General features: G+C 40.2%; 6 protein-coding genes, 2 long non-coding RNA genes and 4 other non-coding genes across 30 annotated transcripts; 6 read left to right on the top strand and 6 right to left on the bottom strand.

Moving 5' to 3' along the window:
- The first annotated feature begins 6656 nt into the window (after positions 1-6656).
- CRH (corticotropin releasing hormone) lies at positions 6657-9563 on the top strand. 2 transcript variants are annotated; one of them, XM_020812968.3, is made up of 2 exons: positions 6657-7629; positions 8360-9563. In XM_020812968.3, the coding sequence occupies exon 2, from the start codon at positions 8376-8378 to the stop codon at positions 8949-8951; it is 576 nt and encodes a 191-aa protein (XP_020668627.3). In that variant the 5' UTR covers positions 6657-7629; positions 8360-8375; the 3' UTR covers positions 8952-9563. The 2 variants fall into 2 exon arrangements, with proteins under 2 accessions (XP_020668627.3, XP_020668635.3); XM_020812976.3 differs by lacking the exon at positions 6657-7629 and adding an exon at positions 7671-7705.
- Positions 9564-11200: 1637 nt separating this feature from the next.
- Positions 11201-32770, top strand: LOC140706948 (uncharacterized). Of its 4 annotated transcripts, XR_013545432.1 has the most exons (6): positions 11203-12195; positions 15511-18140; positions 19925-20137; positions 21935-22058; positions 23364-23481; positions 24315-32770. It is a non-coding gene; the product is annotated as an uncharacterized LOC140706948 (long non-coding RNA). The 4 variants fall into 4 exon arrangements; XR_013545431.1 differs by having other exon boundaries at positions 11204-12195; positions 23364-32770; XR_013545430.1 differs by lacking the exons at positions 21935-22058; positions 23364-23481; positions 24315-32770 and adding an exon at positions 13567-13766 and having other exon boundaries at positions 11201-12195; positions 19925-20281.
- TRIM55 (tripartite motif containing 55) lies at positions 17345-69104 on the bottom strand. 4 transcript variants are annotated; one of them, XM_020812006.3, is made up of 11 exons: positions 64603-69104; positions 63585-63757; positions 59374-59539; positions 55770-55865; positions 48181-48414; positions 46581-46603; positions 46339-46463; positions 45352-45569; positions 44761-45048; positions 39160-39250; positions 17345-18071 (listed from the first exon to the last, which is right to left on the bottom strand). In XM_020812006.3, exons 1-11 carry the CDS (start codon positions 64768-64770, stop codon positions 18061-18063), a joined length of 1593 nt encoding a protein of 530 aa, XP_020667665.3. In that variant the 5' UTR covers positions 64771-69104; the 3' UTR covers positions 17345-18060. The 4 variants fall into 4 exon arrangements, with proteins under 4 accessions (XP_020667665.3, XP_020667659.3, XP_078249911.1 ...); XM_020812000.3 differs by lacking the exon at positions 39160-39250; XM_078393785.1 differs by lacking the exon at positions 39160-39250 and having other exon boundaries at positions 44884-45048.
- Positions 69105-69475: 371 nt separating this feature from the next.
- Positions 69476-105294, bottom strand: DNAJC5B (DnaJ heat shock protein family (Hsp40) member C5 beta). 2 transcript variants are annotated; one of them, XM_072998988.2, is made up of 5 exons: positions 104199-105294; positions 99187-99317; positions 89531-89744; positions 87217-87388; positions 69476-81366 (listed from the first exon to the last, which is right to left on the bottom strand). In XM_072998988.2, exons 2-5 carry the CDS (start codon positions 99291-99293, stop codon positions 81272-81274), a joined length of 588 nt encoding a protein of 195 aa, XP_072855089.1. In that variant the 5' UTR covers positions 99294-99317; positions 104199-105294; the 3' UTR covers positions 69476-81271. The 2 variants fall into 2 exon arrangements, with proteins under 2 accessions (XP_072855089.1, XP_078249912.1); XM_078393786.1 differs by lacking the exon at positions 104199-105294 and adding an exon at positions 101348-104065.
- On the bottom strand, positions 73209-73300 carry TRNAY-GUA (transfer RNA tyrosine (anticodon GUA)). The gene is given in 2 exon segments: positions 73209-73244; positions 73264-73300. It is a non-coding gene; the product is annotated as a tRNA-Tyr (tRNA).
- Positions 73858-73930, top strand: TRNAR-ACG (transfer RNA arginine (anticodon ACG)). The gene has a single exon. It is a non-coding gene; the product is annotated as a tRNA-Arg (tRNA).
- On the bottom strand, positions 74554-74626 carry TRNAR-ACG (transfer RNA arginine (anticodon ACG)). The gene has a single exon. It is a non-coding gene; the product is annotated as a tRNA-Arg (tRNA).
- On the top strand, positions 75030-75119 carry TRNAY-GUA (transfer RNA tyrosine (anticodon GUA)). Its single transcript is given in 2 exon segments — positions 75030-75066; positions 75084-75119. It is a non-coding gene; the product is annotated as a tRNA-Tyr (tRNA).
- Positions 105295-114930: 9636 nt separating the features above from the next.
- Positions 114931-122711, bottom strand: LOC144589348 (uncharacterized). Its single transcript, XR_013545428.1, has 3 exons — positions 122613-122711; positions 120516-120648; positions 114931-120185 (listed from the first exon to the last, which is right to left on the bottom strand). It is a non-coding gene; the product is annotated as an uncharacterized LOC144589348 (long non-coding RNA).
- An 11179-nt stretch (positions 122712-133890) lies between these two features.
- Positions 133891-202002, top strand: PDE7A (phosphodiesterase 7A). 3 transcript variants are annotated; one of them, XM_020811896.3, is made up of 13 exons: positions 133891-134250; positions 154965-155025; positions 167995-168078; positions 178209-178360; positions 179588-179651; positions 185056-185151; positions 187081-187181; positions 187673-187804; positions 189280-189371; positions 189762-189906; positions 194338-194434; positions 196265-196345; positions 200249-202002. In XM_020811896.3, exons 1-13 carry the CDS (start codon positions 134113-134115, stop codon positions 200458-200460), a joined length of 1455 nt encoding a protein of 484 aa, XP_020667555.2. In that variant the 5' UTR covers positions 133891-134112; the 3' UTR covers positions 200461-202002. The 3 variants fall into 3 exon arrangements, with proteins under 3 accessions (XP_020667555.2, XP_020667565.2, XP_020667573.2); XM_020811906.3 differs by lacking the exon at positions 167995-168078 and having other exon boundaries at positions 133970-134250; XM_020811914.3 differs by lacking the exons at positions 154965-155025; positions 167995-168078 and having other exon boundaries at positions 133996-134250.
- A 2407-nt stretch (positions 202003-204409) lies between these two features.
- On the bottom strand, positions 204410-233975 carry MTFR1 (mitochondrial fission regulator 1). 5 transcript variants are annotated; one of them, XR_013545425.1, is made up of 8 exons: positions 233837-233975; positions 228811-228949; positions 228352-228450; positions 214755-214873; positions 212391-212614; positions 210416-210668; positions 208773-208918; positions 204410-206562 (listed from the first exon to the last, which is right to left on the bottom strand). XR_013545425.1 is itself a non-coding variant. In XM_020811846.3 (8 exons), exons 2-8 carry the CDS (start codon positions 228874-228876, stop codon positions 206503-206505), a joined length of 972 nt encoding a protein of 323 aa, XP_020667505.3. In that variant the 5' UTR covers positions 228877-228949; positions 233837-233975; the 3' UTR covers positions 204410-206502. The 5 variants fall into 5 exon arrangements, 4 of the variants coding, with proteins under 4 accessions (XP_020667505.3, XP_020667531.3, XP_020667521.3 ...); XM_020811846.3 differs by having other exon boundaries at positions 208773-208923; XM_020811872.3 differs by having other exon boundaries at positions 208773-208923; positions 210416-210632.
- A 2588-nt stretch (positions 233976-236563) lies between these two features.
- Positions 236564-264488, top strand: ARMC1 (armadillo repeat containing 1). Of its 5 annotated transcripts, XM_072998986.2 has the most exons (8): positions 236687-236819; positions 238693-238774; positions 242049-242248; positions 246821-246912; positions 255623-255812; positions 261295-261411; positions 261496-261570; positions 262191-264488. In XM_072998986.2, exons 3-8 carry the CDS (start codon positions 242075-242077, stop codon positions 262380-262382), a joined length of 840 nt encoding a protein of 279 aa, XP_072855087.1. In that variant the 5' UTR covers positions 236687-236819; positions 238693-238774; positions 242049-242074; the 3' UTR covers positions 262383-264488. The 5 variants fall into 5 exon arrangements, with proteins under 5 accessions (XP_020667454.1, XP_020667459.1, XP_072855087.1 ...); XM_020811795.3 differs by lacking the exon at positions 238693-238774 and having other exon boundaries at positions 236564-236819; XM_020811800.3 differs by lacking the exon at positions 238693-238774 and having other exon boundaries at positions 236571-236819; positions 242052-242248.
- The last annotated feature ends 23870 nt before the right edge of the window (positions 264489-288358 follow it).

Raw genomic sequence — 288358 nt, 5'->3', positions numbered from 1 at the left:
ACTCATCATTCAGTGATTGATCCACTGGGTCATTTTTAGCGGAGTCCCATTGATTCTGTTGGATTTAACTTGTAAGTTTGGCTAAGTCTGACTTCACCCCCCTGTTTAAGACAAGCAAAGCAGTAGTTAAGAGAATGCAGGCTTAATCTCCTAAACAGGACCAAAGCTTTTTAAATGTTGATGAGTTCTCTTCTCAGCTACAGAGAGAAATTTGCAAGAGCACAGACCAGAGAATGTAATAGAAGGAAACTGAAATATTACTTCAACATCCATCCCTCAAAACACTTTCACTGATTGTTTTGAATTCAGTTAACTATGTCTCCATGTTGAACAACCTTTTCCTGTTTAATAAGGGTGTTAAGATTCTTTCGATTGGCCAATGTGTTTTCAACTGCTTTCAGAACTGTTGGGGACAGCAGCAGCCAAGACTACCTTTGATGAAACCATTAGTCAACTTTGAAAGTGATATCAGAGTGCTTGTGTTTGGTCGTCTTATACACGGGGCATTTTAAAATAATTTTGCAAAACATCGTTGGGGTGGTGGAATATTACTGTGTCAATGCAGATTGCCTCGTATTCTTTTTCTTGTTTAAGGGTGACATGGTAGGAGTAGATGTGCACACATCCATAAAGTGGAAATGACACTATTTGCTGCATATGTTAAAACAAAGATAATGCCAGGAAGAGATAGGTGCGAAATGTACTAGTCATCAAAAGTATCCAGAAGATGGTTGACACCCGCCCACACATCCATTGCAGCAGCACTGATCTTGTTTTTGGGAGCCTGTTCCAGCATTTTCCACATAAGCCTTGACATCTGCAAAAATCTGCAAAACCAGTTGAATCAGAGGCTGCGACAAGTCATGAAAAAAAATGAACATATGTAGTGTGGGCAATGGTAGCTCCAGGATGTTGCCCCCCACCTTTGGAAACACAGCATCTGCACTCAGAACTGAAGTGATGTTATTTGTATTTAATATTTCGGCTCTGGACATAGCCTTGTGGTTCTGTAGAATGTTTGAGATGAAAGTTATGAAGATGTATTTATTTGCCTTTAAGATATTCAGCTACAGCAAAATATAAAAGGGAATTTTCCACTCCTGAGACAGGTTCTCTTCTGACAAAGGAAGATAACCCACCTCTTATGAAAGGAGTGGAAAAGTACCTGAGTTGGCAGTGTTTCAAATCTGTTGAGTAAACTTCAGATCACTCTCTTTTCCATTGGATGTTTTCTCAATTTGTGTTTTGTGTTGAGTAATTTACAGCACAGTAATTTTATGGTTTCACTTTAAGTATGACACTCAGTATGGTGTACAGTGGGCCCTCGACTTACAGACAGCTCGACTTACAGACTTTTCGAGTTACAGATTCTCTGGCCACAAAATTTAAGTTTGACTTGCAGCCGGAGAATCGACCTACAGACCGAAAAAAAACCCCAAAATGGAACAAAAATGGAACAAAAACGTCCGGTTACAGATTAATCGGTTTTCAATGCATTGTAGGTCAATGGAGCCTCGACCTACAGACTTTTCGACCTGCAGCCACCGTTCCAATATGGATTAATTCCGTAAATCGAGGATCCACTGTAATGGATAAAGTGATAGACTAGGATGCAAATTATCTGGGTTCAAATCCCTTCTCAACCATGGAAACTTGCTAGGTACGGAGGCTTCATATGGTAAAAACACACCTTAAATACCTCACCTACCTTTATTTATTTATTTATTTATTTATTTATTTATTTATTTATTTATTTATTTATTTATTTATTTATTTATTTATTTATTTATTTATTTGTTTGTTTGTTTGTTTATTTATTTATTTGTTTGTTTGTTTGTTTGATTGATTGATTGATTGATTGATTGATTGATTGATTGATTGATTGATTTATACCCCGCCTATCTGGACTCCTCGTCCACTCTAGGAGGCTTGCAATATAGGATAAAACAATAAACTCAAGAATGTGCATAGTCGTTCAATAACAATTGTAATAAAGTAGAAAAAAAAATAAAGGAAAATAGAAAGAAATCAGGTATTGACTGGAGGGAAGGCCTGGATGTATAACCATGTTTTTAATTGGGTTTTAAAGATTCCCAGTGTAGGTGCTGTGCGAATCTCCGGAGGGAGGTTGTTCCATAAGTGAGGAGCCACCGCCGAGAAGGCCCGGCTTTGTGTCTTCTCCTTCCGGGCCTCTCTTGGCATCAGGCTCCTCAGCCTCACCTCCTGACTCGCAAGGGTGATCCGGGTAGACCTTGGTGGGAGCAGGCGTTCCGCCAAATATTGAGGTCCTAAACCGTTTAGGGCCTTATAAGTAAGCATTAAGACTTTGAAGTCGACATGGAAACGAATGGGCAGCCAATGCTTGAAAACTCTACCAAGGCCTTCATAAATCAGTTTTGATTTTACAACATATAACAGACTCTAAGCATAATTGAAGGCAAGAGGAGAAGGGGACAGAGGACGAGATGGTTGGACAGTGTCAGCGAAGCTAACATGGATTTGACCCAACTCCGGGAGGCAGTGGAAGACAGGAGGGCCTGGCGTGCTCTGGTCCATGGGTCACAAAGAGTCAGACACAGCTTAACAACGAAACAACAACAAACATAATTGAATTTGGGTCCAACCTACTGTGTTTTTAATAAACATTCTAATTAAATGAGATTTACCTCTTCTGAAGATTTTGTTCAGATTTTGGAAACAAATCAGGTTCAGGTTCAGCAAATAAATCCATCGGGAAGCTGAGAGAATATCCCTTCATTACAACTTCATCTTCATGGAGGTTCTCTGGAAATAAGTTTGTGTTTGTATGTTTTAGATCTTTTACGGGTAAGACACACTGCCCCAACTTTGAGAAAGAAAGTGAAACTGGTTTTCATGCAAGCAACTGGGTTAGCTGGAACCTGTTAAAGTGTCAACAAAGGAACAGAAGCTGTTTCCCAAGGAAATTCTGCCATAAAGAAACTTATGGGACTTAAAATCCTGATCCATGTCTTCTAGAGCATGAACTACATATACTTAAGCAATATTTTTAAGCTTCCTGATGGAGTTAATTGGTGGACCTGAATGGCCCACACAGGGTCAGTAGAAACAATCTACTGTAGAAACAGTAGATTGAAGACCTATACGGAAGAGATTGAAGAATGAAAAACTCTTTTGAAGTGCAGTCTTATGATGGAGAACCTGCATTTCTAGAAAGTGAAATGAGAACTCCTCTGACGGCACTGGGAAGAAATAAATTAATAGGGTAAGTGTAATACTAAGAGAACTATTTCAAGCTACTGTATAAAGGTTGAATCTGTCAAAATCTTAACAAGACTATGCCAACACATATGGAAAGTAAAACAATAGCCCACAGACTGAAAACATTCAACTTACATTCCAGTCTCCAAGAAAGGAGATACTGTATCAAGGAGTGCAGTAACAATAAGATCATTGTTCTAATTTCCTATGCATGCAAAGTGATGCTCAAGATGTTGCAACAAAGGCTTTTAATGATATGGAGTAAGAAATGGCCAGTGTTCAAACTGGATTTTGAAACATAAGAGGTGCTTGAGATCATATTGCAGATATCAGCTGATTACTGGGATGCACCAAATAATTTCAGAAGAAGATCAGTCTATGCTTTATAGACTACAGCAAAGCCTTTGACTGTGTGGGTCATGAGAAACTATGGGTTGTTCTGAAAGAAAGGGGTGTGCCTTAGCACTTGATTGTCCTCATGTGTAACGTGTATTGTGGACAAGAAGCTACCATTAGGACAGAATATGGAGAGAGAGAGAATTATGTCCTGTAGGCAAAGGTGTCAGACAAGGGTGCATTTTATTCCCCTTCCTGTTCAATATATATGCAGAACATATCATATGGAAAGACAGACTAGATTCAGATGAAGGAACAAAAAAAAAATTGGAAAAACATCAATAATTTAAGATATGCAGATGACACCATCTTACTAACAAAAAGCAGCATGATTTGAAATGACTTTTAGTGAAAGTGAAAGAAGGAAGTGCCAAAGCAGGACTGCAGTTGAACATTAAGAAGACCAGAATCATGACTATAGAAGAACTACACACTTTAATGTAGACAATGAAGAAATTCTAATGGCAAAGATTTTGTATACCTTGGTTCAATCATCAGTCCAAATGGAGACTTCAGTCAAGAAAGCAGAAGAAAACTGAGACTTGGAAGAGCAGCAATAAAGGAATTACAAAGGATCATCAAGCGTACAGGTATGTCACTCGAGACCAAGATCACCACCATGCATTTGTGCAAAGCAGGGGTCATCAACCCCTGGTCCGTGGGCTTCCCGGAACTGGTCTGTGGATATGGATCTCCACCCCCCCCACGCACGCGCGATGGGCGTGTCATGCTCGTGGTGGGCATGTCAGGCTCGTGCGGGATGTGTGAGTGTGAAATGCCCCCTGGAGCCACAACACGCCCCCCACAGCCATGTGGGGATGTGCCGGTCCCCCTGTGCATGAAGCTTGCTCCCCCAAAGCACCAAAAAGGTTGGGGACTGCTGGTGTAAAGGACAGACAGTAAAGAAAGCTGACAGGGAGCAAAATTGATTTGTTGGAAACATGGCACCAGAGGAGGGCTTCGTAAATGCTCTGGACTGCCAGAAAGATGAACAAGTAGGTCCTAGAGCAAATCAAGCCTGATTGATCTCTGGAGGCAAAAATAAGGAAACTGAGGCTGTCCTAGTTTGAGTACGATCATGAGAAGGTAAATTTCTGTGGAAAAGACAGTAATGCTGGGAAAAGTTGAAGGCAGCAGGAAAAGAGGAAGATGAAATACGAGATGGACTGAATCCCTAAAGGAGACCAGGCTTGAGTTTACAGGAGCTGAGCAGAGCATTTGAGGATAAGACATTTTGGAGATTGCTCATTCTCCATACGTCAGAGCACATAACAACAATCACAACCCTCTGTATTAACTTTCCTCAGTCTAAATTGAATTACAGCACTCATCATCTCCAAGTATCATGTGAAAGGAATGGTAGTATGACTAATTTGTAGGGCACCAGCTCCAGAGAGGCACTTTTGTGGTATAAAGGGAGTGAACTTTATTATTGGAACTAGACTGGTTGTTGAAAATTTCTAAATCCCATAGATTTCCATTGGCTTCAAAGTTTCCATAGAGACCAGGGCAGGTGCTTCCCACTTGGATATGAAGGTTCTTCTGTGAAATCAGTAAGTCCTACAATTCAGTGCTGTAGAAGAGACCCCCTCGTTATGAAGGTTAACACCACCAATTCCACTCTTCTGGCGTTTCATCCCATTTCAGCCCTTCGGGATTTCATCGAATAGTCTTGCCCCGGATGCAGGAAATGTTATTTTTCGGACTATAATTCTCAGAATCCTCCAGCTAGCATCAATCCCTGGCTGGAGGAATTTGGGAGATGTAGTATAACAGTCAGCTTCCCAAGCTCTCCTTTCTGTCCACAGATCCTCTTTCATAGGTCTCCGCATTAGTTAAAAATCAGTACGACCGGTTGCCTCAATGCTTTGAAAAGACTTCCGCCTCTTCCTGTTCTGTCTCTTAGTTTGCCTGCTTGCTTGCCTGCTTGCAACCCCTGCCTGTGGAGTGAGATGAACGCGCTCCAAGCCTGCTTCATACCCGCCTGGGCTTGGAGAGCCACTGAAGAATGGAAGGCTAAAGAGCGCTTTTGATTACGGCGCCATCCCAGCTATAGAGGAAACAGCTGGGTCATCAAGCAACAATATCCCGCGCTCTCGAGTTTTTAACAGCGCCCGAATTACCGTTCAATGGGGTTTAACAACAGCCATTCATCCCCGTCCTCTGCAATGCTGGGTGGCAAGGACCAAGGGCGGTGAAGGGTGCGCTCCTCCCTCTCTGAATCCAAATGCGGCTAATAACACATGGGCGGCGGCTCCGACAGGGAAGGAGAGGAGCCAGCTTGACAATAGCCATCTCTGGCGAAGCTCTGTGTCCCCAACTAGTCCACCCGCCTCCAAAAGGCGACCGAGCAGGGACTGAGATTTCGTGACACGCACAGAATCGCCTTCCCCGACCAAACGATTCATTCGAATCCAGGTAAATGCCGGATTCCAAATGAACAACTCATAAAGCAGATTCCTGCTTATGGAAGCCCTCAAAGTTGGAAACCCTCTTTCCTCTCCTTTTCCCCCGTTTAGGTATTCCAACAGGAAATGGGGAAGAGGCGTTGGAAGTTGAAGGACTCATTCATCTTCAGTTAATGGCCTTTTCATCCACAAGAAGAAGGGCCGTGGATCTCTCTGGGCTCTGCTGTTTCTTACCTTCTCCGGCTTTCATTGCAAAGGCCGAGGGTCAAGTGGCAAGAACAGAGAAGATAAGATATCTACTGAGATAAGGAAGCAGAGCAGACATGCGTGGAGAGGGAGTTTTTAGAAGGCAGAAAACGGATAATTTTGACACAGGATGATTGAGACCGCTCCTGTGTTCAATCATCCTCAAAGAGAAACACTGAGCATCAGACCTGACCAAGCAGACGGCTATACAAACGACAGGGCGCGCGCACACACCGTCACAGCCACACCTACAGGCTAGGGATGCGTCCCGCAGGTATTTCGAGATCCTTCCCTCTCTTGTAGGTTATCAGCTCGTGAGATATTGGTGGGAGCCACCGCGGCCCCAATCCCGATTGCTTGTGGCACTCTCCCCTCATCTCTGCGCTAAGTAATTGATTTGGAAGCAGGGTTGGAACCTTCCCCCCCCACCCCTCCCTCCCCCGTCGACGGAAATTCGTAGTGAAGTTTTGATCCGTATGTTCCAGCAAAAGTGGAAGGCAAAGGTGTGCCAATGTGTCTGGGCGTCTTACCCGCTCGGAGTGGCTTGGTTTTTTCCTTTGCACCTTTCCGATGCCAGTGAAAAGACTTATTTCTACCTAGTCTTTAGGAAGGCTGATGCTTCTACACCTTTTTCTGAGAAGCAGGATCCAAGGGATTGCAAAGCAATGCCTTGGTTGGCACTATACGACGCTCCAGAGTGCCTTCTTATAATTCCCCATGAAAGAGAAATGAATACAGCATTGGGACCTTTGTACATTTGAGGGCCATCCCTTTTCGCTTGGTTTAATGACTCCTTCTATGGGAACAGGATGGAAAGTTTTGGGCCACCTTGACCTTTGATAGTAAGAGGTGGTGCTTGCTGTGTTTTGTCCCCCCTCCCCGGACCCCTCCTCCGCCGCTCCCCCTTTTGGGAATTCTTCATTCAAGAGTTTTTGTCAATGGGAAGAATGTCCCGCTGATCTCCCCCGTCGAGGACTTTGCTGACGTCACTAACGAGGCGATAAATATCTGTTGATATAATTGGATGTGAGATTCTGGGTTGTGATAGCAGGACGTTGCCCAGTGCTGCTCTGGAACGGCCCCCATGATTTATTCAGCACTGGATCGGGGCACGCAAGCTGTCAAGGAAGCGTCAGCTTATTAGGCAAGGGCTGCGTGATTCCAGAACAGGGTCTAACCTATAAAAATCACGCACCGGGGCTCTGATTAGGAAAGCAATCTGATCACAAGGACGCCAGGAGGAAGCTCCGGGAGATACGCATAGGAGAGGGGGAGAAAAGGGGGACCCGACCACGGACTGGCTCCACCCGTCGTACTTAACTCCCTGGGCATCTCTCAGGTATGGAAAAGATGCGGCTTTATCGCTCTATTCTACGCACAGCAAACTTCAGTTGAGGAGAAGGTTCTGCTGCTGGGTAGTTTGGATAAGTGTCTGTGTGTGATTAGAGCGGTGTGTGTGTGTGTGTGTGTGTGTGTGTGTGTGTGTGTGTGTGTGTGTGTGTGTGTATGTGTGTGTGTGTGTGTGTTGAGAAAATAAAGTGATGCTGAGATAGTGCATTGTGTACTGGGATAGTGAAAGGAGTTCCAGCTATAGACCCTTCTGGGATTCTCTGGAAACAGTCAAGGGTCACTTATTAAAGGGAAGAAATATATTTCATCAGTTGCTTTGAATGGTTGAAGCACCTGAGTCTGGAATGCAGCCTGACCCACAGAATAGCTGTCTGATGCTGAAACGTTTGTTTTCACCCCATGCCTTGTATCAGGAGTAGTTCAGGCTGTCCTGGACCGAAGGAAGGGGAAGATTCCCCCCCCCCCCCGCCAACTGTGAGCACAAAGAGGATCCGACCGAGTTGATTATATCAGGTTAAAAATGTGGGAGAAAGAGTGGGCGTTTGGTCCAGCACCACGGACAGCGACCGCGTTGAACAGGAAGGGTCGCTTACGGGGAATTCTCTGCCTCTTTCCCAATGGGCTAAGTCACTCCGTCCTCTCTGACATCAGCTTTTTGACCATTCTTCCCTCCTCCCTTTTTCTTTTTTCTTTTCTTTTTATTTATTTATTTTTTGCAGATCTGGCCGCTGAAATATGAAGACTCAGTTGCTGGTTTCTACTGGGATCTTGCTGGTCGCTCTCCTGTCCTGCTATGAGTGCCGAACCCTCAGCAAAGGCGCCCTAGCCGCTCCCGCCGACGGCGCTGCGCTGCAACCGGATTTCCAAGAGCAACCCCAGTCACTGCCCGTCTTGCTGCGAATGGGGGAAGAGTATTTCCTGCGCTTAGGCAACCTCCACAAGAACCCCGCCGCCGCCGCTGCCGCTTCCTCTTCTTCCTCAACAGCTGGCAGCAGCAGCCGCCACCTAGCAGCATCTGCATCGGCCGGCAACTTTTTACGAGCAGCTGTTCAGCAGCTGGAACACCTTCAGCAGCGCTCGCTAGAGGGTGCCGCGGGGCCCTGGGACGGCGAGGATGACTATGGTGGTTCCCACCACCTCCACCCGCTGGAGGAGGCCGCCGCGGAGAAAGAGAAGCGATCCGAGGAGCCGCCGATCTCCTTGGATCTAACTTTCCATCTCCTCCGAGAAGTCTTGGAAATGGCCCGAGCAGAGCAGTTGGCTCAGCAGGCTCACAGCAACAGGAAACTGATGGAAATCATCGGAAAGTGAACCCCACCTTGCCCTCCATCCGTCCCGTCTCCCTTTACCAAAGAGAGATCCTCCAGTTAGCACATCACTGCGACATATATAAATATATTTACACAGATCCCCCCGTGCTGTTCCGATCTCCTGTTCTTTCTGTTTATTCGAGAGCTTTACCTACATCGTGTCCCGTGACACACACACACACACACGCACACACACGCACACACACACAGAGAGAGACACAGACACGCACACACACACGCACACACCGCCTAATGTAGCCCGTCAGTAGCATGCCCGGCGTTGTAGTGCCCAAGTGTCGTTTGTAACTTATTCTTCTCCCTTCCTCTTCCCGCCCCCACCCAACCGCGCACTCACTCAAGATTAATTCAACTCCTTTCGGTTGGGGTCCAGCCGCTGGAAAGCTGGAGCGCCCCCTGTCGTCTGCGGGGTGATGGTGGTTCGGAGGGAAGAGGGTTGGGGCGTCTCTGTATTGAGCTGTTTCGAACCGACTCTTCTATTTTCTTTCTTCTTTGTAAACATTTCCACAAATAAAACATATTTTCAGCGCTCGGTCAATTTGGTTGTGTAAGAGAATGTTTAATATTTATATTTTTAATAAAAGCTGCAAAGGAACGATGGCTTCCTACCCTTCCTTGCCTGCCTGCTGGGGTCCGTCTAGATTCGAGCATGGGGGTGGGTGGGATCTGGAAATGTTTCTCTGCGGGAATGGATTGCCCACATAACTCAGAGGAAGGACACAAGAGCACATCTGTCCACCCAACGTGTAACGTGTTAAATAGGGCGAGGTCCTTCCGTTGCTTTGATGGGCTATTACAGCACCTGGGTTCGAGTGGAATGCCACACTTTGAACCCCCAGATGTATTAGACAACAATTCCCATTACCTCCAGCCCGTATAGCCATGGAAGCAGCATCCAACGCATGATGGGCGTTGTAGCCGAACGCATCTTGAGGGGCAACAGTTTGGGGAAGGGCTCGGGGTTCAGGCGTCTCACATTTGAGCCGAATTTAGGAGAACAGATCCACGTTAACTGTAGAGTACGTGATGCTCAGAGGGGAGAGCCTCTGGGCATGAGCAAAGGGCCGGGGCTTCAGCTTTGTCCACCGAGGCTGAGACCCTGAGGTACATTAGGTTAGAGAACCAAGCAACACAAAGTGCTCTTGTGAATTTCCGGCGCAACACTTCAACTCTTCCATGTTGCTTTACAAATGACTCTTCACACCTCCAATCCAAGTCTCATTTATTAAGAGATAAACCGCACTGATTTGGACGCCGATCCTCCCGAACAGGCTTACCTCAGACCGCAGCCCTTGCCTTTTACTATTAGCATCGGTGGGCTTACGTCTCTCTCTCTCTTCAGATCCATCCCGTGACCCTTCAGAACTGCTTTTATAAACCCAGCTAATAAACTTACAAGTCCATAGAAAAGACATTCCAGCTGAAGTGTTGTCAATCAAACTGTGCAACTCCTCGTTTTGCCCCCCCCCTCCGTGCTACTGGCACTCAAGAGGCCTTAAGATTGCCTCGTTTTCCCATAGATGTGAAACTGCATTTACTTACTGTATACTGCAAAGGAGGGGGGAAATCCGTGACCAATAACAACAAAGTAAACAAACAATGCCTCCAATAATTCCCAGCGTTGTTTCGGCTTTTCAGTCCTGATGCAAAAACAATTTTGCTTCGTTGACATTCTGCTTATACATTTAGGATTACAAAGTGGGGGAAGGGCTGTTCAAGGGAAAGTTTCCGTAGCCTCCCCCGATTTGGGGGGAGCAAAAAGTTTGGAAATTGACAATGGAAGGGGGAGGGAAAGGATGGCAAAAGAGAGCAGATGTTCCCTTTCATCATCATCTTAGAATTGCAGAGCTGGAAGGGATCCTATAGATCACTGAGTCCAGCCCCTCCCAAGGAGGCACAGTGGGGAATCAAACTCTCGACCTCTGGATCCATAGCCAGAGACCTAAACCACTGAACTAGCCAGATGCCCTTTTGAGCCTGAGGTGGGCTTTCAACCTGTTTGTCATTTATGTATGAAGATTAACCAAACGGGACTTCACAGACGCCACCTTGATAAGGTCTTTGGGCACTCCGCCGGGTCTCCCAAGGCTGAGACACACACGCCCAGCCCCTCCGATTGAAGCAGGGGCACGTGGGGTGTGTGGCAGAGTGGTTAGAGAGAGGCGCAGCGAAGTCAGACACACCCAGGTTCAAATCTCCAAGGCCACCACGATGGTCGAGGGAAAGAACAGTTCCGAGGATGCAGTGGAGGGGAAAGAACCGGGGAAGGGCTCGGAGCGTTAAGCAAATCGCTTCGGCCCTCCTCCCGGGAGGCTGCTCTCTCCGCTTGCCCGGGTCGGGTCAGGACCCAGAGAAAGGGAATCTTCCGAAGATGATCGTTCGACTTCCGACGAACCAGCAGAAAGGCCACCACGTTTTAAAAGGCGTGTCTATTTTTTTTACTAGCCTGCCTCATCTCTGCAAACAGCGCGCCCAGCAGGAGTGGGTGTCACGGCCTTCGGGGGCTGCCGTGGAGCTCAGAGCTTGGAAAAGTTACTTTTTAAAAACCTGGACAAGCCTCCGAATGCTCCGGCCGGCATGGCTGTATTTCAAAGCTTTTGTAATTTCCATGATAATAATTACATGCCCTCACCTTTGAGTTAACCCAGGAAAGGATCGCCATAAGTCGGCAAATCTACCAGTTCGCATCAAAAAAGAGAGCAAACAGTTCTGTGGCGCCCGAAAGAGACTGAAAGTCTGGTTTAGCATAAGCTTTTGTGGACCCATGCCCACTGCCTCAGGCAGGCAGGGAGTGAAGACAAGGAATCAGGAGCTAAGCGTTGGAAACAAGACCTCTTGGGCTACAAATCCCAGAATCCCCAGACAGCATGGTCATGGCATGCTGCCTGGGGATTTTGGAAGTTGTTATCCAAAATGTCAAATTTTCAGGCTCTGATTAGGAATGCCATGGGAGCCTGATCCAGTTTAACAATGGTGGGGGAGCGACCATTCGGATAGAAGCCCGTTTTCTTCCCTTTGCATGATGCCCCTTTACCTGCCAAAATACCTTTTTCTTCAGAAAAGTGGGTGGGGAGGGGAAATCACTCATCTCAGCTTGCCAGCACTATTAAATCTGCTTTTCAAACCTGCCTTACACACTTATCTGTAGGAACCACTAGATGGATGGGTACAAGGGACAGGGTGTTTTCAGCAGCAGCTTCCATTCACAGAATGCTGCATGAATGAAGGTAGGTCGCTTGGGCCCCTTCCCTGCATGCCTTGAAAAGGACCCTGAAACCTTACAGTATTTGTTTTCCAAGTCTCTCTCCCAAAAGGACTTTATTCTGGTTTCTGCTTTAATTATTTAGTGAGGCTTTAGTATTTTTAATGGGCGATTTTTAAAAAAGCAATATTTTAAAATTTATTTCTGATTCTTTTTTTTAAAAAAAATATTCATGTTGTATTTTAAAATTAGGGTTTTATGGTTTTTTTGGAATATGTTTTTGTATTGTATATAAATGCTGAATCTATTTTAGGAAGGGTTTTGTGATAAAAGGCTTTCTACAATTATATATATATATATATATATATAGCACCTAGCCATCCCACTGCATAAAAATAAAGTGCTTTTCTTTATATTTGGATATGCAGAGTTCACTATTTTTGTTTGTTAGTAAATTAGTTAGAACCAGATTTGCTAAACGTCACTGATAGAAATGACCAACTTTGCCCACTCAGAGTCATGAAGAGGAAATACAATCTGTGAGGGGACAGCTTGTTTACTCACAGGTTACTCAGAGGGGATCCTCTGACCATTCAGTCACATTGCCTTCTTTGCCTGGCTGGGGTAGGTCCAGGGCGCCAGTGCACTCATGGTTAGGAAAAGCCTCCTGAGGGCTCGCAGGTTGTTGCTTCTGGTTGGAAACAACCCTGCAGACAACTTCAAGTAACTCAAAATGCTTCAAAATCTCTGAGCATCTTCAGACAGAGAAAAGAGTGCCATCAACCCCTTTCAGCTGTCTAAACAAACCACAGCTTAGGCAAAATTTTATATTTGATTAAAAGCAAAAGGAGCAAGGCATAAGACAAACTTTCCAATAATTCAGCAATGATTACAAAATCCATCATTTGGTAGCACAAGCAGACTTTACAGAGCTCAAGGCATAATGAGGCTATCCCTATGGAAAATAAAGAAAAGCTAGCTCTCCAGGCTATATGGACAAGCATGTACAGAGTTCTTCATGGCAGATAGCATGAACATACTAAGTCATAGACATGATCCAAGATGAAGGATGAAAGGTGCAGGCTAAAGAATGCCACTAACTATCTCCATTAAATCCCATCATCCCACAGTTCACTTTTGTAAGAATCCATCAATCAGCAGGCAGCTTTTAATTGGTTTCAGCTATACCAGCCAAGAGCAATTAACCACATTCTAGGTGCAATGGCCACACATCACAAAACTCTGTTCCCCCAACCAAACCAAGGTCAGGATGTTCTCTTCGACTTGCTTATCTTGAGATGGTGTGCTGGTCTTGCACTTCTTCCACAACATTTATGCCTAGCTGGTCAGTGAGATATTTTACCAACTTGATGTTAACCCTTTAATTACCTTACAGATGTTACCACCCTGGGGTCAACTCCATAAAAATTCATTCACACAATATTTGTGTGTTATGGTCATGTAAAAATACACAATACCCACATGTAAGATACACATTGTGGAATAGTGGATAGGGTAATGGCCCAGAATTCAGGAGATCTCAGTTCACATCCTTGCTTGGCCATGGAAACTCACAGGGATGGGTAGGTGGAAATGGTAAGACCACTCTTCAAATATCTTATTTACCTTGTAATTCTTGTTTCCAATTTGGGTTCCAATTTAATGGTATATAACACAGAGCTACAGGGTGATTGTAAGACCTCTTCATTTTCCAAGCTCCAGCACTCAGTATACTGAAAGAGCAAAACTAACCCCACATACACACACATATGTTCCTCCCTTCTCCAGATTTTGGAAAGCACATTATTTCATTTTATTTTACTTTAAATGTGGGAGCTGGTGATAGAATTCGTTTGATTTGTTCCTGCACACCACAATGAGTGCTTGAAGTAGCAAGTTAATGATCCAAATAAAACAAGTGAATAGGTACAAAAAATATGCATGTTAGTTTTGCTCTGGGGTTCCTGATGGCAAAAGCACAGGGAAATGATGAAACATCATGTAGGGCAACTGCTGCCACTCCCAAATTGCTCCCAATTTAGTGTGCAGTTCTGTAAGAATTCTCTTGAATGCTCTTTGCCTTTAAACCTTGGCTGCAAGGTTTTACATCCCGGGGAGCCACCTTCTCTGGATATGGCGTTGTGTAGTAGTGGTTGAGCAAGAGTTACTTCTGAATCTCAGGGTCGGATTCAGCCATTGATAGTTGCCACCACCAGGAGCCACCTGCCAGCTAGACATCATTTCCTCCTATACCACTTCTCTTTTTCTTTTCATTTCAAAGTGAAAGACAATCTCAGTTCTAGAAGTGAAGACAATGACTCTGGATGCTTCCAGGCATCCATTTATAATATTCTCCTTCAGTCACAGAATTTGTTGGTGGTGATGGTGGTAAGAATCCGGTTGTCGTCTTTCACTCGCAACCCTCTAGGTTCCCCCCCCCTTCAGTGTTTTTTCTGTCCATCCTTAGGTGGCTATGGTGGCATCAGCAGCAGCAGCAAAATGTTAAGGAGAAAAAGAATAGGCACACAATATTTTTTTGAGTGGTAGGACTACAAGCACATTGTCTGGGCATACCTTTTGAAACTGGAAACTGACAACTAGTAACCAGAAGAAAAACCCACTCAGTGGCCTTTGGGGAGGGCTGAGTGCTGCCTGTGGTGCATCCAGGCTTCTAAATGAGCAATGTGTCCCTACCTGAGCAGCTTGTTAGGAGGAAAGGAAAAGATGGAGAAAGAGAAAAAAGAAGGAGAGAAGGGGAAAGAATACAGCCTTTGTCAAGAAAGTATTTGTTTCTAGCATAATCATTCCCTTTCTCATCCTCTTATGGCCTCCACATAATCTCCAAATGAAGTGCCTGATAGTACTGTTTGAATCAGGTAAAATAGAGGATGGGATCATCAGAGGTGGAACCATAAGTAAAAATGACTGGATTACTTCAATGTAAGAAAAGGCAGAAAGTTCTGAGAGTCCAAAAATTTTCTCCCTGCATGACCACCTCTCTCTCCATTCCTACTGAGATGTAAGAGTAGCACAGGACAAAATCTAGCTTATGCAGATCTACTGACAAGTCAGAAGTGACAAGTTGAATTATTTGAGTGTATGCAAAAGCAGTAATGTTTAAGAACCTGTAACATATCTCAGTTTTGGCTGTTCTTTCTCAACTAATTGGAAACAAAAGTATAGCTGGTTTTGAAACAAGGAAGGCTACGGAGGCCCCATTGCCCTGTTTGCATGTATTCCAGTATGTCTTGGACATAACATTGGAGGGATATATAGCTCCCTTTCACCATCTCCATCAAAGAGCCCTGATAATACATTTTGATAATATATATTTTTAAAGGAAGTGGAAGAGATTCCAGGAAGAAGAAGAAGAAAGAACAGAGAGAGAAGGTTACATGCACCCTCTTCTTCTATCAAAAAAACTCAGGTATATTGGGAGGGGATCTTGGGCAGTGGCCGATGTGCCCAACAGTAGGACTGGCACAACTACAATGAACAGATACTTACCTTGCAAAGAATGGCCACAAAAGCAGTGCTGACTACCTGACCCTGAAATTATTATTGTTTCCCCTGCTGGTTTATGCTTGAGTAATTTTGTGCAATTACAACCCTGAGTGCTCACTGGAAGGACAGATCCTGAAGCTGTGGCTCCAATACTTTGGCCAGCTCATGAGAAGAGAAGACTCCCTGGAAAAGACCCTGATGTTGGGAAAGTGTGAAGGGAAGAGGAGAAGGGGACGACAGAGAACGAGATGGTTGGACAGTGTCATCAAAGCTGCCAACATGAATTTGACCAAACTCCGGGAGGCAGTGGAAGACAGGAGAGCCTGGCGTACTCTGGTCCATGGGGTCACAAAGAGTCAGACATGACTTAAGGACTGAACAACAACAAATTGTGTGGGGGCCACTGCCAATGCCCTGGGCAGGCCCTCTGTCCTCACCCAACACCACCCCAAGGTCATGGATGGAGCATCTACTCTGAGCTGGTAGGAGAGAAACCCAGGTGTCTCTGGGGAGCTGGGGAACAGCTCACCAGATGGGAGGAGGGCCTGTCACTGGTGTTAAAGAAGGGTGGTGGTGAAATTTGGGGGGGGGGGTCTTCAAGAACTGTGATGCCTGGTGAGGAGTTGGCAGAGGAGGAGGAGATCTAGGGTTCAGTGGAAGAGGATTTAGAACCCATCCTCTGCACAATTGGACAGCTGACCTGGGAGTAGGATAATAAACCCTGGCAAGAACCTACGAGCAGCTTTTTATTGGCTCAAGTGCTTTCACAGACTGGGCTTATTTACTGCGAGGACTTTACTGGCCTCAGTAATGGGAACTGAGACCATCATTAAATTGACTGTGTCAAGGGAACTAGTGCAGGGGGATGTAGTCCCCTGAGGTGCAGGAGGGCAATGACAGGGAACCACTGTGGTAAGCACTTGAACCAATAAAAAACAACCTCACCAGCAACCTGGAGCTGATGGAGTTTTTGGTGGGAGAGCTCAAAATCTGTTGGTTCCACCAGAGGCAAGGGTAATGGACCTCACAGTAATTTAGTTTTTCTTACTTGAGGCTCCCCTTCTACTAATGTAACCTTCTGCTCCATCAATTCCAGGTTGGTGACATGGGGATAAACTGATGTTTCTGGAGAAAGATTGCTTTAAGGGTCCATTGCCATGAATAAAGCACTTTCCATACATGCCTTTTACTGTGTGACTCTTCCACCTCATTCATGGAATTGTACAGGTCTTCCAGACACCGTTGTCTTTATTTTTTCTGAAAGCAAGCAAGCAAGAAGGAAAGACAGTCAGACTCCCGTGTGCAGCACATTATGAAGCAGTTCCCTTCAGAGGTAGATGAGGTTGGTCCCATTTTGGCCCATATTAGATGGGTGATGAACACATTTGTTGGGTTTTGCTTTTTATAGTTTTTAATGATATTGCACTCCAGAATGCTTGAAAGACACCTTTAAAAAGTCTAGCTTTTTACTGTAATCTGTTTTAGAGTGTGTTTCATCTGGCTGTTTATTGTGAGCAGTTTCAATATTTGGCATGCATACAAGTTCAGGGGTCCAGATAGGATGGAAAAGGAATTGCTCAATACATATAGTAACTGAAGAAAAATAAAATCTCCGGTTAGAGTTGCTGATGTCCATTGAAAAGCCTGTCACAATTACTTCCTGATGCCTATTAACAACACAAATGCCTTTATTAGGGAAACAACTGATATTTTATACAACAATCTTGATGAAATACTTCAACACAATTGTACAAGAAAATGTCAAAGACATGTACAAGTATGTGTACTATATAATGTGCTTTTAACACTTTACTTGTAACAACAATATGTGGTCTGTTCAATTCATTCCTTTCTAACATTTGTTTTGCTTGAGCACATTCAGGGTCAATTGGAATAATCATGTAACAGTTTATGTTTGTATCATTGACCAGTACCAGATATAAAGGCTGCATTGTTCAACCAATATTGTACCAATCTGTGAAGGTGAGTTGGAGAAGTTACAAGGTTATCATATGATATCGTCTCAAAAGCTATTATGAACTTGACCCCCATCATGAACTACTGACTCACATTTTTTAAAATTTTCCTCCCACCCCTTTCCCCACATTGTACAGCTGCTTCCAAAAATCTCAGAGAATCAGATCCAATATGACTCTTTCAATAAAAAAATTTCCAGAGAATATTAGGGCCACAATTTCTTTCAAATGTGCTATTTGTCGTCACTTTCAGCCAAGTCACTTGTTGCCTATGAGTCATTTCAGAAACCTGCTGGCATCATCATTCATTCAATGAGTTCAACCAGGAGAAAGAGAAGACATGACGAGCTGGCTCATCAACTCTTTCATTGGTCCTCAGCTGTCCTTCTGCATGTCCTTGTGGAGATAGTTCAGACCCAGTCTGAGGCGAAAAGACAAATACTGTATTCACAAAAGAGAAAAACTGAAACCTCATCTTTTGAAGTTGGAGGTACAGTATCTATATTGATTATTTTAGTCCCATCAAAACTGATTTGACTATCATGAAAAAAAGGAAAATATAAACAACACAAAGGCTTTAGACGCAATCTAGCAGAATGCTACTCTATACAAGATCCACTGAGATAAATGGCATCAAGCTTCTGTGTGGATCTGGATTGGATCCCAAAGGTTTCACCATGTCTCCTGCACAGGAGAATAATACCAGATTATGCTTTTGGAGGACAAAGCTTCTGTATTCATTAAAAAAGGGGGGGGCTGGAGGTATCTTAGACTGTTTGGTACTTCTTAGTGCTGTCACTGAATAACAGAACTGTTAATGAGCTAAATCCAATTGTCAGTGTGAAGTAGAGTGGACCAATGGAATCAAAAGCACTTTACTGATTCAATAGGTTTACTCTTGGAACTAACAATTGCTTTTAGCATCTTATTTTTGTATTAATAAGGTTTACTTTCTTGAAATAAACAATTTCCCTGAAGTCAGCAGATCCTATGTTTTTGATGTTTCCAAAGTTAACCACAGAAAAATTCCTCATATGGTTCCCTCTACCCTGGTAAGGTACTTATGGTGGATGCCAGTCATGACATCTTTTATACCTTAATCCATTTACATTCAAGAGATATCTCCATTAGATGCTCTAATGTCACAAAGTTTTCTAATTTTTTGTTCCCTGCACATCCTCCTCATGCTCTTAAAAGTAACTGTTGTATCTCACCTTGAAGAATGAATAGTACTACCACAATAAGAGAACTTGGAGGTAACTCAAGCATATGTAGCATCAGAACAAAATATAAGCAAATACAACTACTCGCCCAGAAGCTTATGATGAACTGCCATATGAGATAGAAGATGGACTGGTGTAATCCAAGCATATTTTGTAAATAGATTGTGTTAAATTTCAAACGTGAGTTAGTGAGGAATGATGACTTGTTAGTTATTGGTTAGGTATTAGTTAATTTAGCAGCATGCTGTTTGGACAGAGTCATGACACTGCATGACAATTCCAATCATCTAGTGGGTGTGAAAAGAATAGCTTATTTTCTCCAATTTAATCAGAATCTTTGGTTTTTTTCCCTCCAGCATAATATTTTTTGCTGTAAGTAGGCTAAATCCTACAGCAGGTTTTGTTCTATACAGCTTCATTATCTGGGGAGCCATCTCTAAAAGGCAAATATATCCTAATATTGATAATGATTCTGATGTGACAATGCTGTTGAGAATACAATAGGTAGTATACAGTTTTGTACAGAGATAATAGCAATTTTTCAATTAGGCAATATTTAATTACACAGTGTTGCAGCTAGGAGACCAGGACAGAAGAGTCCATCTCCCCAAAATTTCAGGATGTGCACCTCCTCTTCTGGTCACAAGCTGTCACTGACCTTACTACAGCAATGCCTAAACAATCTCTTTCTCAGTGCTAGTGATCAGTCTTCAATAATGTGCAGTTAAGGACAGCAAGTTTTATAACTTTGACTGTCTCAGTTACTGTGACTGGCATATTCAAGTGGTGGCTGGAATCCTATTGGTGTTTGCATAAGGTTTGTGTAACATTCCATAGCTAATTGTGGCTAATGGACAAAGTGCCTTGGCACATCTCAGCTGTGCAATCAGGCATGTGCAAGCAACTGAGACATGCTCTGCCACTTCATCAATGTTCTGCAATTAGCCACAAGAAAATTAGCAGGGAAACAGATGGTGCAGTGATAATCTCCTCCTACCATTTCAGTGTCACCTAACTAAGACATTTTATTTGTTATTCCTACCAACCCCAGAGTCTCAAGAACAACACAATCTGATGATGACCCTCTAGGACAACTTCTGGAAGGGAAATGGCTGCTATTGGTTGTTGCTGCAAAATGAGCAACAGTCAAAAAGAGGAGGCTGCATCTTCTACTCCTCCCAATCCTGAACCCTCAAATTCTTTGTGATAACATTTGACTCCAACTCAGCTTCGATGAGATTTACAGCTGACACCGAGAAAATTGGTAATTTTTAGCCAGATGTGGGAAACTGGAGCTATTGTTCAGCAATTGTTTTTTTGTTTGTTTTGAAAGCCAAAGCCAAAGCTACAGCTGGCTTGTGGTCTGAATTGTACCAAAAGCTGAAAATAAAGAGATTCTACACCTGAATTTTAATACTCAGTTAGTCACTTTCTATGGAACTAATCTAGATTACTCTAGATTACTCATTATGGGAATGCTGATCTCCTTAGCTAAATTATTCATTTTATTTATTAATTTATAGCCACCCCCTCCCATTTTATTTAGCAGACAAAAGAAATAGACATACATTCCAAGGGTGATCCTCCTATCCAAATACTAACCAATCCCAGACATGTTTAGTTCTAGCAAATATGCTGGCTCATGTGCCTTTAGTTCAGACTGCAAACCTGGTAGAACTCACCATGTACGGTGTGAATATTAAGATTCCATGCTAATGACATATGTCAGGGGATAATGTTAAGGAAATTCCATATAAGACAACCATGGTATCTTGTCTTACAAGTAATGCTGTGGAGAGGCAAGAATTCACCTGGAAGACGTTGGCTGGGATGAGGGAAGGGGCAGTTCAATACATTTTTCTGGCAAAGACAAATCTACCAATGGCTGATGCCTCCCCATAATTGTAGGTACAAATCCAGCTACTTAGGTTATTTTGGCCCCTGAGACAGAAAATCATGCAGGAACCCCAACCTGGCAATAAAATTAAGTACTACATTAAGGTGTGGGACATGGTGACACTGCGGGTTAAACCGCAAAAGCCTCTGTGCTGCAAGGTCAGAAGACCTGAAGTCGTAAGATCAAATCCACGTGATGGAGTGAGCTCCCGTCGCTAATCCCAGCTCCTGCCAATCAAGCAGTTCAAGAGCACGCAAATGCAAGAAGATAAATAGGTACCACCATGGTGGGAAGGTAACGGCGTTTCATATCTAGTCGCGCTGGCCACGTGGCCACGGAAGATTGTCTTCAGACAAAATGCTAACTCTATGGGTTGGGAACAGAGATGACACCACCCCCTAGAGCTGGAAACAACTGAACAAATTGTCAAGGGGAACCTTTACCTTACAGGTAGAGGTTTCTGGCTTTCACTGAGACCCAGAAATCTGTTACCCATGGTGGATGCCCCACTGTGTCTAATAATAGGGCCAGAGCTGGGGAGAAAAGAGCAAAGAGGATCACAAAATGATCAACACTTCATCTGTTAATCATATGGTGTCTCCAGGAGCAGGATACAAGGATGGGCCACTGCCTCCTCTTTCAATGTTACGTAACCTTCCTGGTGTGAACATCAACTGGTTGAGCACAGCCTATTGCAGCTGAAAGTGTGTAGAATTTTACAATGCCACAACACAAGAAAATGTACATTGTATTCGGGAAGGCTTTCACGGCCGGGATCTAATAGTTGTTGTGGGTTTTTCGGGCTCTTCGACCGTGTTCTGAAGGTTGTTCTTCCTAACGTTTCGCCAGTCTCTGTGGCCGGCATCTTCAGAGGACAGAGTGCTATCCTCTGAAGATGCCGGCCACAGAGACTGGTGAAACAGTAGGAAGAACAACCTTCAGAACACGGTCGAAGAGCCCGAAAAACCCACAACAACCAAAATGTACATTTTTGGCAGACGTTGTGAAAAATAGATTCTGTACTGTAACATTATATTTGTATTTCATTTAGTTTATTTTTTAGTGTACAGTAATTCCAAGGTGAAAGTGCTCTGTAACTGTGAAAGCTTGACTCTTAGAAAGCAAGAATGTTTAAATAAGGTTTGTGGAAACATATTCTTTTAGCCACACACCAGATTTTAGCCTGGAAAAAGAGGACCCGGAATGATGATGCTGAGTTTTGCTGACTATTCCTCTATTAAGTTATATGGTTGCTTCATTTGGCTTGTCTCACCATAGAATTTCTAAGGTAAGAAATATTCGTTAATTGTTTAGCATTGCCTTCTTCTGCATTGTGCTAATAAAAGTTAGCTTGCATGTCCTTGTTGTCTATGAAAAATGATCTACTTCCTCTACTGCTGCCACCCAATATTTGCCCTCCAGGACTTTTTCTTTCCTAACACCATTGGAACTGTCCATTCTCTTCTGTGGAGAAATATAATTATTTGACTTCATCTCAAGTGATAGAATGCAATAAGATTTTTACAATATGATTTTGCTGAACCTGTACCTTGACTTGTACTAAAGGTGAACCAAATTTGCATTTGTCTCATATAACGGAGCCGCTATCAATATAATACTATCCATATCAATTCAGAAATGTTCTCCAACTTTTTGGGGTGGCACTGTTGGGAACTCTCTCCCATGAAAGGCCAAGCTGGCCCCCTCTTTGCTGTCCATCTGCAAGCAGGTAAAGAGCTTTCTCTTCAGGCATTCCTTTCTCCAGTAACTGGCTGCCTATGAGGTTTTTTTAAAAAGGGGGTGTATATCTTTTATTTTTTTAGTACATTTTTAAAATTGTTCAAACAGTTTTTAATATGAGATCTGCTTAATTTCTCAATATTTAATAATTTGCTACATTGGTAGCATTTAATATGCTTTGTTTCCATCCGGTTAACCATCTTGGGTCCTCTTTTGAAAAAAAAAGGGGGCATAAACAGTAAAATCAAATGAATGAATGATGACTGGAGATGGGCATTCCCCCCCCCGAGAACAAATGTGCACTTCCGATTTTTTTTGTGTTGGTGGGGGGCTTGAGTGACTTACACTTCTCTAATGTGGAAGTCACCACTCTTGAAGGCCTCTGGGAGTAGCAAAGTTTAATTTATTACCCTCAATTCTGTTGGAAGGTCCTGATAGAGTTGGAATAACTTAGATTTAAACTAAAACATGAATATAAGCTGATATTTAGAGGATAATCAAACAGTAAAAAAAGAGTATAAAGGGTTTTTTTTGCATTGAAAAATGAATAGATTAGATGCTTGTATACTTAATATGAATAGATTGGATGATTGTATACTTTGTGTTCTTCTATCCTTAAAACCCTTTCCCCATCCCTTCCACTTCCTTTTACCTTTTGTATTCTCTACCCTTTTCCTTGTAGTTTAAAAATAAAATATTTAAATATGGAAAATTCTGTTGGAAGGCAGATACAAGAATGTTCCTTATGATGCATGCTTATGCCCATGTGAGGCTCGTATGGTGGAGATGGTAGGGCATCTACTGTTCTATTGCTCCTTTTATAGTGGTTTCTATCACATTTTTATTTATCCAGATTTGCAAAGCACCCATGGAAGACATGACGAACGATATATATGCTATCCGCTGGCAAACCAGTGCCCATTGATACCGATTAAAATAGCCAACATTTGTGCAGCAGCATTAGCTTGCTGGTGAGAAATAGTACCATAATTTTTTAAAAAAATTATTATTGTCTTATAAAATTTCTATTTTAAGGGTTAATTATACACAATGTCTTTTTAATTTGTATTTAGTAATTCCCATTGTTGTGTAGTTCTCTTACTGGTTTATGTCTGACCTGTTGATTGTCATAAAGGAACTGAATTGAAACCTCTAGGAGTAGAAATAGACACTTTATAAAATGAAATAAATTTGTTGTTTTAATGGTGGAAATGGGAAGGGCTTTGGGGTGGCTGCTGAAATGCCACTGGGGCCCTCCATGCAGCCCACAGGTAGACTATATTTTGCTCACCCTTTTAAAAAGGAAGTTCTTTTGTGCTGGCACCACAGCATCAGCATGGCACTGAATTTAGGCACACAATGGAACTCAATTCTGTCAAATTTCTGTGATCTCCATGATAATATGCATTATCTGATAAACATATAATGCTTAAATGATAGATTTAATGGCCAGGAACTACTTTTCAGTATCCAGTATTTTTTTTTAAAAAAAATCATTTTCCATTAAGTAAGGAAAGATTATAGGGATGGGGATTTGAATCAAGATACTGGGATAAATTTTAAAAAATACAGAATGTGATAGAGAACAATATTCAGTATTTAGACAGAATGGAAGTCTTCATGTTTGGATTTTACTTAAAAACTTTAAAAAATATATTTTAAAATAACCCCAACTTTCTTAAAGTTCATTCTGTATTGTGGTATCATTCTTGCACCAAACTTCCCACAGCTGTCAATTTTTATCATAACAATACAGCTACAAGCTCAAATATTCTTTTCCTTATGCCTATTTTTAATTCTCTAGCAGCCAACTGGAATTCTTTTCTTCTGCATTGAATTGTTCAACTACACAACTGGAGGCAGGTAAAATATGCACCAGCAAACTCCATCCATCATAAGATTAGCTCTTCAATTCTCAGAGAGGTGGTTGCCTGTGAACCTTTCGCACCCATGGGGACTGAATGTCTTACCAAAATAGATTTTCATTCTGTTACAATTAGAGTGATGTGGCAAAAGGATAATGTAATGCTGTTTATTTCACATAACCTTAACGATTCCAAAAATAGTCCTGAGCAAATGAATTCAGTGTTCTGATTTGTGTGTAGGCTGGGTATGTTCCCTGAAGGATATAAAGTCAAGCATACAGTACTTTAGGGACCTTATACTAATGGAGAAGCCTTTTTATAAAAAAAAAGAAGAAAAAGAAGAAGAAAGGAGACCTCTAAGAAACTCTTCCTGAGTTCGGTATGGAAGTTCCTTTGGGCTGAGCTGAGAACGCCACACTTCATTACAGTTTAATCTGTTTTAGGGCTCAACTCCACTGACAGTCAAACTTACTGTTGTACTAGGTTCTCCTTTTTTAAAAAAGACTTACTGTAGATTTTAGCGTACACATGAGGTACGTTCATGTGCAAAGCACTGTAGAGGGACGGAGTTTTCCCATTTATTTTGGGGCGGATGTGGAAGTGATTCATTTATGAATCAATTTGCGAACACCCTATCCGCTGTTTAAAAAGTTTCTGCCATTTGACACAGTGCTATACCAGATAGAAGTGATAATTTTAAAAAGCTGGTGCCCACTCATTCACCTCTGCTTGCCCTTCCTCCTGTCTGGTTGCCCCCTCCTCACTCACCCAATTGCCTGTCGTCTGCCTGGCTATCCCTTTCACTCGTTCGCCCCCTGGCCCCACATGATCAACCATTTGCCTGCCCAGTTGTCCCTTTGCTCTCTCACAGACCCGCTTGCCCACCTGATTGCTCATACTACTCTCATACAGCCTCCCCCACCACCTCACTTGCCCACTCACCCACCCCTGTTGTGGCATCCACCCAGGTCATGAATATTAATATGATATCTGCATAAACCAATAGGAGTGCTGGAGGGGTGGAGTCATGAGATATAGGAGTCTAAGCAAGAGGAATGAGAGTTTTAGATTAGATTGAGAGTTTAGAGAGTTGAAGGGTTTTGGAGTTTGGGTGGGAGAGTGGTGGTTGAGAGTGGATAAAGGAGGAAGTTTGTTTAAGAGTTAACATTGTTTGTTCTATCAACATCTGTAACAATAAACAATTTCAATTTGGTTGTATTTAAAATGACACATGGCCTTGACCTGTATTATTAATAGTGAATAACGTTGATATAATCAACTGGTGGCAGCTGAACGACACGTAGTCTGTGCTCTTGCTAGGAGACACCTGTGCACTTCCACCTTCACCCCTTGCCCATTATTTCCCTTCCCACCCCTCTCGTCCTACTAGTCCTCCCCTTCCGTTCTCCTCACTGCTCCCACATCCCAGAGGAGAGAGCCACCTGAGCAGAGACAAAGACAGTAGTGGCAGCAGCAGGTAGCCCAAGGAGGAAGAGGCAGTGGTGATGAGGATACACATACTGCCACAAAAATGTTGGATTTGGGCTAAAGTCCACCTGACTTTAGCCTTAATTAAAAAAACAAAACAATCCCTCTGCTGGTTTATTCTGGCAGTGGGAACAGGCCCTAAGTGGCTCAAAACAAATTTATCAATGAAAACCCAAGTTTTAGACATTTCCGGCAACAATCGTACTTTATCAAACATTATTCTTAGGATAATGCAAAGATAATGCTTCCCTTAGACATCTCATCATGCAAGGATGCCTTTATCCGGGTTTGGAACTGGGCAAAAGCTTCAGGAATGGGCTCAGGAAGGACTGTCATGGTCCCTACAAGCCAAAGATGGATTATTACACATTGCACCACAACACGTTTGACACTTTGTAACTTGAAAGGGAAGCAGGGGGTAGACAATATACTGTATAGTCAATATTTTGTAAGTGCTACCTTATAGAGATTTCCATGTTTATAATCTCCTTAGCAGGGATTTAAATGTGGTGTTGTTAATCACAACTTCTTTTTCTTCACAAAACTATATGATTCATTCACTAGGAATTTAATTGTTCCTTATTTTATTTTCCAACAAAATCTCTGCTGGGATGGGAAGACTTTCTGGACCCTGAAGTCCTTAAGTTTCCTTCCCAGAGCTTCAAAGTCTGATGTGATTTTGTCATAACTCCTCTTGGCTGTGTCATTCGTTTCTACATGGATGAGAAGAAAAGGGTCTGCATTAGAGACAGGGGTATTCATATTTGAATACACAGCTGGACGTAACTCCCACTCGCGTATCTGCTGCCAACGCTGGCTCTTCCAATTGCTTTGGAGTTACTGGTCAGCTATCCACCACTGGCAGAAGGAGAGAAGATGAGTCTCCCTGCCAGTCTGACGAGTGGATAGCCAAACGGGAGCTCCGGAGCGATTGGAAGGGAGAGTGGAACCGCTCATGGTGGCAGACGCATGAGTGAACAGTCTCATTATGTCTAGCTGTGTGGGGGTATTCGTATACAAATACAAATACCCCCATCTCTAGTCTGCATCCATGGGTTTTATCAGCAATGGTAATGCTTCTATGACGTCCCTAATTCATCCTCCAGGGATCTTCCCATCATATTTCAGTTTCAATCCCACACTCTATTCTTCTTTCAGTAGGTGTAGGTTCAATGACTGCTTAGCTGAGCTTCAGCCTCTTTTATGTCCTCCTGCAGGGTCTCCTGTATGTCTTCCTTTACATGTTGTCTGCCAAACTCCTCTTCAAAAATCTGAAAGTGGTTTTGTAGTTCCACTGATGAAAAGTGTCTATTTTTTTGCTCCTGTGACTCTTTTCCACGGTGATTCCTCCACTATGTTCATTCTCTCCTCAGCATTCTCCTCCCCTGCTTTGTCTTGTTGCTATTCCACCTCCAGTGCATCCTCTGGCTGCTGCTGCTTGAGAGTGGCGTCTTCCCCTTTTAGAAACCTAAGCCACTTGCTGCTCCTGTTTTCTCACTCTTTCTTCCAATGCTGCAATCAGTTTGCACATGCTGCATGTGTACACCATGTTGTTCTCAGGCACAAAGACAAACATTTCATACACTTTGCATGTCACCACCATAGAAGTGTATCTTCCCTCCATAATCTGTTACTTGTTTCCTTTCTTCTGTCTATTGCCTTACCTAGATTGTTTAATAATAACTGAATGCCATCAAATAAATTCTTATTATGTTGACCATTTCCAGGTCTTTCTAGGTAGGGAACATGCAGAAGTGATTTACTATTCCCTTCTTCTGGGGGTGCTCTGAGACAGTGGTCCCCAACCCTGGGCCTCTAGATGTTCTTGGACTACAACTCCCAGAAGCCTTCACCACCACCTCTGCTGGCCAGGATTTCTGGGAGTTGAAGTCCAAGAACATCTGGAGGCCCAAGGTTAGGGACCACTGCTCTGGGACTATGCAGCTTGTCCAAGTCTACACAGGCTGGCTGTTCTCCAAGGAGACACAGTGGGGGATTGAACTCCTGACTTCTCCTAACTCACTAAGTTATCCAGCCAACTCTAGGTTGTTTGCCAGCTAGCAGTTTTGTTGGTGAGCAGACGCTATCAGAATATCAAAATATCTATATTTTGTTCCTTAGTATACCACACACATGTTTAAGACGAATCTCTCTGTATTGTTGAATGGTACATATTTGATCTGGGTAGATGGACATCAACTATACTGACTATCTGGAATAAGGTGAATATATTTAAAATGAATGTATTACTATGGGTATGTTACTCCATGGTATTCCATTCTATATTTCTCATAGCCATTTTCAGAAAACTAACATGGCGATCAGGAAATCTGGGGCAGGCTCCATCTCCTTGTTTTTCAGTCAACAAAATGCCATTGCTATTTTCAGCAACTGGATTCTATTTTTATAGAATTTCAAAAAGAATTTCAGCCATAGGCTTTTAGGATCTGCATGCCGTTACCGAGGTGATACAGTTTTCATTCCTGCTCTTATGGCAGAAAAGCATTTTCTGTTAGGAAATAATTTATTTTTTAATAATGCTATGCAACAAATTTGAAGCTCGTCTGTTGAACCGTACACAACTGAGTAACCTAGCTAGAGGTCTTCACATTCCCAGCATTAGCCAAATACATATAATTATTTTTGAATGTATACTCTGTCCACCTAGTAGCAGGCCACTACTCTCAATACATAAGAATGCTTCAAAGGTGAGGATATCACAGAAATTGATATTTTAGAATTTAATTAAAATTATTGTAGCCAGAATGCAAATTTTCTTAAATTATATTCAATCTTATCAATTAAAACATTATTTAACTAATAGTTTGAATTCTTGGGATATATCTGATCAACCACATCAATCTACCCACTTACTTTGGTCTTCCTTACAGTTGTCCTTGACTACTTTCTGTCCTGCTCTCTGACTAGAGATATGGATGTATTGCCACTGTCTACATTAACGTTCACACAGAAAAACGATGCCGAGTAGCTGCTGGTTATTAATGTGGGAAATCTAACTTTAGATTCCATTTTCTGTGTGTAACACTCATATAAAAAGTAGTGAGGAAAGCAATGATTTCAAAAGTTGTGTGTTTGTAGTAAACCTCAAACAGTTGTCAGGAGGAACTTTCTCTCCTTCTAGTAGAGAAGGGCAGAGAGTTGTGCTGTGACGCAGACCAAAGTCTAAGCGTGCCACTTAAGAATCAGTCAGCATTTTAAAGTATAGATTGTTCTTTGAAAGGATCTGATGAATGAGACCTATTACTATTTAATGTTATGACTCATGGCAGAGTTTGCACCATGGATACACTGGATCAGGTAACAAGGCCTGCATAATTGGTGAGGTTCGGATATGTGATCATGATCATTCACTTGATCATGAATGAATGACTTAGCTGGGATGTTGCAAATATGCTAAGAGGAGTACATAACCACCAAGGACACACTACAGATGCTACAGAGGCCAGCTCAGCTCTGTAAGAGCTCCATAAATAGAGCACCTTGTAAATACATCAGCTCATTCTTGCTGCTTGAAGTTATTCAACAGTTGGAAAGAGTCCACTGTACAAGGTCAACATATTTCTCTACCCCAGCATCTGGTTATTTCCCCCTGCCACAGCATAGGATTTTCAGATTAATAAACACAATGCTGTACATACACATCTATGTCTAGATCATTATTGATGGCTATGTGATAAAGGAAGTGAAAGTTAAAATATTCTGATTTTCCCTTTACATCTTGCAAAGAAAGGTAATGTTTTAATTTTATTTTCTCTTTTCATTACTTCAAGTCTGCTGCCTCAAGAAGAAGAGCATATTCTCTATCATGCTTTAGAAAAATATCCTACGTAAGTGTTTGGCAACATTCCTCCTGTTCTGGAAGAGTTTTAGGTGTATAAACAGAAGTGCACTATTTTGCAAATTAGCTCATGAACAACATCAAGTAATCTATGACTGATGGAAATCATGTCTTACTCAGTTCCGCTGATGCAAACAAATGGCTTAAAATGTATAGCATTTTCTGTTTTCTGAGGAATCCTAGAAAGTAAGACACAAATACATATTAGCCATTGTGTGATGTGCTTCCAACTAACTTCCCAGTTAAAGTAATAAAATATACTAATTTTTACAGAATATGTGGGGAATCAGTTTTAGTGTAAATGATAAAAAAGGTACATCCTCTTTTACAAGTAATCATTCTAGCTAAATGTGGAGAATAGGTAAAAGATGGGATGGAGTGTAATGTGCTAGAACAGGGACTACTTAATTTAAAAATGATGTCAAAAATAGTGAGATTTGATGGACGCACACTAAAACAAAATTTTAGCCCTCAAACCAATCAATATTACTTTTTCATTAACTCAAAATGCACAAGAAGGAGACAAAATGGCCCTGAGTGGCAGCATTAGAGTTGTTGTTTAGTTGTTTAGTCGTGTCTGACTCTTCGTGACCCCATGGACCAGAGCACGCCAGGCCCTCCTGTCTTCCACTGCCTAACTGAGTTGGGTCAAATTCATGTTGGTAGCTTCGGTGACACTGTCCAACCATCTCGTCCTCTGCCATCCCCTTCTCCTCCTGACTTCACACTTTCCTAACATCAGGGTCTTTTCCAGGGAGTCTTCTCATGAGATGGCCAAAGTATTGGAGCCTCAGCTTCAGGATCTGTCCTTCCAGTGAGCACTCAGGGTTGATTTCCTGCAAAATGGATAGGTTTGTTCTCCTTGCAGTCCAGGGGACTCTCAAGAGCCTCCTCCAGCACCACAGTTCAAAAGCATCAATTCTTCGGCAGTCAGCTTTTTTTATGGTCCAGCTCTCATTTCCGTACATCACGACAGGAAAAACCATAGCTTTGACTATGCGGACTTTTGTTGGCAAGGTGATGTCTCTGCTTTCTAAGATGCTGTCGAGGTTTGTCATCGCTTTCCTCCCAAGAAGCAGGCATCTTTTAATTTCGTGGCTGATGTCAACATATGCAGTGATCACGGAGCCCAAGAAAGTAAAATCTGTCACTGCCTCCATATCTTTCCCTTCTATTTGCCAGGAGGTGATGGGACCAGTGGTCATGATCTTAGTTTTTTTGATGTTGAGCTTCAGACCATTTTTTGCACTCTCCTCTTTCACCCTCATTAAGAGGTTCCTTAATTCCTCCTCACTTTCTGCCATCAGAGTGGTATCATCTGCATAGCGGAGGTCGTTGATATATCTTCCGGCAATCTTAATTCCGGTTTGGGATTCCTCCAGTCTGGCCTTTCACATGATGTATTCTGCATATAAGTTAAATAAGCATGGGGACGATATACAGCCTTGTTGTACTCCTTTCCCAATTTTGAACCAATCAGTTGTTCCATATCTAGTTCTAACTGGGGCTTCCTGTCCCACGTATAGGTTTCTCAGGAGATAGATAAGGTTGTCAGGCTCCCATTTCTTTAAGGACTTGCCATAGTTTGCTGTGGTCCACACAGTCAAAGGCTTTTGCATAGTCAAAGAAGCGGAAGTAGATGTTTTTTTCTGGAACTCTCTGGCTTTCTCCATAATCCAGCGCATGTTAGCAATTTGGTCTCGAGTTCCTCTGCCCCTTTGAAATCCAGCTTATACTTCTGGGAGTTCTCATTCCTCATACTGCTGAAGCCTATCTTGTAGGATTTTGAGCATAACCTTGCTAGCGTGTGAAATGAGTGCAATTGTACAGTAGTTGGAGCATTCTTTGGCACTGCCCTTCTTTGGAATTGGGATGTAGACTAATCTGTTCCAGTCCTCTGGGCACTGTTGAGTTTTCCAAACTTGATGGCATATTGAATGTAGCACCATTAGAGTAGGATAAACTAACCAAATTCATGACACATATGTGACAAGATATGGTAGATACAGCAAGGTACAACTCATCCTCAGGAACAACATTCCAGTACCCGTTTTGGGTAGAAAATTGATATTGTGAAAAATAGACCAGACAACAACTTCTAGGTGGACAGCCCAATAAAATTAACCCATCCCATTTGACTAAATGGAGCTCCACACCAAAAAAACAATATGGTAGTACACATTCTGGGTAGAAAATCAATATTGTGAAATACAGATCAGAACTGTGACTTGCAAGTAGGACAGCACAACAAAATCCATCCGTTCCATCCAACTCAGCCATAAAACACAAATGGGAACAATATTACAATATCCATTCCAGGCAGAAATCAGTATTGTGATGAACAACTACAAACAGCAACTGCATAATATGACAGCCCAATGAAATTCACCCATCCCATTGTACCAGAGGAAGAAATGCAACTACCTCCATGAACAATATTCCAGTATACATTGCAGGCAGAAAATTGATGGGGAGTGAGGGAGCCTGCAACAGTGTTTTCAGAGTAGGACTGCCCAATGAGAGCACCCTGTCCCTTCCAACTGGAGGAGACTAATGCAACCAGCCAGCAAACCTCTCCAGAACCAACATTCCATTGCCTGTTCTGGGCAGAAGAACAGGCTAAAACAGCCTGGAACAATGACTGTTGAGTAGGACAGAGCAACAAAAATCACCCATCAGAGGAGAGAAATGAAACAAAGCACCAACAGCTTCAAAGCACAGAAAAATAGCATATATCCTCTCAATCTTCTCCAGGCTAAGCTGACATGATGGGCCTGAGAAGGCTGGCAGAAAGCATATGAGCCACAAGCTATGTTTTTGTGTCTGTAGTTCCTGAAGAAGGTTGGTGGTTTGGTGTATTTCTCCCATCCAGTTATATGGGACTGGTGAACTACTTGCTTTCACCAGCTCAGAAGTTGCTATTCATGACCTTTTCAAAAATACGAAACTTAGACTGGTCTAAGTTTCATATTTTTATTTATTTATTTAAAATATTTTTACCACACCTTTCTCATTAAAAAGGACCCAAGGTAGCTTACATCGATAAAATACAATATTAAAAAGCTAAAAACAGTTATACAGTTATATTTTAAAAAAGAAACAAATACCACACTAAAACAGGAAACAAACACAAAAAATATTCAAAGTAACAAGGGACAACAATCCATTAAAACCCTCTCTTAAACATCTGGTCACTAAGAGAAAGCTGGCCTGAAGAAAAAAAAAGTCTTCATTTGCTTGCTGAAGGACAGGAAAGATGGGGCCAGCCTGGCCTCCACTGGGAGGGTGTTCCAAAGTCTGGGAGCAGCGATAGAGAAGGCTTTCTCCCGTGTCCTCACCAAACTTGCCTGTGAAGGTGGTGGTGGGGGGACTGAGAGAAAAGCCTCCCCTGATGCTTTTAACACTTGAGTAAGCTCACTGTGGTTGGTTGCATCTATCCCATTTACTACAATGGGATGGTTGAATTTTGGCATCCTGTCCTACTTCAAAATAATGAAGTAGGACATTTTGCATAATGTTGCCTTACTGCCTGAAGTGGTTATTGGAATGTGTTTCCTGATGATGTTTTGCAGTTTTTTTTTACATCATTCCTCTTTCATCTAGTGCAACCCATGAATATCACTGTCTTGGGCTATTTTGTGCAGTATAGATTTTGTGACTGGAAAATGTACTGGAATGCGGCCTTGGAGCTGTTTTGTGGCTTGCTACATCAGTCTCCTCTCATCAGGTGGGGCAAATGAATTTCATTGGGCTGTCCTGCTCTAAAGGTGCTGGTCTAGACTCATCCCCTTCCCAGTATCAATTTATGCCTGTAACTGGTACTGGAATATACCAAGTTAATTTTGTGCCTGGTTGAATCAATCCCCTCTAGTTAGATGGGACAGGTGAATTTGGTTTGGCTGTCCAACTAATATATCAGTGAATTCTGCTGCACCATAATTGTTTGGGATTAAAAAACCCTTTGCATTGGATACTTGAAAATGAAGTATCCCTACAATCAAAGCACTTTCTTGAAGGACAACAGGAAGATAGAAAATAGAAACTAACTGTGTGTTCATGGGCCACAAAGGGTGCTGCAGACAAAAATCCTCATCATTCTTCAAGGCCTTCCAAGGAAAATATGTGGTGGTTTGAAAGAAAGAGACATCCTTTCTTTCCCTTATTATTATTTTTTGTATTAACTTGAAAGGGGATAGGCTTTCTTAAGGAAGCAATTAAGAAGAGTGCAGAATTTGAGCATTTTTCAGTTTACAGGGAAGCAAAATATACAGGGAAGGTCAACCTGACAGTGCTGTCATTTAAACAGGGGAAAGCACTGCCTTTTATTATTCGGGGACATGATTACTAGAAAAAGATGAAACTCAGATACCAGAAGGTACTCCATGACTCAGAATGTAGCCTGTAGATGTGACTATTAAATGCTAGGGGAAGGAAATAACTGACAAAATTAATTACAGTGATATCATTGCCTGGGAACCTTACAAAATGTTTTGTTATTACAACTCCTCACTGATGTTATTGAATCACACAGGCAAATTCCAGAGAAAGCTAAATTAAAAAGACTTAGCCAGGGGCAGATTTTTCTGGAGTTCAAGGAAATTTTGAATTATGTTTAAATATACTTGTTAGGATCAAGCTAGTACACAAGACAGTATCCCAGTGGTCTATTTTAAAAGGCAAAACCCCCTTTGGAGAGGTGACCATGACTGGGGAAGCATGAAGGAGGGTTTGACACTACATGAATTTGTAAAATAGTTTTTATACTGTACTGTAATGTAGTAAGCATTGTCATGGACCTCTATGAAAATATGGGCCTCTATGAAAAATATGGAATGCATTTTGGAGAGTGCATTTGCATATGAAGGATGATTGGTTGAGAAAAGGAGGAGAGGAGCATTGAAGTGAGGTGATGTGAGTGAATTTGAGAGAATCTGTGAGGAATGGGATTTTAAAGAGAGAAGTAAAAAAAGATGAATTCTGGGCACTGCAGTGGAAAAAACCCAGTGGTGCTGGACAAGTGATAGCTTGTTGAGGGAATTCTCCTGAAAATAAGGCAGCAAGACATGGAAGTTAACCCTTACCCCGTATTCTCAGGTGACACCTCAAAGCTGTGGTGCTGCATACTAATAATACTAATCATGTGTCATCAACCCAATTCTGACTCATGGAAATCCTTTCCAGGGTAGAGAATATTCAGAAGTGGTTTACCATTCCCTTCTTCTGGAAATGCCCTGGGACTGTGCAGCTTGCCCAAGCCCACACAGACTGGCTCTACTTATAAGAAGCACAGTGGGGAATTGAACTCCCAAACTCTGGCTCTGCAGCCAGATACCTAAACCACTGAAGACGCCTAAGGATGTAGAAGTAGCCTTGAAAATTATGCGTTATGGAATTATTGTTACTTGCCTCTTTGGAAGCAGACTCCCAGAGGGACTTTATCCAATTTGCATTTATTATTTATCACAGTAGCCCAGCCACTTGGACCAGAGGAGGACAACCTATGGTCCTTCAGTGAAATGTTGTTGGTCGTAACTTCCAGCATGACCAGTGGTGGGAATTGTAGAGAACAAGAGTGCTATAAATTCCCAGTTCAAAGGCTTCAAGCAAGTAGGGCTTCAAATAGAGACATTCTGATCTGTACAACAAAAATATATTGTTTTAAGAGTTCTCTGCCCAATAAGTAAAGCACTTCAAAATTTATTAATTAGCCAACATCATCAGCAAATTCCAGACTAGAAAACAAGATGCATAGGGCTCTGTTGTGCTCCATGGGCTAAATACATTCCAAAATCCATTTTCCTGCTTCCTTCTTTTTATAACACTTTGTGTGATAAATAGATCTGAAGCTCATGAAAGCTTGTCCCAATTTTGTTCATATTTGTTGGTTCTTTTGGAAAGTGTTTCATGAGCATGGATATTTAAATTTTCCAAAGTCTTTGTATTCAATATCATAGCCTTCTCATAAATTTCAAGATCAGTATCCCTGTCATTAGAACACATTGTAAAAAGACACCCTATTGGACAAATTGAGGTTTGGATATCTGTTTATGAAGCAGGAGATGTCAAGCTACATATTGAGAGGGGGGAACTGGAGCATGTGCGTATTATAAATGAATGCTGGCAAAGGAGAGTACTCTGCAGTTCTAAGATGATGATGACGATGATGATCTATTAATCCGGAGTGTGGTCATCCCCTGAATATGATTCACTGCAGGCCTTTGAGATTTTATAACCTAGCCTTGTTTCATTTTTAACTCTATATAAGTAATCTAATCTGACATTTTAAAAAGTATTAATGTGCCCAAAAATAAAACAAATGCTTATAATCTTTTTGGCAGTTTGAGTATGAGAGAGTATTGTAGCCATTTTCAAAACTGAATGCTGAAATTTTCATTAAAGCACTAAAATCATCCTGGAGATGATTCCAGAATCATTCATTTGCAATTTAGAACAAATCAGAATTTATCACTTGAGACTCAAATGTAGCATGGCATCAATTCAGGGTCTGGTCTTTCAATCTCATCTCTGTAATTATTCTATTAGCTACTGTGCACTTAACTACATCTGCATAACCAGCGATTGTCTGGGATTTAACATAATGTAGACATCCTGCATGTTTAATATATTCCACTTCTTAGGCACACGATTTTCAGGGTACTTCCACATATCTGGTAAATATGGCACAGACTGACTACTGTGACACATGGCCAAGCAAAAACAGAAACAAAAAACAGCCTATGTTCCAAAACATGGACTACAGTTACAGTCAGTTACCCAGATGAAAATGTGAACCTGTGAAAAGCAAAATTGCATTTTCATTTCATAGACTCAATCATTACAAGACACGCTGCCAAAGCAATTTTAATAAATTAGCAACTATAGTAATGTTACATTTCTACTACTCTCTTTTCACTTATTTATGTATAATGAATCTGTCTTCTAGTTTAAACAGGCTGATTAGAATCAGGTTAATTAAACATGTGTAGAGATACTGTTCTCTGCAGTACAAATCTCTAAAATCTCTTAAGCACAGTATGTGGCAACAGCCGATAATACACAACACAGCCGTTCCTTGTTGACTAACCTGCAGATGGGGTGGCGGAGCATGATCCCACAATTTTCCTCTTGCTCAGGTCAAGAATTTCCCCTAAGCTTAGTAAATTTCTACGTAATATTGATAGCTTACAGACAGCTAAAGTAATCCATGTTTACCTGTTATCCACCTTACATTTCCATTGGTTTTAACTAAACAAATCTAGGAATGCATCAGCCATGGAGAGGGGCATAAGGTACCCACCAGAGTGAAACAGTCACATCTTTGTTTTAGTACTCCTTCCACTAAATTTCACAAGTGAAACCCCTCTACATAGCTATCAATCTCATATGAATTAACCCACTCTTTGGTGAGTTGATATATATGTAAGACAGGTTTAATCAGTATATCAGTCACTAAGGTTCAGCAGTTTCAATATTCAAGATTTCAGAAGTACAAGCTGATTTTATGTAGTGGCAGGAGCTTCAACAGTTTATAAAGCTTGCTACCTCCCTTTCAGGTGCACAAGAGCAGGATCATAGTTCAGAGATGAATTACAGAACAAAAAGTTCTATGCTAAACATGGAGACAGACTAGTCCTAAAGCTATCAAGTTGCCAAAGGATTGCCGTCCTTGCATAGATATAGAAAAGATTGTTTTTATGATGCATTAATACCTTTATCCAAAGATTTCTGTAAATTCTATTAACCTCCTACACTGCATCTACACACAGTTTCCTACATTCTGAACACTTACTGAACAGTGAAATCCAGTCAATCAAAGGAACAGCCAATCTCCCTGTCAAGGAAGTCAACACATCAAAATGAACATCACTAAGGAGCTGCTTCCTGGTGCTGGTGACTGATGGTCTAAGCAGTGGCAGAATGACCCAGCCAGCATGCACCCTATTTCCCTGGATCACAGACCACCCCCAAATCTGGACCAACAAGTTTACTTTAGACTTTAATATATTAGCACAGAATAGTAAAGTATCTTAGGGAATATGCAAAGCAATCCTATTTTATTGGGCTTTTCTGAAGCTATCTGCACCCCCAGAATGGGTACACAATACTTTAAAAAGCAATTTTACATTGTTTCCATTGTTATTAATATTATTTGTAAAATATAGCTGCTGCAAATGCCAATTTATTTTGTCTGTAGTCTGACTCTACTTTTCCAAAGAATAAACCCAGAGTGAACTGGGCAGCAGAATAGTTGTTTAACCACAACTATCTGTTGGGGAGGGTTTACACATGGATTCCCATCAAACCACAACTATCTGTTGGGGAGGGTTTACACATGGATTCCCATCAAATGAAATATCCCAGCATTTGATTCCCTCCATCAACAAAGATTAATATGAACTCACAGGCAATATACTAAATACGTTATTAGGGTCTTGTTCTACTTCCTAACATTGTTATCAATAGCAGTAATAACTATACGCTACAGAACAACATTACCTTAAAAAGTCCAGGCTCTTGGACACGAAAGGTAAAAATCTGTACCATAATAATTTAACAATTCTATTTCTTGTATGTATACATGCATATTTCTTATATATTCCTCCTCCTGTTCATCTGAAGGCATGTGGTGCTTGTATTTTAATCACGCTAAGTGGGATATGGCTGGTAAATATTTGAGTAGGAGAATGTCTAGAAACCCCCTGCAAGCTGCTCTGAGCTTCCCAATAGAAAAGGAAGAAAATAATATATTTTGAAATTCCTGCTTTATGCTTGCTATACCTTTGGAAAAGTCAATGGTTCATACAGTATAATGCAAGAAGTGGGACAAATATTTGAATTTCCACTCTTTGATACAAAGCTCCTTGTACACTCTAGATTTGCATACAAAATAGAAAGGTGGGCTTGAATCCATAGATAATAAATTTTTGACTGGGACAGGAAAAAATGAATCATGCATTCCCTCACTTGCATTCTGGAATTGTACTTTTCACAGGGGAGACTGTACCACATGCTTATAACACCCGGACAAAAAAACCCTGACATACACATCGCTGGACTAGGCAACCAAGCTGCCCATCACCATGGCTAGTGATGTGTAGAGAACAAATAAAATTGTTCATTATTACATGCAAGTTGTTTCAGAAAGGGCAAATATCTAAAATCCATGTCTGTTGGATCAATCTGGGAGCTCCCACCTTTCTCTCCAAAAACAAGGTCTCATTTTCAACCATGCAGGATTGCGCTCCAGGGTAAGGTTTCAGAGGAAGGGAGGGGGAGATAAGAAGGGAAAGCTTTAGGGACTAGGCAGCATATTACATGACAGCATTGAGTTTTCAGATGAGAAGAATGGGATGTTTGTTTCTTTACCACCTGCAGGCATTACGTACTACAGAAATGACTTGTGTGGTTAGTTAAGGATAAAACAAAACAGTTCCTACCCCTTAAAGTAAAAATCATGTATTGAATCTGACTCCAGAGATGATGCAGTAAGATAAGAAAAGCCAAAACTGAAAGGCAGAATGCTAACCCCTGTGAGGAAATAATAAGAACAACACTTCACTAATGTCATCAGAATAATATGCTCATTACACTTGAGCTTGGTGAAGAAAACATTTACTTTTTAAAAGATTTCTCCCCACCCCACAATTATTATCATTTTTTTGGGTGCTGTTGTTAAAAAAAGTGAGTGGCCATGAGAAAAACAGCACGGGTAGACCCGAAAGAGGTATTAAAATCAACCTTGTGTCAGATTAGTCCTTGTCAGAAATACATGCACAAATAAAGTATCAGGCAGAGCTTCCAAATGTTATATTTTTGGACCAGAGCTCTCAGAATCATCCAATCAACAGGGTCAGTAGCCATATTAGCTGGAGAATTCTGGGACCTGTAGTCCAAAAAAGTAACTTTTCCCAGGCTCTGGTTCTCTTTTTGAGAAACCACTCTGTCTAAGGACATCTTGTTTGGCTGATGAACTGTCCCACATAGGCCCACATTGGGAAGGAGAGAAGGAGCAGCTACCACTGAAGATGGCATATGCTGATAAGGCCTTCTTGAGATCTCAACTTCAAGGGGGTAGGGGAGGATAAACAGTAAACAGTTGAACTTCCATGACTTCCTGCAAAGAATCCTGGAAATTCTAGGTACTGAGAAGTTACACACACATACCTCGAAAGTGAGATCTCAGGAAAGACCCAGCATTAGCACATACACACACTCACACACACACTACCCTTCCATGGATCTAGCACCCTAACTAGTTCTCAGCATTCGGACAGAGGCCATAGCTATGCTGACACTTGCCCTGGCTTCCCTGTGCTGGCTGGCTGCATCTGAGCTTCCATTTATGATGCTGTCTCTGGGTATTGTGAGAAATTAACATGGACAACTGAGACTGAGATACATGGCGCAAAATGTCATGGGCCTACTATTAGCTGGACCATCACAAGGCACTCCACTGACATCTCAAGTCAGCAATGAAGACAATCTCAGGTTTCCCTGAGCATAAGACACAAGTATTCTATCCAGTTCTAACTCTGCAATTGACTGGAGTTGCTAATTATGGTGTAGATGCGACTGGCCTCAGATTTTTTTAATTATTTAGCCTAAGGCAGATAGTAAAGTACCGTCCCATTCAGTCTGGCCAAATCAAGTTGAAAATCCCACAAGTGTCCCTCCTTGTGGTATAAATATAAATATAAATATAAATATAAATATAAATATAAATATAAATATAAATAATAATAATAATAATAATAATAATAATAATAATAATAATAATAATAATAATAATAATAATAATAATAATAATAATAATAATAATAAAACATCATCATCATCATCATCATAAATAATACATTAAAATGGACAAATTTCTGCTCTTTCATAACACCCAAAGTCTACTGCATAAGGTGGTTGGCTGGCTTTGCTTATCAGCAGGACCAGCCCTGGATGGAGATCTGCCCTCAGCTATTCCTGTGAAATTTCGGTGCCAATTCATGTCATGGCCCCAGTTAGCTCTTGTCAAACTCAGTGGTTCTCTCTCATTCTCTCTTTCTCTCGCCCCCCCCAACACACTGCGCTTTTCTCCTGACAGCTGACGCCTGTTCCAACTACACCCCTTATTCCTTTACACATCGCTGTTCTTATTGCTCATGCAAGCCTCTTCCAAAGGAAGCTGCCAGGGCTAGAACCAAGAGTCTTTAATCTCATGGCCCTAAGCACATATGACGCTAACAAAACGATTAGCAACCACATTGTTTTTAAAGAATTAAATACCAGGTGTGATGTGGCAGGGGATCGCCATCTGTACAACAGTACATGGGGAGGGGAGTTTTAAATCTCTCCTCCCCAGTCATGGAACCAGCAACAGACACATACACTCCACAATTCAGTAATTACTATGGGGGGGGTGAATGATTTTTCATAATTAGCTTTTATTTGAATGCTAATTTCCATGTCTTGGGGGTGGTGGTGATTTTTTTTACTGAGATTGTGGTTGAGGAGGGAGGATTAACACTTTCCTGCCTGTGGTACTGACCACAACCAATCCCCCTTCTCCCTGTAATTGTTATGTTTATTCTTAAAAAGCTATAGGAGTTATTCCTTATCTTGTTATCAGTGTCATGTGTTGCAGGTCCTGTGCGTAGTTGCCACATAAGATGAACAATAAATGTCAGAACATGGGAAAATGCACCTTTGGGCTCTTCCCTGGGAACAATCCAAAGAAACTATTTTTCCTTGCCACTCCTAACCTCCTCATAACAAGGAGGGCCTCTCAAGGCTATAGAATGACTCTACCTACCCAAGTGAACTGTTGGGACCTTCTGAACAGGAAGGACTATGTGACACTTCCAGTTGAGTTGAGACCCTACAGGAAGATCATTCTCACTGTATTATGTTTCCATGTGTCCCCCAGCGGTGACTACTTGACTGAATGCCTTATTCCCAGCTCTTGGCCTGGCAGCTTACCGTTCAGTCTTGAAACAATCTATACTGCATGCCTATGGTATCAATAAGATGCACTTTTGTGGAATGTTCTTGGGGTCAAAATGTGAACAAATAAAACACCACTATTTCCACCTGTAAAATGTTTATGTTATGAGTTAGTAAATATTTTAAAACTGTAGGTTTTAAGCAGAACTTGGAAAAAGTTACTTTTCGGACTTTGACTCTGAGAATCCCCTGGCCAACTCGACTACTAAGCATGCTCACTCAAAGATTCTGGAAGCTGTAGACCAAATAAATAAATAAATAAATAAATAAATAAATAAATAAATAAATAAATAAATAAATAAATAAATTCTCAAGGCCTCACACATGCAGGTGTAAGTTTGTCAATATTAAATTTAGTGTGTGGCTCCTTGAGTGTTTAGCCTTAAAATACAGTAGATTTCATGAGGAGATTTGACAGAAGTGAGTGACAGTGGATGAAATCTTCTCTTTGCGATGTAACACCTACTGAATTTCAATAAGCAAGAATTTCAAAATGTCATCCACATCAATGATATTATCAAGAATCAGATTTACAGTACTTAAAGATTGCAATGATGACTGTATTGTGTAAAATCCAATATAGATTGTTCAGAAATACGGCTGTTTGGCCATAATGTAACTTACTCTCATGTTAGTATGTGTAGGATAGCTCTCGCAACGTAGGCCTAGCATGTATTACAGTAATTTCATCAGGCTAGACCCAGACTGGCCTTTCTATGAATGGAAGTGTTCCTTTTTTTCATGAAGGGATCAGGGATCCAGTGGAGACTCCCAATTCGGAAGGAGAGGATGGAAAACAGACAAGATTCCCATGATGTCCCCCTCTCTCTTTCAGACCCCAATACATCCTTCAGTGTTTTGAAGGGACCTCAGCCTTCAGAGCAATTTGTCAGCTGGCACAGGAGCCAGGAGCGGAATTGGAAGGAAGGGAAAAATTCACTTCCTACCCCTTCTTCCAGAGTGAGTGATACTCTGCTCAGCGTTAGTCTGAATCTAACCCACTGTACGGGACTGTTTTATGACCACAGCACAAATATTGTCAGAAAAATTCACTGGAGAAGTTATTGCAAATGCAAAATTAATTAACAACACACCATGCTTTTTTTGCAATTACATCAGTCATAAAAAAGAAAACAAATGGGGTTATAAATCAGGTTATGTACAGTACAGACTAAACAAGGGCAAAGGCCTATTCCTAAGCGGGTCTGTCTGATATGGTTGTCTAATCATATTGGAAGCAAACAACTGCACATTCATTAACAGTTGCAGAATGAAACATGATTTATTTGATTTAAAGATGGAGGCTGGTTGACTATAACCAATGGAATCTTCCATTGCTCTTCAGGAATTTGAATGTATTATATTTTGGCCACTGAAACTTTTTAAGATCCCAATTAACCTTGTACATAAGCAGATCAGAGCTCCCCCCCCCAAAGCTAGTTTTTTACTGACACAGAACAGGATCAAACAGCTATTTATACATTCCAGGGCTCATAAAATGCACTATTTGCCACATCAAGAACTCTCCTGCCTCTCAGAAGTTGTTTCTGAACAATATGTGTGTATGTGTGTGTGTGTGTGTGATAATTGAGATATCTAAGCCAAAAGCTTTGCTGTGCACATGAGGCTATTTGTGCATTCTTTGGAACTCAGCCATATCTCTTAATATCACCACTGTGCCAACTACTTTGTCAGAGTCACTGTAGAGCAGCAGGATTTATTAATATTAATGTTCTAATAATTGTTTTTAATATAGGATATTATTAGGATATTGCCTATTTTTAATGGGTTTAATGTTTTAAAAGTTTTAATATTGTTGTACGCCGGTCAGAGACCACTGGTAATGGTGCAGCTAAAAAATATCTTGTAATTAAATAAATAAATAAAGAGAGCAGTTATACACACACCTGTCTTGGGTTGGCAGCAAGCAAGGCCAGCTTCAATGATCAGCATTGCTGGGCAGCTGCCAAGGCCCACAATGTTGCAGAGGGCCTTTGGCAGCTCAGCCTCAACCGTCCCTCCTGGCTCTGCTCGTCCTTCTCCCTGTTGTTGCTTCTTCACCTGCCCTTTCAAAGCAGTAATAAGTGACAACAGCAACGAGGAGGAGGAGCCTTTGTTTGTGTTGCCTTCTTGTTGGCAGAGGTGCAGACAGTGTCTGGAGTTTAAAAAAGGAAAATAACAGTGGCAGGCAGGCAGATGAGTTTCTTGAACATGCCGGTAACTAGACTAGAGCAACTGGGTCTTTACCCCAGAGCACCGAAAGTTAGAAGGCACTAAAATTAAGAGATGAATTTACTAATGAATATTAGGAAAATAAAGGTTCACACCTTGAGACCCTATTCTCTCTCTCTCTCTCTCTAAATCTCTTTCTTAAGCACAGATCCTTTTATTCTTTTTTTGAACGCACCACATTTTCACCCTTTTTCTGAGATGGAAGGGAGGGCTCACACCCATGCAACAAGGTAGAGATGGTGGGAAACTGTGCTATTTGCCCCAGGTGCCCAAATTGTTAGTTACGACTAGAGATAGGCACAAAGGAAACATTTGTCAAAAATCGCTAATTCATCTATTTGTGTTTGTCAAACATGATGATCCTGATGAATATGAGTGGACAACGTTTTAGTGATTTTCAGGGTTTTATTAATTTTTTAAAAATTGCTTTTTGAGAGGCATCCATTGCTTGTGCCCCCTTCCCATTGTCCCCATCGCCTCCCAGGCGCAATGCAAACATGCTTCGTATTGCGGAAAAAAACTCTTAAACGGAAGCTTTATTTTCAATGGATTTTCATTTGTAAACCAAACATTGCTGAGGTACCACTGTAAAAATAATGTCTGGTTTGCTGATTTACAGTAATTTTGCCGAACTTGGAGAATGTGACCATCAATTCAAATTTAAATCATCTCTCTCTCTCTTCTTGTCTTTGATTTCACTAATATTCTACCAGGCAAATGATAAAAAGTTAATAATCCACCTGCAGATTTTTCCACTTTTCCATATCAAGAATAATCCTGATGAAATATGATATATTTGGAGACTATATACTAACCTGTGAAGTATCTGTAGGTGTGTTAGCTTCCTTACCACTCACAGCAGAACTCCCATTCGCAGTAGCTACTCCTGGACCTTCTGCCTTCTTTACATTCACCTCTACAGGAATGCAAGGCCCTACCTGCCTATTTTCGGTCCCTGGGGATGTATTGGAATTGCTTGTTTGTCGTGGTTGAGCTTTGTACCAACTAGGATAAAACAAAGGATCTGTTGGTTCTCCACTTGCTTGCGGTTCAGCTTGCACCAGTCCTGCAGGTTGCTGAGTAGGAGCCACCAAACTTTCACCCTTAATAAAAAAGATTTAAATAAATATTAAGAAAAAAGCCAAATCTATAAAAACCAAAGTACAGAATGTGAATTCATGTATATCTTCCTTCCCTGTGTCCTTCCTTCCTTCCTACTGAAGATTTAAAAACAGTGTCTAGTGCTATAGCCTAACACCACTTTCCATTTTCATCCCAGTACAAAGTGATGGCATGTGCAATCTACTCAGGAACGACCTCTCTGTATTTTTGACCAACAGGAAGGCTAGAACAGGGAGAAGACATGTCACATAGCTGATGAAACAAGATTTCTTCCAGGTAGTTACCTGATTAAGTGAAGTAGCAGCATCAACTGATGGTGGAGGTGGTGCTAGGTTAGTCTCAGAGATGGGAAGTATATCTTTTGGCACAGTGTCCTGCTGACGTTGTTGAGATGTTTGCTCAGATACTTCCTCTTCCTCACCAGATGATTCTGTGTGTACTTCATCCAGATCTTCCCCTTCAGCCACATCTTTCTCCTCTTCCTCCTCCTCCTCCTCCTCCTCTAATGTAACACAAAGAGGAACTACAACACTTAGCTTCCTTTAAAATAAAATGTGTGTACTCTGTAAACACAAAGCCAGCACTAAGTAACAATTTTTCTCTATCAACATTTGAAAATCCAGGTTGAGTTTTCAGGACAGACCCATTAGCAGCCTAGGAAATTCCTGACCATTTCTGTGCATCAGATCCTTTAAAAAAATCTTCAGCCCAATGTTGAGGGAATATTTTTAACATTTTCAACAGTTAACATAGTGTTGTTTTCTGTAAAGCTTGATCATAAACTGCTTTCTCCATAAACAAGGGCTTCTAGAAACTTTTGAAATGAATGCATAGGATAAGTAGCACATGGATTTTTTTTTTTGATCCAGAATACAGTATCTTTATCGGAAGCACCTTTATTAAAGAAAATATTCTCCTATGCATCTCTTTTGATAATACCTGCTATGGTTCTACTGAGCCATAACGTGTACAACTAGGTCAGACAAAGGTTAATAGCTCTGGTGAATACAGAATACTAGACTCTATGGCTAGATATAACATGAATGCTAAATGCCCCAGATTCTATTAAAAAAACCATTTTATTGTCAGTAGTGTCAACATGTTATATTAACTTTCATTATAGTTTACTTTAGATTATGAGGCATGTAAAATGGCCTTGTTATATTTGTGGAATTCAGAAAGGTTTTCTCCATCATATTTCTGACAAGAGGTCTTCATGAAAATTGTGCCACAGCTAAGAGCAATTGGGTTTCAGAAACAGAAACACATACCTCTGTAAAAATCAATTTCCCTTATGATCTTTTCTTCTCTGTTGAGATTGACTGTGAAGTGGCTCATATTTTCATAGCCATTTTCTATTTTTTCCATTTGAAATGCTTTAGAGGCCTCACTAATTCTAAAATAGAAACAGTGTATTGTGTCATTTGCATCAGAGTGTGCAGACGAACCTTTTGAAAATTGATGGCTTATAATAAATGTGGCAAAACACATTTTCTGAAAAGAAGGAACTTACTTTTGAAGCAATGCTTTGGCATTCTGTGAAAAAACAAAATATAGCCAATCAATTAAATTACATCTTAATGTGTCATTTCTCCTTTTCTGTTTTAGACATTCACACACAGGTTAATTATTATATAGATTGCTAAAACATATGCTTTGTAAATACCACTGTTGGAATTCTCACCATGATTATAAATTCTGTACAGTTTTGGCCATAAGGTAACATTGCAAGTCACACCTGTGGAGGTACCTGTTGTATCTGTCTGCTACACCCTGGTCTGTGCATTTTCCTCAGTCTAGAAGGCACAGCCATTCTGTTCCTTAGATCAGTGGTCCCCAACCTTGGGCCTCCAGATGTTCTTGGACTTCAACTCCCAGAAATACTGGCCAGCAGAGATGGTGGTGAAGGCTTCTGGGAGTTGCAGTCCAAGAACATCTGGAGGCCCAAGGTTGGGGACCACTGCCTTAGGTGATGACGCAATAGTATACTACCAACTTTCTGAATTTACTTTGAAGCTGTAAATATTGACACTGCTCTGCTGTCAGGTAATGTGACATGAGTGTGTTGTAAGCTGATAAAGGAGCAGGGCAAGTACACTTTTCACATTGGGAAACTCCAAGCTAATTCTACTGAATTCAGGTGATCTGGAACCCTAAGTTGTAACATAGTTAACATGATGACTATCCCAGCCTTGACTCCATCCATGAGGTCTATGAATAGAATGGTGTGGGTGAAGTTCCCAGCTCAAAACTGCAAACATAAGAAATGCTACAATGTCCTGGCATCTCTTTGCAGAGCTGTCATATTCAGGAATAAAAGAGATTCATTAGTTTCTGATGCAGAAGCTGTGGCTTTCTGAAATGGAGATGTGTGCCCATATGAAGCATCTGATTTTACCATGTAATTTAGTCCTTTCCCCATTAGCAATGTGTGGGAAAAGCAAAAAGTTGTATTTTTAGAAGGATGCATATTTGATAATATAAAGATTATGGAGACTCCAACTAAAATTTGAATCAAATTAAAGTTTCAAAAAGACAGAGTGAGAGGCATTTATGTTTCGGTCACACAGAAGGAACATCATGATGACAAAACATGACATAACCAAAGCTTTTTCTCTAAACTGTGTCTCATGATATACTTCACCATACCTCCTGTTTTCTAGGCAGTAGTCTGCATTCACACTCCATTAAATAATCATTGAAGTAAATTGTAATTTCATTGTACCTTTTAACTTTTTCCTTGGAGAGCCATGCTAGCCAGCAGTTTTGTTTCTTTATTTTTATGCTCATTTTATGTCTCTTACACATCACCCAAAAAGAAGACAAAAGTGGACACTGAAGTGTTAGAAATGTCCGCCTGTTATGGCAAAAACAATAGTGCCCTGTGACAGACTGAAGATGAATTAATAAAATGATATTTTTCAGCTCTCTTCAGTCAGATATTACACAAAATGCATTGCTGAGCAGAACATGACAGACACTGAAATTATAATTTATAATCAGCGATTTCTTAAAAAGAGGATCCAATCTGTGTGGATGGTCATTGCATAAGTAAAGACACATGAGATGGTAATCAGGATTGGCAAGATTCTCTGTTTCCCCAGTTAAGTTACCTGTAAAAATACTGCCATTTCTGGCTCTTCCATAAATTGGATGCCTGATTCCACTAGTTTTGATACAGCCTCCAAATGGTCTGCATATTTTTTTATCAGAGATCGAACCCGTTCCAGTTTCTCCTCTTGGTTCCTAGTGATCATTTGTGTCATCTCACTTTTTCTTTCTTCCAATACAGAGTACAAATAATCAAATTTTTCACACAGTTGCTCCTTCTGCCTTTTGCAGCATTCCTGCAAGGGAATCATTGGCTTAATGTTAAATATGTTCTACGTGGCTTATGTTTGTTTTTATTTTCATAAATGTTGGACATTGCATTATCAAATCACTTTTTTTCTGAACAAGTTATTCTTAAATTCCTGAACAGCTGCTTTAAGGAGGTTTTGTGATTCTCTCTCTTTTAATAAAAATATTACAAAGCAAAACAATACATTGGACAAAACTAGGCTCTAGGGCTGAGTCAGTTCTATAAATTACAAATAAAAATTTTAATCTCAGGCTTATGGATTGTTAAGTCAGAAGTGATAAATCATGGAGTATCTGGGAGTTTTACCAGCCATACTTCCCACACATTGTGAATCTCCGCAGTTTAAAGCAGTCCCTTCTGGGGAAATTAGAAGTAACCTATGTGATGCTCTAGTCTCCCTAAGGAGCACTTAGCATTCGATCAGAGAATTTGACAGGCCACTTACCTACCACCCTTGCGCTGGGGCAAGTCCCAAGACTTCAGCAGTGCATAGTGTAAGCCCTTTGAACAAGTCTTAACTTAAAAGAACACTTGACTTTTACCCAGTACTTTGCAAGTACAGACACATGGGCTTTGTGATTCCTTAGAACTCACAACAGCTCAGTTAGGTAGGACTCTTAAAGATAGCTAGTTTGTGGCCCTCTCCACTCCCTGGATTTAGCCAGACCCTGCTGTTCAAGAGACCAGTCCTTTTGTAAGAATTTTTATAATTGATTTTCATTAGAAAAATAGAGTTTCATAGAATCAGTTTATATTGCACAAACTTTAGCATAAAGAACATATTCAATGATTATTACAGTTAAATAAAATAACTATTTCCCATTAAAATAATAAACATTACTAAGCTAGGCTAAGGTGGGCTACAGTGGGATAGCTCTACCTATTTCTTTCTCTTTACTTAGCATCCTCTCTCAATCGTTTCTTTCTCTCCCATCATTATGGAATCAAATCCCAGAACAAAACTTCTTTCACATAATTGATCATCCATTTTCTATACTCTCTAACTCTTCCCTTCTTCTTGACAATTCTGGCTGTTAACCAATTAGCCTCAAGGGGCTATAACACCTTCCTCCTCCCTTAATTCCCACAAGAGTCCAGGTGTTTGATCTCTTCTCCAATTAGCTCAGAATGTTGAGTCTTCCATGGGCCCCTTGATTTGACCTTCAACTCTATCTCCAACCATGCTGTAACGGTCTTCAGAAAAACATTCTCAAAGCATTTAGAAAAACACATTCCAATGTCTCTCAAATCATCTTCACACAGAACCTGACTCCATATTACATTTCTCTGACTACATATCCCATCATCATGACAACCTATAACTTCTGTACTGTTGGTTTCGGTATTTTTCCGGCCACCCTAATGATGCAAAGGTTTATTTTGTTCTGGGGGTGTGTGTGGATGGGAGAATTTAGAGCTGTGACATTTTCAAAGGGAGGTTAATTTCTGAGTCAGTGAGGCTCGTGATCAGAAGCTTTCAGCTAATTCACAAATATTTTTTAAAAAATAGGTCCAAAAGTAGCTCTAGCATTGTCTTGATGTTGTCGTGAGGCTGACTCAGGAAGAAGTCCATAGAGAAGCCTAAGAGATGTAATTTATTAGTAAATCCCTTGTGCCATGAGCTGGTAAAGACATCTTTTTGTAAATAGTGTATATACCCACTAGTTATGGGAGCATATACCACCTTCAACCAGAATCGGAATGCATGCAACCAGGCTTGACATTCCACCGATTGAAGGCCAGCCTCCAAACGCAAAGCAGCTGAAGAGCAACATCTTGGCATAGCGAATAGGATTCGCAGTGAGTTTGACAGAACACTTTCAACGGAGTGATTGAAACTGTTTATCCAGATCGCAATACCATACAGGAGCTGTGCAAGAATTTTGTACTTGACTATCTGTAGAGCAGCAGGGATGAACTGCCCACCCTGGACATAGTGGTATCGTCTAAGAACTTTGGTTGTATTATTAGCCACCTGCACTGCTGTTTAATAAGCAAACCCAGATACACTAGCTCATACCCACTGTGGGGGGGGGGGGGTTATGTAGGTTGGGAATAACAGATAATAATTTTAAAAAGAGCTGAAACCCATAGTCTACCTATTCCAGAGCAATTGCATGGACCTTAGCAGGATAATTTGGGAACTGCAGGTTCAAGGCTTTGACTTCAAGATCATCTTTAGACCTCCACAGCTGAGTTCTATGTAAACAGGCAATAACTATGATCAGTGATTGGATTTTGAGGGAGAAAAGCAGTGCTATTCTTTATAAAATCCACATGTTCTACCTTTGACACTCCCCAATTTTATCCAGATCATTTCCTGCAGCCTTCTAAAATCAATAAGTTACAGGACTGATGCAAACATTGGTGAGCAATCCTACTCTATCCAATAATATCAACAGTCAGGCTGATTATCCCTTTATACTGGGAGGGAAGGTGGTGACTGAAGTGGTTTCTATGGTGTTGTCTACATATCTGAAGGGACCTAATTCTATCAGGAGTTTTGTCTGGTCACCTCTTCTGATAACAGTAGATTTAGCCTACAAAGTAATAGATTTGTTAGCTCCATTCTTTTAGGGGGCCCTGGGAAAAGAAGCCTCTGCTGACCACTTCTGTGTTGGTGGGCCTGAACTTGCCAAAGTCATGGGCAGCAATAACTCTCAAATCAATGCTGTATGGATTGGAGACACCATTAAAATGTCTCACAGTTGTCATGACATGGTGGTCCCAAGAGCCTTGGACCCATTTTGAAGGAGTCAACCGTAACACTATGAAAGAACCTGTTGGCATATTGGGCCTCAGAAGTTGCCCAAAGACATGAACGCTCACAGCATTGCTGCTTAAAAGAAATTTTTAACAAACAACAGCAAATCCCAAAGTTTCTTGGTTCCTTTTAGTTTAGATTGGAAGATACAGTGAAACAAGCAGCGTGTAGACAAGTTCGGGTTTTCTCTTGTAGAATAGCTTTTGTTTACGGCTTGAATTCCCTGCTTTGCTGGGTCGACTTGACCTTGGTTAATGACCTGCTGCTTGCCACCATTTTACATCTGGAGTCAGAACTCCCAAAATGATAGAGAACCTAATCTGAAAACTGCCTGGTTTGCTGACTCTGCACACTTACTCTGGGTAGGTCAATAACGGCATCTGAAACCTGCCATTCCTCTCTTCACATTTTTCAGGCAGGTCTCTTTCAAAATAAGTTCTCAAGTTAAACATGATATGTATGTGGGTGCATACACAGAGACATATACATATACAGTGCATGGATATACATGTGTACTCTGTGTGTGTGTGTGTGTGTGTGTATATGTATATGTATATGTACAGTATATGTATATGCATGTGTATCCGTGTATATGTGTGTATGTGTGTGTATGCATATCTGTATTCTAGGCTAATTCATCCAGATTTTCAAGTGTCCTGAAGCAGTTCCAGCCCTATCCTGACCCTTACATGCCCAGTCTCTGGAACACCATAGTGGTTTATCACTCATTCTCAGGTTTTAGATTATGAAATCTCAGATTTCAATCCTAACAGTATAAATCTAACAAAATGCAGACAGAAACTATATCTCATGGGTACATTCATTTAAATATTTACCAAAACAGGAAAATATCTTATAGTTATTGCACCTTTATCCCCAACTGAAGGGCAGTAAATAAAAAGCTGAGGTAAAAAATGCTTAAATTTAAAATACTTTGTCGTTCTACTGAACAAAAAAAAATCATGCTCTTTTATGTAACCAAAGCAAAGGCAAGGAAATAATATACAAAGGGTGGTTCAAAGTTTTAAACGCTCCTAAGATACTAACAGTTAAAATGCTTTTGTCAGAAAGTCTTTGCACTGTGAGGATGAAATTGGTTGCTATCAGGGGTTTGCAGGCTGAAAGGAGCCTTTCAAGTAAGTTAACTGTAAAAATTTGACCAACACTAAAGTAGAGACTCCTTAGCACTGAAGTTTGCAACAAACCAAGACCTCAAAGATTTAGATAGAATGATATATTAAAAAATGAGTGCAGTCTCCAACAGCAATATCATGTTTTCCATGACTCACTTCCATGCAGTGCTCACTTTTTCCCAACTTTTCACATTTAAATTGAGAAATTGAAATGTTAAGTCCTTTCACCTTCACATAGGCTTTGCATCCATGAACAATCCAACAGATTCTGGAAAACAGCTTTCATAATGTTTTTCATATTTAGTTTTATTTATTAATTTATATCTGTACATCCTGCCCTTCTGGTGCTTTCACGTGACTAGAGTGGTTTTTAGCACTCATTAAAATATAACAGTCCCTTCATGAAGCAAACCAACACAAAAATGGCAACAGGCATAGCAAATAAAAGCCCCAAACAGGATTCGCCATATAAACCACAGTCAAAGCAGCAAACCAAAAGCTAGCTGGAAATGTTTTCACCAATCAGTAGAAAGTGTATAGGGCCAAACAAATCTCAGAAGCCATGATATTCTATTCTTTGCAGCCAGCATGAGGCCTTTTTGTTCATGCCTCATACCAAAAAGTACAAACTAAGATCTTTCTACACAGTTTCAGGAAGTGGATTCACTGATACAAGACAAACTGTCAGCCCAGTGACAGTGTGACTACACAGCAGAAAAGATGTGAATGGATCCACAGTGAAGTTGTACCCAGAAGGTTGGGTTTTCCTGGGTTAATTTGCTTCTGCAAGCCACACAGGAGTCAACAGAGAGAGGGGAAGAAATAAGCCTTGTTTGCAGCTTGTTAACTGCTTGAATCCAGTCCCCCATACACCTGGTGTCTAGGTCTGCTTGTTTCCCTCTTCCCTTCCCTTTCCTTTCCTTCCTTTTCTTTCCCTTCCCTTCCCATTCTCTTTCTTGTGTAGCCTGCATAATTAACTTGTAAACTGTCCAGAGAGTGCTTTAAGCTCTCTTTCTTTCTTTCTTTCTTTCTTTCTTTCTTTCTTTCTTTCTTTCTTTCTTTCTTTCTTTCTTTCTTTCTTTCTTTCTTTCTTTCTTTCTTTCTTTCTTTCTTTCTTTCTTTCTTTCTTTCTTTCTTTCTTTCTTTCAAGGCTAGTTCTCTTAGTGCTAGGCCTGCTAAGTGACCAGAGAGGGTGAAGTGCGGAGTCCACAGAAAAAAATTGAAGTTTTAATTTCACCCATATATCCAGCTTCTTAAGGTAGCTCTGCTTTGCTCTGGTTAACCAGATTTGCAGAATGCACAAAGTGAGATCACAGCAGCCTTATAATTCCCTCCCCTCTTCTCCCCTCCTCCTTTTGGTCACTGCAGCTGCCCCAGTATTTATTTATTTATGTATTTATGTATTTATGTATTTATGTATTTATTTATTTATTTTCTATCCTGCCTATCTTAGCAAGCCTTTAGAAGAAAAAGAAAGAAGGAAAGGCACTGAACAGGAAGGGAAAAGGAAAGCAGAGCAAGGCACCGTGTGCAAGGAGGAGAGGGTTCCAATGGCAGCCACTCTCCCTGCTGCCCTGCCTCTCCCACTGCTGCTGGAGCCAGCTGGAGTGGCCTTAAATACAATGGCTACAAACCTCTCTACATCAGTTCAAGTGATGATGCAAAGGCTTTCATCATCACAGCTTTCATCAGCACAGCTTTCTTGCCGTCTTAGTTAAACATGTAACCTGTCACCATATTTTCCACTGCTTGAGTCACAGTCATTTAACAACCAGCAAGAGGGGGAGGGTTTCCAGCCTTATTTGTTATAGTAGAAATAATTTTTTTACCTTTCCTAAATCAGCTTGCTGAATACTTTCAACAAGGCACAGTTGCTAAAATAGAATGTTTGATTCTTTACTTTTAATTTCAAATGCAAGGCAAAAAGACTTGTAAGCTATATTTAGTTTCCATAAATCTGCACAGGCTTTTTCAGTCTGCAATTGATGTTCATGAAAACACATTTCCGACTAATAAAAAGGTATGTGAGGATCTGACTGATTATAATCATGCATGGCTAGAAAAGCTTTTGAGGGGCAAATACTCCAAAAGCTAATATATGTAATTGAGTTGGGGTTTCTAATGCCCCATAATTAGCTTTTTAAAATATCTGTTATATTTTGCACAGTAGTCTAGAATCCCATGGTTCTGCTTTTTTTTGAGCTGAAAATTTCCAACAGAACTTTATGAATTATTTCACATTATGAAGCAATGCCTTTATCATTATCATTTTGGAACTTTCTAGAATCTTGAGTTGACTGTGCTGTAGTTTTCTCCAAATAATATACATTTAAAGGAGAGGCAGAAGTAGTGCAGCCCATGGCCTGCATGAGGACCTCCAAGTCTATATGTGCAACTTCTGGGCCCCTCCTGAACCACCAGACCCTTCCCATATCCTGAGTTTGTCCAGATAGGGCAAAAATCATAGCCTAATTGGCCAATATTATAGTTTGATATAAAGAGAACTGGGGCTCATTGGAACTTGTGTATAAACCACATTTCAAAAAGCCATGTCTTTGAAAATATCTTCTCAGGAAATCCTGGAAATTCTTGGATACAAACCCTGGATAGAGAAGTCCACTTCTATGCTAAAGCTACTTGAACTTGAACTTGAATTTATTGTACGGTCAAAGACCCAAAAGTACAAGGATAAAAACATTACATAAAATATACAAAACAAGTTAGATATCAAAAGATAGCAGGAATATGAAACTTGAATCATACATCTATCTTAACACAACACTTTACGGATTCTTAAAACTGAGAATAAAAACTTAGCCACTGACTGTGATATTAATTGGTTCTCTCCGGACAGCAGAAACTTAAGGTAGTCTGCGGGAGGTATACTAATGCATTTACACATTATTGGGTAGAGGTAATGGGTACGTTCAGACTTACATCAACTACGTTCTAGAATGGTGTGTGCCAGGGACTCAACTGTTTCTTCCCCACAGGGGCATATCCTTTCTCCATAAGAAATGTTATTAAACCGCCCTTTTAACAAGGCTGAGGGAAAGCAATTGAACCTAGCCCTTGAGAAGGCAAAACGATACCTTGGTACATTGATTTGATATAGATAATTTGGCAACTTGGGAACCTGCAACTTGGGAACATATTCCTTGGCTTATGGGTCCTTCTGCTGGAAACATCTTTGATATTAAATTAAATTAAATTAAATTAAATTAAATAAATAATAAATATTCATAGCTTCTGCTTATTCTGCACTCTAAACAAGATGACTCATTTGACCAAATTAAATCAAAAGTTTCAGGTCAGCTATATTTTGTTTGCTCTTGTTAACAAAAATAAATATGTAATTATGTCAATGATAATGACATTAAATCATTGTTATTGTTATAATTTAAATAAAAAAATTTCAGGGGATAAGTAAACAGTGTTGCCCACCTCAACTGTTTTGCAAGTTTCCTCCAGCTGAGTTACTATTCCTTGTACTCGGTCATTACTTCCCACTAGTACCGCGATGCCATCACTGAGTTCAGACTATAATGTAGAACAAACAAAGATAAAGTTATATTTTAGGGGAATTTTAAACATTGCTGACTATTTTCTGATCCTGCTGCAATGCCCAAAATTCTCTAAAGTTTCACACTTAAATCTGTTCTTCACTTCCACTGTGTATTCATAAGAGATTTGGTTCAGAGTATACCTGACTAGCCCAGTGGTTTTTCCTACTCTCTTCAGTCTAAGCTTGAATTTTGCTATGAGAAGCTGATGATCAGAGCCACAGTCAGCTCCAGGTCTTGTTTTTGCTCACTGTATAGAGCTTCTCCACCTTTGGCTGCAGAGAACATAATCAATCTGATTTCGGTATTGCCCATCTGGTGATTTCCATGTATAGAGTCGCCTCTTGTGTTGTTGGAAAAGAGTGTTTGTGATTATCAGCTTGTTCTCTTGACAAAACTCTATTAGCCTTTGCCCTGCTTTGTTTTGAACTCCAAGGGCAAACTTACCTGTTGTTCCTTTTATCTCTTGACTCCCTACTTTAGCATTCCAATCCCCTACAATGACAAGAACATCTTTCTTTGGAGTCAGTTCTAAAAGGTGTTGTAAGTCTTCATAAAATTGGTCAATTTCAGTCTCCTCAGCATTGATGGTTGGTGCATAAACTTGGATTACTGTGATGTTGAAAGGTCTGCCTTGGATTCGTATTGAAATCATTCTATCATTTTTGAGATTGTATCCCAGTACACTGTACAGCTTTTCCCACTCTTTTGTTGACTATGAGGGCTACTCCATTCCTTCTACAGGATTCTTGCCCACAATAATATATATGATAATTGTCTGAATTGAATGTGCCCATTCCCTTCCATTTTAGTTCACTGATGCCTAGGATGTCAATGTTTATTCTTGCCATCTCCTGTTTGACCACGTCCAGCTTACCAAGGTTCATAGATCTTACATTCCAGGTTCCCATGCAGTATTTTTCTTTGCAGCATCGGACTTTCCTTTCACTTCCAGGCACGTCCACAGCTGAGCATCCTTTCGGCTTTGGCCCAACCACTTCATTAGCTCTGGAGCGACTTGTACCTGTCCTATACTCATCCTCAGTAGCATTTTGGACGCCTTCCGACCTGAGGGGCACATCTTCCAGCATCATATCTTTTAGCCTTTTGTTTCTGTGCATGGAGTTTTCTTGGCAAAAATACTGGAGTGGCTTGCCAGTTCCTGCTCCAGGTGGATCGCGTTTAATCAGAACTCTCCATTATGACCTGTCCGTCTTGGAAGATTGCTACTAGTTGTGGCTAATTGTGATTCAGTGATAGTTGTGACTAACAAGCAGATCTTGGTCATGTGCTTCAATGAGCAAATCAGCACCTCCTCAATTCAGTCAGTATAGTTTTAAATGAATTGAAAGCAACAACATGTTTCAAGCAAAACTTACTTAGGCAGTGACTACATGGTCAACTAACATGGGATTTTCTCTGCTTCTAAAAAGGATGAAGTATTTTTTACTGACCACATGATGCAAATCCTGATTTGAATCAGTCTAGCCCTTTCTGCTCCCAAAGTGGCTTTTCCCCCCATGCTATTTGGTTTTTTTTTTTACTTTTTCAAGCTGTAGCAATAGGCTTTCCCCCATGTGATTAATTGTAATATGCTATTGTAAAGACAGGGGGTTGTTTATAGGTGGTGTTTTGCTGATTTAGGCAGTTGGGGCTTGATGTTCAGGCTCAGGAGAACACCCCTCCATTCATTCTTTCCTCTCCCCTATTGTCCTCCAATTTTTGATTTAAAAAAGGTTTGTACACACACATGTTGTTGTTTAGTTGTTTAGTTGTGTCCGACCCTTCATGACCCCATGGACCAGAGCACGCCAGGCCCCCTTGTCCTCCACTGCCTCCCGGAGTTGGGTCAAATTCATGTTGGTAGCTTCAATGAACACTGTCCAACCATCTCATCCTCTGTCATCCCCTTCTCCTCTTGCCTTCACACTTTCCTAACATCAGGGTCTTTTCCAGGGAGTCTTCTCTTCTTGAAAGATTTTAGATTTTATTATAGATTTTATATATATAAACATTGTCTCTTGCTGGAATCTAATCACTGATAGACATATTCACAATACTCTCCATAAATAATTGTTAAGCACAATTTCTTATCAATTATCTCAGAAAGGAGATTGAAGGAAATCACAGTCAGCAACCAATTTATTTTAATAGGATGTTTTCTCCAAAGTGCTTACCCAGCTCTCGTGTTCACAAACAACTATAATTATGGATTCCATCTAAAGTCTGTACTTGTAAACTGGCTCTGTTTAGTGGCAGCCCCAATAAGCGTTCAAGAAATTGAGTTGCCTTTCTCATGAGGATATTCCAAACAAACAGCTGTTTAGTGAATGCTGGGTTAAAAATAAACAACTTTTTACATATGGCAGCAAAGGATTCTGGGAGTATACGGTAACTGTGTCTTGCATTACAGAATCAAGAAATGATTGGCAAAATAAAATTTCCCTTTATTAATTGAAGAGTAAGGAAAAAGTACTGACTGGTATGTTCTCTTTCTCACATCTAGAATAAAGGTCAGTCAGTGTGTGTGTGTGTGTGTGTGTGTGTGTGTGTGTGTGTGTGTGTGTGTGTGTGTGTGTGTGTTTATACAGATAATAAACAAGGCTGGAGTCAGCAAAGGACCTCAGAGGCAACATATTTCTGCCTTGCACTTTTAATCAGCGATCCAATGAATGATGGGTGGCTGAGTAAGAAAGCATTAGTTTCCCCCTCCCCCATGCCTTGACTTCACATAATCCCATTAGGAAATTAAAATGAAGCCTTCCCTCTCTTCAGTGGGGGTGGCCTGGAAGCTGACATTTACACTTCCACAAAACATGTGGGAGCAATGTTATGTCAGGAGCATTGTGGGAAACCAAAATGGCATTTTGTCATAATGCTGCTGCCTGCGTTAGCCACAGCATAAGCCTTTGGTGTCAGAGGAGGTCATGAATGACATTTTGCTGAGGATCCCCTCAAACTTAGAGCTGGCCATGATGATAATGAGTTTGCTTTGGCAGGTTGTGTTTGTCGTAGTGATCCTTCATGCATTATAGCAGGCATGCGATGAACAACACTGCAAATGCTTCCACATCTTCAGTTTCGAGAACTGTGATGTCTGAAAGCGCTTCAAGTCATTATTTGGGCTTGTCGCCATAGAGAGTTTCCAAGCTGCTGTCCTTACATCTTGGTTGTTCTGGTGAAGGCGATTGTTATGGAGGCTCTCCAATCAATGTACTTGCTATCATGTGTCTGCCAGCTGCAGCAACAGACAGTGAACTTATAGAAAAACATCTTGCGGGGGCAAAGGACTTTAACAAGGTGACAGTGGTGACATCTCTCAGTTCTGCATTTCCCACATAATCACTACTCTGCACTAGTGAGTGCTTAATTTTTCCAAAAAGGAGAGACAATATCGCAAACTCACAACAGTGTTGGGAGACCGTCAGGGGACTGCTAGAGTTCAACTGATGTAAATTTATGATCAGAAACTGGATTTGTTTTACCTTTTGTCTTTGGAAAATACTTGTGAGGGGAGCAACTTCGCAATCTTTATGAGCACCAAAAACTTTGCACATAGAACACGTGGGTACTTCACAATTCAGACAATAAATATTAATTTTCTCATCTTCATGTTCTTCACATATTGGCTGCTCAGTTTTTCTTTCAGGCCTATGTTAATTAAGAAGAAAAAGAGAAAAAAAGAAATAAATCCTAATCAGAAACACTGAAAGACTGAAAGTCAAATGACATGGGACATAGAGCATTGCCCTGTCACATCTGATGACCTGACCATTTAGCCCTCTATGTAGTTTGATAGTGGTGGGAATATAATAGGGACAGGGTCTTCAAAAGCAAACTTTCAGGCATGCACTAGGACTTCACATTTCTACCTATGCCACAAATGTTCTAGTGTAAAACATAAAAGACTACTGGTCTTAAGATCCAATTCAAGACATGGAAACATAGAATCTCTTTATCTACAACTGATCAGCCACATTTATGTTTACATAAGGGAAGATATTTTAACAAGAATATTTCAGTGGCTACTCAGAATTGTGGTGTTGTTGTTGTTTAGTTGTTAAGCCATGTACAACTCTTTGTGACCCCATGGCCCAGTGCACGCCAGGCCCTCCTGTCTTCTACTGCCTCCCAGAGTTTGGTTAATTTCGGTTGGTAGCTTTGATGACACTGTCCAACCATCTCATCCTTTGTCACCCTCTTCTCCTCTTGCCCTCACTCTTTCCCAACATCAGGGCCTTTTCCAGGGAGATTTCTCTTCTCATGAGATGGCCAAAGCATTAAAGCCTTAGCTTCAGGATCTGTCCTTCCAGTGAGCACTCTGTTGATTTCCTTCAGAATGGATAGGTTTGATCTCCTTGCAGTTCAGGGGACTCAGGCATGGAGCTTTGAAGGAACTGTATATCTTGAAGAACAATATTATTGTTCTGGTAATTACACATTTCTTTTAATGTGTCATTTCACCCTCATGTTTCTTTTTATGCCCATTGTACTATAAACAAATCAATAGTTCATGGCTTAATTATGAGGCAAAATTGACAAGATACAAGCACTATACTATGATAAGCAGCACAAATGATTTTTAAAATCAGAGAAAATTATAAGCTGACCAGAGTAGCATGGATGCATTGAATTGTCCTTGGGGCAGACCTGTTCACTTCCACTTCCTCCCAGCTGCCTCATTTTGTCTTTTCAGCTGCCTCGTTCCCTTTTTTATGCTACTGCAGATGTCATTCTAGCACTTCACAGAGAGTGGCATTTATAAATTCATTTGGTGAGTTGCCTGTGGAGGTAGGCCCCTCCCTTTCCAGGGACTTTATATTCATGGTAATTTAGAAAAAGACAAGATGGAAGTAAGCAGCTGAGGGCTAGATGGTGTCAAATAGCACAGATAAAGCTATGCATGACCGCTGTCAATTCCCTTGATAATTAGTTTACTCTTAAGGACACAAATGAAGGTTAAAACAATCTTTCTAGATCCACCCATGTTTTCATAACAATTGCTAAATCCAAGTATATCTGTCTTACTACTTTCTTCCTGTTGATCTTATGCCTTTTTATTTTGTCTAGGATAAATACAGTCCAATTCCATATGCTCTTTTGCATATTAATAATACTGCAGTGAGAGCTGTGCTCCTGCCTTGCGATGCTACATATGGAGTGAAGTTCACTTGGCATTCTTCCTCCCATTGGTTGCAGCATTACAAGGGAGGTGCACCTGATGAAATCCTACAGCTATTAAAAGCAGAGCTCTGACTCCCTAAGTTTGTGGGCAAGACAAGAATATGAAATTGTATCCCTCCCCACTTCCCCATAATTTCATAGTAGTTATTTTGGGGGAAAGGTAAATGCATAAATAACAAGAAATAAGAATGATAATAATACAGCATCCATTGTAATAATGAAAACATGAGTGTGAGCTGCCTAGCACTGATGACTGAAAAAAACATTTCAACTTTTGTCCAACGTCTCAGAGCAACAATTGTTCTCAAAAAGAGCTGAAAGAGTTGAAAGATCAGGGAGGAGGGAACCAGGGGCAAACATAATACGGCATAAAGTTTGAACAGCATAACTCTTGGTTCAGTTTGAATTTATAAGTGCTCCTCAATTGGTTCCTACACAGATAAGCTCTAGCCTTCCCTCTCTTCCCTCTTTCTATATGTGGAAAAGGGGAAAGTCTGAAGGGAAATTATCTGTTCTTGTGCAGACTCCACACAAAAGCAAGAACACTGGGGAACTGGAGTTCCTTCTTGCATGTAGAACCTACATATGAACAGGCATGCCTTCCTCACAGACCTGTTACTACCCATGTGTAGAAAGTGGTGATGATGGAGGGGGGGAACTGGCTACTACCCTCTAAGCATGCTGAGCTTAGCTGTGTAGGGGATGATTGAACAAGGTGATAGAAGTCTGCCTTTTCCTGATGGCTTTGAGTGTTTGAGATGGTAGGTGCATCTCAAACACACACACCCTGAGCAGTGGTGTAGTTGTGCCATATTGCTAGGGTATGTGTGTCAAAGCTCCTGCACTTTTCCTGAAGCCAAGACCCTCTTGAGTTGCTCCCTATTGGCTCTGTCAGAATTCTCTTTCCATTCAGTCCTCTCAAGTAGTACCCATTCATGTCTCTTCAGAGAGGCTCTTCCTTCAAAACTGCATTCCTTTTTGCATCTCATAGAGATATATTTTCCCCATGTCAGACTGCTTTCCCTTTTGTGTTGGGGAGGTATCTTGTCCCATTTCACACTCTGTCCAAGGTGGCAGGAGTTTCCTTGCCCTCTCAGTTGCCTGCCTGCCTGCCAGCTTGTCTGATTAGGATGCCTTTAGAGCTGTCTGTGCCCCAATCTTTGTCTGTGCGTGCAAAGTGTTAACGAAAAGCCACAAAAAGGAGCTGTCCTGTAATTCACTCATTGGGCTCCTTAATTGTCTTCTTGTGGTCCGTGCTGTTCTGGCCTAACAGGTAAGCCCATCAGAGGAAATCAGCACTGAGATACACACTCATCTGAAGACATACTCTAACCGGCTTATATGACTGAATGTTTCTCACCTCATGTAATGCTTTTCCATAGAAAAACATATATACCTAGAAGGTCAGCTGAAAGGGAGAATGCTTTTCACAAATACTCCACATACCTGTTCATTTAAGAAAGTTTTCCCAAGGAATGAATGAATGAATGAATGAATGAATGAATGAATGAATGAATGAATGAATGAATGAATGAATGAATGAATAGCTAGCCACCTCTAGGTAAAGACAAAGAACTTCTCTTACATTCCCCAGTTGTGGAGAAGGTAGGAAAGCACTATACTCTCAGCTTGCATTTTTTGCTTAGTTCACTTAGGTGCTAGGTTAGGTAAGTACTGCATTGACTTTTTTCCTTTTCCTTTTGATTTAGGGGTGAGTGTGTGGTTGGCTTCATTGGGTGCTTGCTTTCTTGTCTGAGCTTTTAGTGATTTTTCAGTTTTAGGTAAAATTTGTCTTTCTTTCTCCTTCCTTCTCCCACCACTTTATAAGTTTGGAGGATTTTCATTTTCAATTTGCCACTTGCCTTATCTGGGTTAGCATTCTGTTACTACTGCAACATGATTAGAGCTGTTTGTATGCCTCCATTCCAGTGAATGGGAGTTCCAGTTATTTGGATGCTTGAATATCCACCTGGATCCAGACTCAGATTGGTTAGAGAGGGGCCAGCTCATACTAATTGAATTGGGCCCTGATCTCATGTGCTGAACAAGCACCTAAATTGGATCAGATGAGTTGTGCACAACCCTAATGTGCTGTATCTAGTATATGAGGTATTGGAGGAGGAAGCTTTTCATAAAGAGATAAAGCAAGTGACATAAGACAAAGCATAACTAATATCAGAAGTTCAACAATGCAGGAAGCTGAATATGTGTGGAATCTAGTTATTTCTAGGGAGATCAGAATGCTCTAATGTGGTCTGGTGTTGATTGTGATTATTATTGTCTTCTCCTTCCATCATCATCTGGGATTATACAGTTCTGGCTGACGTGAAGAAGAAGAATGGCTATGTAAGGGAAAGGAGAGGCTATAGGCAAGAGTACCTCATTCTATGGCTAAAATCTTTTGAATGTCTCAGAATTCTCTGTTTGAAGACTTGCCGTGTGTTTCTATGGCAGAACAAGACAGAACCTGCATCAGCAGAAAACCCTTCAAGGACAGAAATTAGTTCATTACCTGGCAGATTCTTGTTTGTATATATCAATTATGTTTTCTACCAGCAAATTCCTCTGAAGACCATAGACTCCATGCCTGTCCAGAACTACTTCATGTCTGCAAGATGGACAGCGGAATCGACCTCCTGAAGCCACAGTGGTACCTCCCCTGGTTGGTAGATATGGGTTCGAGGCCTGTTCTTGCCAAGCAACAAAACAACGTTGTAAAGCCAAGCATGTATTATTTCACAATAATATTAAACAACTGTTTTCCCATCCATATCACAAGAACCCTATCGCACTATCTGCTTAAGAAATGATCTAATGCCTTCTCTTATTCACACATATGAGCTTATTGGACTTTGCATAGGTCATCAAAGCCAAGGTTACCTACCTACTGTGGAAATATTGTCCAGAAAAGTACAAAGGGAGTTAAACAACCTCAGGGTAATTTTTGTTGAGTGTTTTGGCAGTTAATAATATAATGGTTTCTGGGAGAAACTTGGCATTTCTAGAAGTGTTGGAAGAGAACAAGAATGGGTTTATATTTTAGTATCTCTAATCCCATTGGCTAGAGTGTTCAGTGAGGAAAATATCTGGCTGCAGAGCCAGAGGTTGTGAGTTCAATTCCTCACTGTGCCTCTTGCAAGAAGAGCCAGCTTGTGCAGCCTTGGGTGAGCTGCACAGTCGCACGATGTCCCCACAAAGAGGGAATGGTAAACCACTTCTGAGTATTCTCTGGCCAGAAAACCTGGAAAGCGTTGCCATATTTCAAAATTGATCTGATGACACTCTATTACAATTATTATCTCTAATTATTTGAGCTAATAATTCAAGGATATGCCTCAAATTAAAGAGGGCATTTCCAAATTCAAGGGATACAAAAGCACGCTCAAAATATGCAACAATCAATCTTATTTTCCTATTTCAGTTTCTCTTTATTTAAAGCAAAACAGTTGACACAATGATAACCTCCTGGTTTTGTAACATGAGCTTATTTTTAATGTCTATTGGAATTTTAAAAAGTTAAATAAACCTACCTGGAAAATATCGCTGGCACATTTTCTGCAGAGATTGTGTTGACATGGTAGGATAACCACAGGCTTAGTAAACATCTCTAAGCATATGGGACAAATAAGCTGTTTTTCCAAGTTATCCATAGTTTGCTGTTCTTTGGAAAAAGACTTATAATTAAGAGAGGTGCTCATCTCCCAGTAATTCCAATAAACAAAGGCTCAAAATCAGGGTGCCGTGGACTAATTTCCGGGTTAGGTCCCTTGAAAGAATTCCAAACCCTGCAAGATCAAATGTCCTATGCAGGAGTTTTCCTGGACGACATTGTTTTAACTGAGGGAAAGCAGAAGAGAGATAGGTCTATTTTGGAAGCTGAACGTCATTGGTTGCCATTCTTACTTTCTCCATATATGCATCTGACATGAGGACAGATTTAGACAGGTGACAGCTCACTGGGGTGAGAGATCAACATTCTTGCGTTCAAGAATGAAAGGGGGAGTAAATGGAGGAGGGGGTTCGTTGCCATTTGCCAGTGACACATGCACCACTCACTCTTTTGGAAAAGCTGAAGTGTAACACTGACCAGAAAATGTAGCCTGGTTCTTTAAATCTTTATGCTTCACTCCAACAGAAAAAAAGCAAAGTTGAATTAAATATATGCACACATGTGTACGTATACATGGGAATACACACATATGTATTTATATCTGCAGGTATATACACCTACTTATGAAAGACTGTGCTACTGTCATTAGATTCAAAACATTATGAAAGTGTGTATAGGACACCCATCTCCTCTACAACAGAGGTGCTATGTCAAAGACAGAGCTCTTTGGTACAAAACATCCAACTGCTCATATGTGTTTTATAGTTATGATAATTTAGTAATGATAATGATCATCATCAGAGCCACTCAATGGATATGGATAAATCCTGAATTTCTAAGCACACTGGCATGATTTGTATGAGATCTGAATTGAAGTGGGATAGCTAGATTAAAACAAAGCCAATTTACAAACAAATTTGTTTTTCAAGCACAAATTGAATTAGATGCAGCATTTTAAAAAATCACTTCAGTCTTTTTTTTTCTTTTGTTCTAAACACAAGTTTTAAATATCCCTAACATGTAAATATTTGAGGCAAGCTGTTTAAAATTTCTCAGGTTTACTGTCCTCTTTAGGGTCTATCACATCTCCAGATTTCATGTACATTAGTGAAAAAAACCCCAAATAGTTATATAGTAACAGGTTTCCAATACAAATAAATGTGAGGCTTACAAATCAATTTCATTTGAATGAGATTAGGCACAAATTGCTCCAGATCACATCTGAACACATTCCAAAACCTTGATGCAGTGTGCAGAATCATAAAATCATATAGTATGTATCATTATTATTATTATGAATGTATGAAATCGCATCAAGGGAAAATGAAGTTATTACTGAGACTGCTGGATATTGAAATGAAACAGATACCAGTGGGATTTCAAGCTGTTTCATGGGCCCATTCAGTTCAGATAGTCAAATGTTTTGGGCCTTTGATATGATGTTTTAAAACAGTGGTTCTTAACCTTGGGTTACTCGGGTGTTTTTGGACTGCAACTCCCAGAAGCCTTCACCACCAGCTGTGCTGGCTGGGATTTCTGGGAGTTGCAGTTCAAAAACATCTGAGTAACTGAAGGTTAAGAACCACTGTTTTAAAAGGTGGGGAGGACTTAGCTACCTTAATGATAAAATTTAATATGCTTGAGCACAATGCCTCACTGGTATTTTAATTGGTTCTACTGTATATTTTATGCACTTTTTACTTGTTCTTGTGATAAAGCACAGTGATGTTTGGAAACTATGGAGGGCAAAAGAGAAAGGAAGAAGGTTATAAAAATGAGCTTCAAAAGTGGCATATGAGAATAGACCCTAAGCAGTAGCTGAGGTATGGGCTTCGGTTTGTATGAGAAGTAATAACTGCAAGCAGCATATACAAGAGAGGTGCTTCAATGTGGAAGCACCTTGAGATTTTATTATCATTATTGGACTACAGCTCCCACTTTCCTTCATTTAGCATGGCCAGTGGCTATGTTGGCTCTGGGACTCTGAGAATTGTGGTCCAAACAAGTCATGTTTCCAAGTTCTGCCCTTACATGTGTGCCGTGTGGGGATGAGATAACTCAGGGAACACCATCTTGTAGATGGCTGAGTACTGCAGCAATGCCCATGTTCCTAGCCAGCTTCCTCTACCACTGCCTCATAAAGGCCATTTCTAAATATTTTGGGTTCCTTCTCATTTGCCACTTGGTCTCTGACCTCTTCTTAACTGTAACACATGCCTCACTTGCTCTATTGACACTGCAGCATAGCTATGAGGAAAACATCATTGGCGTCTTAGCAACACATTGGTCAAAATCCTATTGCATAACTTTGCACCCAGGATAATCTGGATTGGGCACTAGAAACATTTGTGTGTGTGTGTTACATGCCATCGAGTTGGAACCAATTTATAGTGGCTCCAATAGGCTTTCAAGGCAAGTGAGATCTTTAAGGAGTAGTTTTACCAGTTTCACAACCCTGGTGAGTTTCCATGGCTGAGCAGGGATTTGAACCCTCTTCTCCAGAATCCTAGTCCATCACTCTGTCCACTACACCACAGTGAGGATTGGAAACATTTATTTACACTAATTAAAAGCTTCCTACCTCCCTTTTATAAGTGTTGAGGCTTGCTAGGGCTCCCTTTTGCCCTGAAAAAAGCATCAAAATTGGACATGGTGCTTTAATGTCTAAAAGTGCAGGGAGATTGTCTGCAATAGTTCTGATCCCAGTGGTGGTGATGCAGCAATGGTTTTTGACTTTTAAAGACTTCCTCCCCACCTCCTCAAAGATCCCAAAACAAAGGTGACCCTTAGGAAGCCTCAGAATAAAAAATGGGAGCACAGGAAGCTTTTAATTAGTTAATTATTAAGTTAAATATTTCCATCACCTGATCAAGATTATGCTGAGTGCAAAGTTATGCAACAGGAGTTTGCGTGCTGTGTTAGTGAGCACTTTCTGTAGGTGTTTTGGGACAGTTAAATGCATTTATGAAAAGAAGAATAAGAAGAAGCTGAACCTGTCAATAGCTAAAGTCTTTAAGGAAATTGTGAGATTGTGAGACATTTTTATTGGTTGAACCGAGGTGACAATTCTGCCCAGGTTACATGGCCATAATATAATCCTGGTGACTAAATTCCAGCATCAGCATTACTGTGTTTCTCTCTGTTTATTAGACACATGGATCCCTCAGAACTTGGCACTTGTTTGAAAGTTATTTTTAAAATGACAATTTCCCAGATCATGTCTGGCATGTGAGGTCTAATCTTAGGGCAAAGCCATCTGTGCTGTTACTGGTGAATACTTTATCAGACAACTGTACTAGCAGTACATATCACGTCTACAAGTTTAAGCCAATACTCACTGTAGTAGCAAGCTGTTGTTTTTGCCTTTATACTGTACATGCATCTAATATGAATTCCATTTTATATGACAGTAAGAGAATAAGAAATTAGAGCATTGGAGCATTCTCCTAGTAAAGTCTGTTTTGTGAGACTCGTGTTTATACAGTATTCCTCATTTGTTAACACATGGTGAAAAGGCAGCTATTTATACTGATATATCGTTTTTTTAACTATCTGTGTGCTCAGAAACAAAATAAATTCCAGCTACACCCTCAAACACACTCACCAGGGAGTAATCCCTGTTGGAATTAGTGGATTTTACTTCAGAATGAAGACACATAGGATTAATGACAAGATACAGAAAATGTTTGCAAGCAAATTTGGGCATTCAGAAGTGTATAGTTCTTGATTCTACCCTGTGCACTGGGTATTCTCAGCTATGGGCCACACACTGGATTTTATTATGTTAACACATGACCCTAAAACAGTAATGATACTGTACTAACTTAGTGTGCTCTTCGGCAGCAAATAATACTATTCGCAGGGAGCTATGAGCACACCCCTGATCTGTAGTATCTGTCCCATGCTCTGGTGCTCCTCTCAGCAAGCAGAATCAAGGCAATTTTGTCAGCCAACCTTCGATCTGCACCCATTGTTGTTAAACACTAGATTGGTCCAAACTAAATTTGAATTAATATTAGATCTTAGAGAATATGAAAAGGCTGACCTGGTGTGTATAACTGAAACCTAGGTGGGAGAAGAAGGAAGAATAGTTCTTTCCCAGTTATACCCCTCAGAATATTTGATCCAACATCATAGTAGGTTAGAGGGGTGAAGTAAGGGCATTACCACAGTCAATAGAAACTCCATGAACATGAGCACAATCTCCTGTTGAGCCTATGTCTGGAGTGTCTTCACCTCATGCTGGACGACCAGAACAGAATGGGACTGGTGTTGCTGTATCATTCTCCCCATGACCCAAAAACACCCTACCAGATGATGATTAATGTTCCTGTCAATGCTCTGGTCACCCACTGGTACTCAGAAGTGAGTCAAGGTGTAGACAAAGTTGCCCCTAAACACCTTCTTTGATATAGAGCCTGACCTTCTCTGTGGGATTTGGGAGCTTCATTTTTACAGTCGCTTTAGGCCTTTCTTGAGGGCTGATCCTAGATGGTACAGCTTGGAGAGGTGTTGTCCTGCTCTTGGGACTGCCATTACAGGGTCCTGCAGGGATTAGCCATCTCCCCAATACTTATCATAAAGCTGCTGTCTACTAGTGAATATTGATCTGAGATGCTCAAATGAGTTTTAATTTGTGTAATTCTATTTAAAGGTAGGTTCATTGATTTACGTAGCTAGCACCAGGGTTTATTTTATTTATTGCATTTTATTCTATTTATCACATTTTGCTTTTATTGTTTTATTTTATTGTTTGTTGTGAACTGCCCCAAGAATGATAACACTAATGGGGCAGTGTGTGTGTGTGTGTGTGTGTGTGTGTGTGTGTGTGTGTGTGTGTGTGTGTGTGTGTGTGTGTGTGTGTGTGTGTGTGTGTGTGTGTGTGTGTGTGTGTGTGTGAGAGAGAGAGAGAGAGAGAGAGAGAGAGAGAGAGAGAGAGAGAGAGAGAGAGTCAGTCAGGTCTCCCTTTCATTTTCTTGCTCACACAAAACTATTTATAATGCTATGTCGAGCATGTGATTTCCTGAATTTCCTCTTCAGTTACTGAAGTTAGTCAACAGATATTCCAATATTTTTGTTTGCCGAGTGCCAGAAATGGTAGTGAACCAACTCAGCCAAGCAGTTAGATGCCGTCACTAGTACAAGTGCAGTACCATAGTATTCATCTTGAATTTAGGAAAGTCATTTTTGACAGCTGCAGCTCTTGGAATCTCCCAGCTGATGTATTCTGAGAATTGTAGTTCAAAAAGAACTTTTCCACATTCTGGATCAATCAAATTTTAATGGATACATTGTATGATAGCTGAATGGCAGCTCTTTAAATAACAAATACCAGTGGAGTCTGAAACATCACCTTTTTTAAAAGAACATTACAAATTGATCTTTATTTTCCAAATAATTGATCAGTAACATTATTAAGACATTGCTTTCCACTTTTTAAAAGAAAAAAGGACTCTAAAAATAGAAAATTTGGAAAATAAATGAATTTTAAAAAATATTTCCATGCTCTGAAAACTAGGAAGCTGGGACAGCCAGCTTATGTTTGGCCATTCAGCCTTGAAGCTGCCTTGGCTCAAGTGATCATACTGCCTGAACCAAAGTGAAGGAAAGGGAAAAAGTGCAGAGCAAGCAGGAAAAGCTTCAGGCTGAGTTTCATGTAGTCAATGGAAAAATTTACAAATCAGATCATCCCAATCCTGGATCATTTCCTGCAATATCTGTCAATTTAGTAAACCTTTGACTTTAGCGAGAAGGGGGGAAGATTACATTATCTTTCTGGCAATGTAAATTGCAAGGGCGTATGTGTGTGTTAGTGCAAAAAATGGTCTGAAGCTCAACATCAAAAAAACTAAGATCATGGCCACTGGTCCCATCACCTCCTGGCAAACAGAAGGGGAAGATATGGAGGTAGTGACAGATTTTACTTTCTTGGGCTCCGTGATCACTGCAGATGGTGACAGCAGCCACAAACTTAAAAGATGGCTGCTTCTTGGGAGGAAAGAGATGACAAACCTTGACAGCATCTTAAAAAACAGAGACATCACCTTGCCAACAAAGGTCCGAATAGTCAAAGCTATGTTTTTTCCCGTAGTGATATATGGAAGTGAGAGCTGGACCATAAAGAAAGCTGACTGCTGAAGAACTGATGCTTTTGAATTGTTGTGCTGGAGGAGACTCTTGAGAATCCCCTGGACTGCAAGGAGAACAAACCTATCCATTATGAAGGAAATCAAGCCTGAGTGCTCACTGGAAGGACAGATCCTGAAGCTGAGGCTCCAATACTTTGGCCATCTCATGAGAAGAGAAGACTCCCTGGAAAAGACCCTGATGTTGGGAAAGTGTGAGGGCAGGAGGAGAAGGGGCTGACAGATGACGAGATGGTTGGACATTGTCATTGAAGCTACCAACATGACTTTGACCCAACTCGGGGAGGCAGTGGAAGACAGGAGGGCCTGGTGTGCTCTGGTCCATGGGGTCACGAAGAGTTGGACACGACTAAACGACGAAACAAACAAACAAATGTGTGTGTTATGGGGAGGTTGAACTAGATCATAACCACACAGCAGGTATGGTGGTGACTGAAGTTCCCCTGGATCTCCCCAAAATACTACAGGCCGACTCCTCACAAGAATGCGTAGTATGAAATGTAGGACATAGTATTCCATAACATAAGGAAAAAGCATTGTACATATAATCTACTAGATTTCTTTACAGTATAGAAGTTCTCTGAAAACACTGGATTTCTGGAAACATATTAACATCAGATTGAAACTGAGCATCCACAAGATACTTTCGCCAGCAGTCACTACTGATGGATTTAATGGATTGGGCAAACATTAATAAAAGGCTTGTCAGAAGTTCACCATATCAGCTGTTTGAGCAAAGCTGAATACCACTATTTTTTACCATAATTTATAAGAAACATATTAATGCCCAAATAAAATCAAAGTAAAGGTGAAATGTATCAACTTCCAGTACTTTTTATTTTGCTATACGTTTGGCAAAGTACAGAACTTTTTATCTGACAGCTTTAAAATGTGGCATGGTTGCAGATTTCACCAGATTTCCAATTCTTTGCTCAACAGGTATCATTCAAGAAGCAAGAGACTCATGTGGTTTAGAAATGCACAATTTTAATGTTTTTTCTTGAATGCCTCTGCCATTTAATAAGATTTAATTACTGAAGAGCATATTCTCATATTTTATGCATGTTTACTCAGAAGCCTCACTGAGTTCAATGGGGTTTACTTCAATGTGACTATGCATGTATAATTATAGCCTAACAGATTTCTCTGGCAGTGGGACAGGCCATCCTAACAACACTGCTCAAAAGCCAATCACACTAAGTTATGTCAATCAATATCAACAAAAGTACACCAAACAGTAGATACAGTATATCGTAGATACATTGTAAGCTACCCAGAGTAGTGGCCTAGCCACTAGTTGAGCAAGGTAAAAATTTAAATGAATACTATACATAAAATAAAATAAATAGGTAAGGTGTTGATAAACATGGGATATTTTCTGCAAGATCCAAGAAAAGGAAAAAGAAATTTATACTTAGATTAGGGAAGCTGAAAGATCAACAGGATAAAATATAGAAACAATTTACTGTGCTACACAAATTAAAATTATGGATGCATATGAAATCTACATAATTTTTTTTAAAAAATAGAAATATTAAGATAATTGGACTTTTTTTTTTTTACCAGAAACAGGCTACTTTTATAGGGTTTTCTCAACCATTTGCTAGATTTTTTTGTACACATGGTGGGAAATAAATTCCACGAACAATTGGGCTGCATTAATTGAATTTCTCCACAGTCACAGAAAATTTGTCCTGCATCCAAGTTAGCCTCATTTTATATGATTGTTAATTGATTCCTCACACTTGCCATAATGTCAACTAGGAAGGACTGTGTAAAAAAAGTGTGTGGAAAACGTATTTTATGCTGGAGAGCTAAACAAATAAGCAACCAACACTCCCTTGTTTTATTTTGCATCTTACAGTCTTCTTTTTTTCATTGTCTTTTTATGACTGTCTTTCCCCCTTTTCCGTCTTTCTCTCTTTTTAAGGAAAAGATAACCCTGATAGCATTTCCTGAGCAACCTCGGAATGCACACATATTCTGGGGGGGAAAAACACAGGAAAAACTAAATAAAAAAAATAAAGAAAATAAAAACTTTGTGGAACCCAACAGTCTGCTATATTTAATGTGAGCTTTCGTTGGACCAGCCCACTTCCTGTTCATATTAAAATATAGAAGCTAAAATATAGCGGTCATAAAGGTGTCACAATATTTTTGTCTTCTTCATTTTTTTATTTTTCTTTTGTTTTTGCCGGATATGCTGGCACAGAATAACAAACAGGGCTACGTCTTCTAAAACTAGTATTCTGAAAAAAGTTTCCACGTGCTGGCACGGCAATAAAAGTCATGGCTCGTTATATTTTCCTGTTTCTGAGTGAGAATGTTCACGTTAGAAACGGGCGTAAGGCGCTACTTCCCACTCAGGAAAAAAACAGTCTCCTTCGAGCCGGAATCGAACCAGCGACCTAAGGATCTCCACAGGCCTTTCTCCACTACAGTCCTCCGCTCTACCAGCTGAGCTATCGAAGGGACGGACGCCAAGCCTTCCCTGGAGATAAATAAGCAGCAGGAGAAGTCGCATTTTCTATTGGAGCATGCGCGCAGTCTACTAGGAAATAAGTCTGTGAAAGCTCATAAACTCTTCGATTTAAAACTTCGCGGATAAATTTGCCATCCGAATAAAGGTAGAACACGTGGCACAATATATAAGCCATTATTTCCTGTAAGTACAGCTTCGGGAAAAAAAATGAGGTTTTGGTAATTGCAGCTTTTGGGATTTTTCATTAATTGTTCTTTTCCTTTCCGCTGTTCCTTGAGAAAATGGGCTTTCAGTCATTTCATTTTCTTCCCAAGGGCCCTGCGGGAGCCATTTCTCCCTGCAGATGGGAAATGAATGCAGTCTAAGACGCGTGTCTTAGTGTTCTCACGACTCCCAGCAACGAGCCCTTTCCCCTTTTGTGGCGCATCTGAGCTTCTGCTGCTGAAACTCTGCAGCTCCCGCAAAATGGAAGGAATTCCCTTCGAGTGCTTTCAGCGCCCCTATGGGTGTATCTGTTACATTCCTGCCAAGAGGGGGCCTCGCGAAGGGGCCAGTGGCGCAATGGATAACGCGTCTGACTACGGATCAGAAGATTGTAGGTTCGACTCCTGCCTGGCTCGCCAAAGTTATTTTAAAAGTGATTTTTTTTCCTTGCAGGCCACAAAGTAAATTCAACATTGTTTAACCAGGAATTAGTAACTTTCAACCGCTCAGGACGTTTATACCGTTTATAAATGTATGGACGTTTTAACTGATTGAAGCCTAGTTGAATAATTATCATACACACTATATATTTTAGTCCGTATGTTGAACCGATTACATAGGCATATTTCGTATTTAAACCTTGACGTAAAATAACCTATCTTAATGGCACGCTTTACTCCTATCAAATTCATTGAGTTAGCTGGAATTAGAGCGGAGATGGAAGCATTTTCAAATTTTGTAACCATGTTGCTTTTGCAGCCTCTTACGCTCATTTCAAAAGATGATCTTATTTATTATGTCCAATATATTATTTTTATGTTCTGTGTCTCCAGAAATAAACTATGTAGACGAATACATTGGTTATTTTTTTTTCAAACCCTGCATATACAAAATCTTCCAAAATGTTTATCTGCCTTTGTAAAAAATACGCTTGGCAGCAGCTGTCTGCGAACAACTTCCGAGCTGACTTTTAAAGTACGTACTCTGTTTTGAAAGAAGTTTCATAAAATGTCCTACTCAGAGAATCTGTAAAAGGTATCGAGCCAGGCAGGAGTCGAACCTACAATCTTCTGATCCGTAGTCAGACGCGTTATCCATTGCGCCACTGGCCCTGCCTACAGACAGAGCGATTACGGCCACCTTCAAACATATGTATATGAAACATTCGATGGGCATACTTTTTTGGAATTTGCCTAATTCACCCCGAACCAAGTCCCCCCCAAATTTGTCCACTACCATAGCTTCCTACATCCAACAGGCTTGAGGACATTACTTCCTCGCCCCAATATCAGAGTGACATTTCCAAGTAAAACATGCACGTCAGAACTTCCAAAACGCAGCGCAAGCGATTGCATCAAAAACCATGACTAGCAGCTCCCACTGCCTAAATTACCGTCCGAGTCCTACACGCAGGCAATCTCCAGCGCCATCTTGTGAATTTAATGCACTTATAATGCCGTTAGCAAACAGTTGTATATAGTCTTCTCCTTCTCTGACTCAAAGGTGTAACCAGTCCCTTCGATAGCTCAGCTGGTAGAGCGGAGGACTGTAGGAGAGCCGTGTTCTGTAATCCTTAGGTCGCTGGTTCGATTCCGGCTCGAAGGAGATGGTTATTTTTGTTAGCTCCCTTCTTCATATTAAAGAGATGTTAAAGCTAGGATTCATTCAATGTGTTGAAAGACAGGTGTTCTACAAAGACTGTGTGGACCTCACAGACAAATAGAAACAAATAAGCAGAATCCCGGGCAAATAAAACCTGAATTACAATATAAAATGACTAAAATGAAATTATCTTACTTTGGACATACGACTACAAGACCAGGGTTGCTAGGAAAGACATTAAGGGTACGTTGAAGGCAATAAGAAAAGACGACGACTTAACATGAGAGATTGAATCGGTAAAGGAAACCAGGACCTTTAGTTTGCGAGACCCTTGCAGGAACTTTGGGAAGATATTAATTAAAAGAGCTCCCGTAAATCAGTAACGATTTGACGATGCATGACAGTAATTCGCCAGCTCCAGCTTATCAGTTAACAATATGCAATAAATATCTGCTTGGGAGAAGGGCTGATTTCTACAAAGGGTGTTGCATCTGGGGCTAAATTTCGGTCAGAAGAGTCGGCTTTGAAGATACTACAGAATACTGACTGAACTGAATCTGTCAGTCCGGAACATGTGGAGCAGTGATGAATACGGGTTGCCTGTTAAGTCTGGTCCGACTGCAGTCCTCTTCCAATTCCCATTGCGCTGAGGTCAAACACCTTTGATTTGGAAATATACTGGTATATCAATAACTTCCAGGTGTGGGGTCTCCGTCTCTCGCCCCCCCCGCCCCCGCCCCCGTCCCGCTTCTTCATGGGGTTGATTTTATTGTCGTGCAGTTTCAGTTGCCAAAGGCGGGAGAAGTTCCGTGGAAGCGGTTCGCCATCCCTAACGCGTCCCTGGTTGGGGCACAACACTGGGCAGGCTGGCGCAATTCTAAAGCCAGCATTTAAGTCAGAGCTATAAAACAAGCACAAGTGTACTTTGGTGGCATGGGGATGCTTTACGAAGTAAAACTGTGTTGTTGTGGGGTTTTTTTAACATTATTACAGTATTTATCTGTTACATGGGAGAACTGTCTAAGGCAGACAGAGGAGTGGTAGGAACCTACGGTGTTTCGGCCTAAGGCCCTGGTTGTTTCCTAGGAAACCTGGAGATGGGGAGGGCTCATCTCAGCAGAGGGCGTGGCCACAGCTCAAAACTGTTGGGACCATCTCTCTTTCATAACGTAGTATTGCTCTCTTTCTCATATATACCCTGCCAGATGTGGTATGCCTCTGAATATCAGTTGAGCAAGATGAAACTATGGTTTCTAATACTGTACATTTTTGGTTTCTAATAAATTCTGTACAAGCAAAGCATGTACAGAGAGGAGTCAACAGCTCCTGCAGTATCCTTGGTCTGCCCTTCCTAGAAGCCAATGGTCAAGGCTTTTAGTAATCCAGAAACATCTGGGCCTGGCCAGTTTATGCAGTAAGAGGTGACACACCTTAGGTAAAGATTAAAGCGAGTAAGAAAGAATACAAGAAACTAAGAAAACGGATTAAGAAGACATGAAATATAATTAGTTACCAGAAACAGAGATAATTGAAACAAATGGAGGGGACAAGAGAAAGGGATATAATTGTAAAGAAAGAGGAATATTCCAGTTTGAAGTTGGAAGAAGAGTATCAAACATTATCAACAAAATATTGGCAACTACCCTGTTTCTCCGAAAATAAGACCTAACCTGAAAATAAGCCCTAGTATGATTTTTCAGAAAGCTTGTAATATAAGCTCTACCCCCAAAATAAGCCCTAGTTAAGTGAAACTGCGCCCTCCACCACTGTGCAGCAACCAGAAGATGACTGTAAAATAAAACATCCCCTGAAAATAAGCCCTAGTGCATTTTTGGAGCAAAAATTAATATAAGACCCGATCTTATTTTCGGGGAAACACGGTATGAGAAATTGAAAAGGGAATGGAGAAAAAAAGGCATCAGGGAAGAGAACAGAATGAAGCAGATGCTGATGACAACAAGAAAATTGGATAAAATGAGAAAAGTAAGACTGCTTGGGAGATAATAAAGAAAATGGGTAGGAAGAAAGCATGATTTTAACAAAATCCAGACAGATTAAAATTTGTATCAGAGATGTTCAGCCACTTTATGAACAAAAATAGCAGGAGAAAGGAGACACTAAGGTTGAAGAAAAGCTAGAGACAGAAGACAGTGTTGCAGAATAGTAGTCTAAAGTATGGAACAATGCAGAAGAGAATGCAGGAGAATCTAGACTCTAGGAGTTGTGAAAGAACAGATGAAAAAGAAGGAAGACCGAATATTATTTCTAAAGAATTAAGATCTTGAAATGCTTAGAAGGTAAAAAAGTAGAATGTAAAATGACATATTTTCTGAAATATGAAGAGGAAGAGAATATTTGTGATAAATCTAAACATTTACTTCATGGGGGGGGGGGAGAACAGCAGTTTCTCCATGTCTAACTTTTACATTACAGAAGATCTTTATTCTGCAAGCAATATGTTGGACAGTAAAAAGTTAAGGTCCCTGTGCATAGTACATTTTGAACTTATTAAAGCAATAAATTCAGAGTTAAAGAGGTAAATGATTGCAAATATAATGCAGTTAATTTGTTACATTTCTAATCATGTGGGATTCATTTGTTACAAGTCACCTGATGTCTCTTAAACTCAGAACATATTAACAAACAATAAGCAAACCACCTAAGCTAAATACGACATGCTGCCAAATGGAAAAAAATTAACACAGCCTTTAGGTAATTTAAAATTGATCACTTTCGTGACCTTTCACAAATGAAAAATACACTTCTATTACAACTGATTGATTCTATCATTATCACTAGAAGTGTTATCGATATAGCTGTGGTGTTCGCCCTTGTGGCCCCTGCTTGTTTTTTCCCTCACAAAGGCTCACATTGCATTTTCTTCTCGCTGCCACCAGTGGATTACCTCAATCCACAATTTTAATGACTTACGTATGTCAGAACACTTGTCTTGTGAACAGAAACAGAACTTATTTATTGTAGTGAAGCAGATTGAATAATAACAGAAGTTTCTCAGATACACATTATACATAAGCAAATAATCAACAGTCCTCTCAGTACACATTCTTTTCTCTTGCTATATCATTACCACCTTCTCTACCTATTTTCCTAATTGGCTATATCTCTCTCAGTATCTGTTCCCTCTCTTTCTGACTAAGCAGCCCTATCTGACTCCTCCTTCTCCCGCCAAGCCTCATGTAGCTACTGACTCCGCCTCTCCAGTCCTCTCATAGGTTCATGCAGATCAGCTTGTGAATATGAATAGCATGAGTGACGTGGGCAATTGCCTCATTAGCATTCAGGTTTTCTCGTGATATATGGTCTTCAAATGCTTAAAAGCCCTAATCGTGTACATGTTTATTTGGATTTAAGTCCCAAGGAATTCACTGGGTCTTCTTTCCAGATAGGTGTGCACAGGATTGTAACCATGACTATGTCTGTAATTATAAATTGAAATACTTGTTTCTGCACATTTGTTCTGTGCATGCATAGTTCAACCCAAGTGACAAATTAGTAGACTAACCTTTAATATACATGATATTTTATTGCAAAATAAATCTCAGCCAAGATAAATAAAAGTTGATAGAATATGCATCCTCACAATAGTAGCTATTGGCTTAAATATAATGGTGAGTCTCAAGCAGAGTAGACCCACTGGCCAATTAGTAAATCAACACTTATGCAAGTTCTTCTGCTTCAGTGGAACTTGGGTGTATTCAGTGGATATATTCTAGTTGGTAAAGATTGATTTTGGCCTTAGCTGACAGTCCTATTCAATCAGGAGTTTGACTCTGGGAATAAAAGTCAATAAACTTATAAAGTAAACATATAGGATTAGACTGCACAAGTAAATATACATAGGAATGGACTAGCTTGTACTGTGAATGCAGATGTGTCTTTTTGTGTTTAAATGTTATCACTTTCCTTTGGCTATACAAATATCAAATATAACTAAAAACTTTAAGAATTACACTTCTCCCTTGAATTGCACAGGTTTGAATGGCATAGTTTTGGTTATGCATGCTCTTCCCTCAAATCAGTCGGTCAGTCAGTCAGTCAAAGTTGTGCTGCTATGCATCTCCAGGAAGTGGCCTTAGAAAGATGGGTCTCAGACTTACCAAGGCCCCTGTTGTTTGAGGTGTTGTGGCCTCCAGTTCAGTGGCAGTGACCCAGATGGTCCCCTCTCCTAGAATGGCGGCTCTCGTGCTGAGGCATGTCAGGAGGCCGACACGGGTTGGGGGAGGAATGTGTGTTGGAGAGAGTGTGTGAATCAACTGTTTGTACTGTGTAGTTAGATTTTTGGGGACATAAGAGATATACACAAATTTTGAACTGCACGGTGGTCTGACACCCTGACTCCAGTGTTGTTGAAGGGAGAAGTGTATTTTACTGTAAATATCTAATTGCAATTACTTTTATTGAGAAGTTGCTTATACATCAAAAGATGGACTGCTGATCATATTAGTAGACTGCTTAGAACAAAATACAGAGTCAGGCATTTCTATTGGTTAAGAGAAATACAGGCCTATTCACAATTCTGGGCATCTTCAGTACCTCATCTGACAGCCATTAACTGCTTCCTAAAACCAGTTCCCAGCAGACCTGAAAGCTGGCTTATTTGTTCCTTAATTAATGTCTAGGTTTTCTTTCAGGGAACTGAAAGAATCATGCAATAGGCAAAAATTTCACTTTAATCTGTACATTTTGTTTTATACATATATTTGACAAAGGAAGAAATAATAGTTTATTTTCCTAAGTATGGAAGGAATAAGTACTAAAGTGCTGTGGTTCTGAAAGAACCATAAATGCAGGGAGAGAATTCATACTGAGGCCCAGGGAAGGGAAAAGTGGCTTTTTTGGACTACCAGTCCCATAATGTGGCCAGGGGCGCCTTCCTTCAGCTGCGGAAATTGTACCAGCTACGGTCCTACCTGGACAAGTGGAGTCTCATTACAGTTACACACGCACTGGTAACATCTCATATAGATTATTGTAATGCGCTCTACGTGGGGCTGCTTTTGAAGACGGTCCGGCGACTGCAACTGGTCCAGAATTGAGCTGCGTGGCTGGTGAGTGGTGGGGCCGCTAGGGGACATAACAAGCCGATTCTGATTAAATTACATTTGTTACCAGTTGCTGCCCGGACCCAATTCAAAGTACTTGTTTTGACATATAAAGCCCTAAACTGCTTGGACCCTGGATACCTGAAGGACCACCTCCTTCCATATGAGCCTACCCGGCAGTTTAGATCTAGCCAGGGGGCCCTTTTGAAAGAGCCATCCCTCAAGGAGGTAAGAGGGATGGCTTGTAGACAAAGGGCCTTTTCAGCAGCTGCCCCCAGACTATGGAACACCCTCCAGAGGGAGATTAGTCTGGCACCGACACTGATGACATTTTGGTGCCAGGTCAAAACCTTCCTGTTCCAGAAGGCTTTTAATTAACATAATATCAACTGTGGGTCTTGATGGCAATTTTTAGAGTATCTATTTTAATTGTATTTTAATAGTTTTATCTTTTTATTGTATTTTTATTGTATTTTAATTATTGTAAGCTGCCCAGAGACTTTTGAGTAGAGTGAGCGGCATATAAGTTAAATAAATAAATAAATAATACTCCAGCTAGCATAGCAATGAGTCATGTAGCTTGAGGTATTCTGGAGGTTGTAGAACCCAAATGTCACTTTTCCAATCTATGTCAAGGCCTATACGGTTGCAATACCATGCTGGAAAAAGTTATCAGCAAGTCTATCCAGTTGTAACATTTGTACAATTAAAGAAGAAATTGCATTCAAATCACTGTTGTCTAAACTGCAGATGAAGTTTAAGTATGTAAAAAACTAGGGATATTTTCACACATTACACAAGAAGAGCTTTCTGTATGCTTACTGTTTCTAGCATGATTGTTAAACTACTATTGCCTGGAAAGCACACATATATATGCAAGTAAACTACTGTATGTTTGAGGAGCTCAAGGATACTCTCAGTGTGAATTCATACACTTAGTCTCTTCGAAGTAGGTCTACTCTCAACTGAATACAATGTTCATTGCTTCCATACTTGTACATAGGACAGTGTCATGTGTGAAAATATTCTAACCATGTCATGAAATCCAAAACTAATCTGGTGACATTTAGGGAGGCTCCAAACACTTTTGGTTTATGAATCTGTACGGTAGCTCCGATGACTGTCTCCAATAAGTTGAGTTTTCTCAGTTGCATTTGTCGGCTGAAGCAAAATGGGAGTCTCCCCATCTGAAATAAAGAAGAAAGCAGGGATTAAAGATCTTTTTGGTCCATTAACTGATTCATTGTGCCATCCCTGTTAAAATGGCTAATTATCCAGACTACTTGAAGGCATAATCTGATCAAACGTAAACATTTTCTAAATGTTTTTGGGAAAAGAGGCAAGAAGATGCCTACATTATTGCACTGAGTTTAGACAGTGGGTATGCCAATATAGATATGAATTCTGATTAAACACCTTTTCTTATATTCTTTTATTTTGGTTTTGTATTCTAAGAAATGGGGGAGATCACTATCAATTACACTTTTTAAAGATAATTACACTGCTGTGTAAACAAATACACAGTTTTCAGCTAGTATTAGAAGTAGAACCATGAACTACTGTTTTGTTCTTCAGATGCATTACAATGCTTGCAGAGACAGTACAGTAATTCCTCTGTTCGTAGGAGAGGCATGTGTAAAATGTCCACTTCTACTATTGCTCCCAGTAGTCAGGGTGGTCCTACTATTAGACAAGGTGAATCAGCCACCTTGGATGGTAGATACAGTGGTGCCCCGCTAGACGATTACCTTGCAAAACGGTTTATTTGCCAGATGATGATTTTTTGCGATTGCTATAGTGATTCGCAAAATGGTGTTTCCTATTGGCTATTTTCGCTGGACGATGTTTCAGTCTGTGCTTCGCAAGACTTTTTTTTTCAAGACCGTTTTTCGAAAGACGACAATTTTGACAGCTAGGGGGTGTTTTCAGGACCGTTTTTTGCAAGACAGCGATTTTGACAGCTGATCCGCACTTCGCAAAACGGTTTTCCTATGGGCGATTTTCGCAAAACGACAATGGTTTTTCCCAGTTGGAACGTATTAAATAGATTTCAATGCATTCCAATGGGAAACCGCATTTCACAAGATGATGTTTTCGCAAAACAGCAATTTTCGCTGAACTAATTAACATCGTCTTGCGGGGCACCACTGTACTGAGGGATGCAGCAGTATGATCTATGTGTCCTGAACTTTGCATCTATTCTTTTCGTTGGAGGACAGGGGAACGTGTCCTTCTTTCTTCTACATTACCCTGTTTCCTATCACCAGTGTTGAAATAAGATTTGACTCCTGCACATAGAACTGGGAGAGGATGCTATTTTCCCCCTTTAGCTCAGGTACAAAAATGCTTAGCCTTAACTGCATTCAATAAATGAAGCCAACAGCAAGAGCTGTATAATTTGAGATTGTTTCCTATTAGAATTATGTTGTGTCAAGTGAAATTTCATTTTGATTACTCAAACCAGCTGGAAAATCCCCCTGAACATGCTATTATGATCACCAAAATAATCACATAGGCAAAATTTTATCTATTCAGTTATGAACTTATATGATTTTGTTTCTTTCTCCCAATATGGAGCTTCTTCAAGGCAATTAACATACTAAATTGATTTTTTAAAATCATTAATCAAAGATAGACATTTTAAAAACCTAAGTAAATCTACATTAATCAAATAGAGAAACAGATAAACCAGTTAGAGAAAAAACTACAGTATTGCTTAAAAATAAACAGGACTAAACAAGAGGAATTCTAAGAAGCAAATATACAGTATTAAATCTTTGCAAGAAAATAAATACCTACAGTACATGTAGCAGTGGGATACTGGCAGTGTGGGGAAGGAGCAGAAAAAGGAATTTCCTGGATCAGGAACTTCCACATTCTGGATACCACCACATAAAGGCCCTGACCCATATAAAAGGCATACAGGCAGAAGAGGGCCTTACAAGCTGACCCAGTGAACAAGAAAGTTCATATGAGAACACAGTTCTTGAGATATTTTGATCTTACACTGCTTAGGACATTGATGGTGATAATCATCAGTACTTTGAATTTTATTCAGAAATAAATTGACTGGTAGTCAGAGTAGCCGATACAGATAGAAAAGACAATACTTCTAAAACCTGGCACTAGAAAACTCTGAAGTTCCTGAATGGCCTTCAAAGGCAATCCCATATACACACATGTGACAGTAACCTGGTCTGCCCCACTCCATGGCAGATATAGATGGTGAAAGCTGTGCAAAATGCTCTTGGTACACCTGTGACTAGCAATTTAGAAGAAAAGCCGGGTCAGGAGTTACTCCCAAACTGTGAGCTTATTTTTTCAAGGGGAATGCAATCCTATCTACAGTATATCAGGTTGGTTGGTTGGCCCTCTGACAAAAAGCACTTCTGTCTCTTCCAGACCAAAGTTCAGCTTGTTCACACTGGGCTGATCTAGTTGCCACTAACCTTCATTCAGAGCTTCTGCAACTTCCCTAAAACATGATTGTTCGAAGATTTAGAGATGTCTAATTCACAAATTGTTGATAGCCAACTTAAAATCTAGGGATGATCCCCCCCCAAGTAGTTTAATACAGATGAAAAATAGCATACAGGATAATGTGGTGTAATGCAGGATGACAGCAACACTATCTGGAATTGGCTCTCTATAAAGAACCAGAGCCATGTAAACAGGAATTCCCAAGCCCCAACCTATGAAATGATAACAAACACTGATTCTCAAACTAGAATCCCTAAGAATCGCTGCCCTACAATGACCTGAAGTCCAACAATCTAGAAGAATGCTATTGCAGTTGATACTTAAAGCCACTGGGAACCAACAGGTACTGAATCAACATTGGCCAGCAGGTGTAATCTCATCTCCAGCTCTTTACAGTGGTGCCCTGCATAACGGGCGCCCCGTTTAATGATGAATCCGCATAGCGATTAAGTTTTTGCAATTGCAAAAGTGATAGCATTGCGATGTTTTAAATGGTAAAACATTGCTTTGCGATGATCGGTAAGCTGTTTCGCTTACCGATTTTTGCATAGTGATGTTTTTAAAACATCTGATCGGCAGTTCCAAAATGGCCGCCGGGTAAAAAAATGGCCAGCCACCGTGTTTTCGCGCCCATTCCTCGCTTACTGGGCAGCGAAAATGGTGGCCGTATGGAGGATTTTCGCATAATGGTGAGTTTTTAGCCCATAGGAACGCATTAAATGTCTTTTAATGCATTCCTATGGGCTTTTTTTTTGTTCTGTATAGCAACGAATCCACATAGCGACGATTTTTCCGGAACAGATTATCCTCGCTATGCGGTACACCACTGTATATCGATTATCCACCAGAGTAACTAGGGCCATTTCACTGTCGAAAGCAGGGCAGAAGCCAGAGTGAAATAGTCTTGCCTAGGAAATATTGGAGTTGAGTTGCTACCAAACATTCAAACACCTTTGCAGCAAAATGGAATATTGGACACTGGTTGTTCGTTGTTCAACACAGTGAATATCTACAGGGAGTTTGTTTTTCAGCAGGTGAAATACTGCAGTATTCATATTAATTTGTGTAGCTCCTTCTCTCAGGGAGTCAACTCATCACCTCTCTTTCAACATGGCTATCTTCCTCTGGTTGCCTTAACTACCGAAATTTTTAGAGAAGTCCAGAAATCACTGCTGCCACAGAATAAGAGGACTTACATACCTATCCTAAAGAAGTTTATCCCTGGGACTACAAAAAGATTTAAACTTTTATGTCTAAGACATAAGCTTGAACTTCACATAAAATAAAAGTTGTCTTCATTGGTTTCATCTCAACTTCAGTGTTTGCTATTTTAAATTTTGCATAAATGCATTAAACATAAATGCAAATAGGCAATGACCAGTCCTTCCACCCAGGAAACAATCCTATGGTAAAGAGACCAAGCTTCTACTACTCTGTAAAGGGTTCACCATTTTCAATCAGCTACATTGTTTCAGCTATCATAAGTTTGTATTGGATAAAATTCATATTCTTTCAACTGCTGTTTCAGCCAAAATGACACCTCCCTCCTCAGAGTGGAGTCATTTGCTGTTACATGTTCAGATGTAGATGGGGGTTGACACATCTGATTGTCTGGAATAAGAAACAATATAATTTACATCACATTTATGCAAATAGTTTGATTTGAATAGAGCTACGTATTAGTTCCATCTTCCGCCTTCTAGGTCTATTATCCTAAAATCAGTGTTCTTACGTCCTTATGGTGAGATAGTCCACTTTTCTGCTTAGTATTTCTTTCTTTTTTCTTTGAAACCAAAATCCTTTAATTACTATCCAGTATGCAGAAATCCAACAGGTACAGTTTCCCCCTGATTTAGTATTGCCTTGTCTATGCCAGATGCAGGGGAGGGGTATCAGGAGACAGGTATCTAGTTCTCTCATGTGCTCCCAGAGGCATCTGGTGGGGCCACTGTGAGATACAGGAAACTGGACTAGATGGGTCCTTGGCCTGATCCAGCAGGGCTCTTCTTATGTTCTTATGTCCTTATGTTGCAGCCTTGGATTCATTTCTATAGCTGTGCAGTTGTTAAAGGCAGAGTCTCTTTGGGAATCATTGTTGCATAATCTTATTTTCTTTACAACAAGTCTTTTAGTCCACTGGTTCTTAACCTTGGGTTACTCAGGAGTTTTGGACTGCAACTCCCAGAAGCCTTCACCACCAGCTGTCCTGACTGAGGTTTCTGGTTTCTTTTGCAATTCAAAAGCATCCGAGTAACAAAGGTTAAGAACCACTGTTCTTTACTTGGAAGAAACATACTGTTTTCCATTCTTGTAACAGTTACTTCCTTACTGGAAACAACAGTTGTCATTCACAGAAATACATATCTCTTTTGTATTTTCCTCATATGGAAAATTGGGGGAGTAAGAGCTGAATAGGATTGTTAATGTTAGGACATTTTGGAGGTCATTTATTCATAGGGCCACCATTAAGCTGGAGGTGACTTGATGGCACCTAACATATCATCAGATAAGTAGTTTAGGGAGTCAGAAACAGAAAATGTTGAAGGGGTTTTAGGAAGTCCCAGTATGCCATTTTTGTTTAGGGAGCCCACAGTATATGCACAAGAAGAATACAGACCACAGGCAGGGCCAGTCCTATCATTAGGCTGAAGTGGCAACATGACAGGCTGCCGGGGGGGGGGGGGAGCAGCAGAGGGAGCCTGCTGACTTTTAATCATTAATTTAACTTTTAATCATCTGCCTCCCTACTGTTGGGAGAAAGAGCTGTGAATGAGCCATGAGCTGTCCTGGGCCCTCTACTCCTGCCTGCTGGCTCAGGTATGATGATTGGCAGTATCCCACTTGCAGTATTGAAGGAAGATGCAACTGATGGTTCAGACAGCTTCCTTATATGGCCAAAGAAAGGGCTACTATCTTGTTTTCTATATAAGTTATCAAAACCTCTTGGACTAGAACTGGGTATCACTTTACAGGCATGGTGAAGTAATAAGAAACCTATATCTGTTCATCTGCTAGTTACTGCTAATGCTGAAGAGACTCCATTAGAAAAGAGAAGGGGAAAACATGTTAGCTTGCAATGACATCACTAAAATCACAAAGATGAGGTACAACCCCTGGGCCAACACAAATGACACCATAAATACAGAGCTTGTTGTTGAATCCATCTATATAGCTGAGCAGTTGCAGGAGAGCATCATCTTTCCACAGGTCAGCTATGGATACCTTCAGCCTATCATTATATACATTCATCTTAAAATTAACTGTCCAAGTTCTGCAAAAAGCAAGAAATTAAAAAGGGTGAGAGCAAACAGGCTAACAGTGGCATTAACAAGCAACCACCTGCTGTGCTTTTAAAGTAATGTGTACAGCAGGTAGAGAAGAATTTAATTAACACTTCTTTCAAGTTAGTATCCTTTCTCAAATTAACATCACGAATGCTCAACAGTTGGAGTAGAACCCAGGATATATATATTTTTTTGAGAAAACAGGTCTTTTTTTAAAATAAGATGGGGAGGGAATGTTAAATAGTACATCTACATCTCCATTGTAATAAACACCTTTCTCCATGTCTGTCTTAATTTGCTCTTCCAGATCTTCAGTAGACATGCAAAACTCTTGCTCTTCTTCTGTGAGTTTCGGCTTGCACTTTCCACAACAGCAGTTAAAACAGCAGCACAGGCAGCAGCAAAAGTAACAGCCAGTCAAAAGGCCACAAAGCACAAACAGACCCTTGGAGAAAGCGGAAGAGAGGAAGAGAGACATGATCAGATATTTATGAAGGGAAGCTGGCGCACACAGCTACCTACTACACTATGAAGAAAAGCTGACTTGACATTTAAAAGCTGATCGTGGCCAGTTGAGTTAGTTGGTTGTTTGGGGAACAAAACCTGGACTCAAACAGAGCTTTGGGGGGAAAAATTGGGATAAAAATTTCCAAAATTCCTTAGCCAGGATCAGGATTGTCTGGGAATTGCCATTGCAAAATTTAATGTTTCTTAAGCCTTGACCTTGAGGGACTTTGACACGGGCCAACAGGGCTTCTCTAATGTTCTTCTGGTATTGTCTGGAACTCTGAAGAAAACCACCATAGCAAAGATGGAAGGAAGTTAATTCTAGCTGACATCAGAAGGAAAACTATCTGTGATGATAATATGTACGGTGGTACCTTGACTTGCAAACTTAATCCATATTGGAATTAAGTTCACAGATCGAAAAGTTCATAAGTTGAGTCAAACTTTCCCATTGGAATGCATTGAAAACCATTTAATCATTATCTGCTGTTTTCCGTTCGTAGGTTGAGGCGCTGTTCGTAGATAGAGGAATTAGTTCCCATAGGAACTAATGCAAAGCCGGTTAATCTGTACTCTGCCACTAGGGGGTGAATTTTTTAAATTTCTTCTTTTTTTGACCTAAGGTGAACTTAGGTAAAAAAAAAAAAAAGGGCAGGAAAGTATTTTTTTTCTTTTTTCTTCAGTTCGTAAGTCGAGGCTCCGTTCGCAGGTCGAAGTGACTTTTTGCGAATGGGGCCGTTCGTAACTCGAATCGTTCGCAAGTAGGGACGAATGCAAGTTGAGGTGCCACTGTAATCTTAGAACTACAGAACTACAAGGGACCTATGGAGGATCATTAAGCCCAGCCCCTGCCAGGGAGGCACAGTGGGAAATTAAACTCCTAACTTCTGGCTCTTCAGCCAGATTCCTTTAACACTGAGATATCCAGCAATTTATTTTGCAGTAGATTTAGAACCGATGCTTTTAAAAAGGCATTGTGCTTTTAACATTTGAACTGCAATACAAACTCAACAAATATAACTTCTGGTTGCTGTGGGTTTTTCGGGCTCTTTGGCTGTGTTCTGAAGGTTGTTCTTCCTAACGTTTTGCCAGTCTCTGAAGAATAGTGCTACTCCTTATAACTTCCTTTATATCATTATAGCTGCATCATTACAGCTGGAAAGGCTGCATTTGTTAAATATGTCGTTATTCTATTTTAATTAACGTTCTTTTTTTCTGAACCGAAGACTAGAAATAACAGTGAGAATAGCACATTAGGTGTGAGCTGTGACACATTTTTGTTGCCTGAGGCCTGAAGCATTTGGCCATTCTGATTGAGGTGCTAATGTTTGTAACATGTGCACCCACAAATGCCAAAGTTGTGTGATTACATAATGGTCCAAATGAGTAAGAGTTCTGATGTTATCAGAATCTTCAGATCCAATCTTTGCAGTTCAGCTTGTATCTTTCCTTTCTTCCTCCAACTTCATCCCTCTCACTTTTTCCACTTTCCTTTCCCAGCCCCTTCACAAGACACCCAAGGTGTGCCATAAAGGTACATGGTGTTATGTATTACTATTGCTTACGCATACCCAATGCCATATATAACCAGAATAGGGCTAAGTTTGTACTGCAGTAACGGATTAGCTGGTTATCACACTAAGAAGAGTTTTCACTTTGAGCAATGAGTCATTTTCATTTAGTCATTACTGAAAAGAAAGTCAGAATTAACCTGGAGCTCCAGCTTCAGACATAATTAATGTCTTGAGGCGATAAAAGGAGACATGTAACATATTTAATTATTAAATGAAAGGGACAAAGATGCATCCTTTAATAAATATTTTCCCAAAGCAGTGCATCATTATAATTTTGCCATAATTGTTGAATCAGTTAACATGCGTCAACCATTTCAACAAAACTCTTCCTGATACTGAAACTGGTTTTAGATTGACATGCCAGTATCTAGAATTATGTCAGGTTTTGATTCAGGTTCTGTGAAAGCTGCAGTAGCAAGACTGAAGAATATTACAGATTCATGGCTCCGTTCTTCATAGTCAAATACTGAAAAAAGGATGCATTACCTTTGCATTTAAGTACTTACCTTTGCCCACCAACTAGAAAGCATGAAGTAAGCATTGACATTTTCTTCACCAAACTGTTCTGCAATGTACAATCCTAATGATCCGTACTGGTCATATATGTTTCTTTTGGAGACATCCGTTAGTATTGCATGAGCATTGTTTATTTCTTTAAACTTTTCTCCTGCCTCTGCGTTATCAGGGTTCTTGTCAGGATGATATTTCAAAGCCAATTTCCTTAAATAAGCAAGCAAAGGTGGAGGAAACAGTGATTACATTGTGTTAGAGCAGGTTTCTTTCTGGAGCAGTATGCGCAGATTGCATAGTTTAGTTATAATCCATGTTTTTTTAAAAAAGCACTTCTCTAATACTGATATAATGTGAGTAGTCATGAGTCAATACTATGTCTCGAGTCTCTGTGAGGATCCTTTTTAAAAAAAGTTTGAAATGTTCAAAATTAACTGATCACACTTTCTGTACTTTACTAGTTTTCATATATTTTAAGTGGTCTTCTGATAAAACCAACTGTGGTGTTCACCTGTGTGTCACCTGTGTGTTTTGCCCTCACAAAGGCTCACATCACGTTTTCCTCTTGCTGCCACCAGTGGATTACCTCAATCCACAATATAAATGACGTTTGTCAGAACACTTGTCTTGTGAATACAAACAGAACTTATTTATTGAAGTGAAGCCGATTTAATAATAACAGAAGTTCTTCAGATAAACATTATACACAAGGAAATCATTAACAGTTCTCTCAGTACATACTTTTCTCTTGCAATATCATTGCCACCTTCTCTACCTATTTTCTTAACCAGCCTTATCATTCAGTATCTGTTCCCTCTCTCTGAGTAACTAGCCTTTATCTCTATCTGGACCTCATCCCAATCTCTATCTGAATCTCCTCCCAATCTCTATCTGACTCCTCCTTCTCCCACCAAACCTTCATATAGCTGCTAACTTCACCTCTCCAGTCCTCTCATAGGCTCATGCAAATCAGCTCATGACTATGAATGGCAAGAGTGATGTGGGGCGATCATCACATTCCTCCCCCCTAAGAAAAGTTTGTTTCATGGGGGAAACCTTACAGTTTACCCTCATGAACAACGGAACATATAGGGAACATTTCATACAAACACCATCGTAATAATATGCTTATAGGTCTTAGATCATATACCATATTTCAACATATAACACATCATATCTACCATACATTTATACATACTTTATCCTAGTTTTGTCTCTATTACCATGTTTACTAGATCAAACTTATTACTTTAAACAGTTAAAACAATCAATGCAATTACAAACATTTGCTCTACTCACAGCAATACAAATCACATTACCTTTACATTAATATTTCTCATCATTCTCCACCTCTCAGTTCATCCCCATCCAAACTTAGCATTTTAATAATTTTTCATAACTTTACACAAACAAAACATTTAATACCACATTACAAACTTTATTTATCCACTTGGCCTTTGAGGCAAGGTATCAGCATCCATATTCTGACTCCCTTTTATGCTGTGGATTACAAAGTCAAATTTGTAATCCACAAATTTGGATTCTGTGTCCATCTTGCAAGCTTACTGTTAGTGGATTTCATAGTTTGTAACCACACCAGAGGGAAAGTGTCAGTGCAAAGAATGAACTTCCTTCCCCTAATGTAGGTTTCAGTCTTTGCAGTGTCCAAACAATTGATAGGCATGCCCTCATGTTGGCAGACAAATGTCTCTCACCAGGTCGGAATCTCCTGCTGATCAGAGACACTGGGTGTCGATTCCCTCTGTGGTCCACTCAGCACAGCACGGCTTTCAGACTCACACTCGACACATAAATGTATACGATGAACCCCTGGTTGTAGTCCAGCACAACAAAGGCAGATCTTGAAGTCTGAACTCTCTTCTATCGACTGGCAGTCATTGGGCACTCTGAAGTCCACTGGATGTCCTTCACTTGCCATTTCTGGTTGAAGCCTGCTTTCTTTCTGGGTCGTGGCTTCACTTTTTCAGCTGGAGAAAGGGTAGGCAGTTCCTTCTCCTCCTCCAGAACATCTATGGATGTGTCCTTCTTTGAGATCTTTTTGCTTACGCCTTCCTCCTCACCAATAAATTCACCCAGAGGTACATCTGGCATGAAGTTCTCCATATGTGGAGGACCACTGTCATGGGTCACCTCCAAATTCACAGGCATGTTTCTTTTAAGTGCAATCTCAAACACTTGGTTTATTTTAGATGCCTTGTGATTTTCATCATCTTGTTCTATATCTTTAATATTTGGTTTCTTAGGTAGGGCTTTGCATTGCAGGGTTTTAAGTGCTATTGCAGCTGCACAGCAACTAGACTCCTCAGCCCTCCAGTTCTGCTGCAACAAATCCACAGGTTCTTACCTTGCTAACTGCAATTCACTCCCCTCTATGGGTCTCAGTCTCACCACTTTGTCCTGGGCCTCATACAAGCGAGGTACCACTGTATCAGGTTTTTATCACCTATAAACCTCTCTGGGTGTTCAGGTGTAAGTGCAATGGAACTCTCAATAGCTTTTGTAATACAATCATTTAAAGTACTATCTTCCTTCTGCTCATCAATACAGGAAGTATTATTAGGATTCTCCAATATGACCACATCAGCCATTTCTGCTATCTCAGGGTTCTCCTGTGAACTGGGACATCATTCAGGATTTTCAGGGGGTCAGTGGCATTTCCTTAGCTTGTGCTAAGGTAGGATCTTCCTTTTGTTCTTCTTGCATGAAAGATGGATTATTAGGGTTTTTCATAGTAACCAGATCAGTTGTTTCTCTCTCTTTTCTTATTTCAAGAAGGCTTCCATCATTTTCCTCAGTGGCTTCAATTTGCCTTCCGTGAGAGCAAGTTGTCACAAAAACACAGTGTACATGCTCAGCTAAATTCAGGCCTATTAAACATGGGGCAGGAATCTGATCAGATATGGCCACCTTCCAAATTCCTGACCATCCCTTATATATCATCGGTATTTTTGCCATGAGCAGCACTACTATTTCAGAACCAATCCCTTTAATAGAAATCTCTTCATGGTCTTGCATATTTTCCTTAGGGACTCTATACGGTTGACATACTGTAACTTGTGAACAAAAATCTCTGAGTGCTAGATACTTATTATTATCAACATAGATAACATCTCCTGAACTGCGTAGAAGAAGATTTAGATTTCTTTCTATCAGAAAGCACTGAACAACCCTAGCCACAGGAAGACCTTGGCTCTCTGACCCTTCTGTTACTTGCATTGCTACAGCAACAGCTTCAACTGCTGCATTCCTAGCTGTTCCATGATGTTGTACACAAAACCTTCTTAGGTGGACTAGAATCTCCACCTTTATGCTGATTACAATCCCTAACCTTTTGAGTCTCACACTGAGCCAAAAAATGACCTTTCTGTCCACACATATAACACTGTCTACTGGCCTTGGCTTCAAAACAAAGGGCTTTTCCCTCAGGACTATTAGGTTTCAGATGTCTGCGCTCTGGAGATGAGGGTCTGTCTCCAAAATGGCTTCCAGTAGCTTGGGCACTTTTGAGGTAATCTTTACTGGGTGGGGCCCCTCTCCTCCTGTCGTCCCACACTTTTCTACCAATTTTTACCTCAGAAAACTTGGGGTCTCTTATCTCACTGGTGAAATCTACATTTTCAGATGCTTCTAGTACATTTTTAGGATTTTTGTCCTTGACCAAATAATGCAATTCCCCAGGCAAAATAGAATAAAGTTGTTCTAACCCAATCACATTTTTTATTTGATCTAGAGAGGTGACTTTCCCACATTCCATCCATTTGTCCAAACACTGAATCAATGTAGCCCCCACTTGAGGATAAGATTCTTCAGCCCTTTTGGTAAGGGAACGAAATTTTCTCCTCAGATGTTCTGCATTTATGCCAAATCTTGAATATACCATTTTTCTATAGGCCTCAAAATCTGTAGCTTGCTCTAGAGGCATCTAAGAATACAAATCAGCTAAATCTCCACCTATTTGTGATTTTACCATGATCATCCTTTCATCATCCTTAATCTCAAAGTCCCAGCACGCTCTCTCAAATGAAATGAGGAAAGATTCTGGGCAATCTCCTTTCTTATATTGGGGAAATTTCTTTAGATTGATCCTTGAGAGATTTCCCTCACTAGCACTGTTATTAATGTTGTTATTTTGAGAAGCTAATTCTAATTTTTTCATTTGTATTTGAAATTCCATTTCCCTTTGTCTATTTTCTTGCTCAAATGTCATTTGTCTGGCCTCTTGCTCAGCTTTGAGCTGTAGTTCCTGAGCTTTTGCTTCAGCTCTGGCTTTTCCCAATTCTAATTGGGTTTGCATAGCTAGCTCCTCTAATTGTGTTTTCATAGCTAGCTCCTTAGCTTTCTCTTCAGCTCTGGCTTTTTCTCTAATTTCTAATTCCTTTAATTTACATTCTTGTTGTAATTTCCATTTTTCAAAATCTAGGGAGCCTAGATTCCTTTGTCTTTCTGAGGCAGTCTCCTCCTGTTCCACTTGAGCTAGAGGGTCTCCATTTCCCTCCACTTCTTGAGGTAAACTTTGTGCCTCTTGAGGATCAATTTCCTCCATTACTGGCTTTTCAGTTCTTTTGGGTGGCATAAATATATACTTTATTAATAAAAGGAGCTGGTTTCTATTGCTGAGTTAATCAGGCCTCTTTTGAAAACACTTTTTTACTGCTGTTTCTTTTCCCAGTATTTTTCTGGGGTACTATGTAGCTCTCAATCAGCAGCTAAAGATGGCTACATTTTTTCTGGCACCACACCAGCCACAATGTTTCTTGGTCTGAGACAACCTTCTTGCCTCCAGACACAAAACAAATTCTATTTTAAAATCTCTGGTTTTAATTTTCCTATCACCTCAGATCTGCTCTGACCCTGGCTTCCACATTTATCCACCAGTGCTCCCTTCTCTCACAGCCTTGGATTTCAAGCTAGCCCACTGGGCCTGTTCAAATCCTGAGGTAAATATAAAAGAATGTTCCCTTTAGAGTTGTTCCCTATCTTTAGTCCCCCCAGATCTGGGATCAGAAGCCCCACCACGAAGCTTTTCCACAAAAGCTCTAGCAGGTCACCTACATCTTCACCACAGACATCTGACTAAAAAGGCACCCACGACTCAAAAATAATTTGCTTTCAAGCTCTGGCTTGACTGGATTTTTTTCAAATCCTGCCGCTGGACACCAGCTGTATCTAAAACAATAAGAAAATAGTTTAAAATGGGGGAGGGAAGAACGAATTATTTTGAAATGTCCCAAGAAAATATTAGCTCTACAAAAGTAAAAGGATATATGAAGAAACATTACTTGTTACACAGAAGAAACCACAGCACTACTACTCACTATGTTATTTGTCAATGGGATATAACTATGTTCTCATTATCTCCCAATGCTAATGTGTTCTATTGCATGAGCATTGTCTACTTCTTTATTACTTGTTTCTCACTAAGGCCTTGGGCCTCTGCTGTGAATTCTCAACCTGGAAGCAGCACTAGCTCATTTTACTAACCTCAGAAGGATAGAAGGCTGAGTCAACCTTGAGCAGGCTACCTGGGATTGAACCACAGGTTATGAGCACAGTTTGGGATGCAGTACAGCAGTTTAACCACTGTACCATGAAACTCTTTAGTCTCTTTAGGAGATGAACTTTAGAGGCTCTTTAGTGTCTTTAGGAAATGAACAGTATATCTTCAAAAACATATATCTTGTGCTCATATATAATGTAGCACAGTAAGTTTGCTTTATTTGTTACATCTGTGTTTTCATCCAATTGCAGTGCAAAGTACAGAGACATGCAAATTCCTTCTAATAATAATTCCTTGATATTGGCTGACAAGCTGTCAATTCACTACTTAACGGTGTCATTTGACAAAGATATTAAGGAAATATCCTTGGCACCTTTCTTGCTAATAATATAAATTAGCACATAATATAAATTCTTCAACTATTGTGTGCAGTTTTCCATTTTTTGCTATTAGCTGAGAGACTTCTAATGAGGCCCTCACTGGTATTTTGTTCTTACAACCAGTTGCAGTCTTTTTTTTTTTTTTTACCATTTTCTTACTTTCCTGAAGCTTATGCTTCTTACTTTTGGAAAAAAAAGCTCATTGTGGCATGTTCTTTATGTTTAATGTTGAGATATCATCACAGTTTTGATGGTTCTGTGGCCTTCCTGGACAATATCTCATAACACAACACACAGTGGTGGTTGCTTGTCTTTGGGATCTGTACACGTGAAGCCAATCGACAGATATTCCTTGGCATAACAGCAACACTTTTTAAAAGGACTGGAACAAGCTTTGATACCCCTTCATCAACATAATAATTTCTTTTACCTTTCTGTCCAAACACTCAGTGACACTGACTGATTCCAACTCTCTCTTCCCGCAACTTCTGTCTGACTGAGCAGCAGCAAAAATGTCATGAGCTGTCTCTTAGCCACTCAGCATCATTCACTTGCATGTTTTCACCATGTGCAGAAATATCAAACAGTTATTTGCTATCAAGCAGTTATTTTCGTAACCCATTTTTACATTTTTGTTGTTTTTAATGGAGATGGTAAGTTAGAAAAGTCAAGTTTTACACAAACAAGCAAGGGAAATTAAGATTTTGTTCTATGTTTCCTTCCTTAACTGCAAAAGATCATAACATTTCTTCAAGCCTGTGCAGGCCCCCTGGGAGTTTGTGGACCAGAGGTTAAGAACCTAGGTTGTACCTCATTCATGACAATCCAGAATTCTCCAGAATATTTATTTATTTATTTTTGTTCAAATCCATCCATTATGTTGCTTGCCTGACATTAGTGGACTGTAGCATAACCATGAGTAATCAAAAAGCAGTTCTCCTGCCAAGCCTATCCATGGGATACACATATGAATAGCTATTGATTTCTTTCTGGGCCCATGGACATTTATGTGTCCTAGTGGTCTACTGTAACCCAGAGTGTAGCAAAGTTCTTAATTGGAAATAAAGCTAACTTTTTCTTCCACTGTCAAATTGCTAACAATTGGTAAACATCACAGAACAACGTTTTTGACATTTAAATGGCATAGGTGGTTTTGTTCTGGCAAGTAACAAGCTAACTAATAACAATAGGAAATTTGAAGTCAGGTATTATAGGATTATTATAGTGCATTGCCAACTGGTTAGTTCTGAAGCAGGTTTTTTAGATTCATGAAGCAAATTAGCATAAGTTAAAGGATCAATTAAATGAAATCCAAGAGTCTGACTCATCATTTTGTCTGGCAAGTATTTACAACTATTCCATTAAGTGTGAATCCCTCTGATACTTCTACTTTATTCAAGAGCAGCCTTTGTTTTTAGTTGTAATTGCTAATAAGGATGGATAAAACACCACTGTCAGTTTTACCATAGATTGCTATGTAAATCATCACTATTCATGTACAATGCAAAACAAAATTCAGTCCATTTTGCATTTGCCCATGATGACTCTTCCCTTCAGGGATTACAGAAAGTTTGTCCATGCCCACCCTGTTTCTATATGGAAATCACAGGATCACAAGATTGAAGAGTTGGAAGGGGCCCAGGGGGTCATCAAGTCCAGCCCCCTCCCAAAGAAACTCCCATGTAATTAGAATTACAGAATCCTAAACACCAATAAGGTAGAAGAACAACAGCAAGACAAGAAAGCAAAATCTGTGGCCATGGTAATCAGAGTGTGACCAGCACAGAAACTCTGAAGTACAATTCTATCCACTGGAGGGCCAAGCATTTAGTTACTTCAGCAGCTTGAAAACCACACAAATCCATAAGACAAGGCACAAGAGAAACACCCACAAGCTCAGTAAAAGACCAGTTTTATTTTCAAAAAGTGTTTTACAAGATTTTTCTGGCCTTTTACAAGAGCATTGGCAAGTATTCAAAATACCACGAGGGTTCACTTGTCAGTGTTATTTATGGTCTGAAAGACACAGCATATATGTATAACATGCACATTTGTAGTTTCCCTTCTGTAAAATCTTTGTGCCTAGAAATAAGTATGTTGTTACTTTCTATTTGTTCTTAGTTACTTTATCTTGCCTTACCACTAGTCAGCTCAAGCTGGTGTACATAGCTCTCTTCTTTCCTGCTTTATTCTCACAACAATGCTGTGAGGTACGCATAGGTTAGGCAAAGACAGTGTGAATCACATAAGGTTACCCATTGGTGGAGTAGAGATCTAAAACTTGGTCTCCTAAGTCCTAGGCCAACATTTTAACCACTATACCACATAGTACTGATACTGTATATTGCACAAAATACCAGGTATTATATAAAGTTTAAGTCAAATCTATTGATTTGGTGATGTTCAGACAGTCATCTTTCCCTTCAGAATGATGAGCTGGTGTGTTGATTTCTTGGCAGCCTGCACCATCTTTACATTATCTTTATTTGTAAAACGGTGCTGTAGGGGGGAGAGGGTATGAAAGAGGTGGAGATAAGCAGAAAAGGAAAAGTCTGAAGAAAGGCTGAAGAGAGGACAGAACAGGAAAAAGAATGCACCAGAGAGGGCAGAAGGGGGGGTGTACAACTAACTACATAAGCATGTGCTTTGTATGTGTTTTTGGTATTGATTTTGTTTGCCTTCTTAGTATGGTATTTGTTTGATTCTTTGGGGTTTTTTTGTTTTTGTTTCTTAGTTTTTAGCTTTTAAATATAGTCTACTCATGTAAGCTGTATGGGTTCTTTCTGAGGAGAAGGGCAGGTGAAAATATTTTAAATAATAAAATAAGACTGCAAGGATAACATTCAATGGCTTAGAAAATGTTACTATTAATCTTCTCATAAGAGAAGCAAAACCTGTGATGCTCTAAGGATTGCAGAAATCATATTGTGTGTCGTGTCCTGCTTCTCTAAAATGCAAAACAGGATGGCTTTAAATATTAGTCAGGCCTTGTGGAAGTAATAGAAGGGAATGCTTTATCTTTGAGAGCTGAAGAGGAGGTGCATCATGATCTCGGAAGTCAGAACAATCCTAAACTTATTCAGTTGTTTTGTTTCTTTGAGGTCAAGTCTTATTTTGCTTTGTGTTGCAGGAGGTTTTAATAAATGTTCACTGAAGACATATGTACATATTGCTTTTTTCTTCATATGGAAAATTCAGTATTGTATCTTTTTTTGGTAGTACGTTCCACCTCTCTTGAAGAGCCCTGCAAAAGGTACATCAGATCTGATGGTGGTGGTGAGTTATTTAGACATATTATGCCTATCAGGATTTACTAGGTACAAAGTACTCAGAGATGGTTTACCATTCCCTTCTTCTGGGGACACTCTGGAACTGTGCAACTTGCCCAAGGCCACACAGGCTGGCTCTTCTCATGAAACATGATGAATCCCAAATCAGTCTCTTTACCCACCAACTTGCAAAAACTATAGACCACAAGTGGGGAAACATGTGACCCTCCAAACATTTTTGAATTAGCCACGATAGCCAAGGGTGAGGAATGATGGGAGTTGTATTCTGGTAACATCTAGAAGTCCACATGTTCCCTATCTCTGCTGTAGACAAAATCATTTGAAAACTTTGGGTGTAGTAGTGGTGATGAAGGGTAAAGAAGAAAGGACAGTTGATAATAACATGTATGAATGAAACAAAACAAAACAAAAACACCTGGTAATGTGCCTAAGAAAATATTTAGGGTTAGAAGTTTCATAAATACCTGTAACATTTCTTGATTTCATCATGTGGTGCACCTTTCTCAAGACCAAGGAGTTTGTAGAGTGTTTCTCCTGATGTAGACAAGTTACGTTGCCTTTGTTCAGCCATTTTATCAATGCATTTCCATAAACTCTAATATGCAAGAAATGATATCCAGGAAAGTAATGTATTAAGGTAAACATTACTAGGCAATACCCCTTGTATTTTTTTCTTACTCTAGTTGACTAACTTGCCGTATGAGGAACCAAATCGTTCCAAAATATATGCGGAAGTGCAACAACACAGATCATTGTCTGATTTTGAAGTATTCCGTTGTTGCTGTTGCTCCACCCCTGGTTACTGACTATTTTCGTTGCTATGGAGTGAAGATAATATTCCTATCTATACCTCCATGCTTTGCTGCAATGTTTTGTGTCACTTTCTGGTTTCTTATTTATGGAAATGGATACTCTTTCTGGCTTCTGACTAGACATGGAGACAAATATAAAAATGAATCAGGATATTCGTTAAATATCCCTGATTGTCAAATATTCATTGCTTCATATTCCTGAGATCCAGAGACCCCAACAAATATGAAACAATGAATATAATTCTTTTATATTTGTCCCTTTGTTCCCTATCTTATGCCTCAGTGATCAGCTGTTCCTTGGGCACAAAAGCAGAGAGGGGTTTTCCTTTTGGGCAGCTTGCTAAAGCCTACCCAAAGGGAATCCCACCCCTGGGGCTGAGGGATGGCTTGGTTCCTGTGTCCTCCTCTTCCTGTGCCCACATGGCATAAGAGGAGGAGGAGGGAAGGGATCAAAGAGGGATCAAAGGAATCCCCCAGCCGCTGTGGGATCGCTTTGATCCCTGCTTTCCCTCCTTTTCTGTGCTGCGCGGGGCATGGCAAGAGAAGGGAAAGGGGGGGGGACTGACCCAACGAATGACAGATTAGTTGTTCATTGGGACACAGAGGGGCAATTCGTGATTTATGGGTCATCAAGTTTGACCCAAAAACGAAGATGAAGCGCCATTTGTCCACATCTCTACTTCTGACCTTTGAAAAACACAATATACCAATGTTAAGCCTGAATGATTTTGAAGTGTTAACTGAACTTCCCACCTAAGTTTTTATTGCAATTGTGATGTGTGCATATGTACACATTACATCATTTTACACTTTGAAAATCAAGGTTAAAATATATACATACATAAGGTTCCAGATCAACAGCTTCTTCTAGTCTTAAGATTTTAGGTTTAAAATTTGAGAGTGAGGGGATGTCACAGGGGTGGACTTTTGTGATGTCACAGAAGGTGGGCAGGCAAGGGTTGCAGGGAGGCTGGAATTGCTTCTGGGCCAACTGATGGTGGAAATGAACATTATCTGGATAAATCAGCCTGGAATATAGGTAAAACCTGATTTACCAGATTATGTTCCCAGTCAACCCAGATCTAAGGAAAGAAAGTAAGTCTTTGTTTGGAAGCTGGGTAGGAAACAACATGCACACAGCAGCTACAGATGTTGTCACCATTGCTGCTGGGTCTTGTATCTTGTGTGGCCTTATCAATAGCACATCTAACATGTGGGGGAGACTTTCTGCTCCTGGGACTTCTAGAAGCCTTCTTTGGGTTTCCTGGTGGGGAACCGAATTTCAAACCCAACTGTGTTGGAGGAACAGGAAGTTTGATTTATGAATATGAGGTGTCTTTACAGGTTGGGCATTTTTATCCAGCCATTCTCTGATGGCACCAGAACTCATTATGCACCACTTCTTTGTTAATAAAAATTATGTACCATCAAATAAATTCTGACTTATGGTGAGCCTTTTAAGGGTTTTCCAGGTACAGAATACTCAGAAGTTATTTACCATTCCCTTCTTCTGGGGTCGCCCTGGGACTGTGCAGCTTGTTCAAGGCCACACAGGCTGGCTGTACTCATAGGAGGCATAGTAGGGAATCAAACTCCCTACCTATGACTCCGCAGCCAGATTCCCAAATATGTGGGGTCAAAAAAGATATTAAGATACATATGAAAGCAATAAACAAAATGCTCTTAAAAGCAATACCGCTATCATTGCTCTGCAGTTTTTAAACAAAAATATGCTTTTATGGTATAATACAATTTGACTATAAATAAAAACAGCAGAAATGTGTAATTAATAGTCTTCACATATGAACCTCACCTGGTCCAGAAATGGAAGGATAGTTGGATAGTTCTCTCTTGATTCTGAGGACAGATGGATAGTTCTCTCTTGATTCTATGTTGGCAGATGACTGTTCTTAGCTGACTGAGCCATTTGTCTGGTTAATTTGGATACCAAATGAGAATCTGGCATGCTAGCTAGTTATCTGGCCCTGAGTATGCATAAAAAACTGTGTACATAAATACTTGGACCAGTACTATTCTATGCAGACCATTTCTAACATTTCAAACATATAGGCTAATGTGGATACATTTGTATTGTCTCTGCTTAACTGCAAAATGTATTCTACCATATATATTTTATTAGTTGCTTGCCTCACTGCAAAACAGTTACACACATAATATGTTTTAACTTGCCCAGCTACCAAAATGTTAAATTAAATTAAATTAAAAATGCTCTCACCCCAGCACTGGATTGCCATATTCTTTCATTAGCTGAGTTTTACTCTGATTTGGGCCAATTTACCCAGATTTCCATGTATCCAGTCAGCGGGCCCAGAAACAATTTCAGCCTCCCTTCCAACTCCTTCCTGCCTTACAACTATGACATTTATAAGTACCCATCTCTTAGATAGCACTATGCTGACAATGTTAAGAAAAAACAGTGGCCAGAGGGAAGAAAAAAAAAACAAAGAACAAAATATTGTGGCACCTGAAGGACGGACAGATTTGTTTCAGTTTGAGCTTTTGTGGATCAGAATCCACACTTCTTCAGGTGTCTTCCTCATGCCATGATTTTGTCAACATGCTCAAACAGATTAACATGGCTACTGCTATGGAAACGGTGACATCACAAAGGTCTGCCTCTGGGTCTTTATAAAGATCCATGCCTCTGATTCAGGTTTTGGATCTGAAATATCTGGGAATGGGATGCTGAGTACCTGCAATTCTATCACTACCTCAAGGGGAGTTTTTCTACCCAGGTTCTACATCAGTGGTTCCCCACTTTGAGACTATTCTTGGACGACAACTCCCAGAAATCCTGGCCAGCACAGCTAGTGGTGAAGGCTTCAGGGAGTTTTAGTCAAGAACATCTGGGGTACCAAGGTTGGGAACCACTGCTCTGCACCAATCTTCCAGTTTTTATTCAACATGAAGGTTTGTGAGTTGCAGCTCTAGTGTTCTATTCCCCGTCTTGCTCCAGTGGCGCAATTGCCTGAGGTTCATGGACCCACTTGCTGTATTCCCAGCTAGTCGTTTCTCTTCACTCCTGGCTTTTTGTTGCACTAAACTTGCAGTGTCACAAATCCTAATACTGGTCCATTAGATTCCTTTACACATATAAATCAAACTAAGCTAAATACTTTTTTTGGTAAAAGTGATACTTGCAGAGCCTGGTTCTCTATTGTAACTCCTCAGCTGGAAATAGTATTCTGCATAAGTCTATAATCTCTTACTTTTGTTCAGATATTAAACTAAAATTATGCACTATCCACTCCGTCTTCTTAAATAAATAACTGTTACAGGAGGCTCACATTAAACGAATAACTTCAGGAACAGCCATTTTATCTCCGCTGGGAAATCTAACATTATTTTATATTCATCATGCCTTTTTGCATCTGTTATTAAAATAATATTTGATAGCTGCAGTTTACTGATATTGACTTTGCCCTAAGGACATAAATGATAGAACATGAACTGAAGTGAATGTTAGTTTTCCTCTACCATAGACTTGGGTTCATCTCAAGTGGCTTAATTATTAAGTGGCTGAATTGCATATTATTAATTAAGAATGGTATGTCTGCACCATGTTTAACATGATAGTAGCACAGGGACTTGTGTTGTGTCCAGTGAAGTCAATGGGAGCAGGATCCATAACAAGATATGAGACTAAAGAAGTCATATAGATACATCATTTTTTAAGGACTGCTACTCAGTGCAGTCTATATGAAATTCTCTATAGGTTTTTTTAAAAGTGGAATTACCCAGTGTATGCTGTATATAATATTATTTTATTCTGTTGTGTTTTACTGTTTTCAAAATGAATTCTGATCTTCTGAAATCAGTAAAAGTTTTCATGCTATACACCTGATAGCTGATTAATTAAGACTGAGTTTTAAATATACTTACTTCCTAGTATGCCCTACTGAATATGACACTACTCACTTCTGAGCAAACATGTACAGAAATGTGCTACGGAATATTAAATTTATAATCTAGCTCACAGTCCTTCATCTGAAAGTCAACTGCACTGAAAATAGAGAGGCCTGAGCCTGATGAAATTTGCACTGGACTGAGTTTCCCAGCCCGAGTCATATGTAATTATATCTAAACAGCCTCTGTGCAGGATTAACTTGTAGCTCATTTACCTAGTTATAATCCAAACACCAATTCAAAAACTGACTATTGAGTTATATAACATGCAGAATTTTTGAGGGATTTGTAAAGTTCTAAATAACCATTAGATTTCAGAGGGAGGCTGCATACTTTAATGTTATTGATTTTAGGTTCACCAGATCCAGTCTTGTTTATTCACACATCTTGAGCCTTTACATATTTAGTCAAGAAAAAGTAACAATAAATTCAATGGGGTTTACTTGTTAATAAATTTCAGTAGGATTTTAGGTGTAGTACAGCTTCAAGGGCTGTATAAAATACAATAAAATGAGCATGTTATATTTCTACATTTCCCTACAAAACAGGTATTTTCATCTTAACAATATTAGGCTTTTTTCCTATAGGTAAAATACATTCACATCCTATGCTAATCATTTTGTGGAATATACTTTGATGGGTTCAAATATTTTAAAGAGAAACAATTTTAAAACATCTTTTCATTAAATGAATGACAATGCAAAATAAACCTTTTAAGTAGTTGTGGGAAAACTTACCACTTTTTAAAATGGAGTCCAGGATATGCACAGATGTTCCATGGGAACTCACTGCATTACCTTTGCAAGTGAATACCTTGATAATATTTATAAAAGCATTATTTTTCCCAGGAGAAAAAGGGAGGGAAAAGGAAGGGAGAGTAAAAGGAAAATAACTTCTCTGAGCCACTGTTCTATAGGAAAAAAGCTGTTGTTTTTCTTCCTTCCTTCACATAGTGGGTTAAACAGGTCAGTAGGGTCTGGTTACTTTTTGTTATTCTAGTAGCTCATTGGACATCCCTTCACAAGGCCCATGAAAAGATGAATAAAACATTAATGAGTGTGAAGGTTGCCATAGCATGATAGCTGATGGCGCCAAAAAGCGCATCACATCCCAGTCTGGTTATGTTTCATTCTTGGATCTGCTCTGTCTGCCTCTTTAATAAGTTTGTGGGACTAATTTAAGAATTAGGTTTTTTTTCCCTTTCTGTTGAACACTAATATCCTCTAAAGTTTAAGAACATGACAAAGAAAACAAGTTCGGAACTTCAACCTTCTGTGTAGAAGAGTAGGGAGATGGCAAGTTAACTAACTGAACAGAAATTAATTCATCATAGTTGTAGTTTACAGACCACTAGCTGTCTTAGTCCGCTAGTTTTTATTTATTCATTTATCCAGTGGTTTTGGTTTTGGCTAGTATTATTTGCTACAGTAAATTAAGTTAATACAATAAATTACAGAAAGATGTGCATTACATTTGCTGAAGTAGCCCATGAACTGGGACACAGCCCTTTGCGGGGGCAGAATTTCAGTTAGGGTTCACGAGAAAGCTCAGCCACAGAACCTGTGAATTCATGTAGAAATGGATCACTATGGGTGCTCACAGGACTTTCACCAGGCCAAACTATACAGCAAGACATGTTTGCAATTTGCTCACTATTCATTCACAGCTGCAGCACATTTGTGTATGTTCCTTGTGTGCATAAACAAACTCTTTTTGCTTGTTTATCTCTACACAGCTCCTCTTTGACTGTTAAAACAGATCATAAAATTCTACAATATAAAATATTATAGCATCATGGGAAACAATAAAAAGCTCCATAACCATTAATTAAATTCATTCAGCAAATGCCATCAAAACATGTCTTTGCCACATGGCAGAAAGCTGTCAGAGAAAGTGCCAAGCTAGTCTGCTGAAGCACGAATGTCACAGGTTGGACATAGCCACTGGGAAAGCCTCTTCCCATTGATTGCACTTCAACCATAGCGACACAGAGAAAGACCTCTTCTTTAGATTTTAGGGTGTGGACTCGATGTTCAAGAAGGCAATGGTTCTTAAGGTATCTGTGGTCCAAGTAATTTTGGGCTTTAAAAGCAACCACCACCAACACTTTGAATGGGCTCTGGGAACAAAGTGGTCACTAGGGTTGGATAAGTGTAAAGCAAATGCAACCCTAAAAGTGAATATTCTGCCTTCTGCATCAACTGTAGTTTCAGAGCTCTTCAAAGATAGAACCATGTAGAGCAGTGGTCCCCAAACTTTTTGACACCATGGGCTGGTTGTGGGGGGGACAGGGTCTGTGTGTGTGGGGTGGGGCACCCCCGCACTTGCGTGCTTGTACGAAGGGGCAGCGCTTGCTCACGTGGGTATGCAGCACTCACGCACATGTGCAAAGGGGCAAGGGCGCTTGCGCAGTACTCACACACTCACACATGTGCAAAGGGACAGGGCGCTTATGTGGCACACACACACACTCATGCGCATGCGCAAAGGAGTGGGGGTGCTTGTGCAGGCACGTGCGTGCACTCACACGCATGTGCAAAAGGGGCTGTATGGGTGGGCGTGCAGGGAGGAGTGTGTGCAGGGGGGCAGGAGGTCTCTGCATGGCCCATTCCGACCAAGGCTGCAGACTGGCACCGGGCTGCAGAATTGGTGTTGGGGACCCCTGATATAGAGCAGCCAATAATCCTAGCTAAGTATAGTGAAGGTACATGTTGGCATTGTCATATCTGACATCTCAGGAATGGATGATGTTGAGATACTAGCCTAAACAGGACAAAGCACTCCTGATTATAGGTGCCTTTATGAAGCTTAATTTGGTATGCCAATTGCATACATTCATGAGATGTCAGACTGCTGGCCCGAGTCTAACCCCAAACGCGGATGTGGTGTTTGCCCCTCCAGAAGCTGGGAGTAAGATTTGGATAAGGAAACTTCCAAGAGCACTCCATTAGGGAAAACATACCTTGGAGCCCAAGATATAGACTATTGTGGATACATTTGTATTGTCTCTGCTTAATGTGCAAAATATATTGTATCATATATATTTTATTGGTTGCTTGCCTCACTGCAAAACAGTTACACATGTAATATGTTTTAACTTGCCCAGCTACCAAAAAGTTAAATTAAATTAAATTAAAAATGCTCTCACCCCAGCACTGGATTGCCATATTCTTTCATTAGCTGAGTTTTACTCTGATTTGGGCCAATTTACCCAGATTTCCATGTATCCAGTCAGCGGGCCCAGAAACAATTTCAGCCTCCCTTCCAACTCCTTCCTGCCTTACAACTATGACATTTATAAGTACCCATCTCTTAGATAGCACTATGCTGACAATGTTAAGAAAAAACAGTGGCCAGAGGGAAGAAAAAAAAGCAAGGAACAAAATATTGTGGCACCTGAAGGACGGACAGATTTGTTTCAGTTTGAGCTTTTGTGGATCAGAATTCACACTTCTTCAGGTGTCTTCCTCATGCCATGATTTTGTCAACATGCTCTTTCCTTCCAACTCTTTCCTGCCTTACATACTTCCCTTTCCAACCAGAAGAACACATTTCCTGGGCAAATCATCATCATCACCACCATCATTATCATCATCATCATTTTTTAAAAAATCTGTTTCCTTGTGTGTCCTATTGTTTTTTAAAAAACCAAACATGCTAGACTCAATTCAAAAACAGGTTTTTCCCCCCAATGTGTAATTACACCATGCATTTCTAATTCAAAGATCTCTGTTTGCCAAATGAGAGATCTTGTATGGATTCAGTAAATCTTAATGTATTAGCATTCATTACTCAGCCTGTCGCTGACTCCAGGCACAGATTCTGAATATTAATATGTACTATTGTTAATAAGTGAAAATGAAAAATAGGGTTCTATGTGAAAGTTTCCAGAGCAGCCCCACTACTCTGAAAATATGACACTATTTAGTTCAACCATCCTTTTAAGAAAAAGTGGTATGATTATACCATGTAGGTCCAATTGGAGACCTGTTACTCTTTCACACTGGCAAAAGAAAATCCTTTTCCTTTCCAGTTCGGTTGCTGCAAGGGAATCTACTAAGATTTTTTAAAGGTTATCACTTAGAAAAGTAACAACACAGTTATTTAAAGTATTATAATTAGCTCAAGCAAATGTTAGCAAACATAATTATAATTTCCAGGAAGGGTCTGGAGATTAGGATTTTTGGTCCTGCTTTTAAAGAAAATTGAGAACAATCTGAACATTGTTAGGCTACAGTTTTTAAATACTGTACTGTAAAAAAATTCTGTAGGCATACAGCTCCCTCTGGTGTTATACCACAGCAAATTATTTACATCTGATGTACATCAGTTTAGATCTTTGCAGCAAAATGTCCTGTGTGAATCAAACAGGAGTAGAGAACCATAGAGTGTATATCTTTTGTATTGTCTTTTTGGATATGCACACATGCACACACTCCTTGGATGGAAAGAGCAAAGCCACCTAAAAATCTAAAACAATTAAACCTTGTGTTGAAATCAGGGGCCAAGAAGTGAAGGCAAATAACATGTTCGAAGATGCAGGGAAAGTTCAATGGATCTGTTTTGAGTTCAGCCAAGAAAATTAGCAATATGGATCCTGGAAGCAGACTTCATTTGAAGAAGGCAATTCAAACTATGTACATATTCATCCATCAACCAAACACTGGCACATGTCTATGCTTTCTATATACAGTGGTGCCTCGCATAGCGAACGCTTCGCTATGCAATGAAACTGCACAACGATGGGTCCCGGGCCATCGCTGGAGCGTTCGCTCAGCGATGGCCCCTATGGGCTTTTTTCGCTATGCGATGATCGCGTGGACGCGATCAAAGCATAGCGAACAGCTGATCGGCGGTTCCAAAATGGCCGCCGCTAAAACAAAATGGCGACCGCTGTTTTGCCTCGCTAACGAGGCATCCAAAATGGCCGCCGCAATGGAGAAAACTCGCAGAACGGTGAGTTTTAAGTCTATAGGAACGTATTAAATCAGTTTTAATACGTTCCTATGGACTTTTTTGTTTCACTTAACGATGGATTCGCTGAGCGAGGGTTAATCTGGAACGGATTAACCTCACTAAGCGAGGCACCACTGTAATCCACTCTCATATAGCTATGCACATTCATGTGATAAGCTGTTAAGAAACAAGAGTAACTCTCTGACTTTTTTCAAAATAATATGCAACAAATATTTTAATTGTCTCTTGTTTTATATATTTAAATGTTTCCCTCCATCTTACCTTTTTAAAAGGCCAGACATGCCCAATAAAATAGATTATAAAATATGGTTCAAAACAACATGAGCTACAAAGGCTAACTACAAAATAGTCTGAAAATAACAGAAAACATATAAGCCAGAAAATCTATGTAGCAATTAAAAGAAACCAGTTAACTGGAGCGTCCGTGGTCCGCTCCGCCTATTTTCATCTATGGCGGATTGCCCAGCTGCAACCCTATCTTGATGGGGGGGGCTCTCACTACTCTAGTCCATGTGCTCGTAATCTCAAGATTAGACCACTGTAACGCACTCTACGTGGGGCTACCTTTGAGGCTGACGCGGAAACTTCAGATGGTCCAAAATGCGGCAGCCAGGCTTCTTAGTGGGGTGAGAAAACACCAACATATCTCCCCCACTCTGGCTGCTCTGCACTGGTTGCCCGTCCATTTCCGCGTTGACTTTAAAGTGTTAATGATTACATATAAAGCCCTAAACAGTTTGGGACCTCAATATCTGGCAGATCGTCTTCTCCCATCCAGATCTACCCGAATCACCCAACATAGCCAGCAGGGACGGCTGACGCCAAGGGAGGCCCGGAAGGAAAAAAACGAGAAACCAGGCCTTCTCGGCGGTGGTCCCTCGGCTGTGGAACACCCTCCCTACTGAAATTCGGCTGACACCCTCGCTGGGCATCTTCAAAAGCCATCTGAAAACTTGGCTATCCAAGCAGGCCTTCCCTCCAGTCAATTAAGTGATGCTTATTTCTTATTTCTTTCCTTTTAACTCATGCCATTTTGGGACTCTTTGCTTTGCTTTAATTTGATTGTTAAAAATTGTATTTTATCTATGTAAATTGTGTATATTTTAAATTGTTTGCTATTTGTATGTTGTGAGCCGCCCAGAGTAGACCATGTCTAGATGGGTGGCATATAAATGCAATAAATAAATAAATAAAACTCAGGCAAAAAGGACAAATTTAACTAGACATATAAAGATAATAACAATAACTAATTTGTCAAAACCCTAACAAGAGTATGTCAACAAAAACAGGAAATAGAACAATGGCCCACAGGCTGGAAACATTCAATGTACATTCCAGTCATCAAGAAACGAGATGCCAAAGAATGCAACAACTATAGGACTATGGATCTAATATCCCATGCAAGCAAATGATGTTCAAGGTGCTGCAAGAAAGGCATTTACCTTATAAGGAGCAAGAAATGCCTGATGTTCAAGTTGGATTCTGAAAAGGAAGAGGCACTTAAGATCATATTGCAAATATATGCTCGCTACTGGAGCTTACAAAGAATTTCAGAGCAGTTTTTACTTTATAGACTACAGCAAAGACTTTGACTCTGTGAAGCATAAGAAACTATGTTTTTTCTGAAATAAATGGGTGTACCTCAGCACTTGATTATCCTGATGTGGACAGGAATATGGAGGAACAGGATGGCTTCCTATAGGCAAATGTGTCAGACAAAGGTGCATTTTATCTATCTGTCTGTTCAATCTATATGCAGAACATACTGTATATGGAAATCAGACTACATTCAGTTGAAGGAAGACTGGAAATTGGTGGAAGAAACATAAATAATTTAAGAGATGCAGATGATACCATCTTACTGGCAGACAAGAGCAATGACTTGAAACAACTGGAGGAATAGAATGCTGGGCTATGTAAGCCTTTGATGTGATCTAGCACAGGTCTCCTTATAGCCTGATGACAATAATCCCCTATGAAGACTGGGTAATATCCTGCTGGGTTGGATTTGCTTGTGCTTAAACACTAAGTAGTGAAAAGTAGTGAAGGCAATTGTCAATATTTCCCTTGTCTCCTGCAAAATGCAGACCTGTCTCCAATGTAGTTCTCAAGGTTCCTTAACTCTGTAGAGCAGACTTGGGGAGACGGGGGAGGCCACAAGGAAGATGATGGAAACTGGCGAAAATAGTCTTCTTTCTGGATTTTGTAGGAGAAATTGTGAGAAGTATTCCATGAATGGGAGGAGCCCTTCCATTTGTTGGGTGCCAATTTTGGATCCAGTCTGATCTGGAGTAAAGATGCAAAGAGTTGTACTGTGGAACATACCTGCATTTATTTTAAATCCAATTGGACTAAATCCAATTTCTCATCTCAAACAGAGTTGATTAATTGAATCAATGGGTTTTGTAAATCGATACTCTTCTCTAGTCAATGTGTTTTATATTATGGTCCTTGATAGTGATATACACAATTTTGTCTATTTTAATGTTTATTGACTGAAATTCTGTTGCGTACCATATTAAGTTGCCTGAGAGTAAGTCCACTGAATGAGTGGAGATTTGGTGATTTGAATCAAGTTCCATTGATTCAAATGGTCAACTCTACTTGTAACTTACTACAGCGTACTAACATTGCAACAATGGTAACAGTCTTTAGATTTCACTATTTTCCTTAAAAACTGAACAGAAAATCTTCCAGGTTACTCAGTTTAAGGTTTCAGTGGTTCCTCAGATCTCTCATTCCTACAAACAATTCTGGAGGCTTATATTATTTTATGTCATTTCAAAAACTTAAAACAATTAGTTCATCACTATAGAAAATATATTCTTGTAGACCATGTACTCAAATCCTGAATTAGCAAATGAAACATTATCACTTCAGAAATTGACCTCTGTTGTAAGGAAAATCTTCTGCAGAACTCAAATTTTGTTCATAACATCAACAAACGGCACTTACCCATATTTAACTCCAGTTTAACATTTTAAAAAGATGTGTGTGGATGCTCTAGGTATTCCTTAACAATGTGAATTCTCTTGTGCAAATGTTACCCAGTTCTCCCTCTCCTTCTCATCTGATTCCAAGAAAGCTGTTTTGTTCCTAGACCAGAATGGACTAGATGAGGGCAAGAAATTGAAACTTAATCCAAACAAGACAGAGGTGCTCCTTATCAGTCACAAGATAAATCATGGGATAGGGATCCAGCCTGTACTAAATGGAGTTACACTCCGCCTGAAAAGTCAGGTATGCAGCTTGAGTGTGCTCCTGGATTCGAACTTGGATGCATAAGTCTCAATGGTGGCCAAGAATGCATTTGTGTAGTTAAAGCTGGTGCACCAGATGCACCCTTTTCTGTCCATGGTGATACATGCCTTATCTCGTCTGGATTACTGCAGTGCAATCAACATGGGACTGCTTTTGAAGAGTGGTCTGAAAATTCAACTGTTCAGAATGCTGTAGCCAGACTGCTGACTGGCACTGGTTACAGGCAGCACGTAACACCCTTATTACAACAGCATCATTGGCTGCTAATCTGTTTCCATGCTCAGGTGAAAGTGCTATAAAGCCCTATACAGTGGTGCCTCGCTTAGCGAGGTTAATCCGTTCCGGATTAACCCTCGCTCAGCGAATCCATCGCTAAGTGAAACAAAAAAGTCCATAGGAATGTATTAAAACTGATTTAATACGTTCCTATGGACTTAAAACTCACCGTTGTACGAGTTTCCTCCATTGCGGCGGCCATTTTGGATGCCTCGTTAGCGAGGCAAAACAGCGGTCGCCATTTTGTTTTAGCGGCGGCCATTTTGGAACCGCCGATCAGCTGTTCGCTATGCTTTGATCGCATCCGTGCAATCATCGCATAGTGAAAAAAGCCCATAGGGGCCATCGCTGAGCGAACGCTCCAGCGATGGCCTGGGACCCTTCGTTATGCGGTTTCATCGCATAGCGAAGCGTTCGCTATGCGAGGCACCACTGTATGTCTTGGGTCCAGGCTATTTGAAGGGTCATATCACCTCATATAAGCCTACTAGGCGTTTAAGATCTTCTGGGGAGGGCCTTCTCTCAGTTCCACCGCCTTCCCAAGGTCATTTGGAAAGGACATGAGAGAGGGTCTTCTCAGTGGTTGCTCCCATGATTTGAAATGCACTGCCCCAAAAAACTATTTTAGTCCCCTTTCCTTCTCGTCCTGCAGTTGTCAGGCAAAGATCTTCCCTATCAGGCAGACTTTTAAGCAATATGTGGTGATTTACAGAACACCCTATTTTTGAAATTTATATATCTTAAATGTTTTAAAATTTGTTTTTAGTCTTAATCTTTAATTTTTAATATTTAGTTTTGTGTGGGATTTTAAAATTATTATTATTACATGCTTTTAATTGTTGTGAGCTGCCTTGGATTCTCTATGAGGAGAAAGGCACTATATAAATAAAATAATATACAGTATACAGTACAGTGGTGCCTCGCTTAGCGATTGCCTCATTTAACGATGTATTCGCTTAGCGATTAGGTTCTTGGAGCGATTTTGCGCTCCGTTTAACAATGTTTCCTATGGGGAAAATTTGCATAGCAATGTTCGGGACCTTGCCTTGCTTAGCAATAACAGTTTTAAGTCCCCTGTTTTGCTTAGCGATGTTCCATTTTCGCTATTTTTAAAGTGTCTTAAAAGGTTCAAAAACTGTTTTAAATGTTTGGGATCGTTAATGCACCTTCTAAAATGCGTGCAAACTTAATTTGGCTTTGTTCTGACTCTTCATTAATTTTTGGTGAATTTTTTCCCCCACTGAAATGCATTGAACCTAAGTTTGACAGCTGTCAAAATCACGTTCAATGCATTTCAATGGGGGGAAAAATTCACCAAAAATTAACGAAGAGTCAGAAACTGTTTTAAATGCGTGGATTCGTTAGAGCACCTTGTAAAACGTGTGCAAACTTAATTTGGCTTTGTTCTGACTCTTTGTTAATTTTTGGCGAATTCCCCCCCTCCAACTGAAAGGCATGGAACCCGATTTTGACAGCTGGAATGCATTGAAGTGCCCATTTGATAGCCGTCAAAATCGCGTTCAATGCATTCCAATGGGGGGAGAAAAAAAATTCACCAAAAATTAGTGAAGAGTCAGAACAAAGCCAAATTACGTTTGCATTTAGAAGGTGCACTAACGATCCCAAGCATTTAAAACCATTTTGAACCTTTTAAGACACACTTAAAATTGCAAAAACAGACATCACAAAACCATTGGAATGCATTGAATAGGCTTCAATGCATTCCAATGGGGGATACATTGTTTCATTTAGCAATGTTTCCTATGGCCATTTTCGCTTAAGGACGGTAATCCGTTCCCATTGGAACGGATTAACCGATTTTCAGTGCATCTCTATGGGAAAACGTGTTTCGCTTAGTGATGTTTTCCCACAGCGATGGTTTTTTTGAACCAATTAACATCGTTAAGCGAGGCACCACTGTATATGTTTTTGGAACTGCTGTTATCACCCTTTTTTGAAAGAGGTAAGCAGATTTATTCTAAAGGAAGTCCCACCAAGTTGAATAGGAAGTACCTTCAAGCAGTACATTTCTAAAGATGCTTATTCAGAAGAGGAGGACCTTGAGGGACAGAAGAGAAAATTGCATCTCGGACAAAGACAGCAATAGGGAGCAGGAGAAAGTGCCTTACTCAGAAAGAAAGATGAGTGTTGTGGGAGGTGGGAATGAGTGATAAGCAATGGCATCCAAGGCTGCCTGGCTGTGCATGTCACCCTCTCCTGCCAAGGAAAGGAGGAGGCCGCATGCCTCTTGCCAAAGACCATGTATGGGTGAGTCAGTAGCTCTCAGCAGTCCCCTGGGAGCTAAATCAGAATACAAGGTTTTGTTGTGAAAAAGTTCATGTTAGGCATCTCCCTCAGGATCTTGGGTCTGATGAGGGTTCCTCGGAGCTCAGTACAGTAAAGGTTGAAATTTCTGGCTCTGTATAAAGCTGCCTTTTGGTATGTAGTAAGACCAGGCTACCTGTGAGGGTGGCCTTGGCTGCCCCTTGCTGCCAACTGTCATGGCTGCTAGATTTTTTTCCTAAGTAACCTACCTTCTCCTGTTGCTTCTTTTTCCTCATCCTGGGGAGACAGAGGTGTTGCTTCCCCCCCCCCCCATCCAGGCCTGCACAGAACATTCTATGTGGTGGTAATAATGGGAGGACCAGCACATTTGCTGCCTCCCCCCAAGCTCCACCACATGAGGTTATTGTCTCATCCAAAAGCCCTGGCAAGGCAAATGACTGGAAATATTTGTAGCTGTCTGAGGCCTAATGGCTAAACTACATGCTAGGTTAAAAATATAATGTGAAGCTAAGCCTCAGTGTCCGCATTGCTCCAAAATAAGAATATGTGGGTGAGGGTGGCTTAAGCCTTCCTCTTGAATCAATTCCTCACATCTTTAAATCCCCCCCCTACATGCCAGTGCGGGGCTAAAAAATGAAAGAGCAGTTCTCTAGTGACAATGAAAAGTTATTTTTCTTTTCTGACTGCTGCATGGGGAGGCAGCAAATTTAAGGAAAGAAACCGGCTGGGGGAGAACTAGGAGGTTTATACCTCCCATACTCATGTGTGTGTACTCCTTATTTAGGTTGGACCCATACAGGCTTTGTTAGAGTAAGAAAACAAATGAGTACTTTTGGCCTAAGAGCCAACCAGTTGTGGTCTATAGAGCTGTTCTGATTTGCAAGGAAAATCCTCACAGTAATAGTACCAACTGTACAGATGCAAAGACAAAAACAAAACATATTGATTTCCTATTGCATTTCAAGTACCAGTATGCCTGTCTCTTTTCTGCAGTATAGGGATTTGTGGAGGAAAGCGGTTTAGATCAGAAAAACAGTGCAGGGTGAAAGGGTCAAGCACCTCCCCCCCCCCCCCCGTGTCACGGGTCCTATTCAACTACATGCTTTTAAGTGAAAATGAATACATTAAGATATTAAGTCATGGATCTCCCACATAATACGTATATAATTTGACTTCACTGGATCAGGCAGAATGCCAGATAAAGATAGCTTTGCAATCTGAGCACTTGAACTGTCTTAATATGGTAAACGTCTAAAAAGCATAGGCTCTAGAGTTCTGAATTTCTAGTAAAATTCCTTTGCTACACAATGGAAGCACAGGGACTCACAGAAGAGAATAGCTACTCCCCAGATACTCCACCCCTTTTCTCATTAACTGGTACTTTAAGTCTTAATAACTCACTCTGAGACATTTGCAGGAGAGAAAATAAAGATGTTTCATTATTACAGTTGTGAACAGATCAACAGCAAACTGACAAACAGCTGCTTTAAACAGACTTTAAAAAGGATTGGAAAGCTCTTGGGCTCTTGGGTTCTCTTTGAATTCAGAGGTGGGAAGCAACGATTGGTTAGGGTTGGATAGATTGACAGTCACTCCAGCAACATGCAAGGTTATAAAAACAAAAGACAAGAAATTAAACTTTATCAAATGGATAAGATAAAGCTTCCTTACATTTTTATGACACTTTTTTCCACTTTAAAAACACTGATGTTTGAATCCTATTTATGTATACTGCGATTAAATAATGTACATCTCAGTGGCAAATTGCCATCACAGTGGTGCCCCGCTTGACGAAGACAATCTGTTCCAGCAAAATCGCTGTAGAGTGAAATCGTTGTCAAGCAAAAAAAACCATTGAAATTCATTGAAAACCGGTCAGTGCATTCCAATGAGGGAAATACCTCACCGTCCAGCGAAGATCCTCCATAGGGTGGCCATTTTCCGGTGCCTGTAAAGCGAAGAATCCATCCTGAACACAGCGGGGAGCCATTTTGAAAACCCGACGATCAGCTGTTTTTGATAGTTGTTAAGCGAAAAATCGGTTCCCGAAGCAGGGAACTGATCGTCATCAAACAAAAAAAAACCCTTTGAATCATCATTTTGCGATCGCTAAACTGAGAGAACTTGGGGGTTTTGGACTGCTATCAATTTCTGTGGATATTTGCATTCTACATTTTTCGCAAAATGGAAATACTTGATCTTACCCTGTCTCCTCCAGTGTTGAGGCAGATACAACGTGGCACTCCAATAGCGATTGCAAAAAACTCATCGTAAAGCGATTTCAGCATCAAGCGGGGTAATCGGCAAGCGGGGCAGCACTGTAGTTATGGAGTTGACACTTGTATTTCTCATTGCACATCAGTCATATGTTCTAGGGCCTAGGCTTATTAATAGGATTTTGACCAATGCAAATGAAACAGATATTTTTGGTTTACCTGTGGTATTTCCTTGTTTATTTCTGTGAATGTGCTGGAGAATGACCAAAAGGCAGCAAGAGTCAAAATAATTTCAAGAAGCTTTGTTATTTAGGAATAATAGATGCTAGCTAATAACACAGTACTGCAGCCTATTATACAGAGGATCTATACACTTCTAACTTGGTCTTAAAGAAAGTTACATTCAAAGCAGAAAGGGAGAGACAAGTTACACACACTACATCCTTTCCGCTTTATATGTATTTGCTCAATTGTCTTCCAATTTGAATTAAATAGCCAAGCTTTTGAGTCAGATCCAAAAAACATTATAGAAAAACATCACAGTCAGATGATATAAAGAGAAGATTTTTGATAACTGAAGACTTCCTTTTTCTGTCCCGTGGTTCCCTCAGCTTCCATAAAATGAAATGGATTATCTGCAAATTGGAAAAGCTATGGAAAAGAAAGTCTTCAATTACTGAGAATCTCTCCCTGTTGATAATATCTGTCGTGGTTACCTGGTCAAGGACCACTCCTTACAGTCATTTAGCTACACTATTCTTGCTTGTCCTAGGATGGTATCACCCAGGGAGAGTCAGATGTGGTAGAAACTGTGCAAGTTTGGCTGAAACCATCTCACTCTCTCAACACCTGTTTAGTCTCCTGGACTTTGAGGTGCTGTAGAGAGTTTAACACAAAGAAGAAGCTCTCAAGGCTAGGTATTGAGCACCAACTGCTGGGTAGTTCAATAGTTCAGGCATCTGGTTGTTATCTCTGCTCCTTCTAGTCTTTGGTTTAGAAAAAAAGTAAATTTAAATAGAATAACTACATATTTAACAAATGCAGCTTTTCCAGCTGTAACAATGAAGTTATGAATGATATAAGGAAAGTTGTATTTGCTGAATTTGTGCTGCACTTGAGATGTTAAAAGCACAGAGCCTTTTAATAAACATCATTTTGAAACCAACTGCAAAATAAATTGCAGAGTAGCTGAGTGTTATAGGCTGCAGAGCCAAAAGCTGGTAGTTTGATTCCTCAGTGTGCCTCCCCAACAGGGGTTGGACTCGATTATCCATAGGGTCCTTTCCAACCCTGCATTTGTAGGATGATGATGATGATTCTAACATTGTGAAGTAGCTGCCACAACTCTCACACACATACACTGAAAAAAATTCCAGTAGCTGGACTAGCTGGTTTTAGTACCATTAACCCTCTTAGCCAAAATCCAGGCAATGTGTGAAAGGATTTTATTAGTGTAGTAAAATGGGGGGAAAAGTTAAAAAGAACAATCCAAAAGGGTAAAGGGTAAAAGTTTCAAATCGTTACAAGAAACAGCCCTTCAAAATCTATTGGATCAAATGTGGACACAGACTTACAGCACACAGGAAGAAAACCCACTAAAAATAATAAAAGCCAATCTACCCTGCCTATACTCACACTGAGAGGCGAGATAGCATATTTCTGGGCATACTCAGAGTGTACCCTCTGGCAGAGCTTCATAGAATAGCAAACGTACCCAGTTTCTCCTGAACAGTCAGGGAGCAAAACACTGTTCTCCTCAGAGGTATGCTAGGCTAACTAACTAATTTCCGTAATCCCTTTTATACAAGTGCATGAGCCATTGAGCAGCTTCAGTCCCTTTAGTGTTCCATCAGGATAACAGGCAACTTCCAAACTTAATGCCATCCACATTGTCAATTTGCATACCTCTCTGGGAAAGCTTCTGACTAACCTCTTTCAAGTCAAGGTTGCTGATAAGATATTAGTGTCCTTGTGGGGCAGCTTTGATATGTCCCCTGATAAAGATAAGCATGGAAGCATCTGCTCAATCCTTCATTTAAAGTGTTTAATAGCAGGAGATGAGATGAAGATGTGAACTGTCTATTTCCATACTGACCTCTACCTGTGAGATTAGCTGCCCAGACTCACAGAAGCACAAAAGAATCCAGCAGATGAACTTCATATTTTTTTTATACACCAAGTTCTCAATTTCTTCACAGTATCATTATCTTTCCATAGGCGTAGTTATGCTAATAGTATTTCAGACATTAGATCCTAAATCTATTCAGTAATAGAAGGTTGCAGTATCAACCATTTAGCCATCATAAGGGTACAGAAATTCTATATCTTTTCACCCTTGGTTAATTTCTGTGAGATATATAGTTTAATAACAACAACAAAGTATAACTACAAAACTCAAATATTGCAATAAGACACAAGATGCACATTAATATTCCCCAGAAAGATGCAATGGCTGAACATAGCCAGAGTATATGTTTAAGAAATACAACAGCTATTTTGTAATGTCAACCATTTTCATATTTGCTCTTTAAAAGTCATTGTGCTATCCAGTATACAGAGAACATAATTTTCTACAGAATAAGCCATAGGTCTGTGAGGGTACTTGTGTGCTTCTAGTTCTTTGTGGAACCCCTCATTCCTGTGAATTGGGAAACACAAACAGCAACGCCAGAGCATAGGCTGAATGATGCAGGTGAGACAGAAAGCTGAATGGTATGTTTTTGTTTTTATTTTTCTGTTTGTTTCCCACAGAAGGAAGTGAGTAAGCACTTCTGTACTTTTGCATAGCTGCTGGATCGTGTTTATTACTTCCCATTGTGACTACCAAATATCAACATTTGTGGATTAAAAAACATAATATCTTGCTGAATGTTATGTCTAGTCTTGGGTTTCTGAAATATTTACTTTAAGAGTGATTTTTTTAAAAATTAATTTATTAAGAAGAGATGTAACCTGTAAAATGCTAATGGCTTGCTTGATAATGGCTCCTATGATTTTATATTATCCAGCTGCTATTGGTTATCTGTTTCCCTTCCATTTCTTACTTCTATTTGTTTCACTATTTTAAGAAACTATATTTTTCAGATCTTATCATTCGCTATACATACATATTCTTATGTTTATTTTTTATTATGATAATCAGATAACCATATTGATGATTCTATGATTTTTAAAGTGTTGATTCCACCTTTCAGGTTGTCCAAATTACAGTAGGAATATATTCTGTATTCCACAAAGAAGAAAAGTGTTTGGTTCAAAGCAAAATGTTGTGGCTGAAGCTGTACCTCAGAATTCAAAGAAATTCGGCCAATCTTCCCTTGAAAATGTGTGCATCAATATACCCTTTTTTTACCTTAATTCTGCCCCAGCTAAACACTCCAGCATAGTATTACTAGTCACCCTACTCTCTTTATAGTGGACCACAAGTGGTGTGAAAGAGTTGAAAGGACACAGGCTTTAATAATGACATCTATATCCCAGAAAAACATTTCAGGTTCAGCAATATTCCACCAAAAGCCTGGTCCTACCTAAGGGAAGGATAGAAAATGACAATTTTCACCCAGGTTTTTTGTCTTAAATGTCTGAAAATCACTCCATAGTCCTGGAGGCTGTGGTAGGACTGGTCATGTCCATTTTCAGATTTCCATAGTTTTGCTCTTCTCCAAAGGCTTCCCCACAACCAAAGGGATCCTGAGGGAGCCTAGGAAACTGATGGGGGGAGGGAACAGAACATTTTTTATTAACAAAATATGCCACAACTCCTGATATCATCAGGCTTATGTGGCATAAGATTATGTTACTGTATTTTAGCCACAGACATCAATGTTGGACAAAATGTCTGTACTTACTGATCAACTTAAAGTAATGTGATTTTTTTTTTAAAAAAATCACTTATAAATATACAGGGCAAAAGAACCAAAAACAATGTATAATCTCAGACTCATTGTGCGAAGAATATAATCTTCTTCCAACCAGCTATAATATTTACCAAGAGCTATAAGAACCACCTACCATCCCACAACTCACAAAGTGGCTTACCATTTAAGCCTTTCCTTTGAAAAGGCAGTTTTCATCTATTACATGATGCTGCTCCTGAATTTTGCCCACATAAAATACTGGTGTGGTGCTCAAAGTTTTCTCCTCGGAAACACATTTTAGGCTCAGAGGTGTTCTGCAAAATATAAAATAAAATTTAAAAAAATCATACTCTAGTAAGGGAGAGGTTTATAACCCACAATTTTCATCATATAATTAGTGCTGCGGACTGTCCACTTAGGTAAAAAGCCACCTAAGATCTGAAGTTTTCAGAAGGTGACAGGACTAAGAATTAGAACTATAGCATCAGGGAATAAAAGTTGCAATAAAAAGCTTCTTAAAACCCAGTGGTAAACCTATTGAATGACCGTAGATGTATAGGGATAAAGCCAACTGCTAGTTGTTCAACTGACTGCTGTATGATAAATCTACATTTATGTATATCCAATCAATTCTATTCGAATAGGAATTAGCAATTGTATTTAAACCATAGGCAAGAAAGTCACTGAAGAAATTCTTCTTAAGCAGCAGTCTCCTCAGAATTAAGGTTATCTTTTAATGCAGGAAACTGGTGTTATGGCTCCATTAATCAATAAAAAAGCAACTGAAGCACTGACTTGTTCCTGGGGGCAATGACTTAGACTTGATAGATAAATAAATACACACAGAGAATCATAAAGATACTGATGGCTAATATTTAGTCAGTAGTCTGGCACATTCTACTGAACGTCCTATTTAAGTATTAGAAGCAAATAGAATGATTCAGCTGCTGCCGTTGAAGAACAAAGAAAACTTGGACAGTGATAAAGTACTAGAAAAATGCCTATCACAACCCCATTGGATTTTGTGGTGGGATGAGGCAAGTATGCCCTGTCCACCTAACCAGATCTCTAGCTAGAAATGTGATAAGGCAGGAATGTATTGCAGAGCAGCCAAAGCCTACTATTATGCTGCAGGTTGTCTAACACGTACACAATTACTTAACTTCACTGTGTGAGCAGATAGCATTCTTTTCACATGCTTTCTTACGTGTAGAGAAGAGAGGGAGACCTAATAGGTTTTTAATTTAAACTGAATATTGAAGGTGAACCCTGCAATATTATGGAGGGGAGTAATTTGTACCTGTTAATTGTCCCAAACTCCTATGCAGAACTTGGAAGTTTTATTTTTAAAGATGCCATCTCCTAGAATCTACCTGGTGCATGCTGTCTGAGGAATTTTGGGAACTGCTGTCCAAAAAGGTAACTTTAAGGCCATAGGTATTCCTGTATTTTAGGGCAAATTGACACAGGCTTTAGTTTCAAGTCAGTCTTATGGTACTTTTAAGTGGACTCAAAACACATGTTAAGCTAATTATGCAAGAAGTTCATCATGAGCACAGAAGGAGGCTGACTTTTCAAGGCAAGAAAAAGTGGGCATACGACAATGGTAGAAGGATTGGCGAATAAGAAAAACAGCATTATCTCATACTGCCTTGGTTTGAATGGTAATCATCTTTCCAATCCCCTTATTCCAGTATTTCAGACTACTTAACACTTATCAACTTTCTGACCCCCTAACAAGGCCACTCATTGCCCAAAGATTTTAATAAATTCAAAGCGGTAGCCACACTAGTCTATTGCAGCAGAAACAACATAGAATCTTGGTGACTGATTAAGGAGTTTTATTTGGTATACATTTTTGTGAATTGCAACTAAGTTCTTTGGATGCTAAAGATAGTTTTATATCTTCCAGTGAAAGACTAACGATGGTGATGAGCCAATCTCTTTTAATAAAATTTTATCCTTGAGGATTTAATGGACAAAGATCAAGGTGGTTGCCTGTGTCTTTCCAATGCAACCTGCCTGTATTTTGGGGAGAGAGGAATTAGTGCAGGCCCAAGACATTTTACTGTGATGAAAAAAGTGGTTTTGTCCTCTTCAGTTCCTACAGAGGCCAACTGGATTGGCAGCTTGAGGACGTTTTTTCTTTTTACTATAGCTTCCAGAATCCATTAGCCAGTGTGACCATGGTTTTAAAGAGTAACTTTTCAAGTTCTGGTTGAATCTCACTTTCTAGTACAGTATTTTCCACAAAAAGTGAAGATTGTATGGGACTCACAGTTCTGTTCCCCTACAATTTGCTGCTCTATCTCAACACATGCTGCCTTGTTCTGCTTGATGACAGGGCCAGCGTTGTGCAGACTGGAACCCACTGAATTAATTGAGACAAAAAAGATGAATAACTTGAGGCATGTCCAGCAAAATCCAAAGAAAAGAAAACAAGACAAGACAAAAACCTGTGGCACCTTAAAGACTAACTATAATATTTAAATGCAAGATTTCATGGACAAGTCAACTTTGTCATATGTTTAGGGGGAAAAAGAAATACTGGATGAAATACTAAATTCACAAGTTAGGCATCCTTCAGTCTCGAAAGACTATGGTAGCGTAAATTCACAAGTAAAACATTCAAAACATTCATTGCTCTAAGAATCTTGGATATGTGGTTACATCTCACATGCAGTAAATAATGGCTTTTGTTTGGTGGTCTATTGTAAATTCCTACAGGAGACAGAAAACTGATAACCAGGCAAGAGCAAAAAAAGAGGGGGGGAGGTGGGATTTGGTAAAGACTGACAGAAATAAAGATATCTGTTAAAAAAGTCAAGAGGGAGGGAAGGGAGGAGGAGAGGTATATATAAAAACAAAAGAGATAGCAGAGGAACCACTCGTGTTAGTTAATATAAAGGTAAAGGTAAAGGTTCCTCTTGACAATTGTCCAGTCATGTCTGACTCTAGGGGGCGGTGCTCACCCTGTTTCCAAGCCATAGAGCTACCGTACTTTTCCATGTATAAGATGCCCCCATGTATAAGACGCCCCCCACTTTTCTATTCCAAAATTAAGAAATCTAACTGGGGCTTAGCAAGCGCAGGGGGGAATGGATCAAAGTGTTGCAGGATCACTTTGATCCCTGATTTCTCCTCCACTTCTTTTTGTTCTCTCCTCAGTTTACTTCCATGTAGAAGACGACCCTCAATGTTAATTGTGAGGTTAACAGCGCATGGTGAGCCAGCACCTTACTGGCTGGGGGCTGCCCAACTTAAGGTGGGTGGTAGCTACCTAGTGAGGTGCAATGACCTCTCCCACTGTTGGAAGTAGTCCCTGGCGTCATGCTCTACGCCAATCGAGCAAAAACTTACAACCGGTAACTGCTACTTCCTGTGTTATTTTGACGCTGTATGAGAAGCTGGAGTGTCCTCTCCAGAGCACGAAGCCTGGGTAAAATAATATGGAGGATAGGCTGTTACCCAAGCAGCAAATCTCCCCTCTCCACATCACTGAAAAAGTCCAATGGAAAGGGAAGAGCCAATACCACTAGTTCCAGCGATGTTGCAGGTGTTGCCAGAACGGCACAGACTGCCTCCAGGACTCTGGCTTCAAATTTTAACTCCTGAAAACTTTTCCATTAGTGGATATAGCCACAGGGCAGTTGAGCTTTGAAATCAGAGTTTTCCTTCTCCTAGATGGGCTGCCTTCCAAGGCTGACGAGCCACACCAACCCAGGCTGCTCCCTAAGAGTGTGAAGGTTAGAAACAGATACCTCTGGCCACCAGACCTTGTCTTCCAAAAGGACCACCAACTTACACTTAGAGAGTATGGTTTAATAAGAAGCTAATGGCATATACCAAAATCCAGGTCTATAGAGCTTGTGTCCTGATTACACTCCTGTACTGCAATGAGTCCTGGACCCTTTGTGCATAGCAGGAGAGGGAATTAAACATGTTCCATATGCATTGTCTCTGATGCATTTTTGGCATCACCTGGCAGGACAAAGTTCCAAATAGAGCAGTCCTAGAACAAGCTGGAATTTTTAACATGTATACATTACTGAAACAGTAATGTCTACATTAGCTCTGGCATGTTGTGAGAATGGCTGACGGTTGGATTCCAAGAGATCTCCAGTATGGAGAATTAGTGCTGGGAAATCACCCCAGAGGGAGACCACAGCTGTGATACAAGGATATTTGCAAGTGGGATCTGAAGGCCTTAGGAATGGACCTCAACAGATGGGAAACCCTAACATCTGAGCATTGAGCCTGGAGGCAGGCAGTGCAGTATGGCCTCCCCCAATTAGAAGAGACACTTGTCCAGCAGGCTGAGGCAAAGAGGCAGTCCCGAAACCAGCAAAATCAAGGAGCTGGACAGGGGATAGATTGCATTTGTCTTCAGCGTGGAAGGGATTTTCTCAGCCATACTAGACGCTGTTCCAAGACCTCTGTTCAGAGCACGTTACCATAGTTTCTTGAGACTGAAAGATGCCTACTGGGATAGTTTGTTCCAGGTTGAGGTTGATGTTTGGGTGAAAGTTATTAAAATTCTGCTAGAATTTTTCCAGGGATTCTTTTCCATAGGTCCTAATAACAAAGGTGTCATCAATGTAGAGGAGAGGCTTTTGGGTGTAGCAGTTAAGAAAACATTGATCCATGTCAGCCATGAGTATGTCTGCATCTTGTGGGGCCATGTGAGTGCCCACTGCAGTTCTGTTGAACTGGAGGTAGATTTTGTTGTCAAAGATGAAATAGTTGTGCGTGAGTACAAAGTCACAGAGGGTGGTGATTATGTGGGCTTCTTTGTTTTGAATGGTATTTGTGGTACCTTGTAGTCCATCTTTGTGTGAGATGTTAGTACAGAGTGCCTCTACATCCGTTATAACTAGGATGGTGTTGTTAGAAAGTTTCCTTAGAAGGTCTGTGGTATCTCTTACATAGCTAGGTGCATTGGTGGTGTAAGGTTTGAGCATGGAGTCTAAGTATCCGGATACCCCAATGGTGATGATGTTGATGTTTGATACAATGGATCTACCAGGGTTTTCTGGTTTGTGTATTTTCGGTAGTAAGTGGAAGTTTACTGGTTGAGACTCTTTTGGTGTGTTAGGCAGGATTTATTCATGTATGTTTCTAGGGAGGTTTTTCATGAAATTTTGTAATTCCTTTTGATATTTGGGGATGGGTCTGTGATTAGGGGCTGGTAAAATTTATTGCTGGACAATCCTCTCTCAGTTTCCTGTGTTTAGCATGATTTGTCTATGACAACCACAGCACCGCCTTGTCAGGCATATATACTTCTTTAAAAGTGTGTATATCCAAACGTAAATAATTTTGGTCTCAAACTGGTAGAACTATGCCACTCGTCTTTCTTAGACAAGTTGCTGTGTAGCTTTGCAAATGTCTTGGACGAAGAAGCACAGGAGATGCTTATCAAATTTGTAGATGACACAAATTGGGTGGGGTGCCAATACCTAACAAGACAGAATCAGGATTCAAGCTGATCTTAACAGATCAGGGAACAGGCCAAAACAAACAAAATTTATTTCAACAAGAATAAATATAAAGTCCTGCATTTGGGCAGGAAAAAGTAGGTGACAATTGGTTTCTTAGTAGAGAATCTGAAAAGGCTTCAATAGACTATAAACTGGAGATGAATTGACAGTATGATGTGAAAAGGGAAAAAAGCAATGGGATTACAGGCAGCACAGAGCCCCTGGATCTGTTTTTAAGGTTGGAGTGGATGCTTAAAATAATCAGGAAGATTATATATTAATTTTGCCTACCCACAGTGTGTCTACCAAAAGATAGCCTAGAATAAAACCGTCACAACAGGAATCAGGTAGGAAGTATAGTAATATCAAGAGACATCAGTCATGAAACACAACTAGGTAAGATCAAGTCAATAAAATGTACAAAATAGTTAAGATTCAGGCATCATACTGTATCTTCTTATAACAGCCACCAAAACATTTGCAGAAGGAGAAAAGATACATACTAATCAAATGCATATCCTAGGACTGAAACCAATAATGAGATGATTAACTCTTTCCATAGGACCAAAGCAATTTAGTTCAGAAAGTTTTTCACCATCTCCACATTGGCATATACAATTTTGCAATGGAGTTTTCCTAAAATGACCCTGACATAACACCGAAGGCAAAACATTAAGCTGTGCACTTGGAAAGACCTTCTATATTTAGAAATAGTTACATCTTGGAAATAGTGTCCCAGTGTATTTTCTTGCTTAATCACCATCTGTTCACATCACCAGCCATGTTGTCAACCATACACATAAAGCTTTGATTTCTTATTTTTTTGTTCCCAACAGTTAATCACTAACCAAATAATGTATGTATGTATGTATGTATGTATGTATGCGTGCGTGCGTGCGTGCGTGCGTGCGTGCGTGCATTTATTTATTTATTTATTTATTTATTTATTTATTTATTTATTTTTGCATTCCAGTCTATCAGAGGACACCAAGAGCAGCACAACAATATATTGTAGGCAGCTAGTACATAAACAACAAACAGAACAATTAAATAATAAATAAATTTACATATATGATAAAAATACAAATTAAAAATGAGCAAAAATCTAAAACTCATAATACAATTTCATTTAATCTGTTATTGTAACATATAACAAGTACTAGTGGAGCAGCAGTTTACTAACATGCAAACCTGCCAAAACAGTTTCACCTTACATCACCACCTGAATCCCTGCAGAAATGACATGCTTTGCAGAGACTCAGGAAAAAGACTCTCATAGCATAGTATTATGCTTTTCTTCGTAGAAAATTGCGAAAATACAGCCCTTCTTCTTCATCTCATTTCCAATTATGATTCATTCTTTGGTCAGCATCTTCACAATAGTTTTGAGATAAGAAATACAGAATTTTGTACCTCCTACCACCATGATGCTCTACAACAGTGGTGTCGAACTGTGGCCCTCCAGATGTTCTTGGCCTTCAACTCCCAGAAATCCTGGTGGTGGTGAAGGCTTCTGGGAGTTGAAGTCCAAGAACATCTGGAGGGCCACAGTTCGACACCACTGCTCTACAACAAAGGGAGGCAAAATGTGGCCTCCCGGTTGTTGTTGTTGCAATACAACTCCCATTAGCTCTATTCAGCATAGCTGGTGCCAAAAGATGCTGGGAATTGTAGTCCAACAGCATTCGGAGGGCCACACTTTGCCCACACCAGCTTTAATAATATAAGGTGCGTCACAACATAGAATATTCATAAACTGAATCAGAGTTTTTAACTTACAGGCTGCACCATATATCACAGCAGATGCAGGGTGACAAGTACAGACAAGGAAGGGAAAGGAAGTGAAGAAGGGTGGAGTAGAAAGTTTTGTCAAGTTGAAGTAGTTTTTCCTCCTATCTCAGTGCTATCAGATTGCAAAGAAAAATAATCTAGAGTTCACTTTCTCTCTCATAGACACACAACCCCGCCTTCAGTTGTGAAATTTTGGCTTTGTGTTATACTGCCTTTTGTGGCTGTTCCACCACCTGCATATTTGTATTGGCAACAGAAGCAGGAAGAGGATGGAAGTTCTATGGGTTTGGCACTTTTGGTGCTTTCTGTTGCTTATGTTTCTTCTGGGAAGGCTGCCATCCCTCACCCCACTGCATATATATACGTGGGAATGCAGCATACGTACGCGGTCAGAGATATTTACAAGAGCCTGTTTAGCAAAAACAAGGCTTTGCCAGAAATGTCAGTTCCCAATCAGTGAAAATGACCCATGCCACTGATCCTGTCAAATGGGATTACACCATGCTAAAACTGCTCCATGCTGTCAGTTTTCTCTATGCAGAATCTTACAGTCTCTTGAATAAGAGCCAAAACTTCCTATTTTGAACAGGAATTAAAATTTGTAATAGAATTTATAGAACAGACTTCATAGTATGCCCAGACAAATGACTTGGTTGATGTTTCGTCTTTTAAGATATTTCACAGAGCAATGTGTATACTAAGAGTGCATAATATGCTAGCGATTCAGTATTATGCTTCAGTCCAATTAAAAATCCACAGTTCATGGTGCCACTGCTAAATCCCAAAGTTTAGTGTGGATACAAATTACTGAGTATTTTTTTAACCAGATTTTAAAATTTTAATTGTTAAAATTGTTGTTTTTTAAAAGCACCACTGCATAATTTTATTTTAAAATGTGTTAAGACATCACAGAGATTATGTATTCATGTAACATTTTAAAAAATATAAATAGAACCCAACAGTTCTTGGGGCAGGGCCTTGGGTTTATGGGTCTCTGTATGGTTCCATATAAATAATTCAACCATTCTCTCTCTCTCTCTCTCTCTCTCAAGTGTTTAGAAGACACCCTCAGAAAATGTTGCAATTTTTAGACTAGGTTGGCATCTCCAGAGAGACACATATTTACGGTAGTATACAGAGATGAGGAATGACAGACCTAATCAACCCCATTTTGGAACTCTGACTAATGTTATTCCAGGAGCTTCTCCTCCATTGTCTATCTTCAACAAGGTATAATGTGAAAAAATTTAGGAAGGCCTATTAAAGTCTCCAGAATTGCTTTCAATAGTTTCCTTGGATCATGCTGAATGATTCAATGGCAATCCTAGTTATTATGTTCTTTAACTTTTGTGTAGATGTTTTGTGTCTTATGCCTCTTTCTCTGAAAGAGCACATTTTCAGACATGGGACATGTCAGTGAATAAAGCATTATTACCAAGGTGCAGTTGCTCTAGGCAAGATTGTGAAAAAGTATGTATTAATGTTGGTTAGTAGTCTTGAGAGACCATGGTAATGTGCTCTGAACAGAGGTCTTGGAACAGTGTCTAGTGTGGCTGAGAAGGCCAATTCGAGAGTGACAATCCCTTCCACACTGAAGACAAATACTGTACAATCTATTCCCTGTCCAGCTCTCTGATTTTGCTGTTTTCGGGACTGCCTCTTTGCCTCAGCCTGCTGAACAAGTATTTCTTCAAATTGGGAGAGGCCATGATGCACCGCCTGCCTCCAGATTGAACGCTCAGATGTCAGGGTTTCCCATCTGTTGAGGTCCATTCCTAAGGCCTTCAGATCCCACTTGCAGATGTCCTTATATTGCGGCTGTGGTCTCTCTCTGGGTTGCTTTCCCTGCACTAATTCTCCATACTGGAGAGCTTTTGGAATCCAACCATCATCCATTCTCACAACATGCCTGAGCCAACGTAGACGTCAGTTTCAGTAATATGTACATGCTAAAAATTCCAGCTTGTTCTAGGACTACTCTATTTGGAACTTTGTCCTGCCAGGTGATGCCAAAAATGCATAGGAGACAACGCATATGGAACATCTTCAGCTTCCTCTTCTGCTGTGCACAAAGGGTCCAGGACTCACTGCAGTACAGGAGTGTACTCAGGACACAGGCTCTATAGACCTGGATCTTGGTATATGCCGTCAGCTTCTTATTAAGCCATACTCTCTTTGTGAGTGTAGAGAACATGATAGTTGCTTTTTTGCCAATGCGTTTATCCAGCTCAACATCTAGGGAGAGTATCAAGAGACTGTTGTGCCAAGGTACACAAAGTCATGAACAACCTCCAATTCTTGTTTAGAGATGGTAATAGAGGGAGGCACCCTGGCCCATGACTTGTGTTTTCTTTAGGCTGATTGTTAATCCAAAATCTTGGCAGGCTTTAGTTAGTATTAAGGTTATAACAAGCATAAATGCAGGTTACCATGTGAAAAAAAAATCCCATGACTAAATCATACTTTTCAGAGTAGTAATTCAAATTGATTTAAATCAAATCTACCTTGACAAAATTATTTATGATCAATAGAAAACAAGGAAAAGTAAGGAATACATGTAATGATTCATCTACCAGGATGAGGGTGTCTTGTCATATTTCAAAATTGCCCATCTAGATACTGTACTGTTGCTCGATTGTTTTTAATAGATCTCAAACTTCCATAGTTTTACTACCTACTTTCAAAAACAAAACAAAGGAAAAACAAACAAACAAAAACAAACGAGGGGCAGTTGGATTTATAGCAGAAGAAAGGTTGCTGTAATACTCTCTTGAAAAAGAGACAGTTACTGTACATACCCTTTCTATTTTATGTTATTTGAATTAATAGCATGTATGGTAGCATAATACTTAGGCTCATGTTGATAAGCTTTAAAATCTTTAGGATTCCCTAAACTGAACATTCATAGACAAGGGGGAAATGTAGCAAATGTTAAAAGCTTTGAGAGTTCTTTATCTCAAGGCACAGAACATAATACTCAACATTTAGGATGATTCAATGTAACATTTGGGCAATTCAGTAGTTTCTGGCTTTCTGCAACACTATGTTCTGTAATCTTCTTGAAAGCTCCATTAAGGTCACTCACTGTAAGCTGGTTCTGACTTGGTGGCATCTCTCTCTCTCTCTCTCTCTCTCTCACACACACACACACACACACTAGTTTCTCATGAAATTGCTAGTAGTTTCTTTTGTTGTACAGTACATTCATAAAAGGAGATACAAGGTGCTGCATCCAAACTTAGCCATAGTTTGCATTGATCCATTGGAGTAAATGGGAAAAGTTACCCATGACTAACTTAACTCCAACTGACATCAATAGGTCTATGCTTGACAAGGCAAATCTGGACTCCGCTGGATTTGGACTTCAGTTCCCATGTATGATCATATAAGATTCAGTCAATGTGCCCAAGCCCTCCAATTCTGTAGTAAATCCAGAACTATCTGATATAAATAGACATCAGTTTCTGCTTGTTGACGATGTGCTCAGGTAACAGTGAACCAAAGATATGGCAGAAATTTAGTGTGTTCTTTCTCTTCAATTTATATAGGCTAATACCTATATCTATATAATATCTAGTACTGAAAGTGGTACTCTGTCAAGCTCTGCTCTTCACAAATCTTCTTGAGAGGTGTATAACTTTATCATGTTACTAATAGTTGAAAAACTTGTCCAGAAAAAGAGATTGATTGGTAACAGACAATAGTGTTGCAATTTAAAAAGAACATTTTTGAGCTTCCAGGGTTTTGTGTGTGTTCTTGTGTATGTTTTTTGACATTCTGATTTAGAACCAGCAGTAATTAGGTACATATAGGTGATATAGTTTATTTCCAGAAACTTTACATTTCACTAATACAAGGTAGCTGATGGTCTGTCAATTTCAAGAGTTGAAGGCAATGAGATTAAGGCATTGTTTCCTGTAGCTTACAAAACACATTTTTTCAGCCTAACATTTTGGCCTAACAGGTTTAATAGGTTATTGAAGCAATGTCAATAAAATAAAATAAAGCCAGGAATAATCAATAATGCATCTTATCCTACCACCCTCAACCTGCTAACTTTCTCCCCCTTAAGTTATCTATTGCTACCAGCCTCCAAGAGAAGCCTAAAGAGAACAGCCAAGATAAGGTGGAGTTGTTAGGATTTGTGGGGGAAGAAAAACAAAATTTATTTATTTATTTATTTTATATCCCACCTATCTGGTCGGGTCAGGACCACTCTAGGCGGCTAACTGTTGGTTCTGTTGATAAGGTTGCTTAAGGCAGATTTTAAGAATGGTTTGTCTGCAGCAGCAAAGCAACCAGCATGGCCGGTCCTAGTAGAAAGCTGTGTTTTGATCATTTTAATCTAGGGCTAATGACAGAACACAAGAAACTGAACAACTGTCACACTTTGAAGCTAATTTATCAAAGTTTATTATTTTTTTTTTTGCAGTTAGAATTCAAAGATCCTGTACAATTTGGGGTGGGGGGAGCTTAAAGATGCTTAACTGTCCTATTATGTGACTTTAGATGCAGCTGACTGCAGGTAAGACATGCAATACATGCTGAACTTAGCTCAGCAGCTCTTTATTGGCTGGGTGCCCAGCACAAGCTTGCCTAGCCTGCAAGCCAACAAGAGTATAAGGTCATCCCAGAGGCATCTTATTTGTGCTATGTTAGTTTGGTATGCAAAATCCTCCTTAGAGAATATCCTCAAGTATTAAAGGAAGTCTCAATCTTGAGAAAGGGCTATGCAGTGTAATCCTTCATGTGTTTATTCAGATTTAACTCCCCTGTGATCCAGAAGGCTGAGATTATTGTAATAACGACATCTGGAAGATAACAGCCGGATGTCACAATCCTATAGGAATATACTTGGGAATTCAATCAATCCCAAATAAGCAAGACTTCAATATAAGTCAGTGTGGTGCAGTAGACAGAATAATAGACTAGACTCAGGAGACCCGGTTTTGAATCTCTGCTCAGCCATGGTGGGTAGCACTGTAAAATCACTCCTTAAATATCTCACTTATTTTGAAAACTTTATTAGGATATCTGTATGTCGGTTCTGGCACATAACACAAGACATACCTTTGAATAATTGGATTACAATTAATGTTTAAAGAACGAAGTAAGTTAAAGAGCATTCCAAACACTTTTGCTTGCTCCACCTCATCTCTTCTATTTTTAGGCTAAAATTAAAAAAAAAAGGTATAGCTTTTCTCTCTTTCAAGTCAACTCAACTCAAGTTGCTGGGGTTGTGTAAAACCTAGGGGTGGGAAAAGTAAAACGAACAGTTCAAGATTCTGGACGTGCTGAGTAAGAAGACAGGAGAAAAGCTCCAGCCCGGAGGTGGTTGGTGGATCACGGAGATACCTTGGTTGTAAATAAATCCCCCTCCCGCCACATACCCTCCCTATTTAAATTGCAGTTTTCTTTAATAAAGGGGGGAGAAGGTGTAGGGAGAATGATGTCACGACGCACGGCTCCCTCGCCTCTCCAGCCCCGCATGGACACGCCCACAACCCATCCCTCGCTTCTCCTGCCTCCTTTGTGTGTGTGGGGGGCACCGTGTTTCTCACTGCTGGGGGAGTGGATGGGTAGGTGGGTGGCGCCCGTTGCGCCGGTCTCACGGTAGGCCCGGAAGCGGCGCAGTCGCTGCCCGCGCACGGCTTTTCCCACCTCTTCTTTCTCTCTCTCTCTCTCTCGCCCCCCCCCCCACAACCACCCCACCGCATCGCTCCGCCGCAGTTTCCGGCATCATCATCTCTTCCTCCTCCAGTACCTTCTTCACGACAAACAGCACCAGCTCTCACCACCCGCGACGCCTCGCGAGCTTCTCCCCTTTCTGGGGGTGGGGTGGGGGTTTAGCCTCTCTCTCTCTCCCTCCCTCCCTCCCTCCCGTCTATGGGCGGGGGCGCGCCTCGTGCCGGACAATAGCGGCGCTGCCGCAGCCGAGTGGTGGTGTCTCACCCAAATCAGCCCGCCGCCGCCGCCGCCGGGAGAGAAGAAGCCACCTGGGCCCGCTCCCGAGGCAAGCCAATGAGCGGCGGCACGCGGCCGCCCTGGCTGCGGAGCTGACCGGGGGGGACTCGCTGCTGCTGTTCCTGCTCCTACCACCGCCGCCACTATTCCTCTTCTGCCGCCACCGTTGCTGCAGCTGCAGCTTCTCCCTTCCTTCTCGACGGTTGCTTCCCTCCCCTCGCCCTTTCGTGGGACGGACTGCCTCTGCGCGCCCGCGGAGCCCTCCCCTCCACCGGCTCCGCCGCAGCGGGGGTGGGGGAGTGGGCTGCGGGCAAAGGGTGAAGGCGTGAAGAGCCCCTTCCACGCCAGCCGCTCCCGGGTGGCCCGTGGGCTTTTCTCCGCCCGCTCGCCAGGCAGGTGGGGACGGTGGGCCGGGCCTCGCCTCGCCCCCCCCCCCCGAAGCCGGGCCTGCCTTTTGTGAGCGAGCGACCCAGAAGAAGAAGACGACGACGACGAGGTGGCGGCGGCGGCGGCGGCGGTGCTGCTGCTGCTGCCTCCGTTTCAATGGAAGTATGCTACCAGCTGCCGGTGCTGCCTTTGGACAGGCCGGTCCCGCAGCACGTCCTCAGCCGCCGAGGGGCCATCAGCTTCAGCTCCAGTTCCGCGCTCTTCGGCTGCCCCAACCCCAGGCAGCTCTCCCAGGTGAGGGGGCGCCCCTGACTCCCTCAGACCCCCCCCCCTTCCCCGCCAATGCGCGGCGGTGCGTGTGTGTGTGTGGGGGAAAGGGCTGAGGAATTGGGCAAGTTGGCAGACGCGTGCAGTGCCCGGGAGGACTTGCCCGCCTTGACGGAATGAACCACTTGGTTAGTTGTGCCTCTAAAATGCGAGGGAGTCCTTTTGAGGCTTTCTGTTGCATTTGGGTCCCCCCGCCTTGTTTTGTTTTGTTGGCATGTCTCCTGTGGGAAAATCAGGACAGTTTGTCTTGTTGTATTATAATTGTCAAAACATCCTGCTCTACTATACTACTCCACCGTCTGTCTTGAAAGAATTCAAGAGAGAGGGCCTCTGCTGTTTATCCGCAGAACACGTGCCTTTTTATTTTGCTAACTGTAGTAATACCTTTTGCATCTCCCTAGAATCTGTTCTGGTCAGCAGTAGTTCCTAGGGTCGTGTAGGACTCCATACAGCCAGAGTGAAGTACTTCTGAAGTTCGAATTGGAGAACTAAGGCATTGTATTATTATGGTTTGATCTTATTCATCACTTTTAAATATTTTGTAGAAAGATTGTTTTCCTTTTACAGAACCAACTTTTGGGTTAATCTTTCAGCCATCAACATTTTAAGGGAGGATGTTGTAGATTTACCTTACATTTTAAAAGTAAATGGCATACTCCCTATCCAGTTCACATAAAAGGATTCCAGTGCGAATGATAACAAAAGCAAATACATAACCATAATAAATGTAGGTGGGTGCTGGTTTTGGTGCTTTTCAAATGTTTTCAGGATTGAGTTGCCCCTCTGGTTTTGCCCTGATGTAGTTTACTAAGATTTCCCTGCACATGATAACAGATTTTTGAATTTTAAAGTTTTCACTCAGTGTAAATAATGCAGCATTTGTTTTAATTATAATGCTTTTTGAGTGTTTCCTAACTTGGGTGAACTACAGTTTTCATTTGGGAACCTTGATGTGATGGTAAGTTTTTCCTGGATTTAGGTATACATTTTGGTCAACCTTTACAAATGGACAGGAAGGCAGTCAAGGTTTGGCTTTTTCTGTGTTGTTTAATGGCACATCTGAAGCTGTTACAGGATGTGTGTTGATGAAGAATATTAATTTTGAAGAAGACAATCTACATCTTCAAAATGGTGTCTAGTGTTTTAACAATTATAGTAAGTCAGAATGGTTTATGCTTCTAGTTACTTTATTATGTATCTTTTATGACAACCTTGAGATGTCTAATTAGAAAAAACATAGGTTGATTCAGACATCTCAGTTGAATGACCAACCAGCTGCACCTTACAGCATACACCTTTCAAGTTTTAACAGGGCTAAAATCTTTTATAGGTAGTCTTTTTCAAGATGAGGATTGAATGAAGAAACAATGTGAGGAGGATATGCTAATTCTCTGCATGCCAGTCATTATTTTCTCTACCTTTGCAAGGGTCCCCCCCTCAGTGGGAATCAAAATGCAGATAGCAGAAGGGTAGCCATGTTAGCATGTTTTAGCATGTAGAACAAAGACAAAAATGCTGTGATATCTTTAAGATTAACAGTTTTATTTCAGTGTGAGTTTTCATGGATTACAAAGTCGAAGTTGTTATTTATGAAAACTCAAACTGAAAATTATATTACTGTTAAAGGTGGCACAATATCTATTTTTCTTTTTGTTATACAAAATGCAGATATATATTTTATGTCCACACAGTATAACATTCTGTTTTGTAAAGAAAAAAAGGTAGTGTATGAGGAAAGGGACTTTTCTCTCCACTAGAACTTTTTCTTAAACCAGACTGTGGGAGGTTTCCATGTACATTGTTAAATTAATGGATTTGAAGAAAGTCACAAAGTAAATAGGCCAACATGTGATAGATTATTCAAATGTAACATTAGGGTTTGTTTCCATATGTTGAGACTTTGTGTCTCTTCCTGCTTGGACACTTACTTTTGTCCATACTGACAGAAATCTAATAAGTTACAACCAAAGTGATTTGATGATTCAGTACCCATGTAAGCTCCATTGATTCAATACACCTACTCTAGTTCTAACATACTGTTGGATCTTAGTCACTGTTATTTGGCTTTCTTAAACTTTAAGCCTTAAACTGTTTGGTCACTCACAACCCATGGCCTGTATTGTTTTTATTTTAATACTATTTATGTGCCACTTCTTCACTTAAAGTTCTTTCTAAGGCAGTTTATATGAGCACAGAAAATACACAATAAAACATGCCAGAACAGAATAAAGCACAACAGCATGATTGGCAAATAGAGAAGGAAGTTTCTTACAGTGGCAGTTCCAGAGCCTGCAAGCAATATGCATATGGAGCTCCCTGGATTTTGTACATTAGTTGACACCCCAGTCCCAGGTACTCTGATCTTAAGACAATTATGAAATGTATTGGTTTTAGTGGAACTTGCTTTATTAAACGTCATAGTGCTACTTGAATTTTGCAAGAGATATTGGAAGCTACTGTCAGTTCCCACAATGTACTTATATGTGTAAGCCTGTTTAATGTTGAGGCATTTTATTACAACTAGGGTAAATAACAATGGCTAAAATCCAGTAGTGAGTCACAACTAGAGTAGACCCATTGAATCAATGGAATGTATGTAAATATTGACTCACTTAATCTCCAGTGATTCAGTGGGCCTACTCTAGTTGTGATTTACAATTGGATTTTAGCCATTGATGGACTTTTAAGTCATGTCTGTCTTGGTGCAGATATTTACTAAGGGAAAACTTTACATATTGGTTGTTTACACTTTAATCACAGCTTCACAGTTGTGTGAACCATGTCCCTTGCCATTGTTAATAGGAATGCTAATATAATGTGCTAATTAGAATTATAATTCCCTAAATAACTCCCCTGAAGGTGAGACATTTTAGTTATTGGTGGGAATGATTGTTATATTTTATAGACTTGTTAGTAGTGCCATTCTTGGAGGTTACTTAGAGCAAAGGAAGTTGGATTTTTCAGGCCTTTCTATTTGTTTTGCAAACAGGTGAGCAGTTCCCTCTTAAGCAAAGTTAAAATTTTATGGATTTCTTCTGTCTTGAGACTGAATTACAATAGAGAACTTTTGGAATAAAATATTTAAAACTGAAACAAGATTCTTTAAAATTAAAGTTTAAAAATCTTCAATATATCTTACTGTATTCAATAGGAAATCTCATTGCATATACTGTACAAAGTAATGTTTAAAAAGCAAGCAATTTGAAGGAATTTGCTAAGTTTGGAATTTGTGGAAGAGCTCATTGCAGATATTTTTAGCTTCATATCCTAGGCTGATGAGCTAGCTAGTATTTGTTTTGTCATTGTATTAACACAGGTTTTCAGCTAAAGAATTCTCAGATGGTATTTAATAAATACTTAAAATCTTCACTTCTGTACAACTTCTAAGAAATTAAATTCCCCCCCACTAGTTTCACATCTTGTTTTTTAACCATCTTCTGTCTTTTCAATATACTTCAAAGGCTTGTCAGTTCAAAAGATACAGTTGCCACAAGCTTTGCTAGTTTTGAATTTATTTCCTTCACCTCACCAGAGACATTCTCCATGGGCAGCCATTTTAGGAGCCTGTGATGAAGGTGAACTGTTGCGCTCAACAAATTAAATAAATAAATAAATTCAGAAGCCTCATTCTTTTGTTAGAGTTTCATGACTTAGGATAAAAGAGTATATTGATTCAAAACAGCCTTTTGTATATTACTTTGAAGTCAGTAGGTCAAAATCATGTGTAGCAGTCAGTTCTGCATTTTAAGAATGGATTGAACAAGAATATGCAGCAGTCAGAAAGATTAAAAACTGGACTATTGGTCCATGAATTCTACATATACTTGTTCCAGATGGCGGGGGTCAAGGTCTAGCCTTCAAAAGAAGTGGACTGCTTAGATATGTACCCATTAATAGTCATCAAGAATAATTTCAACCCCCTCACAGCTGTGGTAAAGCAGAAGAGATGATATTAATAGGAAAAAAGGGGGCATGTTTCTCTCTCTCTCCTAGTCACTGTGTTTCCAAGGATAGACTTTGATAGGCAGTGTACCCAGGGGAAATGTTTTTCTTGGAGTATGCAGAGAGAAGGTGAAGAAGCTAAAAGTAAACTGAGGACAAAGCCAAAGTTAGATAAACATGTGGGGGAAGGAGGAGTCATGAAACCATCATGTATATGCAAAAATATATTGAAATTTATATAAATCCATATAAGAAAAAGAAATTGGTTGCTTATGTATGTTCAGGTATATAAATAATCCAAGCCAAATGTAGTTGAATAACAGATAATACCCTGTTTTCCCCGAAAATAAGACTTAACCTGAAAATAAGCCCTGGTATGATTTTTCACAATGCTCGTAATATAAACCCTACCTCCCAAATAAGCCCAAGTTAAGTCAAACCCTGCCCTCCACCATTGTGCAGCAACCAGAAAAAAATAACATGACTGTATTTGAATAAATGTAGATTGTTATACATGGAAAAAAAACCATCCCATGAAAATAAGCCCTAATGTGTTTTTGGAGCAAAAATTAATGTAAGACCCTGTCTTATTTTTTGGGAAAACATGGTATTAGCAGTTCCAGATGTATGATACTAAATAATATAAAGGACCCAAGTACCAACAAAGAACACAGTTATCCACATATAACTGATTACTGAATTTGCCAATGAAGCCCAGCTAGCCTATAATAACTCAAGATATGACACCAATCTGTGAGCTTCAGAATGGTCAAAAGTATTGGATGAAGTAAGAAATTGAACCCAAAGAGAGACATGGTAACTTCAGTCAAATAGTACTGTACATGTTTCTGCAAAGTGATCTCCTTATCAGGAGAGCGTTCACCCTGCTCATGAATATTTATGTTGAAATTTGGATGCACCAATAGGAGTTGGTGGGACGGAGTTTAGTGGGGGGAAAGAAGGAGAGAGAGGGAGAGGAAGAGTAGGCGGTTGAGAGTGGAGAAATAAGGTTGTTTAGTTGAGATTTAATGACATTGACTGGATTTTTATCACTTGTAACAATAAACAATTTCTACTTGGTTCTTAAATGATACATTGCCTGGACCTCTGTCATTAATAGCGAACAAAGTTGATGTAATCCACTGGTGGCAGCTGAAGAACATGTAGCGTGCACCTTTGCTTGGTGAAATGACCAAGGGCCACACAGGAACATGACAGATAAATCTACAAATAAACCAGAACTAATAATGAATTATGTTGTAGAAAAGGAAAGAAACAGTTTTTGAAACTAAGACATTCTTACCTGCTGCTTATACCAATAATCAAAATCTGTGAAATGAAGGATTTACCCATTGGCTGCTACTGAAACATACTGTACTTTGAGAAAGTTCACAATAGAGGCCTGTAGGCTCATGGTTTTAAACGATATTTTGTGAATTCTCGGAGGGGGGGGTTGGTTGATGTAAATGGGACTGCACAAGGATGCCAAACAAAAATGAAAGAATAATGAATAAAAATGTCAGTCTGTTAGAGTGGCATAGTACAGTAAGAGAAATACAATGTTCAAATAATGTTGGACGATGTTGTTGACTCTTGTCAAGTTGCTTCTGATTTATGTCAACCCTGCAAATTAGTGACTTCCAAAGTGTCCTATTGTTAACAGCTCTCGTCATGTTTTGCAAACGATGTTGATCAAAAATGTAATCATGTCCAAAAGGAGCACTAACAAGTCGTAATGTTGGATCAATTGAAATTGGTTTGATAGCATTCTACAGCATGAACTGATGTCTCATATTGTCATTCTACTTGGGTACCGTATATCTTTCAGTCTTCTAGGACATAAATCATATTTTCAGAGTTGGCCTGCATCTTCACATGCTTTCTGATTCTTGATAAATGTATCCCCATAATATGAAAATATTGTAAAGGCTTAAGAGTCCTTCCATGTTTGTAGAGCTTCAACATAGACTTTGTAATTACTTAAAACCTTATGTAGAACAGATTTTTTTCCTTTTGTGACTGTTTGGACATGCAGATAAATGCAATGATTTAAAGCAGCTTTTTTCAACTTAGTGCTCTCCAGGTATTTTGGAGTATAACTCTCATTGTCCCTGACCATTTTTTACACTGGGTGTGATTGATGGAGCCCAAAATATCTGCAGGTTATGAGATTGGGGAAGACTGACCAAGTGCATCAGAAACCATTGTGTTTTTTTTATGGTAAGCGCTAATGATATTACCACTATGCCTGGAAATATTCTGGAAATTTTAATTTAAGATGTTCTTGCAACACATCAGAAGTCCTTTGTTAGTATGTTTTGAGTACAGCTGGAGCATAAGTAGATAAACTTTATAATCAAGAACTGCTATCCATGTGACCAGCCGCCTAGAGTGGTCGCTATTACCAGATAGGCGGGGTAAAAATAAATGAATAAATAAATATTTTCTTGAAATCTTTGGAAATGGGTTAGGTGCCAGAGGATTAGAGGGGAACCAATATTGCTCCTATCTTCAAAAAGAGCAAAAAAGAGGAACCTGGGAACCACAGGCCAGTCAGCCTGACATCAATTCCAGGCAAAATTCTGGAACAGATCAAAAAGCGATCATTGTGCAAGCACCTAGAAAACAAGGCAGTAATAACTAGAAGCCAACACGGATTTGTCAAGACCAAATCCTGCCAAACTAATTCAATCTTGTTTTTTTTTTATCAGGTCACCTCTCAGATAGACAGAGGGAATGTTGTAGATGTAGTATATCTTGACTTCTGCAAAGCTTTTGACAAAGTGCCCCATGATATTCTGATTAGCAAGCTAACTAGGTGTGCATGGGATGCTTGTCAAATTTGCAGATGATACCAAATTGGGTGGAATAGCTAATGCCCTAGAACAGTGGCCCCCAACATTTTCCCAACCGTGGACTGATTGGGGGGGCGGGGTCCATGTGTGCAGGCGTGTGGCACACTCAGGGGGCCTGGCACGTTCGCATGGGGGCATGGTATGCTTGTGGGTGGGCATAGCATGGTCGTGTGCATGTGCTTGGGGACATGGCATGCTTGTGCAGGGTATGGTGCACTCGCATGCATGTGCAGGGCATGCACTTGCAGGGGGGTGCTCGGGGGGGGAGGAGATCTGTGTCCGCGGCCCACTCCTGCTTGCAAAGAGGATGGAGCACTGGGCCGAAACCAAGAGAATGAAATTCAGCAGAGATGAGTGCAAAGTACTGCACCTCAGAAAAAAGTTTGCACAGTTACCAGATGGGGGATACCTGGCTTAGCAAAACTATGAGAGATAAGGATCTTGGAAATTGTCGTAGATCACAAGCTAAATATGAGCCAATAGTGTGATGTGGCTACAGAAAAGACAAATGCTATTTTAGGCTGCATTAATCGAAGTATAGTTTCCAAATCCCGTGAGGTGCTAGTCCCCCTCTATTCAGCACTGGTTAGGCCTCAACCAGTTCTGGAAACCACACTTCAAGAAGGATGCTAACAGATTGGAACAAGTTCAGAGGAGGGCGACAAGGATAATCAGAGGGCTGGAATCCAAGCCTTATGAGGAAAGGCTGAAAGAATTGGGCATGTTTAACCTCGAGAAAAGAAGACTGAGGGGTGATATGATAGCACTTTCAAATATTTGAAAGACTGTCATACAGAGGAGGGACAAGATCTGTTCTCAATCATCCCAGAGTACAGGACACTCAACAATGGGCTCAAGTTAAAGGAAGCCAGATTTTGGTTGAATATCAGGTAAAACTTCCAAACTTTTAGAGCAGTACAACATAGAACCAGTTACCTTGGGAATTGGTGAGTTCTCCAACAGTGGAGGTGCTCAAGAAAAACTTAGATAAGCACCTGGCAGATATGCTTTGATTGTATTCCTGCATTGAACAGGGGGTTGGACTTGATGGCCTTGAAGGCCCCTTCCAATTTCACTCTTCTATGATTCTGTCTGAGTTGAAGTAATATTTTTGCTAGTTTTTATTGAATTGCAAAGATCCCAGTAGATTAGCATTCCAAAGTATTGGGTATTCTAATTTTTAATGATGTTTAAAAATATATCTCTGGCTAGATATAAAATTATTCCAGGATTATATTCCAGGGGACAGGAATAGACTTGGTTTCTTTTGCTACAATTTTTTGATCTGGCTTCAAGGTCTGTGTTTGCAAAATACTGGTTAGAATGATTAGTTTTTCCACATTCAATTTGAAAGCTTGCAATTTTTAAAGTTAGGGCTTTGGTTTTAAAATGTTGCATAAAATCTATAAAGATAGTTGGTTGGTTCTTCAGCTATTGAATAGAACAAAGCCAGGAAGAAAGCAATGTCGAATAATAGAGTAGACGCGTTCTAAATGGGAGGTATATAAATCTAATAAATAAATAAAAAGCGTGGTGTACAAATAGTATTTCCTGATCTTTAAAAGAGTTTAGTAATCTTGTGTACTCTTGCAAATAATCTTTTCTCCCATGAAAATTTCACCTTGATAGAAAATGTCTAAATTTAGCAGTGATATCAGATATGGCTATAGAAATTACTAGATTTTCTGGGTTGTCTCATCTCTGTCACTGTAAACATTCAACCTCTGAATTTTTCCAGAATAACTTTCTGACTGCCTTGCACAATATGAGTAATGAGGTGTTTTTACTGGTGGCATTGGAGAACAAAAGTTTACTTATTTGTTTTCTATATAATAAAATAGAAATTTGATTCTGAATTACCAGGGAATTGAACTGCAATTGAATTAAACCATTGTCCACTATACTCTGTCCCTTTCTGTTTTACACAACTTTAGCATTATACTTAATTTGTACAGAATCTTACGGTAAGATCATTTCTAATAATGAGTTTCCAGAATTACGAACACTGATGTCAGTGCCTATGAGCTTGGCTTAGTTTGGTCAAGTCATGAACAAACTATATTGTTTTCTATACATAGCTACAGCTAGTACAAACAGGTGTTTTGTGGGTTGATAGGACATTGTAGAAGTGAACTTCATGCAGTGTTAAAAATATACTTTGAAAGTGTTTCTGTGGGTTGTTCAGGGTGGTGGAGTCTAACTTTATATAAATAGGTAGTCAGCTGGATTTGTATACTGGGCATGTAATGGCTTTTGTAAAACATGACAGAAAGTGTATTAATTTGAATAAGTCCTTATTCTAAATGGTTACTGATATTTTTATCTACTGTTCAAAATTGCTTTTCTTTGGAAAAATATTTCACTTCTCAGACTAGTATGAACATTTAATTGAATTTGAAAAACCAGGGCTGCATATCATATAGACTCTCTGATGGGTTAAAATAATATTTACAAATAATATTTCTGTTCTATATTTTTAGAGGTAAATTACTAGATTATGAAAGACTTCTAAAAAACCTGATTGCCAGTTGATCAGTGTGGCTATAACAAGTGGGATTTAGTGAAAATATAGATGAGGGTTGTGAAAGTTGCTTCCATTCTAGCAAAATGAAAACAATTTTAATTTTTAAGTTTGTCATGCTTTTAGAGAGAGTCTCCTCCATGAATCCCAGCCAATACCATGTGTAATGTGCTGTCAAGTCAGAAATGATTTATTTATTTTAATTTATTGCATATCTCTGCTGCTTTCCTCACAGCAGTGGGACTCAAGGTGGCTCAACGTATGGTGAGCCTAACGGGGTTTTCTAGATAAGTTTAAACATTGGTTTTACCAGTGCCATCCCCTAGTGAGTTTCCATGGCAGAGCAGAGATTTGTCCACAGTACCATGCTTTGTACCAATACCATACAAAATTGATTTTGCATTCCCTCTTCTGATATTCTTGCTAGCTTCCAATCAAGATCCTCTGAAGTCCTTGTGAAAGCTTGTTGCATTCTTCCACCATTAAATACCCAGGGAGAATGATTCCTTTTAAAACCCCTTAAACCCTGTTTCTTGAGGTACTGGCATGATTAGAACATTAGATTTCAGGGAAATATTAAAATAGTTTGTGTATTTGTCTCACTAGATGTTTGGTTCTTAACTAACCAGCTCCTTAATGGAGTCAGTTTGTCAGGACCTTGTTCTTTCTTAGATGATTGAAAATGTGTATTTTTAAAATATGGCATTTAGGTGCTTTTTAGAGGCTTGTTGAAATAGGTAGTAAAACAGTGGGAGTTGGAACATTCTGTGTTTTCATTTTGCACTCATGCTAAATACGTTCCACCTGAAGAAGCCCTGGTTAAATTAATGAAGGACTTGATTTGCACTTCTAGAAATTATTGTGGTATTTAAACTTTTTCTGGTGTCATAAGTAGGTCTGCTTTCCTTTATTCCCTTTATTCTTCAGCATGAGAGCTTTAGCCTTTTTGAAAATTATATACTCGCACGTCTCTGTGTTTAGTGTACAGTGTATAAAAGAACAAAAACTTTCCAGAATAGAGTTGTTGGGTTTTTTTTTTTTTGTTTTTTTTTTTGAAATGAAGGGACCATCTTAAGGATAGCACTTCATTGTTTAAATTTTTGGGAGCTTCAGGTAAGAGTTGCTCTTAAGTTCTTTCTTTTTTGGGAGGCAAAACAACTGAAGAGAGTGTCTGTGTAATTCAATAGAGTTGAGTCCTTTGGATGATGATGTTCCACTGCATGCTGAAATTTACTGTGTGCTGGGGAGGGGGAGGGAATGCTGCTATTTTGGAAACAGTCCTCCATCTCCTGGGGAGGAGGAGGATAGTGTGATGCGGGAGAAGAAATGTGCTATTTCTTCATCACAGATTTTCAGTGGGCAAGTTAAGCACGTGGTTTAGCAACCCACTAAACAGTATAAAAATACTTAGCATGCTTTTCCAAGCAAATATTGTAATTTAGTGAAACAATAATTTGTATGAATTAGATATTTGTATAGTTAGGTGTTTTGTTAATTTTCATTTTGAGATTGCTCATTCACCTTTTGTTAATAGATAGTTCTCAAAAAGATGTATGTTGAGGTTAAGACTGGGACAAACATTAAACAAAAGAGAGAGAGAGAGGGGGGGGGGCTCTTTCCTTGCCGCTTGCTGTCCACAGTTACTGCTGCTGCAACCGAGCCCACAGTTGCACTTGCCACCTCCTCTCGCCATTTCCTGCCTCTCACTCTCTTTAATGCAATGGTTCCATACCTTGGGTCCCTTGGTGTTTTTGGATCAAAACTCCCAAATGCCTTCACCACTGGCTGTGCTGACCAGGATTTCTGTGAGTTGTAGTCCAAGACCATCTGGTGATTCAGGGTTGGGAACCACAGCTTTAATGGTTTTGCTGCTATCTGCAGTTTTAGTTACCTGTGGAGAGATAGCTTGGAACCTGTTGTGAGGGTTCAGTTTTTGGCTCCTTCCTTTGTGCAAAGAAATCAGGAGATTTTTTGTAGTTTAGAGACAGGTGTGATGTTTATTGGGGTATTCAACAAACAACAAGTATCAACAAAACGGTTCCAGCGTTGCTGTCCTCTGACAATGGGTCAGCAAGGGGCTTCCATTTGTCATCCAGGAATGGGTTCCTTTCACCAGAGTTCTATGGACCCGGCCAATCCATTGACAAGTTTGAGTTCATTATCTGTTGCGCTTCAGCTTCCAGCAGGGGCACGGTGTCGTTGTCCCAGCCATCCACCCACATGGGACATCCAAGGGGTGCGGGGGTTTTCCAGGGTTTTCCCTGTATCCCTCCTCATTTCGTTCACCCTCCATTCCAGCTTCTCCCTTCTTTCTCTCTCCACTCTCTCCTTTCCTTCTCTCAGCTTTCTCCTCCACTCCTTAGCTTCTGCCTCTCCCCAATATGATGGTCTCGGGGGATCTCCCTTCTTTTCCTATAGTCTGCCTCTTCCTTAGGCACTATCGGCCTCTCCCATGTTCCGGTCCAGGGATCCCCCATCCAGACCTACTCCCAACCTGGTGGCAACAGTTCCTCTCCCCTCTTTATATCCGCTGTCCATGCCTCTCTCTCCACCCTCTTCTTCCATTCTGTTCCCACCGTTTTTCCCTGTCTCTCTTCAATGGCTAGCTTTTGTGTTCTTTCTTCTATTTCCTTCTTTTCTATTCCTCGCTGCTCTGTTCTCTTAGGGGATGAGGCAAGCAAAGTTTGTACCTCCTTCTCTGCTCTACGGAGGAGGGACGGCACTCCGGCAAGAGGGATACCACTCTCACCCCCCTGTCTCACACCTGTCCCTCACAGATAAAGGGGTCCTACTGTAAAAGAGTAGAGATCTTCCCTGAGTAGTCTTACAACCTAATATTTAACATGAGGAGCAAAACAGTTGATGGAAGGTGAGATAACCCAGGAAGCTGTGTGGCTGTTTCAGTTATACAGTATGTCCTTACATTTAGTCACAGGCCCAGATTGCATGACTAGATCCAGATAAGATACAAGATGCAAACAAGATTGTTTGCAGCCTGAGGCTCCACAGAGTAATACACATTTGATTTGTAATTCCAGGGATATGAAAGAATGCCAATACTAAAAATGCATTAAAAAGTAACAAGGCACAACAATCCATTAAAGAAAACCCTCTCAGCCAGTCATTAAGGGAAAGCCTGACTGAAGAGAAAGGTCTTCATCTGCTTGTGGAAGGACAGCAAAGATGGGGCCAACTTGCCTTCTTGTGGGAAGGCGTTCCAGAGTCTGGGAAGAGGGACAAAGAAATTTCTCTCTTGTGTCCCCACCCCACCAAACACACCAAGCCCCACATAGAGCTCATGGGATGTCACTAAGGCATGTGTCACTGTGGCAAGGTCCAGGAACAAAGCAGAGGGAACTGGTACGGCTGCTGGTGGCAAAAGTGCAAAAAGGGAGACTGAGTTTCAAGATGTATAAAAAGTGATAGGAATGCAAATTTTATTCTTACTAAAAAGTTCAGGCTCAACGTGTTTTGGCGGTGGCCTTCTTCAGGAGCTAAGCAAAAATTAAATACAAATATTTTAATTTAGAAACAGCTGGCTTGGGACAGTTACAGCTCTTTTTCTTCTCTATATAGTTAACAATATAAAATATTAATAAATATGCACATAATAAGATACATAGTGGGGACGTGGTGGTGCTGTGGGCTAAACCGCAGAAGCCTGTGCTGCAGGGTCAGAAGACCAAGCAGTCGTAAGATCGAATCCACGCGACAGAGTGAGCGCCCGTCGCTTGTCCCAGCTCCCGCCAACCTAGCGGTTCGAAAGCATGCAAATGCAAGTAGATAAATAGGGACCACCTTGGTGGGAAGGTAACAGCGTTCCGTGTCTAAGTCACACTGGCCATGTGACCATGGAAGATTGTCTTCGGACAAAACGCTGGCTCTATGGCTTGGAAACGGGGATGAGCACCGCCCCCTAGAGTCGAACACGACTGGACAAAAATTGTCAAGGGGAACCTTTACCTTTACCTTAAGATACATAAACTCCAATACAGCTTAATGACAGCATATAAGAGACATACCAAGCTTTTAGAACTTTTGCTTCTCATTTGGTCTACACCAGCTCTAGTGTTAAGGAGAGTACATCATTGTTTTATCTAGTTGAATATAATCTATAAAATGACTGGTAACAGTTTTGCAGGGTCTTAGGCATAGATTTTCCTTGCTTTACCTGAAGATTCAAAGGATTGGACCTATGGCTTTTCGCTCATGCTACACCCAACGTCTTGCTTGGAGCAGTGCTTTGCAACCTGGGAAGGCATATGCTCCCAGAATCTGGCAAAATCCTAGTGATTTGCCACCTGGAGCTTTGTTTGGTGTTACATAACTGGATTTAATGAGGGTCTGGCCCCCGGGACTGGACTGTCCACTCACAAGTCCTGCAGTGGTGCCGGTCCTGTTCATCCTTCCAGTCGGGCCTGGAGTGCCACTCTCTTCCCATCTGGCTGGTCACTCTAGGCAAGGGTGGACAAGTCTCCCTGTATGGCTGCCGAATGGCCATCCGAGCAGGAAGAGAGCGGTGCTCTGGGCATGATTGGAAGGATGAACGGGACCGGTGCTGCAGCAGGACTTGTGAGTGGATGTAATATATGGAGAATTGACTCACCAAATTCCCATTGATTCAGTGGTTTTATTCTAGTTGAGATTTACTGCTGAATTTTAGCCATTCCCATATGCAAATACAGTGGTGCCTCAACTTATGAACTTAATTGGCTCTGGAACTCCACTTGTAACTCAAAATGGTTGTAAGTTAAAGCACCATTTCCCATTGAAATGCATTGAAATGCAATTAATCTGTTCCGACCGAAGAAAAAAAATCAACAGCAACAAAAATCACTGCAAGACCCATCGGAAATGTGATTAATCTGTTCCGGACGAATTGGCGGGGGGGGGGGAAGAAAATCAAGCAAAGCGTGCAAGACCCATCGGAAATGCAAAAACAACAAAGCAGAAAGCAAGTGAAGCATGCAAGACCCATCGAAAATGCAAAAAAAGCAAAGCAAACCCTGCAAGACCCATCAGAAACAGGGGAAACCCCTCCAAAAGCAAGCAAACCCCCAAGGCCTATCGGAAATGGGATTAAAAAACCCAAAAGCAAGCAAACCCTGCAAGATCCATTGGAAATGGGGAAAAAAACCCCAAAGCAAGGAAACCCCCCCAAGACTCATTGGAAAGCAAACAACCCCTCCAAGACCCATTGGAAATGGGAAAAAGAATACCAAAAAACAAACAAATCCCCCAAGACCCATCACAGCACAGAAACATAACCCGTCCAGCCCAAAACCACATTGCAAAACCCACCCAGAACAGTTTTTAAAAAGCAGAAAGCAGCACCTTACCTTACTAGGCAGTCCGAACCCTCCTCCAATTGCACTCACTAACAGTTGGGGTGAAAGAGCTACAAAGAAGCAGCCTCTTCACCTACCAACGGTTAGCACTTTGAATTTCCTGCCAATAGAGTGGTCGAATAAGACCAGATAGGCGGGATAGAAATCAAATAAATAAATAAATAAATAAATTTTTCACTGCCTTTTTCTGTTCGTAACTCGAAGCTCTGGCCGCAAATTGAAGCAAAATTTTGTGACTGGAGTTGGTCGTAACTTGAAATGGCCGTAAGTTGGGATGTTTAGTGGTATTTATGCCACTGTATGCTGAAATTCAGCGGAAGTGCAAGTTATTTTATATGGAAATAAAGCCACTAGGATTCTGTTTGTCATTATTTTACCAGTAGACATATAAGGAGCCTCGTGGCGCAGTGGTTAAAACGCTGTACTGCAGCTAAAACTGTGCTCACGACCTGGGGTTCAAATCCCAGGTAGCCGGCTCAAGGTTGACTCAGCCTTCCATCCTTCCGAGGTCGGTAAAATGAGTACCCAGCTTGCTGGGGGGGCAATGTGTAGCCTGTATAATGAAATTGTAAACCGCCCGGAGAGTGCTTGTAGCGCTATGGGGCGGTATATAAGTCCAATAAATAAATAAATAAATAAATAAATGACAGCTGACAAGTTTGTGTGCATTGTATTATCCAGAAGGTTATTGAGAAATGAATAAAATGGTATCAGAATTAACTAAAGAGGTGGGTGAGACCAGAGGTAAAATTTTATTGGCAGGAGATAGACTGTTATTTGCAAGTGACAAAGACTATTTATAGTGATTTATATTATGGATGGAAAGGTCTAGATACAAGAGTTTTCAATTTTATTTGAGGTTCCAAATGGGAAAGAGGGTTTTTAATGTCATGACTTTATAGACTTTATGCCTATGTCAAAATATGGCACAGCTTTAAAGGCAGTTAATTTTAATTTCTGTTGCTTTGGCTGCTCCAGTAAACACTGACTGACTGAAAATGAAGTAGACCTCTGTTCAGGACAGTACTGCACAATTGTAATTACATAGTTCCTTTAGATATGATCTATAAATACCTGTCATCTAGACTTGCCAACTAAAGTTGCAGTTGCCTTCTCTTGTCTTAGTACTTCCTGCTTTCATTGTCCTTTGTAGCATTAGGATATTTAAGGTAACCAGAGAGGTAACTGATTGTGCAAGTGGCTTTCCAAAATTCTTCCTGTAATTCCTTGAGAAAAAGTTACCAAAGCAACTCTGCAAGAAATTGAAAATAAGATGAGCCTCCCTCCCTCCTTTCCTTCAATATACTGTAGCTTTATTCAGAAGTTTTATATCTCATCAAGATTCACATTTTTATCTTAAGTATCTTCACTGACGTACTTTTCTAATCAGACTTAGGCTGCTGCTGTTAAAATCAGTGAAAGGAAGGTTTAAAAATTACTTGATTTTAGTTATTAGTGGGAACTTGAAAGGGAGACTAAGGTAGTATAAAGTATTACTTTGTTAGGATGCTTTTAACTTAGTATATGTTTTTTTCTTTTTCATATATGTGTTTTATTGTTTTTGTACATTTATTTGTATTTGGATATTGGTCTATGACCGTATTAAACTTGATCTGATCTTGCTGCTAGGCTCTCTCTCTCTCTCTCTCTCTCTCTCTCTCTCTCTCTCTCTCTCTCTCTCTCTCTGTGTGTGTGTGTGTGTGTGTGTGTGTGTGTGTAGGTAGTCTTGCTTTAAATCCTGGGTATCGGACTGAATGTCTTTTCAGAATGTGTGGATATTCTGAAAAGTGAATTTCAAGTAATTGACAGAAGTGCATCCTTACAGCTCTTGTTTCATATTTTATGAGGGTTATGCATATTTGTGTTCATTGCTGAAACTGCTGTAGTTAGGTGGAGATTATCAAGTTCTTAAAGACCAGAGCACTCTTCAGCACTAGTTGTGTATATACACTCCTTTTGTGTGATTTAATGGTGTTATTTTGATTTGGTGTGTAGCTTGATCCTTTGTGAGTGGATTGATAAGAATAACAAGGTAGAACTCTTTTTTAAAGGTAAGGTTTTGATTGAAATGTACTTAGCAGTATGAAATGGAAAAATGTCATTTTTGAATTTTGAACTTAATTTGCCAAATAACTAAAATTCTATTAAATAAACTGATATATGGTGCTTAACATATCTACAATATATGGTAAATGTTTGCATATTCATATTATACAAAAAATTATGATCTTTGTTTTGTTGAATAAAATGATCAAACTACATATTTTAAAACTTGGCTGGATAGGTCAGTGAGCTGGCTGTGCATCCCAGAAGAGCCAGCCTTTATAGCCTTGGAAAAGCTGCATAGTCCCAGGATGCCCCCAGAAGAAGGGAATAATAAAACCACTTCTGCCTGTTTTTCTACCTAGAAAACCCTGGAAAGGGTCACCATAAGTCAGAATTGACTTGATGGCACACAATTGCTGTTATACATACTCAATTTTTGATTAGCTTGTCATTCAGTAACTTCCATAGGTATATGGAAAATTCTAGTTTGTTTTTACTTATATATGGTATTATTACATTAGCTGGTTATGCTATTTTACAGCTCAATAAGCATCAATAACCTCAGATAGATTTAGGTAGTAACTGTTGTTAGGCAATGTTGTTGTTGTTTAGTCGTTTAGTCATGTCCGACTCTTCGTGACCCCATGGACCAGAGCATGCCAGGCCTTCCTGTCTTCCACTGCCTCCCGGAGTTAGGTCAAATTCATGTTGGTAGCTCCGATGACATTGTCCAACCATCTCGCCCTCTGTCGACCCCTTCTCCTCTTGCCTTCACACTTCCCAATATCAGGGTCTTTTCCAGGGAGTCTTCTCATGAGATGGCCAAAGTACTGGAGCCTCAGCTTCAGGTTCCGTCCTTTCAGTGAGCACTCAGGGTTGATTTCCTTCAAAATGGATAGGTTTGTTCTCCTTGCAGTCCAGGGGACTCTCAAGAGCCTCCTCCAGCACCACAATTCAAAAGCATCCATGCTTCAGTGGTCAGCCTTCTTTATGGTCCAGCTCTCACTTCCATACATCGCTACTGGAAAAGCCATAGCTTTGACTATGTGGATCTTTGTTGGCAAGGTGATATCTCTGCTTTTTAAGATGCTGTCTAGTTTTGTCATTGCTTTCCTCCCAAGAAGCAGGCCTCTTTTAATTTCATGGCTGCTGTCACCATCTGCAGTGATCATGGAGCCCAAGAGATGCCTCCATCTCTTCCCCTTCTATTTTCCAGGTAGTGATGGGACCAGTGGCCATGATCTTAGTTTTTTTGATGTTGAGCTTCAGACCATTTTGACGCTCTCCTCTTTCATCCTCATTATTTATTTTGTTCTGTGTTCTTGTGGGAGGGATAGAGTTGAGTGTCATCTGCATATTCAGAACCCCAAACCTCTAAATTTTGGACAACCTCTTCTAGTGATTTCATGTACAGTATATGTTAAATATTATAGGGCAGTGGTCCCCAACCTTGGGCCTCCAGATGTTCTTGGACTTCAACTCCCAGAAATCCTGGCCAGCAGAGTTGGTGGTGAAGGCTTCTGGGAGTTGCAGTCCAAGAACATCTGGAGGCCCACTGTCATAGGGGACAAAATGAAGTGCTGAAGGATGCCATAGGGGCCAACAGCCAGAGTGTCACATGGGAGTCCCATGGGAGTCCCCCAGCACCATCTTCTGAGTTTTCCCTTCCAGGACGAACTGGAGCCACTATAGGACTGTGTTTGCAGTCTCCATCCCAGAGAGATAGCCCAGAACGATATCATGGTTGATGGTATTGAAAGCTAGTGCTAGGACACTCGTCTCCTTCTGGCAACGATCCTCCGCCAAGGTGATCAAAGCAGTCTTTACCCCATAAGTAGGCTTGAAGCTAGTATGAAATGCATCTAGATAATCCATAGCCTCCAGAAACTCCTGGAACTGCAAAGTCATAAAATTCTCCCCTATCTTGTCCAGGAATGGAACATTTCAGACTGGCTGGTAGTTATCAAAACCATGGGATTCATTAGCAATAGTTTTACTATTATCTCTTTTAAGTACTGTACTCTGGGATCCTGAAGGGTAACTCGTGTTATGGCTTCCATCTGTCCAAGGGTCATGTCCGTATCCTTAGGTTGCAAGAACTGAAATTTATTCATTTTCACATGTGTCTTCAGATACACTTAAACTGAATATGTTTTTTGAAGTTTGGTGACATGCTGTAATTATACATGCACATTTAGCTCTGGAATGGATTAGTAGCTCCTTGTTAATTGAGAGCCTCTTTAGATAGTATTTCAGTGTTTGATCTCTATAGTTGTGAGACTGTCTTGTGTGTATTTCTGTGTCTGTGCATTCATGGTGGATCTCTCTATCGCAGACTGCAGGAGTATCTTGTATACTTCTGGAGATCAATCTACCATAGTCCTTATATGTGAAAATGATTACCAAGAGCACTGGTGAGAAGGGATGATGCCTGATATTCAATAAATTTTGTGTCATTAAAATACAAGTCTTATGCTCACTGCATGGGGATTATGAATAACTAGTAACACTGCATTCTTGGTGTTTATAGTTCACTGTGTTCACTTCTTCCATCCATTTACCAAGTTTAAAGTAGTGGAGGCATTACTGTTAATGTTATTATGATTAATATTAAATTAAAGAATGCTTAAAGTAGCATGGAATTGGAGAGTTAAGGAATACCATGTCATTTAGTCTGACTAATGAAATTATAGTAATATGCTTCATTTATGTATCTTCGGTTGTGTTCCTTCAGTGCATTGTCTGAAAATAAAAGACTATCCCAAACCTTGTTGCCACTTGATTTTACAGAGGCAGTTCCAGATTAGAGCACATCTGGCCACCAGTGTGGATAAAAATTACTGCATTTTTAAAAAAAAAAATCAATAATGATTTAAATTAAAAAATGACTTTTTGATTTAAATTGTCAAAAATCAGTTTTTTAAATTTAAATCATGATCAAATCAAGCCTGCAACCACCAGATTCCTCATGGGGACTGCAAAGCTATGTGTTAGTAATTATACCATTTAAAATCATGGTGGGTCTGACATATGGCATCAGTGATTTACTTCTTTAATGCAGCTGATCCTTTGATTGTGTTTGTGACTTTTTCAGCCCTAGGGGTCTTACATTACTTCAGATGAATTGAGAAGTAGCACAAGTGAAAAGAGTTTCTCTGATTAGCAGAATTTAGTATCTGTGGCATGGAATAATAATCTATTTTGGACACAGGTTTTTCATAAATTTGTTCTCCTTCATTGCTCACATGCTCTGATTTCTTTACTTGTATGTATATTTCCATATGAAAGAAATTTTAAAGACTGACTTATCTTAGAAAAAGCATTCTTCATTGAAATAAGCCATTTATGATGATGGCTGTGCATTCTTTGAAAAAGTACCCTGTTTGTTTCTGTCATGCTTGGTCCTAGATTCTTTGATAATATATATGATTGGTGAGTTCTGAGTAGAGATGGGGGCTTCGTATTCTTATACGAATATGAAGCCTGCTGGAACAGGTGGCTGGCTTAATGACCCCCCCCCAAGAACCCACTAGACCACTTACTGCATGGTGCACATTGCTGGCATCATCTTCTGCACCCCGATTGTAGCAGTAGCTTGGCTGCTGTAGCTCCACCTCCCTGCTTGCCGAACCATTCTATGGCTGAGCAAGGAGACTCATCCTGCCCCCTTGCTGGAGTGGCTGAGTGAGCCGGGGGGTGGTGCTGCAGCAGCCAAGCTACTGCCGTGATTGGGGCGCAGAAGATTATGCTGGCCATGTGTGTGGCACACTGCTTGGTAAGTGGTCTGGCAAGTTCTTGGAGTGGGTGTTCATCAGCCTGGCCACCTATGCCTGTAGGCTTCAGTGTGAAGCCCTCCATCTCTAGAAGATAAGATATGAAAAGCTGAGAACCACCTACTTAGTTTAAATTAGATATTAAGAGTGGTTTAAGAAAAGCAGGAATAAAATGTTCTTTCTTTTTAATTTCCAGAGACGTGGAGCAATTTCCTATGATAGTTCGGATCAAACTGCATTGTACATTCGTATGCTAGGTAAGTGCAGTCACATTCAAACACCAGTATCTGTGTGTGGTCATCTGCTGTCGGGTAGATGGTATGCATTTAATGCACATTAAACCTTTCAGGTTTTTATCCCTCGCTCTTCTACTACTTTCAGCGACTTACCTTGCTTATTGTTTTATTCAGACTATCAATTTAAGAATGGTTTAGTACAAGTTTAGCATTGGATAAATACAGGAGACAACAACTAATTTAGGAGATTATAGGTTCTTTGGTAACTCAGAGCTACTAGGAACATTTAGACTAGAGTGATTAGAGGAGAGCTTGGGTTAACAGAAAATTGTAGAATGAATCTAAAGTATGATATGAACATATCACAATATGAACAAAGGCCCCATTGCTTGAGTTGTTTGTGACTAGGGATGTGCACAGTGAAAGGTTGTGCATTTGTTTCCTTTGAAATTGCAGAATAAAACAAAACAAAAACAAATACAGCCTCCTCTCCCAAAAGCCAAGAAAAGCAAGCAAGCAAATAATAGAGACAGAAATTACAATAAAAGCCCTTCCCAACCATAAACATCTAATATGGGGAAATTTATCTCTCCCTTACTTCTTGATGCCTTCTCTTGTCTCTCTTTTTGAGTCCATCAGGGCAGTCCCAAGCAGATTGGGGGGGGGGGAAATCAACAAAAGAAAGGACATCCTGTCTCATAGAAAAATGTCCAAAGAATTGGGAATGGTGGTGGATATAATCCCAAGGAGGCATACTGGCAAAGTGTAGCTGCCTAGCAGCAGGAAAAATAATCCGAAGAAATGGAGGGAAAATCCCCCCAAAGAATCAAGAAAAAAAGGGCAAACAAGAAAAGGATCCAAGATAGAGGCAAAGACAGGCAGTAAAAGCCCATGAAGACACCCCCCCCCCAGTTTCAGGCCCTTCTACAGATTCAGCACCCCCCCACACACAGTGTTTTTTTTGGCTGTTGGTAGTCTTATTGGTCACACAAGGACTATGGGCAATATCCCTTCTGACCTTATTAGGTGAGAAATTTATCAGGTAGTTTGACAGACAAAGGGTTAAAGAATGTTACAAACAAAATGTGAAAGAAAGATTGACATACAAATGGTGAACAAAAGATTAAATGAAAGAGGTAAACAGGAATGAATAGGAAATATTTGTACCTCTTATTAATATGAATCATTTGTGTTTTAGAATCTCTCAGGAATCAAGAAGAAACATGAAAACAACCTCTTTGTATTTATTTTTTTCCTTTTGAAAAACACGAAAGGCCCATCTCTATTAGTGACCTTTTTGATTTAAAGCAGAGGTCACTCTGTTGATAACATTTTTAGCAAAATGTTATTGAACTTCTGTTTTAGCCATTAGAGCCATTTAGCATTTTAGCATTGTGTTAAATTGCTGTTTGGCAAATGGAACTGTCATAGGGAAAAGGACTGGCTAATGAAATCAGAAACTGAAGATAAACCCTTTAAAGGTCAGTTCCTGTAGTGTGTTTGTTAACTCAAATGTACAGTAGTTGCAGAAGATGCTTGATGCACACAAAATTAAGAATTTGTTTTGTTTAAAGCTTACTCTCAGTGACTCATGTGAGTAAATATTTGTGTAGGAAATAATTTCAGCTTACCTTTTAAACTAAACATTGTCATGTGTTACCAGTTTTGAGATAGCATGACTGCAATAGATAGGAAAAGATGTTTAGGAGGAGTTTCAGGTATAATTTATTCAACTTACTTTCCATAAACTTTACCTAAACATAATGGAGAAATCTGGCTTACTAGAAATCTGATTCATATGTTATCACTGCTCTCTCTGTGTATAAAGTAGTAACAACCTTTGCTTAGTTTATCAATTTTTGTGTACAGTGGTGCCCTGCATAGCGACGATAATCCGTTCCGGAAAAATCATCGCTATACGGATTCGTCGCTATGCGGAACAAAAAAGCCCATAGGAATGCATTAAAACACGTTTAATGCGTTCCTATGGGCAAAAAACTCACAGTTATGCGAAAATCCTCCATACGGCCGCCATTTTCGCTGCCCGGTAAGTGAGGAAAGGGCGCGAAAACACTGCGGGCAGCCATTTTTTTACCCAGCGGCCGTTTTGGAACTGCCAATCAGCTGTTAGAAAAAACATCGCTATGCAAAAATCGGTAAGTGAAACAGCTTACCGATTGTCGCAAAGCAATGTTTTACCATTTGAAACATTGCAATGCGATCGCTTTTGCGATCGCGAAAAAGCCATCGCTATGCGGATTCTTCGTTAAACGGGGTGCCCGTTATGCGGGGCACCACTGTATTTGCCTTTAAAATCAGGAGACCTTGAGATAAAATCCCCTTTGTCAGTGCTGAACTGTCAGCAGTGCTCAGCAGTACTTGGTTTTCAGTGGAACTGTTGGATAGCTCAGTGGTTTAGGCCTCTGGCTGCGAAACCAGAGGTTGGGAGTTCGATTTCCCACTGTGCATCCTTGACGGGGGCTGGACCTGATGATATATAGGGTCCCTTTGAGCTCTACATTTCTAAGGTGGTGGTGGTCAACTTGCAAAGATCTCATTTGCCTCCTGTCTAGTCTCTAAGCATCTTAATGGTTGTGCTGTTGTATATAGCAAATTGAAGTAATTAATGCTTTAAAAGCAAAAAAAAGCAAAGTGTGCTGCTTATATACCACCCAATAGTGCTTTAAGCACTCTCTGGGCGGTTTACAAGTTAATTATGCAGGCTACACATTGCCCCCCCCCCCAGGAAGCTGAGTACTCAATTTACCGACCTCGGAAGGATAGAAGGCTGAGTCAACCTTGAGCCGGCTACTTGGGATTGAACCCCAGGCCATGAGCACAATTTTGGCTGCAGTACAGCAGTTTAACCACTGCACCAGAGAGAGGAAAGAAAGAATTGATCATAGTTTTGCATGTGCCACTGTTTTCCTTCCCGTGGCATATTCAATTATTCTTGTATTCATATTGGAACTGCTCAATAGCTCAGTGGTTTAGGCATTTAACTGCAGAGTCAGAAGCTGGAAGTTTGATTCTCCACTGAGCCTCCTTGACAGGGGCTGGACTTGATGATCCATAAGGTCGCTTCCAGCTCTGCAGTTCTGTTGTTGTTGTTGTTGTTGTTGTTGTTGTTGTTGTTGTTGTTGTTGTTGTTGTTGTTGTTGTTGTTGTTGTTGTTGTTGTTGTTGTTGTTGTTCAGTTGTAGACATATGTTCATCTTTGCCACAGAAAGGTATACTTACATCTCTTAAATGACATAGAAGCATGCATTTCTTCTTACTCCAGCCAGGAGTAACTTCAATGGCTCCAGGTAGCTTGTTGCTGTAGTGCATTCACTGACCTTCCTGCTCGCTTTTCTTTATAAAATAAATGTTAGGGTGTCAGCTTATTTCGTTATATTGGTGTCTTAGTATTTTACAGAAGCAGGAAAAAAAAGCTCATTTAACCACTGTACTTATATATGAGGGGCTTATAAACCACTTCTTAAAGGCCAAAATGGCATATGTTATGAGACTAATAAGGTACAAAACATGGCAGTACTAATGAAAAAAAAACCCCAAAAGATGTTGTTCTGCAGCATTTGACCCATCTGTATATTAGTGAAAATTAGCCTTCAGCACATTTGTAAGACTTAAGCAATTAAATAGTGCAGAAGAGATGCAGTTGGTGAACCAGCCTGAGCTGATGGATAGCACTCCTGGGCTACAGCTACGGCCTGAGCTTCTGGTGTACACTTCATCCTTCTGGGAGAATAAAACTCTATCCAGGACTAAGTTTGTATACCATCCAGAACTGCTGACTTCTCAGCGTACAGAAATTCTGTCTTTCTTGGGTCAGATTTTTGCTTTTCCATTCCAGTATGTTGTTTATTCACTTATGCAGGAGTTCTGTCTTCTCTTTAAGATGTTAGGATATAAGTCTATTGCAAGCTGAGCTATAGAACAGGACTTACCCAACACCATCTGATTTCCAATCAATCTGGAAGCATCAGAGTCACTGAAGCAGACTAGCTGATCCTGACAATAAGATACAGTACTATAGTCTGTGGTATTACAGGCCACTGGGAAGTCTGGCAAAACCAAGAAGATTATGCTGTCGCTATCCAGCTCACAGAGCAAGTTATTCAGACAGATAAGGTTAGGCAAAAGATGGTATCCAGACAAGGTTTCTTTACTAAAAGTTACACCACTGTTTCTTTCAGGGAGAGTCAAGGTCTTACTCAACAACCAAGTTTTCAAATCTGAAAAGTTTAAAAAGCTATGAGGTGAAATGGTCGAGAAAGTAGATGGTCACTGTCAAGCATTTATTTATTTATTTATTTATTTATTTATTTATTTATTTATTTATTTATTTATTTATTTATTTATTTATTTATTTATTTATTTATTTATTTATTTATTTATTAGATTTTTACCCCATCCCTCTAGACAACGTCTACCCGGGGTGGCTTGCATAAGTCAGCTAGTTCTAGTCAGCTACCCCACATCTTGATAAGGAATAAGGTGGAAATTATTCATAAAAAAAGTAACATATTAAGTTGTAATTTATTGCAAATATGAGCAATTTTACTGACAAAACACATTTCAGATTAGGCCATCAGGAATATGAAAGCTCTAGCACCTGATCCTCAGAATTGCCGTCAAACAGACTTTTCAGTGCACTAGATAACTCTGCTGGTCACTATTCTGCAGACAGTGATGGTTGAGAAATGAGTAAGTCTGAAGTTAGGTCTTTACTTGTGTTGGCCATGTTTGCAGTGTGACTTTTTATCCTATGAGCTTATAAATGTCTCATCTTCTTCTTACTTGACATCTCTGAGCCCAGGATACATCCTTTGCTCTGTAAAAATGTTGTAGTGGTCTCCTTACTCTTAAAAGAACTCTTTATTCTCTTTCCCTTGTACTAATCACAAGATGGATTTGCCAGACTTCAGAGGCCAGCCATCTAATAATTAAAGGAGATAAAAAGGTAAAGGTAAAGGTTCCCCTTGACATTTAGTTCAGTTGTATCCGACTCTAGGGGGCGGTGCTTATCCCCGTGTCCAAGCTGTAGAGCCAGCATTTGTCCGTAGACAGTTTCCGTGGTCATGTGACCAGCGCAACTAGACATGGAATGCTGTTACCTTCCCACCATGGTGGTACCTATTTATATACTCGCATTATTGCATGCTTTCAAACTGCTAGGTTAGCAGGAGCTGGGGCAAGCGACGGGAGCTCACTCGGTCATGTGGATTCAATCTTACGACTGCAGGTCTTCCAGCCTTGCAGCACAGAGGCTTCTGCAGTTTAACCCGCAACGCTACCACATCCCTTTAAGGGAGATAATACATAGCACCAAATCTGTATTCAGAATTCCTGATTAAAACTCCTATCTTAGATTTCAAGCTTCCTCTAATAAATTCAGATTTTCAAATATTTAAGTGTTTGGCCCCTATTGTGGCAGTCTATCATCTCCTTTAAAATGGCAAAGTCTAGAAAAATAGATCAGGTCTGGATACTAATTCCAGGCATGTTTATTTAGTGTCATCTTTTTCTTGGAGTCTTTAGTAATTGAAATCTGGACTTTTAAATTAACAGTTACTGTGTTTCTCATAATGATACTTTAAAATAGAGATGTGGGTGTTCATATACGAATATCCCCCCACAGGTGCAGATAACAAGGGTCCAGCCCTCTGGAGCCAGATCGACCAGTCATGATTCCACCATTGCGGTGAGGAGCTTGGTCTGTTCCTATCTGTTGCTCATGATGGATTAGCCATTCCTGGCAGAAGGCGGGATGAGAAGCCTCTCTGCCAGGTTGAAGAGTGGCTAATCCATCCTGGACCCTCGTTATCTGCACCCGTGGGGGGGTTATTTGTATACAAATACCTCCATCTCTCCTTTAAAACATTCAGAACTGCCATAAACAGCCTTGAATGTGAGCCTGTAAATTAGGAAAGAGGCAGTCCTGAAACCAGCAAAATCAGGGAGCTGGACGGGGGACAGATTGTATTTGTCTTCAGCATGGAAGGGATTGTCTCTCTCGAATTGGCCTTCTCAGCCACACTAGACACTGTTTCAAGTCCTCTATTCAGAGCACGCTACCATAGTCTCTTGAGACTGAAGGATGCCTAGTCTAAATTAGGAAAATACATTTTATGGCAACTGTTATTGTTTTCTTTGATAAAATGCTTATCTGATGAACAAAATATATAACTAGAGAAGAAATGTTACATTGGCTGAAATCATGTTGCTTTGTATAGCAAGTTATAGCAAGATGAGGTCCATTGAAGCAGTCGAGTTTATTGAGGGGTTCACTTACCAGATCCCAACTGATTCAATTGATCTACTTTAGTTTCAACATTACATAATAAAATTTTAGCCATTGGAGTTTTATATCTCATTTTTAGAGCTGCATGCAAATGACCTTTTGAAATTTTTCAACGTGTTTGAAGGCAGAGAGATTGGGAGGTGGGAGGAACAATTTCACAATATTTCTCCTGTGGAAGGAGAAGTTTTCAACAGCTTCTTAAAGGCAGGGCACACAATTAGTAATAATATATTACAAATCTGTTCCCCATGAAGTATTTTTGTTTCTTGGATTGTCCCTGCAGATATCAGCAACCTCCACTATGCTGGCAGCCTGGTCATAATGCTGCATCCTTCAAAATGCCCTCCACTTAACAGTGGTAGTGGTAGGGAAACAGCCATCCAAAAATGGTGGAGAAATTTTGGCATTAATTCTGCAAAATGGTCTTTTGTTTCCAGGGGAGTAAGGAAAATTAAAATCTGAGAATGTTTCTCAGAAGAATGTTGTAGAGAAAATTTGACTTAGGACTTGTAAGTTCAGCATCTTCTCTAAACCCTCTGAATGGACCTTTTTGAAGGGCCATTGTAGATATATGTTCTTATAATGCAGGTCTTTCCCTTTAAGATCTGACATAGGCATATGAATGGCAGTGCTGTGTCTGGCTCTGTGAGGAAGTTGAATCTAGTGCTGTGCCATTTCCACCCCTTATGTATTGCATAACTTTTCATCCCTCCACAGTCTCCCTGGCTACCTTTGTTTCCTGATTGCAGACGTCTCTGTGAAAGGAGTCACCGTAAATATATTTTCACCTAGATTTCAATTAAAATGAGAAGTTGGAGCAGGAGCAGCCTCATCATCACAAACATGGTTATATTATGAAAGGCGGAACATTCATACGTATTTCTTGGCCATGTTAGGCGTATACTAAGCACAAAGATTCTCAGCCTAACCCAGTAATGGCGAAGCTTTTTGAGCCCGAGTGCAAAAAAACAAACAAACCCAACCCAGTGGGGGGCGGGTGGAAGCCGAAGTGGCAGCAGAAGCAGGAATCCTGGGTACGGAGGTGGCTGCAGACCCCACTCCGGATTCGCCTCCAGTTGTGCCCAGCCCTGCCGCTACCTATAGCTCAACCGGCCTGCCAGCTGTTCCAGATCCTGGCCCGCCACCTGTCAAGGCACTAGCGCTGTGGCTTCAGCTGCCTTCTCAGGTTTGGCTGCTGGGGTAGTGATCCAGCAACTTATGGCTCGCGTGCCCACAGAAAGGGCTCTGTGTGCCAACTGTGACACACATGCCATAGGTCTGCCATTGCTGGCCTAACCCATCAGAAAATAATCCTCCTTTGAATTTCCCCCCAAAAGGGAATTGTTTATCTATCACTTCGAATAAGAAAGTTTAAAATTCATGAAGAATTTTTTAAAAAAAAAATTATTGTATTTTTTCTACTTTTCGATCGGTTGCAACCAGAGTGATTTATTACAATATATTCCATTCATTTAATCTTATTTTACACTCTGTAACATAGTATTGATCTAATCTATTCTACTTAAGTTGATGTAGATTTCATCCAGGTATAAAGCGGTTCCCATTTATTATTATCCATTTCTGCTAGTTCCAAATTTTTTTCAATAAATTCCTTCTTTGTCGGGATCTCTGTCATCTTCCACTTACTGGCATATACAATTCTAGCTGCCATTATCAGGTGTAAGGTCAAATATGTCTCTCTTTTTTTAGTATAGGTGGTAATATATTCAGTAAGAAGCTTTCTGGTGTCAAAGCAAATTTAACCCCTAAAATTTTCTCTATCATGTCATGAATCATTTTCCAAAACTCCTTGGCCTTATTGCACGTCCACCACATGTGACAGAAGCTCCCTACATTCTTTTTACATTCCCAGCACTTGTTAGAAACATTTTTAAACATTTGTGTTAATTTCTGTGGTGTTACATACCATCTGTAAAACATTTTGTAAATATTTTCTTTAGATTTATAGATTTAGTCATTTTAATATTTCATTCCCAAATTTGTGACCAGGCACTCTATATTATGTCCTATACAGTGGTGCCTCGCTTAACGATGTTAATTGGTTCCAAAAAAACCATCGCTATGGGAAAACATCGCTAAGTGAAACACCATTTCCCATAGGAATGCATTGAAAACCGGATAATCCGTTCCAATGGGAACGGATTACCGTCCTTAAGTGAAAATCGCCATAGGAAACATCGCTAAGCGAAACGCGGTTCCCCCATTGGAATGCATTGAATAGGTTTCAATGCATTTCAATGGTTTTGACTGGTCCGTTTTCGCTATTTTAAGTGTGTCTTAAAATGTTCAAAAACTGTTTAAAATGCTTGGAATCATTAGTACACCTTGTAAAACCTTTGCAAACTTAATTTGGTTTTGTTCTGAGTCTTCGTTAATTTTTGGTGAATTCCCCCCCTATTGGAATGCATTGAACTGTCAAACCTACAGTTCAATGCATTCCAATTGGGGGGGGGGAAATTCACCAAAAATTAACGAAGACTCAGAACAAAGCCAAATTAAGTTTGCAAAGGTTTTAAAAGGTGCACTAACGATTCCAAGCATTTTAAACAGTTTTTGAACATTTTAAGACACACTTAAAATAGCGAAAACGGACATCGCTAAGCGAAACAGGGGGACCTAAACTGTCATCGCTAAGCGAAGCAAGGTCCCGAACATCGCTATGCAAAATTTCCCCATAGGGAACATTGCTAAACGGAGCGCAAGATCGCTCCAAAAACCTCATTGCTAAGCGAATACATCGTTAAACGAGGCAATCGCTAAGCGAGGCACCACTGTATTTTGAGCCCACTTTACCATGCAATTTCGTGAAGAAATTTTTGGCACAGCACTACTCACTTTGTAATACCTGTCTAAAACAGTAGCATATATTGAGCTAGATTAACTCAATGCATATCATTGAGAAGTAGTAGATAGTATTGTTATATTGTTGGGTAGTGTTAGCTTTGATAAACATTCACTTTTATTGTTTGCTTTAACTCCCCGCAATGTATCTAGTTTGAGGCGGCAAGTCATAGTAGCAACTGCAAAGTAACAACTTTTTAGGACACATCCAGGGAGCTGAAACAATGCTGGACTATTTTGATGTTATGTAATGGTAGGGAAGTAGTTCTCTTGGTTTTCTTGTTGTTTTTACATGCTGTCAAGTTGGAACCAACTTAAAGCGACCCTGAAAGGGCTTTCCAGGCAAGTGAGATATTTAAGGAATCGTTTTACCAATTCTATTACCTCAGTGAGTTTCCATGGTTTAGTGGGGATTCATACTGTGGTCTCCAGAGTTCTAGTTTGTCACTCTATACACTACACTGCATTGTCTATCTTTAGTTTTCTTAATTAGAGATTGAAACTGAAATTTACTATTTTATTACAGAGAGTTGCAAGTTATAAATTATGAAATACCTTCTTAAGAATTAATTTCTAAATAGGGATAGCAACATTGACTCTGCTTATTAATTCATCTTCATGTATACTGAATTTGGAGCAGAGTTTCTTTTATTTATCTATTGCTTCCAATGTGAACAGGAATAAACTGTCAAGAGTTTCTCCCTAAGGCAGTGCAGCTGTTAACTTACTTGTGCCAGCGGAGACACATTCAAATGGATGGCTGTAGTCAGGGAGGGGCTCTATCAAAGTCTCTTTTTGCTGTTCATAAGAAAAGGGATTGTTAAAGAGGTACTGTATTGCCAAAGCTTCTGTTCACACAGGAGGAAATGGCTGACTGAATATTTAGAAAGGCTCTTGGGATTTGGAGTTGCTGAGTTCAGTGAGCTCCTAGTTATCTGAGGCTTAAGTCATTACTTGTGTTGCCCCACATCGAATCAATATTCATTATTAAGATTTTAATTCAGATATTCTATTCCTTCTGTTGGGAAGGATTTGAAAGAATCACATTTTAAAATTTGTCCTTCCATTCCGACCTATAGTCCATGTAAGTGGAACTGTATGCAGTTGGGATTGTTAGAGTTTTATAACATGCAACCTGCCCTGTTCCACTTTATCTCTGACTCCTATGATGTATTTGTATGTAATCTCTTTCATTTATAAAGATCAGAAAGTAACATGGAATGTTTAAATAGATGGTTTATATCACTCAGTTTAACTAAGGGCTTATGCAGTTGCTATTGTCTTCTTAGAAACTATCATCACCACTGCAGTCTTGGGCTCACCAAGCTCCTGCACTCCCCATTCTCACTACATGCATGAAATAACAGATGTCCAAGATGGTTTCCTTTCTCCCCTTTTCTCATGCTCTTAGATCTACTCTGGAGGATCGTATTATGTCTGAATGCAGCTGTTGTATCTGAAGGATCCCACATAGTTGCTCTTTTGCAGTTCACTTTTGTAGGAAGTACAGTGGACCCTCGACTTACAGACTTTTCGAGTTACAGACTTCTCTGGCTGCAAAATTTAGGTTCGACTTGCAGCCGGAGAATCGACCTAGAGACCAGAAAAAAACCAAAATGGAACAAAAATGGAACAAAAACGGCTGGTTACAGATTAATCAGTTTTCAATGCATTGTAGGTCAATGGTGACTCGAGCTACAGACTTTTCGACCTGCAGCCACCGTTCCAATACGGATTAATTCCATAAGTAGAGGGTCCACTGTAATAGAACAGACAGTTTGTCACGTGATTTTATTGAGATAAAATGTATGGCCAAATGTTTGCCCCAGCCTCTCACTGAACCGTCAAAATTTTGGAAGATTCAAACTATCAGAATGGATGCCACTGCTGAAATTCCTTCATATAAATATTGTTATAGTAATATTCCAGCACTTATTTTTTTCTAAGCACAGTGGGGTTGGCTTCTTTATGACAAGGTTGAAGGAAGCAAGCTTCCTTCATTTACTCTTTCTGTGACTGATAAATGCGATCAAGTTGGTCTCTTTTGCTGTGAAGTGGTTCCCAGAAAGTAAAGGTCTTCCAGTGGCCTTTTTCTCTCTTGGATGATTGCAGAGGCCAGAGTGCTCTTTGCTTTCAGTTATTACTCTGGTATTTGAGGCTTATTCTGAAATAGTTCTGATAACCTAATTGTGAACATTTTGACCTGGGAGATTGGTGCTGGCAAAGATTAGGACTGTACATTTGATCCAACAGGTATGTAGAATTTACTGTGAGCTTCTGTTGTGTTTTATTATATATAAAGCAAAGCAAAAAAAAAATGTTTTTTAAAAAAGAAACCAAAAATATCCAAAGAGCCAAAGCATATGTTCAGAGAAAAGTGTTTTTCTTGCTCTTATATTTAGTTACTGGCAATGAGATCAGTTGTTTTCCTCGTTGATTTTTGTTTTTTATTTTTTTAAAGGTTAAAAATAAACTTTAAAAAAACAATTTTTGCATTATTAGAGTTTCTGCAGAAGGTGACATATGTTTGAAAAAGTAATTGAGCAAAGAGGCATTTGTTAGGAGAAAGCCAACCATGTATCTATAGTTGATCCAGTGGTGGTGTTTTAAAGCTATATCATTCAGCTTTGGAAATACATTATTAGCGCAAAGTCTGTAGTGAGTTAAGGGCCTGAGGTTTTCCTACTTCAGATTTGAAAGGCGAGTCAGTTTGGATGTTCTCCGTACCACTATTTGCCAAGCAAGCAGTGAACTTGTGTACATCCTTCTGGTTTCCTCCTCACATGGCAGCTATTGATTGCCATGATGTTTGAGCTTGTCAAACTGTGATTTGTGTAAACTTGAATTTTAATGACAGCTATAATTGGAAACTTTGATTGCATTGGTTGTCAGTTTTGGCTTGTTGGAGGAGAAGGAGGAACCACAAAATGTGAGGCTAGCTCCCAACATCAGGCCATGGTTGGCCATGGGTCAATACTAGATTATACTGTAAACTTTAATGTAACTAACTTCTTCATTGGATCCTTTTAATTTGAAAAAGACTTAGGATGCTACATGAAGTAATTTTGTATGTATATGTTCAGTCTCCTTTAGCAAAATTCTGTGGGTTGTACTGCAAAAGCAAAGGATGCAGGTAGCTGATTGAGTACCCGCCTCTCACAATCTTCCTTACCCAATGTGTTCTAGTGGGTCAAGGAATATAGTTGTATTTGTTTATTTGACTGCTCAGATTCAGGTAGTAAAATGTATGTTTTTTTAATAAGAGTGATAACTGATTTAGCTGAAGTGGAGAATGTATGCAGTTTTTGTCCCCTTATAGTTTTTAGTATTTTAGTGAAGCTTTGTATAATCAACTGAACATGACTAAGTAAACATTAGTGGCAATATTTGTAGTTGTAGACACAGTTGTGTTTATGGTACAAAAATTAAGATCATTGTAATAAAGCTGTTTAACTGATCTTTTTGGATAAAAGATGTTAATGATACTAGAAGAAAAAATTAAGTTTTAACTTTTTCCTGTTTGCTGTGCTTTGGTCTTTCGTTATGGTAGTGTAGTTTAGCATATGCATTGTTGTCTGAGTACATACATTTGGCTGTGTATAGAAATAGATTTATGAGAAGCATGCAGTTACATGTTTGAAAGATCTTCAAACTTGTTCTGAAACTGCCTTGAGAGTAAAAACCATTGAGTAGATTCATTTATAATTGTTACAATTATGTACCACTACGTACATAAACATCTACATCTTGCAGCTGTGCTCAGTTGCAGTTTTCTCTGTAGCTCTTCGATGCAGTGTATTTCACTCTTGACCCTATTTCTAGGAGATGTACGAGTAAGAAGTCGGGCAGGATTTGAAACAGAGAGAAGAGGTTCTCATCCATACATTGATTTCCGTATTTTTCACTGTAAGTATTTAAATAATAGCAGAACACTAATGAAGGATTCTGTTTGTGTTTGGCTACTTAGCTTCAAGTAATGGATGGATTATTCAGTATGAAAATTAACATTTTCCTGGAAATAATGTCATTTCTTCTTGAGAAATTAGGAACTTATACAGAATAGTATTAAGGCTAGTATATTGTTTTTGAAATCCGCATTATGCTGAGTTGAAAATAAAATTTCCTGTTAATACATGAATGACAGATCCACATTTTCCAGTATATTTCACACTTAGCTTGAGAAGGAACTAGTGCGATCAATTATTTTATAATCTTGCTCACATGCAACTGTACACCAACAATACCTGTGCACTAATAATTTCCTTTCAGCATGCTTACTGAAGGAATAAGTCCATAATTATTAATTCATCTCATGGGCTTTGTTATTGGATGTTTGATTTTTTTTTTACAGTATGGTGAATATTATAGAACAGACTGTATCCCATAGTATTTCTTTCTGAGGAGCTCATTTGTATAAATTAAATTCCAACAATAAAACCCCTTAATAAAATAGCCTTTGGTTATTTGCTGTATTCTCTAAGATTCTTAGAAAGTGTGGTTGCTGAAGAAGGTTCTTGAAGTTTAGGTAAACTGTTTCCCTACCTAATGATATCTGATATAATAAACCTTCAAATACTGAACCAATTTAAAGTGCTGTCCATTCCATGGATTCTTCACTTACAATGTTAGGGCATATTAGCAAACCACATTGTCTTGTTGTGTTAGAAGTTCCAGTAGAAAAATGGGTGCCATCTGTTTTAAAGCAAGTTTATTTTCTTCACTTTCCTAAGTGAAGTATTGAAAAATATGATGAGAAAGAAGTGATCTTTGACTATTTAGGTGAACATGCAGATGCTTGTCTTAATGTAGGAATGTTTCTATGATACATTTACAAGCTTCTTCAGAAAGTGAAGCTAGACCAATCATTCATTTTAGTGGCAAAAACAAAACAGCAAAAAATCAAAAGCCCCCCCCCCCCCCGTAACTAAAAACACCCCACACATCCTTGATCAAATCTGGAGGAAGAGTGCAGAATACATGTCCATTAAGACAGCTAAAGTACATCATGAATGCAGAGATTCCCGATTTCATTTACCTATGTTTCACAAAAATATTTAGACTGATTTGAAAGTTGCTCCCTGAAATAGAATAATAGGTTTCTATTAAAATTCATTTATAAAGCCTTTGCATTATTTCTACAAAGGCCCCCGCAGAGAGAACACTTTTTAAGAGACAGTTTAAACAAGATTGCAAAAACACCCACATGCTTCCCATACATCTTTTAAAAAGGTTTACTTGCTAATGCTGGTATAGTTAACAATGAAATATATTTTAAAGATTGTACTAGTACTGGACCTCCAAAGACATAATTACATGTCTTGACTTAATAGGGTGATACATGAAAACAAGGTTGCTGGTGCATGTAGACATGTTTCCCCCTTTACATGAGTTGCAGTTAAACTAGAAATGTCTTATCAAAACTACAGTGTCATTAAAGTGAAATATGGTATCTGATGGTTTCAGAAAAAGCCAGGGACTTAAATCTTATTTTAAAGTTGGTTGAATATCCTGGCTTGTTCTGGAGCTGATAGGTATAGTTTCCTAGTTCAAACAAAACAGTGTGACTTGGTTTATTGCAGCTTGCACAAAGAGCCACAATACTTGAAATAGATTAGTATTATGCAACTCTTCTTCCTACATCTTAAGTACCTCTTTCTTTTGCCATGCCTTGCTGTAGCCCTGATTTCATACTATCTCCTCTGATTATGCTTAGAGCTATCCAGGGTTGCTTTCAAACCATAGGCTGAAATGTAGTCTGTGTCATTTATTTGGTTAGCCCTAATAAGTTGTTTTCTTCAGTAAGTCCTATTACAGAAGCAATGCTAATCTGGAATTATGGGAAACATGGATGGAAGAGGGAAGGAGAGAACATACACATCGGCAGGATCCTTCTGATCATCTCTCCAAACAATGGTTTGAAGATGTGACATCAAAATTAAACATTATATTTCCCCTTAAAGATAAAAGTGTTTTTTTAAACAGTTTCTTTTTGTATCAGAAAGAAACAACTTGCAAGAATGTTTTTAATTTATAACTGGAGTTTCTCTTTGAGATGTCTTAATCCTGCTGAATCGGACCAGGGGTCCATGTAGTTCAGCCACCTGTGCCCAGGTTTCCAATGTCTTTGGAAAATTTGTAGCAAAGGCTGTTTGCCTCATACAGTCTTGGAAGGAGTGTGTTAAATATTAAATAATCAAAGTAATGGAACTTGATTAGCTGCTCTGCCAATTTAAATAATCTCAGTTTAGGTCTTAATGTATTCAGTCAAAATGAGTAACAACATTTCCCCACTCCCACCTCACATCTTTGAGCAGTAATCATGTCTGTCATTTGTGTGCCTCATGGACAATATATTTTTAACAACTGAAGAAAAAGCCAAAGTGCTGTCAAGTTTTGCTATCTGAGTTAAGGAACAAGCAGAGGGCTCTCTGAATTTATGCCCAGTGTGAGCAGAAGTTGTAGCATTCCTGGGGCTTTTCCTTATACTTTCTGTGTTGCTTGCTACTTTTTTCAGCACAAGAGAGGAGGAATGAGCAGTTGAGGTTTATAAAGGGAAGACCTCTAAGTTTTGCTGTTTACACTCTGGGCTTGGTAAGATTTTAAACACCCGTTGCCTCAGAGTTGGCAGCTGCAGCACGTAAAGGAACAAGCTGTATTCACATTAGATAGGAGTAGGTTAAAAAGTCATTGGGTAAAAGTACTTTGGGAGTGTGAACAGTTGAGATGTTTAATTAGGAGTTATGTGGACTAAGTAGAAGCTCTGGCTTGCCAGTGACTTACCTCAACTTTACTACATTGTACAAAAACAAACGTAACTAGCTTAGTAGTGTCTGTATTTACTGCAGTAGTAGGACCTGAACCTGCTGTTTATATGCAAAATACATGCTCTAAGCTTTGGTCCTGTAATGACAGTTGCAGAATATTATAGTCTCTCAAAACGGCTTAAGCAGGGGTCTCAAACTCAATTTATCTGGGGGCCGCTGGAAGTAGCATCTGGGTGAGGCTGGGCCACATCAGATTTTCTGCCAAGTGGAGCAAGAGCCCAGGGAAGCCACCCAGGACTGGGGCTCCGAGGAGGAGGGCCATGCGAGCCCTCATCGCTGGCCACGACCCCTTCCAGCTTCTTCTTCACTACCACCACCACCAGCAGCAGGAAGAAGAAACGGAGAAGGGAGGGAGCGCTGGCGACTGCTTAGCTGGGGGGGGGGGAGGGGTTGCAACATAAAATTAAAAAAAAAAAACCCTCACAGAATTTGCCTTGCCAAAGGAGAAAATCCACCACTAGTACCTGCGAAATTAAACAAAACAGGGTGGGCCCTCTCACAGGTGCGTGCGCACCCGCACTCAAACACACACGGAGGTCTGGCAGCCTTCCTCTGAGGGCCCCCCTCAAAAAAGGCGCACTCAGCAGCAGCAGCTACCCCCACCACAAAGAGGAGCAAACTTTGTGAGGTGAGCCCAGGCAGCCTCCAGAGCCGAGGCAGCTGAAGCAGGACAAAGAGGAGTAGGAGTAGGAGGAAGCATCATTGGGTGCTGAGGTTGCCGCAGGCCGAGCTGGTGCTGGGGGTGCCGAGAGAGAAAGAGAGGCAGAGAGCTGCTTCCCTGGAAGAGGCAGCAATGGCAGCTGCTGTTGGCGGCTTGGAGGCACTCTTCGAAGATGGGCTGGGAGCGAGCTCTGCTCTCAGGCATTGCTCAGCAGCGGCTTGGACACTCAGGGAAAAGGGCCGGCAGCGCGCCTCACTCGCCGGCTCTCCCCCAAGACCGCCTCTTGCACCCTCCATCCACAACTGCAGCCTGCCAGCCAGCAGACAGGGTACTTTGGGGGGGGCAGGCAAGGCAGGGCCACAAACTATCGTCTGTCGGGCCACAAATGGCCCGCGGGCTGCATGTTTGAGACCCCTGTGCTTAAGCCTTGGTGGGTTTTAAGTCTTTTGTTTGAAAATGTTTAAATAGAAAATGTGAATTTGTCAATATTTTCTTTTCTTGAATGTTCCTGCAAGATACTACCATAATATAAACTGGTATGTAATAAAATGTTATTCTTTGGCTGCTTTTGTGTTGAACAAGAAATTATGGATTACTTTGTATTTCATTATGAGCAAGTTTTCATCATCAGAATGATTCTTGATATCAGATCTGTAAATAAGGATTGTTGCATAATGAACATCTTCAAATTGTTGTTTAGAAGCTTTTTAAAGACTTAAAAATGGGACAAATAATTACATGGAGGTTGTTACTTCCTTCAATTAGGTTCTAGTCCACAGTGTAAGTCTATGGTCATAGAGCAGGGGTCTCAAACTCAAATTACCTGGGGGCCGCTGGAGGCAGAGTCTGGGTGAGACCAGGCCGCATCAGATTTTTTTTTTTTAAAAAAACACCTCACGGAATTGCCTTGCCAAAGGAGAAAAGCTCCCATTGATACCTGCGAAATTAAACAGAACGGGGCGGTCCCCCCCACAGTTGCGTGTGTGTGCACGCACACAAACACGGAAGTCTGGCAACCATCCTCTGAGGGCCTCCCCTCAGAAAAAGGTGCACTCAGCAGCAGCAGCAGCAGCAGTAGCTACCCCCACCATGACAGGGGAGCAAACTTGGCGAGGCGAGGCCAGGCAGCCTCCAGAGCAGAGGCAGCTGAAGAAGGACGAAGAGGAGGAGGAAGCACTGCTGGGTGCAGAGGTGGTCGCTGGCTGGGCTGGTGCTGGGGGTGCTGAGAGAGAAAGAGAGCCGCTTCCCTGGAAGAGGCGGCAGCGACAGCAGCAGCAGCTGCTGTTGGCTGCACTGTTGGAGGCGCTCTTCAAGGACGGGCCGGGAGCAAGCTCCGCTCTCAGGCATCGCTCGCCGGCTCTCCTCAAGACAGCGCCTCTTGCACCTTCCATCCGGAACTGGCAGGCTGCAGTTCCGGATAGAGGGTGCAAGAGGCACTGTCTTGGGAGAGAGCTGTTGAGCAAGGCGAGGCTTTTTTTGACTCTTGACAGCAGAGGATGTGTGGGTGCTTCAGGAGGCACGCAAGGCAGGGGCCACAAACTCATCTGACGGGCTGCAAATGGCCCCCGGGCCGCATGTTCGAGACCTCTGTCATAGAGTTTTAGATGTGTCTTTTAAAGCCACTTGGATATGGAAAATTAGGGACCAAGACTGCTGTAACAAGTACTGTATGATAAGTGCTCTCTTAGGTATTTCATAAGTTATAATATGTGCCCCACTTTTAAAGTTCATCTGATGAACTGTTGTAAGGATTTAAAACATGCATGTTGTCTGGAGAGTAGTTATCAATTCGCTTGTCAGAATGTATCTGGTTCTTCCCATTTCTGCAGCCTCTTCTAAGTCAGTTTCTTATAATACCCTAATGCATTACACACCTACTCCACTCCTACGCTTGCATTATTCAGTTGGTCTTTGATAACCTATGACAGCTTAGATTGTATGAATCTTGGCAGTGTAGCAGAGCTGAATGTGTATTGCTTTGTAATACTCCAGATGGGAGTGTCCCAACTTGAGCTTTGAAATGTGCCAGGAAAACTGACAAGGAGCAACACTCCTGTGACTAGTTACATGTCTCTTTTATACTTAAAACTGGATTTATTAGATTTGATATTCCTGATTTTTTCATCTTTACAGAGCAAATTCAAAGCAGAAAAAAAACATTTTGCCTTTCTTTTCTGTACTTCCTAATAATCAGTGATTTGACTAGGATTTCCAAAAGCATAGAAACTAGTTGACCAAGCTTTGAGGAGTAAAAGATTAGTAATCGTTTGACTTCTTCAAACAGTACATGAATCATATAAATGTGATACTTAACTGAAAAGTGGTATTTTAAGTCAATGTCAAAATTTCCTGATTATCTAAATTCTATGCTTGCCATGTCTTGTCATAGCCTTTTAAAAAATAACTTGCAGCTTTAAGAAGCTAAATCAGCTAAACTTTTTAACAGCTACTGTACATGACGAAAATTACATTGTCTTAGGTTCACATGCTGCAGTTGTGCTGGATCCAGCGATATCTTTGCTTGTATAGAAGGACTCTGTGAATTGAAAGCCTGAGATTCTGCTCGCTCTCCACCTGGCAGACTTTCTAGAGTGAGTCCCTCAGTTCCTGGAAGCAGATTTTTGGGCAAAATCAGCAGAATATACCTTCCTTCTTTTGCTAAGAATATTCATTTATTTTTAGCAGAATTCTATCTTCAGGAAGGTAGAGCTTTGTCTTTATAACTAATAATTTGGTATTTCACAGTTAAGCAATCTGGTGCTCTGCATATATTTTTTGACTACACTTTCCATAATCCTAGGGTATTGGTTAGAGGAAGGGCTCTCTTAACAATTGTACATTGCATTTTATAATCTGTAGCTATTGAATTTTTGCAAAAAAAATGTACATGAGATAAACATTCATAGTTTTGAGAGATTAAATAAGAAACAATTTGTGTATTTTACTGTTGGAATTGTGGCCAAGTGATTTGGATGCTTGGCTTGAAATCTTAATTATAACTGTAGTTAAATATCTGTTTTAAATATTAGCGGAAAAAAATGTCAAAATAAGAGAATTAAACGTTTGTATTGTGACCTATTTATAGGTATCTTCAAATGAAATTCCAGCCAAAATCCTATTGACATAAATTTATGCTGGTGGAAAGCAATGATGCAATCAGCCGATGCTGTTAAAATTTAATTTAAATTAACAAAAAACTTAATTTAATCCGCCCTGTTTCAGTTTCTAAGGATCCTTAGGACTCCTTTTTGTTATGAGGAAGCCTTTACGAGCAATGTAATGGGTGAGGAAGTATTGAATTGTCACCAGATCGCCACCAGTAGGATTGGGACCATTAACTGTGATCTGGTAGTGATTTTTGATTATTAAAGTCTCCCTTCTCCATCCTGAGGCTCTCAAAGGTCCCCCAAGGCAAAAGGGAACCATAGGAAACTGAAAGGGGGGGGGAATAGGAAAATTTCAATTAATTAAAATTTTATTGGTGCTAGCTGATGACATCATCAACTTCCAGTAGCATAAATTTACATGTTAGGATTTTGTCCACTGTTACTTTTCTGAGATATGTTTACTACTTAATCATAACAGTTTCTCTCTTCCCGGTCCCCTTCCTTCTGCTTTAATGGCGGTTTCATTCTTACTATGTGTTCTTCCTATAACATGTCTACCCACTTTTAGTTCAAAAACCATTATCCAAAAATGGTTTTTCATTTGGGTACATCCTAAATTCGTGAGCCCAGTAATCTTTTTTGGCTGTTTACAAACAGTCTAGGTTTTATTTTAAACTGTTCTAGAATGAAAGGAACAGAACGCTCCAGGCCTTAGATTCTGAAAAACAAACTGTCTGGTCTGCCTCTTCTTTCATGTCAGGATCATGTCATCTTCAAGCAGAGGTGAAAGATTTAAACCTCTGAAAATGTCAAGAGACCCACTGAAATCCTGTTGCATAGTCTTGTATATACTGCGAGGATGATGTCATCATACTGCTCATGAAAAAATTCCTTGGGTGATTTTGGGATTACTGTGACTTCATCACATTGTGTATGAGTTGCATGCATCCTGAAATTGTATTTAATCTGTGCTGATTTGTATTTAATCAGTGGTGGTTTGTCACTGTTGATGATATCAACTTTGTTGTGCACACAGAGTTGCACAATAGGCTTTCAGGCACTGTTATCTAAAAGGAGAGCTTGAGGGACGAAGATAAGTTATGATCCTGTGAAAATGTATGTCTTACTAACAGTGGAAAGTTTCATTAGAATAACTTTGATATATTATTTGGCTCATGCTTAAGTTTTTCAAGCCACTGATTAGGTAGAAGCAAATACGTTTTCATTATGGAAATATGGTAATGTTCAAAAATCAGAGCTTAGAATCTCAAAAAAAGCAACATATTATGCATTTGTTGTTTTTCAAGAGTAATGAAATACTACTTGCAAGAAGTGTTAACGTAGCACGTTATCATCAACCTCTTAACTCGACTGGAGTAATGAGTAATAAGCAAGTTATTTGCTTCATCACTTTATTGACTTCAGTCAATAATCTTACTAAAACTATTTGTTATTCTGGAAAGAATGAAAATATAGACGGCATGCTTGGCTCTTTACACTTTGGAATGTAGGTATCTGTGGGTTTAATGACTTTTTCCACATTAAGGGTGTACCAAAAGCTGTCGACATAGGAGCTGTATAATTAACACTACAGCCACAATTAATAGTTCACAATCAAATTAAAAACACTGTAAGTAATGCAGTAGAAGAACGGAGTAGAAGAATGGAGTCTAACGAGGATACTTAGGGTAGTTCAGAGTGTTGGAAAAATTATGCTGTTTGATTCTGCAGTTTTCTTTTGTTTCATATAGGTAAATTTTCCTTAATTCTGAGAGAGAATATACAACTGATACACACTATATAACCTTTTTTTTAGGTGGCTCAGGTTACATGAAAAGTTACTGGTTACTTGGGAGGCCTATTTCTTGAGGTGTTTCTAGTGTTGGGAATCATGTGGGGTTTTCTGACATGGCCTGGACTTTCTTGTATGATGTAAGAGGTGCAGGTAATATAGTGGGACCTTGGTGTAATCAAGTAAATGTTGTATGTTTGACATCCTGAAATTGTCTTATAATCTAATGAGTATTAGGAGTATGCTTTGTGTTAGAAATACAGAACTAATTATAATGCATTTGAGAGAATGTAGCAAGAGGAAATGGAAAAAGAGAGAGATGTAAATGTGTTTTGTAACAGAATCTTATCGTAGATATAATACAGTATTACCAATGATTTAGCTATGAAGGGAATGTGGTTATAATATCGTGCTTTCACTCATCTACCTTTATTCGTGAATTCCACACTTTCAGTGCTGTTTGCTTAAGTGTGTTGTTCAAGTGTAATTGTTGTTGACATGAAGATAGTCCAAAATTTCATTTTGTAACTTAAAAGGTTGATCAGGGTTCTGAAGTGAAGTTTATGAATATACCGTACTCACTCCTAGTTGTTAAACTCACGAAAGTTTGTTTTTGATACAGGTCTGAATTTATTCACTGGCTGTACTATCAACAGTATAATTATACTTTTATAGAAATAATAGCATTTAATGTTTAAAAACTTGAATCATCATAATATTTCATATTGTTCTTACAAGTTTGGCATTTAAGAGGTTTCATGGATTGCATTCTTGGTATCTACTAGCAGAAAGGGAGTAGTGTGATTTTTTACTAGTTCTCCTCACAGATCTTGCTGTTGCTGAAAATACACTTCAGAAAATTGGGGAACTCTCCACAGTAGCATGAATGTTGATGTGGAAGAATAGACAGAAGCCACCTCTTCCATCTTATGTTAGTAAGAGATTCTGCTAGGTCAAATAAATTCCAGGTACATTCTTTTAGTGTTGAACAGTACTTTGGATAATATTTTAGGGTGCAGTATTTTGTAGAATAACTATAAAACACCATTATATGAGACTTATTGGGTTGGTTCAAGGGCCATTCTGCAGCAGCACCTTTTTCTGTAGTGGTCCGCTTCTGGCCTCTTTTGGCCCGCTACATATCTTGTACTCCAACTCCTGTTAAGTGCTGCTAATGTGGCAAGTGGTCCGTAAGATGAGAATTTGGCTATGGTGGATTTAATTGATTTAAATAATGATTTAAATGAAAACAGAATTTTTTTTGACAATTTTAATAAAAAATTTTTTATTTAAATCACTGGTTCTTAACCTTTGGTTACTCAGAAGTTTTGGACTGCAACTCTCAGAAGCCTTCACCACCAACTGTGCTGGCTGGGGTTTCTGGGAGTTGCAATTCAAAAACATCCGAGTAACAAAGGTTAAGAACCACTGATTTAAATCATCATTTAAAAAATCATGATTTAAATCAATTTGACTTGAAAAAAAATAATTGATTTTCATCCACCCTGGTTTTGGCCCACCAGAATCTGAATGACCATGATTGTATACATGGTCATTGCTGTTGTAATTTTGTCTCCTCTTCCTCCTACTCCTTCTTGTTTTTTTAAAATATATATAAAGATTACACATTAAGGCTTTTTATTTCCCCCCAGCTAATTCTGAAATAGAAGTTTCTGTGTCTGCAAGAAATATCCGAAGGTTACTGAGTTTTCAGCGGTACTTGAGATCTTCCCGTTTCTTCCGTGGTATTACTCTTCCAAATTCTTCAAACTTTTTAGATGATGATTACAATGGACAAGCTAAGGTTTGTTTACAAAATTATTCTATAACCTTGCTTTGAATGAAATACATGTTAAGGTCTGCAAGTTACTAAATGACTCTCACCAACTGCTCATGTTGCATCTTCTAAATACTTCTGAACTTAAGATCTGTCTTCTTTAGGAACAGATCTCAGAACAAGACCATTACAGTTGGCACTAAGGGACATAATTTGTGTGTATTAGGAAAAAATTGATTCAGTGTGAAGGCTTAAATGTATCTGTCTTATTTTAGAAACAGAAGATGACCAAGCTATCTTCAAGGATGGCAAAGATAATTAAACCAAATTGCTCTTTGAAACGTTGATGTATTTTTACACTGGTTGTTCTCCCAAGGCTAGATTCATTTGCATGAATCTACACAATTTATGTTGCTTTCAGCTATTGACACATTTTATTTCAGGTCTCCCCATTGTTTGTTTAAAAACTAGACAGGCTTGAACAACAGAGTATTTTTGGATTATTGTAACCTCTGAAACCACTGGATTAGAATTGTGTAACCTTTTTCCTGCATCCCTCTCATCATTGATTTTATTACTCATCAAAAAACTGGAGAAATATTTCTGGGAGGCCTGATTATCTGTCTAATGGATATCATCACCTTGTTTACTTCAAAATAGCCCCAAGTAAACTTTTTTCAAAATTGTAAGAAACCTTCAGTGGGGAGAAAAAGAAACTTCCCTGTCTGAATTGTCTTCAGCTGCCCATTCCCTTGTAAACTAAAGTTCATGTCTCTGCAGTATTGTATTGATTAAGATAAAGTGAAATGGGAGTAATGAAGAGCCATCACTGTGTTTTAAAGCAGCCTGACTTGCACAGTATGGCAGTCCAGGGATTCATGGGAACCTTGGCTTACCATGAATGATCAGGGCAATGGTGCACTTTGCCATAGTAGGAATAGCTTTAAAAAACAAACAAAAAACAAAAAAGACAGGCAGCTTCACCCAGTGGCTTATTTCTTATGTCATCTGAACCAGGGTGCAGCTGCCACTCTGGATTCTAGAGAACAAATTCACAGGTTGTTTTAGGTTTATTCATTGGGTCTTTTTCTGGTTTATAAGAAGAGATATAAATCAGGGTATAGTAGCTGTTCCCACATTTGAATGACAGAATAAACAAACTAGAGTGAAAAACAATAGAATATGAATGTATGGAGGTAAGTGCAATAACTCATAAATAACTGTTTTCTAGTATTCTTTCTTTTTTGCTTTCAGTGTATGTTAGAGAAAGTTGGGAACTGGAATTTTGATATCTTCCTTTTCGACAGGCTAACAAATGGTAAGACCACAGTTTGTATTCTTTCTTGAATCACTTTTTCTTCACTAGGCCTGTCCCACCTTCCTCTTTGCATTAAAAAAGCACCTTTTTTGAGGTGAATGAGTATGTTTCATGCAAGCCTAAATGTACAGTCCATGTCCAGTTGAAGTACTCTCCTTCTAATGATTGCACAGAGTTCATTATTCAGGTGCAGATAGCCAATTTGAAATTTGTTATCTGCTACTTAACTATGTTTTCCTATTTGTTGCTGCTTACATCAAATCTAAAACTCTTCAAATACCTCCGTGGAGAGTAATAACTTTATCATGATATATCTTTTGTTTTGGGTGAGGAAATATTGTTACTCAGTTGTTTTGAAACATCCAATATATTCACATTTTCAAATATATTTGACTTCATATGAAGAAAGCTAGTCCTCACTTGGAATATGGTTACCTTAATTACCAACTGTCTTTTTTGTATTTACAAATATTCCTACAAATATTTAAGCTTACTGAAATTCTTGCTGATTGGTATTATAGAAAATGGTTATATTTGACTACTTTTCCTGGGAGATGTAGTCTAGGGACTCAGGCTCTTTCTGTGAAATAGAAGAAAACTATTTTAAAAGGTAGAATAGATTATGCATTCTAGCATGATTGGCTTAAAGAGCATTCATTCATTCATTCATTCATTCATTCATTCATTCATTCATTCATTCATTCATTCATTCATTCATAAACATGAAGAAGAAAAGAACCCTAAAGGGACAGATACAAGGGAAGAATAGAATCATGCTATCAAGAAGATTATTAGCCAGATATATTAGAACATAAGAGTTTGCTGGTCTTCCATTTTTAGCTGTTTGTTTTTGGAATGATATCTCTGCATCTTACAGTAATAGTAGAAGGCATTTGATTCATCCAGAGAAAATGGAAGACAAATACGAGGGGGTGCTGATAAGTATTGAGCTTTTTGCAGAAAAAAATTGAGCTAAGAAGCTGTAACTGCCACACTATTCTACATATTCCCCCAGGAAGTCAATGCACTTACAACATCTGTCCTGCAGTTTCTTAAGTCCCTGCAAATAAAATTCTTCCGACTGCTGGTGTAACCACTCATTTGCAGCATTAGTTGCCTCCAGAATACAGAGGTGCCCTGCATAGCGATGATAATCCGTTCCGAAAAAATTGTCGCTATCCGGATTCATCGCTGTGCGGGGAAAAAAACCCATTAAACACGTTTAATGTGTTCCTATGGGCAAAAAACTCACAGCTATGCGGAAATCCTCCATCCAGCCGCCATTTTCGCTGCCCGGTAAGTGAGGAAAGGGTGTGAAAACACTGCGGGCAGCCATTTTGTTTACCCGGTGGCCATTTTGGAGCTGCCGATCAGCTGTTTTTAAAACATTGTTATGCGATAATCGGTAAGCGAAACGCTTACCGATCATCGCAAAGCGATGTTTACCCATTGAAAACATCATCATGCGATCGCTTTTGCGATCACAAAAACCTCATTGCTATGTGGATTCGTCATTAAACAGTGCGCTCGTTAAGCGAGGCACCACTGTACTCCCAAATTGTTGTCCTTTTAGATGTTTTTTGAGTTTGGGGAACAAATAATAGTCAGAAGGAGCAAGGTCGGGAGAATAGGGTAGATGGGGCATCACTTGAAAGCCTAAGGATGTCAGTTTTGCCATTGTTTCACCTGCAGTGTGTGAGGAGCCGTTGTCGTGCAATAGGATGACACCTTTAGAGCGCTTTCCTTGATGTTTTTCCTTGATGTTTTGCCTCAACTTCATCAATAAAGCACAGTAATATTTTTCATTGATGGTTGAACCCTGTTGAAGGTAGTTCTCCAGCAGAACTCCCTTCTTATCCCAAAAAATTGTTACCATTTGCTTCTGCACCAACCTTTGCACTTGGAACTTATTTGGCCTGAGGGAACTACCGTGCCTCCATTCCTTAGTGTGGCAACCCCAGACCTACTGGAGTATGCCACCATGTAATTATGCTGCCACCAACCATTCCCTATAAGGAGTCACACAGACCAGGAATGGATTTTAATAAATAAAAGAACAAGGTTTATTGAAATAACAAACAGGGTAAATAAAAGAATCAGGTAAATAGGATAATGTAACGTGGCATAACCCCAATCACACACATACAACAGCTTGGTTCCCACTGAACCCTTTAAGGTAACGCACAGACCCTGAACCTATCAGTTCTGGCTACCTAAATAGAAACCTGAACCTATCAGGTATGTACTAACTGACACACAGTTGTACTCAGTCTGACACACAGACTCCAACTCCCCTTCTCCACACAAGCTCCAAATATATATACAGTACAGCTCCTCCCCCCTGATGTCCCGCCTTCCACTCCCCATAGGATGGAACTTTCCCTCCAAACCCATGACAGACAGGTACCATCAGTGCTGTATGTGATACTTAGACTGTTCCTTTGTCTCAGGATTATAACAGTAGATCCATGTCTCATCACCAGCTACCAGTTTGTCCAGGAAATCTGACTCATTTCTTGCAAAAGGTTCCAAAACAGCCACCGATGACTCCACATGTTTCCTCTTTTGTTTGGTTGTCAAAAGTTTGGGGATCCACTTTGCTGCCAGTTTTCTCATTTCCAAGTTGTTGTGGATAATGGCACCAACTCTCTCACGTGCTATTCTCAGATGTGTAGCAAAATTTTGGCTGATATTCGGCGGTCCTCCATGATCATGTCATGGATGGCTTTCACATTTGCAGGCACAGAGACAGAAACAGGCCTTCCACTGGGTTTCTCACATTCAACACCAAAATGGCCAGTTTTAAATTTGACAACCCAATGTTTAACTGTTGCATATGAAGGGCCACTGTCACCCATAGTTTGTGACATTTCATCATGGATCTGCTTTGCACCTTTCCCTTGGAGAAACAGGAACTTGATTATGGTCCTGTGCTCTTGCACATCGAACTTTTCTGGAGGTGCTGCCATGTTCATCTTGGACCTGAACATGAAAGATAAGTTAAAATCATAGGCAGTTGATTTTTGCCCCATTGAATACAGACAAATTGGCCAATACACCCTGCAGTTTATAGCTTCCTAGCTCATTTTTTTCTGGGAAAGGCTCAATACATATCAGCACCCCCTCATAAACATGCAGTAAATAAAAATTTTGCAACAATCCGTTTCAGAGTATTAGCGAAGATGCAGTGATACCAGTTCAAGTTTGATATGCCAGCACTTATTTTTAACATATAAATAGGAATTTCTAGTATACTAAATACTTGCACTCTGTTAAACCGCTTCTTAGAGCTCTATACCTTGTTTACTGGGGAATTGCTTTAAAAAGAAATGAACTAGTATGTACTGGGTTTTCAGCATCTTCACAAGAAAGCTTGAGAATTAGCATACCTGCCACTGGGTATTGCTTTGCTTTATTTAGAGAACAGATGTTCTGCTGAAAGTTAACAAAAAGGATAAAAGCAGGTTTAAGGTATTGCTGGAATAACCACAATGGGCCTGCCCTCTTTGAAGTCCCTGGTGAAATTAATATCATGTTTTACATTTAGAGTTTCCCTGGCACTGCTGGGTCTTGACCTTTTTTTGAATTTTATTTTAAAATCTTGGTTATGGATAGAGTGAATTCCCCATTTCAGATGATAAGCAGCATGAAGATGAGAATGAGTATCACATTCTGTTCAATCATTTATTTAACCATTAATGCTGGTTTTAGGGGTGTAAGATTTTCAGTAACTGTAAATTACTTCACATTATAGGATAATCTCTCATTGCCTTTGAGATTCAGAAAGAGGAACGTTAACTGAAAATTTGGATTATACAATTTAAAAGATAATAATGAATTAATTAGTTGGTTCAATCAGACTAATCAGAAATATTTTAAATGATTTACATTAATTTGAGTGTGACAGATTAATTTTGGTGGCAGAGAAATATACCTCTGTATCAAAAAAGAATATATCAAAGCTATGTTCTTTTTGCTACAGGATTAGCATTATGGTGTATAAGCTAGGGGTGAGCAGACTGTACCCTTTCAGGAACCACTTTTTTGAAAGTAGAACTGGACCTGGTGCAAGAGACGTACACTTTAGAATTAAAGAATTCTAAGTTAAGAATGAGAACCAGAATTGATAGAGTTCTTAAAAAGACCAAGGTTTTCTTTGTTCCACTAATAGGATTTATGGTAGGGATGATATTTGTGTGATTTGGTACCACTGTTCTAAAATAACTGTAAATCAGAAATCCACACTGATCATCTAAATATTTGTCCATCATGGAGATCTACCTTCTGCAAATATCTGGTATAAATATTGTTCTCTTGAGCTTTAATTCAGTGCAAAAGCTTGTTGTGAGCCGAGCTGATTGCCGACACGAGGTGATGTTTTGCTGAGTCTCTACGCTGTGAACACATCTTTAGAATAACCACTGTAATTTATGCTGAAAACTGATTAGGGGTCAGCCTAATGAGTTTGCTGATAACTGTCTGTACAACTTTCTGTTGCCTAGGGATTAGAAATAAAATGTTTGATAAGAAATATTGTGGCTATATAGTGCATATATAAATGATAAGGAATAATCTTAAAACAGCCAATTATATGCTTATTATAGATTATTTCAGTTTTTATATTTGTTTGCATAAAGATCATTATAAATATGCTATGTTATCTTCCAATATAGATATGCCATTCAAACAAATTAGTGTGAATAAAAATCAAGCAAACAAATGAGAAGCAAAAGAAAGATAGTTTGTCAAGGGTTATCTCAGAAACTAGTATGTTAATTTTACAATGCTGGGTGAAATTTTTCGAAGTTTGTATGTGGTAGAGCAGATTCTGAGCTCGGAAGTATACTAAATTTTAAATATTTCTGATAAAAAATTATGTTTAGATCAGTGTTTCCTAACCTTGGGTAACCCAGGTGTTCTTGGACTGCAGCTCCCAGAAGCCTTCACCACCAGCTGTGCTGGCTGGGGTTTCTGGGAATTGTAGTTCAAGAACACCCAGGTTATCCCAGGTTGGGAACCATTGTTTTAAATAAATGATTGGAAAGAAAGGTGTGTACGAAACTCTTAATTGTTGTACTTAATAGGTAGGTGAACTCTGCTAGCTGGGTAATCCTGTGGGCCAAAGATTGAGGATGGGAGAGATTGCAGTCTATCATTCTGTGGGTCAAGATTAGTTACAGTTACTTGATTCTTATGGGTACGTTTTCTAGTAATCTGCCTGTTATTTGAGAAAGCTATTGCATCAGATTTTTTTTCTTGTGGCTAGATATCTGGAAAAGTGTTTGCATTTTGCAGATGACTGAGTTTTAAGCCCATATAGTGAAGTGTAGCAAACAATTCAACCAGCATAATTTTCTACTTCTTCACATTAAAGGCATGTTTCGATTTTTCTTGGTTTTTTTAGGAAACAGTTTAGTCACCTTAACCTTCCACCTGTTCAATCTTCATGGACTTATAGAACACTTCCAGCTAGATACAATGAAGCTCCGCAGATTTTTAGGTAAAAGGCTTTTAAAAGTTTACTTTTAAAACTTCTGGTGAGTTAGTTTTGCAAATGAAACATTTCAGTAAGGGCTTTTCCAGATGCTAAAATATTTGTGGTGTCAGCAGCAGGCCCTGTGCAAAGGGTGAGACAGCTATACAGTTGGATGAGGTCCTCTTTGGTACTTTAACTTGTATTCCCCAGCATAGAAAAAAGGAAAGCACGGCCATCCTAGCAAACAGAGAAAGGAGAGTGGCATGATTATTTATTACAGGTTCACACATTCTCAAGCCAGTGGCTTTCTTAGTGGGACCAATGTTATTTTCTAGATATCCAAGGCCTATTCATTGGTCTTGGTAGAAGTGAGTGCCCATCCTCTAAAGAAGTTCTAAAATAAAGGTGAAAAGGTGAAAAAAACAACAACAGTATATTTGACAAAAGGTTACTGATGAATAGGAGGAGGGAGAGTGTGATGGAAATTTGTCACAAATGCTATTTGGTAGATTTACCGTGGCTTTGATCTTCTTTACACACAATTACAGACTGCCATAGATGTACTAAACGAAGGGAAGTCTGCCTTTTACAGCAATAAAATTATATACTTCAAGTGCTTAGAAAAGTGTTATTACTCCATATCTGAAGTACTTCCTTAGAGAACAAGTCTGGATCTTTTGTAACAATTTGTAAGAGCTGTGCCAGTTAATGCATGTTAAGTACCTGGCTAGGAAGATTCTTGTGGTATTGTTGTCGTTTGATCTGCATAAAAAGGAAATTTGTCCATTGCAGTTTTCTTGTCATGAATTAGTGCTATTTTGGTAAATTAGTTATGAAATTATACAGGATGAAATAGAGCTATAGGAATTAGGACATCTTTTGATGAAGCAGGTAGTAAAAGCCTGGCTAAGATACAGTATTTTATCCAGAATCTTAGTTTCAGTCAGTCACTGCCAGTATGCACTGACATCTCTGTACCTCTGTGATGTAAATATTTGTATGCTTGTGTTTATTCTGTAACATAAAGAGTGGATACTAATTTGTCATGTAATTCTAGTTACCTGTGGCTAAAATCCTGTTGCTTTGTGTAGTAAATTGCACTAGAGTAGATCCATTGAACCAGACATGATTTGGTGAATCATGTTCTTCATACATTCCATTGATTCAAATGGGCCTACTCTAGTTACTTACTACACTAAAGTGAGTGATATTCTTGGCTAAAAATGGGACTGAAACAATAGCTGAAATCTTCTCATTTTTGTAAATGCTGATAACATTATCAGCTGTAGATGTTAATCCTGTCAAGTTCTGAGGCTTCCTAGGGAATCAGTATTAAACTGGGAAAGCTTTTGGGAACATTGGAATGGGAGAACGGGAGCCTTTAGTATCTGAAAAGTTGCTGGTGATCCTGATCTTTGGAGCAAGACAACTGCCATGTTTCCCTGAAAATAAGAAAGGGTCTTATATTAATTTTTGCTCTAAAAACTCATTAGGGCTTATTTTCAGGGAAAGTTTTATTTTTTTCATGTACAAAAATCTATATTTATTCAAATACAGTAATGTCTTCTTCTGGTTGCTGCACAATGCTGCACAATAGTGGAGGGTGGGGTTTATTTTTTGGGATAGGGCTTATATTACAAGCAGCCTGAAAAATCATACTAGGGCTTATTTTCAGGTTAGGTCTTATTTTTGGGGAAACAGGGCAGCAGTAATTCTCAGATATTAAAATTTCCCCCACACCTGTCATGAGACTTCCAAAGACTTCCCCAGGTTGAAAAGGATCCTTAGGGAGCCTCACCCTGACGGGTAATATCAAAAATTAATATCCACTGTTGATGTCATGAGCATTTAGGATTATAAAGTTGCACAAGAGGATTTCAGTCAATGTGTATTTTCAACAGTGGTGTTAAACTTTTTAAAAAAAATAACACAAGCCTTTCTTCTCCTTTGTAGTGATGGTTCAAGAAGATTACCACAGTCACAATCCATATCACAATGCAGTTCATGCTGCTGATGTGACTCAGGCCATGCACTGTTATTTAAACGAACCCAAGGTAACTAAAAAAATGCCAGAAGACTTTCTTTAGCTGTTTATTACAAAGTATCTGTTGAAAAGAAATTGAGCCAGTGTGGTTATGAATGTTGTTTTTTTTTTTGTCCTATTCCTTTAGCGTTGTTAAAAATTATGATCTAAATTCAGTGTTGTGCTAGTGTCCAGTTGCTAATACAGTAGAACTGTCTCCTCTTCCCTTCTGCATTGCACTAAAACCTGCTTTGGATAATTTTCCAGACTTTCGAAGCAGATTTTAAGGAGGCATGGGCACTGCAGGAGTATATCCATCCAAGTTCCCTCTTAACTAACAGAACATTAGATATTGGTCCCTGGATCCTGTGGAATAGCTAAAAATAGCTAAAATATAAACTACTGAAATAATTATTTAATGCAGTTTATGAGATTCAGTTTTTGCCTTTTTTGGTACAATGAACAGTATACAAATTTCTTAGAAGTAGCAGTATTTATGTTTATGTACTTCATGTATTGCAGCTTTCTCAGTCTCTAACTCCATGGGACATTCTGCTCAGTTTAATAGCAGCTGCCACTCATGATTTGGATCACCCAGGTGTTAATCAGCCTTTTCTTATTAAAACAAACCATTATTTAGCAAGTTTATACAAGGTAAGTAGAAGTGTACACTTTTGTTCAGACAGACATACATTTTAAATAGCAGTTAAGAATCCATGGTGGAAGAAGATGTGATTCATTCATTCTTCCCCCCCCCCCCGTCTGTTTGTAATGATACACAAGGCAGCTTATTTAAAATCTAAATACAAATAAAATAGAGCTTAAAAGATGAAACAGAAATTGAACAGCAACAGATACATATTGAATCAAGGTTTTTATAGCCTCCTGAATAAGATTACAATTTGCCTGAAGCAGGCAGAAGGAAGGCTACTCCAAATCTTGGGACTTTTCTTGAATGCCTGTCAGCCTTCTGAACTGTGACAGTATGACTGAGAGAATGGCCTTTACAATAGAATGGCAGTCATAGGTGGGGGTGATATGAGTCCTTGGACATTTTGATCCTAAGCCCCGTAGATCAAAGCTAGCACTGGCTATTGAGCTGTGAAAAAAGGAGTACTGTACCTAGTGGCACTGGTAAAGTGTAATATCTGGATGGATAGCTTCCAACAGAATTCCTGAAGCTGCAGTCTAGAGTAACAGAATCTTTTGGATAATCTTCAAGAGCAGCCTTACATTAGCACATTACTGTTATCTGACTAAAATTGACCAATACATGACATGATTCAAGTGAGAAACTGTTTCTTTCTTTTTTTAAAAAAAAAAGTAAGGGCCCAGTTGTTGTGTAAGATGAAATTGCTATAGAGAGCCCTGGTCAATGTAGTTAGCCTGGTCTGAAATGCCAGTTTGACTCCTCAAGAAACTCCTGAATGGCCAAATTGCCATTTTATTAGTGATTCCACTCCATATAGAATGTATGGTGAATAAACTAGATTCATTAAAACCTTAAATCAATAATACCTCTGTCTTACCTGGATTAAACTTCTGCTTTCACTTTTATCCAGTCCAAAACTAGATAGACATTGCTAGAGAATTTCCTGTGAGTGGGAGAATATAAAAGAGAGTGTGCTGGAGTGTTTCCTGTACTCTGAGGGCACAGTAGCCCAAATTTCCAGAAAGCCACTGGGAGAGACTGCCATGTAGTACTTCCATGTAGTCCTCAGTTATATTTTCTAGAATGTTAGTCAAGAAGAGACTATGGTCCCAGCATATAAAAATTACAGTATGTACTTTATTCCAAATTAAAAGCCCAACTCTTTTACATTCTAGGACCATAGTCTCTTCTTGCCTAACATCTTTGGTGAATGTACCCATTCCTTTTCATTGTTATTGGACTTTCAAGAATGTCCCCATCAGTAAAATGTGCTTCTCAGTCCCAGGTTGGGGAAAGAATTAAGAAAAATACCATGGTTGATGTTGCAGAAAGCTGTTGAAATGCTTAACAAAATCAACATGGTTGTATTCCCGTCTTCTGCCTCCTAGTGAAATATTAGCATTATCAATTGTCAGTTGAAGAAAACAGTTAGGATTCGAGCAATATTTGATAGAGCACCATCTTTATGTATTTTCAGAATACCTCAGTGTTAGAAAATCACCACTGGAGATCTGCAGTGGGATTGTTGAGAGAATCTGGATTATTTGCACATATGTCACTAGAAAACAGGTATATATCATTTTTGCTTATACCAGGCTTTCTCTGCACATAATATAAAGAAATATTTTAAATTGGTATAAAATAAAGAGCATAAATTCTTTGCAGAACAATGCATTAATTGCACTTTTGTTTGAAGGCAACCAGAATATTTCATATTGAAACATAGGCTACAACTATAGCTGTAAATGCATATTTTCTATGTACAGTATTATAATTTTTAGTGATGTCAGAATTGTAAGGTATAATCTTTGGAGGAATGTTATGTTCAAAGAATTGTATTAAAAACTATATATTTCGAAGGATTTGCAAGTTCTGTATTGACAAGAAATTGTGTTTACTTGAACCTCGTGTAAATGATTTTCATACATTAAAGTTCTTTCTGTGTTTCTTATGTTTTAGGCAGCTAATGGAAAGCCAGATAGGGGCATTGATCCTTGCCACTGATATTAGTCGGCAAAACGAGTATCTGTCCCTATTTCGCACTCATTTGGACAAGGAAGACTTATGCTTAGAAGACGAGACTCATCGTCATCTTGTTCTTCAGGTGAATCATTGGATTCTTATGTGGAAGAGCAATAACATTGTTAAAGATCTGCTACATAGTGATTTTTAGCTGGCAGACATGGATTTAATTAAAGCCTGCTTTGCTCTCTTAAGTTTGGCAATCCTGAAATCATCCATCTTTTGTATTTTTGCAACACAGTGGGAAATGCTTCCCATATTCCACTAGTGTTCCCGTATTCCACTAGTGTTCCTTAACTTTTTTCTTGTAGGACTATATTGAGAGGCAAGGGAGTGTATTGATGCTTCTTATGTTTTGACATCAACTACCATGTTCACTTTTCAAAATAAGGAATTATTGCTCTTCTAATAAAAAAGGAAGTGATTTTTTTTCCAAAAATTTACATGAAGTTATTGGCACATACAGTTCTCTACTGGATTTTGCTATGGTAAGCAAAATTGCTTACCTAACCATTAGCTTATAGTTTGCTTTTAGTATGGGCTGGTGAATCTCATTGTTGGGGAAATACATGAATCATTTACTGGTGTGTTTTGATGTAGAGAAACTTAGCATGGGAAGTTTGTGAACTGGGAAGTGTTTGGGTGAAACGTCAGTGATTCATTTCAGGTCAAACTCATATTTAAGTGCATAGAGAAATAAGTCTGATTGTGAAATTTGTATTCTGAATTATAACATGTCATATAGCAGTGGAGACTGCTACCCAGCCCTTTCTCTCCATCTTACAGCATAGGAAATAGTATAGTAATTTCAGTTGGTGAAGAGGTGGAAGGGAGAAATCTTGAAACATTGAACAAGTCAAGTCATATTGCAACTTTGTCTAATTAAAAAAGAATGGGGGAGAAAAAACCCTTCTATGGATAAAATTGCTACGGGGTGATAGTGATCATGAATAGTGATGGATAAATGGAATTGAGGAATAAATTACAACCTTATTATGCTGCCCTATGATTGAAAACATCTCATGGAAGGTATCCACATAATTTCCTTTAATCACATTAAAACCCATTGTTCCAGGAAGGAAATCATTCCTTCATTCCTCTGGTTCCCATGCCTTTTTATAACTAAGCCAAAGTACATGTAATTGAAATAACCATATATTCTTCTGCTCATACTTACTTCCATTTCTCCGAGTCTTTTATAGATTGTAAGACCCTTGAGAAAAGGACCTGTTATATTTGTTGTCTGTATAATACTATGCATGTAGACAAACAACTATTTCAGATTTGGTTTAACATTTCATACCTTTGTTTCAGACTACTGGAAATAGTTTTATACAACATGAATATTTTTGTAATATTCTAGTATTCCATTGGTGTTTCTAGAAATATTAATTTCTGCCTGACTTATGTGAACCTGTTGTCTTCTTATATGTAGGGGCTGTGCTTTTTTTTTCAGTTACTCATGCTTCATTCATGTGTAATTGTGTGTTGGATGGTAGCCCTCCTTGTTCTTTCTTGTAGTCTCCATGAATCCCACATATGGGTATATCTGCATCTGCGCAAAAGATACTTGAGAACATTCTAGAGCTTTATCCCTCCCTTCTCTTGTATATTGCTCCATCCAATGGTAATTCTCTCAGTTCCTTTCTTGTCACTGCCAGTGTATCTTTTTGGGAATATCTGGAGTTTCTTCGTAAATTTTAACTTCCCTGTTGACTTTTTGATCAACAACACCATCAGAAGTTCTAGAAGAGGAGATAGCTTCAAAGGGATGCAAATAACACTGCTTAAAAGGGATGCAATAAAGAGAGTTTCTCAAAGCCTCACAAAGAACAGGTTCTACTCCAGATATTTTACAGTATCAAAAAAGGATGGAGGTTTATGTCCTATTCTGGACTTGAGAAAGGTCACCAGTTACACAATAGAAAAAAAATTCCAGATGATGACATTATCAAATATACTTTCACTTCTCAAGAAAAGAGACAGGTCCGTGGTTGTGGATTTGAAAGATGCTTACTTCCACATATCATCATTGTTTCTTGCAGTTTGCCTTGGCTAACCAAATCCATGAACTCAAGATGCTCCTTTTTTGCTCCCAGTGATGGCTACCCCCCACCCCACCCCAAAAAAACACAAATTATTGACGGGTATGCCTTTCAAAACACTCCAACCATTGCTGGCAAAAGTAGCAGATGCCAGTTTGATGGGATGGAGTGCCCATTGCCAAGGCAAGTAGATTCATGCACTGTGGTCACCTCAAGAACAGACGCAATACATAAGCCAATTAGAGATGTTAGAATCATAGAATAATGAAGTTAAAGGGGGACTATAAAGCCATCAAATTGAACCCCCTGCTCAATGCAGGAATACAAATCAAAGGGTATCTGTCAGGTGGTTGTCTAAATTTCTGTTGAATGCCTCCAGCCAACGCACCCTCTAATTTTCAGCCCTGCTGGGTGAGGCTCCACCCCTCTCACACACCTTTGCCTCTGCACGCATGCACAACTCTGCCCCACTGCACACAGGGTTCAGTTGCAACTGGAATCAAAGGGGTTGAAAACTATCACTGTGCAAAGGAGGAAGAAAGCTGCATGGAGGGAGGTGGAGTTGCAAGCATGCACGCAGTTTAGAAGGAACCTTGCCTCCAGTGTTGGAGCACTCACCACCTCTTGAAGTAATCAGTTCCATTATCGTATTGCTTTAACAGTTAGAAAGTTTCCTCTGACACTGAACTGAAATCTGGCTTCCTGTAACTCAAGCCCATTGCTGCATGTCTTTAAAGCCTTCTAAGTCGATTGTGGTGGGGAAGATAATTCAAATTATAATAGATATCACCACCATGACTATATAAACAAACAGGGTGGGACACATTCAGTGACTTTGCTACTTCTAACAATGCTCTTCTGGGAATAGACCCTGGAGAGATAATTTTTCCTAGTGTCACTCACTTCAGATACTCTCAGCAGGGGTCAGATTCATTCTTATGAATGGGATCTGTCTCATGAAATTTACAATCAGATAACAGAAATGGGGAGCGCCACAGATGGGTCTGTTTGCCACTTGGACAAATACCAAATGCAGAGTCTTCTGCTCCTGGGATATTGTTGATGGTGAAAGAGTCTGAGGCTACTGTAAAATTCCCGTCTTACATTTTCTTCTTTCTCTTAAAGAAAAGGCCTTGCTCAATCCTTGCTAAAAGTGTATTTGTCAGCAGTTGTCACACATCAATCAGAAGGCTCAACTTGTTCAAAATTATTCTCAAACTCGTTAAGTGGTTCTTGAGAGGATTAAATAATATTTATCCAAATGTAAAACCTCTGACACCTCAGTGATATTTGTCCAATGTTGTATCAGTTAACAACCCCTCCTACTTGGACCAATGGCCATGGTTAATTTAAGTCTAATATCATATAATACTGTGTTTCTAGTCACTGTAATCTCAGTGAGAAGGGCAAGTGAGTTGTCAGCTTTATGTTGATAAATCCTATCTCTAGTTCTATAAAGAGAAAGTCACTTTATTTAACATTTCATTTTTACCTAATGTACTTTACCCATTTTCATGCAACTGCTAGTTTTACCAACTTTATTTCTAAATCCAGCATCCAGCCTAGAGAAGACACTTCACACTTTAGATGTGAGACTTTCTATTTAGATAGAACAAATTGAATAGAAAAATAGATAGACTGTTAAGTTTGTCGTCAAGGAAAAAGAAAAGGAGAACAAGTGTCCACACAAAGACTTTTCAGATGAATTGCAAAGGCAATTTCATTATCTTACTTGCTTGCCGATTGCCAGATTCTTTGAAAGGATTGCCAGACTCTTGGAAGGGCATTCCATGTGAGCTGTGGTGGCATCTATAGCCTTCTTAACAGGAGCCCAGTTGTGACACATTTGTATGACTGCAACTTGATCCCAACCCATCACCTTTGTAAACCATTATAGATTTGACATAAGAGCAAAGATGGATGCGTCATTCAGTAGCGTTGTGTTATCTACAACATTGGTGTGATATCCCATAGCCAGGTAAATGAGCTTGGGTCACCCATGTATGTGATTTATGGAGACCGTGAAGAAAAAGAACAGGTTGCTTACATATAACTGTGGTTCTTTGAGTGGTCATCCATGAATTCACACAACTTGCCCAGCCTTCCCTCAGCCTGCCAGACTAGACATGCTTGTGCTTGGTGGCAGATAGAGAAAACTGAGGGAATGACCCTTGGGTGGAGCAATATATGATAGAAGGCAGGAGGTAAACTCTAGAATGTTCCAGAGATTCTTTTGTGCAAGCTTAAAAGTATCCATGTGTGTGAATTCATGGGTAACCACTCAAAGAACCACAGTTACAGATAAACAGCCTGTCCTTACAGATATCACTTACTTGCTACCTAGGCATTGGATTTTAAAAGCAGCTGCTTTATGCTTGATGTTGTGAATTCCAAAATTAAGTGTGTGGTATGAGGTGGTTTATGATATCTTGCAAAATGCAGTTAACAACTGTGTGTTTATTTGCTAGATGGCTTTGAAATGTGCTGATATTTGTAACCCCTGCCGGACCTGGGAACTGAGCAAGCAGTGGAGTGAGAAAGTAACAGAAGAATTCTTTCATCAAGGCAAGTGCTGAAAAAATGAAGCAATTTCTTCAAGGAATATGAAATGAAAGCAGACTGAATTGTTCCCGGGCTTTTGTAGGAGATTGGAAAACATATTTGAGCAGTTCACAGGAGCAACAGATATATGCAGTTGGAATTGTTTAGTAAAATCATGGTTGGTGGATGGATTTGAGTTTAATAAAATGTGTTTACCTTACATTTTCCTGCCTAAAATGCTGTTTCACATTAACCAAAAACAAACAAACCCAAAAACAAAAAAACCCCCACACCCAAATATCTTTGACACTATTTTCTGTACGCTGATTTAAACTGCCTGTACAGTTGAGGAACTGGAATTGCAATTAGATTAGGTTGCTAAAGTCCTTATAACTGTATGGTTGTCCACTACAATTATTTTAACTATTTTGAAAGCTTTTAAGGTGTTACCCTGTTTCCTCGAAAATAAGACCTAACCTGAACCTCTAGAATGACTTTTAAGGATGCTTGTAATATAAGGTAAAGGTTCCCCTTGACATTTAGTCCAGTTGTGTCCGAAACTAGGGCACGGTGCTCATCCCCATTTCCAAGCCATAGAGCCAGCATTTGTCCGAAGATAGTTTCTATGGTCACATGGCCAGCGCGACTAAACACGGAATGCCGTTTCTTCCCACTGAGGTGGTACCTATTATCTACTCACATTTTTACATGCTTTCGAACTGCTAGGTTGGCAGGATTGTAATATAAGTCCTACCCCAAAAATAAGCCCCAGTTAAGTGAAACCCTGCCTTCCAACATTGTGCAGCAACTAGAAGATGACATAACTGCAAAATAAAACATTCCCTGAAAATAAGTCCTAATGCATTTTTGGAGCAAAAATTAATATAGGACCCTGTATTATTTTCAGGGAAACACAGTACTAGCTATAGCCAATGATAAGTTTGGGGAGGATATTGTCCTTGGGTGGTAGCCATATTTCTCCATCCATTTAGTTATTTGAGTACCAAGAAAACATTGCCATCCCTTATCATTGGCAATTTAGCCTTTCCTCTTTCAAAATGTGTCAATGCATTTCCGTAGTAAACCTGTTTTGGGAAAAGGTAGACAACCGGTGTAGTTCCAGTATTGATTGACCATAGCATCAGTCATATTTCATTATTGGCTGTGCTTGAACGGACTTAATGGGAGTTGTACTTGAACAAATTTTGGAGGGTACAAATTGCTTTCCTTATCTTTAAGGCAAGAAGTGGGAATTTCTGGAGACTCCTGGTTTGCTTGGCCTTGAACTTTCTGCAAGTTATTCCTGTATTTGAAATTATTTCATGGAATAATGCTACTGAATGTGCTATGGTTCTTTTAAAGTCAATAACAGTGATCTTACTTCTTTCTGACAGTTGTTTCTTTTGAAAACCAGTACTAGTCTGTGAGGACATAGGTTCAGCAAGACCTGCTGTCTTACATGCTTTTGATTTTATTGGAGACAGCATAGCGCATTGTGGAAATAGACTTCCCCTTGCCTCCCCCTCATTTTCCCAACTCAGGATGCATAGGGAGCTGCAGGTGGGAGTATGAATTTGTTGTGCCAGCAGTTTCTCACCAATTAATGGACCAATACAGTTGGAAACTACTGATACTCCTCACAAATTTCCTTTCTAATGATTTACCATATGTATCTAAACAGTTACAATGAAGCTTATTTTATAATGATAAAATTGTAGTCCTGAATATTTTTAAGTTTAATAAATACTGACTGTCCTAAATTTTACCCTTTGACTGTAACAAATGAAAGCCTGCTACTTTTGAGGCGTGTTGAATTACAGAGAATATCTAATGAAAGCAGTATTCTGTTTGCAGGAGATGTTGAGAAAAAATACTGCTTGGGTGTTAGTCCACTGTGTGATCGACAGACAGAAACCATTGCCAACATCCAGATTGGTAACTAAAGATCTAAAAGTTACTGCAGTTTCTCTTAATGTATAATTTGAGAGAGATAAATTGTATGAACAATTTTGAAAGTCTTTGACAAATTATAAACATTTTTTTAAAATGTCATACTCCTTAAAGGTGCTTGAATGAGATTCACATGTCTGAAATCTTGGTGTATTCATAAAATAGGCATTTGCATAGACATTGGCTACACAGGCTCACGTACTTATTCTGCCCTTAGTGTTTTTCTCTGCATTATCCTGTTAAGTGAGAGTAGTTCACTGAGATCTCAAACTGAATCTGTTCAGTCCTATTCTGGTCCTAGAGGTTAAATTTACGTGGGAGGAACGGAATGTGCTACCTGCATTCCTCTATTGTCACTCTCCATGCAACAGATTGGATAGAGGAAGTGCTTCAGATTGTGTGGAGACACAACTGATAGGGCTCCTTTCTTCACATGTCTACTGCACATGCAACATGACACCTGAGTATATTCATATAAATGCAGAATCAGACTCACTTCAGCCTACATAGTTGGAGGCGAACAGTTCTTACCAAATCGTTCGTTTAGTCGTTTAGTCGTGTCCAACTCTTCGTGACCCCATGGTCCAGAGCACGCCAAGCCCTCCTGTCTTCCACTGCCTCCCGGAGTTGGGTCAGATTCATTTTGGTTGCTTCGGTGACACTGTCCAGCCATCTCATCCTCGGTCTTCCCCTTCTCCTCTTGCCTTCACACTTTCCCAACATCAAGGTCTTTTCCAGGGAGTCCTCTCTTCTCATGAGATGGCCAAAGTACTGGAGCCTCAGCTTCAGGATCTGTCATTCCAGGGAGCACTCAGGGTTGATTTCCTTTAGAATTGATAGGTTTGTTCTCCTTGCAGTCCAGGGGACTCTCAAGAGCCTCCTCCAGCACCACAATTCAAAGGCATCAATTCTTCGGCGGTCAGCTTTCTTTATGGTCCAGCTCTCACTTCCATACATCACAACAGGAAAAACCATAGCTTTGACTATTCGGACTTTTGTTGGCAATGTGATGTCTCTGCTTTTTAAGATGCTGTCAAGGTTTGTCATTGCTTTCCTCCCAAGAAGAAGGCGTCTTTTAATTTCGTGGCTGCTGTCTCCATCTGCAGTGATTATGGAGCCCAAGAAGATAAAATCTGTCACTGCCTCCATATCTTCCCCTTCTATTTGCCAGGATGTGATGGGGCCAGTGGCCATGATCTTAGTTTTTTTGATGTTGAGTTTAAGACCGTTTTTTGCACTCTCCTCTTTCACCCTCATTACAAGGTTCTTTAGTTCCTCCTCACTTTCTGCCATCAGAGTGGTATCATCTGCATATCGGAGGTTGTTGATATTTCTTCCGGCAATCTTGATTCCAGCTTGGGATTCCTCCAGTCCGGCCTTTCGCATGATGTATTCTGCATAAGTTAAATAAGCAGGGAGACAATATACAGCCTTGTCGTACTCCTTTCCCAATTTTGAACCAATCAGTTGTTCCATATCCAGTTCTAACTGTTGCTTCCTGTCCCACATATAGGTTTCTCAGGAGATGGATAAGGTGGTCAGACACGCCCATTTCTTTTAGGACTTGCCATAGTTTGCTGTGGTCCACACAGTCAAAGGCTTTTGCATAATCAATGAAGCAGAAGTAGATGTTTTTCTGGAACTCTCTGGCTTTCTCCATAATCCAGCGCATGTTAGCAATTTGGTCTCGAGTTCCTCTGCCCCTTCGGAATCCCGCTTGTACTTCTGGGAGTTCTCGGTCCACATATTGCTGAAGCCTACCTTGTAGGATTTTGTGTGGTTTCTTTGAACTAGCATGTGCAAAAAGGATTTACTTTTAGTACTAGCCCATAACATAGTTACACAACTATGCAAAGAAGCGCAATATTAATCTTCCATTCAGTATTTAGCATTAAAAGTTTGGAAAGTCATGGGCTGCTTCTTTCCAAAGAATTTTCTTGGTGAATATTCTATTTCTTGGTCTTTTATCTTGGTGCCACATCTACATTTATTTTTCTCTCATAAATATTGACACTTCCAGTCATAGGAACACAATGAAATCCTAGGCCAAAGACCTCTTGCATAACTTAATGCAAGATATGCATTAAGGGAAAGTGATGTCACCATAGTGGCAGATGGTCCCCTAATTAGAGTCCATATTACAATTTCTCATTTGAGTCTTTGTTGCATGTGAGTTGGGTGTCTTTTTGTGGGGCCTGGAATTCAAGTTGGGACTCTTTATTGGATTTCATGTTCTGTGTGAAGGTAACCAAGTTGCACACAGCAAGGAAACACATAAGGCACAGCAACAGGGATTCTAATTAGCAGTTATCTGCTACTGTCGCAATAATTTCCCCTCGGCTGAAGTAAGTTACATAAGAGGATTTTGGCCATAGATTTTCTCCTCATACCTAATGATTTTAATACAGCTCTTTAAAGGAAGAGCCTTGTGGCGCAGTAGTTGAACTGTAGTATTGCAGTCAAAACTCTGCTCACAGTCAGCATTCGATTCCAATGGATCTGACAGCTGGCTTGAGGTTCACTCAGCATTCCATCCTTTTGAGGTTGGCAACATGAGTACCCAGCTTGCTGAGGGGGAGGAAATGTGTAGCCTGTATACCGTATTTTTCGCTCCATAAGATGCACCTCTCTATAAGATCCACCAAATTTTTAGGAGAAAACAGGAAAAAATAATCTGTTTTCTTCTCCTAAAATTTGGTGAGCCTTATGGAGAGGTCCATCTTATGGAACACACCCTAGGACCCTTTGGACGCTCACCCTGCCCCCTCCCCCGGGGTCAGAGGGGGTGAAATCGCCACCTTCTGGGACTCTTGAGGCTTGGGAAGATTCAGAAGAGTCCCAGAAGCTGGTGATTTCCCCATCTGGCCCAGTGGGGGGGGGGCAGGGTGAGCCTCCAAAGGGTCCTAGGGTGTGTTCCAGGACCCTGAGACTCACCCTGCCCCCCCGGGGGTCAGAGGGGGCAAAATCGCCAGCTTCTGGGACTCTTCTGAAGCTTCCCAAGACTCAAAAGAGTCCCAGAAGCTGGCGATTTCACCCGCGCTTCCCTGTGTGGGGGTGGGGGGAGTGTTGCAAGGGTCCTGGAAGGCTCACTTGGACCCTTGTGACGCTCCCCCCCCACGGGGCCAGGGGGGTGAAATCACCAGCTTCTGGGAGTCTTCTGAAGCTTCCCAAGCCTCAAAAGACTCCCAGAAGCTGGCAGTTTTGCCCGCGCTGGCCCCGTGCGGGGGTGGGGGGAGCGTCGCAAGGGTCTGAGTGAGCCTTCCAGGACCCTTGCGACGCTCCCCCCACCTGGAAGCTGGTGATTTTGCCCGCGCTGGCCCCGTGGGGGGTGCGTCGCAAGGGTCCTGGAAGGCTCACCCAGACCCTTGCGACGCTCCCCCCATGGGGCCAGCGGGGATGAAATTGCTAGCTTCGCTCCATAAGACGCATAAATCCCCCCTCCACATTTTTTTGGGGAAAAGTGTGTCTTATGGAGCAAAAATACGGTAATTTTAAAAGTCATATATTTAAGCACTATGGGGTGGTATATAAGCAGCACACCTTGCTTTTTGCTTTTTTAAAAGGAAACTCCTGGCTTATTTTAGAAGAATATAAAATAACTACTGATATTTGTGTCTACTGATAAGAACTGTGTGAGATTTTGTGCTGCTCAGCATTGTTCCATAAAATGGAGGTTGGATGGACAACAAAAAAAGCATATTTCCTCTGAACTTTCATTCACATTAAAATATAACATGTTTATTTGAACACATTTCCTTTCTTCGAGTGCCCAGGGTAGTGTAAGAAGATAAAAATAAAGCCTCAATAAAATAACTAGTGTTGAAAAGTTGCACTTAAAATGTGCACATCCACCTGGTATTCTAATTCCAAGATGTTTTCTCTCTCTAGGTTTTATGACCTATTTGGTGGAGCCACTGTTTGGAGAATGGGCCCGTTTCTCAAACACAAAGCTGTCTCAAACCATGCTGGGTCATTTGGGACTGAATAAAGCTAGCTGGAAGGGTGTGCAGAGAGAGCAGTCCAATGGTGGCGATGACACTGATCCTGCATTTGAGGAAATGGACTCTGATGTAGTACCTCAGGAACAACGACTATCCTGATCCTAGGATCTGCTTCACAAACTGCCTCTTGCCTGGTATCTTTGGAACAGGGTTTGAGGATACATTTTGTCTGACTTGCCAAGGTTTCAGTGTAAACAATGCCAGCATTATTTATTTTGAAGATTTTTCTTTGATAGATCGTTTGAACCCAGTTTTCGGTTGCAAGATCTGAACATAGCAATATGCGTATGCCTTGGTTGGCTTCTGCATGGAACCTTGAATATGCAAACCAGAGGAGTGAACGAACCTTAGTGGAGAAAAGTACAAAATGCATTGTTACGTGCCACATTTTTTAAAAATCTGTTTTTAGAGGAAATTTGAAATACAGCCTTCAGAGTTGTCACACGACATGGAAATTCTCTTGGAATTTTGCAAGACTCTATTCAGTCCTTGTCCAAAATGTGGAAATGTGAAGTGCCCATACTTGGCCGCCTCGGGCAAGAGCTGATGTTTACAAATACACTTGGAAACTATAGATTCTAGACTAACCTTTATGCATGGCTGTGAAGGAACCACTACTTAAAAGATCAAATCTGAAACTGCAGCTCGTTTTCCTGTTACCAAGAGAGAAGTCTCCTGTATATCAAAAATTTAGCTGTGCATTGGGAACTGAACATTTAACATAGAGCACAGCCAAGCTTTACTCCAGTGCAAAATGGGAATGCGATTATAGCAGGCAGAAATATTGCATTTGGGGAGGGGAGGTGGGAAGGGATGGAAGAGAGGAAGCATCCTAAATGTGTTACGATTCTGCAGTGGAAACATTTGCATGTTGTTTTCACCATTGTACACTTGAACTGCACATGCAAGAAAAAAGAGAGGTGGAATGACTACGAACACCAGAAACAGCTCAGGGTATTTGCCAATCTGAAATAAAGTGGGATGGGAAATGTGTCCTTCAGAAAAAGGGTACAGATGCCCCTTTCACTGCAGCGTGTGTATGTGTGTGTGTGCTTGCGTGCATGTTAAGTGTGAGTGAAGATTTGGGGGAAGAAGGGGAAGATGGGACAGATTTGAAAGGCATTTTTTTAATTTATTCTTTTTAGAATGTGACATTTTCATGAGCAGCCACAGGGGGGAAACTAACAGGTTGCTACAGCTGCCTTAAACTATGCACAAAGCTAAGTGACCAAATTTTGTTGATTGAAAAAGTGCATTGTTTACTTATTCCTCCCTCTACTGAAACGTTACCCATTATGGGTTTTTTTGATGTGAAAAGGAGAAATGTTTTTATGGACAAATTTTAAGGACTAATTTTTAATCTTCAAGCATTCCTTTTTTGTAATTTGTTTTTAAACATTGTTTTAAGTACTGTAAGCACAATTGTAATCTATTTTGAGAAACTGGTGCTTTCTTTTTGTTCATTTGTATTTCCCTTGTTCTTACTGTAAAGACTGTTTATTCCATTCTGTTTACAGTTTGCAACAGCCATTTTTGGGAGAGAGCTTCAGTGTAAAGCCATTTGTTAAAGGCTTTGCCATACTCATTTTAATGTGCCTGTTGCTGTTAACTTTTGATTAATAATAAAAACTTTTCACATTATCTCCCGAGTCTAGCTTTAGATGCAAAGAATGAATTGGGATCATTTTAATTATGAAATCCCTCCTGGTGTCTCCTTTGAGCTTTACTTGAAAATACATCTTAAAAGTCAAACAATCTATGCGATTTTAACGGAGTAAAATGGAATTTCAGTCTGCTCATGAACTAGAAAAATGGATCCCCCTATATGTGTGCCACACTTCTGCTCAAGATGGTTGGGAGATCCATTAGAACATATGGAGAGGAACAGTGCAGGGAGGTAGAAAGGAAACTCCTGTTACATAAGTATTATTCTTTTTATCATTGGATTTTGCCCACTGATGTTCTCCTTTCAGCTTAAACATTCAAATACCCAGGTTGCAACTTGTTGAATCTTAATACAGTATAGTTGCACATTTGGGTTAACTTGTAAAAGTGCTTTCCATCTGGTTATGTAAATTTGACTGTATGCCATTAACGTTCTAAGAGACCATTAGAGCAAAGTCTGTATGTGCTCCAAGAAGCCCAAAACAAAAGGGATATATATTTTTGTCTTACTGCTCAACTGTTCTTATCTTTGAATTCTAAATCTCAACACCATCTTTTTCACTTGCTTGACTATAGGTTCTGCCTCGATATATTTTATTTCTTCAAGGCAATTCTGGAGAAATGCTTACGAGCCCAGAATCCTAGAGTTGGAAGGGGCCTATAAGGCTATTGAGTCCAACCCTCTGCTCAGTTTGGGAATCTCAGTCAAAGTAGATCTGACAGATGGTTGTCCAGTTTTTTCTTGAATACCTCCAGCATTGCTACTTAAATTTTGGATAACAAATTTCTAAACCATCTCAACAGCATCCACCCAAATATACAATTCACCATGAAAAAAGAAATAGAGGGCCAACTCCCGTTCTTAGATGTCATGCTCGTACGCAAAACTGACCTCCTATAGGGACACAAGGTCTACAGAAAACCCACCCACACAGACTGGTACCTACACAAAAACTCCAACCACCACCCACAGCAAAAAAGAGGCATAATTAAAACACTGGTAGGCCATGCAAATCTGGCCCTACAGGCAAATGGCTATTCCAAAAATGAAATGACAAGAGCCATCAAACCAAGAAAACAATACCAAACTGAAGAAGAAAAACAGCCACCCACAAATAAAATATTTCTGCCATACATCAAAGGGGTCATGGACCGCATGGGGAAACTTGAAAAAACACAACCTACAAACAGTATTCAAGCCCACCACAAAATGCATTAAATGTTACGGTCAGAAAGGACCCCCTCACCACTGCAGGAGCATACCGGATACCTTGCAGTTGTGGCCAGGTATATATTGAAACCACAAAATGAAGCATCCACAACAGAATCAAAAGAACATGAGACACTGCAGACTAAAACAACCAGAATAATCTGCTGTAGCTGAACATGCCCTAAAATAAACTGGACATGAAATTCTATTTCAAAATACTGAAATACTGGACAAGCATTCTGTATGTTAGACTGCACAGGGAAGCCATTGAAATCAATAAACATAAACAGAACTTCAACAGGAAAGAAGGCCTAAAACTAAATATGGCCTGCCAGCCCATTCTGAAAAATACAACCTGTGAACTCTACCCAGCCACAAGGACCAGTGATTACTACACACAAAAGACCAGCTAACACCACCCATCAATCACAGTGACAGATAATCTCTCCTCCTTATCACAACAATACACCTACAACAAAAACACACTGATCACCATAATCTCCCATCTCTTGAAAAGGACAAAAGCTGATCCAGCAGCTATAAATACTCAACTCCCAAACAAACTGCACCAGAGCAGAGTGCTACTCCAGTCCTCTGAAGATGCCGGCCACAGAGACTGGCGAAACGTTAGGAAGAACAACCTTCAGAACACGGCCAAAGAGCCCAAAAAACCCACAACAACCAAACTGCACAAAATTTTACTAAACATGCACCAACCAAGACTCATTATTATTATAAACCTCTTTACAAGCAAGTCTCGAAGATTGTCGTTAGCGAAATGCTTGAACAGAACAATGCAACAGAAAGGGGGTCCTATTTCAGTCTTGTGTCGGCTATGAAATTTCTTGCTGGTCTTAGGTAAATTCATCCCTCTTTATCTCTACCTTCCTCACCTCAATCTGCAATATGGTTGCTAAAACTTTTATCTGTAATAGGGGTGGGAAACATGCTGCCCTTTAGATAATGATACATTTCAGTTCTAATCAGTCCTACTCAGCACGGTCAAGTTTAAAAAATGATGGGAACTGTAATCCAACATCTGGTGGCTGTTCTTTCAACACAGATAAAAGAAACAAACCATGTTCTTCTAGGTACCCTGTTTTCCCAAAAATAAGACGGTCTTATTAATTTTTGCTCCAAAAAAACACAAAACGCACACACACACATTATGGCTTATTTTCAGCGGATGTTTTATTTTTTTCATGTACACCAATCTACATTTATTCAAATACAGTCATGTCATCTTCTGGTTGCTGCACAATGGTGGAGGGTGGGTTTCACTTAACTAGGGGTTATTTTTTGGGTAGGGCTTATATTATGAGCATCCTGAAAAATCATATTAGGTCTTATTTTCAGGTTATGTCTTATTTTAGCGGAAACGGGGTAGCTAGGTCCAAGGCTTTTTCTGATAACAGTTGCTTTATTGCTATTATCTTGTTAATCATATTAGGGATTCATGTCTCACTGATGTTTACTTGGACATCCCTGAGTACCAGGAGACTCTGTTTAGGACTGCAGCCTTAATTTATCAGCTAGTTCAGGCACCATTTCTAGTAGCTTCAAAATACATCTCCATAGTGCACCATGAATTAATCCTAATGTCTGCATACACTAAAACTGAAGGGCTACCCTTGAGTCCCTTCTATAAGGAGGAAAAATATATATAAATAATATATATAAATAAAGAGTTGAACTCAGGCTGTTTAATTTTGCACATTGGTTGTATAGGATAAAATACAAACATATCTGAGAACTGTTGGCTTCAAAACATCTCAAAGCATTTTTACATATCAGGCTAAAAATGGTCCATAAAACTAAGCTTATAAAACACTTAAAATGAAAGCACTGAAACATTTCAGGAACATTACTGTATTTAACACCTGCATTATATTAACACTTTAAAGGGATAATCTATTTTACCATTAGAATTTGAGCCAGTCAAGTAACAGGTTCCTAAAAGAAATGCTCACAAATGTTGAACAATTCAAATTAGGAGACTTTAACATGAGTTTCATTTATAAAACTGTCAGTTCTAGAAATACTGTATTTTTATACTACATTTTGCCTTCTTCCAACATCCAATCTTTTTCTGTTCCTTTATTTCCAAATGAAGAATTCAGGTATCAGCAAGCTAAACAACGCAGTACTAGTCCAGCTGCTGGTACAAATGTTGTATTAAGAATTTATCCAGTCCAGTCATTTTTAGTGCCATGCACTGCACAGGAGAATCAGCTCAACTCATACCCTCCCATAGGAGCAAATTATTATTTATTTTTGGCTGGGAGTGGAAAATCTGCACACACTCTTCACATCTTTTTGATATAGATCTCTCTCTTTTCTTCTGTCAACAGAAAGGAAAGTGGGTGGTTTTTGGAACAGATTTTCCAGCCATAGTGAATAGTAAGGGGCTACCCTGAGGCTACATTTAAAGCTAGAAGAGGGCAGCATGGGTTATGCATCCTAGATTTACCACAATTAAGGGGTGGGAAAAGGTAACCTAATGCTCTTGGACTTGATCTTTAAGGTATGGTGTTGTATTCTTGCAGAGTTAAACATATACTTCACTGGTAACCAGTTTCATCTGCTCCAACTTTCCAAGTTTTTCAATGCCAAATATGCAGCATTTCAGGTTTTCTGTAACATTACTTGCCTGGAAGAAAGTCTAAATTATCAAACGTAATCATGTATAAATAATACTAGAGCTTTAGATATTTTATTCTCTGTAAATATGCCACCACTGCAGCATTTATGCTTAAACAATGAGATGCCTCACTAAAGCTCCCTAGGCAAGGTGTACAAAATTTTGAAGTTTAAATTGCCGAACAATAAATAAGGTTTGAAGCCTTGTCTCTTCAACAATGTAAGGCAGAGCAGCTTCTCAACGCAAGAACTCAAGATGCAACAGATGTTCAAAATGAGATATCCAACAAGCTAAAATGAACTGCATAAAAATTCCCATACATAATTCCAGCTACTACACCAGAGATATAACAATTTAAGGCTATTTGCTGCCACAGTGTTCAAAAATGTTCTGCAGGGTGCCAGTCTGTAAAGTATTTGGTACAGATAAATTAGTGTTAGTAATGCAGCAACATTTTTGTACTAAGAAGCTGTGCTTTTCTGAAATACACATTTTACTTTTTCTTTAAAAAGTCACCTGTGGAAATCAGAGGCACATTTCAATTCAGATTCACTGAATTAAATAAATGATCCTCTGCACAAAGTAGCTGAAGAAATCCTAACCCTGTGGAAGAAGTTTCTTCTCTTCAGTACTTTTCAATTAGAGTCTTCATTTTTCCTGTAGACTTCAGCATGTGTGGCCCAAACTGTGAAAGGGAGAATGAAAAGAAGCACAAGTATTTAAATATCTGGAGTAAGTTCATGATTTAACCTTCCCCAACTCAGTGTTCTCCTGCACATGGCACAACTTCCAGCACCATTTCCCATGCTGAGTTGGGCTGGTGAAATGCAACCTAAAACACCAGAGGGCACCAAGATGGAAGACTGCTATACAGTAGGGCAATACAGTGGTGCCCCGCATAGCGACGTTAATCCGTTCTAAAAAAAACTCGCTATCCGGATTCCTCGCTATGCGGGGCAAAAAACCCCATAGGAACGCATTAAACCCCATTTAATGCATTCCTATGGGGAAAAAACTCACCGTTCAGCGAAGATCCTCCATAGCGCGGCCATTTTGGCTGCCTGTTAAACGAGGAATCCGTCCCAGAAAACAGCGGGTGGCCATTTTGAAACCGCCGATCAGCTGCTAAAAAAAGCATTGCTTTGCAATGATCGGTTCCCCAAGCAGGGAACCGATCATGGCAAAGCACCGCCAGCTAGCCAGCCAGCCCCGGACGCCCGGTTTCCATGGCTGGGCGAGAGCGAGGGAGCGCGGCTGTCTCCAGGGCTCGGAGGCAGCAGCCAGGAAGGGGCGTGCCACTGACCGCCAGCCAGCCAGGCAACCCCGGATGCCCGGTCTCCTTGGCGGGGCGCAGATGGGGCGAGGAGGAGGTCTCTGGTGCGCCGCCCCCCCGTCCAGCCGCTGCAGCCCTGATCCCGGTCCCGGGCGGGTGGGCGTCTCCTCCTTTGCAGCGCTCTGGCTTGGCGCCCGCCCCAGGAGTGCGGGGGGGATCGGGGCCAGGCCCTTCGCCCCTCCTTCCCTCCCTCCTCCCGAGGCGCCAATCCGGAGCACCCCGCTCCCCCCCCAAAGGCCCGCCGGTCAGCTGTTCCAAAAGGTGAGCCTTTGGGCTGCTCGCGGCGAAGCGCTTCTCCAGGAGCAGCCCAAAGGCTCGCCTTTTCGAACAGCCGACGGGCGGGCCTCTGGGCTGCTCCCGGAGAAGCGCTTCTCCGGGAGCAGCCCAGAGGCCAGCCTAGAGGCTTCGCCGCGAGCAGCCCAAAGGCTCGACGGTCAGCTGTTCCAAAAAGTGAGCCTTTGGGCTGCTCCCAGGGAAGCGCTTCCCTGTGAGCAGTGCAAAGCGCGTTTTTTGGAACAGCTGACCGGCGGGGCCTTTGCGATGATCGTGGGGGAGCACTCCCCCGCAATCATCGCAAAGCGAATTTTCCCCATAGGGGCCATCGCAAAGCGATCGCTCTTGCGATGGCAAAAAGTCCATCACAATGTGATTTCATCGCTAAACAGAGCGATCGTTATGTGAGGCACCACTGTATAGGAGCTCAAAATGCAATCCTTCCATGTGTTTCCACCTTCTGCTTCTAACAGCAGGCCAAAATTGCACAGAATTCAGCCTTACCAAGACACAGCGTTGTGCACACTGTCCAACCATTTCTGCCAAGGGGGAAAACCAAATGTTGTGGTCCTCAGGGCCTATTAGGCCAGCAGCAAGGGACTACGCATGCACATGCCTGCACTCTCTGCTTCCTAGGCTGCAAAGGTAGGGAGGCTTTCATGTCACCCCCATCCCAGCAATCAGAAATTCAGAGCTGGACTGCTAGGATGGGGACAGAGCTAAAGCATCCTCCCCACTTCAGTAATCTTCAATACTATGAATGGCATGGTGGTAGGACATGCTTTAATTTAACCCCCACCCCCACAACAAGCAATAAGAAATACTATTGCCATGGGGCCTGGGGAAGACTCTCCCACATGTGCAGTTCAGCTCCCACTAGCTCGTAGTGACCTGGAGAGAGTCCAATTATGCTTGCAAGTGTGATGCACAAAAACACTAGTTCATACATACTCAATGGGGTGTTTAGTAGAAACCCAATTATACTCTTGAAGAGGGTTATGTGGGAGGACCCTTTTCACACTACCTGTGTGAGGGAATTGGTGGGCAAGGGCAAGAGAGGTGGACCACATGGTCTATGGGTTGTCCACCAACACTGAACTAATCAGAAATGAACAAAGTGAAAAAACCTGCCACTACATCTAGACTGAAACCTTTTCTTCACCGATAACCCAGGAACAGGAAAACCACCTCCAGACTCTGGTTTGAGTTGGGTCATCAGGGTAGAAAAATGTTCATCCACCACTTTGAAATGATTCTATAGTGAATCAGTGTTTGGGCATAGCACTTACTGGTCTTGCTTCAGATGAAAATGTCTGTTTTTCAGTCTCACTTGGGCAGTCACTCTGGTATCGATAAGCAAACTTCTTTTTAAGAGCCTCAGCTATTAGTGTTGCAGGGTCAGTTGGGTCAGCTGTTTTTCTTTTTGTGCTTTCATCTGGTCTTCAAAAAAGTGAAGCAAAGATTTATACCACAGAAACTTCAACAAGTTGCTAATAGATTTCCTGCTATTCTTTTTCCATCTCCTCTTCTGCATCCTACCTCAAGTACTAGGAGCATCAGCAATGAGTACTATATAGCCCATCTCTCAGTTCAGGGCCTCTTATTTGGCACAACATCTACTCACAGAAAACATGGAAGGGAATGTTATTACAATACTCCTTTATTTTATCTGTGATAGTGCCAAGTATTCTTGCTGATTTAAAAGGAGAAGAAAGGCTATACAGTAAGAGTGACATTAAATGTTCTCCCTAATATTAAAACATATACCATCAAGAAAGAAAGTATTGCCTTTTGCGGTGGACCAACAGTTACCAAGATTGAGCATATGAGTGGGTATTTCTAATTCTATACTAAGCAACACCCAAAACATTATAGTTCCTCACTGTAACTACAGTGGGCCCTCGACTTACGAATGGCCCTAGTTGTCAACATTTCGGGTTATAAAGCCAATCGCATTGCAAGTAGTAGACTCTACTTGCGAACGCGGATCGAGTTATGAACCCAAAAGGCAGAGAGAAAGGGCAGGAAATCTGAATTTCCTGGCCTTCCTCCCTGCCTTTGGAGCTTTCAAAGGGCTTCCTCTGACGTTGGAGGAAGCCCTCTGAAACCTCCGAAGCCAAAAAGGCAGGGAGAAAGGGTGGGAAATTCGAATTTCCTGCCCTTCCTCTCTGCCTTTGGAGCTTTCAAAGGGCTTCCTCCGATGTCAGGGGAATGCCCTTTGAAACCTCAGCAGACGCCGATTGCGGCGGCGGGGACCCCCAGGGAGGTCTCCCAGGGCTTGCACACCACCATGGGAGACCTCCCTGGGGGTTCCCACCGCCGCGATCAGTGGCTTCGGAGCTCTCAAAGGGTTTTCCCCCGACATCGGAGGAAGCCCTTTGAAAGCTCCGAAGGCAGGGAGGAAGGGCAGGAAATTCGAATTTCCCGCCCTTTCTCCCTGCCTTTTTGGCTTCGGAGCCACCGAAGCTCACCCAGCACTGGGAGGCTAGAGCTGGCCGGGCGCTTGGCTGCTCGGCCCTGGCCACAGCGGAGTCAGCGGACCACCGGCAGGCTTGGGACTGGTAAGTCCTTTTTAAAAAAACAACAAAAAAAAACTTTTCTGTGTTCGTTTTGGAGGGTGGGTTTGGACTGGGGGAATTATGTTTCTGTAGTTTTGTTGTTGTTGTTGTTGTTGTTGTGTGTGTGTTTTTTGCAGTCCCAACGTGGGACTTGCTCTTTTTATTTTAAATCTGGCATTTTTTTGAAATGCTGGAACGGATTAATTTCGTTCCCATGCATTTCAATAGGAAATGGTACTTTGACGTATGAACTTTTTGAGATACGAACGTCCTCCCAGAATGGATTAAGTTCGTAAGTTGAGAGCCCACTGTACTCCTCTTCCCACTCCTGTGTGTTTATGGGCAGGGAAAAAAAAAGAAATATATATATTCACCTTTTCACTGATCGCAACTTTACAGTGTTCATATCTTTGAGGATATCCATCATGTTTGGCACTTCAGGCTTCTTTGGATTATTATCTATTGTACTCTGTCTAGAATTCATTCTTTTCCCTTTGCGTTCCTTAATAAGGTCAATGGCAGAGGGGCCCTGCTGGAGCATTGGTGGAGGTGGAAGAGGAGGAGGAGGAGGAGGCGGCGGCACTCCTGGTGCTGGAACAGAGGTTGATGTAAAATAACTTGTTGCACCTGTAACAAAACTACACACTTAAAATAGCTCACAGTGTCATTCTTTTGTAAACAACATTTTTTATTTCAAAAGGATACCTCAGTATAGCATAATACGTGGAAAATGTAATGTATTTATCAATTAGAGTGGCATTTGCCGGATGTCTTAGTATTATGCCTCCATCTTGAACTGTTTCCATATGAGTGCAAGAAACAGTGGAGAAAGAACAGATGTGTACTATTCCTAACAAATATGCTACTTGGCCACAGTTAAGTGTACTGACACTAGACTTCCAATTCCGGGTGGATATAGAGCAGACATTCTGGTCAATATTATACATTTAATTGCATTCAGTTCCTGAGAGAATACCCACTGATGGTAAAAGCCAGCTGAGCCCTTAACCTAAGCCTTCAGGAAACTACTGACAGAGACAGATCAGCTATCAGAAGCCAAATATACAAACCTCTCAAGCTTACGGAATGACTTTAAAGAGAAGAAGGTCTCCAAATCCCATTCTCTGGTCTGTCAGGAGTGAACACTCCTCAGAATGTTTACCAATGAGTGTTATGTTAAGAGCTACTACAGCCTGAGAGAAAATGCTGGCAGTTATGTATGACAACTATATCCTCAGTCAAATGGGTGTGCAATCTGCATCTGTGAAATTAGTGGGGCCATACTAACTTTATTCAGCAGAAAAAACAACAAAATCATTTCCTGGCTTCTAAGATCATCTTTCTTTGGCCACCAGTAGAAGCAGGGAAACAGTAATCTGTGGTTGCTGGGAAAGGGAAGACCTTTTAACTTCAATCTTTTACACCTGCCCCTCACCTCCCGATTCAAGCAGCAAGGAAGAGCAGTTTCAATCTTCCCATTTCTGTAGTGAAATAAAGGGATGGTGGTGGATGTGCAAATGTAGATGTGGGATGTGTTAAACTCCTAGCCAACATCTGGATGTGTTCTGGGAACCAAAAACAATGTGTGCCAATTATAAAGAAATTACTAGATTTTACATATTCAGACTGTACAACAGTGATTTAGATTCTACTGCTCTGTACACTGTGCTGATGTTGGCAGCAGGCATTGATGACTTCTAGAAAATTGAATATCAAGAACGTAAGTCCATGCTACTGAAAAAGACATTTTTTCTTTCTTCTAATCCTTCCAGTACCCTTCACTGTCATGTGCAGGTTACTAACAAAAGGCAAGATAATCACAGCAACATAAGTCAAAGATAAGTGAATACAAAAGAATTGTTCATTTGATTTCTATACCTCTTCCCAGTACAACCTGTCAATTTCTGTTCAGAAATCATTAATCAAGGATGAATAAATTGGAAATTTTGTAAGGACTAATCACAGCATCACAAAAGCATTTACTGTGAAGCTTTTATAAAGTTGTTTTCATTTATAAGGACAAGTTTCAAATAAGTTTCAATAACCGCCAGACAGATTTCATAAAACAAACACAAGTCTGATAACAAATCAGTTCCTCAAGATCACCTTGAGGCTCCAGTTTTTGAAATGTTGCTTCTTAATATGAATATTCCCATTTCAGTCTGGATGGACTGAACAGCAAGAAGCACTTCACTTTTTTTTTCATCTCATGCAAGTCAAGAAGTGGGCTACAAGTCACCACTTACAATGTATGTATACTCATGTTGGTGGCACCCCTCTGAATAAAGACTATTTAAATAATACTACTGATTTGGTTACAAGTTTTAAAAAGAAAAAGGAAGAAAATACCTGCTGTCAAATGCTGCTGTTCTTGTAAGCTTACAATTTTGGCTATTTGTGCTCTTAAAGTGGCAAGTTCATTTTCTAATGCACTGATTTTCTGCAAAGCTTCATTGTTTGTAACCACTGCAGTCTTGGAGTCCTCCTTTACTTCTGATTGCTTTGGTATTAGGTCTCTCACTGAACAGTCTTCAGCTCTGAGAAATGGTTGTGATTTTGGACAGACTTCTGCTCTGTAATTGATAAATATAACAATAGTGCTTACAAGCATAAGCAGCAGTATCAACAAAGTAAAATGAAGCCATTCTGAGATTCATTCTGCAGACTCTAAGCCAGAAAATGACCTCTGTAGAACTTAAAACAGCACCATTGGAAAAGCAGCAATCCCAAGATTCTGCTGAATTTCAGGTTTAGTATTAAGTGCTGAAAATGTTTTATTGAACTTCAGCAAAACTGTATGCTGTTTTTAATCTCTCTCTCTCTCTCTCTCTCTCTCTCTCTCACACACACACACACACACACACACACACACACACACACACACACACCATACACTGTATGTAGTTTTGTCAGCCAGAATCCAGTTGGTGAAGATACACAGTGCACAACTCTGTTGACATCATCTGTCATGTCCACCCTGTGGTTGTTTTGGGGGGATTGAAAGCTTCCTATTGTCACCACCACAACCACCCCATCTGATTTTTCCATTAAGATGCCCCCACTTTTTCCAAGCTTGGAATGCAATGGCAGCCAAAGTGTTTTCAAAAGTATATCAACTCAGACATAGTCTGAAATACAGTGGTGCCTCGCACAACAATGTTAATTGGTTAAAAAAATGAAAATAAACCGTTCTGTGAAAACATCGTTCTGTGAAACACCATTTCCCATAGGAATGCACTGAAAACCAGTTAATCCGTTCCAATTGGAACGGACTGCCGTCCTTAAGTGAAAATCGGCATAGGAAACATCGTTGAGGGAAATGCGGTTCCCCAATTGAAATGCATTGAAACCGACTCAATGCATTTGAATGGGTTTGTGAAGTCCCTTTTCGCTCCTGTAACTGTTTGAAACCTGTTTTAAATGCTTGGCATCGATAGTCCAGCTTGTGAAACGTAAGCAAACTTAATTTGGTGTTGTTCTGAGGCGTCGTTAATTTTTGGTGAATTTTTTTATTCTCCATTGAAAGCCATTGAACGGCTTTCAAAGAGCTTCAAAAGCAGGGAAACAGGGATCAAAGAGCCCTTTCCGATGTCCCTTTTCGCTCCTGTAAAAGTGTCTTAAACTGTTTGAAACCTGTTTTAAATACTTGCAATCATTAGCCCACCTCCTGAAACCTATGCAAACTTAATTTGGTGTTGTTCTGAGTCTTCGTTAATTTTTGGTGATTTTTTGTTTTCTCCATTGAAAGCCATTGGACGGACCGGACCGTTCAATGGCTTTCAATGGAGAATAAAAAAATTCACCAAAAATTAACGATGCCTCAGAACAACACCAAATTAAGTTTGCTTACGTTTCACAAGCTGGACTATCGATGCCAAGCATTTAAAACAGGTTTCAAACAGTTTAAGGCACTTTTACAGGAGCGAAAAGGGACATCATTGTGCAAAAATTCCCCATAGGAAACATCGTTATGTGAGGCGGCAAATTTTTCAGGAAAAGCCATCGTTGTGTGAATTTATCGTTGTGTGAGGCACCACTGTACTCTATAATAATCATGCACCATGAAGTCAATTCTAACTCATAGCAGCCCTTTTCATTGTTTTCCAGGTAGAGAGTACTTAGAAATGGTTTACCATTCCCTTCTTCTGGGGGAGCCCTGGGACTGTGCAGCTTGCCCAAGGCCACACAGGTTGGCTCTGTCTATTCACAGGAGGCACAGAGGGGAATCAAACTTCCAATCTCTGGCTCCACAGTCAGATACCTAAACCACTGAGCTTGAAATAGCAGCATACTTATTTTTGCAGGGGTGGGAGGGATCACTAACACAACTGAAGCGTTCTATGCATTCTATATAACACAGAATGTAACCATTCAGTGGTACAAAATGGAACTCTCATCCTATTCCCATCAGTATGTCCCCCATTCACCCATATTACTTGTCCAAGTAGTGCCAATATGAATCCAGCCCATCCAGAAGGCACTCCACTGATCTAGAGTCAGAGTACAGAAGTCTAGCCTATATCCAAGCACCAGCCATCCCTATTCTCCATGAGCCCTAGATGCTGAAACTTGACAATGGTTATGGAACTTTCATATTTCCCCCCCTTAGCAACAAAACCCTGCCAACAGTCAACTGAATAGGCCACCCAGTTCAAGTTCATACTCTGGTCACAACTTGAGTTAGTCACTGAAGGAACATTTTGAGAAACATACCTGAGCCGTGTACAGACTTCACCTTCTTCTTCAGCAACCCATCCCACGTCTGCAAGCGAGACTACACCATCATCTTTCAATTGGTTAGAATTACTGCCTTCTGCAGACTGAGAAGTAAGCTAGATTGAGTAGACAATATTATGAATTAGAGTAGCAGTTTAGGCCTTCTGAAAGAGTACTACACTAAGTCATGTTAGTGCTTGTGTGAGAGGAATGGGAAGATAAAGCACCCTCCTTCTATAACGAAAAAATGAAGTGGAAGATGAGAAAGCAGGGATACACCACCAAGCAAGGGTTCTAAGCAGATTACAAGTGACCTAATGCAGGAGTTTTAGTATCAGCAACATCATAGAATCATGGAATCTCAGAGTTGGAAGAGACCACAGGGGCCATCGAGTCCAACTCCCTGCCATGCAGGAACTCCTGACAAATAGCCATCCAGACTCTGCTTAAAAACCTCCAAAGAAAGAGACTTCACCACACTCCAAGGCAGCATATTCCACTGTGACCAGCTCTGACTGTCAGGACATTCTTCCTGATATACAGAGGTTACTTACCTGTAACCATGGTTCTTCAAGTGGTCCTCTGTGAATCCACACAAATGGGTTTACTGTGCCTGTGCAGGACTTCTCAGACTATTCTAGAGCTTAAAAAACATTATTAGTAGGACACTGCCCCCTAGTGCACCCTCTCATTGCCTCAGTTCTGAATGTCCACTGCTGTCAAAAGCTCTGACCCCCATAAAGCTCAAGACAACAAGTGACGGACAGTGGGGAGGCTCGGCGGGATGTGTGGATTCACAGAGGACCACTCGAAGAACTACGGTTACAGGTAAGCAACCTCTCTTCCTTCTTCGTGGCCTCTGTGAATACACACAAATGGGTCCCTAGCAAGCTCACTTACTGGGAGGAGGGCTGTCACGCCAACAACAAAGTCAGCACAGCTCTTCTGAAACTTGCTTCCTTCTTGGCCCCAACATCGAGACAACAGTGTGTCACAAAAGTCGAGGGTGTAGACCAACTGGCCGCTCGACAGATGTCAGGGACTTCAACACCACGCAACAAAGCTGTAGATGTTGCCATCACTCTAGTAGAGTGCGCCTTTAGCACATCTGGTGGAGCCTTGCCTGCCAATTCATAAGACAGTGTAATGGCTGAGACAATCTACTTTGATAGTGTCTGTGAGGAGGCAGAACCCTTTTGTGGTTTATGGAAACAGACAAAAAGTCTGGGAGAAAGAAGGAAATATTTAGTTCTTGAAACATAAAATGTCAGGGCACGATGAACATCGAGGGAGTGGAGCATGCGCCCAATATCAGAAGATGGATTAGGGAATAACGTTGGGAGAATTAGAGGTTGATTAACGTGGAAACCAGAGATCACTTTGGGAAGGAAAGACACATCTGGATATAATACAACCTTGTCAGGGAAAAATTTAATACAGTGGTGCCTCGCATAGTGAGGTTAATCCGTTCCAGATTAACCTTCGCTATAGCGAAACATCACTGTGTGGAAATAAAAAAGCCATAGAAACGCATTGAACTTTGTTCAATGCGTTCCTATGACTTGAAAACTCACCGCTGTGCGAGGTTCTTCCATAGCACCGCCATTTTCGCGCCCTCGGTAAGCGAGGGCAGGGCGCAAAAATGCGGCGCGGACCTTCCGGCGGCCATTTTGGAACTGCCGATCAGCTGTTCTCCCCCGCTTCGTTATGCGATATTCGCTAAGCGAATCGCTAAGCGAATCGGTTAGTGAATATCGCAAAGCGAAAAATCGCCATGGGGCCATCGCTGGAGCGAATGCTCCAGCGATGGCCCAGAGCGCCTCGTTAAGCAATTTCATTGCTCAGCGAGGCGCTCGTTAAGCGAGGCACCACTGTATATGGGTCATCAGCTCGAAGAGCAGCCAGTTCACTTGCCCGACATGCAGAGGTTATCGACACAAGGAACAATGTTTTGATGGATAAAAGTTTGCAGAAGCCATGGGCTCAAATGGAGGGCGACCAAGTGCTGAAGAGAGATCACTGGGGAAGTGGAGGTCGGACAGGTGGACACATACTTCACGGTCTTCTGAGAAATCTCTTTAACGTGGGATGAGAGAACAAATGGAAGGCTTCAGACCCTTCAGGTTGATAAGAAACTATTGCAGAAATATAAACTTTAAAGCTGAATGAGCCAAAACTTGGTCAAACAGGTAACAAAGAAACTTAAGGAGGGCATCTAAAGAAACTGGAATTGTGGGCAATTTCTGTGATTGAGCAAATTTGATAAAGGATTTCCATTTGTAGGAATACAATAATTGAGTTGATGGTTTCCTTGCTCTATTCAGGACTTCAGCCACTTTGGCAGAATTCTCCACACAGTCAGGTGTAGAGAGATGAGGTTGGGATGGTAGATCTGACCCTCGTCCTCAGTGAGTAGGGAAGTTTGAAGTGGTAACCTCAGAAATTTGGAGGTCATGGTCCTGAGAGTGGTGGACCATGGTTGATGAGGCCACCATGGTGCTATGAATATGGCATCTCGATCCAGTTAATGGATCCTGATTATCATCCTCTGAATAAATGGAATGGGTAGAAACAGGTAAAGTAGGGTGTCGTCCCAATCCACCATGAAGGCATCGCCTAGAGAGTCTTCCCCTTGTCCCGCTCTGGAGCAGTATCTGCTGCACTTGGTGTTGATCTGGGTGGCGAAGATGTCCAGGCCTGGCGTCCTCCACCAACAGCAGAGATGAGAGAAGACGTTGTCGCTGAGGGTCCACTTGTGAGCCTGGGTGGTTAGACAGCTCAGATGGTTGGCAACCTTGTTGTCTTCTGTAGCGACATGAAGAGCCACTGGAAAGATGTGGTGGTTGTAACACCACTCCCACAATTGGATTGCTAGGTAAAGATGATGTAAGGAGTGTGTACCACCCAGTTTGTTGACGTAATACATGGTGGTCATATTGTCCATGATGACGTGGACCTCATGACCTGTTATCATGAATTGGAAAGCTCAAAAAGATTTGATGACTGCTAGCAGCTCTAGCTGATTTATGTGCAGCAGTCTCTCTGAGCTTGACCACAATGTGTGGATCTGACGACACCCACAGTGTGCACCAGATCCTGAGTTGAAGACGCCTGAATGGGCGGCCTACCATGAGGTGAGGGACAAATGTCCACCAAGTTAGTTCCCATGCCAACTCTGGAGTCACTGGAAGATGCTTGGCTGGATGGTCTATCAGAGGGTTGAACTTGGACAGGTACCATGCCTGTAAAGACCTCATCTTCAGCCTCACATGCTGAATAACCAATGTAGTTGATGCCATCAGGCCTAGTACGTGTTGCGTATGGTGGGCAGTGACTGTGGTGCAACGCAAAAAGGGATGAATGGCTTGTTTTAATTTGATGATTCATTCTTGAGGGGTGATCACCCTGGCTACAGTGGAATCCAGGTGTGCTCTGATGTAATCTACTTTCTGAGATGGTTGCAAATGAGACTTTTTGTGACTGACCTGAAGACCAAGCTCCGCTAAAGTTTGTAGGACAAAGGTTGTGTTTTTTATGGCTGCGCTGCATGATTTTGCTACTATCAACCAGTCGTCTATAGCTAAAGTAGTGGCTTCCAAATAGGTGTTAAGGGCTGCGGCTCTGACATCTTCAAGGGCGTCTTGAAGGATGGGCAGGATCTTGTTCCACAGTTGCCTGTGGTAAGTTGCATTGCGGCCTGGTAATTTGAGACCCTCATTAGAAAAGAAGCAAGGGAATATAAACAGCGTCCAAGCACATCTAGTTTTCTTCCCTCCTTATTTGTTGGGGTTATAGTTGATCAATTTCCAGCTCTTGATTGGTTTGACTGGACAATGATTGAATTAGGTGGAGGATGCTTCATTAGAAACAATGTATCAGATCTGTGAGTGCGGTAATGATTTTCCACTCGTCCAGTAATTTGTAATGAAGTAGAATGCTTTTCCCAGGACTCCTTAATCATATCCAACATGGGTGGGATGAATGTCAGGCTTAATGGTGAGGATTTTTCCTGATTGATGTCCTCAAACACCAGATCATGTTTGGGAGGAGGTGGTTGTTCTCTGTCTAATTCCAGTGACTTAGCCATACGTAGGATGCGTTTAGTGTATGAAGTGAAATCTTCAGACGGAGACGGGTGTGTGTGTGTGAACATCAGCAGCATCAGAATCTGGAGTTGGTAGATTAGATGGTGATTCTCTGGATGATACCGATGAAGAGCCTTGATTGTAAACTGTAAATGTCAAAGAAGCACTACATACAAAGTTGGTGAAGGAGATTGGTGGTGATCTCGAATGGGAGCTTGATGTTCTGAATGAGGTCGAGATTGAAAAACAGACTGATGTAATATTGGGACTGTAGAAATTTCACTGTCTTTTCTCGAAGGGATGGTTTCATGCTGAACGACTCAATGTCGAAATGGAGCATGGTCCCGAGGTTGTTTTCTGGTAGCATGTTTCAATGATTTCTTAGAAACTTGGATCGGAAGCCCAGGATTGAAAGTTGCTCGGTGCCGACTCCGAACTGGAGGCGGTGAAGGCGACCGAGAGGATTCTGACAGTGCATATGCATATCAAATGCGTTTAGGCTGTTTGTAATATTTGGGAACAATTCTTGGACTGATATGGCTATATCGATATCGATGCCAACTACTGTGACACTCGATGTCATACAGAGGCTCCTCATACTCTGCAAGGGCATGGCATCAAGATGGATGTGGGAGCAGGACCACTTCCCGGTATTGTGGGGATGGAGAAATATGCTGCCTCTTCACTGTTCTCTTCCGAGGAGGAGAGTGAGATACTGAAACCTTGGAGTTCGATAAGTGTATGACCAGTGGAAACAGGGCTAGAATGGTCCGAGGCCGGGCTGGAGGTAACATCAGCCTCTGGATGGCCATGACTTGATTAAATGCTCGGTAGCGATACAGAAGGTTGGGCCTGAGCTGGAGGGTTAGCTTCTCTAGCTACCAGGGTGTCTCTAGATGACAATTCCTCCAAAATGGGTGAGGGGAGGGAGACATGCACTATCAGAATCTCATGTGGTTGCTGAGATTTGGAAGGTCTTTTGATCTTCTTTTGCTTAGTCTTATCCTTATTAGTTTTATCCTTGTCTTTTTTCTTAGAACCTGACTGGGTCTTTGATGAAACCAAGGACGTCTTTGCCATCAAGGTCGATATTGAAGGTGATTTTGGTTTGATGGAGGACCTTGGAGACAGGGACAGAAGAACCATGGAGGGTTCAAAGTGAGCCTGAGGAACTGGCGTAAATTCCATAGGTGGACTGGTAGGCAGATTTGAGGGTGCAAATGGGATCTCAATCTTTGTAACCAGAGTTTAGGACTGGCTTTGTCAATTTCTTACACTCCGGGCAGTTTTGCATTTGATGGCTCTCGCCCAAGCGATACAAGCAGCGATTGTGGCCATCAGTGAATGGTATTTTACTGCACACGATGTGCAACGTTTGAAAGGCCCTGAGGCTGCCATAAAAAAGGGCAGGAATAGAAAGGGGGGAAGGAAAAACAAAAATAAATCACGGGGAAATGTTCACAAAGAAAAAACTTGATTTAGTCTGTAATCTGAAGAATAATCGTTAAGACAGTCCAAAAATCAATAAACCGATAATAACATTTGAAAATGATCACTAGCTCTGAGTCAAGAAGTCTGATTAAAGCAGCGGCTAAAAGAAACTGAGGTAACTGTTGGGCGAAGCATGCGCACCAGGGGGCAATGTCCTACTAATTTTTTTTTTAAGCTCTAGAATAGTCCAAAAAGTCCTGTGCAGGCACAGTAAACCCATTTGTGTGGATTCACAGAGGCCACGAAGAAGAATCAGGTGGAATCTCTTTTCCTGTAGTTTGAAACCATTACTCCTTGTCCTAGTCTTTGGAGCCATTGAAAACAAACCTGTCCCTTCCTCAACATGACATCCCTTCAAATATTTAAACATGGCTATCATGTCCCCACTTAACCTTCTTTTTGTAAGGCTAAACATTCCCTGCTCCCTAAGCTGCTCCTCATAGGACATGGCTTCCAGACCTTTGACCATTTCGGTCGCCCTCCTCTGGACACATTCCAGGTTGTCAACATCCTTCTTGAATTGAGGTGCCCAGAACTGGACACAGTATTCCAGATGAGATCTGAGCGAAGCAGAATAGAGTGGTACTATCACTTCCCTTGATCTAGACACTCCTATCGAGGCAACCAAGAATTGCATTGGCTTTCTTGGCAGCCGCATCACACTGTTGACTGATGTTCAGTTTGTGGTCTACCAAGACTCCTGGATCCCTTTCACAGGTACTGTTGTCCAGACAGTTGTCTGTGCAGATCATTTTTCCTGCCTAGGTGTAAGACCTTACATTTCTCCCTGTTGAAATTTATTTTGTTAGTTTGGGCCCAGAACTCTAATCTGTCAAGGTAATTTTGAATTTTAATCCTGTCCTCTGGGGAATTAACCCCCCCCCAAACTTGGTATCATACATATTTAATCAGCATACTCTCTATTCCTTAATCCAAGCCAAAATGGCCGCGGGATGCCCAATCGTCGCAAAGCGAGTTGCGGCGATTGGGTGCTCCGTATAGCGATCCCGAAAAAGGGGATCGCTATACGGATTCGTCGTTGTACGGTGCACTCGCTAAGCGAGGCACCACTGTATTTTACTAGCTTACTTGCAAGAATATCATGGGGAACTTTGTCAAAGGTCTTACTGAAATCAAGATATGCTACATCCACAGAATTACCTTCATACATCAAGTCTGTAACTCTCTCAAAAAAAGAGGTCAGATTAGTCTGGCATTACTTTTTGAGAAACCTGTGTTGCCTTTTAGTGATGACAGCATTGCTATCTAAGTAATAACAAACTGTCTAATGATTTGCTCTAGAATTTTTCTGGGAATTGATGTCAGGCTGACTAGGCAATAATTATTGGGTCCCCTTTTTCCCTTTTTAAAGACAGGGACAACATTTGTCCTCCTCCAGTCTGTGGGGACTTCTACAAAGTATAAAATATATACAAAGTACTTCACAATGGGGAAAACTGTACTCCATTGTAAGACGATAGTTCCATAGGCAGCTGCTCTTTTAAGTTTATCCCCATATTTATCACTAAACTGTGCAATGAGTAACTAGCTGCAAATCAAGGTAATTATTTAAGCCAATGAAGCTATCTGCAACATTAGAAATCATGGAGGTCTTTCTAGCCCTGCATGAGAATAGCAGAAAACACATTAAATATTTTTCTAAACAATTTCATTCAGCTCCATGTAACTGAATGACTCAGCCAATCAACATATTCTGTGTGATTTTAAAAACATTTCAAGTGACTGAGTTGTCACTGTGTCATTCTTCTGGCCTTTGGAAGATTATTCTGATAGGAGGTCGCAGAGAGGAAGACCAAATTGCAGTACAACTCTAAAAGTTGGTTGTTTGAAGTTCTATACAGTGTTTATGGTGACCAGATTTTAAAACCCAAAATGATGGTTTTATATTCCAAATGCATAAATAAACCATGGCTTAGAGCTGCTTGCCTTCCAGTCACTTCAGTCTTTAGTGCTAAAGTAGCCTCCAGAAAGAAAGCAAATGTGAAAACTATGGAATGTTAATTCAATAATCACAAACCATAAATAACATTTGGCCTTAGTCAGATATGAAGTCTGAACTGAGTCTAAGAAATAAAAATGCACAAGGCTCAGAATAAAAATTACTAACTTGGTATCTCCAATGTTTATTAAAACATTATCAATCAAACTGAAGAGAAATCTCTGTAAGTCACTCTTTGTTCTTCTAGGAATGTAAAATTTTAGGGTAATTATACTAGGACCTAGTTTCAAGGCTGCATTCACCAGGCCCTTCAGCCAGATATCCAACTAAGCTTGAGTGAGAGACGTAGGCAAGCACTGTGACATGATAAGGCTCCAAGCTCCATGACAAGAATCCTAGCCACCAACCATGGTTTAACTTTCCCATCTATACTATCACGTTCAAATCTCAAACCATATCGAGTTTGCAATGAAATGTCTATTTGCCTCAAGGTAAGTCCAAATGAACACACTGGGTCTTACTTCTGAGAAAGTGTGTATGCCATTGTACTGACAGCAACTGATATTTGTTTCCACATTTTCAATTCCCTATATGAATTAGGAAGAAAAAATGAACTTGATTTATGGTTTTTAATGGCAGTTAGGTTTAGTTAGAAGCATGCACTACTACTTCAATCAAGGTTAAAGGAAAAATAACTTACAGTGCAGTGCACAATCCTGTGATACAACAGCTAAAGCTAGCGAGAAAGAGAAAAGGAAAAGAGAAACTACTATAGAAAAGTTTAAGATTAACGACAAACAGGAAGAAAGTACAAGAACAATCATGGCACATCTGAATTTCTTATTACACCAGAAGTCAATTTTGCCATTGTGTAACAAATCAAGTAATTGCACTGTCTCACTTCAGCATCCTTTTTGTCTAAAAAACACATCAGTTATTTTTGACTGCAAGAAAGCACTACCTCAAAAACCTGCTTGTAGCTGAGCCTTGTGGCGCAGTGGTTAAACTACTATGTTGTTGTTTAGTCGTTTAGTCATGTCCGACTCTTCATGACCCTATGGACCAGAGCACGCCAGGCCCTCCTGTCTTCTACTGCCTCCCGGAGTTGGGTCAAATTCATGTTGGTAGCTTTGATGATAAACTGCTACAGTTGAACCTCTACTTACAAACGTCCCTACGTACGAACAATTCAACTTACGAACAGCTCCGTTCACAAAATTTTGGTTCTACTTCTGAACGGAACTTCAAGATATGAATGGAAAAAAAAACACGGGGGAAGCAGGGAAAGCGTGAAATTTGAACTTTCAGTTGACTGTTGGCCAGCAAAGAGGGTGCTTGTCTGCAACATCACTCATCCAAGTGGTTAGAGAGTGGCTAGGGAGACAGTCTTCAGACTACCTGGCATTGCCTGGTACTGTAGAGTACTGCATGGTACTACAGCACCTGGTATTGCCTGGTACCGCCTGGTACTGTACTGTATGGACTGTATTTTTAGGGCTTTTTTAAATTTTTGAAATTTTTTTAGTTTTTTTTACCGTACTTTCTTTTTTTTAAACAGAGAGACTGCCTATTCTGGGTGATTATTTATTTATTTATTTATTTATTTGATTTATACCCCGCCCATCTGGTATATTCTACCACTCTGGGCGGCTAACAGCAACAAATGAAATTAAAATAATATAAATCCATTGACATCATTAATAAAAACATTTCAAAAGATATAAAAAATGATAGACGAGAAAAAGTTACATACTGGCAGGAGGGAAGGCCTGAATGTAAAGCCATGTTTTCAGTTGGATTTTAAATGTACCCAGCGTAGGGGCCACGCGAATCTCAGGAGGGAGATTATTCCACAGGCGAGGAGCCATCGCCGAGAAGGCCCGGTTTCGAGTCTTTTCCCTCCGGGCCTCCCTCGGCATCAGGCTCCTCAGCCTCACCTCCTGGCTCACGCGGGTGGTACAGGTAGATCTTGGTGGGAGCAGGCGTTCCGCCAGGTATCGAGGCCTCAAACCGTTTAGGGCCTTATAAGCAAGCATCAACACTTTGAAGTCTATGTGGAAACAGATGGGCAGCCAATGCAATTTAGCCAGGAGAAATGTGATGGTGCTTTCTCACTCCAGTGAGGAGTCTGGCCGCTGCATTCTGCACCATCTGAAGTTTCCGCAACAACCTCAAAGGCAGCTCCACATAGAGCGCGTTGCAGTAGTCTAATCTTGAGATTACGAGCGCATGCACCAAGGTAGTGAGCACCCCCCTGTCGAGGTAGGGCCGCAGCCGAGCAATCTGCCAAAGATGGAAAAAGGCGGAGCGGACAACCGACGCCACCTGCATTTCCATAGTAAGCGACGGGTCCAGGTGTACGCCCAAACTGCGGACCCCACTCGTTGGGGCCAGGGCCACCCCCCCAAACGAGAGGGAGCCACCCAGGCCACCTACCACGGGGGCACCCACCCTCAGTACTGTATTTACTGTACTTTACAGGGTTGGGGGTAGGGCTAGGTTTTTGCAGCTGGGGGGGTAGGGCTGGGGCTAGGGATGGATTAAGTTTGTAAGTAAAGGTTCACTGTATACTGAAGCCAAAACTGTGCTCACGACCCAGGGTTCAATCCCTGGTAGCCGGCTCAAGGTTGATTCAGCCTTCTAGCCTTCGAAAGTTGGTAAAATGAGTACCCAGCTCACCCGGGGGATGGGGAGGAAGGAATATGTAGCATGTAAAATAATTAACTTGTAAACTGCCCAGAGAGTGCTATGAGGCGGTATACAAGCAGCACACTTTGCTTTGTATACTTTTTCCGCTTGCCCTTTCCTATTCCATTTTCAGTGCTTTGCACATGGTATGCATGGTCCTGTAGATCTTTGGATCAGACTAAAGGGAATTCCTTTTTCTGCTTCTCCCTATTCCCAAGCACAGAAAAAGTTGCATCTCTGCTCCTCTGCAAAAGAGGAAAGATTTCATGTCACACTGAGCTTTCTAACAAGCTCAGTGTGAAAGAAACTTTACCACAGTGCCAATCGCTTGTTACTGAACATCCTGAATCACTAGAGTAACAAATTCACTCACCAGAGGAATTACCTACAGTAAATGAATTTGTGGAGACATGCTATTGAGAAAGCAGCTATGAATGTTAGTGGTGAGGGGGGATAATTCCTGGCATTCTGTTCTTTTCTTCCCTTTGTTTAACCAACCCTGCTTTGTCCATATTCATCACAAATATCCAGGCATCTTAACAGCCTACTGAAGCAGAAATGGAAACAGAACAGAAGCATTATATAGTGAGTAAAAACTAATGCTGGGAGAGCAACAATAAGAAACTCAAGATTTTTTAATCCTGGCAATATGCTAGAACATGATTTTAATGAAACATACAATATATTTTCAAGCTGGTCAATTTATTCATTATCAATTAAACTTTTTAAATTATGACTTCATTTCTGAATGCATTTTGTCCTCAGAAATAATTGTTGCAGCCCACAAGATTTCAATAAAGTGCTACTGTCATAAGAGTACAATGGAAACACTGAATTCGTGACTAATATAATCTTCTCTTCCACCTTCAGATTGAGTTCAGAATGACTTTTATTGTAAATCACATTAATTAATACAGTTGCTTCAGAAATGCCTGCATTTCACTGCTCATAAAAGCAATTCAATTTAAAATCTACAAAACTGACATTAGAAATGGTGCTTAAGAACAAGTTGGTGCTTAAGAACAAGTGCATGCAAAACCAGATTTTTGGATGTACAGTGGCATCCACATTTTGCAAATAATGTAGAATTAATCAGAAGACCACTTTTATTACAGAATTTGGATTCTAAATAGCATGCTCAATTTTTATGTTAAACAACTGTTAATTTCAAAAAAACCAAAACATCAAAACGCATACCTTAACTTGGAACAGATTATATTTCAAATGCACGCATTTGTCTTTTGAATGGAGAAATTCAGCTACCATTCTCTTATGTGTTAACACATCTTCATACTCTGTATCACTATTTTTGTCCCAGTTACCCCAGGCCAGAACTCGATTATTTGCACCGGTCTAACTACTATGACACAAATCACAGTGGCACACAGATGTGTGTGACTGAATTGTCATTTGTACTCTGTCTCCAGCTGCATGGCTGGGTGCACAATACAAAATGTAAGTGGTGACTTATCAGCTAGCAGCAATTTATTGCTGTGATTTATACCATTAATTACACTTATGCCTGGATAAATAACCAGCAGTAATCTGGCCAAAGAGACTTAAATTGTAAATAGAAGTGGCTGTTATGCTGTGGCTTCCCTGCAACCCTCAATTGAAACATCCTATGTGACTAAAGTAGACAATTATAAGATTATCTTCAGAGGCATTAAAAAGTATATACTGACTCTTCAACCTTATCCTTTGTTTTGAACCTTCTGAACCCAGAGCTGAATCACACAGACATTTTAGTCAGCTAAGACTGTACAGTTTCTATACTGCCTAATATGGGAGTAAGCCTCATTGAAATGAGTGTGACTTACTGGTGTATAGACAGACATGAGACTGTGCACAAGAGTGGATTAAACAAGCACTGCCAATTTTTCTCTTAGAATGGCGTAATTTGCCACTCCGTCTCATGGCCACCAATAATGAAACCTTCCAAAGGTTCAGACAATAATAGACATGGGAATTTGGGCATGCTGTGAATGACAAGCAGCCACTCATACAAAAGAGACAAGTATCCAGCTGTATTTTTTCCATCTACATGTCAAACGTTAACCACACTAATGCAAGGCATTCCTTAGGTTGCAGACAACGCCATATTTCAATAATTTCCAACGTTCAGAGGCAACTTCTAACGGTATTAAAGCAGTATCTCACAACATTTTTAATGAGATACCTTAGTGTTTTACATAAATTACTGTGCCACAAAGTAATAAAACAAATGCAGTCATTTACAACAGGGAAAACACTGGAACACAGTACTGCTTGGAACATGGCAGATGCATATTATATAAAAAAAGTCCAGTATTAAGAGTGGGCTCGTAGCCAAGTGATACTTGGTTCATCCCTTTAAAATGAATGTTACGTTAAAAAGATCCATGTATTCATTAGAAAAGCTTGTGTGGACCTGCAGATAGATGTTTAATAACATCACCTTCTAATTCTCCCCAGGATTATACTATTAAGTTTATAACTGAATAAACTAGAATATATACAGCATTTCCACAAATATTTGAATATTTTATACATATTTCATTATTTATTTCCATATATTTTAAATTATGTATTGACTAAATATTTCCATAAAGCATGTTACTTTCCCCTAGATGTATACTACTCTGAAAAAGAAATAACAGATTCAGGAGTACAGATGGGGACGAATAGGAAAAAAATAGTGCTTTGTTGTGATTAGTCATTTGTCAAAGTTGACTAATGGACAAACCGACAATGCACCACATTTTAGCAACAATCGGCTAATATTTGTCATTAAAACACAATATCCCACCAAACAACTGATCAGTGGGACAATGTCAAGCAGGCTGGCTGTGGGAAGGGAGACTGATTTCTGTTCCTACAGTCAGCATGCTTGTCAATGTCCTGATGATCAGCTGATTGTCGGAAAATTGACAAGCTGCCCTAAGGGAAACTGGGGTTTGTCTACAGCTCCTTGAAGAGTTGTTCAGGCCTTGAGGTGAAAGATAGGTGGTTGTGAGTGAGAATTTATTTCATGCATATTTATCTCTCTCCAGGATAGCTGCTGTAAGATTCTAATAACTTAGCATTAGGGCATCCTGGAAACTGGTCTTTTTCAGGCAATTTTTCCAGTACTTAAAATATACAGTTTTACAAATGCTTATACTTCTCTTTGAGGAATCTTCTAAGTATGGAGAAAACTCCACTTACGTATGTGTGTCCTAGTTTTACTTCAAAATGACAGTCATCCAATCACTCAAACTTGTTCTCACAGTGAATAAAATCATTTGGAGCAGGTGGCAGAGCCCTTATATTTGTAGATGCCAAAGTACACTCTGACCCAGACTGTGAACTAGGAGCTTCTTCAGATCAAAACAAGCATTAAACTTCTTACCTGAAACTGAACCCTCGGGCACTGTATCAGAGAAAGATTGGTGCCAATTTTCCGTACAAGACTTCTATTTGGACCATAAGGCTTACTTGACCAAAGCAACTGTAAGAGTGAAAATATATGTATTTTATAACAGTCTATGTGTCTCATTTTTGAAAACATTATTTCTTGAAAATCACATGTAAATGTAAGACAAATGTGCAAACTTCTTACACTGTGTGACCTATATTTGAAAGGAGATATAGAAAAAGTTGTACCTCCCTCTGAAGTCTCCTTCACAACAGGCAGAATTACAAATTGGGCAAAATCCAGAGGATGGCACGTATACTTAAATTCCACAGACTTCTAAGGCACTTTTCTCTCCTTTGAGGTACAGCCAGTAATATTCTTAATATCCATACCATGCCCATCTTGTACACAATAATGCTTCCAGGTATGTTTCACTATAACCATTACACTTACCGATTCCATAGTCACTCCAACTTGTTCAAGCATCAGTCTAAACAGACGTTTAATCCAGTTGATCATCTAGAATGCAGTCTTCAAAAACTTGTAATCAAACTCCCTCAATTTGTTGGGATACAAGTGTTCCATAATCACTCTGCAAGAAAACAATTGTAAACAACGTTTTTGAACAACTTTTGCAAGTCATGATAAATTGTCATAAAAATTTATATGTGATAATAACTATTACACCAGGAGTACAACTTGTATTTGTTCTTAGTAAAGTCACATTTAGCTGGCTGGATAGCTAATTGTGTCCTGTACACGGCTGTGGAGCCAGAGGTTGGTTTGATTATCCAATATCCCTTCCAGGCAATGCTCAGAGGTAGCTGTTTTGGATGAAGCCCTGCCCCTCCATACGCACATAGCAGGAACAAAAATTAGACGGAACTTTGCTGCTGGGAGAAGAACCACTTCCAGGAGGAGGAAAAAGAAAATTACTTCTGAGTAGTCTATACCTAGAGAACCCTAGAAAGAACTGTCATAGGTTAGAATCAGCTTAATGAAATGTAGATACTGTATTTAGTACCTTTACTTCATTGAAAACATGCATGCTCTATTTTCCTAAATTCTCAAAACAGAAGAGCACTAGTAGTAAGCATACTGGACATAATATCACCCAGAATTGGCAGAAAGGTGAGGAGCTCATGCTTTGAGGCAAATGGCAACCCCTCAAAGTACTGTACCACCTGCCACCATGCACAGTGAGAAGTGACCCCGACCTCCATTTTAATACAAGGTGCACAAGCATACAAAGCTTCTAACAGAATGATTCTCTTTTAAAACAAGACTGTGTGCTCTCTGTACAGCAGGGTGTGCAACTTTGACCTATTTATGGGTTAGTGCAGTGGTTCTTAACCTTTTTGAAAGAAACGCCCCCTTGAGCCATTGAGGAAGTTACCATTGCCCCCTTCCCCGCAGTGATGATTTATTTATTTGTTTGTTTATTTGTTTGTTTATTTATTTAAGACACTTAAATCCAATGACCCCTGAAAACAAACTTAAATTCCAAGAAAATGAAATGCCCCCCAAAAAGTAACATTTAATGATTTAGTTGCAAGTGAATTTTAGGATGCAAAAAGAAATATTAAAAGGGCATAAAAACAAATGCGGGAACTAAAAATTTCAAGACAAAAAGTCTGAAACTAAATTAAAATTGGAGGAAAATACATATTCATGCACACTGTAAAAAGGCTGCAACCATCTTCACAAGTTTGGCTTGCTCCAGCGCCCCCCTACCGCCCCCCTTCTGCTCCAGCGCCCCCCCTACCGCCCCCCTTCTGCTCCAGCGCCCCCACACCGCCCCTTTTCGTTCCACCGCCCCCCTGAAAAATGAAATCGCCCCCTGGGGGGCATTATCGCCCACGTTAAGAACCACTGGGTTAGTGGATCACAGCTTGAGTCGATAATGGTTAGACAGATCCTGAAGCTGAGGCTCCAATACTTTGGCCATCTCATGAGAAGAGAAGACTCCCTGGAAAAGACCCTGATGTTGGGAAAGTGTGAAGGCACGAGGAGAAGGGGACAACAGAGGATGAGATGGTTGGACAGTGTCATTGAAGCTACCAATGTGAATTTGACCCAACTCTGGCAGGCAGTGGAAGACAGGAGGGCCTGGCATGCTCTAGTCCACGGAGTCATGAAGAGTCAGACATGACTTAACGACAAAACAGATACTATCATGGCTACACATTTGTAGTTCTTCAGCAGTTCAGTATTCATTTCAAACTATCATTTTATCTGCATTCTTTTTAATCTGGAAGCATTTGGCTACATGGAGTTTCAGTAGAGCAAGGCATGTTTTATTTGGAATACCTAAGTACTAGCTAGATGGGAGATCTCCTTCGGCTCAGTAAAGAAACAATGTGCTGTTCCACTTTCAAATCTAAAGACGACAACACAGGATTTCTCATTCTGAGGACATAAAGGGAAAGAATCAGATTGATATAGTTTTCTTTGCAAATTGCTCACTTCTGGCCAACTCCTCACCAAGGCAACCAGAAAGCATGCTAGGTACTATTGTGGCTTTATATTTTTACATAAGACCACCACTTCCAACAAAACTACCTGTCCACACAAACAAAGAGCCTTATGGCATCCTAAATATTATGGTCATGATCCAACAGTCCAGTTTGGTATTTAACACCAATGGATTACGGACTTCCTCCCCCTCCCCACCCCCTCCTGCAGACCAACAGAGTGTCAAGAATCTGCTCTAAAATGTTTCCCAGCTCACAGATTTATTTATTTTTAATGTGTATAGATAGCAGGAAGTCAAGGCTATAAATCCTGGTGAAAACAGTTGTATCCAGCTGAAGAATAGTACTGGATTCTGACCTAATAAATTTATTATAAAATTTCATGGATTAGGATCTACTTTATAGAACCCAGATGGACACTTGCCACAAATAAGAAATAATAAACCTTCTGGAATTACTGATGCTGACTTTCCAAAACCTAAAGTAGTTTCCCTGCTATAGGTTTTTAAAATGGCTCTCGGCTTTGATTGAAGCTAGCTAATCTTGGGTAACCTACCCATTAGTATAATGGACTTTTAGGGTTGTTAGATAAGAATAATGACCACACGATATTACTATGATGACGAAGAAACAGAACTAATACTGTTGAATTTCTTGGCCTGCTCAAAAAAGCTCAAAACACAAACTTCCAATTTTATAATAGGCAACAAGCATATTAAAATATCAAAGTTTACACAGACCCATAGCTGCAATTTGGATTTAAGTATCACAACTCTGAATTACTCCCTTGCACTCTTTGTTCTATTAAGTTGTAAGCCTATAAGCAATGCTTATTTTTTAAAATGTATTTCAATTTCATAGCATTGAGACCTTTAAAATGCTTTTTAAATAAGTATTAGAAGTACAGGCAGTAATATCTAAAATATCCAAACCATAATGTAATCTAATATACTATTGCTCGTCATGCTACTGTATATCCCAGGGTTTATAAGGAATCCATTAGACTTCCATTAGTCTTTTGAGTTTACAACTGTGGCTGAGTCAAGCAAATGACCTAGCTGGAGGTAACAATTAGCTACACAAAAGTTGTGCGTGCATGAATTTGACTTCATTGCAACTCTGTTGTATGGAAGCATAGACATTTCAACAAAAATGTTAAGGCTTTAAAATACTCCTGAGGCATGTTTGAACCACAGTTTTCCTAACAGATGTAAAAATATGGACAGCATTTTCATATGTGCCTCAATGAACGGTTGAAACAACATGAGTGATGTTATACAAATGACAGTGCTGTCCTTACATAGGAATAATGGAAGCTGCTTTATATCAAAACACATTACTTTGCATTTAGCCCAATAATCTAAACTGACTCAGTGAATCTAATATTATTTATTTATTTATTTATTTAATTTATATCCCGCCTATCTAGTCAATTAAGACCACTCTAGGCGGCTTACAACAAAATATAACAATATAATTAAAAACAATTTTATATAAGGGAAAAAACTTTGGACAAGATGGGACAGACACTAGGAAAAGGAGAGAGGGGGTTCTTTTAAGTGGCAATATCATAGGCTGAACTAGGGACTTTTGGCATGGAAAACATGTGCTCTACTCTTAACTTTGGTTCCTTCCCCAAAGTGTTCGGAACTCTGGCTGAGCACACAGCTCACTTGATCTAAATAGACAACATGTTAGTTTTAAAAGGTATCAGATAACTCCTTTTTTCTGAATTATGTTGGAACCCTCTATCTCTCTGAAACGCCGCCCCACATGTTATGTTCCATTTTTATGTCTCCTTAAAAAACCCTATCTGTCTAAAAATGCAAGTGCTGGCACACAACATATGACCTTGTAATTGCTCAAAGACCGTAAGCTATATATACAGTATTTCAGATCATGTATACATTTCCCACAGTACCAGCAATACTCTAAATAGCTGTTAGAAAACACTGGCTGTGACCTTATTAAACAAGCACACAAAACATTATTTGTTCTTACATATATTCCCTGATAATCCATAGAAAGGATTGTCTTGATTTCTTGTGACCTTTCAAGTTCAAGCTTTAACTTAAGGCTTAATATGGCTATACACAACATTTTCATTTGCTGTTAAAGCAGAAACAATCCAATGTGGGAATAGTACCAATTCCAGAACTCAATACTAAGGTAGAAGCCAATCCCAAACACTTTGCTCCCTCCACTTGTTTTTATTTGCAATTCTGCACCAAGCTGGTAAGATTCCACAGCTCTAGCTCCCAAAAAGCAGGATGGGCCTCACACTGTTGTTTACTAGAACGCAAGAGAGAAGGGAAGAAGCAGTTAGGAAATAAAATGCTCAAGGTTAGTTGCTGCCTCATCGGAGACAGGCCAATGCTCCAAGCGTAGGAGAGAAAGAGAAGTCAAACAGGGGAACATTTTGACCTTGCATATGACTGCTGTTCAAGGGGAGCGCATAATTTGCAACCTTAGAAACACCCAGCTCTATCTAGGCCTTACCTGGGAATCAAGCCTTGCTGCCTGTAGCACAGAGTGCTTACTCAAAACCGAATTCTGCCTGCTCAGCAGCACCTTTGCTCCCATTTTGTTACTGCCTCTACTATGCTCACAAAACTAGGGTCACTTCAGGGCCGAATTACAGAAAAAACGAGAAAAACCAATAGTCCCAAGGGAAAACGAGGGCAACTGTCGCGGTCAAGCGAAGCCCTCGCGGTCCTCTCTCTTCGACTGCCTTCAGTGGGAGCCAAGGCGGAGGTGCTGCTGCCGCCCCCGAAGCCCGTCCAGAGCCGAGACCGCGTGTCCTCCCAACCCAGACGGCTCGTGTTCTCCCTCAGCTCCCGCCCCGGCTAGAGCCGGCCACCGACGCCGCTCCGAAGTCCCGCCTTGCGAAAGGCTTTACACTTTTAAGACCGACCGCCTGAGGCTTGATAGGAAAACGGACCCGCCTTTCCCCTCCTCAAACCCACCCGCTCGCCCTCCTCCTAGCGACCCCTTTTCTCATTCACCTCAGGAGCCGCGAAGCTCGGCCAGCTCATTCCCTCGCCTTACTCGCCGTCTTCTCAGCCTTGCCGCGTAACCAATCCCCCAGCGGCGCCGGCTACAATTCCGACCAATCCGCGTCTGCCATTGACGGAGGCGAGACTTCAGGCCAAGAGTCGTTAGCCGATCATAGAGAACAGGAAAAAGACCGGCCGGTTTGCTCGTGCACATCTATGGCCCAATGGATAGACATCACGGTCTCCGTCTCTGTGGCTTCAGGAAATCTGACGGGTGTCTACGGTGTGAAGGGTGAAAGGCTTTCCGCAACTCAGTCCTGGAGAATCCCGTCAGCGCGCCATCTGCCGGAGATGTGTTCGCAATGCAATACAATTGGACAGCCTAGATTCACAGTAGACATGAGAAAATCAGAAAATCACTCATTTTCGCTTCCTGCTTATACAGAACGTCCATCCCCTACGGCGGTCGTCTTTTTTGCAACATGCTGCTATGTGTCATTTTAAAACACGGTTCAATCTCTGTTTAGAACTTATTTTCAAATAAGCCCTTATCCTAAGGATACAAGTTCACTGTAGCACATATGTAAAACAATTATTGGGGCAGAGGTGAACAATTTTATGGCGTCCAGGGTTGGAGAACTGGTAGTCCTTCAGATGTTGCAGTTCACATCCTCCTATTGTTGGCCATGTGTGAAGTTAAGGGGAGAACTGGAGCCTAACACTGGAAGGAAACAGCATTTCCATTCCTGAAAAGTAAGCTTTCATTGACTAGAATTTACTGCATCACAGATTAGTTTCAGAGAGTCATCTGATGTGGCAGAAAGAACGTTGGACTAGGATTTGGGATGCCCAGGCTTGGCTATGAAACCTCACTTGGGAATAGCACTTCTTGAACATCTCATGTGTTTACAAAACTCAATTAGGGCTGCAATAAGTTTGAAGGAAAATTCATGGCACATAATATTGGCAAGAAAGCCCCTTCACTTTCCACCATTTATTAAATGTGCTTCCTCAGAGATGCCACATTGCTAGATCCTCAGCACTGCAAGATGTACAGGATACTATAACTCTATGTGAATATAGCAAGTTCAACAATGGGAAACAGAATAATAGGATTGGCAGCAACTTCATACCCACAAAATAGCTTGCTTTCAATACTGTGTTTCCTGAAAATAAGACAGGGTCTTATATTAATTTTTTTTTTTGCTCCAAAAACGCATTAGGGCTTATTTTCAGGGGATGTTTTATTTATTTTTTCATGTACAACAATCTACATTTACTTACAGTCATGTCATTTTCTTCTGGTTGCTGTACAGTGGTGGAGGGTGGGGTTTCAATTGGGGTTTATTTTTGGGGTAGGGCTTATATTACAAGCATCCTGAGAAATCATACTAGGGCTTATTTTCAGGTTAGGTCTTATTTTCGGGGAAACAGAGTAGTAACATGGTACTATTTATTTAAACCATTTGTTTATCTACTTTCTGCCTGTGAAGGCTCCCAATGTGATTTATTTTGAAGTTGCTATTCTAATCTATACTGCAACATTAAACTGCAGATTCTACTTGCTATTCCACAATTTACATCTTTTTCAGCTTCACAGGTATTCCATGAAATGGGATATGGACTGCCATTTCTCATAGAATAAGCTGTTCAGTTCAAATCTCTTGAACATGATAGGATTTAGCTCAAAGCAAGCATGGAGCACTTCAATCATAAACATTCTTCGCGGGGAGTGAGGTACCTTCAATAGCTTCTACTCCTTGGTATTTTTCATCCATGTATCTGGGAAAAAATGAATTTTTTTTCTACCAAAAGCTCATACTGTATTTAAAAACTAAAACCAGAGGGAACATCATCTTCCAGGCATTAGATACTGCTGTTAGCTTGGTTGCAATTTGTTTCACCTAATGGAGAGATCCCCCCCCCCCAATTCTTTGATAATGTTGGCACAGAAGAAACCTGGAGTTTCAAAACAGACAATGGGAAGAGGCAATACTGATTACCTGGACAGCCCTTTGTTGAGTTGGGAGAAAGATCCAACAGCCACTGGGGAAAAATCTGAAATTTATATTCCTGACTTGTTTGTAGCGTGCAATCTGTTATACACAGTACCTTTAAAGTAGCACATCTACCATATCATCTGGGACTTTTATTTTTTATTTTGCAGTATCCACAATATATTGGTTCACAACCTGATGAAAACTACTACAAATCGAAAGTTAGCATTTTCTCAGTAGTCTAATGAAGATATTACTTGCCTTTGATTTTTATTATGTAAGAACCACATAAGTTTTTTTCTAAAAATAAACCTGTTAGTCTTTAAAGTGCCCTGACGCTTCGTCCCTTCTTCCCCCTTAATTCTGCCAACATGCTGAGACAAATAGAACTACTGCTGTGGAAATACAACAGATAGCCGCGTGGTCCTTTCGAAATCTTAAACCAGGAGCAGTAAACCTCCCTGAACATATGAGACCACACGTCCAAACAAAGAAGCACAGCGGTCCCTGCTCTCCTAAAAATGCCCCTTGCACAGCCCAAACGCATGCGCATTATCGGACCCTCAAGGAGCAGCTTCCTCCTGGGATTCGTAGTTCTTCGGAGTCACCACACAGGCTCTGGACTCTAACCCACAATGCCTCTGGACGCCAGAGAGCAAGAGCTCGCCAATCAGGGAACGGCTTAACAAAGTCAGCTGTGAATGGAAAGAAGGCGCTCTTGGAGGCAGCCAATCAGACCCCCGCAAAGGCAGAGGTGTTTTGAGAGCGCAGAGCGCCTTGCCTTGCATGGTGAATGTTGTCTCCGAGGGTAGACGGCTCCCCAATCACCTGACCTCTACCTGGGCGCTCCGCGGTCCAAAGCGGCTTCTGCTCGTCCGGGTCTCCTTCGGTGCAAGGGCGGCAGCAGGAAAGAAGACAGCCGTGACCAGGAGGATTCCTTCCTCGGCGGGAGCGCCAAGGCGCCTCCCCTTCTCCATCCTATGAAAGTGACGCGGGTAATGGGGACCTTTGAACCGGGGCAGAGGGTAGGTGGGGTTCTCTTGAAGGGGGCCAGGAAGAGGCCAGCTTGTGGCTGGGGGTGGTCAGTGAATAGCCCCCCCCCCCAACCTCCTCCATCTCAGTCGCAAACTCGAAGTCAGCTCAGGGTCTGCAGTGAAACAAGCGGGGCTGACCTAGCAGCGTACATTTCTTAACAGCTGCCAGGCATACTCTTTTTAAAGCTTTGGCAAGTGAAGGTGCAATCGTATTTAAGAGTAAACTTCCATTTGGAAAGGACAAACAAGTGTATTTTTAAAAACTGGGAGAAAACCTCATAGCATTTCAGATGCACACACTTCGGATTTAGTTCTGGTGTGCTTGGTTGCGTTTGCTTCTGGAGGACAGAGATGGGGTTGAACTGGCTAGCTAATAATTGGCTCCTCTCTAGGGGACAGTAATGTTACTGTTGGTTTTGTTTTTCAAAGGAGGAACAAAAGTCGTTTCCTTGTTTTTGATATTTCATTTAAAGCACTAGATTTTTCCAGGTACATATTAATAGAACGGACAGATTTCAGTAGCAGTCCTATGGACACTTACATTGGCGTAAGCCCCACTGAACATAATGGGAGTCTTTATGCATAACTAGGTATAGGATTATGTGTTGGATTTTAATGAACAGTAAAGTCAAGTACAGAAACAATGAATTGGCTGTGGCATATTGGTTTGAATTAGCATAGTTTTTTTGGCCTTTGTGAGCTGTCCATCTCTAGTTTGTTTTGCAACGGAAGCTATATTGAGCAACCTCAGTGATATTTGTGTAGGTCTAAATAAGCAACTTGTACAAATGCAAAATGTTTTTATATGGTGCTTCAAATACAGCCAAACAGAGTTCTTTGATATAAAGATACATGTTTAGGTTTGATCTTAGACATACCTTTTTGAAGCAGATTTTATGGAAATAGGCATCCAGATTTCCAGGGCGGTTAGTGTCATATTGCTAAGCTTTCTATAGTTATATGTATCTAGAGCAGTGGTTCTTAACCTTGGGTTACTCAGGTGTTTTTGGACTGCAACTCCCAGAAGCCTTCACCACAGCTGTACTGGCTGAGGTTTCTGGGAGTTGCAGTTCAAAAACACCTGAGTAACCCAATGTTAAGAACCACTGATCTAGAGCAGTGGTCCCCAACCTTGGGCCTCCAGATGTTCTTGGACTACAACTCCAGAAGCCTTCACCACCACCTCTGATGGCCAGGATTTCTGGGAGTTGAAGTCCAAGAACTGGAGGCCCAAGGTTGGGGAGCACTGATCTAGAGGACATTAAAGGTATATTTGCACAACACAGAGATGTCAGTTTGTTACAATTACAGTTGCCATGGCTCTATCTTAAAGAATACTCAGATTTGTAATTTGGTGATGAACTTAGTATTCTGTACTGAGTTGAGAAGAGTACACTGGAACAAAGTGCATAGAACAAATTGAGTATGTTAGTAATAAAGTATGCTGTTTAGTCAATTCTTTCTTAAGGCTTTCCTTTCCAGAGTTTTCTAGGCATATATCGTGTTTCCCCAAAAATAGGATAGGGTCTTATATTAATTTTTGCTCCAAAAACACATTAGGGCTTATTTTCAGGATATATTCTATTTTTTTTCATGTACAATAGCCTACATTTATTCAGATAGTCATGTCATCATCTTCTGGTTGCTGCACAATGATGGAGGGTGGGTTTCACTTAACCGGGGCTTATTTTTGGGGTAGGGCTTTTATCACAACCATCCTGAAAAATCATACCAGGGCTTATTTTCAAGTTAGGTCTTATTTTTGGGGAAACAGGGTAGTACTCATAAGTTGTTTGCCAATCTCTTCATCCGAGAACATTCTGAAACTGTGCAGGTTGCCTAAGGCTATGTGAGCTGGTTCTTCTACCAAGAGACACAGTGGAAAATCAAACCTCAACCTCTGAATCAGAAGCCAGGTACCCACTGAATTGTCTAGCCATCTTCTAAATGCAGTAGTATCCTAAACTACAGATCCCAGGATTTCTTAGCAAGCAGTAATGTGATACCACGTAAAGTGGGATCACATTACTGTCACTTGTAGTACAGATACATTTTCCCATTTAATAAAGTATGCCAAACTTTACCATCGAGTAGTAGAATTCCAAACCAAGAAAGCAGACTTGACAGGTTGGTCTAATTGATGAAACCATTCAGCAGTTAGCATAACTAAGAGTCCTGCAATTAATTTAGATTTTTAGCTTGCCTTCAGGCTCCATATTCTGAGATCCTTTACACATTGTCTTGTCTGGTCTAGTGCCTTGAGAAGGTACCAGGCCATGTTCAAAGATGCCCAGTTAATTCAGGGTGAGCAACAAGTGCATTATCTATCATTGTTGCCCCTGTAGATTTAGAGTGTCTTCTGGGTTACATGGCCAAGGCTGTGCAGAAGGAGATTAATAGTGAAAGGGGAGCTGTGTTTTTCAAAACATTATTGCCAAGACTATTTTGTCATTGAAGACATTTGATAAGAGAACATAGTTTGAAAATCCCTATTATGGTTGTTAGTTCTCAACATTATGAAAGCGCTAAAACCTTTCTTTTTAGAAAAATTTGCCTACTCAGAAGCTGAAATCCTATGCTTAGTGTTGTAAATCACACTAGAATAGTCCTGTTTAATTAGTGGGTGTTTGTGAGTCAACTCCATAAATTCTGTTGATTCAAATAAACCTACTCTAGTTGTGACTCACTTTCATGTAGTAAGTTGCAAATAGTATAGGCCCATTTGAATGAGTGAAATTTACAGAGAAGTTCACTCACCAATTCCCCACTGATTCAGTGGACCTAAGCCAGTGGTCCCCAACTTTTTCCCAACCGTAGACTGGTTGGGGTGTGTGTGGCGTGCCCACAGGGGGGCGGAACTCGCTTGCATGCATGTGCTTATCGTGCTTGCGGGGGTGCTCAAATGCATGCGAACAGCACGCTCACAAGGGGTGGAACACGCTTGCACATGTCACGCTAGCAATAGGATGCTTGCATGCTTGTGTGCATGCACATGACAGCACTCACAGGGGTGTGCTCGTGGGGGGGGTAGGAGATCTGTGTCCACGGCCCAGTCCTGGTTAGGCTGCGGATCGCTGCTGGGTCGCGGACTGGGGGTTGGGGACCTCTGTGCTAAGCAACAGGATTCCTGCCATAGAATATGTAAACAGGCAATATTTAGATTTTTGTATGTACTTATTTTTAACTTCACAGTGATTTAAAAACACATTTAATATACACTGAAGTCTAATGTGTTTAGTTTGAAGTTTGGAGGATCACCTATTTCTGTATTTTGTTTCAATTTGGAAGTGATAGTATGCAGCAGTTCAGAACTTTTCACTTCAATGCCATGCTGTTGTTTAAAACTCATCTTGTTTAAGTGGTAAATTATTAGAATAAGAATTAAATGATTTTATAGGATGTAGACCTGTAGTTCCCAACTTTGGGTTCCCAGATAATCTTGGACTACAGCACCAAGAAATCCTGGCCAGGACAACTAGTACTAAAGGCTTCTGGGAGTTTTAGCCAAAGAACATCTGGGGGCCCGAGGTATTGATTCAGACCAGCAGGAATAAAAGAATATATATGCTGTCTAAAGCTCTTAAGGTCAGGATACCAAGAACCACATGTCTATATTTATACATTCAAGGAAATCTCTGTTGTTTTAACTGCACAGGACTCACCTGAGCCCAGTGACATGCCTTTTAAGAAACTTTCAAAAACTATATATAAAATAGTATGGGTATATGCTGTTCAAAGGAGAAAATCAGAAATCCCTTTCAGTGCCAGATGACTTCATCCAAAGTAGCATTTTGCATCCTGACAAGATTTCACAGTGCTGAAAACTTAGGGCTAATTCTTGTACTGTGGTATGTGAATCTTAGATGTATATGCCTCCTATTGAGTGTTAATTTTTGGGATGAAATGGTATGTTTCTGTACAGTGATGCCTCACTAGACAGTTACCCTGCATGACAGTTTTTTCGCTAGACATTGACTTTTTGGGATTGCTATAGCAATTCGCAAAACAGCGATTCCTATGGGAGAATTTCGCTGGACAATGTTTGGTCCCTGCTTCGCAAACCAATTTTCGCTAGGCAATGATTTTGACGGGTGTTTTCGGGACCTAAGCTTCGCAAGACAGCTATTTAAACAGCTGATTGGCGATTCGCAAAGCGGCTTTCCTATGGCTGATCTTCACTAGACAACGACAATTCTTCCCCATTGGAACACATTAAACAGGTTTCAGTGCATTCCAATAGAGAAATGCTTTTCGCTTGACAATGATTTCGCTAAACAGCGATTTCAGTGGAACGGATTATCGTCGTCTAGCGAGGCACCACTGTATTTTTAAAAATCCAGATGATATTTCATCAGTTAGATTTGTTAGAGTGAGTACTATAGGTGGGATAGGCATCCTCATTACTTCTTCACATAACTTCAATGTCTGCCCTTATTTTAACTTGAATGTAGATTGAATTCTTATCTTAAATAGTATGAATTTTAAATTTTACAAATTACATTGAAACACAAAATTAGAAAGGTGTCTAATAAAAAAGGCGGGTTTTATTTCAGTAATATAATTGTGGTATCTAAGTATTGAAGAAGGCTAAAGTACTTTAGCAAGCATCAGTATATTTAAGACTTACAGATCATTGGCAAAGTCCTGTTGTGTCATTGACCTGCAACTTTCAGCTGCCCTACCCAGTCGTGCTAGTGGTGAGGGATGCTGGGGGTGGCAGTCTAACAACAGCTGAAGGGCTGCACTTTTTTCATGGCTGGTTTACAGGGCGGCAGTAGCCATGGGTTTGGCAGACCGCTCTGTACTTGACTGAATAGCGAATGGAAGAGTTACATTGTTGCTAGAAGAAATACAGCTAAGATTCACAATGCACTTCTTTGTGTTCTTCATTTTGGTCTCAAAAGCAAAGAAGTAGCTTTAAATAGGTTAAAATGACTATGAACAACCATACTTTTAAAAATGCTATTTTAAAAAAAAACTGGTTATGAATAGCTACTTTTTGAAAATGGCATTTTAAACAAAGATAGTATTTTCAGGTACTTTGGGGTTTTTTTTAGGGTGGTCTGAGCAGCATGTGCTTATTTTTGTCTTTTTGTTCCTTTTTAAGATGCTATGTAAGAAAACATGGGAAGTATATTTTGTTTATCTAGTTTCCGGAATGCTATAGTATTAACAAAATTTCTTTTCTAGCAGACTCTTATGTATGTTAAGGAAAAATGAATACCACCATGAGTGAGGAACCGGATGCATTAACTGTAGTTAACCAGTTGAGAGATCTGGCAGCTGATCCCCTGAACAGAAGAGCAATTGTCCAGGATCAGGGATGCTTACCAGGCCTTATTTTATTTTTGGACCATCCCAACCCACCAGTTGTCCATTCAGCGCTACTTGTAAGTATAATTAGTTTCTTTTTGCAATATGTTCTGCGAGATTTTGTGTGTGTTTGTTGTTGCTGTTGCTAGTGTGTCTTCTACAGCTTGCCTCCATAAATGGCAGTTTACATTTGAAATCATAATATAAAATGGTCAGTTGCTGGCTGTTGAAATTTTGCTGGTCATTACTGTAGCAGTGGGCATCCATAAAATACCTTTGGGAAAGCCTCAAGCAAAATAATCTCAGGTGAAAAGTTACTGCTACTGCACAGATTCTTTTCTCAACATGATCTCCTGAAGGTAAGAATTCTGCATACTGGAAAACACCTTAATGTGCCATCATGTCAATTCTAATGTATGGTGACCCTTTTCATGATTTTTCAGGTAGAAAATACTCAGAAGTAGTTGACATTCCTTCTTCTGGAGGCATCCTGAGACTGTGCAGCTTGCCTAAGGTTACATGGGCTGGCTCTACTTGCAGGAGGCATAGTGGGAAATCAAACTCCCAATCTCGGGCTCTCCAGCCAAATACTTAAATGTATGAGCTATCTACAACTTTCAGAAGTGATAAAGCATCTCAGTTCACTAGGGACAATGAACCAAGCAGAAAGATAGCCAGAGTAATGAGGGAGAGAAACACATAATGAGCATCATCAAATACAGCTTAGAACTTTTTTCTCTCTGCCTGTTCTATCATAGTAATCGTGACACAAAGAGGTTTTCCATGAAGGACTTGATAAAACTGGGGTTTTAGACGGAGGTGAACAAATGTTTTGAAGTCAGCTGTAAGAGCAGCATTTTGCTAATGGAATCAGTTGTATTTGTTGTGATATGGACTCAGTGCTATCAGCCATAGCATTCTCATAGGAAGAGACAGCAGGGTGTTGCTATTGTTGTTGTGTTGAATCAGTTCTACCGAGTCCTGTTAATAAGCACCTTAGGAGGTCATGCATGGGACCACCTCCCTTTCCCTTGATTTGTGGTCTATGGAATCCTGCAGGGCTTATTATTTATTTCCTTTGTATCCTGTCTGTATATCCTTATTTTCCTTGGTGAGCTCAAGGTGATATTCCAGATCACTTGACCATTGCCCCTTTAATGCAGTTCTGTGGCTGAGTGGTAATTTGAACCCAGGTCTGAATCTTATCCAACACTCTATCCATCATATATTCAGCTACTCATTAGGGGATGAAAGAATGACAATAAAAAAGGCAGAAGTGCTCAGTTCCTACTTTAGCTTGGTCTTTTCCTGGAAGACAGTATTTAAATCTCCAGGAAATGTGAAGTACATGAGTGGGGAGCAGGGACAGGATTGCGGCTTGAGATTGATAAACAAATAGTCAGTGAATACCTTATTACTTTGAATGAGTTGAAATCTTCAGGGCTGGATGAACTGCATTCAAGGATATTTTAGGAGCTGGGTAAGGAATTTTCAGGACCGTTATCCTTTTCTTGAAATCATGGACGATAGGTGAAGTGTCAAATGATTGGAGCAGGACTAATGTTGTCCCTGTCTTCAGAAAGGAGGAATGTGGGAACTACAGACCAGTCAGACTTCAGGCAAAATTCTAGATCAAATTATAAAGGGAGTCTCTGCAAGCATTTTAAAAACAATGCAGTAATAACTAGAACCCAACATGGATTTGTCAAGAACAAATCCTGCCAGACAACTTTTATCTCATTCTTTGATCGGGTAACCTCCCTAGTAAACAATGGGGATGCTGTTCGACATAATATATTCTGAGAAACCATGAATTTCAACAAAAATGGAAATGTTATATAATTTCTTTTTAAAAAGTCTTCAAGTTTTAACTGTCAAGTGAACAGTTAGCTTTCACAAAAATAGGTGAATCTATTTAGTAATTCAAAGTTTTTGTTGGTGTAACTGATGCAGTTGCATAATGCTATATTGTCAGGCCATTTCTTCTGGTAGCCCTAATGAGGTTTTCAAGGTACATGAAATGTTTAGTAGCTGGTTTACCGTTGCCCCCTTTGTGCATTTCTACAGCTGATCAGAGATTTGAACCCAGGTTTACTGAGTCCTATTCCAACAACATATCCACCATATTAATATCTGTCACAAAAACATATTTTCATATTTGTAGGTAGCATGTTCAAAGAGTTAAGACATACATAATGTTGCATAGAAAGAGATTTGTAATTTTACATATATCTATGCAGATGTCCGTCATATTGAATTTTGTGGGTATAGGACTCTGGCCTAAGTTCTTATAGCCACTATCCTGTTAGTACCTACTAGAGTAAATCAATTGACTCAATGAGATTTATACAGTTATTATCCAGGAGCTGATTCAGTGAGTCTATACTCATTTGAGATTAGCAATAGGATACCGGCTTATGTTTTCATTGTTAATGCATTTTCAATAAAAGTACTGTGTTAAACATCATGCTCTGCAGTTATTAGAGTCATTGGCATGCTGTGTTATTGCAGGTAGGAACTAGGTAAATAAAAATTCAGCTGACGTAGTACTCGTGAAATGTCCTTTGGTACCTGCTGTTACGTGATAGATGTATGATCCTAGAACTTAGATAAGAAATATAACATTAAATAGGACTATCAGCAAATCTGGGCTGCTGGTAAAGCAACTTTTTTTAAAAAAAATCCAAACAGTTCTCCTGACAGTTTTCTTTAATAGCTCAAAAACATATACCTTGTTTAAAAAAAACCTGATTACAACTGATACACATATGGATACTTCATTTAAATAGAAATACAGCCTTAGCTACAAAAGTGCAACTCAGTTGCTTTGGATAGCATATATTGGCTAGAATCCAGTGGTCTATACCTGCGAAATCCTTTTGTTTTTGCCACAATTACTGATCTCCTTTTTCTTCCGTGCATCATGAAATCCTGTTCTGGAGGACTGGGATGCCATGTAGAACAGGAATTTTATGCCAGAAAAGGCTGCAGTGAGTAACTGGGAGGAGGGAAAGAAAATCTGATTTTGCTGGCATTGGGTACTGAGGTACTCTGTTGGATCTTGATCACTGGGATTTATCCAATACTGTATAAGTTTTTAGGCTGGAATCTTGCTACTCTGTTCTGCTTGTGGAATGATCCATTGACTAAGTAGTAGGTTGTGCAAGGAGAGATGAATATCTTCTGCATGTTTCACCCTAACTGAAAATATTGGGGGAAGTGTCCCCAGAGCTGGTCAGAGATCTGCTAGTGTAACTCTGCAGCTGTTCAGCAAATCTGCACACAACCTCTGCCTGCCGTGCCACCGGGGAGGTAGCAGAAACATCTCCATCCCCTCCCTCAGCTGAGGAGGAGGGAAGAAACTAGCCATAGTGCTGATGTGGCAAATGTCAGAAGGCGGGCAGGAGAAGGAGGTTGCATACTGCCATCCTCTCTTCAAGGGTCCCTGGAACAAAGAAGTGATAGGAGCAATATCGAAGGAAATATCTCATTCTCAGAAGGGAGCATCCAGAGGGAGAAAAAAAAAAAAAAAAGAGAGAGAGAGAGAGAGAGAGAGAGAGAGAGAGAGAGAGAGAGAGAGAGATGGCTCTGGCAGTGAAGGTGTGCCAGCAACAGTAGGAGTCCTTACTGCGTCCACTGGGTAAAGGATTATGTTCCATTTACAGTGAATAGGAAATTGGTCTCAGTACAGGGCATTTTCTATTTATTATAGTATACATCATTGAGAAGTATGTGGAGAAGTAGTGGAATTCCAATAAAAAGCCTGTGTGTATCTACTCATAAAGAAGCCCCACAAATTTCAGTAGATTTAATGGTTGTTGTGGATTTTTCGGGCTCTTTGGCCGTGTTCTGAAGGTTGTTCTTCCTAATGTTTCGCCAGTCTCTGTGGCCGGCATCTTCAGAGGACATGCCAAAGAGCCCGAAAAATCCACAACAACCATTAGATCCCGGCCGTGAAAGCCTTCGCAAATACATTCAGTAGATTTATTTCTATGTTGGCTGGCTGGATAGCTCTATGGTTTAGGTATCTATTTGCAGAGCCAGAGGTTGGAAGTTCAGTTTCCCAGTGTGGCTCCTGGGAAAAGAGCCAGTCTGTGTGGTCTTGGGCAAGCTGCAGAGTAGCTGGGAGACCTCAGAAGAAGGGAACGCTAAACCACTTCTGAGAATTCTGTACCTTGAAAATCTTCAAAAGGGTTGCCATAAGTCAGAATTGACCTGATTGCACATTCTTATTCTTCCTCTTCTTCTGTGATTACTCAGTATAAGATTATAGGTTTCTTACTGAGCTTATGATTAAGGTAAGATTTGAGTATAGGGTTCTGAAGTCATAACAGGACTTATGGACTGTGATCTGGAGATGCATTAACTTCAGTCTACAGTCTGAGATACTTGATGATAGAAAATCATGCAAGGGAGTTCATTGTTTGAATTGATTCCATATATAGAGCCAATATTGTTTATTATATTTTCCCCAATAAGTGCATGTCAGTTATTTTTGAATTGCATCTTAGCTAAAACTATATATTCTAACAATTTTCTATGTTCCAAACTTATAACAGTGTCATTGCATAGCATATGAGAGATGTGCTGCAAAAACGAATGGAATAATAGAAGAAAATGTAATTACAGTGATCTGTCCCTTCTTACAGGCTCTCCGCTATTTGGCAGAATGTCGTGCCAATAGAGAGAAGATGAAGAGTGAGCTTGGTATGATGCTGAGCTTACAGACTGTTATACAAAAGTAGGTACAGTGTGGTGTCTGTAACAGCAGTATGTAATTCATGTTTTTGTTTTAAAGTAGATTTGAAAACAATTGCCTGTGAGTGAATTTATATTATATTATGATGGGTGGCTTCCTCATCTTGTGGTGTTAGGTATGCCCATGAATGTTAAAGTTGGAGTGTTGATTTTCAAGGGAAGAGCAGTACTGGTTCCATGTAGTTGGTAGTAAACTCCAGTAAGAAATAAAGATAAAGGCAAGTGATAGTTGCAAAGTTACAAATCAAGTTTATTAATATTTTGTTAGTACATTTCAGAGGTATAGCAGAGATTAAAGAGAATACTTTAAGTAAATGATTTGATGAGAAAGTTTCTCATGGTCCAGTGAAATCAATCTCTTAGAGACAATTAGGTAAGTGGCCAATTGCAATCCTGCAATCTTCAAAGGAATTTCATTTTCTTGTTTTGGTGACTCACGGTCCTGATTGCAGTTGAAGTCCTGTTGAGGTTTACACATAAGCACCGTGGACCTGCAGTGGCAGCAAAAGAACACAATGATGTAACATGTCAGAACTTTGCATGAGGCACCATGAAAATTCTAACAGCATGATAATGTGCTGTTTACTTGGATGTAAGCTGTATTTAGTGGGCTTTACTCTGAGGTAAGTGTGCATAGGATACTAGCCTAAATATTTCCTAGTAAGTAGCCATGTTGATGCTGTGTTGGTACTGTGAAGTACTTAGCTTATAGTCTGCAAGTAAGTAGTTACACTGCTTACTTGCATAGAGAGAATGATTCAAGGGTAACTAAGGTGAAAATGTATTGTTCCTTTTATTACAAAGTAGCATTGTGAGGCACCTCTTTGCATGTATAATTGAAACTCCACTGATGAATGGATAATATCTGTATCTCTTGATACTGAGTGGCAAACTAATGGAAGCCAAATTCCAATTACTTAGCCAAAAGCCCCTGTTTCAAGATAGTCTGCCTTTACCAAATTATCACTTGCCTAAGAGGATTGGCTCAATTAATAAATATATAATTACATGGGAATTCCATGCAGGTATGGTAAAGGCACACATGCTTCTAAAGAAGTAAACATCCTTAATAGCTTTAATTTTACACTGCTTTAATTGCTTGTAACTCTCACCCATAATTAAAATTGCATTACTAGGACAGTTTTAAATAGATAGTGATTTTTAAAAAGTTACTACAAATGAGGAAGGCAGTGCTGTTTTCATGTCTGGTAGCCACCTGGACTCAGAGTACCTTGCTGGCACAGAAGTGAAATCCTTCTGTAGTACCCTCTAATCCAGCTGCTGTTCCTGAAACATGACAATGGTGAAGCAGAAGATCACAGAAGTGGATACTAGAACTCTCTGCTACAGTCTGGGCATCCAAAGACTGGATTCTGAAACACAGGCTTTTTGGAGCAGACTTTCTTTCAGGTGGCAGCAAAATATGGGGAAAATCTAGGAAGTATTGAGTTCCCTCAACCAAAAAAACTTACCTTGCAATATGGTTTTCACATCACACATGATTTAAGTAAATTTAATGCATCTGTTTTGCTGTTAAAAATGGCAGGAGGGGGAGTCAGAAATCTGTGTACTTGCTTTTGAAATTAATTTTCATTGTACTCTTAAAAATTGGGTAGGAATCGGAAATTGTGAGAGAAATTGGTTTCGGAATACTCTAGATACCATATTAGCAAAACAGTAGGACTAGAAGTACAGTCCTGAAGGAGAAAGTGCAGGTAGACAAAAAACATTTGAGACATAAATTACACAGACATGGAAAGAAATATGAGATGTTGCTGATCATTTGCCTATGATTCTAGCACTGTGGAGTTACTTCTTACAGTCAAATAGTCTAGTTAGATATACTAAATGCATTACTGTTAAGGTTCTAGGTGAAGGTTGAGTAACCATCTTGCCATTGGGCATAGTCGACAGGAGTGTGCATGGCCAGCGCTGTCGTCGTCCTGTCCCCACTCCGTGTGCACAGGTGGGGACATATTGATCTCTGCTGCCTTGACAGTGCTGAAAACAGAGTGAAATCCTTCCCTGAGCTCACTATTCCTCCATTCCTAATAGTAGCATGGGCAGAAATGTCCTTTGGCTGCCATTTAGCAGATCACTAATCAATTGTGAGTAGGGAAGAGCTGGCAGGGCTCTCAGGATGCATGCAGGATATCTAAAGGATGCTGAAAGCCCCCATACAGCCCACAAGCTATGGACTTCGATTCTAGGTATTGAGAAATATACACACATATTCTATATACACAATGGTTCTTCATTTTATGGAGTGATATCTGTTTGCTGGTGGCAGGAGACTAAGCAGTTGCTTCAGTTTTGTTTGACATAGTATTTTTCACAGTTTCTGGTGGAAGGAAATGGGTATGCATGTGAAAAGGCAAGGAGCAAAACATTTGTTTTAGTTGACTTAAGATACGTTAGCATATTCCTTCTCTTTTGTTTTTCCATAACTATCATGAGTACAGTGATCATTAGCTTAGAACGACCCCACCCCCACAAACTTGGTTTAAAATTTATAGAAATAACAGAAAATCTTTCATAGAAACAGTGGGGAAATAAATTGTATTCTTAGTGAGAATAGTAAAAAGAATGGTAAGAAGGCATCATTCTACTGGGCAGAAATAGAAAAATAAACTTAAGTAAAACAAATTAAAGGAAGACCATTTATATCAGGAATTTAAATTTCAATGGCTTATGAAAAGTGTACAAAGCTATTATAAGAATACAACATGGTGTTCAGATTACCAAAATAATAAAGGAAACAATAAGATATCCTGTTGAACTTCAGTTGAATTAAAAATTCCTCTGGAGTAGTAATGTGGGATCATGCTGCTTACACAATTTTTTCCATTTTTGCAAGTGAATGGCAGTTTTTCTTCATGGAGATCACTACTTGTACAAGGAGTGCAATCCCTTATTTCTAGCCAGACTGAACTTACTATCAACAGTAGTTCATTAAAGTACTCCCCATTCTAACTGTATTAATAACAAAACATTGTAAAATAATTGATTGTCCACACTCTTATCATTTTGTAGCTGCATGACTTAGCAATGATTTCTCATTTTAACTGGAAACTCTTTCCAGTTCAGGATAATGCAGGTAACATATTTCCAAACAAATCCTCATGAGTTTCAATGAAAAGGCGTATGACTTTGTCCTTTGTCTCCTATACTGTCCCGATGAATGCATTCTGACCTCACTGGGTCCATATAGCTAACTTAGGGTATCTAATAAAACCAAAAACATCCTTCATAGTATACACAACCACAATTCAGGTCACAGAAGGTTCGTGCTTATGTCTAGCTTTTTCCTAGTCCGTAGCCCTCAGAACATAAAAGAGTCATTGCAGTTGTACTTATGTCCTTCTGACTAGGTTTCTGTAAACATTTGGTTGGATTGTGTGTGAAAAGAACGTTAAAAGAGATTAACTCCAGCCTGATCCAGCACAGTTCTTCACAATTAGGGGGGAAAACTCCATTCTTGACACTGTAGTTCTTTATACGTCTAAATGCTCAGCATAGGTTTGCCTTTCTTTAAAAAGAGTCCAGAAGGGTACCAAAATGTACCTTTAAATATAGTTTCAAAACTGATAAAATTGTAATGTATACTATATAATATTTGATATAGATTGGGAATACATCTTTGAATTGTGAAATATATTATGAAAAATAGCCAATGATGCCATCTAGTGAATCTAATTGGTAAAGACCAAAATAATTAACTACAGCTACAGGTTCTGCTGTATTAATGGTGGGCAAGTGTGTCCTTTGCATCTTTCTAACTGCAAATATCATCTTCTCTCATCATTGGCTATACTGACCCTGTGTTTCTGGTAGGTGTCAGCCAAAATCATCATAGGGACATAGTTGTCCACCGTGATAGAGTAAATCATTGATTTTCAAGAAGTATACAGTGGTGCCTCGCATAGCGATGTTAACTGGTTCCAAAAAAAAATCGCTATGTGAAACCATCGCTATGCGAAACACCATTTCCCATAGGAATGCATTGGAAACCGATTAATCCGTTCCAATTGGAACGGATTGCCGTTGTTAAGCGAAAAAACCCATAGGAAACATCGCTAAGCGAAACAATGTATCCTCCATTGGAATGTATTGAAGCTGACTCAATGCATTTCAATGGCTTTGAGAAGTCAATTTTTGCAAAATTAAGTGTGTCATAAAAGGGTCAAAAATGGTTTTAAATGCTTGGATTAGCTTCTGCACCCTCTAAAACGGATGCAAAAGTTAATTTGGCTTTGATCTGACTTTTCATTAATTTATGGTGAATTTTTTCCCCCCAACTTTTGACAGCTGTCAAAATCTGACAGCTCCATTATTTCCTATGGGGGAAGAAAAAAATTCACAAAAAATTAATGAAGACTCAGCAACTGTTCTAAATTCTTGGGTTCGTTAGAGGACCCCCTAAGTCGTGTGCAAACCTGATTTGGCTTTGATCTGAACTTTCGTTAATTTTTTGTGAATTGTTTTCTCCCCCATAGGAAAGCATGGAGCTGTCAGATTTTGACAGGTCCATTGGTTCCTATGGGCCAAAAAAAAATTCACAAAAAATTAACAAAAAGTCAGATCAAAGCCAAATCAGGTTTGCACATGACTTAAGGGGTCCTCTAACGAATCCAAGCATTTAGAACCGTTTTTGACCCTTCTAAGACACTTTTTTAATTGAAAAAAGAAACATCGTTAAGTGAAGCAGGGGACCTAAAATCGCATTTGTTATGCGAAGCATGGTCCCAAACTTCGCTAAGCGAAAATCGCCCATAGGAAACATCGTTATGCGATGCATATTATTTTCTAAAAAACACATCGTTATGCGAATTCATCGCTAAACAAGGCAATCGTTAAGCGAGGCACCACTGTATATTGATAGAACCTGGGGAAAATCCAAAACAAAACACTGCAACACCCATCAGAAACGCGAAAGCGAACAAACCGTGCAAGACCCATTGGAAATGCAAAAAAATCAAAGCAAAAAGCAAGCAACCGTACAAGGCCCGTCAGAAATTGGGGGGGGGGAGGGAACCAAAAAGCAAACAAACCCAAGACCCATCGGAAATGGGGGGAAAAAACAAAAAGCAAATAAACCCCCAAAGACCCATCGGAAATGGTGTGGGGGGGGGGAACCAAAGAGCAAACAAACCCCACAAGACCCATCGGAAATGGGGAAAAAAACCAAAAAACAAACAACCCCCCCAAGACCCATCACAGCATAGAAACATAATCCCACGACTCAGCCCAGAACCACACTGCAAAACCAACCCAGAACAGTTTTTAAAAAGCAGAAAGCAGCACCTTACCAGGAAGTCCAAAGCCTCCTCCGATCACACTCTCTAACTGCTGGGGTGAAAGAGCTACAAAGAAGCAGCCTCTTCGCCTACCAATCGTTAGCAATTTGAATTCTCCGCCTTTTCCCCCTGCCTTTTTCTGTACATAACTGGAAGCTCCAGCCGCAAGTCGAAGCAAAATTGTGTGGCCAGGGCTGGTCATAACGCGAAATGTTCGTAAGTCGGGACATTCATAAGTCGAGGCACCGCTGTATAGAACAGTCACTGTTTAGGGAAACTTGTTTGCAAGAGACATTCTGTTACAAACTGTTATGGAACTAAGTAATTTGTGTCCAGCTAATAAGCCTATATATGCTGAACAGAGAGAGCAGAAAATCTACTGCATAAAATATAACTCTGTACAGCCAGGCCTGTGAGTTTTGGAAATTGGGCTTAGCTTGGCTAAGAGACCTGAGTCACAATTTGGTAGAGCTAATAGAGGCTAGAAATGTAGGCTGCAGCTAATGTTGAATTCCTGAGACTTGCAGCCAAACAGATTATGGATCTCAAGATATTGGTACAGAGAGAACAGGATTGTGAAACTGGGAAAAGCAAATGGAACTTACAGCAGTTTGTTTTAGGCAGAGGTTCAGGGCAACAGCTAGTCGTTGTTCTGGGTACTCACAGCAGAGGAGAAGGAGGATTGGCTCAACTAAATTCTGTGTACAGTGGTGCCTTGCATAACGGGCACCCCGTTTAACGACGAATCCGCATAGCGATGATGTTTTTGTGATCGCTTTTGCGATCGCATGATGTTTCCTATGGGGGAAAATCGCTTTCCGATGATCGGTAAGCTGTTTCGCTTACCGATTTTCGCATAGCAATGATTTTCCCCAGCTGATCGGCGGTTCCAAAATGGCCACCGGGTAAAACAGGGACGGATTCCTCACTTACCGGGCAGCTAAAATGGCCGCCGTATGGAGGATTTTCGCTTAAAAGGTAAGTTTTAAGCCCATAGGAATGCATTGAAGGGGTTTCAATGCATTCCTATGGGCTTTTTAATTTCGCATAGCAACGAATCCGCATAGCAATGATTTTTGCTGCACAGATTATCGTTGCTATGTGGGGCACCACTGTACACAGATTTCTAAGCCTCTACTACTTATTGTTGCCTTTTCAGGGAATTGGTGGTAAATTCCCAGAGTTGCAGATAATGCTCCCTATAGAGCAGTGGTTTCCAACCTTGGGTCTCATGTTCTTGGATTATAACTCCCAGAAATCCTGGCCAGCACAGTTAGTGATGAAGACTTCTGGGAGTTTTAGTCAAAGAACATACGGGGACCCAAGGTTGTGAACCACTGTTCTCAGAAGCACACAATATGAAAGCAGGTGCAGAGGAGGGGGCAATCATGTTTAGAAGAAAATTGCCTCTAGAAGACGTAATGGTGTTTGGAGTTTTTTTTTCTTGAAATCCTACTGGATCATTCTGAAACTGGCACAGTACTTCAGTAAAGCCTCTGGAGCCACTATGGGGGAAATAGTCTTTTTAAAAGCTGTGTTGCAAGTCCTGGGCAAAAGTGGGGATTTAGGCAGCCAGAACTGGATGTTCTGGAGACAAACTAACAGGAAAAATGCCCTGATTTCCATGACAAAGGTTATTTCTTCAAGGTGGCCTTAAGGGCATCTGGAACAGTGGGAATGACAAGAACACTGGAGAATGTTCACTGAAGAATTTTTATAACAACGTTAGACTAAAGCTGACAAAGGAAAGAAGTACATTCTATCAAGGGTATGTGGGCATCTTAAATAGAAGCGACAACGGATAGATATCCTTGTGCAGAGGTGAAAAGCTGTTCCAGTGGGTAGATTTCTTGGCCTAAATGTAATCATGTCTAGAGATGGGAAGGCCTAGGGGAAAAAACTGGAAAAATTGGGAAAAGTTTTTTTTCTATGATTTTTAAAAGCTGTTTTTGTTTTTTTCTGGAAAAATTGAAAAAAATTGAGTTATTTCACAATGATAAATAATATGTCTATCACATGGTGTTTAAATTATATAACATGAAGACCTTAATGAAAGACTTCTGAAACTTTATGTATTTAAGTTATCTGAGAGAAGTTAATGTCTTTATATCATGGCACACTTGTGGATGGCGTATTTTTTTTTAACCAGCTGCCAAATACCCCGGGAATATGTGATTCTCTAGTTGGGTGTTTTCATAGTTATTGCCTGATTTGTAATCCTTAAGTGCCTTTCAGTTGCAAGACACTGTATTTAAGATTAGAATGCAATTAATATTGCTAACAGATATGTATTGTCTCTTTGGCTACATGTGCTCCCTGTTCGTAGGGCCTTTGGAGCCCTTCCTGCAGAATTTGTATTTTTAAAAAAATGATGTTAAAACCAAACACTGACTTTTTGATTGACTGTTGTTATTTGCAAGAAGAATTCAGGCTGTTGAAGTAGTGATTTATGCTTGTGCAGCAGTAAGCGTGGGAATCCAGCATTGCTAGCCTGGTTCCTCTGTGCCAGAGCTCACTAGGATTCTGATTGAGGGATTCTTACTAAAATATATAACTTCAGGGCTTCATTCAGCTTAGGATTCTGTTGCTTTACTAATAGATAATAATGTGTAGAGTTTTATAAAGAGATATTAGCAAGAAACAGCAGGTGCAGGAAGTAGCAAGAAAGCAGAATGGGAGAAAACCCTAAGGCTAAAAGTAGGTAGTTGCAGGGCCAAGAGTTTAAGGCAAACAGCCTGAGGTTCATGCTGACATAGGAGTTCCTGCTGCCTAAATATTTTGGTAATTGTTCATTTTAAAAATCCCTGTTGCACTATGCTTGTCATTTTTAAGGATATAGCTCATGGCAGTTGTAGGTACTCAAAGAAAATCATGTGCTGACATTTGATGCACAATTTAAGAATGAAAATGAGACTTACATGGGCTGGCAGATAGGTGGTGAGGGTAAGCCAAGCAATTTCATGAAGCAGTCATCAGACCCCGCAGTGGGACGTTGTATAAGTTCTGAAATGTTAAAAATGCTGTAGTCTGTGCACATTGAAAAGCTATGAAGGAAATAATGATAAAACAGTTTCTTGTACAATATGTTCTTCAGTGACAGTTTGCTAGAATAAAAGTAAAAGGTAGCTCAATGTGCTATTTTTAAAAGGTACAGCATATTTGAATTTGATGTTAACATATGTGGAAAATTTCTGACAGTTTTGTGAGTGGTGGTTAATAAGTGTGTGGGGGGAGAATAATAGGAAGCCTCTTTTTCCTATTTGTACTAGGATGGATGGATGGATGGATGGATGGAAGGATGGAAGGAAGGAAGGAAGGAAGGAATAGTCCTTATTTTGAAAAATAGTTGTAATGAGCAATAGAAATCCATATACATCTCAGTTTCCTTTGCTTTAGGGCTACGACACCAGGAGAGACGAAACTATTAGCTTCTGAAATCTACGATATTCTTCAGTCTTCCAGTATGTCTGACGTGGACAATGTAAATGAAATGAATTCTCGGCGTCGGAAAGCTCAGTTTTTCCTGGGAAGTACAAATAAACGTGCTAAAACAGTGGTTTTACACATAGATGGCCTTGATGATTCGGTAAGAAACTCACAAGTATGTTTTGGAGTACAACTTATACACGGGTGTAGTGACTTGCATGTTCTCAGCTTGTGCACAAATATGAAAGAATTATGTACTATCAAACAATTATTTTCATAACTGATTTTAACATTTGTTTATTCTTAATAGAAGCAGTAGGTTAGAAAAGCCAAGTTTTACACAAACAAGGAAAATTAAGATTTTGTTCTTTTGTTCATTCGTTCGTTCGTTCTTTCTTTCTTTCTTTCTTTTTCTTTCTGTTTTTCTTTCTCTCTGTCTCTCTTTCTGTCTCTCTTTCTGTCTCTCTTTCTGTCTTTTAAACTGTAAAATATCATATCATTTATTTAAGCCTTTGCAGACCCCCATGAGGATATCGTACCCCCCGGGGTCCTCAGACCGTAGGTTAAAAACCTAGGCTGTAGGAAACTGACTTCCAAAGTTAAGCCTGTTTGTTTGACTGTGTAACATTACTCCAGATGTATTTCATGTTGAGATAAACATGTTCCTTTCAGAAACATTTGTTTCTTGGTGTGGTAGAGAGTGATAATCTATTTTGAAATTGGTATATCTACCTGTGACACACCTGTGCGTGTCCACAAGTTATTTCACTAGCCTGAGGCCCACAACGTGTTCCCTCCTTTACACTGCCATCAACTGACGTCTGTCAAGAACCTTTAATTAGAAAGATTGAGGTCCAAGCTGTGAGTAACATTGCACAAAACAGGCTTATTGGTTACAGATCACATAAACGGGTTCTTCAAAGACTTAAAAGTATTCAGAACTTTAATAATAGTTTCACTCTTAACTCTCCTTAACTCTTAACTCTGCCACTCTCTCCAACTCACAAACTTCTACTTCAGACTCTCATATCTGACTCTAATTAACTGACTTTTCATGTCAGACTCTCTTGCAATTTTTTTCTATCTGTCCTCCTCTGACTAACTCTGCACTGCTCTTCTCTCACCCACCCCTCCCTTCTGGTTTCTCTGGCTCCGCCTCGCAGCAACTCTCATTGGTATATACAAATAACCTACTACATGAGCCAAAGCAGGGTGATTGCCACACTACCAAACTACTGATATCCAGTGAGGTGTGGTGGATAGTGATGGACCAAGGTTCAGGAGACCTGAATTTAAATCTTATTGGTTGAGGGGATGATGAAACTGGTAAAACCATATATCTCAGTTAATCAGAAAGCCCAATTAGGGTTGCTACTAGTTGGTTCCAACTTAAGCACATCTCTCTCACACTGAGTCCTCAAAGTGTACAGTAATTGTTCTTATTGTTTTTCATTTGGAATTGCGGAACATGCAGAATACGTAATCCTTTTACAAGTTCAGACCTTAGGACGTTTTTAGTTGACTTTTCCTGACATTTTTTTTTAACTGTCTGAGGGTTATTGTTGTTGTTGTTTTGCTGTTGGGCAGCGGTTGTGATAATGAGATCTCAGTGGAGACTTTATGCAATGTCAGAATAACTTCTATAAATGTAACCTTTATTCCCCTGCAGATAACACCCTAGGGCCATGTTTGGCTTTTTTATGGCTGCCAAGTAACATGTAAGACTGTTTGAGCATGTTAGCCACATGTGCCCTTAGGTCCCTCTGCTTCAATTTTGTAGCCATTTAAAATGATCAGAACTGATCTTCTGCTACATTAGCGTACATTTTTGCCAAGTAAGCCTGTTGAAGAACCAGGTTTGCAGGCATCCCATCTACTCTAATAAAGTCAGTGGTTTTAGCCTAATGAATAATGAGCATATGCACAGCCTTTCTTTTCCAGAGTTCCCTAACCCCTCTGTTCTGTCTTTCTTTCTCCCTATCCCACACATTCCTCAAACCAGGTCTAATAAGTTCCAATAGTTCTGGACCTATTATGGTTACTGACTTGGTAGGTCATTTGTTTTGTCTATCACTGTCTCTAAAGCTTTTCTGAAAGCCAGGAAAATGCTGCCTGTTTATCTTTTGCCTGCCAGTTTAAATACACATTAAAGCTATAAAATGTTCTGAGGTCAGCACATCGTAAGGCTGTTCTCTCAAAAACTGAGCTAATGCAGATCCTTGCAGTTTTACTCCTTCATGTTGAGGTAAAGATGTTCATTTCTAGTAACTAACGTAGAGTAAGAAGTGCAGACAAGCTTAATTTAGAGGGCTTCTTTCAGTGACGTGGCACACCGGCATCCTTTGTTATAGTGTTATATAGAAATTACTTGTAGAAGATTCTGATGGTTTTGCCCTGAACACCATCAGGAGAAGAAGAAATCTCTATTTATTTTGTGCAGATTTTGATAGCATGTCACCTCAGTTTGCGAAATAAATGAAAAACACCGGCCAGAAACCTATTGGTTAGTTGTGCTAAGGACAGTACCATAAACCACAGCAGCAAATGGCTGCTAGTTAACAAGTTTTCACTTGTCCCTCCCATTGTGTAGCAACTCACCTGACTGATATGCAACAAGAGATACAAGTTGTGACTTGTTAACTGGCAGCAGTTCATTGCTGCAGTTCACATCATTGCACTTATGTCAAAGTAACTAATAGGTTTATGGTCACTCTCTGTAAATTCCTTTGATTTCAAAGAACTGATGTTGTCTTGAACTATAAACAGCACTTAAGGCATGTTTCTGACATGGCCATCTGCATTCTTCTATGAAATGTTAGCATCTTAAACTTTGGCAGTATTTTTTTAATATTAGGATAGTCACATTTATGTTATTTTCTGCTATTCCCCCTTTAGATCCCAAGTAGGTAAAAATCAAAAGACTAAACTAATACACATTCTGATCAAATACTACGACTATTACTACAGCTATACTTTGTATTTCATAGGAATAATAGTCAATGGCACTTCATTTGAAATAACAATTATTTCTTTTTAAAAACTGTTATACTTCAGTGAACACAAGCATTTTATCACTGTTCTTGTTTGTCTCAACAATAAACTATTCTTCACTTTAGTAAAGTTCTACAGTTCTTTCACATGAATACCACTTCCCAGTGCATACTTATATGTATATACCTTACTTGTAGAGTAAAATCCTGATATGTTGCGCATATGTTGCAATCACACATGTACTAGAATAGGGTTTATTTTCCGTGCAGCTTTTCTGAATGTTTGGGACAACCTGTGCTCCTAATATTGTTTATCCTTCCCATAACAACTTCCAGGCTTGATTATTGTAAACAGTTCTTAATGGGCCTACCTTTTAAATTTACTGAAATTTAGGGACAGTACTGCTCCTTGCTAATCAGGTGCTTGAAGATTAGAGCTCATGTTTCTGAACCTATTCTATTTACATTGGTTGCTCCATTTGTTTCTGATATTGGCCCAAAAAACTACATTGCTTAGGACCAGGCTGAATAGGAAACTGCCTGCTGCCATATGAATAAGGCTGGCCTTTGAGACTAGCCTTGTCCTCTGTCCTGTCTGTATGTGATATCAGGTGAATCGGTGAAAGAGATGGATCCTGGTGAAATCATGAAATGTAATCAGATGAGCAGTATATCCTTTAAATTCATCCTGCTGTTTTTGCGATGTATCTTCTGAAGTTTTATTAGCACTTCATCTCCTTGATGTTAGAATATTGTGTTTGTGTTAATGAGTATATTGTTTTCTTTTGTCATATTGTCTCTCCCTCTACCTCCCATAGGCAACTTTGTTATTTTTAATAGAAGGACTGTATGCATAATATTAAATGAAACTTTCTTAGTCTAGGGTAAATAGTCTGTCAGAGCAGTTTTCATTTTAAAGGATTTACTAAAGGGTCAGGATGCTAGAGGAAAAACTATAATGGAAATATATATAGAATAATATCTGTTAACATGCAAATGCTGGCTTGATTCAGATATGTCTGCTTTCCTGTTATGTGAACAAACCTCAGGTTAGTGACCGATCTTCTTCTCCATGCATTCATGAGGAGGAGAAAGGAAGCTTTCACATCTGCCTCTGAACAAATCATAGTTCTTTGTGATTGCTGAAGCTGGGAAACTGACATTTGATTAAATTAGTCTCCCAACAAGCAGAAGCTGATTATCTTTTGTTATTCCAGTGTTCAGATATCACAGAAAATTGTCCTTCAATTCAAATGAACTCAAAAGCATCTGATCTCATGGCTACATATGAAAAGGGGAAAGTATATGTGTTAGCCTAAGGCTCATGCAGGCTCATTCAAGTAACAAATAACTGCTGTTTCTGTTACATCTGAGCCAGCATGCTGTCTTGGCCATTAATATAAATATTGTGTATCTTTCAAAGAGAACTCAAAGCAGGTTGAGAAGGACGTCTACATGACCTAAGATTCTCAAAGAGCACTTGGGTTTCAGACCTGATAGAATGTATTGCTTATACAAGCACCATTCTAGTTGAGGAGGCATATTAGACTTGTCTGAGTTTGCTGATACTAGGCACATTTGTGAAAGCTTGGCCAGAATTAGAGTGTATTAGTAGTACACTTGTGTCCACACTATCTGAGGGACTGCATTCCCTGTGCAAGCCTGCTTGGGCTTATAGGGGAGGCTCTTCTCTTCATCCTATCGTCTTCAGAGGCCCATTTGGTGAGGACCCAAGGGAGGCCTTTCAGCTTGCAGACTCTAGAGCACTCTATTTAGGGATGTAAGGTTGTCTTTTTATTGAGATAGCCTTTTGGCAATTCACTCTTTGCTGTGGAAGGGGCTTTTAAAGAATGGGCCGTGTACTTCCCTTATTGATGTGCCTTTAAACTGCTTTTAATTCAGATGTTTTAATATTACTGAGTTTTGTTTTACTGATTTTTAACAGTATAACTTGGTGTTTTTATCTGCACTTTTAAAGTCATCTTGTAGTGAGACTCATTAAGTGTGAGTGCTGGCAGAGAGGCAGGATAGAAATCAAACAAATAAATATTTGTGCTAGTCTTCCAGAGGCACCTTATTGCTATATTGTCTTGCAACACCAAAACACATTAGAACATGCTGGGATAATGTAGAGCAGGTGCAACTAGCACAGGTCAATGTAGTGTTGTTGCACAGTAGGGACTGTCACTTGCTTTAAACATAACATTTGCTTGTGTGTCTCTGAGCAGACATTTTCCTTTGAAATCAGAGTTCAGTTAGTGCAGTGCAGTGATGTCCATGAGCTGCCACAGATGAGGTAGCTGAAGGATACAACAGCTGCTTTGATGCATTCAGTCAGTATGGATACAAGGTGTCTGATAAATAGCAACTTAAACACTAACTGCTCATCAATGAGCATTTCAGTCAGTCAGAACTTAACCACAGGGGACTGTTTAGCTGATCATACGGAGAAAAGCTTTCTTTGCTTTTCAGCACTTTCTCCTCATTATTCACAGTTGATTCCATCCTAGTTTCCCTTCAAAATATAAGCAGAAAGTTTACTTTTAAATTCTCTCCATGGCTAATTTCATCTGGCACATATGTTCATGCTTTAAATTCCACAATTATTTATTTTGTGTTTGCTCATAAACCGTGTCTTTTAATTTTTTTTAGTCTCGGAGAAACCTGTGTGAAGAGGCACTGCTGAAAATTAAAGGGGTCATCAGCTTTACGTTTCAGATGGCAGTGCAAAGATGTGTGGTCCGAATCAGATCAGATTTGAAAGCAGAGGTAACCGTCTTCTGTAGCATCTCCAGTGTCAGGTGGAATCTTATTAACTTGTTCTTAAATCTTCACTTCTTCCTTTTCTTGTAGGCACTGGCAACAGCAATAGCATCAACCAAAGTTATGAAAGCCCAGCAAGTTGTGAAAAGTGAAAGCGGTGAAGAGGTGAGAGAGAAACCAACCAGAATGTAAGATCATTCCATGCAACAAACATTGGGTGCAACAGTAAACCAGTTCCTGCAAACATTAAATTCTGTGCTTGTACTTTTGCCACAGTTCCCTTCTTTAAGGAAGAGAATAGATGTGTGGGATTCTTTCCATACCATGCATGGAAAGCCAGGTAGAAGTTAGAAGTAGGTCATAGGTTTAAGATTACAGAATTGTGGATCCAGATAACAAGAGATACAAGCCATAATGGAGTCTAATAATGGTTTTTTTTTAACATTCTGACGTTAAGAGAGTATGCAGTTTTCAGAATTGTTCCATTTATATTAAAAGGAAACTTGGTAGAAGCTTTTTGATCAATTACATAGATCTCAGTGATACGTTTCTCTAATCCTCACCCAAAAAAGATGCCAAGAATATTGCTTCTTATAAAGTTGTTTTTATTCCACATGCTACAATAAATAATCTGAACTTTTAGGACTGAAATAATTCTCGCTATCTTTGGAAGATACGTAATACAGTGTTTTATGTCAGTGGGTGGTATTCAGATTGGCGGAAAGGTCAGATTTTATAAAATGAATTTATGAACTTCCTCAGGGTATGTTTTTTTACTTTAATAGATGCTGGTTCCGTTCCAAGATACTCCTGTAGAGGTGGAACAGAATACTGATCTTCCTGAGTATTTGCCAGAAGACGAAAGCCCTTCAAAGGAACAGGACAAAGCAGTATCCCGTGTTGGCTCACATCCAGAAGGTGCAGCCAGTTGGCTGAGCACAGCCGCAAACTTTCTGTCTAGGTCCTTTTATTGGTGACCTAGGGTCAAGGCTAAAGGACTGCGTGAACCAACGGGGGAGGGGGGCAGTTTTCCATTGGTGTGGTGGAACTACAAAGTGCAATTTGCAATAAGTTATCACAACAGATTTTTTAGACTACACAAAACATATGCTGTGTTTTACATTTTATTGGACGTTTGGCCTTCGAGGCCAATCAGAAGGCTGGATGGAGGCCTCAAATCAAGGTTTGTTCATTCCCTTGCCCCATCCCTGTTCTAAAATGTTTTATTGCCTCCCTTTTTAATATGGGTCCATGATCAATCAAATATTTTTGAGTGTGCAAAGCTTTAAGTTAAGACTCATACTGCATACACACAGAGCCCACTCGGAACAAATCTCAGGACGTATGTGCAAGGAAATTCTTAGTTTTAATTTTGCATAGATTGGAATGCCTTTTTCAGTTTGCCTTATTTCAGATTCAGATTATTATCGTTCCTTCTGGAGGGTCACTCCATATGATTTCTTCATCCTTTTTTGGTCCCTCCTGAGCTTTGTTCAGAGCCAGTGTGTTTGGATTCAACTTGTTGCATTACGAAAGGAATGCTTACGACTAGAACTGAGCCCTTAGTACAGTTGAGCCCCCCCATTATCAACAATTAACTGCTCTCACTCTGATCTTTAATATGAGGTTAAATAGAAATTGTGTGTATGTACTCATCCAGTAAATAAGCAGCTGTAAGAAAATGCTTGTAATGATGGCTGTGATGTTTTAAATATGAGGAGAAACCACTGATTGTGATTTAGATTGGTCTAGAAGCTCTGGTGCCAAGAGTTGCAGTCTGTTCCTGTGATGCCTTGTTGCCGATTTTGTCTGAAATGTGTGGTGATGGCCTTATTTAAGAATGGTTTTCACTTCATAATGAGAGCTAAGAAGTTAACATTGTGGGGAGTAGAATGCTGAATGTGACACAATCTCACCACCTCACAGGTCAAACTTCAATTTCTTGGTGGAAATGTATACACTATCCCTGTTGCCTTTGATAGAGTACTTTTATATTCCACCTTGATGTCCTGTTGCAAGAGTTCTGGGATCTAGAACAATGTGAATTCAGTGTATGGAGCCAGAATAGGGCTGGAGTGCCTGATGTCCAAGGAGGGATGAGTTTCCTGAAAAAGATGAAGCAGTCTCTCAAATTGCAGTATTTTGACAACCAATAAACCATCCTATTCCTGGACTGTAAGCTTTGCCTTGTTGTGCTGCAGACTGTCTAAATCTTCAAAGGTGCCTGGATCATTTTATGTGGTCTCCACTTACTTTCCTGAAAAGATAGTAGAGGTACAGTTCCAGTAGGCAAAACATGTGTAGCAATGTAATTGACATTTAGGCTGAGATTTTTTCAGAACAGCTTTAGTACTGCTGCTTGGCACCCTGGGAATATTATGGCCGAGAGACTCCTAAGTAACTCTGAACCTGATCTTACTGTGCTTTGTTTTGTGGTGCAATCCATAGAGATGTTGACTAGGCCAGTGGCTTAAATGTGTAAAGCCAAAGCTTTACTCTTTGGGAAGTCTTATTTCTGTGTCTTGCACAGCAGCAGCAGCAGCAGCAATTAAGTAGCATCTAGAAATTGTCATTTTAATTAAAACCGTGTGCAGGGGAAAGGGGAATGTAAAATACCAACAATATGTCAAAGTTCACCTTAAAGTCAGTGTCTATTTCAGATAAACAGTTTTCTTTCAGAGTAGATTTTCCCCTGTTTTTTAATGTACCCGATTTATTTGGTTGAAGTTTACACGCACAGAATACAAGCTTTCTAAGGCATGTATTGTATTAAATATGTATTACTAAGCATATTGCTGTCTAGAATGTTACAATACCAAATGTGTTCGCGGAATCCTCTGTCATGTAGCCATGGACATGATGTTTACTTCTTCTTAACATCTCTCTCTTTGCATTTTGTGTTCCTGCACACCCTCTGCACTACATGACACACCCCATTGAATATTAATGGTTCCAGTAGTTATTGAAATGTGTATTCAGTTTGTAGGTAAACTTTTTTTTGGTCAATATTGCAGTTCTCCAACTTAAAGTATCTGTAAAAGAGCTTTTCAAATCCTGTAAAATAAAAATGTAATATAATGGAACTGGCATTGTCCTGGTGTTACAAGGGTTTTTCCAAAATAATTGTCTTTAGTCTATGCCTTTTCTTTTTGAAATGCATAAAGATCACCATCATTTGCTTGTCATAATTGAGAAAGCAGTAGATTTCACGGCTGCAGTTGTGTCATGGGACATAAGTATAGCCTGTATATTGAAACCTGGTCACTGCCATATATAGGAGGAGCTGTTCTTTTTTTGGAAGCAAAATTCAAGCACGGATATGATCTTCAAACTGTTCTCTTTGTTAGCAAAAGCTGAAGATGTAGATTCTGTTGTATAGTACAGTGGCCCCAACCTTTTCCCAACTGTGGACCGGTTTGGGGCTGTGTGGTACACTTGTGGGGTCGTGCTGCGCCTGCAGGGGTGTGTGGTGTGCTCGTGCATGGTGTGCTCGCGGGAGGGCAGGAGATCTGTCTCCGTGGCCTGGTCTTGCCTAGGCCACGGACTGCTGCTGGGTTGCGGACTGGGGGTTGGGGACCCTTGGTATAGTAAATGAGATTTAATTCAACTTAGCTGTAACCCCGCAACTCTCAGGCATCTAACAGGTGGCATCAAATACTGTTTGCTTTCTCAGCTACCTTGTCATCTGATGACAAACATGTGTGCAATTTGTTAATAGTTCTAGATCTCTGGTGTCCACAGTTGAATTGTTTCTCCCAAGCTCCTTGTATACTCTTTGTACCCATTGATAACATTATTATTTTCCCTTTTGGACAGGAATGAAGTCCTGGTTTTATTGCTGTACAAGGAGAAGCATACTTGGTGACAGACTAACTCAGTCTGTCATCAAATACAGTGGTGCCTCGACTTACGAATGTCCCGACATATGGCCATTTGGAGTTATGACCAGCTGTGGCTGCAAAATTTTGCTTTGACTTGCGGCCAGAGCTTTGAGTTATAACCAAAAAAGGCGGGGAATTCAAATTGCTAACCGTTAGTAGGTGAAGAGGCTGCTTCTTTGTAGCTCTTTCGCCCCAACGGTTAGAAGGCAATCGGAAGAGGGTTCGGACTGCCTGGTAAGGAAAGGTGCTGCTTTCTGCTTTTTAAAAACTATTCTGGGTGGGTTTTGCAGCATGATTTTGGGCTGGGTGGTGGGATTATGTTTCTATGCTGTGATGGGTCTTGGGGGTTGCTTTTTTGGGTTTTTTCCCCCATTTCTGATAGGTCTTGTGGGGTTAGTTTGCTTTATGGATTCCCCCCATTTTCTACGGGTCTTGGGGGGGTTGTTTGCTTTTTGGGTCATCCCCCCCAGTGGGTCTTGTGGGGTTTGCTTGCTTTCTGCTTTGCTTTTTTTGCATTTCCGATGGATCTTGCATGGTTTGCTTGCTTTCTGCTTTGCTCTTTTTGCATTTCTGATAGGTCTTGCACTGTTTACTTGCCTTCCGCTTTCCTTTTTTTTTTTTTTTTTGCATTTCCAAAGGGTCTTGCACGGTTTGTTTGCTTTTCTCCCCCCCCCCCCACTTCGGCTGGAATGGAGTAATTGGGTTTCTGATGGGTCTTGAGGTGTTTTTTTTCTTCAGCTGGAATGGATTAATTGCATTTCAGTGCATTCCTATGGAAAATGGTGCTTCGACTTATGACCATTTCAAGTTACAACCATCTTCCAGAATGGATTAAGTTCGTAAGTCGAGGCACCACTGTATGCTTTTCCTTGTATAACATTGCCGAAATACGGCCCTTCCTCACAACTAAATCAGTAGAAAGTAAGGTTCACACACTGATATCTCACATTCACTACTCCAGCTATCTTTAATTTTGGTTTCTCTTTTACCACATCCAAGCGATAGGCGTTTTCATTACAGTGCAAACAAATTAGAACAATTATTTTCACCCCATTTAATATGAATTTTAAAATTACCAGCTTTTGCCCCCATTTTTTTCCTTCACTTGGAAACTCCTCAGTACAGGAAGCTTTTCTCTTGTACTTCATAATGTGTCATGTGTGTTGATGGGGCTTTTGTATGGCATAATAATACCACACATTAGTGATCCAATTCAGAAACCTCAGTGCCTGCATTGTGGAAATGACTATCACTTCAGTTAATGGAATACAATATTTACTTTGCAGGTTAAGCTGCAGAAGTAAATTGGGATCTACTTTTGCAGCGGCTCATTTGGGCATTGGGGATCCTATGTACCACTGATACTGAATGTGTAGCTGAGAAAACTCCATTTCAGAATATAAAATGAAGAACAGGCAGGGACAGAACTAAGTAGTTGTCAGAAGCCTGACTGTGCACACAATGGCAGCATTTTTAAAAAGATGGTTCCAGCTTGGTTTGTGAATTCTGAATCTTTAGTGTGGAGGAGAAGAGTCACCATGAGTGTGTGTGTGTGTGTGTGGGGGGGGGGTAAACTTTTAAGTGGCCTTGAAGATTTACTTTTATTTAGTATGCAGGCAAGCTGGAGGCACTCCATTGCCTCATAAACGAATTGTATGGTCCAGTGTGCCTTACTCCTGAATAATATGATGGTAACCTAATCCTTAAGGCATGTTCCAAATGCATCTGTATTTAAGCAGGGGACATAGTCCGTCATTCTTATTTATTACCCATTATACTTTAAGGGAAAAGTCACATCTATTCATTATAGTTCTAGTAGTGGTTTTTATTCAGTAAGAATGGTACAGTTTCTTCTTTTGTAAAAGAAGCAACAAATAGACGTGTTATTAAATGGATTAATGTTCTGCATGTATTTGTCAAAAAAACTAAAATATTTCTTGAAGAGGTGACTTTGAAAAATCTTTCTCACAACATTACAGATCATTGTTATTATGTGTGAGTACTTGCTTTGTGCCAGAGGATGTTAGCAGATACAAGACTGAGTTTTTGTTCCAAATACCTGCTCTTGGAAAATTGAAACTTTATTGCAAAACATTTTGATAATTTTCTTTAAAAGCTTAGAGAGGTTTCACTCTCTCCTGGTTATTCTGTAATCTATAATAAGTTTGTACCTAAGCAACTGACAGCAAAGTGTGGTTAAATATTGAATCCATTTCTTTTCAGTTTTACATTGTATGAAGAAGTAAGTTTTATTATATTCAGCAACTATTCACCTCCAATTCTGTGGGCCAAGTTTGCAGTTCTATAGAAAATGTCTATAGAGAATGTCTTAGAGTAATATATCTTAATCTTTGTGTTTGTATCTTTTGTTTGTCTTCAGATTGTGATGATGGTTTGGTTATGTTTATTCAGTGGTGGTTCTACTTGAAGGAAAAGTAGGAAAAACAGTCCCTATTAAATACTGCAGATCTGGGTTCGGGTGGGAGAATTTCTGAAACAAATGTTCAAACTTAGCAGAGTCTACCTCTGTTAAAATGCAGCAACAACATATTTGTCTATGGTACTTATTAAGAGAATTGCCAGAGATGCTAAGCTGGAAGGTATGTTTTATTCTTTGAACTAATCTAAAAGGAATATATTGGCTGAAAGTTACTACCAGAGTAGGCACATTCTATCAGTGGAGATTTTTTGAATAAACTCTTATAAGTTCCACTGATTATTGGGCCCTACTGTAGTGGCAACTTTCCACCACATTCCTGCCAGTGTGTTCCAGAATGTGCTAGGGATCATGAAATGGGAATGTCTGAAAAAAGAGCCAAGGGACTACCATTCTTTAATAGTGAATAACAAGGTATTGATAATTTCTGTGAATGTTTTCAAGGAAACCCACCTCCCTACTCACCCAGAAGCTGGTTTGTTTCCACTAACCAGAGTTCAAAAGATTAACCATAGCTTGTCTGTCTCAGAAGATCTGGCAAGCAAAATGGGAGGGAAAGCTTCTAAACGTTCATGGCCAAGCCAAAAGAGGAAGAGCAGGGAGTGCGTGAAACAGAGGCGCACAGCTTGTTTTTGTAATGTTAAAGTGTGGTTTAGTAGTGCACCGAAGTTAGTTGAATGTGCCTATAGGTGAATGTAAGAACACACTCTTAACACTGCAATCTTGTCTCCATTTATATGGGAGTAAATCTCATTGAACACAGTAGTACTTACTTTGATGCAAATGTGCAGCAAATAGCTTGACAGTTCTTTGTAAAATAAAGTGTACATCATATTGCATAATGTTTTTTTTCTCACTGTAGCTTTACAAATGCAATATTTATTATTTTAAATTCATAATCATTATATGAATAAATAAAAATGTATTCAGTGAATGTTTAATTAAAAAATTGTTAGATTGTCACAGATGCAAATTAAGGTTTCACAACTGATTTTCTCTATGAAGAAAGCCTGAGAATTCTGTACATCTTTAATTAAAAACAAAACAGCATTTCGGGTTTTACTTTTACCTTGTTTAGTCATGAAAATTCATACCTGTTGTCTTCTTGAATATACACTAGATGGCACCATAGAGATGTTATTGTGTAAATGTCATTCTCTTAGAGGTAGATAACCAGTTACAGAATTACACTGTAGTTTTGTCTTTGGAAGAATGATCATTTATGCTGGTACTTTGCAGTAAGTAGATAAATGCCAGCATGAGTCTAAATTGAAAGACCACCTATTTTTTAAGGTACACTAGAAGATTCTTCATTTTTAAAAGTATTAGAATATGAGAGAAGCAGCCATGTTAATATGTCACAATATCATCAGATGTTCCCTTAAAGATTAAGTGCAAAATACTTTGTTCTTGGATTTTATTTTTTTCCTACGTCCTTGAGGTGACAAGTACACACACAAAATGTGCAATTTAATTGGTTTGAGCTCTGATCCTTCTTTGACATGCGTAATAAACATCACTAATGTGAAAATAGTAGCCAATGTTTATTAGTAAATGCATTGTCTAAAACAAAAATCATTGATCTCAAGATGTCATAACAGAAATCTGTGTCAGCAAATAATTTGGAAAGTAAGCAAAACATTTGAATATCGCACATTTTGAATTTAGGTGCTATTAAAAATGTTATAATACCTGTGAACCGAGCAGATGCGGGGGGGGGGAGGAAAGAAGTTCTTGAGATCCACTCCTGTGTAGTTTCCATTTAAATGAATGGTACTTGTGCCAGATCAAATTGTGTTCTTGCACTACTTTGATTTCTTTCTGAGTGAGGCCATACACTAGATAACCTAGTAGATCCTTGCCCAGATGTAATTTTTAAATTATTATTATTATTATTATTTTGTAATGAGATTTAACGTCTGGGGCATCATCTTAACTGAGGGCTTGGACACATCTCTGCTTGCCAGATGTGCTTGGACTCCAGCCCCAAGGAGTCTGGCAACCACGAGGCATGTGGGGAGTAGTTGTTTTTCAACATGTAGAAGGTTGAGAGTTCCCTGTTCCTGAAAGCAGCTATATTGGGGGTGGGGGGTCCTTCTGAGGTCAGCTTCTAAAATGCTGCCCTGAACTCCACCAAATATTTCTGAAAGAGGCAATCCTCTCCCTGTTTTAGACCACATGTGATTACTGTTAAGGTGTGTTCCTGTGTAAATCTGGGTACACATGCAGGTAATTATTTTTGCAAAGGATTAATTGTCCTATGGGCTGAAATACATATCAGAACAACACAAACTTCTTGGTTTGAAAAGGGATGGGCGGGAGGTATTTGTATGTGTTTGGGACCTTTTGACTGGTTTTTGTGTTTAAATACAAGATATAATTATGATTTAATTGCTGCAGGTGGCCCTAAATGATGGCTGAGCCCTAAAAAAAGACTAGATACAAATCTTTATATGATGGAAGCAAGTAATCAGACCTAATATTCTTCTGCTCTCTAAACTAATCCTGAAATATGCACTGATGAACCCTGGCATGTTCTAAATCTTGTCTGTCTTCAATCTTTGTCCCTGAATCTCTAGACTTAGTGATTACTAACTCTCATGGTGTCTTTAATAGCAGCTGTGTCTACAAACAACATTCAATGGTTCTGACTGTTTTGCCTTCTGATTTCCACAAATGAAGTCAAGGAAAAAGCAGAGGAACCAAGTCAGGCTTTTGTTTCCTCATCAACTTACAAACTTAAAAATGGCACTGTGGAACCCCTTGATGATGAGATTGCCTTTTTCAGAAGCTTGCACAGACTTCTTTACCTTTTTTTTTTGGTTCACTTCTTGGTAAAAGTGCTACTTATCCTGATAAAAATGTTACCACAACATGAATTGAAAAGAAGGATGAAAGATAACCATGTGATGAGTTAAAGGTGGCACATTAGGGCTTTTGACTGAAAACCTGGTTTTGAGCAGCAGATATGAGTATAGGAGAAGTGTGGGCATTTTTAAGACCTGTGGATCATTTCATGTAATTTCAAATGTATCATTGATACATTTGCAAGGCACCGTTAGTAATGTTAATTCAGTTCTTTTCTATGTGGCAAGGACAGCCAGCTTGAAATGGAAAAGGCGCTGAGCTTTTTAGTTCCATCTGCTATTTTTTGATAGCCTTCCCCCCTCCCCCGATCTCACTGCAGTTACTTAGTGACTCAATCCTGACTCAGCCTCAAAAGATACCAAGACCAGATTTTGTTGTCTTTGATTTCTTTGCTTCAATATTATTAATTTTGTGATTTGTAAAATTTCAAGTTTAGCACTGTAATGTGCCATTTGTATAAATGGTTGTTTTAATGAAATGTCTTGCATCATGTAAGATTCCAGATTTCCCTCCCCCACCAAACTATTTTGCCTGTCTTCCTAGTTATCAAGTACTGGGTCAGGGCTATAGCTTTTCAGCTGACTAGACAAGGCTATTTGGCCAGCTCAGCGTGGTTAAACTACCATGCTGAGTTGGGCCAACTGCCTCCATCCTCTAGCCAGAAAGGTACCACAGGACAAGTCAGAAGCCTGGAGCATGTTTGGATTTCATTAGTAGTAGCTATGATCTCCCCAGTCTTTAAAAAACAGAACATCCAATACATCCTACTGCTTATTTTGTGCATGGTGCAAAGAACTATTGTTTGTCTGTCTTATGGTTCTGTTGCCTACAAGTTTTGATGGATGCCACAGATGTTTTCTGTCTCTTTTGTACATTATTTCTTCACAAGTTTTTGATATAATAATTCTGTTTACTGACTATCACTTATCTTGTTTCAAACTCCAGTAGTGCAAGATTAGTTTGAAAGGAAAGCAAATCCATCCCCTGGAACTCCCTAGTTACTCTTTTTTCCTTTCATGCCTTTATGCTTTACTTAGAAGCAGAACGACCTGGATATCACCTAATATTTGGAACATCAGAATTGCCTTGCTAGCTCACAGTATGTATCTGCCTAGCCAGGCATTCTGAATTCAGTAAGGGTGAACGAGGTCCCCTTGGGAGGCTTGTAAGCAGGGCATGAGGGTTATTGCTCGTTCACAACAGCTGACAATCAAATGTACAGAACTTCTGACCATAGACGTTCCATTCATATCTGACAATTTGCAATTTTTCCTTTGGACAAATACCCACAAAGTGATTATTATAAAAAAAACATTAATAATATAAAATAAATCTAGTTAAAATGTTGTAAAATAATACATACATTACATAAAAGCAATTTTGAAAACGGCAAATCATTTCTAAATGTCAAAATATCAGGCAAGATAAGTGGCGTTCAAAGTGGTATGATGGTATATAATCTTTATTATTAGCTACCCATCAAGAAGAATCAGTAATCAGTTGGCTGGGAAGGCCTTTTCTTTCCTACTATATTTGCTAGTTTGCATATAAAGGATTATTTGCTGATCAGCGGAGTCTATCCTGTGGATGTTACTTGTATTTGGAGACCTACAATAGCGTACCATTTCAATATTTTTCTGAGAAGTTTGTAATAAACATAGAACTGCAGAGCTGGAAGGCTGGATGGGACCCTAGCTCATCGAGTCCAACCCTTTATTTGTCAAGAAGGCACCAGTGGGGAGTCAAATTCCAAACCTCTGGCTCTGCAGCCAAATGCCTAAACCACTGAGCTAACCATAAGTTCATTTGGAGTATTGGATTTGCCAAAATACATACACGCATCTGAGACTATATAAACAAACTGTACAATTAGAAAGGGAAATCCTAATTAACATGGGTTTTCATCTCCTCTTTATTTTTCAAGGCTACGAAGATCTATATTCAAATCTGATATTGTAAAAGTTAGATTTTTACTGGTAGGTGCCCATTGACCAATGACTGATTCTAAACTGTCTAAACCCTATTTGTCCATATGATTTTATATTCTCTACTTGTAAACTTCCTGTTTTTCCTCACTCCATCTTCTGTTCCTTTTTTAAAAAAAAACACCACACATACATATACATCAATAAAGAAGGAAAAGACAGAATTGCTGTATCTTTTCACTGATGAATCTAGAAACAGTCCATCTGGAAGAAGCCAGAAAGAAAAAAGTTTTTTTCTGGCTTTCTGGAATATTGGGCTTCCAAAGGGAAAAAGAGCCAAAATTCTTATTTCTTCTCTAGACTGAGTATTTGGTACTCACTAAAATGTTTCAATGAGCTTTGACATTTCACCAAGCAGCAGAGCTGACAATAAATAGTACACATTTTGACAAATAAAGAGATAATTGAACAGTGAGCTTGCCATATTATATGGTAAGTCTGACGGTGCTGCACAGTTACAATCTTACCTTCTGTGAGATTAATGTTTATGTAGGAGATGTAAGAGTACAGGTGTAGTAGACTGATTATTGTGCATAGCAAATGTGCTAGGAATAGCACTGGGAAAGTGGAATGAATTATTTCAAAATGCAGATAAAGGATCAGAGCAAAGATATAAATTGTCAAATAAATAAATAAATAAATGGTTTTGATTGGGAAAATAATAATTGACAAGACAAAACAAGGGAGAAGGCTAAGTAAAAAATTACAATGCAATATAATACAATTCTATATAGCTATTGTGCTGGCTGAGCACATCATTCTGCAAGGTAATTCAAAAAATAGGAGCAACCCAAACAAAAATTGTAACTTTGAAACTGGACTTCAGATCAGCACCAAATTTGGTACACATGTAGCAGACAGACTGCGCTTGCTTTGTGCCAAATTTGGGGAAATTTGGCCTCAGCTGCTTTTTTTAATTTGGAAGGAATTCAGGCTGTAGGGGATGAAATATTTATCCTCAAAAAAGACCTTTCAAATATGCTATCTTCAATTCAGTGGGATATATAGATAACAAATAAATATAGTTTTTATGTAGAGAGGAATGTGAATTGGTAGAAGAGCTTGACCATATCATCTGAATCTGGCCTTAGATTTGTGGAACTGAAAGCAATCGGTCCTGCCACTTTTAAAAGATGTAAGACTTTCTGCACCAGGTATTGAGAATTTAAGTTGTTAAACTGCAGCTCCCATTAACTCGTATCAACATAACCAGAGGGAGGGGAATGTGGGAGTTGCAGTCATTGTGTTCTCTGTCAAACTACTTTTTATATAAATTAGTCACTATCATAAACTACAGCCCATGAGCATCAAAACTATAGCATTCCAGAAGAATGGGTTTACGTGAGAAGATGAGTGCATCAGACATATTTGTGTGGACCCCGTCCCTATGGAAAATACAAGACCTTAGCTTTCAGCAAGTATCATCCTTCAAGTACCTCGGAGTTACATTTCACTACCGTCATTCTTGGTTACTCCACCGCAAATCTGCCATATCTTCAGCTCTTCTATCTCAAAATGCCATAGCCAGATTTTTCTTTAACAAAGGCAACCAGTTCATTCCTGCTGCTCTTCAGGCATTTAAACTCAAATCTATTCCTCAACTACTGTACGGAGCACCTGTTTGGATCGAAGCTGCCAATTCCGAACTGGACTGCTCAATCTCTAAATTCCTCCTTAAGATTCTGAGGATTCCCAAACTAATTAGACTATCCACGATTTCATTAGAACTAGGTATCCATCTTCCCTCCACCCTCGCTTGGATTTCCACCTTCAAATTTTGGTTGAAACTCCATCTCAATTCTCACCCAACTTCCATTTTATACGACCTTATCCATGACTCTCACATACCCAACTGGTTTAAACTAGTAGATGCCAAGCTTTTTACCCTTGACCTATCCCCTGAAATCCTGGCTGACCTCGACCTTCCTAAAGCCCACCTTATTATTAAGTCTAAATTACTGGAACAAGAAACCCGTACCCTCTTATCAAACCTCAATCCCACTTGTTCACCATCCTATTTCGGGCTCCCCCCCCCCTACTGGGCCACCCAGCCAGTTACCTCTTTCACCTGACAGACCCAAGGAAAAGGAGGGCCTTCCTCCTCGCTCGTTTAAACATCTTCCCATCTGCCTATCATCTTGGTAGATACTTCAACATCCCCCGTCCAAATAGACTATGTGCATTTTGCCTTCGCGAACCAGACACAGTAGCCCACATCCTACTTCGTTGCCCATCTCACTCCGCCCTTAGATCTTCCCTACTAAACTCCTTTCTCCAAACCCTCCCTCCCTCCCTCTCTGATCCCCTCCCAATCCTCCTTAGTGATTCCCTTTCAACCACTACCAATCTCGTCGCGGAATTTCTGTTAACCATTCTTATGAGCAACCACAACCCCCATCCCTCCCAATTTTAGTTCTAACCTGTCCCTTATATTCTCTACCTAGCAACTTGTTTATTTCTCTTTAATGTAATCAAATGGCAATAAAGGTCTATTTATTTATTTATTTATTTGTGTGTTGGCAAAGTTGGTTTACTACTTAGTAGGTGCTCCTAGAGTGAATGCCACCTCACATTTATTTGGATGTTTGGCACTGGGGTAGATGCAGTACAGTTCACCAAAGCAGTCCACTCCTTGTCCAGAATGCCTTCAGTGTTTTATGCAACATATCCAGATGGCATTAATAAGATATATTGGACTAGAATGTGAATCCATCTGATGCAGCTTGAATGAAATTAATGAGGATATAGTTCCATTCCAAATGCCACGTAGAGCGATCAAACCACAGAAGAAAGTGAGTATTGTTTATTTTCTCTTTGCAAATGTACGAAGATGTTTTTCCTATAGGGAAAACAGCTGGAAGTCGGATGGGCAAGTGAGAATCATGGCCTAAGATTTCCTTGCATTTAACCTACCTGCAGGTGGCTGACCCATTGCTCCCCCATTCTGGGGCAAACAAGGGTTTATGAACACACACCTGCCAGAAAAAAAGCTAGCTGTACCCTGAAAGTGTCCTATTGGCTGCTTGTCACTCTTTCCAGCAGAAAGACACAGAAGTTAGTTACTCAATCTACAGTTGTGCTTTTCATGTGTTTCTAGTTGTTTCAGGATGTCAGAGCAGTACGCACCTTTTCTGCGTGTCTGACATTCATGGTGCATTTTTTTCTCTGAATGGGTTCAGGAGAACATGTTCTCCTTTGAGGCATTAGCTAAATTTGCACACTGCTGGTTGGCTTGTCCTGTAAGTCACAAAACTGGACTTGTATGGTGCAGGTTGGTTCAGTCTTTCATCAGTCATGACCTTTCACCCTCCCTCAGCTGTTTTCACAGTATTAAAGCATGCTGGGAGTGAAGGGTATAAAATGCTAAAGACATGTTTGTGTGGATAAACAAGTTAGGTAAACAAGCAACCTACAGCCCACCTGAAGGATGGGAGAAGAGCAGTGAGTAACATTTGTTCCAGAGTTAAGTACACATATTAATACAGGTGACTGGGATGGAAACAGGGAGGAACAATGCTCATTTTCATAGTAAATACTTGCAGACTGGCTCTTTTTCGGCAATGAAGAGATATTTATCCTCAATTTTATATTTCCTCATTTTCACTCACTAAGAATCTCTTGTGCTCATTGTTCGCTCTTTGGAATTTGAAGGGGAAAAGCTAAAGGGCAGAGTATCTTAGGAGAAAGGCACCGTAGTCCTGGTAAGTGTGGTTGATGGCACCCAACATCAGTTCCATACAGATGCCATGAAGCCCCCCCCAAATGTTGGTGAGAGCTGCATGTGGCCCACAGGATGTGCACTAGCCATTCTGATCTTATAAAAGCATCTGGAAGGGCAACTGATTCAATGAAAAAGAGAGATTCTTCAAGTGATATGCACCTGAACTGTTGTTGAGAAAAGGCTACCAATAAAGGCACCATGTTAACCCATTGTGCAACCCCCCTTCTCTTCTGATGAACACACATACTTTATCCCCTAAAATGGCACTTTTGGGGCCTCATAATGTATATTTCTATTTCTCATATATATATGTCTCACTAGACATACAGTTGCCTTTCCGTGGGCCCCATGGCTCCTCACAGCCTTCTTATAACACTCACCCCTTTTGGGGAAAAAAACAAGGTGCCTAATGAAACTATTAGTCTATTAGGCACTGAGAAACTGTACAGTCCTTGTTCTGTTTCTCTGTCATTCTGCAAAGTAAAGCAAGCCAATACCACCCCAAAAAGTGCAAGGAGAAACTCGTGTTCCATACTGCCAGAAGGCACAGAGGAAAGTTGTGGGTGTTGTTGATGCTGCTATCAAATATTTTGATACCAATTACAGAGTGGTGCAGCTAGGGATGTTTTCAGCACCGCAGTGAGACAGAAGTACAAATACTGAGTCAGCTCATAAAAGTGTAGAAAATTTCTTGCACCGCAACAGATGTATAACAGAAGACACTTACGTATAGCAAAGGATGACTCAGAGAGGCCAGGCACAACACTGAATTTTATGTAGAGGGTGATGGTTTATGTCTTGCATGTGGAGGTGGAAGAATATTTTGCTTTAATCACTCATTTCTGAGAGGTGCTATTACTGTGCCATTTCCTGTAATGATGCCTGAATGGACTCCTTTTTAAACTCGGATGAGTAACACTGCCTTATTTGCCACTTTTTGATATGTAGGATTCCCAGAGTGGTGTAGTGGATACAGTAGCAGACTAGGCCATGGAAACTGACTGGGGGAGTGGACCGGTAAAACCATTCCTTGAAAATATCTCACTTACGTTGAAAGTCCTATTAGGGTCACTATAAGTCAGTTTGAACTTTACAGCACAGAACACATACACACACAGGTTGAAGTCGTAAGACACCTTCTGAGAAGTAGGTTTTCCTATAATGCTCCATCATGGTCTAACACTTAACTTTTTCCTTGCTCAACATACAAGTCCTGGATCTGCCTATATTGACACTAAAACTAGCTTTTTATACCAAGATGAATTTATTTTCACAAATTGAATCTATGTTTTGATGTTCTGCCTGACCTACTCCTTGGAAAATATTGAGAGAATCATGATTAGGCAGCAAAGCATAGAACAGAGAGAGTTTCCTTTCTCCCCTGTTTCTCAGTTTTTCCCCCTTAAACCTTTGCTAGTATTTCTTCATAGTCTTATAAAATCCAAACAATTTGAACTGGTTAAATATGAGTACATGGGCAAGATTGTATGGCTAGTGAAATGTTAGCAGAACTCAGTCTTTGTAGAATCTGACAACTTTACCAACAACTTTGTAGTCAAATTTTTCAAAATTAAATTTTACGGTTTTTAAGTGCATATTGAGGACGTGGTGGCACTGCGGGTTAAGCCACAGAAGCCTCTGTGCTGCAAGGTTGGAAGACCTGCAGTCGTAAGATCAAATCCGCGCAACGGAGTGAGCTCCCGTCGCTTGTCCCAGCTCCTGCCAACCTAACAGTTCACATGTAAAAATGCGAGTAGATAAATAGGTACCACCATGGTGGGAAGGTAACGGCATTCCATGTCTAGTCGCACTGGCCATGTGACCACGGAAACTGTCTACGGACAAACACTGGCTCTACGGCTTGGAGACGGGGATGAGCACCGCGCCCTAGAGTCAGACACAACTGGACTAAATGTCAAGGGGAACCTTTACATTACTAAGTGCATAGTTTGTGACTGTGGCCTACTCTGACAAACCTTGACAGCATGTCGTGGGTGAGAAGGCGGTAGGACTTGGGAACAATCAGCTTCAGAAGACATTGAGCAACAAAGAGGAAAATCTCTCCCTTTTTGTTCAGCAAAATAACTCTGGCTTTTATTGTCAATTGTTTATTCAGGATTGGTCATTTGCCAATCCATGATAATTTATTGAAGACCCTCTCTGCAGATTATGCCTAAGGTGATGGGCTTTCAATTACTTTCTCCCTTGTGAACCTGACAGACATCAACAGCCTGTCCTATGCCCCAAGAGGTGATTTGTTCAGATTTTGCAAGGCAAATACTTGCACTGGTGATTATCAGAATAAAACCCACAAACATACACAGAAAGAGAGAGAGAGAAACTAATGCCTTATTATCTTACTGGATTTCCTCTCCGGCTGAAAAAAAGCATTTATTTTGGAGTGTTCTGTTTATTTTAGCAGCCAATGATACAGTGGTTTCAGTACAGCAGCAGGGGTTTATTTGGTGAACAGGAGGAATGGTCTCTGTGTGCATTCAGTGCATGTATGGAACATCCCCCTTCTCATGGGATGCCCCTGAATTTGGATAGTTATGTGTGCTCATTAGGCTGAGAAAAAAGTACTGTACACACTCTACCGCTTGCCCTCAGAAGAAATTGAGTGCATTCAGACTTTGTGTGTGAAATGGACTGACCTTGAACCAAACCATGTGTTTCATCTTGCGCAAATACTTTTTAAATGTTTTATTTGATAATACCAGATCAAACATTTACAAAAAATAGATTGGTAAATTATGTATATCATTGTGGAAGACAGGAGGGCCTGGCGTGCTCTGGTCCATGGGGTCACGAAGAGTCGGACACGACTTAATGACTAAGCAACAACAAATGTATATCATTATGGTATAATTACATATCACCGTTCACTAGGTTACTTAATACTTCTCAAATCAGGGAAAGTTCATCTCAATGAATACATGCTGTCAGTGTGGTATAAATAAAGCCATAGAATTCAGAGAGGGTGCTCTTTCTTTTTCCCATGACTGTAAATAAATGAATATAACCATTACATGCCATCAGGTCAGTTGCAGGGTTTTCAAGGTGTAGACTACTCAGAAATGGTTTATTGTTGCCTTCTTCTGGTAATGCTCTGGGACCTTGTAGCTTGCCAAGACCACACAAGCTCTGATCCTTGGCTCTGCAACCAAATGCATCAGCTCACTGATGTAGCAGCCAGCCAGTTCGCATTTACATCCTTGCTTATATGCTGGGTCTGCCAGCTGCTCCCTAGCATACCTTAAAGGAGTTTTCTCTTAACCTGGTGTTCTCCAAAAGCACCAAAGTACAGTCCCCACCAGCATGACTGGCTGGGGTCCTCTGGAAATCGTAGTCCAATGCATTTGTAGGATATCAGGCTATGGGTGGCTGCCTTAAAACTCTACTTGTTTGAAAGAGACAGCAACAACCTGCCCTGTCTCTTGTTAAATGACTGTCACATTCTTTATTTTTAGAGGTTGAAGCAAGCCTCCTGGATGGATGCAAGCAGTTTGGGATTCTTAGTAAAGGCCCTGCACAAATGCTGTTCTCTCGTACACAAGCTGGATTAAGCCTCCTACTTGAGGAGCTGTCAGCCTGAATGCCCTCAAAATTAAGCTTTCACAGTTTTCCATCTGGGTCTTGGATGAAGCTGAAAAAACGGTTTCACTTTGCCTGTACTGTTTACTTAAGAGGGGAAAAATTTAAAGGCATACATACACACACGCGTGCGCGCACACACACACACACACACACACTGCTGCTAAACTGGTACATTAATGTTTTCCACTGAAAATGAGAAAAGCTAATTTTCTTGACTACAGATCTCAGAATTCCCAGCTGTTTGAGGGATTCTGAGTGTTGTTATCCAGAAAAATAACTTCCAAATCTTTGTATTTTTTTTCCAGATAAAAATTCCTGTTCCCCGTCTGCATTTCAACTTGTAAAATAGATGTTATTGCATTTTCAGTGTTCACAGATGAAGTAACTTATTCAGTATTCTAAACTCTGTATAATCAATATTCTCTTTCAAATTATTATTGTTGGATTTTTCCCTGTGGGTTTAAGATAATTTTTAAAAAATAACGCTCCAGCTTTCCTTTCATCATCATCATCATCATCATCATCGCCGTCGCCGTCGCCGTCGTCGTCGTCGTCGTGCCATGATGATGGCAATTCTGACTTACGGAAACCCTTTTCAGGGGTTTCTAGGTAGATAGTACTCAGAAGTAGTTTACCATTCCCTTTTTCTGGGTGTGCCACACAGGAGAGCTCTTCACCTGAGAGGCACAGTGGGGAATCAAACTCCCAACCTCTGGCTTCACACAGCCCAATGCCTAAATCACTAAGCTATCCAACCAGCTCAGCTTTTCTTCAAAGAGTCAAAAGTGGCGCATCAATTTATTCTCTCACATTCTGCCCTCGCAATAACTCTGCAAGATAGGCTAGGATAGAATGAGAGAAAGCACGATCAGCCCAAGGTGATATTTCTGCGTGAATCATAATAGATAGAATACTCTAGTTTTCATACATACAGGCTGTGATCTGAGTTTTTATCTGTTGGGAAATAAACAGTTGCTCTTGGCCAACACAGTCATGGACCATCTGATGCTGTTGATTTTTGTTCAGCAAAGCATGTTGAGGTGTCAGGGTCTGGTTGGAAAACCATTAGGTCAGAAATGGGAAACATTACTTTTTTTTTGGAGTGTGGGGGAGGGCTATAGCTCACAACATCCCATAGCCACAGAGCTGTAGTTAGCAATTACAGTGGGGTCTCTACTTAAGAACTTAATCCATATTGGAAGGTGGTTCTCAAGTTGAAAAGTTCTTATGTTGAATCTGCATTTCCCATAGGAATGCATTGAAAACCATTTAATCTGTATCTGCGCTTTTCCGTCCATAGAAACTACAGTGGAACCTCTACTTAAGAACTTAATCCATTTTGGAATGGTGTTCTTAAGTTGAAACGTTCTTAAGTTGAAGCAAAATTTCCCATAGGAATGGACTGAAAACCAATTAATCCGTTCTGGATGTTTTTTTGTTATGTAGAGGTGCGTTCGTAGATTGAAGCATTAGTTCCCAAGTAGAGACCCCACTGTATGGCTCACAGGACAAGCAGTGAAAAATGTGGACCCCAAATAATAATATGAAAATAATACAAAAAGGGATTACAGCGCTGAACACCTTGCTAGTGTCTCCCTTCCTCCACAGGGAATCAGCAGAACTCTCAAACTGCAAAAAGAAATCAACATGTATATGAAAAGTGCATTTAGGAAACAAATAACAGCCACCACCTTCGCCCACATATGACAACCTTTCAAAGGAAGAGAGAATGGCCCTGAAAACTCTCCAGAGGCAAGCAGATGTTTATCATAAAGTGTTGATGAAGCAGGTCATCACTTTATGACACTGCAGACTAGATGGCAAAAGACCAAAAACAAATGAAAGGATCAATAAACAGACAGACTCTTGGACAAAGACAACACTGGAGAACTCAAGGATCAGATTGCCAAAAACATTCAAAACTTTACAAGAAAAGAACTTCTTAACATGTTCTGAACTTTGAAGAAACAATGGGATAAAATTAGGATAAGGAAGCAAATCATCTTTGTTTCCTTCCTGGAAGGGCTGGGAGCAGCATCTGGAATATCTCTTTAGGATGTCAAGTTGCAGTAAATGTAGGCAGGGGGAAGCTGAAGAGAGTGTATTGTGGGGCAGGGATGGGTAACTTGTGGCCCTGGCTTCATTTCAAAATTCTCAACAGTCAGTTGAGATCACTGACAAGAATTATCTTTCTTTTGGCTGTCTTCAGAGAATGGAAGGGTTGGGAAGGGGGGCTGGCAGAATGGGGTGACCGAAAGAAAGTTCTGCCTACTTCCAGTTCTGGTCTCACCAGGGATTTTCAGCTGCACCCACCAACAGTTCTACATAGTTCTAGCAGTTTGATACTGCTTAAACTGTTAGGAATCCAATTAAACTGCTGGATAGCTGAGTGGTTTAGGTGTCAAGTGGTTGTGTGTCCTTGACAGGGTCCCTTCCGGCTCTGAAGTTTTAAGATGATTCTTCCAAGGAACAATACTTAGAATTCTCTTCTAGGTAGCACAAAGAAGAAAAAGAATTCAAAATACTTCACCAAATTATAAATCCCAGGCCAAGTGGCATTAATGATTAAACTAATGGAACAATGTAGTGCAGACACAAGTGGGGAGGAAGTGAGAAGAATGAAGTGAAGGAAAGGTTTTTATAACTAAGTCCTGGAAAATGTGCTAGCTATTTATTTATTTATTTATTTATTTATTTATTTATTTATTTATTTATTTATTTATTTATTTATTTATTTATTTATTTATTCATTCATTCATTCATTCATTCATTCATTCATTCATTCATTCATTTATTTATTTATTTATTTATTTATTTATTTATTTATTTATTTATTTATTTATTTATTTATTTAAGATACAGGCGCAAAGTGCCCTAATTTTAATCAGAACTGAAGCCCACAGGAAGGACCTTTCTGTGGGCTTCAGTAAACCTTCCCTCTGTAGATGTGATCCTGACAGAAATTATCTTCTATCTTGTACAGCTATGAGGTTTGGGGGGAAAAGCTCCCATGGGTGCTTAGAGGATGTATTTTTCCTTCGAACAACTTAGCCTTGTTAGAATGGAGCAATTTCAGTGAGGAGCATGGTTATGACAGTAAAATGTTAAATCTCATGTCCCTACATATTGAGGCCTAGTGAAAATCGACTCCCTGTCCTTTTCATTCAATGAAGATGTTTAAATCTGCGTAGTTCCTAAGAATGCATTAAGCACCTCATATAGTTTTCACTTCTCATATATAAGAACATGGGCTTATATACTTGTTGTTAGATGGTCTAACTTTCCTAATTACAAGAACTAAACTTTGATTAACTGCATAGTTTAGGTTTGCATGTTTGTGTTTAAGATCCATTTGTTGTAAATTAATCAGGATGCCAGTGGCAAAAAAGCAATTCATAAATGTTAAAAAAAATTAAAGTAAGAGTTAAGCCTGAAGGTTAATTGTTTTAATCAAGAAGACACTGGAGCATTATAAGGACAGATGATGCTTGAATGTCTCAAACTGTCACAAGGCAAATTTGTTTGCTCTTCCCAGGAGAAAGTGGAAACACTTTGGGTGTTTTAGGAAACAATTTGAAATGGAGCAGAACAGAATCTTTTGTTAGCATTGTTTCAGTATTTGCTGAAGTAATGGGTAATGACACTTGATTCATGTTTTCATTGTATGACTGGCTGATTGAATGCATTTGGCTTTGACTATAGTCCTAATGGAAGTGGGGAATGGAAAGGAATAAGATGAACACGAAACAGTTGGCTTAAAATCACTTCCTATCATCCCATGTGGAAGGCTGACTGCTAAAATTCTGTTGAGGGCTTTCATAAACACCCCCCACCCACACTCTCTCACTCACTCTTTAGATAATTAGCATGGCACTTAATAAAGCATGGCACAGGAATATTGCAACTCCAGATAAAACATAACAACATTGCAGCAGAGTAAGAGATGAAAGCGGGTGTGCCAGGTTAATTCAAGAGGTTATCTAGAGGTTCATGTGAGATGTGAGTAGAAACATCAAGAAATATACATAGACTACGGAAGGAAACCATGTCACCAGAAAATCATTGCAAAGTTACTTTGTATTAATGGAAAAAAAATAATTGCTGCTAGCTGGGAACTTCCTTTCTGTATAGGAAGCTAGAGTGGAACTAGGCCTTGAAGCCTTCCTAGATGGCCCTTTTCTCCAGGTGAACCACATTTATATGTCTGTAGCTGTGGGTCTGTCAAGTGGAACACTCAGAATAGAGACTTATGGGATTTGAAGTGAAAAAAAATGTTTGGAGGTGAGATTCAGCAGGGTCAGTAGAAGACTGACTCTAGTTTTGCAAGGATAACAAATCTACTCTGAGTTTAGTCTCAGTTTTCTTGTGTGGAATCTTATCTCCACAAAGGTTCAGAGTATTGAATAGCTCATATAGAGTTCAAACTAAAAGCTGGAGCAGATTCCCCAGCCCCATGAAATCAGTCAGCATCCTCCACTACCCTGAAACATAATAGCAAATGATGCCACCATCAAAATGTGAGTACTGTCCAAATCCAGATAAGTTATGTTGGTGCAAGGGGGGGGGGGAATCTCAAACATACTTCTTCTTACCTCTAGCAGTAAAAATACAGTAAAAATATATTAAGTTACTAGCCTAATATCCCACTGGTTTTTAACCACACGTGGAACGAACAGTCTTTTCCATAGATAGTTCTTCTCTCTCCATTGCTTATGACAGAGGGAATTCATGAGCCCCTTGTGAAAGCAGCAAATCCTGTTGGTTTCAGCAGGAGGATCTCTGGTTTGTGTAACTGCAAGCTGGAGAATGCAAGAATAAATGTGGAATATTCACCCATGAAGGTGCTGTACTCCACATTTTCAAACAGCATTCTGGCCCTAACAATTTGTTTCCCTTTCATGACATCCAAATTTTGCTGTGCCTCATTTTGTCAAATGATATGATTGGCTCCGAAATATGGTAAACGAAACAAGATCAACCCTGTCAGTCTTTCTTTCCCTCTTTGGGGGGGGGGTAGGGTGGACATTAGTGAAACTCCTCCTCCTCCTCATGTTGCCAATCAAATTAAAATGTCAGTTTCAGCCCTGGCTGTAGGTCCCCCTCTCCTTCTCCACCCTCCCATCTCTGTGTGCGCATGTCTGTCTGTCTGTGTGTCTATCTTTCTCCCTGTATGCATGTCAGGCTGTAAGGAAACTTCTTTTAAGTCCCCTCCCTCATTTGTCATTCTTTACTACCATTATACCAGATGCAAGAAATAATAATAAAAAATAAAAATTAGTAAAAAAATAGCAACACAGCAGCAGCAGCTTGTGTCTGCGAGAGGCAGTCAGAACAAGGTGGGTGGAGGACAAATGCAATGATTCTAAAAGCTCATGTAGCCCTTTCAACCAATATATAACAGCTTAAAAATGGATTAAACATTTTCCCAAGAGGATGCCTACACTGACACAAAAACCACATGACTACCATGTGAATTTAAAACAAATTCAAAAGCCCTGGTCCATCAGTCCATATATTTCATTAATGTAACTCTCCCTCACAGATGCTACTTACATAACAACATCAGGGAAGGTATTTTATCTAGCCTAGGATCATACAACACCTTGACCTAGTCTTGGCTTCCAGCTACCACTAATCCAGTTTCTGTTGCTGCTTGTGGTGCATCCATTTTTTTTTTTAAAAAAGCCTTTGTGAAGACCTTGCGGAATGCTACATTCTTTATCTGGTTTTATTTCACCTGGATGATTATTGCCGCCATTCCCTCTGTGCAATGGAATTAACAGAGATTTCCATTTGTTGAAATCATATGGAGACTGCAACTGCACTCTGCCTTATTACCAAATGCCCTTCAATAATTCTTTAAACTCTCAAATGCCTTGGAAATAATATGCTAGAATATTACTGAGCTGTGACTGAAGCACCATTTGTGCTAAATGTGACAGTGCACAAATGATATTCCTCAATAAAAGTTCAAACTACATTAATCTTTCACAGAGGTTCATTGACTAGGAAGATGCCTTAGATACAAAATAAACTGGCAGCTGCAACCCCCTTGGAAATTACTTCTACACATTTTTTTTTGCCTGTCTGCTTTTTTTTGGACATACATACATTAATTTCTTCTCTAGATACATTATTTTACCAATAGAAGAGTTCCCCCTTTAAAAAAATACTGTTTCTACATCAGCATTAGCAAAAACATTATTAGGTCTACGTTTGTAATACAGAAATCCCTCTTGGATCATGGTATCATTAAATGTAATGTGCAATGGGTTTCAATGTAATATATTTCTTATTTTCATTCCTATGGGATGAACAGACATAACTCAATAGCTGATTTGCTCCCCTTGGTTAGACTGAGTTATAACCATTCCTAGCAAAGCAGGGTGGAGGGAGGGGGAAGGGTTTACTGTGCTCACAGTTAGACATTCTCTGCCATGTTTCCTGGACAACCCATAGTATCACACACTGACCATGTTCACACAGAATGGTCAGCTGAGATTTGGGTGAATTCTCATTCATCCCAAGCAAGCTCTGTGTTCCTGCATGCAACCAGTTCATTTGTGTTTGGTTTTCCTAGCTAGCACAAGTAGAGAAACAGCAGTTGTTGATTTAGCATATCATCCAGATAGAGAACACTAAGCAAATTAGGATTAGTAGTAGCAATTATCATTCAGTGTGTGAAAGTAACTGCTTGCAGAGTCAATGGCTGAAAGTTCAAGTCCTCACTGTTCCTCCTGGAAGAGGAGCCAGCTGAGATCATCCAGTGCATATGTGACAAACAGAGTTAAGTGCCCTGCTACCTGTGTGGGATTGTGCAAGGTAAACAGCTCCAGATGAGAATTTGATAAGCCATTTTTGATTACTTTATGCAAGGAAACCCTGGGAAAATCACCTTGAGTCAGATTGACACATAATTACTATAAAGATTAAAACATACCTTGCTGTATAATCCTGATTTACTGAAGACGAACAAGGCAGGATTCCAAATGACTCATAAAGCCATGGGCTGGAAATGATCGGCCTGTTATGAACATAAGAAGAGCCCTGCTGGATCAGGCCAAGGACCCATCTAGTCCAGCTTCCTATATCTCAACAGTGGCCCCACCAGATGCCTCTGGGAGCACACGAAACAGCTAGATACCTGTCTCCTGATACCCCTCACCTACATCTGGCATGTTGAGGTACCTTCCTTTTAAGCCTGGAGATTATACATCCCCATCATGGCTTGTAACCTGTGATGGGCTTTTCCTCCAGGAATCTGGAGTTCCACAGGCTAACAACATGCTGGATAAAGAAATATTTTCTTTTGTCTGTTCTCACTCTCCCAACACTCGATTTGAGTGGATGCCCCCTGGTTCTGATATTGAGTGAGAGGGAAAAGAGCTTCCCTTTATCTACTTTATCCACCCCCTGCATAATTTTATATGTCTCAATCATGAGCCCCCTCAGGCACCTTTTCTCTAGACTAAAGAGCCCCAAACACTTTAGTCTGTCCTCATAAGGGAGGTGCCCCAGCCCACTCATCAGTCACCCTCTTCTGCACCTTTTCCAGTTGCACAATGTCTTTTTTGAGGTGTGGTGACCAGAACTGCACACAATACTCCAGGTGTGGCCTTACCAGCATTTTGAGCAAAGATATTATAATGTCGGCTGTTTTATTTTCAATCCCCTTTTTAATGACACCTACAATTGGTATTGACCTTCTTCACTGCTGTCACACACTAGGTTGACACTTTCATCGAGCTGTCCACCAGCGCACCCCAAAATCTCTTTCCTGATCCATCACGGACAGCTCAGAACCCATTAGCTGATAAATAAAGTTTTGATTTTTTTGCCCCAATGTACATTACATTTTCTTGTATTGAAACACATTTGCCATTTTGCTGCCCACTCTCCCAGTTTGGAGAGATCCTTCTGGAGCTCTTCACAATGCCTTCTGGTCTTCACTCATTCCTTAGAATTGTGAAGTTTAGTCTGCAAAGGTCAGAACAAAATAGAGCAAAGGTCATTCCTGACTAAGCACACAATTTCTGGTTTACATTTGAGAATATTGGTGCCTGTCAGTTATTCAAAATGATTCCTACCCCATTCCATTATATTTTCTCTACAAAACCACAATGGTATGCCTTATTTTAATATACTAGAATCTTGGGGGTCTTAAACCCATGTCCCTGCCCCTCTGCTTTATGTGTTAAAATGCCTTGATTGTTTGCCAAGTTTTCTAATCTGCCTGCATTATTTTACCTCTCTATCAATAGTCACCTGTCATATAAGGTAGATGTGTTAATGCCTGAAAGAACGCCAGGTACATCAGTACATGGTGATAATTCAGACTGAAAGCGTCTTTTAATGTTGTACTGCATGTCCAAAAGGAAATGAACTGGAGAAATATCTGCCATTTATGCACTGCTGTTGCCATTTTGGCTACATAGGTATAGAACTCTTTCCTGAAACTTGGAAA

Source organism: Pogona vitticeps, chromosome 4 (genome assembly GCF_051106095.1).
Source record: "Pogona vitticeps strain Pit_001003342236 chromosome 4, PviZW2.1, whole genome shotgun sequence".
Taxonomy (NCBI): domain Eukaryota; kingdom Metazoa; phylum Chordata; class Lepidosauria; order Squamata; family Agamidae; genus Pogona; species Pogona vitticeps.
The sequence above is the reverse complement of the archived record's forward strand: the minus strand, read 5'-3'. Positions and strand labels throughout refer to the sequence as shown.

Bases quoted from the DNA above. Each gene is read 5' to 3' on its own strand.
- CRH (XM_020812968.3), top strand. From the start codon at position 8,376: ATGAAGACTCAGTTGCTGGTTTCTACTGGGATCTTGCTGGTCGCTCTC.
- TRIM55 (XM_020812000.3), bottom strand. From the start codon at position 64,770: ATGAGCACCTCTCTTAATTATAAGTCTTTTTCCAAAGAACAGCAAACT. The intron at 59,540-63,584 runs GTAATGAACTAA...TAATTAACATAG, and splicing joins TACAAACAAGAATCTGCCAG to GCCTGAAAGAAAAACTGAGC. The intron at 55,866-59,373 runs GTAAAACAAATC...TCTACATTATAG, and splicing joins GTATTTTCCAAAGACAAAAG to TCTGAACTCAGTGATGGCAT.
- DNAJC5B (XM_072998988.2), bottom strand. From the start codon at position 99,293: ATGGCTGAACAAAGGCAACGTAACTTGTCTACATCAGGAGAAACACTC. The intron at 89,745-99,186 runs GTATTTATGAAA...TGCTTATTTAAG, and splicing joins GAAATCAAGAAATGTTACAG to GAAATTGGCTTTGAAATATC. The intron at 87,389-89,530 runs GTAAGTACTTAA...GCTTTCTCCAAG, and splicing joins TTTCTAGTTGGTGGGCAAAG to GGTCTGTTTGTGCTTTGTGG.
- PDE7A (XM_020811896.3), top strand. From the start codon at position 134,113: ATGGAAGTATGCTACCAGCTGCCGGTGCTGCCTTTGGACAGGCCGGTC. The intron at 168,079-178,208 runs GTAAGTATTTAA...ATTTCCCCCCAG, and splicing joins TGATTTCCGTATTTTTCACT to CTAATTCTGAAATAGAAGTT. The intron at 187,805-189,279 runs GTAAGTAGAAGT...ATGTATTTTCAG, and splicing joins ATTTAGCAAGTTTATACAAG to AATACCTCAGTGTTAGAAAA.
- MTFR1 (XM_020811846.3), bottom strand. From the start codon at position 228,876: ATGATCAACTGGATTAAACGTCTGTTTAGACTGATGCTTGAACAAGTT. The intron at 228,451-228,810 runs GTAAGTGTAATG...TCACTCTTACAG, and splicing joins TTGGAGTGACTATGGAATCG to TTGCTTTGGTCAAGTAAGCC. The intron at 212,615-214,754 runs GTATGTTTCTCA...TATCAATTACAG, and splicing joins GAAGTCTGTACACGGCTCAG to AGCAGAAGTCTGTCCAAAAT.
- ARMC1 (XM_020811795.3), top strand. From the start codon at position 242,075: ATGAATACCACCATGAGTGAGGAACCGGATGCATTAACTGTAGTTAAC. The intron at 242,249-246,820 runs GTAAGTATAATT...CCCTTCTTACAG, and splicing joins TTGTCCATTCAGCGCTACTT to GCTCTCCGCTATTTGGCAGA. The intron at 261,412-261,495 runs GTAACCGTCTTC...CTTTTCTTGTAG, and splicing joins GATCAGATTTGAAAGCAGAG to GCACTGGCAACAGCAATAGC.